Source organism: Mustela lutreola, chromosome 9 (assembly GCF_030435805.1).
Source record: "Mustela lutreola isolate mMusLut2 chromosome 9, mMusLut2.pri, whole genome shotgun sequence".
In the NCBI taxonomy this organism is placed as follows: domain Eukaryota; kingdom Metazoa; phylum Chordata; class Mammalia; order Carnivora; family Mustelidae; genus Mustela; species Mustela lutreola.
In genome coordinates, this window is record NC_081298.1 from 83,935,334 (window position 1) to 84,223,691 (window position 288,358).

At 43.0% G+C, this 288,358-nt stretch overlaps 1 protein-coding gene and 2 long non-coding RNA genes across 12 annotated transcripts; 1 reads left to right on the forward strand and 2 right to left on the reverse strand.

The window, feature by feature from the left end:
• Positions 1 to 21,632: 21,632 nt before the first annotated feature.
• On the reverse strand, positions 21,633 to 124,586 carry BCL11A (BCL11 transcription factor A). 10 transcript variants are annotated; one of them, XM_059187738.1, is made up of 6 exons: positions 124,309 to 124,586; positions 122,618 to 122,795; positions 115,371 to 115,700; positions 37,390 to 37,491; positions 29,867 to 31,889; positions 22,025 to 22,143 (listed from the first exon to the last, which is right to left on the reverse strand). In XM_059187738.1, the coding sequence occupies exons 2-5, from the start codon at positions 122,670 to 122,672 to the stop codon at positions 29,869 to 29,871; spliced, it is 2,508 nt and encodes an 835-aa protein (XP_059043721.1). In that variant the 5' UTR covers positions 122,673 to 122,795; positions 124,309 to 124,586; the 3' UTR covers positions 22,025 to 22,143; positions 29,867 to 29,868. The 10 variants fall into 10 exon arrangements, with proteins under 10 accessions (XP_059043724.1, XP_059043729.1, XP_059043723.1 ...); XM_059187741.1 differs by lacking the exon at positions 124,309 to 124,586 and having other exon boundaries at positions 21,633 to 22,143; positions 30,147 to 31,889; positions 122,618 to 123,210; XM_059187746.1 differs by lacking the exon at positions 124,309 to 124,586 and having other exon boundaries at positions 21,633 to 22,143; positions 31,747 to 31,889; positions 122,618 to 122,840.
• A 22,085-nt stretch (positions 124,587 to 146,671) lies between these two features.
• On the reverse strand, positions 146,672 to 148,257 carry LOC131808156 (uncharacterized). The gene is made up of 2 exons (XR_009344699.1): positions 148,136 to 148,257; positions 146,672 to 147,720 (listed from the first exon to the last, which is right to left on the reverse strand). It is a non-coding gene; the product is annotated as an uncharacterized LOC131808156 (long non-coding RNA).
• Positions 148,258 to 151,558: 3,301 nt separating this feature from the next.
• Positions 151,559 to 197,224, forward strand: LOC131840161 (uncharacterized). The gene is made up of 7 exons (XR_009357227.1): positions 151,559 to 151,717; positions 153,204 to 153,367; positions 155,837 to 155,913; positions 178,214 to 178,323; positions 179,868 to 179,994; positions 182,903 to 182,953; positions 195,995 to 197,224. It is a non-coding gene; the product is annotated as an uncharacterized LOC131840161 (long non-coding RNA).
• The last annotated feature ends 91,134 nt before the right edge of the window (positions 197,225 to 288,358 follow it).

Here is a 288,358-nt window from a genome sequence, read left to right on the forward strand (position 1 = left end):
GCCTTCTAAAATGGCCCCAATGCCCCGCCTTCTGGTATCCACACCCTTGTATAATCCCCTCCCCTTGAGTGTTGGCTAGATCTAGTGGCTTGCTTCTAACAAAAAGAACATGGCAAAAGTGATGGGATGTCGGTTCCAAGTTTGGGTTACAAAAGATTATGACTTTTCTCTCTCTCAACTCGTTCATTGTGATAAAGCTGGCTACCATATTGTGATTTGCCCTGTGGGGGCTCACATTGCAAGGAACCTAAGATGGCCTCCAGCCAACAGCCAGTGAGGAACTGAGGTCTTCAGGCCAACAACTCAGAAGGAACTGAATCCTGTCAACAACTCAAGTGAGCCTGCTCAGTTGAACCTCAAGAAGATTGCAGGTCTGGCCTACACCTTGATTGCAACCTAGTGACAGACCCTTAACCGAGCTAAGTAAGCTGCACCTAGATTTCCTGACCCATAGAAACTGTGAGGTAATAAATGTGTGTTGGTATCACTAAGTTTTGAGGTTGTCTTTTATAATATTGCAATAGGTAACCTACCTATGAGGATATCAAAGCATATAAGCTACTTCATCGAAACATGTTCTTAAGATTTAAAATAGGGTTTTAAATAGTGCAGCACCATACAGATGTACATTATCATGTGTTTTCAACCCAATAAATAACTCACTTTCCTAAATGCTTAAATTGCTTTGTTTGAACAGCCAAAGGAAGTTCTGCTTCCTACAAATGTCCCCACCCACACATTTTCCAGGCATTTCATCCCTGTTGCAATTTTCACTCTGGGGCTTGGACCACCTCACAGAAGATAGTGGGTAGACAACGATGGGAAGTTAGTTGTCAGTAACAGGAAGATTGTTCCCACAAAACTATTCTTTCTTGAGTTTTGTCACAGACCAACTCCTACCACTAATAAATAATCATGGTAAGAATCAGAATGATAACAGTTACTACGATTTATTGAGCAACCATTATGTGCACGGAACTTTGAAAACATTCTTTCACATCCTCTCTACAATACTGAAAAAAAATTCAGAGGGTTTGGTTAGAACATAACTCTTTTTGTTTGTATTTGACCCTTATCTTTTATGTACGTGTGCTTAAATAATTTTTTTTTAAAGATTTTATTTATTTATTTGACAGAGAGAGATCACAAGTAGGCAAAGAGGCAGGCAGAGAGAGAGAGGAGGAAGCAGGCTCCCTGCTGAGCAGAGAGCCCGATGCGGGACTCGATCCCAGGACCCTGAGACCATGACCTGAGCCGAAGGCAGCGGCTCAACCCACTGAGCCACCCAGGCGCCCAAATAATTTTTTTAAATAAAGGGAGAATTTGTTTTGTATCCTTTTTTCCCCCCACTCAACACTTTATCATGAGCATTTCTCCCATGTTATCAATTTTTTAACACTATTTTTAAAGGCAGCATAATATTCCATTATGGAGATTTCCTCTACCTTTATTTTTTGGTATTTAGGCTACTACCAGATGTTTTGCTTTCATAAATTATGCTGTGATAAGCATCTGTGATCATATCTGATGATTTTCATAGAATAAAGCCATAGGAGTGGGACTTCCAGGTCAAGTTTATAAGCATTTTTAAGGCTCCTGATGCATGTTGCCAAATTGCTTTCCTGAAAGGTTGTACCAATCCATATTCCCAGGGAGACAAACACTTAACTCTGAAAGCAAAGGGAATTTTAAAATGTGAGATAAGCTGGCACCTTGTTAAAGGAACAACTCCTTAAGTTCCCTGCAAAAGCCCTCTGAGAACCCCCATGAACCACTGGCTAAGGAAACACTGTTCTGCCTTCCTGACTGGCTGGTTAAATTCCCAATGTCCCAGATGTCATTTTATTCACAGTTAAAGGAGGAGATAGGGTGGGGTAAGAGGGGAAATAGAAGCATTTGCATGATAATAAACCTGAAACTTAATAATCATGCTTTTACAAAACATGTATATGGTCCTTTCTTGAGGCCGCTTTTCCAGAAAAGGATGACCTTCTCCAAGGGGATAAGAATATTTTTCTCTGCCAGATCTTAAGCTAGGGCATTGAAATTATTTCTATACACATACACAAAGAGAAGGAGGGAGCTGAGGTACTAATATTTAGTCACCCAAAGAGAGGGAAAAAGATACCACAGTGGTGTTAATTATCTAGATGGTATTTAAGGCCAAAGGAAAATTCAAGAAGATTTATTTTTAATTGTAAAAATTATCCACCCCAATCTGTTATGTGTTGACACAGCCAAAGAACCACTGGCCCATTTTAACCTTTGAACATTTCCATTTTACTTCTACAAATTGGGAGAAAGGAAAAGAATATTCACAAAGACAAGGGGGGAAAGGATGATTATAGGAAGGAGACAGAAACAGAAGAAAAAATATTATTTCAATTCTCAGCAGTTACTTGGGTTTTCAAACCATAGTCTTGGTCTTAAGAAATGGAAATTAACTTCATATACACACCAAGTAGGGCAGGGCCTAGATAGTAGGGTTTTAAAAGATCAAAAAGATTTTGGTATTCTGCCATTATTTGCAATGCCCTGCACAGATCAGGATTGGCCAACTGCTGTAGCAAACAAACCCGGTTTCAGTGGCCTAACATCATAAAGGGCTCCTTCTTGCTTATATCACAGTCCAGTGTAGGTTGCAGAGGGTGGGGGTAGATGAAGGAGGAACTATTCCACACAGTCATTCAGGGACCCAGGGAAATGTGAATTAAACCAAGAATGTACTATTCTCATCCACTGGATTAACAAAATTTGAATTTTTACAACAAAAACATATCTGTATATAAATTGTATCATTTGAATAGATTTTAGAAATTAGAAAGTGGCTGCTTGGTGTTCTATGTCCCCTGAGCAGACAGAGAAGGTAAACAAAGCTAAGAGTAAAAGAAGGGTTAGATGACAAGAGAAGAATTTGGGGAAACCACTTGCATTGAAGGGGAAAAGGCATCCAAGTCCTAGAAAAAAGTTGCCATAGTTTACAAAGAGTAGCTATTGGCAACAGGATACGGGCTGTACCCAAACAGGCTTTTTAGACTCTTACGGCCACTCTCAGAACACTCCCTCCCAGAATAAATCACCCGAATCAAGACATCTTGGATCTTGGGCACCCATCTCTTATGGCTCCTGCTCTATTGTGGCCATACATTTCTAACTTAGCAGCCCAATCAGAGTATCAGTTTTAGAAGAAAGGTTACTTGTTCCCAGGCCCAAAATGAGAAATGGGAGGAAATGTGGAAACCAGGGCAAGACTTGGCCACGGTGTGATTAGATGACTAATGAATACTAATAATACTAATAATTACTAAGACTTCTTCTCCAGTCTGGAGCTCTTCCCACTGCAACACACAACTCCATCACTAGAATCCCCAAGCAACTGAGTTAATGGGCCCCAAGAGATTATGGTGGACATCCCTCCCAAATCCTGTGAGAAATGCTCCCAATAGTCACCACCAGTGACAAAGGAAAGGATGGCAGTGGCAGCCTCCCCTTGGGGAGATTCATGTGGTGTCCAAGAGGCCATTCCACACCACCATGAGCGCCATGTCTTTCTGGGGCTCCACTCCCAGCCCCCAAACCCTCCTGACCAACATAAGGGCCCTAAACTTGCCTGTACTTCCTTCCTATCCCACCTTCTCAGCTTCTACGGGGGCTAGAAAAGACCAAAAAAAGGGCAAGGAGACACATGGGATGCAGTAAGTCAGAGTCACCTACATCAGCCTCACCGAGAATCTTCTTAGATTGTTTGTTTTCAAAGATTTTATTTATTTATTTCTCAGAGAATGAGAGCACAAGCAGGGGGAATGGCAGGCAGAGGGAGAAGCAGGCTCCTCACTGAACAAGGAGCCCGACGCAGAACTCAATCCCAGGATCCTAGGATCATTACCTGAGCAGAAGGCAGATGCTTAACCAATGAGTCATCCAGGCATCGCTAAAGTCTTTTTCTTTTTTTAAAGATTTTAGCATGTGCACAAGTTGGGGAGGGGCAGAGGAAGAGGGAGAAACAGGCTGTCAACTGAGCAGGGAACCCGATGTGACTGGGGGCTAGATCCTGGGACCCTGGGATCATGACCTGAGCCAAAGGCAGATGCTTAACTGACTGAGCCACCCGGGCATCCCAATTGGTAACTTTTGAGAAGCTGAATGAAATACACTGCTCAAGCTGCTTCTATAGATACAGCACTGCTGTTCTCAAAAAACAAACCAGCCACCAAGCAACTACTTCTTCAATCAAAGAAGCACCTACTTACAATGTCTTATTTTTAAAGGGAATGAAAAAAGTTCTGATCACACGTAGAAAGAATCTGTGCAGCTGGTAGTATATACCCCTTAGAAACACGGGGCTTTTAAAATCATTACTCTTATGGCTTCTCCTATTATTATTTCAGTTTTATTAAGGCTCATCTATGTACACGTACCCATAGAAAAGGTAATTCAGTTTGGATACAGGTTTAAAAAGCATGTGGAAACTGCCATCAGGGATAATTACTTTATATTCTCACCCGTCCCAGGTCCCTCTTCTAGACTTAGAGATTGTTGTTACTCAGGTAGATGAGAGTAACACAGTGCAATAACACTTCCAACCTCTCCAATATCTTAGAGATTAGAAGTCCACTCCAGGTAGATACATTTAAACCTAAAAGGCTGTGACATTGCAAAGACCCAGCTTAAGTTCCTCCTAAGACATCTTGCCAAGCCTCTACAACCCACATCATTCTCCCTTCTCTGAGTTCATGTAGGTTTTAAAGTAGGACTTAATTACAAAATGTGTTCTACTGTGCTCTTGTTTCATGATTCAGGTATACAGAATGCCTCATAAGAGGAATGTTCAATTAATATTTGTTCGATGAGTAGGTAAATAGGAGCATGGATTTTGGAGTCAAAAGACCAGATGTTACTTCTCACTAACTAGATGATCTTTAGCATGCCACTTAACCAGTTCTAGCCTCAGTTTCTTTACCTGGAAAATGGCAGTAATACGACACGGCTCAGAGGAATAAATAAAATGCAAATAACAGGTGGTCAAGGACGGAGTGAGTCCTTTACTTTCACCAAGTACCCACTGAGTCTGCATTCATTTATTGTCTAAACCAGTTTATATTCCAGAGTCTTTTTTTTTTTTTCAGCAGTATTCATGCCGAGACATGTCTACCATATTTTGATTAGGACAAGGTTTAGCCTATTGATTGTGGAAAAAGTTTCCAGAAATCAAGACCAAGTTCTGTAGCAAAAGGACATGGGGCGGTTGTGGTATAAGTTTGTGATGATGTGCCCTCTTATAGGAAAAGAAAAATTCCCCAAACTTATTATAACAAAAAATGTTGCTTGAGTCACCTGCCATGGCCCTAGTATCATTTACCATTGTTTCCTTCAAAATACCTCAAAATGTGTCCACCAGGTAGTAAGACATAGCAGGCACTCTATTTGTGTTTGTAAACTGAATTATAGCCATGATTCTAAAGTGTTAGGAATTTAACTAGCTAGAGCAGTAGGGAAATGTTTTCAAAAGTCATTTAATTCTTTGTGTCCTAAGGTATAATTCAACAAAACAGAACTCTAAAAGACTGCTAAAAACTGCAGCCAAAACAGGCCTGGGCCAAGGATTGTTAAATGGTGTCCTTTAAACCCTGCCCCATAAATATTCTCAGCCTAATGAACCCATGCCCCAAACAGCCCCTGAACTGGTCTACTAACTGCAATACATGTTAAATTTATGATTTCTAAACAAGATAAAAGACCTGATTGGATTTATTTCCTTACCCAAAAAAAAAAAAAAAAAAAAAAAAGGCATTCCATTCCTGACCAAGTGGAGACCCCGAGCTGGTTTATTTGCTACCAGCACCTACTTGCATGTCACTTAGGCAAAACCTTCTTATATAGCTTCCCTGGTGGTTCTGTAGAGTGGCCTTCTTTCCCTGGCTGGTCTAAGCCTACCCCTCTCAACACAGATTGCTCATGGCAGTGACTTTGCAGCCATTCATGGATTCCTCCTATCGCTGCTCCAGGTGACTGCCTACCTGGCCACCACAGCACCATTCTCCCACGTTGTTCTCCGAAGTTCTCCCTTCCAGGGAGAGTCACATGGAATCACAGAGTCAGAAGTGACCTTGGAATTCATCTAGTCATTTTGCAGATGAGAAAAGTAAGACCCAGAAAAGAAAATGAACATGGAGAGCAGAGACTAGATAGAACTCAAGGGTCTTGATTCTGAATCTAGAGCTCAGCCCCTAGGGTCAAGACCTGAAGACATCAGCAGCAGCCCCTCCCCCCAGCACACATTCCAGGAAGGTCACATGGGAAGTCCAGAGCATTTGCCTTCAGTGCCTCAGTGGGGCTTCCAAAATGTCTGTGTGGATAGGCTCCTAGTGGCTACCGTCCTCCCACCCATCATTCTGCAGACTCCAGTCTTATCTTAGCTGACTTCCCTATATTTTGTTTTCTCAAGGTTAGACTCTTTGTTTCTAAGAGCCTAAATTACAGTAAGATGAGCAATATCTGACAAACCAGCCTACCTGAGGAAAGGAGATTAATGATGACTCCTCCCAGATAATCTGAGAATACTAAAACAAGGGCCTTCTGAAGGCTTTGCTATCCGGACCAACGCAGCATCTTTAGAAGAAAATATCTGAATCAGGGGGTGACTGAGTGAGCCATTCTTTTAGAGGTAAGGTGTGGGAACTGGCCAGGCTCAGAAACGGCCCAGGGAATACAGGCTGTATGTGGATCCACATGATTTCTTGGCCTGAATGCAATTACTGAGAACTACATACCAGTATCATGAACCCAACACTCACACTCCTCCCTTCCAGGAAAGAGTCTGTCCTCAATTCCTATCACCTCACCATGGCAGGGTTAGGACCAGCTCCAGCCTGAGCATGTTAGGACATTCAAGAGCCTACACCCATATTTATCCACTATCTCCAATACCCGCCCACCTAGCACCCAGCATGAGTCTAAACCCAGGAGAGAGCATGTCCAGAAAGGACAAGATTAAAAACCTCACAGAAAGTCTGCAGAATTAGTCATAGTGCCTGGGTCCCAAGTCTTGCCTACTCTCCTAATCAGTTCTATGGTCCCCAACAAACCACTGGACTACCTTGTGCCTCAGTTTGCTCACTGGAGAAGTGAGGTTAATGGCAATACCTTGCTAGAATAGGGGCAAAATGAGAAAGTAAAAACTGTTCAATGAAGGTAAAAATAGTTTTCAAAGGTGATACCTCATTATGTAATTAGTAATAATGCAATCACTTCCTTGTCCTCCTCCCAGACATTTACTCGTATTTCTTTGGAATGCTTTCAGAGAACTCTCAGATTCACCAGATAGCTTGAAAGATTTAGCTTCCCCTCCTGTTCACATTCCCTTGCAGTTAAGCCCAATTTGTACCAACTGACTTTTTAAAAAACAAGATTAAAAGGGAAGCTTTGACCAGGACTCAGGACTCAGAAAACCAAATCATTTGGCAAAAAATAAATTCCAAGCATCTACCTCCATCACCAGCAAATACATGCTACATGCTTCCTGAGAGCAAGTCACAGAGTTGAAAGCTTGGAGTCCTCTGCCCTGGTCTCAGAATATAACTTCAAGTCTCTCAAGTTTTGTTTTTGAGGCCAGTTCTTGACCTGCAAGTTCTTAAAGCCCAATAGCAACAAGAGAAAACTCTTGCCCACACTGTTTTATCTCAGTATTCACACCTTGCATTCCAGCCTCTTTCTGTCTACAGACCTGAACCTTCAGAGTTTGACAAGCAGGGAGTTCTACAGGCAAGGGCTATGATTATACCATGTTGTTGCTTGAGGGAGAAAAGAGAGGGGAGGGAATCTTAAACAAGCAAGGACTGACCAAACAAATTAACAGGTCAGACAAGATAAGACTGTCTTCCCTGATCCAGCTCAAACACATGTATGAAAGCCAAATCTTCTACTTTTTTAAATGGGCAGAATGAACAACAAGAAACTTTTAGAATGATGATAGTAGATTTCGCAAACAAATAATAAAGAGCCCGTCCAGGGTAGAAAACATCTTACCTGTCTTTGGAATGTTCCCACACCTTGAAGAGGTTCCCCCTTCTTATACTTCCAAACTCCTCAGAAATTATTCATAAGTGAGATTATAATGAGGGGAAACAGCAAACTTGCAATCTGATGATTTTTCCCAGTCCTCCCCAACAGAAACCTTCCATAAAGTAAATGGCTCTGAGGGTGCAGTTCACCTAGAAAGCACTCATATCAACCACCCGCCTTAAAGTGGACAAGTCAGCTTCACAGCCATTTATCCTACTTTCAGGACAACACACATAAGTAAGCTGGAAGTGGACACTTCTCCCACCCCAGGGAGGTGATCCTGACCCTAAACTCCAGGGACCCTGTCAGGCAGTAGAAGAAAATCAGCCCTTCTCTGGCTGCAACAGACTGGACAGTTTGTGGGTGCCCCAGACTCTAGAGAGTGCCTCTGTCTCCCATAAGATTCCTTCCCCTCTCTGGCTGCCTCTCCCATACCAGCTGCTGTCCTTATTCCTTTGCTTTCTCTTGCTAGTCTTGTCTCCTGTTTTGTGTTTACTTTGTTGCCATTTGTTCTTGTTAATTTCTTTTCTTTTTTTTTTTTTTAAGATTTTATTCATTCATTTATTTATTTATTTGAGAGAAAGAAAGAGAGGGCACAAGCAGGGGGAGAGACAGAGGGAGAGGGAGAGAAAGAAGCAGGCTCCCTACTGAGCAAGAAGCACAACTCCAGACTCAATACCAGTCCCTGGGATCATGACCTGAGCTGAAGGCTTACACTTAACCAAATGAGCCACCCAGGTGCCCTTGTTATTGTTATTTTCTATTTTGGTTTTCTTTGCTTGTTCCATTAAACAGCTCTTTTAGTTAGGGTGAAATATATATAACACAGTATTTACCATTTTAACCATTTGTAATTATACAATTGAGTGGCATCAAATATACTCACAATACTGTATGCCCATCATAACATGCATCTTCCCAACACATCCCCACAGCTGGACTTCCCTTCCCTCCCCAGCCAACATCAAGGTGACCCCAATGTTATCTAAGGTAGCATCTCACAGTGCATCATCCTTGTGCCCTGACAACTTCCAATGAATCCCTATGCTTCCTATGTTATTTTTCCCTCCAATTGCAAAGATTTAAATCCCCCCCTTCAAAAAAATAGATGTTTAGAGAACTTTTTCTTCTCTATATCAACCCTGAAAACCCTAAATGATAAATGCCAAATGAAGGGCCCATGCAGTAGGCCAGAGGATGGGGTTGGCCACACTTTTCAAACTTAACTCACATTGTTAAAATGTAGACCATGACTCCACAGCTCTAGGGAGGGACTGCAGATTGTGCATTTTTAATGGGCTCCCAGCTGACAATGCCCATACCTTGTGGTCCACTGATAGCACTTGGAGTCTGGAGGGGAGATGTACCTTCCCTAGAGCCCCCAGGTGTGGAAGGCTTCTAAAAGGAGGACAGCTTAGGAATAGTTCTCTTGCCTGTGTAGTCCCACAAGAATGGCCACCTGGGCAGACACAGGGTACAACCTCACCATGTCACCCTGAAAGGGAAGCATAATTCACCTACCCAAGGGTGGAAGTAGTGGCAGGAAGTCCAAGTACACCCAGCAGGCTGTTTGTGCCACCCGAGGAAAGAGGAACTGACCTTTTTCACATGGGGAAGTGTATCTTCTCTTCTCCAAACCACAGGCTCCCAAACATACTAGCTCAAGTGAAGTTCCTGCGATGACCATTGGGCGTGGGCCAGCCTCATCTGGCCCCCACCACACAGGCTACGGCCAGCCAAGAAAGGCTGCCATTCCACTGCCCTGCTGCAGGACCCCAACCTCCCCACCCAGGAGCACAGCCCCATTTGCCTTCCCACACCAGTGCTGTGTCTCTAAGCCCAAGCCAGGGAAGAAAGCTGTGTACACTGACACTTAAATTAGATCCTTGCAATTATCTCTCAATCCTGGCTTGCCCTGTGCTTCTTTATCACTTTTTTTAATAGCTAAAGTTACTCGCCCTCGTTTTAAGTACATTGTACAAAAGGCATAGGCCAACTTCTGATATATTCCCACAAGCAAAATTAAATACCAGTAACATGTGTTTTAGTGAATTGGGTCCCTCAATTTGCATCTTATAATAAGGATGTTATCATACTGGTTTATAGCTCAGCTCTTTAGTTTTTATCTCTCTGGGGCTAGATTCCCCCTCATGAGTTCAATGTAAGTCTATGCACTAATGCAATTTTTAAAATGCTTTTCTTCTGTGTTAACATTAACACCCTTATGAGTGAAAAGATTTTACTCCCCAAAGTGTACAGAATGTTTGCATTCACTGGAGGATGAGGCGGGATATTAGCCCTTAGTGATATCTGTGGCTGCTCTTAAGTGAAAGGAGTTGAGTCAGTAATCCAGTCTGCCACTGCAAAAAAAGCCTTTTTCACCTCTTTGCACTGAGACATAATCTCTGGTGTGTTCATTCCCTTACATTTAGATTAATTATAAAACATTGTCACCAGAATATTAAAGTAATGTTTAATACACAGAAGGGAATAAGGTATTCTGGAAAATGCATAATTTCCCTATGATGATTTTGCCAGTTGCATGCAATATGATCTTTTGATTGCCAGCTATAGAAATATTGTGACTAAGCTTTCACTAGCTTTTTATTTTTGCAACCATCCTGTCATAGCACTTTGAAAACTGTAAGCTTGGCCCATCAAAAAAAAAAAAAAAAAAAAAAAAAAAAATCCAAGGGTGCCCATGCTAAAGAGTTCTCTCAGCTTGGTTCCAAGAGAGGGTGGCAGGAGGAGAGAGTGTGCAGTGTACAATAGCACCTTCCACTTCACCAGTCCTAACACAGTGGGGTGGTAGAGAAAGGACTGACCCTACCTTCTATGCAAATCCACCAAAGGCACACCCGTGCATGCACACACACATGCACACACACACATACACACACTCCATGTCCCTTGACTAGGGGGAGGTGTCAACATTCCTAAATGGAAATCCCAAGTCCTCTTGCTCGCTTCAGATTTTCCAAGCTCTACAGCCACACACCCAAGAGGAATGGTCTAAATCAACATAGAACAGCGGCAAATGGAATGTTCCTTGCTGGCAGTGGCTGAAATGGGACCAACAAGCCTCAGAGGACCACTCCTGGGGATTGGTTACCTCAGCCATCTCCCTCTAGGTCACTGGGCTCAGTCCTTGGCTGTGTTGGTTAACAACCAAGTGTCGTTACCAGCGGAGGGCTCTTGTCCTTCGAGGTCTCACTCCAGGTCTCTGCAGGTGGAACTTTTCCACTTCAATAATAATTTTTTAAAATAATAATAATAATAATAGCAGTAGAAGGGGTACTCCAGCCCCCTCTCCTTCCCATGAGCACTCACTGGCAAGGTGGAGGTCCCATCCCTCTGTCACATTACCAAGAATGCTGGTAGAATTCTTCGAGCTTTTAAAAACTGGAATTAATTTTTAAATATGTGTTCTATTTATCCATGCCACCTAACAGCAATACGCCCAACACCTGTCATCTTGTTTTCCATTCTCTTCAAGGCTTCCTATGCCGTTCCGGCCCCCACCCTCTGCTCTTCAAAAATATACTGGATCTATATATGAAAAGCAAAGCCCTCTCACCCCAAAAGGCTCAGAGTCTGGAGGCTTAATTACCTCTCCATTTGAAACACAGAGGCCCCTTGGGTCAGAATTAAATGTGATTTCCAGTAGGAGAGGGGATAGGTTTACTCCACTCCTGCCCATCCCACATCTGTTCTGTAGACACAATGACTCCTTAGGGCAGGAGAGGATAAACGAACCTTCTCTAGTCCAGTTTTGTAGCCTTTACCTTTAACTCCTGGAGAAGAAGAGTGGGGGTCAAAGTGAGTACAGTTTCTGAAGATAAGATTCTAGAAACCAGGGGGGGGGCTGAATATCAAAGATCAAAGCCCAATAATGTCCTTGAGATCATCACAGTCATTTGGGATGAGGAAGGTTTTCCTGGCTGGTTGCATGCATACTGGCAGCATACACATGACATGAATATGCATATGTTATAAACAGGTGTATACATACAAAATTAGAAGTGTAACTGTGCATATACACACCCTTCCCATACATACACCATACTTCTGACTCATGGGAAAAATGAAAAGAATAATTACATAAAACTATTACATTAAGCACTTGCATTACAACGACTACATTAAACAATTAAATATATTATATGGACACTTACATTTCCTAACCACGTATACAGTAGATCCCCTTATCCATGGAGAATATAGAACCAAGACCCCAAGTAGACCCCTATTAAACCACTGTTAATACCAAACCCTATATTTACTATGTTTTTTTCTCCCTATACATACATACCTATGGTAAAGTACAATTTACAAATTAGGCACAGTAAGACATTAAGAACAAAAACTAATCATAAAATAAAATAATTATAAAAACATACAGGCATCCCTCGTTTTACTGTGCTTTGCTTTACCGCACTTCACAGATACTCATTTTTCAAAACTGGAAGGTCTGTAGTAACCCGGTGCTGAGCAAGTCTATCAGCATTTTCCAACAGCACTTGCTCACCTCATGCCTGCTTTTGGTAATCTCACAACATTCCAAACTTTTTCACTATCGTTGTATTTGCAATGCTGATCTGTGACCAGTGATTACGGCCCGTGCAAAGCTCAGATGATGGCTAGCATTGTGTAGCGATAAAGTACTTTTTAATTAAGGTATGTACTTTTTTAGACACCACACTACTGCACACGTAACAGATGACAGTATCGTGGGAACATAAATTTTCTATGCACGGGAAAGGCATAGAATTCCTTTGACCTGCCATGTGGCGATATTCACTTTATCGCGGTGCTCTGGAACCAAACCGTACGGTCCCCGAGGTGTGCCTGCACTGTGTTAAAGTTACGTGTACGCGGTCTATCTGAAATCTCTTATGAACCTCACTCACCCTTCTTCTTCCTGTGAGGACGGGAGACGGTAAAATGCCGGCATGATGAGATGACGTAGTGAATGACGCAGCGGAACAACGCAGGGATTTGACGCAGGGGAATGACGCAGACGACGTGACGTAGCGCTGGCTGTGGACCGTGAGTGAGAGGGAGCACCCGCTTCCTGACCACTGTTGCCGATGGCCAACTGAAACCACGGAAAGCCGAACTGGAGATGCGGAGGGGCTCCTCTCTGTGACTTTCAGTGATTATCACTTTGTTGAAGTGTGAACTGAGCCCTCTGCTGATACAGAAGAGGGGGAGCTTAGCGAGAGAAGGGAGCTTTGTCTTCTGCCCCACAGACTTCATCTCACAGAGACCTTACTTTCTTCCCTGTCCCACGTCAAGGTCTATAGGGAATACTTAACTTTTTCAGTTATACTTTATTTCAGTGAGAGGGAAATATGAGCCATACCTGTCGTGTCCAGGTGTTTTCACACCTCAGGGGAATGTTTCCACGTTGATTGAACTCCTTGGGCAGCTCCCAGCCACTCACTCATGCCTGATCTTTAACTTGTATTTACATTCTTGACAATCCTCCTGAGAAGTGGAGCCAGCACTGGAGCTTGTGGCTATGGACAGGTCACAGGGGTGAGGAAGAAGAGGTTGGAGGGGTAACTCATGGGTGAAATGGAGAGTTTGCAACCCCGTGTCAAAAATGAATCCCTCCTATGCCTTAAATGTCCTTATGGCACTGGACAGTCATAGACCAATCCTGCTTCCAGAAAGAACAGAATGGTAGCCAGCGGGAAGGGAGGTGTGGAAGGATAACAGACGATATGACTGCTGTATAAAAATACAAAGGTTTCTTTCTCTCTCTCTCTCTCTCTCTCTTTTTTTTTTTTAATTTAAGCTCCAAGAGAGTAAAGACCTAGCCTGCCTCAGCCTTACTGTGGTGCAGAGAACATTTCTCTGATTCTGTGTAAACATTCTTGCTTACTTTCACTCCATGCCTTCATTATGAAATTCATCTAGTGCTGTGGCCAAATGACAATAAAATCGTATTATTACAGTATCTGGCATGTATCAACAAGCATATTGCAAAGAAAAAAGCAACATAATTCAACTTTTACAAATAGTCAAGAGAATTAAAAAAAAAAAAAAAAACTTTAATCTTTCCCCCTCAAAAAAGGAAATCCTTGGAGCCCACTGAACTACTAAACTCTTACAGTTTTCTGTTCTTTTTCCAGTTAAGTTTATCATTGTGCTTGAGACTCTGCTAAACTGTTAAATGCCTGATGAAACGAGATGTTTTCCCTTTATACTATAAAAACAGTTCATCTCTAGGCAACTGACCTGTTTGGGCCTCAAGGTCTTTATCTTCAGGCTCTTCATTGTGCGAGCTTTAACAACAGTCAACACATTAGGAAGATCTTTTGTTGGCTTCCACAGGCATTCTGGGATGGATCTAGACCAGGGTAAATGGGGAATTTAGCTATACTATCAAATAATGGCATCATTGTGTGCTTGTATGCAGTGAAGGTGACTACATAGCTTGACCTAAATACTATACTCATGGCAGAGTCCTCCCTCCAGGAAATTCGCAATCCCCTAAAGGATCAGACTCCTATTTGGTCTCTTGGTCACCTTTGAGTTCCCTTTCAATCCATTCCATACTCTGCTATACTCTTCCTAAAACTTTTCTGTGGACACGAATTTGAAAATCTATTGACTATGGTACATGCCCCTTCACCTATCATTAAAGAGCCTCTATAATTGACTCCCAATTAATTTACCTTCCACTATATCCATAAACAAACCACAGTGATCTAGCCCCTGCCCTCCACACACCATAGGACTGCCTTGAACTGGTTTGCCCTTGTCCTTTCTCTTTATGGTCCAAATCCTAGCCTGCCTTTGATGACCAACTGAAAGCCCAGCATCTTTGGTGGGACTAGAGAAATCCTCTTCCTTCAGATTCCTATAGTTTATCTCTCACTTCTGAATTAATCCCACTGTACCCTTTCATTGTTAATTACCTGATTTTATGCTTCTAATTTTGCCCTCTTAATGGGACTGATTATAATCCCCCTGAAGACAGGGCTTGGGTATTCTACTTCTTTGTAGTTGTCCACAGTGCCTAGAACACCACCTTGTACATTGTAGGTGGGGAAAACAAATTTGGCTTATGCTGATATTCTGAAAGAGATCATAGGACTACACATAGGAGAAGTAAAAAATCTCTTTGTCATGTTTCATTTAGAATGAATTAGCAGCAGATAATCAGTGACACGTCAGCCCAGAGAGTGGAAATACATGGATTTAGCCCTTCTATAGGATATACACATAGGATATATAGGATATAGATAACTCTTATCTTTGATCCCCAGGACAAGAAGCTGTGTTTTTATTACCACTCCCCTTCTAAATGATCTGCTGTTATTATTTACCATAAGGACTGGACCAACTACACAAGGAAACATCAGTGTATACTTATCCCCACCATTTGAAAAATAACTTTTAAATATATCCTACTGATAAGGTATAAAGAATAACATTCCCATTCATTCGGGAGTGCTGAAGCCCCTGGCCTGTTGTCTACTTTGGCAAAGTGAATTATATATTAGCATTTAAAAAGGCCCACTGTTCTCACCATGTCAGCTTAACTAGTTATTCAGTAGGATTCTAATTAATTTAATTCTCCACTGGTGGCAATTTCTGATGGGCAGGAACTGTGCCCTCTACCTCTTTGCCTCCTTTCCTTAGCACTTAGCCCAGTAGGTTGCATATAGCAAGGAACTAATAAATATTTGTTGACTGAACAAACGAATGAGCCTTACTGTAGATGCAGTAGAAGCCTTCCCCCTTCTCTCTCTCTCTCATTCTCTCTCTCAAATAAATAAATAAATAAAGTCTTTAAAAAAAAAAAAAAAAAAGAATGTGCATGGAAAACTCATCACTATGCCCAGAACATAGTAAATTCTGAATAAGTATTGGCTAAAATTATTGTTTTTATTTTAACCTATATTTTACTCTTTATCAAGCTCCAGGCAGTTGGCCAGCTGAAAAGGGTTCAGTGTTTAACAGAGATCACATTTTGGACCTCTTCTGGCCCTTGATCTTCAGGCAGCAGATATGTGGTGCTTTGCAACTTTCAGGGAGGTGCACAAGGCCCTCCAGTGCTACCCACCAGCAGTACAAGGAGCAGAGAGGGACCTCCAACCTTCGGGTGTACCCTGAGTGATAAAAGGCACCTTGAGCACTGCAAAGGTGAGCATTTTTGAAATATGACATCTTTAGATCCCAAACAAAAATCACTGCAGCTATTTTTCCCTGTGCCATAAAGTTATATTTAAAACAAAACAAAACAAAAAAACGGGCTTACTAACTAAAATCCAGCTTTAAGATGGACCCCAACCCCACTTGCCTGTAGTCAAGACTAGATGTCAACCCCCTTGACCCTGGACAGAGTTGGGACCTTATGGGTGGCTCATGGAACTGAGACTGTTGTGCTCTGCTGGGTCATAGGAGGCAGAAAGCAGGGTATGCCCTTCCTTTTTTAGAAGGAGGAATGGGCATCCTATAAGGTCAAGTGCAGAGAGAGGGGACACCAAGTGGGTGAGCATGGCAATGATAAAGCCAAGATCAGAGATGCTCAGAGATTGACACCATTCGCTGGCCTGGACCATAACGCCCAGGAGTCCACCTGCAGTGCATCACCCTGTCAGAGGGAAAAGAAAATGTACTCTCAGAACCCAAAAAATAAAAAGGAATTCCACAAATAAGGCATAGTGGCTACAGGCAAATCCACACAAAGGAGACCGCTTTAAAGGGAAATCTCTTGTATTCAGAGTTCTAAGCTTTGAGTGAATTTCTGAGGAGGAGGATTTGCATTTTGGTTTTTCCCCTTTGCCAAGTGAGGCAAGCAACAGGTGAAGAGGAACCAGGGGCGTGAGCAGCTCTGCAAACCTCAGAGCCCATAGAAAGGTAATCCCCAGTTCCTCTCAGCAGGCTTTCTCTGTGTCTGAGGAGAGAGAAAAAGTCAGCGGAGAGAGAGGAGCAGAAGGGACAATGATGTCAACTGAAGTTGCTTGGCGGCAGTGCCCTTTGAGGAAATTCAGGGGACTATCCTGAGGCGGGACGGGGGTGAGTGGGGTGTAGAATCAGGCAAATTACTTCCTCTCAGACCATCTTCAACAGGGATATTTGATTCGCTGTTGCTCTCTGAGACTTCCCGCTGTCCCGCTCCAATTTCAGGGATGACTTTGCCTGAGCGGGCTCTGAACAGCTGCTGCAGGGGACTGCAGCCCCGTCAGGCCTGGGCACATTCAGAGCCAAACGCTGGTCCATTCAAAGAAGCGAATGCGAATCAAAGGATGGCTGGTGAGGAAAGAAATGGCAGCAGAAGAGCTGAACACAGCAGATATAGTAAAGGGTGAGGCAGGATGTGTCCATCTCTGAACAGAGCCAGGAACCACTGATCGAAGTGGGGAGTGGGTAGGATCTCGTCTAGCACAGAAAAGAAAGCACGGCCTAACAGGCACGTGAAGGCGAATAACCCTCACGATGCCGAGTTGTATACCCGTTCAGTGGATCCTCCCTGCTGTTCACGGCTGTTTCTCCACCTTTGAACTCAAAATTAAATATCCCCAGTAACAAGATTCAGGTCATGCTATTGGCTATTTGGATTCTCTAACAGGATGTGATGTGGCCTTAAAATTCAAATTAAGTGGGTGTTTCTCTTAAATCCTGTCTAGAGAATGGAACAGATTGTGAAATCTATTTAAGTCATTCGAGATGAATTTGGTTTGATGAGTAGCTCTTTTTTATGCCCTTTTAACTTTAAAAGCTGTCTCGCAGCAATTCTGGGTCCCTTAGTTTATTTCTACCATCAGAGGGGTGAATTAAAGGAGGAATGCTTCCAGGTAGTGACCTAAATGTTCTCCGCCATCGGGATGCTGCTTAGAAACCCTTGAAATATGGGACATGCTCACATGCTCCCCACCAGGACTGGCACCAAAACAAGCTTTTGATTTTATTCTTAAAACCTTCTGTAATGCACACTTTTCTGCCACTCTTGCTTCTGAATTTAGTAGGTCACAAGGGAGAGATTTGCCGCTTGAATTCCTTTGCACAGGAGCTGGAGGCTTGAGTTCCAATTCTGACGCAACCACTAACTGTGTGGTTTCGAGCTTGGCTGTCACTTTTTTTTTTTTTTTTTTCCCCTCCTCCAAGTTGTGTGATCTTAGATCCTTCACTTAATCTTTGGGACTCTGCTGCCCTGATCTGTAAAATGAATGATTGCCGTGGTTCCTTTCCACTTTAGGCTGTTCTTGGCCCAGCTTTCTAGAATCTCTAGGAAAACTGATTCTACCATATCTATAAAAGGGTTCTATAAGCCTGAGATATTTTCTGGGAGCATTCTTAAAAATATAAAGCCAGGGGAAAAGTAATGTGATTTAACAAGAAGTTATCTTAATTACACTGAGATAGGAAAGAAAACAATTATGTTTCTGGATTTTGCTGGAAGTGTGAAGTGCTTTGTCTTCATGTAACCCTGGGGAAGTACAAACTGAGGAGTGCTGTCTCTGCTAGAGACTCAGAGGAAAGAAATAGCATTATTGCTTCCCTGTTGGCTAAGAACTTAGACAGAATGGATCCTTGAAGAAGGAAGGTGTGCTTGGAATATTTGTTGTTTCTGAACTTCCAAATGAACTTCATATTGACTTCACAGCCAGTATGTAAATTCCTGGAATCTGTTTCCTCACACTATATCCCAGAAGGAGCCAAAGCTATATGGCATAGAAGTAGAGAAACAACAGTCAACAAAATACTTCAATTCTAACCGTCTCTACCACTACTTCCTGGAGACACTGATTTGTAAAATAAGAATTCTTGATAGAAATAAACATTAACGTAGAGGAGAAATGTGTTAATATTAATAATCATATTCAACATTAATCTCAGCTATTCCTCAAAAACAGGGGAATCGTGTCAGTGCACACAAAACTTGAAAGATCTTCTTCATCTTTTGCAAGGCTTGAAGCTAATACAAAAGTTGTTGAAAACTCCAAGCAAAAACGCCCAGGAAACATTCTACCAAGGTTTGGGGCACTCAGTTGGATGTAAGTAGAATTCAAGTTTGCTCTCCTTGCCTCAGTTTTTCTTTAAACTACCACGAGTTTTTGCAGGAGCTACTGAGTCTCTGCCATCACAGACTCAGAAGTCTAACCAGACCTTTTTGTTTAGTGTGACAATCTAAACAGACCACAAAATTAATGTTCATAGACCAGGCTTGGGAGGGTAAGAACAATGTCCAGTGTCTGGTCCCCACCCTCCCAAGCATCTGAGACCGTGTCCTCTAATCCATGCTCAGTACATGCTGGGCAACCAATTAATCTCTCTACACTTTGAAGTTTCACTCTCAGGAGAGGGCACACTGAAGACCCCGATCAGATTTGTCAGTCCTTTCTTCGGCTTCCACCATTCACGGATAACCACGACCTTGACTTATCACACAGGGAGATGTCTTCCCAAATCATCAGTCCTGTGTGGGTTTTCAAAAGTTCTAGCCCTACAACAACACCATCATTTCAGAATGAATTTCATAAATGAACTTTTATTCTCTTTCAACTGAAAAAGATACGGGGGAAAGAGAGGTCTTTTCTTTTCTTTTTCTTTTTCTAAAGAGAGGTCTTTTTTTTTTTTTTTCCAAAAGGGGGAGGGAGAAAAGATATTCTTCACCCATGCCCTCTCTCCTCCCCCACCCCCTCAAAAAACAAAAATCACACTTTTAGAGATAGCCATGTATTTATAATGGGTCCAATTATTTATAATTACCCAGTAATTTATAATTATCTATTACTTTCTAACTCTGAGAAGAAAAAAGAGGTAGAGGCAGAAATGTAGACCAGAAATGGAAGTGTAGTGAACACCGAGTGCAGTTACCAAGGCCGACGTTGTTCAAAAAAAATCTTGATTATTTGTTCTGTCTCAGTCCAAAGGGTTTCCCTTTGGAAATGGTGACACTTTTTCAAAGTATTAGCAAGGAGCTTAGCACTTTCAGGGAGGATGCTGTCACAGAATCCCTATTGGTCTCAGGTTTCAACAGCACAAAAGCAGAGGATGGGGCAGGGAGAGAGTTTCTCTAGGAAATAATTCATGTCTGGAAGACCCAGCCCACCTAGGTGAGAGGAACTTAACTCATCAAGGCCACCTAGTCAATCAGGGTTGTTTATCTGTCATGGAAGAGACACGGGAAAGATGGCAAGGAAGGACCCTTGCTCCAAGCTCCTCCTGCAGTGCCCAGAGCTGTTGGTAGGAAGGGACAATTTTGTGTGACCTGACGTTTGGACATTCTTGACTCTGTGTGTGTGTGCCATACGTGTGTGCATTTATGAACATTTATGACTTGTGTGCTAACACGGGGAGACAGTCTCTTTGATCAGTTATAGAGTTCAGTGAAATCAGCTCTGGACTAGACACCAGAACACCTGGCTTCCCTCTCCTCCCCCTCATCGTCCTGGCCTCCGGCAAGCCCTCAACCCTGGCAAGCCTTAGTCTCCTCACCCACGAAGTGGAAGTTGTGAGATCTGTCCCGACGAGGATCAGATGAAATAATGTTCATGAGAGCACTGTATGAAGTAGAAGGCAGTACACTACTATAAGAAGTCATTATTTATGATGAATAAGCAGGAAAGAATCCAGATGCCAATTATTTTGCTATCTTCTCACTAGGCTAGGTAATCTAGCCAGAGGGTGGTGAGTGGGTAAGATTTTCCCCACTTACATTCACAGCCAATATGTAAATCTATAATACACAGGTGTCTGAGTTCTATTATTTATAAACCTATTTTAATATGCTATATTGTTTCTAGTTCTCTTCTGGTTCTCCAGGCAATGGAAAACACCCAATTGAGAAAAGTTCTTTTACAAATTAACTGGACCAGAAGGGATTTTTATCACCTGTTTGTAGACCTAACTTATTTGTGTCACTAATTTCTGAGGAATGGATGTCATGATCATAACCATGTGTTCTGATGTGAACCTCCTTCCTCCCGCACTTTCCCCTCCACACCCCCGTATAAAATCTGCCCCAAATTTCCTGATACAGTGATGTAAGTAATAAAGAAGTTTTATGTGTGTTTGTCTGTCTGTATTAAGATATATCTACTAAATGTTTGGGAACCTGAAATTAGAATATTTAATAAGCCACTACTGACATTTATCACCTTCTTTGGGATTTACCACTAACACAGTGACGGTATCTTTCTTGAGCTAAATTAAAAGACAAATTCAAATCCTGCATGGTAGCCACCAAAAGCATATATTTGAAAAACAGAATTCAGCGTGCCATATTATGCATTATTTAATGGTATGCAAATTATAAGTCAGACAGTTAGGAAAACCACACTTCAGCATTAATAAACAGCAACACTACTACTACATTAATTATGATATTGCTATGATTTATTCCCAAGTTTTGCATTTTGATTCTCCTTGAAAATTTATGCCATCTGATAAGCAGTAACCTCTTTCCCCTCCTACACCTCCTACCCATTCCTCAAATCTGTTCTTTCTACCCAATGGATGTCTGCAGGAAAACGGTACAGAAACACAAAGTCATAAGCAGCTGCATTGTCTTATAAGCATTAATAATTAAAGAACAAGCAAACACCACCTAAAGCTCCAACATTTATTGTGTCAATGTTAAGCACACTTTTTAAAAGACAACATAGAATGTATAGAAACAAGGGGTTGGGGGACTCATGCTCATTTCCACAATACGGGTAATTAGGTTGGCTGGTTTCAAAAGGGCCAGGACGCTGCTCGGGACAGCGATGGTCCAGGGGCCCTCGGTAATGGGACTGATTCACTGTTCCAATGTGGGTCTGTTTTTTTGTTTTTACTTTTTATTAAAAAATATAAATAAAATGGCACTGCAGGCCCGGGCAGGGAGGACTCTGCAGGACTCTGTCTTCGCACAACGGCTTCTTGGAGGCTACTGTCAGAAAACATCACAAACTAGCAGGATGACAGACCACGCAGATGTCGGCTGGGCGGCACGCGTCCACCCCGCCCCTGGGGGCTTCAAATTTTCTCAGAACTTAAGGGCTCTCGAGCTTCCATCCGAAAACTGCCACACATCTTGAGCTCTCTGGGTACTACGCCGAATGGGGGTGTGTGAAGAACCTAGAAAGAGGTTGGAGACAGAGGAGGGGGGAAAAAAAAAAGTACAGGTGTGACTTGGCCCAGTGATTTTCTGTTCTCTAACTAGCTCTTTAAAACTATAACTTAAATCCACCACAGGTTGAGCCACTGGCATCTTAAACATGATTTCAAACTCAGTCCCCTCCCCCACCACATCTCTGACCTCTCTGAGTGCCTTTCCCATGCCTCCCTCCCTGCCTTCCCCACCAGGGACCCAGACCTGCTACCCGCTTGTATGATAGTCCTAATAAACTCGGGACACACCTGGAAGGAAACACTTTCCCTTATGACTGAGAAAACTGAGTAGGAAACAGTCCTTTGGTTGAGGAGAACAGGGGAGGGAGGGGGGGAAGGGGACATTTCCTTAAAATAATAATAAAATTATAAAGAAACAGAAACTCAAAATTGATGTAAAAGCAGCACAACGAAAACATGAAATGTCATCAAGTTCAACGTCAAAGCAGCCAACGATTTACAAGAGGCGAACAAATCTCTGAAGAGAAAACCAGAACCCAAAATAGTTGCTCCCAAATTGCACCAAAAACTGCCTGTAGTTTCTTTCAAACATGCAGTTTTCTTTTCCTTTTTTTTTTCTTTTTGGTAAGGGGGAAAGGCAATGGTGAAGGGAAGAAGGGAGTGGTTATTTTCCTCCGGGGTTCCTCCCTTGCTGTGTACATTGACTTGAAGCAGCAGAACTGGGAGTCCGGATGTGCCGAGGAAGAGGGCTACCACTGTGGCATTCCAGGGCTCGTTGCCATGGCGACCTGAAGCCTGGGCCTGGGGCCTCCTCTCCCCCGACTTGGCGCCGCAGGAGGCCCAGGGTCTGGAGCTCAGCTGCTCTCCTGAATTCCCCCAGCGCAGTGGAGACCCGGACTGAGGGGCCTCCTGTGTCCAGGTGGGCTGATACCCCCATCGAACCCCTTTGTCCGACCTGCTACCAGTACTGAAAACCCTAACAGACAAAATACAGCATGGACATGTACCACGCTCACCATTATTGAAAAGCACAGCCCCCTATGGGTTTGGGGGTGGGGGGGGGTGGGTCCTGCGTTAGAAGATTGACTTTGGGGAAATCGTTTAATTTGCCTTTTCTGCTGAATCACAAGGACCTGATATGCGCTCCCTTTAAGTAGTCTTTGCCACTTTTACAGAAAGGAAAAACAGTATTTGGATCAACCACTGGAATTGTGTGTTCAGGCAAGTTTAGGTTCTTAAGCACAATGACCCACGTGAACTGAACTGGTCTCCTTTCCTGTTTGCAAGGGAGGAATTAATCGCATCCCATGACCATAGATGACACTGGGAAACAGAGAGAGAGAGAGAAACAGACCCATCCCCCTAAAGGCTGATTCACTGGCCATGTGTTTTACTAAATGAAACAGAGGGCTAATGGGATAACAAGATGACAGTAAGCAAAAGTGCACACCCAACAACCCATGTCTACCATTTGCAGCTACAGCAGCCCTGAAATAACTGTACATAATCCCAATTCTGGCTATGTGTCCTGATGTCCATTTCTCTAAACATGGGTTCATTTATTCTTAATTGGAAAAGCTGCAGGGCCTTAAGAGACACTTAGGAAAATTTGCTAAGTGCCTTGTGCCTTTTTTAAAAGTTAACAGTCTTTTAAAGGACATTTTTCCAAGCAGGTTTAAAGAACACTGCCAATCCCATCCTCACACTGGCAAAATTCCCACATTTCTTTCTTTTTCTTTTTCTTTTCTTTTTTTTTTTAATGGGAAGTTGTCTGAAAAAGAAAAGAGAATGGGATGGGTACATTCTTGAACACACCAGGCCCGGGGACGATGGAGCAACAGAATCATAATGAAGAACACACGACTACAACACAGTCATAAGAAATCATGTTTGTGTGTGCGTACAGAGGGCAAAAGAAGCTTTAAAAAAAAAAAAGAAAACGCCGTATTTCCTCCCTCACGCTCTGAGCTGAAAGTGTTCAAAAGCAGGACAGGATGGGGCCTGAGGCTCCTCAACTCCTTTTCAGGAAAGCCTGAAATATCCCAGTTTACAAACTTTCAACAAACTTTTAGTGTCTGTGAATAAACCACCTCATTTCCTTATTTCTCCAAATGAAATGATATCTAACCCCCACTGCCGCTTCCTTTCAAATTCTCACTTCAAGCATTATGAACATACACAGTACGTACTTATTACATATACAAAAATGGTATTTAAATAAACAGTCCTATCACAGAATGCCCTGGGAAAAACTCACACTTCCTGCCATGGCTGGTACAAATGAAGAACCAAGTGTTCTGAGCCACCTTTAAAATGTATTGGCTTCAGTCCTTTTGTAGGTCCTAAACAAAGAGAGGGTAGGAAATGGTCTCGGGATAGAGGTAATCCATGCACTGGGAGGGTTTCTAAATTAAAATCTGTGCGAAGTAGTATTTGTGGTACTCCTGTTTATTAAGTTGTTCTCCAAAGGAAGACAAAAGGGAGCACTTAAGCATTAAGAGTTCAGGTATGTAGAGAACATTCCATCAACACATCGGGGGTTTCACATAAACTGGAGAACTATGAAAAATGTTAACATCCTTAGTATTTCCTCATTTTAAAAAAATCGGGAATTTATCCTCTGTTGGAAATGTTTTTTTGTTATTTTGCATTAATGTTTTCAATTTTGGGGTCCCGGATACAGATGTCATTTTTAAGTTATATTCCTGTTGCCTAGGTTTTCAGACTCCTATTGTTCACTCAGCTTCAGAAGTTAGATTTTATAAGAGGGCTTCACTAAGCCAGGAGACTAAGTACCCTGAAGAATGTGTCTCCCAATAAATTTATTTAACTTCGGGACCATGTAAATCAAACATAATCTGTGATTTATCACCAGATGTTTGCACCCCTCCCCATTTCCCATTTGATTGAAGAAATTTGAACATACAAGTAAGTATACAGTATCCACCATTAATTCTGTCAGGATGCAAAACCCAATTATGCTAAGAGCATCATATACTGAAAAATTAAAACGAACACCGTATATAAAACCTGCACAGCTGCACTCATGGCTCCTAATAAAAGAGTAATAGGGACACACAGCGGTTTTATGGACATTTAATATGGTGAAGCAGAAGTCATCACATCTAAAACTGGCATGGCCCTGGGGAATATTTCTATCCTGACTAGTATTGTGGATTCAGTTGTGAAGTAACCTAATTCAAAACACAAAAATCGCCTCTCAGTTCACTGCCAATTACCAAGTCCTGCAAGATACGTCCATCTCTATCTATCCCAGCCCCTATTCCCAGCCCCAGACAGATCTTCTCTTCCGGGGTTCCTCTCTGCCTCCACTCCTTAATTCCCACCCAAACTGGCTTTAAAAAAATACACCTCCTTTCTGTGCATTTTAGAAGGATAAAACTATTCTTGCCTCAGATCAAAGGCATTACATGAAAAGGCCACCTCACAGGCACCAGGGCATAAGAACTGAGCAACAAAAATGCTACCACAAGAAGACAACAGAACAGCTTTTGTTTTGGTTTTTACAAAAAGAAGAACAACGTTGTATCCATTCATCTACACTGGGAACAGGGAGACAGGATCAGAGAAGTCTGTGCTTTAATAAAGCAAATAGATGCTGCAGGTTGCAGTATTTGTAAAACTGACAACACAGATTTCTAAGGAGAGCTTTTTTTTTTTTTTTTTTTTTTTAAATTTTAAATAAGGGACCTAACCTGCTTTCCAAAGACTATGTTTCAATCCATAAATCTGTTGGTTGGGCAAATGATCACTGAAGGTACTTCCCCCCTCATTTGCTATCAGCCAGGAACACAATATAAAAACACCTAAAAGATCTGTCCCATCTTTGGTCCCTAGGACCTCAGAATCACAAGGCAAACACCATCAATCTCGGGAAATCAGTGGCTGATTCCACAGATTAGCCACATCTGGCTAAACTACTGTTTACTTCTCTCTCTCTCTCTGTCTTGTTAACCTGATGCTTTTGTTTCTGGATTTTTATGGGGGGGAAGTGAGGTTATTTTTGGTATGAATTAAGACTCATATGGAAACGAAAGAGCTGATTTAAAAAAAAAAAAGCTTTTTTACATTATGTTCTAAGATAGGGCAGGGAAGGGAGAATAGAAAAAGAACTTTCAGACAACAAGAACAGCAAAAAATCCAAAAGAAATAAAAGTTTAAGATGCTATTACCAGTAAATTTTTCATTTATATCTGAATGAATTATTGTTAAGTGATGAAGGGAAAGTTTTTAACATCAGACTGAAAACACTTTCCATTTCTTGAAAATTATTCTAGAACTATAAAATCTAAAAACTATTTCCATGTTTTGAGACATGTCTATTTTAATATAGTAAGCACTTTATGTTCCTTTAGGGTATAATACACGCATCAAAATGCCCATAGAAATAATCCTGAAAAAGACTGACTGGCCTTCTCTTAAAACCTGTTATTTTCTTGAAAGTAATTTACAGAGTGTGTCAAATGAGGACACAAGAAGCTTACATTGTGTACTTTAATTTTTTTTATTTTTTTCAATAAAGGGACAAAATGGGTGTATGAACAGGTTAATGCAGACAACTGCCAAAAAAACACAGACAGTGGTTTTTCCAATAGAACTTAACAAAGACCAGAAACAAATACAATAAAAAGCCAGGTTGTAATGACCTTTGGTCATCCAAATAAAAAAAAATAAAAACAAAGAAAAATAAAAGATCAAATTAAGTGCCTCTGTTTTGAACAGGGCACGTAAGCAATAATAAATAGTGACTCCCATAGTAAAAGATAAAATTTCAAGTTACGACAAACAGCTTTCATTACAGGAATAGAAAAGGCCAATAACAAAATATTCTGCATTGCCATTTACAAAAAAGTATTGACTAAAGCGGGCTTTCTCTTTAATATGCTTTGCATATGAAATTCTTTCCAATCTAAATATAAAGCACCATTTAGTTTTTGGCAATGAAAAAAACTGCAAAACATTGTTTTTGTTTTTTTTTTTTCCTTTTTTTTTTCTTTCTTTCTTTTACTGCATATGAAGGTAAGATGCTGGAATGTAGGGTGATAGAAGGAAAGGGACAAAAAGCACACTACATAACAAACCAACGTTATTAGCTTGCAGTACTGCATACAGTATGGCAGCAGGAAAAAGGAACAAAAAAGGATATGTACAACCCCTATGACAGCCATCCGTGTGACATTCTAGCAGGCTCCCCCAAACTGCCATTATATGGCTTCTCATCTGTACAATGTCACACTTTTTTGTTTGTCTCTTCTTCTTTTTTTTTTTTTTTTTTGAAGCATACAAATAATTTGCACTATATTATCCTGCCAAATTAAAAAAATATACTGTGGCAGCCTGTCTTTTTTTTTTTTTCCACTACCAAAAAAGGTACATTGATACCTTTTAAGAGAACAAGCAACAGTTAAAAATACAAGCTTCAATATAAATACTATAGTGCCTAACACTAGATGAACATTTAATTCAAATACCATTCTAGAAATACAGAAAAAAGACCATAAATGTGTTTTAGCATAGGAATCAACATGAGTGTGCATTTTCCTATATTTAAGTACTATATAATCTTAAACCTTTCCCCAATGTATGTTTTTTTACAACCTGAAGAGCGGTGTGTATCCAAGGCATAGAATTTCCACTACCATTTTTAAATGGATAACAAGTCTTGTAACACCACCAAGACAATGGAACCCTAAAATGCAGTTCCCCCCTAAACATAATGAAGTGTTTTTTAAAAAAATTTTTTCTTAACATTTATATTTAAAAAAGTTTTGTACAAAAAAATCCTTGCACTGTAGAAGCGAAAGCAATCATTCATTTCTATGTTAAGTGTATTCTGTTTTCCATTCACAGCGCTTGCAATGTTGAGTCCGAGTAAGTAAGCTCATTAGTCAAGTAAATGGCTGGCAAAGGTTTTTTTTAGTTTTTTTTTTAAAAAATGCTCATCAATGAGATTGTGTTCAATTTTTTTTTTTCAGCATTCTTGCAACTTTTCCCTTAAGTATAGACCTGTAAACTGGGAAAATTGTACAGTGCACTTAATTGTCCTATCTGAGCAGGTTTATTTTATACTCAACCTCTGTATCTCTGATTAGAGAAAAGATACAGATATTACAGGCAGAGTCAAGTGCTATTTGAACACCAACTGGGGCAGATGCTAGCTTAATAAAAAAGAAAAAATTAAAAAAATAAAATAAAAACAATGAATCCTCTTCCATGTTAACACAAATAGCACACAGTGTATGGAAAAGAAATGAAGTACAACTTTTAGGGAGCACAGACATATATATTGCTACTCTTAAAATTCTTTCTCTTCTTTTTTAAGAATGTCACATTTAAACACAAGTCTTAAGAATTCATAGTTAATCATCATTGTATCAATATTAGCTTATACACCTGTTCTAGTTTAAAATGGCAAATAGTACCACATTGTGCTAAAAGATCACATATTTTTTTTTCCTGTTACCCTCTGTCAAACCTTATCGTCAGTCTCTTGTTTTTAATATGGTCTACAAGGTCTTAAAGTTTATCGTTTGATTGTCCCTTTGACAACCAAATAGATCTGGATCTATTTCTTTCGGTGCCAGAATTTTCTTAAACAGACATTATTTAAAACAAGTTATCTTCATAAAATGAATTCCTTACTAATGCATTTAATTGTATTCCAGGGCTTTTGCACGTTGCACATTCAATCTAATCATCATTTAAAAAAAATAAAACTTTGGGCAAAACAGCCCATTTCTTTTAAGCTCTCACCAGGAGCAAAATAGCATTTATACTGGTATAATCAGTTTTGCTTATAAGATTAAACTAAAGGGAGAATGATGATTAACTAGGACATAATGGGTCATATTTTTAGGTAGCCATTGTTGTGAGAAATACAATATAGAATTATATGCTAGGTCCTAAGGTTTCTTACCTCACCCAATGCTGAATTAAGCTACAAGTTTATAACAAGTAGAAAGAACCATCAACGTGGTTTTCATAGATCCAAGGCACTCTTATTTTAAAACCAAATGATAGGATAAACTTGTTTTGTTTTTCTGTTAATTTGTCAATTCAAGGCCTTTTTTTTCCCTTTCCAATTGATACATTTAACCCTTTAGAGACAGACATTTAGCTCATAGAGATTTCGTTTCAGTGCTGTCCATTCTGTCTGTAGAGGGTTAACCCAAAGACTGTTTTTCCTCCTCACGTTATAAAATAAAACTGTACATGATATGTATTACAGAATGTATGCAGCATGGTCTTTTTCTCTCTCTCTCTCTCTTTTTCTCTCAGAACGGAACTGGAAACAGCAACATGTTTGCTCAGCAACGAATCGGGGACAATTTAAAATAGCCATAACATACCATACATGCTGTCTAAGTTTAAAAAAAAAAAAAACATACACAACATGTAAATTATTGCACAAGAGAAAGGCTCAAAGTTTGCGTAAAATGCAATAGTATTGCCCCATACAGATCATGCATTCAAACGGTGAGAACATAAAGGAAAAAAAGAAAAAGAAAAAAGAAAAAGAAAAAAAAACAGGTGTGCTGGTGACAAGCACTCTCATATTCTTAGCTTCCGTTACTTCTGTTTGTTTGTTTGTTTAATCACATGGGACTAGAAAAAAATCCTATGGGGGAGTGGGGCTGGAGGGCGATGGGGGAGGGGGTGGTGAAAAAAGGAAGTGTCAGGTGGGAGTGAGGGAGGGGTATTAATATACCTCTATTCAGTTTTTATATCATTATTCAACACTCGATCACTGTGCCATTTTTTCATGTGTTTCTCCAGGGTACTGTACACGCTAAAAGGCATCTTACAAATTTCACATTTGTAAACGTCCTTCCCCACCTGGCCATGCGTTTTCATGTGCCTGGTGAGCTTGCTACTCTGGGCACAGGCATAGTTGCACAGCTCGCATTTATAAGGCCTTTCGCCCGTGTGGCTTCTCCTGTGGACAGTGAGATTGCTACAGTTCTTGAAGACTTTCCCACAGTACTCACAAGTGTCGCTGCGTCTGCCCTCTTTTGAGCTGGGCCTGCCCGGGCCCGGACCACTAATATGGGGCGTGCTCCCTCCACTTCCCGTGCCGCTGCGCCCCGAGATCCCTCCGTCCAGCTCCCCGGGCGGCGTGGAGAAGCGCAAGCTCCCGTTCTCCGAGGAGTGCTCCGACGAGGAGGCGAAAGGCGATTGTCTGGAGTCTCCGAAGCTAAGGAAGGGATCTTTGAGCTGCCTGGAGGCCGCGTAGCCAGCGAGCCACTGCGAGTACACGTTCTCCGTGTTGGGCATCGCGGCCGGGGGCAAGTCGAACTCCTTCTCGAGCTTGATGCGCTTGGAGAAGGGGCTCAGCGAGCTGGGGCTGCCCAGCAGCAGCTTTTTGGACAGGCCCCCCGAGGCCGACTCGCCCGGGGAGCAGCCGCGGCCGTTAACAGTGCCATCGTCTATGCGGTCCGACTCGCCGGCCACCGAGTCTTCGTCGCAAGTGTCCCTGTGGCCCTCGGCCTCGGCCAGGTGGCCGCGCTTATGTTTCTCGCCCAGGACCTGGTGGAAGGCCTCGCTGAAGTGCTGCATGGAGCTGAGCACCATGCCCTGCATGACATCAGGCAGGGCGCGGCCCTCGTCGCCCACGCCCACCACCGCGCCCCGCGAGCTGTTCTCGTGGTGGCGCGCCGCCTCCAGGCTCAGCCCGAAGCCGTAGTCCACCCTCTCGCTCTCCGTCAGCTCCTCCTCCTCCTCTTCCTCCTCTTCTTCTTCTTCTTCGTCGTCCTCCTCTTCCTCCTCATCCCCATTCTCCGGGATCAGGTTGGGGTCATTCTCGCTCTTGAACTTGGCCACCACAGACTTGAGCGCGCTGCTGGCGCTGCCCACCAGGTCGCTGGTGCCGGGTTCCGGGGAGCTGGCGGTGGAGAGGCCGTCGTCGGACTTGACCGTCATAGGGGACGACTTGTGCATGTGTGTCTTCATGTGGCGCTTCAGCTTGCTGGCCTGCGTGCACGCGTGGTCGCACAGGTTGCACTTGTAGGGCTTCTCGCCCGTGTGGCTGCGCCGGTGCACCACGAGGTTGCTCTGAAATTTGAACGTCTTGCCGCAGAACTCGCATGACTTGGACTTGACCGGGGGCTGGGAGGGAGGAGGGGCGGATTGCAGAGGAGGGAGGGGGGGCGTCGCCAGGAAGGGCGGCTTGCTACCTGGCTGGAATGGTTGCAGTAACCTTTGCATAGGGCTGGGCCGGCCTGGGGACAGCGGTGGGCTAGACGTGTTCCCTGCCAGCTCTCTAAGTCTCCTAGAGAAATCCATGGCGGGAGGCTCCATAGCCATTGGATTCAACCGCAGCACCCTGTCAAAGGCACTCGGGTGATGGGTGGCCAGGGCCATCTCTTCCGCCCCCAGGCGCTCTATGCGGTGGGGGTCCAAGTGATGTCTCGGTGGTGGACTAAACAGGGGGGGAGTGGGTGGAAAGCGCCCTTCGGCCAGGCCGGAAGCCTCTCTCGATACTGATCCTGGTATTCTTAGCAGGTTAAAGGGGTTATTGTCTGCAATATGAATCCCATGGAGAGGTGGCTGGGAAGGACATTCTGCACCTAGTCCTGAAGGGATACCAACCCGCGGGGTCAGGGGACTTCCGTGTTCGCTTTCTAAGTAGATTCTTAATCCATGAGTGTTCTGTGCGTGTTGCAAGAGAAACCATGCACTGGTGAATGGCTGTTTGCAAGTTGTACATGTGTAGCTGCTGGGCTCATCTTTACCTGCAAAATAATACAACACCAACATCAATGTTTCATCACAGAGGAGTGCATTAGCAATTGCTTCTTTATGTTTCACCTCCAGCCTTCCCTGCCCCCAGCCCTCAACCCGAAAGGCCTAAGCCCTCACTGACCTATTCTTCTGCGAGCCTACATTGGTGCCTGGCACATCTGGTGACTGAGGCCCAATAAATATTTGTCCAATCAATCTTTCTGCTATTTCATTCAGTTCTAAGAATTTTAAATCCAATCTCCAAATCAGAAGAATCTGGACCAATTCAAGCTTGGGAATGAGGATCCCTACATTCTAGGGAATCTCAGCAAACATCTGAGCTTTCCAGTCCTTTGCCAGCTGTGGTTTGGGGCAAGCTACTTCATCTCTGTGACTCCGTTTCCTCATTTGTTAAAGGAGGCACTTGGACAAGGTGACCTAAGGGAAACTTCCCTGCTTCCTAAATCCCATCGTTCTATTCTCCCCTGGGTGGCAGGTGAACTTTCTAAAGAGGCAATCATTTCATAGAGATATCAAAAAAGAGAAGGTCAACTCATTACAATTCTCTGTGGGCCTAGAGATGCTTTTAATCTTAGCCGGAAACACACTAATTGTTGATATTGTTAAAAATGAGAAGATATGCATAAAGTAATTCCGTGGAAGAGAGGCTAGCGACATTCTCACCTCCCAGCCTGCGTGAGGATCAGTGAGTCCCAGTTCTGGTTCCACAACTCCCTACAGGGACTCCCCTTTTTATCTCAAGGGACAGTGCAAAAATCTCAAAAGAGAAATTTAATTCGGATTTAACCAACAGGCTGGATCACATCTTTAAGAATTGTCCCCCAGTCAAACAAATGCGAGTCTGGAGAAGTTAGGAGGAGTGGCTGGTGCCAACTTAAGCAGACACAGCATCCTAGTTGAAGAACAGTTAAAGCAGCCAGCACCATGACGGGCAGCAGGCTGAGAAATGCTACACTAGCCTCCTCCTCATTATTTTGAGAGGCTAACAACGTGAACCAAATTATACAACATCCTGCGCCCTCGGCTGAGCCTCAGCTCCAGTTGAGAAAGAAACAGAAAGATACAGTTCAGCTAGTCAACTCTTTGGCCAGTAGCCAAGCCGTCTGGAGAGGGGCCCTGCTTAAGTCACATTATTTCTCTCTCGCTGAAAAGAACCCGAGAGTGGTAAATGCCACTTTGGCAAAGAGGGGCCAGCTTGACTTCACAATCATTCATTTCTGGAGATAGCTAAATTTAAAAATATATATACACCAAGGGAGTAACTAACAGTTTACCAGTCAACGACAGCATTAAAAAGGGCACAAATGTTGGTGGCCAAAGGACAAGGATGAGAAAAATAGATAACTTCCCAGGGATTCCAAAAAAGGCGTGCGTAAAACACAAGCGAGGAATAAACTTGAGCCCGTCTTTTTTTTTTTTTTTTTTTTTTAAGATTTTATTTATTTATCTGACAGACAGAGATCATAAGTAGGCAGAGAGGCAGTCAGAGAGAGAGGAGGAAGCAGTGCGGGGCTCCATCCCAGGACCCTGGGATCATGACCCAGGACCCTGGGATCATGACCTGGGCGAAGGCAGAGGCTTTAATCCACTGAGCCACCTAGGCACCCTGAGCCAGTCTTTTAAAAGGGGGACTAGACGAATCGCTTAAGGACCCCAGCTAGTATGTGTCAGTAACTTTTTTTTTAAAGCAAAAAATCCACCATGAAGCTAAAGAGTGGGAATAAGAAAATTAATCAGTTATGATTCCTCCATTTAGCAAGTCAGAAAGAAAAGCTGGCAGGGTCTTCTCAGGAGCCCCAAACACTTGCATTCCAAAACAAGCCAGCCCTGCTCAAGCACTTGTCTGAATAATGGACTCCCTGCCCTGACCTTGTAATTTACTTTACAATGCATTTATAATCTCACTCAATATATCCCACTCCTGGGTAAATCTCTTTAACAAGATTAGATGATAAGATACCAAAATTAGGTTTCCAACATTTGCCTAATGTGGAGGGAGAAAAAAAAAAGGCAGAAAGATTTTGAAAGAAAACGCTGACATTAGTATCACATTATCTGCCTATTTTTGTTTGCCTCCTCTCTTCAAAGGGAAATAAAAAGCATCATTGAGAGTATTTTCATAAATTTTTTGTTGTTGTTGAACAATGACTTGGGTCCTAAATAGGCAGGAAAAAACCGATCTGGTTCCAACTAACGTGACCCTCTGTGGCTTTCTCCTTTGCCTCCCTAGGACTTTGTGTTATTATCATACATTTGGCCTGACAATCCGAACTGGATAAGTAAAAAAGAGATTTGTCAGCTGGAACAAGTCCTTAACACTTTCATCACTCCAAAGCCTTAAAATCATATCTTAGATTATAATATTCGATTGAAACTCAGGATTGGACCCATGATTAGCAATGCCAGTTTCGCACACACCATGAACGGGAAGGCCACTGGTGAGTGCCGAAAGGTATCTGGCACAGCTCCAAGGATCTCACCTGCACCCTCCCCAAAAGGCTTAAAGGGGAATCGTCTGTTTGATTTTGCTCTCTGAACTTCCTAAAATTTTGCTTTCGGAGCCAGTGATATGCTCATGCTCCAGTATGTTCACACCATACTGTTACCCTCTCTTCTCAAACTTCAGGTCAGAGAAGATGGCATTTCATCTTATAATGAGCATACAACATACAGTTTTCACTATCGCGTTGTAGTATTCCTATCAACTAGATATTCTAGATTGTGAGGGCAGCTAGTGTAATCATAATGTCAATGAGAAGGGCTGTTACGAATGAGACTAAAGATTACCTCAAAAGAGCTGCTTTGAAACTGGTAATTATTACCAGCCCACTAATAGCAAATGATGCATTACAGTTTCACCATATAATCTGTGTTTCACTCGGCTCACACCAGTGCACCATATTATATTACGGTGCTCACAGATTCTCAATTCCTAAACTGCAGTCATCAATAAATGTGTTACTTGCCATAATTTGTGAAATTACTTTGTTCATAACATCTTTGATGGTTTAGAAAGACCAGAATTGATTTCCTGCGTGGCAAAATTAGGACTACATTGATTTATTGACGTGTAAAATATAATAATATTCTTCATTTACTCTGCCGAAAATCAACTTCTCAATTTGAGAGCCTCATTGGGCATTCACGGGGATTGTTTTGATTTAGAGCAATAAGTGGAGACCTGGCCCCCAGCACAGGAACTCCAGGCAGCAAACAGTTAAAATCGGCTATTAGCTCACCTACCAGCTGTTATTTTATTTCATTTTACTATATAGGAAGGAGTAACCCCATTTTTAGTTTGCCACCAATGCTAAAGAGACCTGTGATCTCAGCCTCAGGATTTAGAAGAACAAGGTCGGACACCAGGGCTCAGAACCAGTCATTTCTTTGGCCCTTAGGTTTCCTATCTGTAAAATGAGCATAAAAACAGTACCTGACAGAACTATGAGGCTTAGATGACAGATGCTTATAAAAGCCACATGTAAACTACCTGGACCAAGGTGAACATGAGTTTTCCTTACTCCCAGCCTTGATGAGTTCCCTAGCATGATGACCGACCAGGTCGCATGCCCAGAAGGGCTTCCAGAAGGCTGGAATCCAGAATCCAGGCCTCACCTCAGGCCCAGCAGAGGCCTTGGCTAGAGGGCAGCAGGTGGGGGCCACATTAGGGCCCACGACTATACTCCACCAGCAGGGAAGCCACAAGGTAAGGGCTAAGTGCTCTGAAAGCCAAGGGGGCAGCTAGTTAAGGCAGCTGAGTGGCCTAGGGGTCAGCTTTGCTCCACAGCTTTCTGGAGTTCCACAACCCATCTCCATATACATTGTTTGGTCACTCCTAAAACTGGTCCTGCCAGCATGGGCACCAGCAATCTAGGCACCCTCCCTTCGCGGGAAGACGGGGAGAAGACAAGGGCTCTGTATCAGGCTCCTAGCTTGCACCCCTTGAACCCAACTCCCTGCCCTTAGGAGGGTCAGTGGAAGAGAGAGAGGATGGAACTGTTTCCCAGGCCATCAGCCAGTGGCCACTCAGCCCCACCCTCCTCTCCACCACCCCAGTCCCCTCTTTCCCCTTCCCTCCACGGGTGGTTCTGTTCCCACGGCCCAGTGCGGGGCCCCAGGCACCCCCAGCCAAACGAGGAGCGCTCTCCCCACCCAGTCAGCATGTAGGGACTCGAAACCATGAGTCCAACCCCCTAAACTCTACAGTCTGTGACCTAAGCCAGCCTTAGGCCCAGCCTGGTGTTGGGGAGGGGGTGGCAGAAGTGGTGTTTTAACCCCTCCACCGCCCAGCCCTCGGGACTGGAGGACTTGTGAAATTCACACAATGAGTCCTTGTTACCTAGGATTACCTAGGAGTTAACAAAACAAACAACTGGCTTCCAATTTGGTCTCAGGGCACAAGCCCTGCCCTGCAGACACCATTCACTGGATGGTTAGGTCTACCTTACGTCTCCCACCGAATAACCAGGCCCCTCTCTAGCTGAACACCTGCAGCATCTTGTTCTTTTCTTTCCATGACACACTTCCCGTTTCCTTTCTTCTGTCTACAACAGGTTAGTTTTCACACACTTTCCAAGTAAAAATAACATTCCTTAACTAAAGATTAGATGCCACACTTCTTTTTTTCAGGAAGCTGCTTTCTTGTGTTCGGGATAGAATCAACCCCCACCCCCATCTGACTTTGTAGCCATGCATGACTCATATCATTTGTTACTCCATAGAAAAGCAAACTGAATTACCTTTTAAAACAACATCTTTTCAAACACATTTTCACCAACATACAAATCTACATTTCAGAAAAATTTCCCCACCATAAAATTGGTTTGAACAAGTACATGGTATTAGTGGTAGTGATGTGGGTGACGGTGGACTCTTTGAATTTAAGCAACAAGGCTGTGCATTTGTCTCTAAAACTAGGAGAAAAATAAGTAGAAATTGCATATGTATGCACATATATAATGCACCATGTGGATATACAAATATACCATGCTTCAATACACATGGAAATGCACATATAACACACATGAGCACAGCTCTAAAGTAACTCTACATTGACTTCTTTTGGTTCTGGCCTCTGCTAACATGGACTCCATGGAATAAATTCCAAATCCTAAATGAGGCCATGCAAGCGAATGTCCAGCAATAAAATGGGGCCTGAACACACAGATGGTATATGGTCACCAGCAGTGGAGACAGCTAAGACCCTGGGGAGGCCACCTCCCTCGCCCTCCACCCCCCCTACCTCCCCCTACCCCCAGGGATGAACTGCTGTCAGTTCTGTCTCCAGTGAGGAAAGGGGAGGAGGAAAAAGGGAGGGGGTGTGGATTGGGGCGGGAGAGAGGGTACCAGTGAGTAATGGAATAATGCAGATGAGAATGCCAATCTGTTTTGAAAGTAACTCTTTTCAGTACTTAAAAAGTAAGGGTAATTTCCAGAAACTCTCAGCTTTATACACACGGACATTTGTAGAAGAAATAATGCTCAACTTACAAATACCCTGCGGGGCATATTCTGCACTCATCCCGGGCGTGGGGATTAGAGCTCCGTGTGCAGAACGAGGGGAGGACAGGCCCCTCCAGTGCAGAAGTTTATCTGTGAAAGAAACCCAAAATCAAGCACTAAAGCTACAAACAATGTGCATCGTAAACCACAGGATATCACATTTCAATTCCATTAAAATAGATTAACATCATTACAACAGCCTTGCAGATAGTTAACAGGCCCAAGGCCTGCATCAAACAAACAGCGATGAAGTTATTTCCACAATTTTGTTTTGTTTTTGATTTTGGTCTTTTTAGACAAAAGAAAAGGGGTTTGTTTTAATGGGGGGGTTGGTCTTTGGTTCCTTTGCTTCTTATTGCTTGTTTATTGTCTTACAATAAGAGACATGTAAATAGCAAGGGGAAAATTGGTAATACTGGGGGTAGACTGCAAAAGGGAGGGGATTTATCTGCAAGGCTGGTTTACATGCATACATTTACTATAAAAGACAAGCCCAAACAAAAAACAATATGCAAGTAGGAAATAAGTGGATCTGTGAATCATTCCTTCTAGAATAGAGAGGCCCATTCTGTCTTCCCTGTCCCATTGCTCCCTCTTCCCAAGCTGTGCTTAGGACAGCGCCTTCAAAGACAGGGAAATCGTGGGCATTGTGGACTTGGTTGGGCAAGAATCTAGAATAGACTCTTCTCTAAAATCGCATCAATGGAATACCCCACATAGACACGGCTTCTTACAACACAAAGCAGTGGAGAATAAAGATTAGACTTCTGGGGTCCAAATAACTTTGGCCAAGTCCACATCTTGAGAGTGAGGAATCCTACTCTTACGTGACAAGGAGAGAACCAAGCACCCAGAAAAAGTGGCCCACCTTCTCCATTCTACTGCACTTGGTCGCTCTCTGGCGAGGAAAAACAACTTCTCACACTAATAAACATAAATCTAGCAGTAAATCAAGCATTTCTAGCACTGAGACTTTTGTGAGAAAAGAAATATTTGGTTTGTGCGACCTGGGGATTACATGGTTTATGTGGTAAGTTCCTAGTTTTTCCAAGTCCACCTTGAGCCAACCAAGCATGGAGAGGTCAACCTTGAGACAGAGTGTAGATCGATGGAGCAGGCGATACTCAGTGTGTTCTAGAGGCTGGGAGGTTGTGATGATTGGGGGAGGAGGGAGAGAAGAAAAACAGACTTTGATGGTGAGTAAACAGAGTATGTTTTCCATTAGCTTAATATTAAGAGCACTTAAAAGTGTTGTTGTTAGACTCTAGGATAGCAGGTCTCAAGTGTAAAATACATCCTGTTCTCCTTATAGAGATTCACGCTGCCAAGAACAGCCAGGGCAGTCAGCACAAGGCTCCCTTTCATGGGGAGCCTGGTGGGTAACAATGGCGTGGTGCTCGTGGAAGATCTTATACTCTGTTGTTACCAGGCCTGCAAAGGGGGGGCTGCTCTTGGAGACCATCTCCAGAGACATATCCTCCGCTCTAACTCCAAACAAAATAAATACCACAAAATGAACCCATGAAAAGTGCAAAGACTGGACTTAAAAAAAAAAAGTAAGTCTTCATTTGATCGTTTATATTATAAACAGGGTATTGAGAGTAGAGGGTAAAATTCACTGCAGATTTAGTCATTGTGTTTTTCAACAAGAAGTCTGAGAACCCATCTTTGCACTTGCTCTTGCCTTTAGCCATTTCCTAAATTTGCTCAGCATGAGACTAAGATGGAAATCCTTTCCTTAGGAGACCCACACAACTGAGGTAGCTCTGTGACCCTGGCAAAAATGCAGCATGGGACCTGGACCCCTGCCCGGGGACAGTCTGATTTCAAACTCTCTGCCACTTCCTCTGAGAAGAGCCTTGAGGTGCCTTGATAGGCCTCCAGCAAGAAATGGGAGGGCTCTTCGCCTAATCTAGGTCTGACCACTCACATTTACCTTTGGTTGGCAAACCTGTCTACAGACTCATCAGCCCTGAGCAAGCTGAGCTTCTGGGGGCAGCAGCCTGGTCCACTCTTCCACAAGGCCAGGCCATGTGGCAAAGCAAGGGCTTGTCAAGGACAGAATCTGGGTATCTGGCACCACAACCCTGCTTTTGGCTTTTGAATTCTAAGAAACCTTCAAGATCCTCAAGTCTATGCCTTCATTTTACAGATGGGGAAACTGAGGCCTTGAGAAATTAAGTGGCTGGCCCACAGCTATGCTGACGGTTGAAGTGAAGATCGGAATCGTCTCCTGACTTCCCATCCTGTGCTCTTTTCTGGGATATCCATCCAGCTCTTCTCCGGGTTCCCGCCCAAGAAGTGCCCGTGTGGGGGGCTCCCTTTCTCCTGACCCGTTAAGAGAAAGAATTTCTCCTAACAACGTCTTGGGAGAAAGTCCAACCCAAAGGTGCTCAGTGGGCCTTTTGAAGGTCCAAATAAACTGACTGAGCTTTAAAATTGGAAACCGACACCTGATCTGCCTCCTGAGCCTCTTAGCTTCCCATGCCCCCACCCCGCACCCCCCCCCACACCCACCCCAACCCAGATCTCTCTGCTTTCACCCTCTACCACTGCTTCCCCTGCAGAATTAGCCAGCTAAAGAGAGACAAACTGTTCCTATCAGCTTAACAAGCTATTGACACTGCCTTTCGGAGAGACCCATCCTTGCATTTCTCTTTCTCCAGGAAGAGTGTCAAAACAAAGGCTGACTCTGCAGCCTCTCCCACTGACCACATTCCCCTTGGTAAGTAGACGGCAGTTCTCACTGGAACTGAAAATGCTAAATTGTTAATCGCCTCCCTAGGGTTTAACTTTTTGCAATGACTTCAACATGTTTTAGGCAAAGTCTCACAATGAATGCTTCTAAGCATTGCACTCAATGAGCAGGTCTACCTGCCTGAGCCACCCCTGGCTGAAGGCCTTTGCTCTTCATTTTCCCCAGGGAGTGGTGGGCTAGAAAGTGGGCAGTCTGGCTATTCTCTCTTTCGTTTCCTTGGTGGCACTCTCAGGGCAGCAGTTCCAGACTGGAGGCCCAATATCAGCATTCCCTGGGAGCCCATTGGAAATGCAAATTCTCAGGCCCACCTCAGACTCACTGAATAAACACCTGGGGGTGGGGGCCGGGCAGCAATCGATGTTGAACAACTCCTCCAGGTGATATGTGGGCACAGTTCCAGTTTAATCCTGCTGTCCTAGGACGAGGGAGGCATGGAAGCTGGAAGCATGTTCTCCTGGCAGAGAGCCAGAATGGCTACGAGACTATCGTCTCTTCTGTCTGGGACTCACCTCCTTTAGAACAGTCAAAAACAGAGCAAGCTTGGGACATAGCTAAGAATCCCTTCATGTGGAATCTCAGGGTCACCCTTTTTCAGTGACAGGACAGAGAACAGATCCAAGCTTTCCATCCAACAGGGAATGCTCTTTGCACAAGACAACATCCAGACTGGTTTATGTCTGACAGATGGTGTCCTCACCACTTCCACCAAAGCTGAAATGTTTGAGAAAGCAGCTGTGGCACACGGCAGGGACAGAGTTAGGAGCTGGGCTGTTTCCTTGTCTGGACTCACACATGTAATGTGTTGCCCTCTTCCGGATCAGTCTTTTCAAATGCCTGTATGCTTCTGGCAAAAGGTGTGTTAACCTGTTCTGGTTCACAAAGTTCTCTAGAGACCCAGCATTTCCACTATGGCCTTGGAAATGCCTTATGCATTGTTAAGTTGCAATGTGTCTTTACGGCTGAATAAAAAATAATGAATCTTATTTTTCAGGTCTCATTAAAAATCTGCAGTAAATTGGGAATGGTTTTGATTTAATGCTTTACACTGGTCACTTTACATTTCTATATACAATGGGTACCAACTTTGGATGCAGAGCTCTCTCAGCCCTGTGGTATGTCCCTGGAATTTAAGGTCCTTAAATCAAGTTCTAGGTTTCCTCAAGAGCATCTCAAAGACTACTTTATTATTGCCATGCTGTTTGTTTCTGAAATTAATCACTGGGTATGAAACGCAGCCACACTATAGTCTCCTCATCGACAAGTAATACTGCTGATCTACAAAGGAGCCCAAACAGCTAAGTACGAAGCATCATCTACAACATGCCTGATGACTTTCTGGTGGCCAAGCTTTATCAGGTATTAAACCCCCAGGCCTCTCTAGCAGTGTACATGGATGTATAGATATGTGATATTTACTATAATGTATACACATGTATATGTTTCCTTTCTTGGACGTATGTTTTGTTTTTCTTTTAAAGAGATTTTATTTATTTGACAGAGAGAGACGGGCACAAGCAGGCGCAGTGGCAGGCAGGAGAAGGAGAAGCAGGCTCCCTACCAAGAAGACAGCCCAATGCCGGGCTCCATCCCAGGACCCTGGGATCAAGCTGAAGGCAGAAACTCAACTGACTGAGCCATCCAGGTATCTTTTAAACATACGTTTTTAGAAAACTTCTCTGTTTTTCCAACTAGGTAGGGCACAAAGGGAACAGAGTTGTCCACATGTAGAATGGGTTACCTTGGGAAGCTGTTACTTCCCATTCACTCTGGATATTGAAGAAAAGAATGACATGGGGCACCTGGGTGGTTCAGTGTGTTAAGCTTCTGCCCTCAGCTCAGGGAGTGATCCCAGGGTCTTGGGATTGAGCCCTGCATCAGGCTCCCTGCTCTTTGGGAAGCCTGCTTCTCCCTCTCACACTCTCCCTGCTTGTGTTTCCTCTCTCGCTGTCTCTCTCTGTCAAATAAATAAATAAAACCTTTTTTTTAAAAAAAAAAAAGAAAAGAAAAGAAAACGAAAAGAATGACAGCCCACCATGATGGGGAGGGAATCTCGATATTGGGTGATAGGCTGAAATAAAGGACCCTGACCCTCTGTTCCAGTTCCAAAATTCTCCAATCCCCTCTTCCCCCAGCCAACTTACCGACTACATTTAAAAATTCATCCTGAAAGTTTAGACGGATTGCTGAATGAACCAATTCCAGTTCTATCAATATTAGTGGATCCAAATAATAAAAGTAACAGTAGGGCCGCTAGTCTGGGACAGGGGCTTCTTTAACTGGAAAGCAAATCCACTAAACGTCTTTCTAGCTCTTGACCTTCCGTTTACAATAGATACCAGCTCCTCTCTGAGATTCTGTGACTTATCACAGTATTATAGAGCAAACATTAGCTATGTCGGTGTCTTGAGTCATGTCAGTCTAAACTGAAAATGTGCCAGGTTTATCATCGCTAACAGACTTCTTAATTAACCTTCTGATATTGTCAAAATTGCATTCCCTTTTGTTCTAGAAATGAGCATTTTCCACGAGCATTTTTTCCACCATTGCTTTTTTTAACGAGCTGAGGTTTTACCAAATTGTGATGCTCTCTAAAAAGTGTATCCTGTACAGGGGTGCCTGGGTGGGTCAGGGGGTTAAAGCCTCTGCCTTCGGCTCAGGTCACCATCCCAGGATCCTGGGATCGAGCCCCGCACTGGGTTCTCTGCTCTGTAGGGAGCCTGCTTCCTACTTTCTCTCTGCCTGCCTCTCTGCCTACTTGTGATCTCTGTCAAATAAATAAATAAAATCTTAAAAAAAAAATGTATCCTGTACAAATGAAAGCAAGCAGGAATTCTAGAGATATCACACTGAACAGAATGTCTCTGCTGAAACTTACTCATGATCTCTACGTTCCTTGATACTTCATCACTGACTTCATTTCATCAATTATACATGAAAAACTCTTCTTTTTTGACCAATTCTATACTCTTAGCTGAGCCCTGACTATCTAAAAACTAACTTCACCTTTTGAGGTCTTACCATAGGAACTCACTGAACGAGGGGAGGAGAGATGCCACTTTCCATGCCCCTTTATCTATAAAAATGCAAAAAATGCGAGCTACCAATCTGTTGGGCCTAAACAAAATTTCTGCAGTCTGTGTCTTTAACATAAGCAAAGCATATAATTCAAAAAAGAAAAAAAAAAGAGCTTGCTTTTCTGAAGAATAACGAAACCAAAGACATTGTGCTCCATCTTTGTGTTGAAATGCAGATTTCCCACTAAAAGGCAAATCCTTCATTTCAAAAGGTTGAATAGGATGGTACTTAAAAAAAGAATTCCAGCTGGTTAAATTTAGGGTGTTGAAAAAAGTGCACTCCAATAATATTCTTTGGCTCTGGGCCCAAAGTATTTTCACTTGATTGTGAATTAGATAAATTTTTATTACATTTCAGGCTTTTGCCTTAGAATGGTGGAACTTATCAAGGAGACTGGAAGGGCAGCTATATAAAGACAAATTGTCTTAGGACTTTTTTTCCCCTTTGTTTAACTATGTACCTCACTGCGCAAAATGTGTCACCCAGGTTAATTCCATTCATTCATTCTTCCATGCATTCATTCAACAACTATTTACTGAGGGCCTGTGAGGCCCAAAGCAATGGGCCAACGTCTGCCGGTTAACACAAAGAAAACCCAGACACAGACTTCCCGAGGCAGCCTTCCACTAGTAGAGAAGATAAGGCCTGGACAGAAATCGCTCCACTCCCATGCAGAAAGTGTGTCATGAGAGAGCCACAGATAAACTGCTATAAAAATTCAAAGGAAGAGAAATTACTTCCACTTGAAAGGGAGGAGAGCGGCTTTCAGGCAGAGGTAACTTACGAACTGTACCTGGAGAGCCAAGAGGAAGGAACTTCTAGACAAAAGCAAAAGTAGGTATAGGGGCTCCGAGGAGCAAAGGCCAAGGTGTGCACAGAGCAAATGGGGGCCCAACAGGTAGTTACATTGAAATCAAAATATTGTACACCGATCCGTTGAGTTGACGACAGAGGATCTGCTCATCTAAATAAACTGAGGACTTCTACAAAGTCTTCAGCTTTGACAAGTTCATACTTCCAAATATCACCTTTTCTTCTTCTTTTTTTTTAAAAGATTTTATTTATTTATTTATTTGAGAGAGAGACAGTGAGAGAGAGCATGAGTGAGGAGAAGGGCAGAGAGAGAAGCAGACTCCCTGTGGAGCTGGGAGCCTGATGCGGGACTCGATCCCGGGACTCCAGGATCATGACCTGAGCGGAAGGCAGTTGTCCAACCAACTGAGCCACCCAGTCATCCCTAAATATCACATTTTCTTAAAAGAAGCGACACAGCCCTGCGAACGCTTGTGAAACTCTTCACGGAAGTTCGCCTGTCCTGTTTTGTCCCCGCCCCCCACCTCCATTTTTCTCCCCTGATGAATGGTGGGTGGTCCACTGAGGCAGAATTCACTGTTTCATTTCTCTGAGTCAGACAAACAAGTGTTGATAGCCACGTTCTTCTTGGTGGTATTGCCTCCCTGGCTTAAATAATCTCTATCAGATGTATCATTGGCAGTTTAAGATGGGCTTGTACTTGCAAACACATTTTCAACAAATGACTGTGCAAGAAGTGTGGAGATTTTCATACCCTGCTTTGTCTCTTCAATCACCGACTTGACCTTCCCTCCAAATTTCCCCCTTTCTTCTCTTCAAAGCCACAGGGAAGGCCGGGTCCTTTCACACTCCCCCACCCCCTGCTCTGAGTCCTTCTTTGAGCATTTTGTTTGTCTGGGGTGGAGTGTCCGTGCATGTGTGCGGGCGGGCGTGCGTTTGCACAGGTAGTTTTGCTTTTACCTGGGGTCTTTCTCAGGTTATTTGGGAGAATAGGAGAACTACTTTTAAAGATGTCCAGGCCCATGAGCTGCACTGACCCTCACTCTCAGATTCTTCTCTTCCTTTAGAACGTCAGGGATTCGCTCCTCTGGAGAGGCTGCTGGCATGAAGTCAGGAATCCAGAGTCTTCGATCCCCACTCTGCCACTCACCAGCGGTGCATGACCTTGGTAAATCCCTTCCCCTTTCTGACCCGAAGTGTTCTTGTCCTTAAAAAGAGCAGACTGGATCCGATGGAGGACTCCCTCCAGTTTCCCAGGCCAGTCAGTCTCTCTGAGACCAGATGTAGTAGAGGAGTTTGGGATGCAGTGAAGAGACCGTCTATGGGCCATCCTAAACACTGGCCAGGATGGGCCTGTGCCCCTCATGCCCATGCCCTTGTAGCAAGAACCTACACACCAGTGTGGACTGGGTTCAGCTGCCAGCCTAATTCTTCGGCTCAGAAGGTAGGCCTGGTGGTGGATTTCAGCTTCCTGGGACACAATCTTGCCAGGCTCACCTGTCTACGCTTCAAGGAGGAAACCTAGGTGGGTCCAGAGCCAAAGAGACTGAAGGTCACAGAGAACCAGGAAAAAACTTTCCACAAACTCAGGCTAAATGTCAAGGGAAAAGGTCTCAGCTGTCTGTGCCAGACGGCCAGTGGCAAAGCTCGGCCTCATGCCAGAGCCTGGCACCCACAGCTCGCGAGGGCACACACAGAACTCTAGGAGAGCCAGAGTCCTCTCCCAGCCACCTCAAACCAGGGCAGCAAGGCCCCAGGGTCCAATGGTCCCTGCCTTCAACCAATGTGAAGGTTTCCTGGAAAGCCATGTGTAAAGTGAGTTTCTGTAAACGGAATCGCATTTGCTAACCAACATAATTTCAGAGATGTTTCATCACCCTTCCAGGCCCATCGAAAATTGGCAGGGCTTCTAACATTTTACCTTTTAAGTGCTTCTTCCTCCACCCCCTCCCCAACCTCTCTGTCAAGTAGTTAATGATCTGTAAACAAACACTTTAAATTCAGTGGGGGAGCTCACTATTTAAAGGAACCCTGTGGCGAAACCTTTTGAAAAGTTAACAATCTTTTCTGTAATGTGAAAAATCACCCTCTAATTTATCAGTTGCCATTGATGAGATTTTGTGGGTATTGGGCTTCCTTAAGGTGGGGCTCAGTGCAATACCTCTGTGGTGAGAAGGGGGCAGTGATCCAAGGAGCTGCCCTGAATTCCTTTCTGTCACCCAAACTGTCCAACTTCCCACAAATACACTCACAGACACCACTCATGCCCCCCCTACCCACAGGATAAATGAAGAAAAGGATGGAAAATCATGGTCCCAGACACCTGGATAGCCTTGAAAACCACACTTGAGTTTCTCCTGACTTCAGTATTAGGTGTCTGAGAAGGGTGGAATGAACACTTTGCACTGAAGGGAGGGAAAGGCATTTGGGCCAGGAAGATGGGTCCAATGAGACTGACCATTTGCTCAGCAAACGTTTAATTCTGATAACACCAGCCAGAGCAGAAGACTTGTCTATCAAAGCCGGCAGAACACGCAACTCCCAAATTACTCTAAAGAGGCCACCCCCAGCCTTTTTATCTGTGTCAGTTCACGGCAAACATAATTTCTGCCTCCACACCACCATTTTCATCAGTCTCAAGAAAATACCAGAATAAACTTTAAAAAACCCTAAGCTTGGCATTTATAAAGAGACCCTTGATGTTTTCAGGTGTTCTTGGGTGCTGTGGAGGAGGAGGTCAACAGGCTGGGGCAGTGAGGTGCTGGAGAGATGAGGGAGGGCATAGGCATGGTTGACCACCCACGGAGCTGGAGAATTTTCTAGTCTTATCTTCCAGGGCTGATCTGTGCAGCCATTCAAGGGAACGGGGCCCCAAAGGACAGGCAGCCCCAGGAAGGCTGTGTCAAGCCTCCCAGCCTGGCCCTTCTTAAGAAAGGATATCCTCCTTCTTCCCAAAGCATCCTCCTCACATTCTGGCCCTATGGTAATCCTGTGGGATGAGGGAAGGTGTTATCCTCACCTCCTCAAGGAGAAAGCAGAAGGTGCGAAAAGCATCCTGCTGCAGGTCATGAAGGCAGGGCTGGAGCTCAGAGTCCAGTCCACCTTTCTGGGGACCAAGCTTTGCCCCTCATCGGCACTTACCTCAGGAGCCCTCGAGGTGAGCCAAGGGTGGGTGTGTTGTCTAGACACAAGTCTTAATGCCATTTACAGGCAATCACTTGCCTTCCTGGGACTATAAAGTAGTGTGTGTGTGTGTGTGTGTGTGTGTGCTCACCTGTGTTTCAGGCAGTGGGGAAGGCATAATCTTCAGGTCAAAGGCTCTGTGACAATCTTGGCCAAGAGATTCTTAGAACCAGAACTGGCCATTCTCCAGAATTAAAACCTATTATGTCCTATGGTTAATACAGAAGTGCTCGGAAATTATGAGAACTAATTTAAGGCTTCAAAGCTCTACAAACTAAAAAGAAAAAAAAAATGGTCTAGCAGGTCAGGCTCTGACATTTCTTCAGGAAAAAAACTAGGCTGCCCTCTCGCCTGAGGTGAGATTGAATCAAGAAGGGTTCTGGTCCTGTGAGGCCAGGCCTCATCCCAAGGCAGCTAGTCCTTCTTTCAGAAACAGGCCTCTGCCCGCCCACAAGCTCCTCCAACTTCTGCTACCATCTTCCTCAGTCCCTCAGCACCTTCCCTCCTTCTGGGCACAGAGCAGCCAAGCTCTGGCCTCAGCCCTAACCTCCCTGACAGAATCCCACAGAACAAAGGAGAGGAGGACATAGCCTATTTATCTGAGGCCTATTTTCTTGGCTTCCTAGTCATTTTCCTGGCTTTTCCCCCAATTTCTAATCCTTCATTTATACCACTAACCAACCTGGAAAGAATTTCCTGAATAAAAAAGAGATGCCCACATGTATCATCTACACTCATTCAAGAGTTCCCAATCCAGCCACAGGGTGGGTGTTGCTAGCTGTTCTTGGCTTTACTAATTCTGTTGATTCAGCAAGGGTAACACCCAGAGTTATCAGACACCTCCAAGCTCTTCAAACCAAGAACGCACCATCTCAACTCCTTTCTACCCAGTGAACAGGTTCACTTGGGGGCTCAGCCAGTGGAGACCTGGCCTCCCTGGGCAAAGGGGCCACAATCCCCTGTCCCTATTCCATAAGGATCAAGGGGGGAATATAGGGGTCCAACACTACAAGGGAGACCCTGGAATTGTTTCTTTGGAATGTCTCTAAGACGGCTGGGGAGATGAGGTCTGAGAGGGTTCGCTTTCCCAGCTGCGCTCTGTTTCCTGGGGGTCCCAACCATGAGACTGACCTAGAGCCACCAGTGTCAGGATCTCTTCTGTCTACCAAGAATGGAGACAGTCCACTCTCCTTAACAAGCCCCTCAGGCTGAAATCCTTTTACTTCCAGAGCCTCAACTTTCGACTGCTGGGTAGAAAGCCCCCTCTGTCATGGGCCCACAGATCTCCGCCGCGATGGTGCTCAAACCTTGTCAGGCGGTGGGGAGTGTGGACAGCAGGGCTGACGCGGTTTCAAAGAGGCCGACCAGGCAAGAACCGTCCTGTACTCCTACCCCAGCTCTAACGCAATAAAATGTCTTTTATCAGTGTAATTCAAGGCAAAGAGTCAAGGGTCTGTCACCATTTTAAAGAGGCTTATTACATGGCCACAAAAATTTGCCTCAGGCTCAAACCTGGCATGTAAGGTATCAGCGTGGGACAGGTTCTTTTGATTTGATTTTATTTTCTTACAAAATCTGAAAATGAAACGCTCTGTCCCTCCCTTCCACCAACCGTTTTTTGATTTATGGGGAGGAGGAAAGAAATCTGAAGTTGACAGGTTGGGACAACTCCACTCAGCTTTCTCACTCAAAAGCTGCTTTTGTTCAACCATACTTTGCATTTATGGCCCGAGGCTCTTGGCTGACACAGGCTGGCTCCTCAGTGTGAGAGGGCTGTGGACTTCCCCAGGAGGAGGCCCCACTGAGATTACCCGGAGTGGGGGGCCCTCCTGCACCTAGGGCTGGGGGCACGGGCAGACACTCACAAAGGGCCCTGGATAGACAATGGAGGGGATGACAAAGGCTATGCCATTCCTCCATCTTCAGCTCTGCACTGCATTTCTCCTGGGCCCAGAATCCCCCCTGATCATCATGCATTCACCGGCATGGGCTCCTCCACTAAACTCCCAGACTTCTGAGAACCAAGACGGTATTGTCCACCTCTCATGGCCCGACACCATCCCAGGCAGAGAAAAGTCTCTTAAATAAACAGTCAGAACCTGAGCACTGCTCAGTGGACTTTCCTTCATGTTAGGGAACCCTTTATTCTCCACAAGCTGGCTGGAAGGAGCTGCACAGAGCCAGCAGTGACCAGGGGAACCTTCCCTCCCTGAGGTCACTCCAGTAAATGATTCACTAACCAAGGAACCTCCAGGTCAGCCTTGACCTGGGAGATGATTACAGCCCCTTGAAGGTGGCTGCTGGCCCATCAGTTCACTGTACAATTTTGGCAATCTCTAATTGTATATTTACTCAATGGTTGTTATGGACAATCAGGTTAATAATTCACCTTCCAAATGCCATATAATCACACAGTTAGAAGAGTTACAATCAATGTCAGATTTTCTTAAGTCTTCTAATGAACTGGCCCCAATTACCTAATCTGGGTCCCTTTCCTTTCCCTCTCTCAATTTTTTTTTTTTTTTTTTTAGTAATCTCCCACACTTTCCTCTATTCTCATCCCCCACCTACACCCCTATCTTTCTGCCCCAAGAGAAAGAACAGTGTGAAGTTCTTCAGTTCAAATAATTCTATTTAGAACCCATGGTTTTGCTACACTAAAAGGGCTTAAAAACCAGGCTAGGAAGCTGGCCATGGAAGGTGCAGAAAAGGCTGGCAGGCTGATCTCAGCTGCCTCCCCGTCTCAGATGCAGGAGAACACCTGCAGCCGCCCACACCTCATCACCCATGAGTTGCACCATATCCTGGCGCGGCCCCACGGAGGCCTGGGAAAGAAAGAATGCAAAGGCCTGCTGCGCTCCGTGAGGCCCCAGGCTCCCCAGCCCAAGGCCTGGCAAGGGCTGTGGCATGTGAAACCATGGCTGTGGGCTTCAGAGACAGCCCCACAGATTCCCTGCCTACCCACAGGCCTAGGCCCCCACCTCGGCTTGGGACATGCTAGAGGGCAGAAAGAAAGAAACGTGCACCCTTACAATAAAAATAGAGCAGGAATCCCAAGAACAGGGCAGACATTCAGACCCCAGGGCCTCGTCTCCATCACTCAAGAGCTAAACCAGGCCCTTCACCCCTTTGTTCTGTGGCTTTAATACAGTATACCTCACCCACCACAAGCAGATGACCTGCTTTCAAAGGCCAAAGCAATATCTGTCCTCTCACAAAAGGGCAGTGTGGTCAGCTGACCTGGCTCACCAACCTACACGCTGCGGGGCCTGGCAGGGAAACCCAGGCAAGGCCAGGGTCCTGGAGCACAGCCAGTGAGGGTGGAGAGGGGACCAAGGTGACAGGTCTGTCCACTGCCCACTCCTGGCCAACACTGATTGCAGCATGGACAGTGTTTCTTCTCTGTTTCAATGGGTTGTGACTTTTTAAAAGTTTTCTGGGTTTGGGGTTTTTTTTTTTGGAGGGTCCACCCCTCCATCTTTCTCTTTCCTATAAGTGCACACAATCCAGGGCTCCAGTGTTTTTTAAAAGGTGCTTTTTTTGCCCCCACAGATGAGATTCACACCCACCTACCTTCCTTCCTTTCTTCTTCCCTTCCTTCCTTTTTTTTATTTTTTTTTAAGTAGGCCCTGCACCCAGCACAGACCTCAATGTGGGACTCGAACTCACAACTGCTAGATCAAGACCTGAGTCAAGATCTAAAGTGGACAATGAATGACGGAGCGACCCAGGTACCCCGAGATTAATTTCTTAACAGACCCCTAAGGTGTTGTGGACTCATAAGAGCTCAGCATGCTTGTATAGGAAGTGGACTGGGAAAAACCCTTCCAGCCAGCCCACCATGCTTGTTCTCTAACTCACAAAATCCACCTAGATACAAAGAGCATCCCTGCAGCCTCCAGGTGTTGTAGGAATGGGGATGGCCTAACGTCTCCCAGCAGAGGGCTTGGCTGTCGCTTTCAGATGGAACGTCTTATTCATCAGGGGCACTCCTGACTCCCAGAATTAGGGTCAGACTCTTAAGGGGAACATTTGGGACAATTTTGTCTACAGAGCTTAGTTTGGTTGGAGTTTTTGTGTTGTTCGTTCAGGTTGTGGTCTCTTTTCCTCCATAAAAAAATAAATAAATTTGAAGCTGTATTTGTTTCCTGTTCGTGGAGCGGACAGAAGGAGGGTGTGCAGTGGAGGAGGAGTGGGGAGAAGGCTGATAGATGAAGCAGGGCCGAGAATATCCGGAATTGGAGAAAAGTGAGAAAGGGAGATTTTTCTTGGCTTCCAAAGAGTTGTAATTTCTACCGCCACTGCTTAGATCTTGGGCACCAGGCAGAGAGAGTGGGAAAAGGGGCATGTGACAACTTCGCCACAAATCAGGATTTGGCATTTAAATCCACAGGAAGCAAGAAGAATAGAGGGACTTCTTATTTATAGATTTGCAGATGAACTGAATGAGATAACCAGAATGCACTTCTCGTGTATCTGAAGGAGCAATTCCATTTTCAGACTTGGAAAGTTTCCCATAATTGAGTATCACCCGACCCCGGCAGCACACTGCCTCCCAAGGTTAAGATCAGCTTCCTGAAAACCAGGCAGAAAGCTTAGGCTCTGGTGGTAGCTCAACCGTCGTACTTTGAAGGACAGGTTGGTACCACACTACATTTAACTGGATTCAGTTCATCTGATTATACAGTGCCTTGCTTTCTGGAATATGTAATCATCTCTTTCTGATGACATTTTAAATATCCAACTAGACAAATAATTGCAGCAATAATTGATAGCAGAGTCAAGCTGTAAGATCACTGATTGGCAGAGTCCCCACTGAAACAAATCTTTCTTTCACACATTACAGGAATGATGTTTAAATCTAACTTTTGCTGATAAATGCTCAAAATCTGATTTACTGATAAAGACACTGCAAGAAAACCTGCACGTCAGCCTGTGATTATTCTGTAAGCTGTTTGAGAAGAATCAGGCCGTGTGATTTATGTTATTTTATTTCCCATGAATAATTGCAAGGATGGTATGGGTAGTTTGGGGGAGTCCACACAAGCCAAAGAACTACCACCCCAAATGCAGCCCTTCCCGAACCATGGCAGTCAGCCATCAAGGTTTATGGCCCTCTGCTCTTCCAGTGGATATCCCATGGTAGAGAAATGGTCTTGCAAGGGGAGCACCCACAGAGGAAGGCATACAAATGAGCCACGCCACTCAGGCCTCTGAAAGCTGCTTTAAATCAATCAATGCCTCCTACTGGGGTTCAAATACCCTGGCCCTGTGCAAAGACCCGACTCTTTGCACAGGGCCAGGGTCAGAAGGCCTGATCTCAGATGAACACCAAGCTATCTCAGGCAAATCCTCGGGTACAGCTGCCCCTAGTCAGTTTTTCCATCCAAGTTGAGAACCCTAATCAACTGTCATCTATAGTATGTGTTTTGATTGTAATGTTCAAGTTGGTCTGGTTTGGGGCACCATGTTCAACAATTCAGACCCCACAGATTACGTGATGGTCAGAAATAATTTGCAGAAGATGCTTGTCTCTGGAGGACATCAAATGAATGAGCTGGTTTATTAGCAGACACAGATTACAGTCAGGAGAAGCTAAAACAGAGGATGTATCTGAATGCTTCAGCTAGCAACAAAGGCAAGAATTCGGGAATGGGATCTGAGCGTTAGCCCCAAGCACTGGCGTGAGAATTTCTTTTCATTTCCCGCCCCCCTCTTTTCTTTCCTTCTTGTTCTTTCTTTCTTCCCTCCCTTCTTTCTTTCTTCCTTTTCAGGGCAGAGGGTTGCATCCCCCTCCCCCGCCCCGAAACTGAACCATTATAAGCAAGTTCACCTCACAGCTTCTGTTAAAAATCAGAAGCTTGTTAGATGTAATGATGATCCGCGCCGTGACACTTACGGCATCTGAGGGGGCTTGTCGAACAGCTTTCCTGTAATTTAGAGCTCCCCTGTTAATTAGAAAGCCCTCAGATTTTCTGCAAATGCAGGTCACTATCGACAGCTCACGCTTTTGATGCTTTGCCTGTGACAGTTGTTGGGCTGCCCTTCCAGGAGCTGGCAGGGTTGTCCAAACTCTGACAGTGTCAGAGAATTTAGTCACCATGGCCGCTTTGCAGGAAGTTACATGCAAGGTGACTGTCCCCACACAGTGTCTCCCCACAGCCAGCAAGCCTGACGAAATCTGCATTCACATTCAGCTAAAAATAGCTCAGATTTCAATCCTCTTTCCCACCGGTCTCTTTGCCTTCTCTCTTCCCCTTCTCTTTTCCACCTCTCATCTCTCTTCCATACTCACTAGCATCTCCCTTCTTTTTTTTTTTTTTTAAAGATTTTATTTATTTGACAGAGAGAGATCACAAGTAGGCAGAGATTTAGGCAGAGAGAGAAGGGGAAGCAGGCTCCCCACTGAGCAGAGAGCCCGATACGGGGCTCGATCCCGGGACACTGGGATCATGACCCAAGCCGAAGGCAGCGGCTTAATCCACTGAGCCACCCAGGTGCCCCTAGCATCTCCCTTCTGTCACCTTTCATCCCGTTACCCCCACCACACACATATACACACACACACACACACACACACACACACACACACACACCAGGGTCCTCTGCTATTGAAAATGGTCACATTCACAGAAAGGGAAGTAGGTTTTACAGATAAACCAGGTTGCTTTTTATTGAAATTGCAGTGATTGTGGAACAGAAACTACCTCCTCCAACCTTCTTTTAAAAAAATATTTCTTTCTCTTTTTTTTTTTTTTTTGTGCTGGTCAGCAGCTGCACCTGGTAAGGTAGTGGTCTAGTCTGTACTTTCAGCCTGGCTCACAGGTTTTTTTCTTAAGGGAAGGGGGACTTTGAAGGGGGAGGAAAAAAAGAAGAGGAAGCAAGGAAAAGTTAACAACTCAAGCAAAAATGCATATGGGGCTGAGGTTTTATGCCCTGATCACCATTCCAATAAAAGACCTCAAAATTATAGGCATTCTCACTTAGGAATAGCTTCTTATAGGACGTGTGCTGGGGTGGACAAGGGGATGGGTGACGTGTCCATGATCATGTATATATAAATCTGTGTTTACTTCATCAAGTTCATATAAATGTCATCATGTTTAGGCCAAAAGGAAATGCTCTGTGGCACTTGCCTAAGACTCGGTCAACAACAAGAACAGTATGTAAGTCAAAATAGGCAATATACGGGGGGTGCCTGGGTGGCTCAGAGGGTTAAGCCTCTGCCTTCAGCGCAGGTCATGATCTCAGGGTCCTGGGATCAAGCCCCACATCGGGCTCTCTGCTTAGTGAGAGCCTGCTTCCTCCTCTCTCTCTGCCTGCCTCTCTGACTACTTGTGATCTCTGTCTGTCAAATAAATAAATAAAATCTTAAAAAAAAAAATAGGCAATATAAAAACAATTTGCACACCCCCACCAAGAACAAGGGCCAACCTTAGAAAAACAAGCTGTCCCTTGCTTGCCACTATTCCCACGTTGACTTCAAGTTTGATACTGGGCCCAGTTCCCTAAGAAGACCCAATTCTTCCTTGAGGTCCTGCAAACAAACGCAGGCAGCTAAGGGTAATGGGAACCTGGCCTTGCAAGTTGCTGGCTTCTGAAGCGCAGTGAGACGGGATGGGGTGGGATATGCCACCAGCTAGACCGATGAATTCACACAGCCCCCGAATTAGCTAAAGTCACCGCGACCCGGCAGGGTGGAGCAAGGCGACCCCAGCAAGATTCCCAAGGACAGCATCCTCGACAGCCACAGTGGGCCGCTAACCCCAAAGGGGCCCATGTCTCTTCCCACATCCTGCTGCTGTCCGGTTGGCCAGCGGCTTCCAGACACCAGCCCCAGGAAAACCCTCAGTGTCATTAAAGCCAACTGACAAAACAGGATCGTGTGAGCCAGGGCAGATTCCCTATTCCATTACACACCGCCTGTGAGGAAAAAATAAGAAAAAATCTAGACCCATAAAACAACGTGGCAAGTGGCAAAAACCAATCAACTCATTTCAAAAGATGAACCCTTTGTCCAACGTCACCGAGCTGCCGACTATGAGGCTCCTACGAAGCTGTCCCAGCAACCTAGAAATAAGAGACAACGCTTGCTATTCTGAGCTGAGAAGTGAAGTGCCTTCCACTCGGGACTCTCAAACATGGTCTATAAATACCAGCACCGCCCCTTTGTGAGCCACCAGCTGAGCTCAACCCAGAGAAGGCAAGTGTTTCCCTAAGGTCACACAGCAATTCCAGGCCTTCCAGACAGACACCCTCGCCCAACAGATGGCTTTGTCTTCTCTTGGAAATAGATATTGCTACATCTGATCCCCATTTTCAACAAGACAGGGAATGAGGCTGCACATTTTAGTATTTCCTCTACTTTCTCCAACCTCCTGATCCCCACCCCCACCCACCCACCCCCAGCAACATACAAGGTCTGTTTAGTATTTTTAGGGCTCTGTTTCCATATCTATTCAAAGTTTCTAACACTCCTGTCTGTCGGCAGGTCAACAGGATGGGACAGAGGCAAGCTGTTCTCCATTCTGAAGTGGATTTGACAAAAAGGCTGCTGAAGGTTAAGACATCCTGGGGAGGCTGGTACTGGGGCTTTCAGGGTCACTGCTCTGCAGGTGGATCTTGGCTCATTTCCAGAGAATGACTTGTGATCTGCTCTCTGCCGCACACATCAAATCAAGACACCAACAGCAGCTCTACTGGCCCACGCTGCCCCATTTCGTCTTTGGCAACCATGGCTTCTTCTCACATGATGGAAAAGATGGCATGCCAAACACGGATGGACCACCGAATGCCCGTATGTGTAGTTAAGTACCAAAGAGAGAAATCCAAGAAACCTCTACTCACTCTACACACACACACACACACACACACACACACTTTAAGAAATAATTTCTAAAGACCAATACGTCTTCAATTCATCTGGCCTGAAAAGCCTTCAAATTGCCACTTTCTACAGATCACCAGCCCTATGGTGGCCTGAGGGTCTCAGGCTTTGAAATCAGTAACGCACAGAAGTCGGTGGGGGTGGGGGAGGCATGACGGATTAGGTGGCAGATGAGGATCAGACAAGTGGAGGCTCCACCCCAACAACAGGATTAGGACTGAAATTTCTTTCAGGAAGAACCTGACACCATTAGACAGTTGACCAAGGCATCACGGGGTGACAGCCAAGCCGCTGGTAGTCATGGACCCACCACGTCCCTTGATGGGATGTTTCCACTCCATGGCCCGGGAATGCCCCTCACAGGCCGACCGGGACTGAGCCCACCTCTGAAAGCTGGCCGCCCCTCTGCCTGCTGCTCACTCCGCCTTTCACGGGTCCGTCCTTTTCTCTGCTAACAGCAATGGAATCAGAACAAATTCATATCTAATTTTGATATTCTAGTCTATCAGTATCAAAAAGACTCAGGACACTCAAAGCCAGGGCAGACACCCTTTCTCTAAATCTAACTTCTCTATTCAGACATTGCACATTTCCATGAGCACTGAGTCTCCCGGCCTCACGTCCGCTATTTGCCATGGGGCCTCTGCAGTGGCAGCAGGGGGAACACCAGCGCTACACCTCTAAGTGTGTGAAGGTCTAACCTTTTACTCATGTAATGATCTACTTAATATAATATTTTGTCTTTAATCAGAGAAAGAGTAAGATAATTTGATATCCCATAAAACTCCCTAACCTATATTTTGCAAGTCAATTAGCCAGTCCTTTCGCGTTAATGTCACCACATCCCAGGCTGCACCTCTAGCTGGGCTTTGGGGTATCCACGGCCCACATGCCACACACCAAGAGAGCAAGGAAAAAACTCTGGAGGGAGGCCGTGCACTGGGCAGTTACCATTTCGTCATCTGCATGGAGATTGGGAAATCATCTCCTCAAATGGAGATTATCTTCCCTTGGGAGCCTTCTGGAGAGCTATAAATAATAGAACATACTAATCAACATTGTATATTAAAAAACGAATACAGAATCAGATCAAGGAAAGACTAAGTTATACTGTTATAAAATGCAAAGCCAAAAAATAAAAAGCAAAAAACCGAAGAGGCATGAGAAAGAAGTGTTAGCTGGTCCCCCTTAAATTTAGCCCTCTTCTCTGGCAGCCAGGCTAGCCTGAATAAGGGTGCTTGGGTAACTAACCATTTCTCACTCCCTTATTTATGAGCCATGGAGTGCAAAAAGCAAGAGGCTTAATTTCAATGCAGCCGTCTCCCCATCAACTAGTCTACCTACAGAAGCTGCGGAAAGGTGAAGACTGGAAATTTATGAATGTTTTATGCAAAATCTGAATACTAATCTGGTCTAAATATATAAGGAAAAACATGAACACATGGAACAAACCCAAAATACGAAGGGTCCCAACTCCAGCTGTCCTATAACAACTGCTTCTACACATCTTACGACTCAGTTTCCCCTCTCTTAAAATGGAGTTTCCTCACCAAGTCTGGGGAAACATCATGAGAAACAACTGGATTTTAAATTCTTAGAGAGAGCCCTCTCTTTGCTCTTACTTTTGACCTGGTTTTGAAAACACAATAATAATACTTATGAGGAGCTCTCATTATGCAGAAACATGAATATTATCCTGGAAGAGTGTGTCTCATTAGCTGTTAAAAGAAAATGTTTCTTTCTTTCCTTCTAGGAACATGACGAGTGAATCTGGCTATTTCGTCAAAGCTTGTAAAAGACACCTGAGTCATCATTTTACCTGAGCAATTTCTTTCTTTTTTTTTTTTTTTTTTAAGATTTTATTTATTTATTTGACAGAGATCACAAGTAGTCAGAGAGGCAGGCAGAGAGAGAGGGGGAAGCAGGCTCCCTGCTGAGCAGAGAGCCTGATGTGGGGCTTGATCCCAGGACTCTGGGATCATGACCTGAGCTGAAGGCAGAGGCTTTAACCCACTGAGCCACCCAGGTGCCCCTAACTGTGCAATTTCTTCAAGAATTCAGCCTATGGGATGGGAAAGAGCTGTCTCTGCGGTGTGCTGGGGAATGCCACTGTGCTCTCTCTGATTCCTCTCCTCTGTCCTTGGCAATCCAGTTACGATCTGACAGCATTTAAAGATGACAGTACTCGGGGTAATAGGACAATGCCATAACAGGATTACAGCAAATGTGAAAGGAAGGACACACGTAGGTACTGTCATTTAGGTAATGTCATCTATGATCAGTTTTTGTTTCATTTTTTGCTGACACAGAAGTCAGTATCACTTATACAATTCATTGTAAACCCTGTTAGGGCTGTAAATAGTTTGCTCTCCCGATGAAAGGAAACACCGTTTATACTGCAAGGGGATACGGTAAAACTTCCTAGCTTTGGTTGATGTGACAATAATTAAAAAAAAAAAATTCAAACCAATAGCCAAAGATTCAAAAACAGCCTGAAGTCACTACCACCCAAAATGAATTTATCTTCAAAGAAAGAAGAAAAAATTGCTGTTGGTTAAAAAACAATAGATGGCCACAAAATTTCTGAAGGGTGTCTCAGACCCCAATAACACTGTTGCTTTAGAGAGTTTGGGGAAGGTAAAGTGGAAAACACCTCACTAAATTCACACTGGGGGAGCGGTCAGCACTAGTCGACCCGCCAGTAGGGTCCTTGCCAGTCACTTACACTATTTCTCATTCCATTTCCTTTATGTCATTTCGCCCACAGCACATCCAAATCCACATAATACCAGCCTTTGGAAGTCAGTTCTATTCTACTTTCCAATTAATTTCTGCCACTGTGAGTTTTTCCCCAAAGCCACCAATTCTCCTAGAAGCTGTTATTCCTTTGCAGTGAACACATAGCTGCCCTGTACACCATTAAAATGGTTTCCTTGTTGTCCAGGACAAGGAGCCATGCCACATGCCAAGTGACCAACCACAAACAAAACATGCTTGCTTGACTAACACTTGTCTCAAAATAAAATTCTGCCTGCAGGAAGAAGTATCATGAAGGCAGCTGAAGAGATGTTTTGATCATTTCAAATCTGAACAGAGGTGAGTTCTCCTGAATTTTCTGGGCTCGCTAGGGTCTCTGCTTTGTTGGACTTTCTGTGCTTCCCTGGCTAATCTCCTGAGCCCACAGACCTTCTTTCCTTTCCAAATGCCTACCGACCACCTCTTTACTCAACTTTCCTTTTACCCCACCCAAAAAAGTTCTTTAAATTCAGGCTAGCTTACCAACACCCCAAGTAGGAAGATGCTATTAAAGAGAGTTCAGAAGGATAGGGATTTGGGTGCCTGCCTTGTCTCCTCACATCTGAATGATAAATGCCATCATGGATAACTTCCATGCCTGAACAATTCCTCAACATGGATGGTCTGGAGGAGAGGGACAAGAGAACAATGTGGAAGCTAATGGGCTTTTGCTTCCAAACTCCATTCCTGTCAACTCTCCAACCATAATGTGGGTGAAATGAAAACTTTCCAAGACCTAAATGATTCTATACATTGAGAACAGACCCCATTTGCTAATATCTCAAAATGTTTGGTTCCACTCTGCTTGTGAAAGGAAACCCTGCCGTCAACTAAGTGAAAATTTACATATTGACAAAGGAGAACTCAGCATGAAGGACCTTATAGAGAGCATTCCAACAACCTGCCCACCCCAGCCCAGACCTCCATTTAGGTCTCTGAGAATGCTGCCTTCATCCTCTGCTCAGAACCATTCGACAACCTCCCACAGTCAACAGGATATGGTCTAGCTCCTTAAGCCACCATTCAGAGCTCCATAATCCAGCCTCACACTATTCTAGGTGTAGTTTCCTCTCTGCACCAGTGAAAAAACTCTGCGCAAGCACAAAATCCCATCCATTCTCATTTCCTTTCTAGCTTTTCTTCTTCCTCCCTGACTTTGTGGAATCCAGCCAATGTTTCAAGGCCCAGCTAAAGGTCTACAAGTCATCTTAGCGTAAGAATCAATCTCTTCCTTCTTCAGCCTCACTGTATGCACCAACCTGAACTCATACCCAGTCCTCACATCCCTGGTTAGCTCTCCATGCCTCTCCTTAATTCCATGTCTTCTTAAAGCGCTTCTTAAGTGCAGGGACCCTGTCCTCTACTTATTTTAATTTCATTTCAAAGTACCTGGCACGGCATGTGATATGTGATAAACATATATCCTAAGAATTCAATAAATAATGCTTAAATAACTGATTTACCTCCTAAAAGGGAAGTTCTTTTTTCCAAATATCATTTCTGTGCATAAAGGTAACTTTAACCATCACTGTACCCACAAACAGTTCCCTTCTGATATCCGTTTGAACTTCCAGATAAAAAAGGCAAGTGGCAGCAACACGTTATGCTACACAAAGATTAGCGTTAATATCCACCCTCTTTAAACAGCCACCCCACACCCTGCAGAAGAGCAGAAAAGAAGTATATATGCTGACCAGAGCGTTTACCAGGCCAGTTGAGTCTGGTTGGCAGAGGTACCAAAAAATAACATCTTTTCAATGTGAAAACCAACTTGAAGGTTGTGCAACTCTCTGGTCTTTTTTTTTTTTTTTTTTTTAAAGTAAATTCTACCCCCCAAAATGGGGCTCAAACTTATGACCTGGAGATCAGTAGGTATGTGGTCTAACTGACTGAGCTAGCCAGGCACCCCACTCTCGACCTGTATTTTAACCATGGTCATCTGCAGAGAAGCAAGGTTCTCAGCAGGAACACACCCTGCATGCAAAAAGCTAAGTTCCAAAAACACAGTTTTAATATGATTTTTAAATCCAGCATCACGAAAAAGGACTTCATCTTTATGCCAGAGAGCAGCAAACATGGACATTCTTGGCCCCCTTTAGCACCTGGGTATGGTAAAGGGGAGCCTAGCAAAAACTAAGGCAGCAGCTAATGTAACTATTATTTGAAATGTGGCTCTTACTTCTCTAGGCCGGGCAGAATGTTCATATCCAAGTGCCCTGCACATCCCCACTCCATCCCGATAACCAAGACCCAGAGTCATGCCATGTGGCCAGGTGGAACCCAACACTACTCATGCATGGAGGTGTTCTATGTTAAGGACCCAAATCTAGGCAGCCTTAGCATCAAGCTGGATTCAGAAAATACACCCCAACCAAGTGTGCGAATAAATGAGTAAAGTTCAGGGGTGCCAGGGTGGCTCAGTGGGTTAAGCCTCTGCTTTTGGCTCAGGTCATGATCTTAGGATCCTCAGATTGAGCCCCGCATGCAGCTCTCTGCTCAGCAGGGAGCCTGCTTCCTCCTCTCTCTCTGCCTCTCTCTCTACCTACTAGTGATCTCTGTCAAACAAATAAATAAAATCTTTAAAAAAAAAATGAGTAAAGTTCAGATTTCACATTTATGCTGACTACCTTGGAAACTCTGCATGAGAGACAAATTTGGAGAGAAAGATGAATATTAAAAACATATAAAACCTCTCACTTTACAGGAATTCACCAGACAATTATACAGTTGGGATCTCCACCCAAGGAGAAGATACTATCAATGAATAAGACTGACTCAGGCACCCTCTCTGCTTTTTATTTATTAAAGCCCAATGGAATTCTAGGTAACAAACACCCTCCCTTTACTTTCTCTTTCCCTGATACACTCACAAGTGTTTACCCATTTCTCACATGGGTACACATGCTCTACTTGTGGTGGATGACACCATCTCAGCCTGCCTCTTTCTCTCTCCCAGTCATACCCAACTTCTATGAAATCTCCTCAGAATCCAAAGAACATTCTGAGTTCTAGAAAAAGAACTTTGGTACCCCACTCAGAGACGGCTGGAGTCTTGAGAAGACACAAACAGTTAAAGGCTTAGAGGTAGACAGACAGCCTTCCATGCTGGTCCAACTCAAGTGGTTGGTTTTATTTTTTATCTTTATTGAGGCATAATTTACATACAATAAAAGTCACTCATTTTAAGTGTACAGAGTTTAATGAATTTTGCCCATTGTATACAGTTGCCTCACCTCCACCAAAATCAAGATAGAGAACATTTCCATGACTCTGAAAAGTTTTTCCATGTCCCTCTTTGCAGTCAACCCTCCCCCCTAATTCTCTGACCCCTTTAAATCATTGATCTACTTATCACTATAGTTTTTGATTTTTCTATAATTCCATATAAATGGAATCAAACCACATGCCACTTTTTAATTTTATTTTATTTTATTTTATTTTATTTATTTTTTAAGTAGGCTCCATGCCCAATGTGGGGTTTAATCTCAGGACCCTAAGATCAAGATTGTATGCTCTACTGGCTGAGCCAGCCAGGCACCCCAGCATGACACCTTTTGTGTTTAATTTCTTTCACTGAGCAGAATGATGCAGAGACTCCATGTTTTTGAAATTATTAATAGTATTACTATTTTGTATTTATTTATTTATTTATTTATTTATTTTTAAAGATTTTATTTATTTATTTGTCAGGGATAGAGGGAGAGAGAGCGAGCGAGCACAGGCAGACAGAGAGGCAGGCAGAGGGAGAAACAGGCTCCCCGCTGAGCAAGGAGCCCGATGTGGGACTCGATCCCAGGACACTGGGATCATGACCTGAGCTGAAGGCAGCTGCTTAACCAACTGAGCCACCCAGGCGTCCCACTATTTTGTTTTTATACTGAGTATTCCCTTGTATGGCTGTACTACAATTTATCCATTCACCTCCTGATGGACATTTGGGCTGTTACCACCTTTTGACTATTAAAAACAATGCCATCATGAACATTTACGTATGTGTTTGTATGAATGCATGTCTTCATTTCTTCTAGGTAAATACTGAGGGCCACTCAAGTTTTGAGAACAGAGAAAAGGTTTTGAATTTAAGAGTCCAGGGAGCCCCCTTTTTGTCACCCTTCAGTTGCCCCCCACCACCACTCCATTCCCCTGAGTGTTCAGCTCTGAAATCTGTATTCCAGCCATCTGTTGGGTTCAATTACCAAATGTTACCTTATTCCAAGCAGAAACCTCTCCACTACCCTAAGGAAGTGAGAGAAAGAAACCTCAAAACCCTTTTATAATGAGCATTCGGAGGCCCTGAAATGTGGTATGGAGTGGCCTAAGAGCCCCTCACTAGGTCAGAGAAAGAGGTGGTTGACCTCCCCCATTAGCTATACAGTTGAACAGCAGCCAAGGGTTCTAGAGATGACTTCTACCTTGCCAAAAGGCCTTGGGAAGAAAGACAACCTCAAGGCCTCTCTCAGACAACAGCGCAGGGGGAAACAGCTGCTGCCCAGCGCTGTGGACAGCAGAGAGCCAGGGGAGGAAAGGAAGATTCACCCTCTTTGCCCCTCCCCCACTCTCCTCAGCTGTGACAGGGCAGGGCTGGGGGACAATGGGTGAGCAGGAAGCAGAAGGATCCATCAAGGAGCTAGAGTCTCACAACGGGAGCCATAATGGCCCCAGGCAGCAGCAGAAGCAGATTAAGGGAATGGGGGGGGGGGCAAGAGGGGCAGTTATCTTAAATAGAGAGTAACTCAAAAAGAAGCTGAAGAAAACAGAACAAAGACTGTTACTGGCAATAAACTGAGAAAGAGAAAATGAAGCCCCATGAGTGACACACACCTACATTACTTAAGACACCTGTGCAAATCCTTACTCCTGGGGCAACAGATCCATTAGCTAAATAAACTGAGGAAGTGTGAGGTGGAGGGATGGTGGTGCTCACAGAATGCTATGGGATAGTGGAAGACGTGGGGCCAGGAGCTGGGAGTCCTGGCTCCTCATCTGTGCATAGCCACTACTTGGCCAGGGGACCATGCCTGGCCTTGTCACGTCTCTGGAAACCTAGTCACCCCACTGTAAACAAGAAGGTTGGAAAAAATGATCACTGATTCCCTAATGCCTTATCGATTTCATGCTGTATTTGCAGAGATGAGGATGTAGAGAGAGGACAGTGAAAATGGCCATAGCTGAAATGAAATATCGAAAGGGAGGAGAAAGTGTTCATTCCAACAACCTAACCTCCATTGATTAGCACAGCCAGACTTGGGAAGATAGATGCTGGATCTGCGATGACAAATAATTCCCGGCTTTTGGTGCTGCACCACCACACTGCATTTCTTCAGCTAGAATACAAAATGCACTCATCTGAAAAATGGGAATAATAAGAGTATCTGCTTCACAGAGTTTCTAGGGAAATCAAATGAATTAATATTTGGAAAGTACTTACAACAGAGTAAGTGCTCTATGAAATAAAACACATACCTCCTAGTATTTATTAGTTACACCTCAGCAGAAATGAGGTCATAAGCCCCTTTCCCAAGAGTAATAGAAAGGGAGGAGGGAGAGAACAGAGTGAGAACAATGTGAGGCTGGGGGGGAAGGGGGGAGGGTGTCATTTGGGAACTCAGAGTAGCTGGAACCTGATAGGTGCCTATATATGCAAGTTGGATGGACAGAGAGATGAAAAATGAATGGACAGTGACGAGGTGGGGAGAATGTAGATGGAGGGGGTGGGTCTTAACCTCTTTTAATGTTTTAGGAGGGATGATCTAGTCCACATGGCAATGCACGCAAATAATTTTATTCCCATTGAGAAATAAAATCTAACTTTCCATTAACAAGAGAGTCTTCTGAAAGAGGCCACCTGAGCAAACAGCCACAAACCAGGAAATCTACCAATTCTCTTCCCCCGCCACCGTCCCCCCTCACCCCAATTGGAAGCCAAACCCTTCCTTGGGGCTTTGATAAAAGCAACTGTTAGCTTGCACCAGACCAATTCAATTCTTACAGTTGTGTGGACCCTGGGGTGCTCTAAGGGGGGGATGCTGTAACTCTTTCCTGGCCAGTGTTGGGTCTATTCTGCACCAGCATCAGCTACCTATTCTTACTTCTGCACCTGGAGTGCACCAGCTATGTATCTCTTCTCAGCCATGTCCCTCTAGATAACCGCCAAGTCCTGCCTAGCTTCCTCTCTTCTCACAGCAGTGGCTCATCCATTAGTACCTCAAAGTAGAGCCCCGAGACGTGAGTCCGGGTTGGCCAGTGGAAGCAGCCGTGTTGTCTTCCAGATTGGGGTGCAGACCTTACATGTCTGATGTCGCCCCTGTGGTTTGAAAGTTTGGGTCTTACCTGCAAGGAAAAATGTTCCAAAAGGACTTCCCACTGGCACAGAGACATAAAAGATGCTTGGCAAACTCCAAGTCCCTTCCTGCTCAGGAACAGGCAATTCACTGCTCTCCCCACACCCCCCAACCCAAACCCCCAGTCACTGTGGGAGCCCAGGGCAGAGGTGGAGCCCTGCCCATGTCACGCTGTACGTGCTACTACCCACTTCTCTGACAGTCTCCACAGTACAAGGACATTTTCGTTCTTCTTTGAATATTTTTTTAAACACCTAAGAAACATGCTACAGAGCTGGGAAAGGCTGGCTGAAAAGGCAGGAACAAACTAGAGAAGGAGGCCAGAGCCACCCTCATACATGAAAACTTAATTGACGATGAAGGCTTTTAGGACAACAGGAGGAGGGATGAATGGAAAGTATGCATCTGCGAGGAAACAGATGGGGAACATGCACTTGCCAGAATACTAGGACCACGGAGGGCCCCGGAAGTCAGGAGAACAGATTATGAACTCTACAGTATAAGTCCAATAAAAACATTTAGAGAACGCCTTGCCTGGCAAGGCCGAGCGAGCTGCCACAGACGGTAGAAAGGCCAAGAGCCAACCATCCCAAAGGGGTTATCCTAAAGAGGCAAGCAGCCAGCCCTGTGACGCAGGTGTCCAGGCCACAAACAGGGGCTCTTGGAAACCACTTCCCAGGCAGACAGAGTTGGTGCTGACCATCTGATGATGGGTCTGCTGTTGTCCTCTGCTGTGCTCCACACATGTGGCCAAAGCAAGCTCAGAGTAGCAGCAGACAGGAGAGCAAGAAGAAAGAGGGAAGCCAGCTTCTACTTTGCTACTGGTTTAAGTAAGACACAGATTTGAGCCGGCTACCTCTTCTGGAAGGGCCTGCTGAGTAACCTTTCTCCTCTCGTGTACAACCCTCTCTCCTCACCACCTTCTCCCTCCCACCGTCCATCGGGGTCTTGGGCCATTTTGGAGTGTCAACTCCAAATTAAGTTCCAGGACAGCCAACCCTCTGCATTCCATCGTGAGCTCTCGCCAGGCACCCAGGAGGAGTCTTAGGCCAACTCCTTCCTCAAACTCCCCTCACTATATGCAATAGCAGGAGTCCTGAAAAACACTCTTACAACCTGAATTTTTGTAAGGCATGGTCTGTTTTCTGATCAACAATGGTACGAGGTGAGTAAACACTGCTTAGCATTCATTTGATTTCTGCCTTCATGACCGTGTCTTCACAGTTACTTCACCAGAGGTCTCTGCTTCCAAGGTTCTCCAAGGGAAGGAAGCATGCCCCCTACTTCTCTCCCAACACTGAGTCCACACAGTGCTTAGCAGACACCATTGGTCAGCAGATTCTAATTCTCTTTAATTAGCATCTCTGCACTGGAGCTAGGAGTCTATTTCCTTGCGGTCTTTTTTTTTCTCTACCAAAGTCCTTCCATGGAGTAGTTAATGACCTGTAAACACTCACTCTGCTACAGAAACATTCCACTGCAAAGAATACCACTGTGGGTCCTTTTGTAAAGTGAAAAAAAAACTTTGGTAAAACAAAGTATCACCTTTTTCCTGCTCTATGTGATGCATTCAGATTTTTCACAGTATGTATAACTAGTATTCAAGGATAGAGAAGCCATAGTCAAGTCACATCCTAGACTCTAGCCCTCCATTTTGTAAGTCAGGGGAATAGCAGAAAGTGTTGACATCTCGACTCAAACACCAGCTCTTGAGTTGAACTGGAATGTTCCAAGGAAACCAATTCATGGCCTCCGCAATCAGGAGTCAGCTAGAGCCTTGGTGAGTTACACCTACCTCCTTGGCATGGGAATGATAATGGCCATGACAGTGATGATGATGATGACGATGACAGCTTCCACTGAAGGACACTTTGCAATTTATGGAGCACTTTAACAAACTTCACTTCCTTTGAAGGCCTTCCAGGCCAGCCTTCTTCTCCCGCTTTCCATGTGCTACCACCTTATCCTCTGTACACATTTCCCCCAGAGGACTCCGTGGCCTCCTTTGTCCCATTTTTCCCTTTGCCAATGACCAGAGAATTGCTCAAAATGGTTTGTGCACAATCCTAAATGAAGCCACTTGCTCGGCCGAGGGCCATCATGAGAACCCATGAAGGTCTGGGTATTGAAGCTACCAGGCACAAAACGGACAGGCCCAAGGAGGTGAGGGACTGGGATCCACAAGGCAGCGCTCAGAGAGCTGGGTCTGGTTCTCTGGAAAAGGACTCTGTCCTGAGAAAGGCGGGAGGTGAGTCAGAAGTCCCTGAAGGTGGGGGGAATTGGGTCAGATTCTAAGCAAGAAGGGCCCCTGGTAGATGGGTGTGTGGTTCTTGAAGGGGACACCACAGCCCTGAGTGCAGAGGTGGCAAGTGGAGATAATGCCCACAGCGATAACCAGCAGGGCCCTGGCAGGAGAGAGCTTGGACACTGCGGGCTAGGCACAGCCTCAGGGACAGCTTACAGGCCATGTGGCAGTGTGCTCCAGGGAGATCTCCTCCCCATGGTGACCCCTATCAGGGCCGACCAAGCACACAGATGCACACTCGGGCTGGGCTGGACACAGGGGTCCCTGCAAGGTTGCAGGGTACGCACTGAGGACGTGGGGAAGGACAGCCTCCAAGCACTGCACCATCCTGATACCAAGAAGGCACCATGAAGCACTGGGGTGCCCTCTACCCCCTTCCCTTCCTAGAACTGGCCTGGGACAACCATAACATAGCCCCCTCTGGCACCTGCCTTTGTCTTCAAATTCTGGCAGCAAATAGGTCTAGTGTGCTGAAGAGAAATCAGCAGGGGTGATGTGACCTACCCGTCTATTCACCTATGTATGTGAGCAGGAAAGAGAGGGAAACAGGCCGATGGAGGACAAGGAGGCCAGAAGCCAGTGGGGCGGCAGAGGTCATCTCTAGGCCTAAGGCTATCCTGGACCCACCCTATTGTTGGCCAGGCTGCTGATTCTCTGAAGGGCCTGGAGACTTTGTTGCTAAGGGAAGTCTCTCGAATTTATGTGCGAACATATGTACCTTACATACAGATCTGAATCACCAATAAACCTCGATCAAACTCAGATGATTGTCCAACTCCTGCAGAAACAACTTCTCTTTACTAGAACAGGAAGCAGGTAGCGTGAGGGGTGTGAGGCATAGGCAGCCTAACTTCCGCATATTCCCTTCCTCCAATTCTCTCCGAAAATGGGCATCGACAGGGAAGAACACTACAACAACAAACCCATTTACCTTCACCTTTTCTGGGAGATGACCCCGGGGGCCTGTCCCCAAGACTCGGTTTCCCAGGGCGGCCATCATCCTCTCCCACCTGCTGGGCCAAGCCCGTGAGCTGGAGAACAGCGTCTGGCCACAGAGGCTGGGGGAGCAGGGGGAGCTCGGGCCAGACGCCACTCTGGGCAACGTCGGGGGACAGTGCCCTCCAATGCTGAGGCTGAAGTCAGGAGACGGCCAGGCCTATGCCTTCCAGAACAATACGCTTTGGGGAAGACACATTCTGTAACACCTCTGAGAGAAAGTCAAGCAGAACACTTCTTCCCAGGGGACACGAAAGTTAATTATCCCCATTTTACAGATAAGGAGCCCGAGGCTCCACAGAGTGGATCAGCTTGTTTCAGGGCACTTAGCCAGCGGGGGAACGAACCCAGATACCCCTGGCTTTCAGGCCCAAACTCTTCCAACATGTGGCCTTCTGAAGACTAACCAGCTTGACCTACTCACCAGCGCCAGGTATGGGTGTCAGTGAGCCACAGGGACCACTAGATCCCCAAGACAAAAGCATGGACCACGGTGAGGAAAAGTGCCCCCCTTCCAACAGGGTAGCTCTGAGGCCGCGCCTAGGCCCCACAGGGTGGCAGGGAAGGGGGCCTGCCTCAGTTCTCTCTCTCTCCTCCTCTTCTCAAGCCCTAACCTTCAAGACTCCAAGACCCTGTGTTTGTCGCCCACACACGGCTCCAGCAGCTGGCCAGCCTCCAGGAGGACGGAGACTCTGAGAGAGCAGGCGCCAACCTGACTCCTCCCAGGGCAGGCCAGTCCAGGCCAGCCCTCCAGCCAGGGCACCCACCCCACTGCCAGGCAGTTTGCTCTGCAGCTGGCTTTTGTCTCTCTTTGGTCTGCTGAGGCTCCCCTGGCTCTTTCTCCTCCTTTCGGTCCTCTGCCCAGGCCTGCCTGAGGCTGCTTGCCAGAGCGATGGCATGTCAGGGCTATGCCCAGGGCGCTGAGGGTTGGGACTCCCACAGTCCCACTTCTCTGCCCAGGATGGAAAACCCAGAGGCCTGGAAAGTTCTCCCCAGAAATTGTATGCCTGAGGTGGCAAAGGGGCTGGTGCTGGGAGATAGGACCCTGAAAGGAAGACTCCCCAAGCCCAGCCAGGGTGGGGAGGAGGAGGGGGGACAGGTGAGGCCCCCTGGGACTAGTTTCTTCAGGCAGAGTGCCTCTGACTTCTAGCCTGTGAACCACACCCCTGTGGGCTGACAGACATGCCTTCAGAGCAGAGTGGGGGAGTGGCCACAGCTGAGCCAGGGCACTAAGCCCTGGCGGGAAGGCACACTGGAGCAGGCAGCCTACTGTCTCTGTGGCTGGGAAACAAGGAAGGGGAGGCCCTGTGAATGATGGGGGAAGAGTGGGAAGGAAGAAGGGTACCGCATTCCTCCCCACCCCTCGGGACCAAGTCCAGAGGATGGGCGGTGGCTTGAGAGGCAACACCTGGGAGCCGTCGAGGTATAAGGCTGCCAGGCCAGGAACATCAGCCTGGAGTTCAGAATGAGGTGCGTGGGTTCAAGCTCTGGTGGGTCAGCAGGGTGAGCACTCAGCATCCCTAGAACTAGGTAGATGGACTCTAGAATCTTCATCTCCAACCCCCTCCCGGCTGTGCAACTCAGAGCAACTCTCTAAGGTCCCTGAGCCTCAGTCTATCCATCCGTAAAATGTGCCTGACAATACTGTGTACCAGCCTCCAGGGGCTACTGCCTATTTTCACCATAAACACCTTTCTAGCAAACATTTTCACCCCCATAACTAATTGGCCGTAAGGCAATTTTGCCACTTTAAGAGAGAAAAATCACAAAAAAATTTTAAAAAGGGAACATTCGTCAAGAAGGACATAACAAAACATGAAAAATGAATAACAAAATTAAAGACTTTATTGCAAAATACAAAATATTCGAATACATTCCAAATGTATAATGTTGATGATTCATGGTAATATGGTGCAAATAACTGATTTTATTTTGTGGATTGTAGCTAAACATTTGTCTTCGAAGTCTTTCATTCATAGTATTATACATATTTTTTGCTTGTTGATTCATCTCGTTCACCATCCCACTTCTTCTCTTGCTAAATTTTCTTCCTTCATTAAGAGAGGCATCTGTTTCCAAATACTAGGATGTTTATCTGTAACTGGGCTTTGTACTGCGTTGTGAAAGCCTTCTAGACTGCTATTCGTTCTTGGCATATTGTCACTTGTCAGTTGACAGTTGTTCCAAAGTTCTATGGGAAATGGGGGTTCAAAACTCTACACCACCATAGAGACCATTATGAGAGCTGAGATTTGTATCATATAAAAATGGGAGGACTGCCTCAATGGAGAAATGAAACCAAACTGTCAACCAGTTTTTTTGTTTTTTTTTTTGTTGTTGTTTTTTACCTTTTATGGCAAAACTGCCTTACGGCCAATTAGGTATACAGCAAATATGCTTGCAGCGAAGAGGTCTATGGCGAAGATGTTTACAGTGAAATGACCTAGGAAAAAAATAAGTGTCTGGAGCTCAGGAGCTGTTGGAGCTTGGTAATCTAGCAGAGTGGGCTCACAAGCACTTCTTTCTCTCTCCTTCTTCCATGGGGAAAACCTACACTGCTTGGCCCAATCACGGTTGAAGGCATCAACGACAATGGTCTCCGAACACCACACGAGCCCCTCCCCAACAAGACGCCATTGGCGCATCGTCCAAAACAAGGCCCGTTTTTGGAAAAACATCAGTTAAGTATCCAGTTTTGCACCTATTTACATCATTGTTCTGGAAATCCTTCCATCCTTCTGCTCCATATTCAATGGCAGCCAACTTCATTCATTTGCTCCACACATGTGTTGTTAATGGCAGGGAGAAGAAAACGAAATTAGCCTCAGTCTCTGCCCTCGAGGAGCTCACAGTCTAGCAGCTCTAACCCTCACTGATCAGTAAACAGATATCTAAGGGTCCCAGGGAGCCATGGATTCTTTGGGGGAAATGGTCACTTTGGTAATAGAATTAGCCACTTCCACGTTCTCTCTCAGGTGCTCACCTGAAGTGATAAAGGCCTTCCAAAATGCTATATCGTCTCCTTAATTACAGTAATAGGCTCCTCTCACATGAAAATTTAAGCAAGGGAAGCTGGAAGACACACTCTGAGAAGTTATGCCAGCCTCTCTGTGTTCCAGAAGGGCCTCTTCCGGTTATTTTACCAGTGAGTGATGGGGTAATGTCCCACTCTTTTCTACAAAACCTGTGTCGCACAAGGTGAGATCCCAGGCTAACAGGGTTTCAGGGAGGGAAAGCCAGATCAAAAATAAGCCTCGCTCCACAGAGAAGCTTTACCACCGGCAGTCCTGGAAAACTGACAGCTTTGCATGTTGTAACAACACAACCCAAGATGATCAGAATCGTATAAATATTTGTACAGATACTTATCAGAGCAACAATCAGGTATCAGGTCCCTCCAAGTGAGCTGATGTGCTTATAGTTTATTGTCCCGATCTGTGAAAGTTGCGACAGAGTGGTGTGTGGTGCGACAAAGCACCACAGAGCAAATCTGCTGAGGTCTAGAGTCAGGGAGTAGGTAAATAGTGGAAGCGCCTTGGCTTCCCTCTCTGGCTCTCTTCTACGGACTGTGAGCAAATGGAAAAATAAACCATTGGAAAAAGTCTCAGCCTAATAAAACGACAGACAGAATAACTTCTTGGTGGAATTCAGAAGGGTAGCTCATTGGGTTCTTGCTAGCACGTATTTGCACTTTGCCATCACACACTTTGTACATACGACTCCTAGATCTCAGGTATTGCTCCAGAATTGTCCCCAGGCAGCTTCCTCCCCTTATCTTCCTCCTACATCAAAAAGTAGGGTTCACATCCAATCCCATGCTTTCTTGTGTTAAAATACGCACTCAAAAAAGACCAATTAAAAAAAAATTAGCTCTCATCATGGTAATAGAGTAGAGCAGAAAAAGCACTCAGCTGCTAACCAAAAGACATAAATTCTCGTCCTGTCACTAGGAAGCCAGGTGACCAGGAGGAGGCACGTAATCTCAAAGAGAGTCAAGTTTCTCATGGGTAAAATGAGATGGGGTGTGAGGGGGACGGCGTGAGCAAGACATGAGAGAACACTGGTCCATCCGGGGCTCCGGGGACAGTGAGGCTCGTTGCTTACTCTCTTCCAACACCCACCTGTCTTGAAGGGCCCAGGGCTGCTACTTGCTTGGAGTAAAACCAATATGTCTGTCATGTTAATATGCATGGAATGTGTTTTAAAAAGGATCAAAGCTAGTCATGAAGGTATCTGTGGGGAAGGAAGCAGTCCCAGATCCACTCATAACATTTGCCTCAGGGGTGGGAGCAGGGATGGGGGCCGCATCCTCCACACTGGGTCACCAACAAGCCCAGAAGGGAGGGGCCGCAATCCCCCAATCATGTTAGCCCCATTCTGGAGCCTCGGCAGTCTCCAAGCAGGTAGAAGGACGGACTGAGGTCTGACCAGGAAAACCGAGAGAGACACGGAGGCAGCTGCAAAGGAACCCCAGTTCTCCAGGGACTGACTTCTTACTAAAATCCTCACGCTGCCACCCACTTCGGCCTGGACAGCCAGCTGAGGCCCCAGACTTCTCCCTGGGAGAGAGCCACGCCTTGCTTCCTTTGAGCGCCATGACAACTTCCCCTGTACCTTCTCCTCCATCTGTTCCCAGGACAGGGCAGAAGCTGTCCACCTACGGGTTAGATTCCCTGTGCACAGCCCAAGGCTGGAAAGGCCTGTGTGCCATCCAAGCTCCTACCCCAGTGGCTGTTTCGGGGTTTACGGCGGTTTTCCACACCCAGCATTTCCGACCCAGCTCTGAAAGACTGTCAAACACCCAGATGGCTCTGCCAGAGTGACATTTTGGAAGGACTCATTTATCCTGTCCAGAAGATCTAGGGGACAGGATACAAACCCAGCACCCATTGAGAGCACCCACACCATTCGGGAGCTTTCATCAAAGTTTAATTTTCTGCAAAGTTTTTAAAATGCAACAATAATTTGCATTCATCTAAGCCTTCTGAGAAGTGATTATCAACTGTTTACTGATAAAAAAAAAAAAAAAAAAAAAAAAAGCAGGTGGAGGAGGAGGAAAGAAGTAAAAGACCTGAGTGAAAGACCCAACAAGATGAAAACCCCACACTTGTCACTGCCTGCTGGAAGCATTCATGACTTTAGGTGGCACATTCCAAGAACTCTGAAAAGCATCCTTCAGCCTACACCACCCCTGGACCACAGGGGTCTGGTCTCCTTTTCCATTCACACTAGCTCTTACATAAAACAGAGATGCCCACTGAGCCTTCACACAAGCCAACAGGGCCTAGGGCTCACACTAGCAGCTTCCCCAACACCACACACAGCTGCCTACTGGCACATGTGCAGGGGTGACGATGAAGGCACACAGGCTTCCAGAGGCTTGTCTGGCCCACCCTGCCCTTTCTAAGTTGCCTCAGCGCTTCATCCAGCCCAGCCACCCACTGCAAAGAGAGAAGAGGCCACCGATCCGGAGACCAGAATATTACACGAGCTTGAGCCTTCCACCCTGCCAATCTGCTTCCCCAAAGAGGAAGGTATAATGAAACAAACAAGCCAACCTCTAACTACTTGCAGTTTTTGTATTTACACGAATGTTCTCCTTGCAATTGGAGCTCGGCATCCCTGAACCCAGGAAAAGTGAAATCAAATAAGACCAAGTGTGCGGAAAAAAACCAGCTCCGTGTCCGGCTCCCCCAAACCCTCCTTTTCTGAGCCTTCCCTCGGCATTGTAGGGAATCGGGTGTAAGACCAAGAAACAGCGACTGCTCTTTACCAGGAACTGTACCTGGGGTATTTACTGAGAAGCTTCTCCAGCTTAACATTCCCCTGGTGCTTAGGGGTTACAGGAATTAACTCATGGAAGTATACAGAAAGGCTGAATGTCAGGCACATTTCTGCCTCTGCAGACCTTCAAAGATCATCCTAATTCTCATCACCTGGCTCCCCTACCACGAAGCACTTCCACCGGCATGTCCCCGCTCCCAACTGTTCAAACAGACCTTCCACCAAAAAGCAGCCTTCTGCAAGCCCCAGCTGTCTGTCCTGTGGGCGGGCTGTGGACCTGATGGAGGGCCAGGAGGGAGGAGTCCTGGGTCCAAACCCTAAGTCTATCCCCTAGCTGTGTAAGACCAGACATGCCCTTTAACCTCTTTGGGCTTCATATGCCACCTCCTCTGTTTCTTCACAAGTTAACTCATGAGGTAAGGCTCAAATCTGACAATGCTCATCAAAGGGCTTATTCAAGAACCTTATAAACGTACTGTGATTTTATTGCCATTCTCATTATTAAGAGCACAGTAGATATTTGAAAGGGATGGGTCAATTTTTCATAAACCAAAAAGCGAGAGGGTTGGACGGAAAGAAGGGAACAGGTACCAAGAAATTGCTTCAAGGTCGTCCCTTGGAACCCCATTCTTCCAGATTCTTCCAAATGCCTACAGCGGTAATAACAGCCCCAAAAGAACATACCACTTTGTCAGGACTTGCAGGTAAAATGTGTTGGAGCAGCTGTCAACTTGGGGAAAATCACTCATCAGGGAGTCAACCGAATGGGGCTGTTTTCAGCTGGACAAACACTGCATCTGCAACCAGGAATGAGTGCTTTCCTGTCCTTCCCTTGGGGGCCAAACCAACCCTCCTTCAACTTCTTGTCCCAACCAGCAGGACTCCTTCCCCTCGAACGCACAGCTGCCCACCCTTCCTTCCAGCTCCCCCAGCTCTCTTTCAGTGGTCTGAGACCCCCGGCTAAAGCAAGGGTATTTTGAAATCACAAGCCCTCCCAGCCACCCCCACCTCTGAGAGGCAAGGGACCCAAGGTGGCCACTCAGTGCCGAGGAGGGTAAGCCTCCAGCTGGGTCTTGAATTTTAGATGAAGTCATTCATGGCTGACTCCCAAGGGGAAGGGCCAACTACAGATATGGCCAGGAACAAATCCACCTGAGGGAGCGGGGGACAGTATCCCCCAGAACAATGGTGGGCCGAAGACTCTGCATCCGGAGAACACCCAGCAGCTAGAGCAAACCCACCTGATCTCCCTGCCAGACGCTGCGAGGGAGGCACGGTGGCATTTGGTAAATAACCCACATAGGGTGCTGCAGGGGACGGGACACCACGCTAGGCTCCGCAGCCCGGTGAAACCAGATGGCATCAGAAGACAATGAATGACTCATAGGCAAAGAATCTGCTGTTAGTACACCTAAATATCCCTTTTTGCGAGCAATCACTTGACACCCACCACACTAAATCACCGAGAGGTGGGAAGGAGCACCCGGGCCCCAAATAACTTGTCACCTTACCCAAATGCCAGCTCTCCCACTTCGTCCAAGGGTGTGGAGGGACGGTGGCTGACTGGGGGCCTGGGCTCCAGCCCCCTCCCAGAACTCCCTCTGCATCAGAGGAAGCCATCTTCACAGGCAACAGCTGTGGGCTGATGTACCACACCTTACGCCCCAGGGCTCTCCTTGCCAGGGGCTTCCACCCTGGTGGGGTGTGGGGGGGAATGTCCTGGAACCCTGACACAGCCTTCCTCGGATTCCAGACAGAGCTGGCTTGGAGAGCCACAGAGATGACCCAAATGTGCCAAGCCTTGACCCTCCAAAGTGACAAAGTTCTCACTAGACTGCATCTTGTCTCCTTGGACTCAGCAAGCCGGCCCAAGTGGGCAGGCTGCCACCCAGAAAAGTGCCACCCTAACGCCTTTGTGTATCTCTGCTCAGAGGCCTATGATAAAGATGAAAGGCGGCGCACAAAGGAAATGGAGGTGCCCAGCAGCCTCTGAGAGTGTGAAGGCAGCATCTACCACGGATGCTGAAGCCCCCTCATGTTTCCTTCCAAATGCCTGATCTATATCCATTTCTCTGTCAGCAACCTCAAATAATGTCTATAATGCTGAGATTTACACATGTGTACTTATAAACGTTATTTCATTATAGCCTCTGCCAAACTACCTTTCCACCTAAACATTCAATTAATGTAATTAAATTGCTACCTGATAGCATTATCTAATTTAACTCGGGATCCAAACTATTGAAAAGCATGTGCCTTTTAACACCCTGACTGGTAAGGCACGTGATGAGCAGAGCTATAAACATGTTGGCATAACCGAGTGGTTTAAAAATAAATTAGCAAACTATAAAAATAAACAGTTACATACATATGTACTCAATTATGAACTAACTCTAATTTTTGTTCTGAAATACTGTCTTTGACCTTAGTCATAAACAAGCACTATTAAAAAAACATAATATCTCAACAGACAGGAGGCCAAGGATTAAATGCTCTTCCAGTCGAGCAGAATGTGAAAGAAGGCACCAAGAAAGAGGAAGGAAGGAAGGAAGGAAGGAAGGAAAAGGAAAGGGAAAGAAGGGGAGGGGGTGGGAGGGGAGAAACAGAGGGAGGAAGGGAGGGAGGGAAGGGGGGAGGAAGGCAGGGAAGGGCCTATCTTGATTGAAAAGCTCAAAAAAATGTCTACAAAACATGCAAAGACCGCTGTGCTCTTGTTCCTTCTGTTTGAGCCAGAAAAGTTAAAACCTGGTGAAGTACTTTTGCATTTTCACATGTTTGGGAGTCTCTCAAGAAAAGAGGGCAGGCAAGGGGAAGCCTGATTTCCAAATGCAGCTGTTTCAACAGTTCTCAGTCTACATAACTGTGTCTGCCGTACAGGGCTGCCTCCCCACCTGAACTAAGCTTGCTGTCCTAAGTCTGCTACTGTCTCTAAGTCCTGAGCTTTTCTAAGACATATGGCAGAAATGTGGAAATTGTCTTCCAAACAGCATAAGACAGAAAAGGGGGGTGGAAGGGGGAAGGAAGAAGCAAAATCAAGCTGTTGAAACTGTACACAGGACACGTTTTCACACTAATCCAGTGCTCCGGTAACAAAGGACAGCATACTATGGGATAATTACTATGGATTATTATTACTGTTTCTAAAGCAAAAGAAAAAAAAATTCACAAAAGACATATTACACACGCAGATTTCTAAAGCTTTAAAATCATATGGTCTTCAGTGTTCGTTCCTATGGGGTTACGGGTAATGCCCTAACTGAGCAGGGCAGATGCAAACACAAAAAAAAAATCACAATAAACCTGAAATACTCTGATGTCATGGTGCTTACTACCCTTTATTTCACAAACAAAAGTAGTTGAGCAACAGCTAAGTAGTTATTCATCTCAAAGAGCCAACCGAACATGCCGACTGCCCCAGGGATGTCTACCCTTCCCCCTCCATCCAAACAACAACTACAAAAAATTACATAAATAAAAAATAGGAGGAAACTCAAACTCAGCCACACTTGTTTTCGAATGTGGCAGACAAGGCATGATGTGAAAGAGGTGCCAGAGAAAATCCTCCTGGGGGACACAGAATTACGCCCCAGGCCATTGTCCCCGCCATAGTGAATGGGGCCAATAGGGCAGCCCAGCCCCTAAGTCTGACATTTTCAAAAACAAGGAGGTTGCCAGCTGCTGTGAGACAAACATCCCCAAGACACATTTTTTAAAGGAATGCAGTTGTTAAGTTTATGGAACAGCTAATGCGGAACTGTGCTGGGCTTTTAAACCTTTCTGAGGAGGACAGTGTTTTTTCCTCAGGATGGAAAGGATATGCCTGGTGGGCAAGGGATCTCAGGCACCTCAGCAAACTGGTCAAGGAGCGGGATAGCTATGGGAAGAAAGATGTCAGCAACCCATGCCAGCTTGATTCAGGAAGAGGCTGGTGCTTACACATCTGGGACCGCAGGAAAGGCTGGAGATCTTTGGATTTCCCCTAGAGCGTCTTTGACAACACGCTGAATCTTTAAGCTGGCAGCCTAGACCTTTCTGTGGGTTCTTCCTTGGGCCACCTTGGATTCCAGAATAATCTGTCCTACATGTAGAAAAGCCAGCACCATGGAAGAGATAAAGAGAAAACTAAAGCCTGCCTGTATGGATGTTAATAAACTCAAGCTCTAAATGCTGTTATTGAATAAGGTCTTTTGAGACTTGAGGGCAAAGGAGTGCCTCCTATGATAAGGAGTCTTCTGCTAGCTAAAGATGCTCACCTATGAATCCTAAAGCCTAGAAGCACTCCCGCCCACCACCAAAATAACTCAAATAAAAATGCTCACGCTTATCAAAGTCCTAACATCACCAGCTTTTGGTCTAAAGATTCAAACTGAGGTCAGTGCAAAAAAGCAATTTGTTTGATTCAGGCCCTTGCAAATTACCCCCAAATAATTTACTTCATCTCAGCTTTGGCTGGCTTCGGTGGAATAAGAATTCCAAGAATTATTTTACTTTTCCATTAGAGGGCTCTCCTCTCTCCTTTCAAGGAAAAACACTCTATCTGCCAGCCAGCTTCTTTCCAGGAATGGGGAAAGGGAGGCGGAGGACCTATGGAAAGGAGGACAACAGATTTCCATAAGAAATTCCAAAGCCCAGGCTGAGCAGCAGATCTGGGTACAGCAGAGCCACAGAGAAATCTTCAGAAAAGGACTCTTTACAACGTATAAGACACAGTGGCCGTGGGTGAATTCCTGATAATCCTCCGGTACCTGGGGAGGGTGAAGTCCAGGGAAAGATGCAGCTCAGATACGGATTCTCAAATCCCATGGTTCACCAGCAGCCCCTGATGATTTACCTGAGCTCTGAGAAAACAAGCTGAGGAAAAGAAATGCAAGACACAAAGCACATATTTCTGAGTCAAAAGATCAAGTTGTGTTTGGTAGCTAACAAATAATAGAGAAAGAAATGGAACAAAACAGCTCCAGAAAAGCACCTTTTCTAAACAACTACAAGTTAGAGCTTGACCTAAGCCATCTCAGCTCCCAGCAGTCTACTGGAGGTCTCTCAGCTGCCCCATGAGGGTCATACTCCTTTCCCTCCCAACCCTCCCTGAGCAGGACAGGCTAACAGCCACCTGTGGCCCAAAGCAGAAGAGGAAGAGAAGCCCCACAGCTTGGAACAAGCACCTCCATCCTCTCAAACACTTCCCAGGACCTTCTTCAACCCAGGACACAGCAATTCCATCCTTCTGGTCACCAAGCCAGACATCTTAGGGTCCACCTTGACTCCTCTACCAACTCTCCCAGCCCATGCCCAATCTGTCGGCGATCCCTTTTCATTTCACCTTCAAAACATTTCCAGAATCTAGCCCCCTCTCACATGTCCATACTCCCAGTCTGAGCTACCATCATAGGGCCTGGATTTTGGCAACAGCCTCCTGAATACTTCTGCCTCACCTCCCCACACACAAGTCTCAAAAAGCAGCCAAAGTGACCTTCTGGAAACCTAAGTCACATGAGGTCACTCCTCCGGTGGCTTTCTCTTAGAGTCAAAGCCAGAGTCCTCACAATGGCTGACAAGGCACTGGACTCCTGTCCCTTGGACTTCAGCTCCCACCCACCTCCTTTACTCCTCCACTTGGACACCAAGAGCCCCCTGTTCCTCCTCCAACCAAAGTCTTTGCATTTGCTCTTCTTCTGGCATAGAACCCTCCTCCCCGCAGAAATCCATATGGCTGATTGTCTCATTCCTTGGAGCCTTTGCTTCCCTAACCATCCTATTTAAAGTGTGCCCACCACACATTCCCTATCCCTCATCCCCGCCTTACTTTTCTCCAAAGCAGTCTGATCCTATTCTGATACACTATATAATTCACATGTTTATTCATTTACTGTCTGTCTCCCCAGCTAGAATAGGAGCACCACAAGGTCAGGGATTTTTTAATGCTTTGATCATTGCTATGTGCTCAACACCAAGAACAGTTCCTGGCACATGGCAAGCGTTCAAAAAACGTGTTGAAAAATGAATGAGGGAACCTCTAGAATCCCAAACTTCCAGGAGGCCACTCAACACCCTATCTATAAAACCATCAGGCAGCCAGACCTGGGGTCACCTTGGCTTTGGAGTCTGAGTTTCTGCCAAATTCCATTTTCCCCGTAGGCCCCGAGGCCCAGAGGGAATAGCATTTTGCATTGTAACATAAAGGGGTTCAGCTGGTTTGGGAAAGTAAAAAGAAGGGGGGGGGCGCTCTTGAGAGAGGCCAATCAAGATCAAATTGGAACCTTTTCCCTAAGGCATAGGAGGAAACTCCAGAGGGAGAAGCTAAGGGCCTGGGGAGGTACCCACCAGCAGCAGCTCTTCAGAGCTCCTCCAGCTCAGAGATCCGTGCAAACACACCCCCGTCTCTGCCAGCCATGTGTCCAGGCACTCTGAGATGCACATACTCAGCCCCAAGGCTGTGTGGGAGCATGGGGCCAGCTTCTTTCAGAGCATCACTCATCCCGTTTGTGCTTTCAGACTCACCCTCCTCCCGGTAGGGATCGGCATTGGGAGCAGGGGCAGAGGGCGGGGAGGGGCAGTCTGGTAGAGGGACAAAGCACCTGAGAGCCTGAGATCAGCCAGAACAGCTAAAGTACCTTTTCCCACCCTGGTGTACATTTTGACAGGTGAATAAATGCTCCCCAGTAGGCAATAACAAGGAGAAGTCTGAATTAAAAGAACTTGCCAATTTGAAAAGTAATGCCATTCTATGTGACTCCACTCTATTCTGTTACCAATAAAACACTTAAAGATGCTATTCATGCAGACATAAAGTGCTAATGGCCACTTGTTAACATGTTTCATAATGCTAATATTTCCCTCTGATTTCCGACAGTTCTTTTTTTCTTCTTCCTTCTTTTTTGGGGCTATTTTAAGTTAACAGAGCGCTAATCTGATTTGAAACTGAAGGCTTAAAGAGGGACTCTCTACATAATTGCGCTACTAATGACAACCGTTGCTTTACATGTTGCACCGTTTCATGAAAACAATCATCACTCAGTCAACGGACTTTCCAAGCCACAGAAGAGCTATAATACATTGAAAATGCAGGAGGCATAGGAGAAGCTCATAATGTAAGACACTGGTGGGGAGGAGTGTCACTAATTCTTTCCCAAGCTTTGTGCACTTTGTTTCCATGGAGGCAAGAACAGGAGGACCGGGTAAAACGAGTGAGAATTCTTTTCAGAACAAACAAGTAAATAAGAATATGAGGTGCTTCCCTTGCTGCCCCCAACTCACCAAGCTGGCCTTCCAGTAACTGGGACAAGCATCCAAATGCCAAAGAAAGGTATGGCTCAGTGCTTAGGACTAACTGGGCCAAAGATCCAGGAAGTCTTCCCAGGACATACAAGAGTCTCAGCTGACTCCAAAATGAGAATGTGTGCGGCAACCAGGGGCTACAACTTCATCCACACAACTTGGAAGGCTCAGAAACACCTGAAGTGGGTGCAGCCGAAGAAGTTCTATGCGCACCTTCCCTGGGGAGTTAGTTGTCCCAAGGGGAAGTGTGCTTACCTAGGATGCTCTAAAGGGGGCAATTCAGAGGCATCTAGATCCCCACACATTAAGGTTGAGTTGCCAAAGGCAGCTCCTTGACCTGCTAAAAAGAGCATGACTTTGGGACTTGGAAATACCTATCTGGGTTAATGGCTGAGGGTGGCTGGGCCAAGCCACTTGCCTTCTCTTTGCCTGTGTGCTTTAGATTTTTCTGGCTGCATGCCTGGCCATTGGGTATAAGGGATTTGTCCCTCTTCTTCCCCCTCTCCCAACACACACACTCCATGAGAGGAAACTTGTCTGGTCTTGCTCACCTCTGCATGTCTAACCCCCAGCACAGTGCTGGGCATAGAGTAAGTGTTCAATAAACACATGCTGAATAAGAACCAAAATGAGATGAGATGGCCTCTGCCCCTCCTCTCAGCTCTCATTCTCTGGTCCTGTGAAAACAAAAGCCCTGAATAACTCCATGTTGTTTATCTACTTCAAGAGGCTTCCGCAATGTAGGCATCAGGGCATCCCCGTTACTAGAGATGGGTTCAGTGCCTGGAGAGGTTCACCGTCTGGTGAAGATGGTTTATTTTCTTTCAGTTTCTCAACTATGAGTCACCTTGAAGGAGGGGTAGGAGAACAGTCAGGTTTTACTGCAACACATCTAAAGTTAAGGAGTACACTTGACCACACAGCCCACCCACATGATATCCTTTTGGATGACACAGGAGAAAAGCGTTTTACCACTTAGCCATCTCAGAGATGAACTTCGCCCAAAAACAGACAACCAGGGCACAGCTCACAGGTCGCATCTGACCACACCACCATCTCTGGTTACCCCCAAGAGAGGCAGCGTACGGACAGCCCACCTAACAGCCACCTTTTAAGAAGTTTCGGGGGGGGGCGCCTGGGTGGCTCAGTGGGTTAAGCCGCTGCCTTCAGCTCAGGTCATGATCTCAGGGTCCTGGGATCAAGTCCCGCATCGGGCTCTCTGCTCAGCGGGGAGCCTGCTTCCTCCTCTCTCTCTCTCTGCCTGCCTCTCTGCCTACTTGTGATCTCTCTCTGTCAAATAAATAAATAAAATCTTTAAAAACAAAAAACAAAAAACAACAAAAAAAGAAGTTTCAGGGATAGGAAGGACCTATCCCCGCCAGCACCAAAATCCATGGGACACAAATCCTTGGTGAATTTGTCTTTCTCATTCGCCACAACTCTTTGAAATGCTCTCTCATGGAAGGAGGAGGACCAGAGTAAGGGACTCACATGCTAATTAGGTTTGCAGCACCCCCTATCACTCCCCAGTCCCATGTCTATGCAGTGGACACCACAAGATGTTAGAAGGTGGGACAAGGAATTTCGTGCTAGGAGTGACACTAAATGGAGCCCCTGCCCCCAGGGCCCAGTCCTCAGGGGTGCTCGAGACCCGGTGGTAAGGCAGATGCTGCTTCCATGCCCCTGTTGAGGCTATGTTGCAGAAGCCACTGGCCAGGCTCCCTAAGGCCAGGCACCCATAGGAGCACCTTCACCAGGGGGTGGGTGCTGGCTCTGTTTCTAGCAAGAAGTCCTGCTTCTTCTCTCTTGTTGGAGCATATCTTTAAGTCCGGCCAGGACCTTCCTTGTCCTGGCCTCTCCCTTCTAGATTCCATCTCCAGCCGAGGGCTGGCAGCCTGCTCCCATCCACAACAGAACCAACTCATTCCTTGGCCAGGATGGTGGAAAAAAAAAAAAAAAGTCTCCTGCCACAACTAACACCCCACCCCCATGATGCCAATACCTGGGAAATTGAGGAGTAACACCTAGCTCTTGAATACAGCACAGCTGCGTCCACACTAGCAAAGGGGTCCTGTGGGCAGGAGACCCATTTTTCTCAACAGGCCAGCAACTCACTGCCTTCCACAGACAAGCAACTCCATGGAAGAGAACCCTCCTGGCCTGTGTGGGGGGGAAGACCTGGATTCGAGTTTCACTGTCTTGAATTCTATAAAGCCACAGTCCTAAATCTCCAAAGAAGGAATTGGAGGAGAGGCAGGAAGGCAGCCTGGCCTGAGGGAGGCATGGAAGGTAGGCTGACCTGGGCTGGGGCCAAGGCAGAGCACAAGGACCTCTGGTCACCTCAGCCGTTTCCTCCTGGACTTCACTAAGAGCACTTCTGGCCAGCAGTGCTCCCGAAGGTTCTCAAGGGGAATGCTTTCATGCGGGACCACCTCCCCTACCATGAGACAGGTCACAGCTGCCCTGGTCACGGATGGGACAGCAGCGCTGAGCCCAGTCCTGTTGAGCAACCCAGTTCTGGCCAGGCCTGGGACTTGGAGAACAGACCATCTAAACATAAACTTCAACTGGAATTTTTTTTCCTTAGGAAAGAAATCAGAGCTGTACAAATAAATCTAGTTGGTCTGGATGACTCTCTTCACAACACTGCAAGGGAAACACGCCACAAGAGTTAGTGATTTCCATGGATAAGAGAGGATTTCCCTACTCAAATATCAAGGGTCTTGCATACACATACACCAGAAAGAAAGAACCCCCATTTTAACCCCAGCCAGCATCAGCCAGAGCTATCTGAAGAAAAGCAGTACTCCCTCCCTTCTGAACACGGGCTATGCTCCCTCTGGTATGTTCTACTCCCGGCTTCCCTCACTCCCAGGGTATCCCTAGCTGTCATCCTCAGTGTTTGCCCAGCCCTGACGAGCCTCCCCCACACAACTTCCAGGCAGGAAGGGGCAGAGCTATAAGCAAAGAGCTCGTGGCTCGGTCAAGAGAAAAGGTGTCAGCCAGTGAAGGCCTCGAAGACGGCACACTCGTCCCAACCCCTCCGTATCTTTGTCTACAGGGAAAAAGAGGAAAGTAAACTCACTTAGCCTCTGTGCCTTTCCCCCATACGGAGCCAAGCTCCAATACAAAGCCTGGCCTTTCAATTTTCAATCAATCAGCCAGAACAAAGAATGAACTAAAGACCATATATGAACCAACATTATGTGAGGCATGAAAATACCAAAACAAAACATGATCCCTGCCTTCCAAAAGGTTCTAGTTTGGGCAGCATGAAATACTAGCCTCTAGGAGGCAGCGCAAATACTACTGACACCCTCTCATTAACCTCAGAGCCACACTCGTTCCAAGGGGCACAAAGGGGTTGCAGCCACTTCCTGACAAGAGGCAGGACTTTGCTGGGTCCCCACTCATATGCTCCTAGTGACTTGGGGGAGTAGCCTTGAAGCCATCCAGCTCAGGGAAAGGCAAGCCAGAACTAAGCACTCAGTGCCTATGTATGGGACCGGGCCATCTCTTTATTCCTCAAAACCCAGCTGGGTGCTTTCAGGCCAGAAGTATGAGGTGGCAAACAGAGGGCCACATGGAAGCGGGGTCTGACATGGAGGCAGGGCCGGCCGACAGACGCCTCATGCCTCAATCTCCAAGCTTCCCTATTTGTGCTCCTGACAGGAGACAGGAGGCTAAAATTCCCAAGCCACTTGGCCTACCGTGAGGTCATACAGTGGGGATTACCAAGTTACCTCCGGGCTGGGCAGACCAGGAAGTGATCAAATCAGTCTGAGAAAGATCCAGTCAGGGGATGTTCTCTGGGCTCTGTTGGGCCAACACCCATGGGGGGTCGGGGGCTACAAATGCCTTGCAGAGGGCAAGCGGTTCCTTTTCTCACCACTTCGTACACATCTTAACTGACTGAACGGGGGTACAAAAAATGGGAGGCAGGGCTGAAAATCTAGCCTGTGGCTATTAGCCTGCCATTACTCATGCCATGTTTGTGTGTTCTGAAATGCTTTCCCATGTCCGTAATGCTTTTCATCTCATCCTACACAGTTGCGGTCACCTCTCCTCACCCCAGCACACAGAGAAGATACGCTTTTCATGTGCACTTTGGTTTTGTTTTCCCTGTTTTTCTTCAAGATTTTATTTATTTATCTTAGAGAGAGAGAGAGCACAAGCACGGGGAGTGGCAGGCAGAGGGAGAGGGCAAAGCAGGCTCCCCACTCAGCAGGGAGCCCAGCATGGGGCTTGATCCCAGGACCCTGGGATGATGACCTGAGCCGAAGGCAGCTGCTTAACCAACTGAGCCACCCAGGTGCTCCAGTTTTGTTTTACTATTAAACATAATGACCAACTCCTATTACTATAACATACGTTGCGCTGGAGACTTTTAAAAGACATGACTTTGCTGGCTCCCAGGTAATCTGGGCTCTGCTCCTCCAAAGCCTACGTTCTCCAGATGTCAGCAGAAAGTTATGAACAGCTCTCTTACCAGCAGTGAGGCAAGAAAGGCCACTCACTGTATTTCTCAGCCTCCATGAACAGAGTCACTGGGAGAGGAGCCAGGAGGGAGGAGGCAGTCTCAGAGATAGGATCATAACCCCCCGACCCCTGGTGAAGCAGAGAGATGGCCGGGGGCTTAGGATAGGAGTGGAGAACTAGGTTCAGTATGAAAGATGGCTGAAGAAGGCAATCCTCTCCGGTCCCCTCCCTCTTTGGGAGCTTTGTAGTATCCCTTTACTATCACTCAATAAACTTTGCATTGCTGGGAAAAAAAAAAAAAGATAACTGAAGAAGCTCTAGAATTCCTCATGGACATGGAGCTGAACATGAATGTCTGCTTTTTATTGAAAAAGTAAGCAACATACCTGAGTGCAGATCTCAGGGTAAGGAATGTGGAAAACGCCAAGTATCTTACCAGTGTGCTCTATAGTAATCAGACTGGTGTTCGAGTAAAAGATCCGGGAAGGTTAGAACCAGGAGGTTCTAAAGAGGGACACAAAAATAATAGACCTGTGAATTCAAGTTCAGGGAACAGAGATTATTCAGGAAGGAGAAGTGGCAGGGAGCAGAGCATAGGATTCTAAATTATGAGGGGTTTCAGCTCAAAGCTGGTGATAAGAAATGTGGTCTTGGGGCACCTGGGCGGCTCAGTGGGTTAAGCCTCTGCCTTCAGCTTGGGTCATGATCTCAGGGTCCTGGGATCAAGTCCTGCATCGGGCTCTCTGCTCCAAAGGGAGCCTGCTTCCTTCCCCTCTCTGCCTGCCTCTCTGCCTACTTGTGATCTCTATCCATCAAATAAATAAATAAAATCTTTAAAAAAAAAAAAAGAGAAAGAAATGCAGTCTTCTCTGGAATGAAGAGGAAATGGGTCTAAACTGAAGCAGAAGAGATTTAAAGTAGACAAAAAGGAAGGACTTCCTGCTATTGAGAGATGTCTTTAAAAAGAGAACACATGTGGAGGAGGAAGAGGTTGAGCTGGTCAGTTCTTGAGACCCGTCTGTCACCGAGAGGGTACGGGTTCCCCCACCACCCCAGCTCCACCCTACCCATATGTTCAATGATCCGGATAAAAATGCCAACTGTTCCATGTGCACATGGCACAAACCTCAGAACTACCACTCTGCAGGAGCCCTATCAGGAAACATGGCCGCCGAGCCAGCCCGAAACAGGGCAGGGAAAGAAGGAGGCCTTGAGGAAAGGGCACAGCACAGGACCACAGCACGGGTCTTCCTCAGCAAAGTTCCATCTCTCAGAGGCATTCCAGCCATCACACATAAAGACATCAGGGCTGCGGCGGTTTAGCATGAGTCTCTCAACCAAAGCACAGCAGGGCCAACCTGGGTCCTGCTGGGTGAGGAGAGGCTCTACAAGTCGGGAGAGCGAGTCAGGGTAAGGGTGTGAGGCCTGGGCTCTGGGCCAATTCTATCACCACTTAGTGAGTGGCCTTTAGGCCAATCATCGTCCCTCCTCAGCCTCAACCTTCCTCATCTGTATAATGAGATGGTTGATAATAGGACTTCATGACTCTATGTCTGCAAAGAACATGCACCATGAATACTTACTTCCCCCTTTTATGAAGGACACTAGGCTCAAAAAACTGTACTTTTGTCTCTGATTGCTCAGCTACTCTGGTCAAAAAGGAGTAAGAGCCTTGCCCTCAGAATCAATTTTAAGGAAAGGGAGACATTTCTTTGAAGCACTTAAAAAAAAAAGGTAGGTTCAGGTTTCTGTATCAAGATTCCCTCCAGCAAGGCTGGGTGGGGCTCTGGTCATCTTGTCTGGGTCCCTCCATCACACCTGCTGAGCTCCCCTATCCCGTTAAGACATTGAGAGCAAGGCCCACTGCATCAGACCTCGAGATCCACATGGGAGTGATGCAGCCCAACACAAAGTGAGTCCAAATAATTTTGTTACTACTTAGTACAGATAAAATGTGTTTACTTCCTGTCTGTGTTAGAGCCAACTCAAGATGATGCCTACAAAATGACATTCCCAGTCACCTGAATTTCAACATGCTTACTCAAGTGGAGACTAGGAGGTGGGGCCAGCCAGAAGCTGCACATGGGAGGGCATCGCACATGAAAATGTCAGTTTCTCACACACGCAGACACGTGGGGACAAGGAGAGAAGCATCGCACGCAATCTGAGAATCGCCACCCACCAGGGGTGGGTGAGAGACAACACACAAACCCATCAGGGAATGCTGAGGAAAATTCAAGAGCCCATTTATCATCACTGCGTTCCTTGAAAAATCCATCCAGAACCGGGATGTAAAAGGAGGGGCCGTGGGCGCTCCTGAGGACGCAGCAGACACTACTCAGGCAAGCTGGACAGACCATCAACATGCCGCTGCTCCATGGGCAAGAGTTAAGATGCAGTCGCTCACAGCGGCCATTGATTGGGCTGCTTGTCACTGCCATCTGACTTGAGACCTGCAGCCACAGTACCACCAAATCACGTCTCCCCATGACCCACAACAACAGGAGAGTTGGTCCTTTGAAAGAGCTATGGAACACATCTCTCAACCCTTAAGGAGAAAGATGAAGAGAAGTGGGATTTCTCAGTCCTGACACTCTGATAGGCCAAGAAGTTTCCTGTCTCCACAAGACACCAAGGGCCCCTTTCAAATACAGACCACACACACACACACACACACACACAGTAGGTGTAAACGCAGAATAAGAAAAAGCCTAAGAACCATGAGAGTTTGGTATATGAGTATCAACATCTTTAAAGCATTTTGCAGCCTTCTTGATTCTATAACCTCCATATTGAGAGACATAAAACACAAGACATTACACCTGTCAGGTGCTGTGCCCTGAACTATCTGCAGGCAGCTGAAAGTCAGTACATCAGACTTTTAACGACGTGAAAGTTAAAGATTAAAAACATGTTGGAACGCTTACTTTATGCGGTGCCAAAAATGTGTCTGTAACCTGTTAGGGGAGATGGGTGTGGAGCCTCCGACGGCACTCACGCTGCAGAGAGAGGGCCAGGTCCCCGCCCACTGGCCTGCTTCCCTTCCTGCCATCCTTCCTTCCTTCAGAGGGAAATTCCTCCTGAAATCAGACATGCTTTGCAACAGCAGTAGGTGAATGGCCCCAGAGAGTGAGACTGGAGCCTCTGGAATTCTGGGCAGATTTCTGACGCCAATTCTATTCCGACCCACGAGGTCACAGCCACTGGGTTAGACGTTCACGTGGGCACGGGAATGTGGTTCCAAAGAAGAGGCCACCAGGTCACATCCTGTATTCCCTTGAATTACTCCAATGACAATAAAAACCAGTGAAAGCAGAGCCACTTTTGCAGGGCCTTCCATCTGCCAATCTCTAACTTAAGACTTCATGGTTATGCCCAGTTAACTCTCTCTTGACACGGGTTATCAAAAATTTGCATCTCCTTGCTCTCCCCTCTTTCTAGCAGAAAACTCATGTCACTGGTAAGCAATGTCTGTACCTCCTTCAATTTCCTCCGCTTAACTTGTCATTTATGGCTGTACACACATAGGCACAAATGTGTATCTGATGTAGCGTATTGCTTCTTTTTTCCAAAAATTGAAAAATTCAGAAAGCCAAAGATAACATAATATACCTTGAATAGCATGTCCTATGGATAGAAGCCAAAACAACAACAACAATGTGCAAAATTATGCACGAGTATTAAAATTTTCCTCAAAAGTTCCCAGGCAAATGGGTGCCTCTTTAATTTTCACCCTTACAATAAACTCTTCTGCAGGTTTTGTTTATTTTGAGGAAACATTTCACTTTTTTTTTCAAGACATGAGGTGTGAATGATGCAAAACAGTATTTGGATATGTAAACTGAATTATTTGCATAATGTATTTCTAATCAGTGAGTATAAATTCTGGTGTCTGAAGAACTAAAATCAAGTGCCACAGAATTTTTTAAAATCCAGATTATAAAAGCAAAGAGCATTGCCCTTTGGTGGAACATTGTACACATTTGCATTCTGTTTATAAGAAGAAGTTATCCATGCAGACTTTTCTGAAGAATTTTAAATGTGATGTTGATGTACACTGCCTTGCTGTGTACTCCACTCAACAGTGGAGGCCCAAAGGTCCTAAATTCACAGGCATGACCACAACCAAGAACCAAAGAAAGCAAAGACATTTGACTCTAAAAGAGAAGACCTTCCCCACAAGCCCCACATTGGTGTGCCTGCTGGACCCACGGGAGTCTGAGATAAAAGGCAGGACAGGGGATTAGCCAGACCTCCTGCCTATCCCACCCATCACATCATCTTGGTCACCATGCTGGAATGAGCCCGAAGTCATCTACACCCTTCCGTTGGTTTCCATTGGTGTTTTCACGCACGCTTAGCCCCTTTGCAGAAAAACAGTGACGTGTGTGCAGATAGTACAAAGATTATTCTAGCTTTGTACACTCCCTTCTGTCAACAAGCAAAATAAAACCAAGTTAGAGAAACAATTTGTGTGAAAAACACTTTTTTGGGAAGGGATGCAACCGCAGAGAAGAGATAATGGAGGTGTACCCGGTGGCCAGCCCCAGGCGATAACACGCTCCCCATTCCCACAATGGTGGCTGGTCGGGGCCTTCACCACCCCGGAGTCACCTGCACGCTCAGCACCCCCATAGGTGCACACGCAAGCGCCCGCGCACAGACAGAGTTTCTTGCGAGTGCCAGGTTACATTTCGACAGCAGCTGGTCCTATTGTCTACTGCCAGCGAAGCCAAACCAGCCTAAAATTTAATTTAATCGGCAGTAAACCCAAGTGTCAGGCACTTCGATGGCAGCTAAAAGCGCCACTCTCAGATAACTGAGTGACACTTGCTAATAATAGCCTCTCCATGAAGTGAGCAGGAGTGGACATTTTGTGAAACCAGAGGGACCTCGGCCTGGGAATGGCTTGGGGAGGCTGGTCTCAGCTCCCAGCAGCAGATGCAGCAGAGACCAGGCCCACCACACCTCTAATGAGACTGGCTGCACTAGGACCACCAGGGACCTCACTTTCAAGTGAAACAGCCACATCTGGGGGCTTTTGCTAAACAGAACAGAGCCCCTTTAAAGTTCTGCCATCATTGGCCTGCATACCGCATACCCATCTTCCAGAGGCTGTGCCCCAGAGCTCCCTCCACTGTGCTGTGGTCCCCCCTCTTCCTGAGAGCATGGTCAGCTTCCTCTCGGGGAAAACATCTTTCTCAAACAGCCAGAGCTCAACGGCCACAGGAAGACCCAAGAGCCTTATCTTCCTCAACACTGCCAGGTAAATGGGCATTTCCCACCAGCTCTTGCCAACACCCACCACAAAGAAAAGAGGCACCAGTGCTGGAACTCAACAAAACCCCACCTCCAACTCCTCTTCACATGCTGAAACAAATGTTGGCAATCTTCTTCCAGGAGAATGAAGCACACTTTACAGTGAAGACTCTAAGAGGAAACCTCCCTTACCGGTGAACTTTCCAGAGACAAAACTTGAGTTCACAAGTACTTTCTTCCCTAAAGGATACCTGCTCCCTCACTACCTCTGAGCCGAACTCTTAGTGAAGAAACAAACATCCACTGAACAAGGCCATTCTGTTCTTGAGCAGTGAGGCAGCACCTTTATTTTTGGGAAAATCTCACATACATACAGCAGTACGGGGAATGGTATAAATCAACTCCCAAGTACGTGTCATCCAACTTCAAACACTAGCAACTCACAGCCAAACTTGTTTTATCTATAACCTTACTGCCAACCCTGCCCACTGGATTTTTTATATTAACTCTAGACATCCTATCATTTCATCACCAAATATTTCAGTATGTATTTTAAAAGCTAAAGACTTCTTTTTTTTTTTAACCACAAAATCATTCTCACACCTAAAAAAATTAAAGTGACAATAATTCCTTATCATTAAGTAGAGGAGTTACTTTAGACTGCATCTAGGTCCTGCTTTGGAGGACCCCTTCCACCAAGGTTCAAGACTATAGCTGCCAAGAAAAGCATTCGGAGACTTACACTCTCTAAAAAGGGTCATGGACCTTGTTTTAAAGCCACCCAGCACTTCAGCCCAAACTCCTCCTTGTGGTCCCTTGCCCTCTTTGGGGCCAAATGCACCCCCTGGGAGTCCTCACCCCTCTCAACATCCCATTTCCTGCGTCTTCCTCATTCCCCACTCTGTGACCCATCATTGCTTTAGGCAAGCAGGTACACTCCCAGTGTTCAGAACTAGTATTTATTTTTCTTCGAAGAAAGTGTTCTCCTGGACAGTTCCGCACAGAATTCATTCACAGAGCATGTCTTGGATATACAGCTGACTAGATATGTCAGTTATGTTCCAAATGGGTTTTCACAGGTCAAGGTTCTGCAGGCAAGAGCAAATACTATTTTTAGACAGGATAAGGTCACAATGCTTTTAGAGACAGTGAGGTCTACAATAAAACCTATTGATCAGCCTCTGGAACTAGTGCTCCAGAGAGACACAGAGATTGAAACAAAAATTGCCTGGCCGTTTTCTCTGTGGACTCGGTGGGTAAAAGCTTGTTGGACTTAATATCTTTCAGGATATAAAATAAGTAAGAAGTAACTGTGCACAGAGTACTGAAGTCCATTTAACCAGATGCAGAGGCGGGTCAGGAAACACTCTCATAGCAGAACTCTGCAACAAGGGTTATCGCCACCAAGAGAAAGACCAGCCTCAACTCTGTGAAGACAAAGGGTACAGGCCACCATCCAGGAGTTCACCTTGCAACTGGTGTCTCTAAATCAGAAACTGTGCCCCTTAGTCTAGGGGTATGTGAACAACAGACCCTCAAAGACAAACAGCATGAAACAGATTTTCATCAAATAGGAATTTGATGAAAAGAGGTATTCGTATGGATGACTTTTTAGAACTTTTATACTACTTAATGGAAAATTGGAAGGTCTTCCCACTCTCTCTCAATCTTTCTCTCTCTACCTATGTAGAGTATGTGTATATATATATATACACACAAACACATTAGTGTGATATACACATACTATATATCTGTGTATGTATATATGTGTGTATACATGTAGTACATATGTGTAAGTGTGTGTGTGTGTGTGTGTGTGTGTGTGTGTGTGTGTGTTACATCTTATGATGATAGTTTCACTGTATTTGGAGGGTTTTTTTTTTCCCCCAAAGAGATATGTCTTTTACAGGTGTACCACACAAGACTCCGGTAAGAAAAATCATTCATTGCCATTGAAACTTGAGAAATAGATTGAGAAATCATACAAACACTCAGGAACCCAGACAAATGAATCATGAAGGCACAGAAAACCACTGGAAAGTTATTTAACTAGCCTGACCATTCACGAAGTTACTGAGCTATTAACAACAAACCCTAAAGAATTTACTTAAGTCAAACAGAAGCTTTAAATAGAGACATTAACATAATGGACTATCACATCTTAAACTTCAGCCAATTATGTCCCCACAACTACTCCTCCATTATCAGCAGTGCTGGATTGTTTTGGAGATGTGGGACCACAGGACCTCGTGTGAAAACCTGTAGGTTATCTTCATTTATCATCTGCTCCTGTCTCACAGCCCAGCTCGCAAACAAAATATGCCACGGTAAACATAATCCATATATCACATTGTGACACAGCTGACCCCATTAGTGAGCCAAGACTGTCCTAGCGGTAGCACCCTATCACACATTAACAATACACTGCTGATACATTTGCACAATACAATGCCGGGTGGAGGGAGAAGAGAGCCTATCAGGCTACGAAATCCTAAACTTCGTATCTGAATACATATTTTGTTGCCTATCTCTTTGGCATGACTGCCGTGGTGCTTTCTGTTCAAGTAATAACCGAAGGGGAAAGTAGTACTTCGGGGTGGCTCCCGTTCATTCAGTCTGCCCATTATCTTCTTTGGTTTGAGTCAGGGCTCAACTTTTTCCTTTTCCCTGTTTGTTTTTTTAGCGTTTTGTTTTGTTTTGTTTTTCTGCCAGAGACAGAAGAGAAGGCAAAATTTGAAACAGCTGATTATCAGTGCCCTAATAGAGCACTCCTAATAAAAATCCCCCAAAACATTGTAAATTAAAGAGGCAGTAATTTAAATAAATTGCTTTTTGATGGAAGCTATAGATCTCAAGAGTGCCTGAGTTCTACAAGGAACATGTATCCCACAACTGGTCCATTTCCCCCCTCTTCTTAGCACATGGGTTAACAGAAGAAAGTTTTAAATAATCACTATCCAAAGGGTAATTCTGAATGCTGTTTATCAGCATGCTTCTGAAAACATCATTTTATATCGAATTTCATGCGATGCATAGATGGTATTTGCTGGACAGTGTGGAAAACAGAAACATCCATGATAAAAGTCAATGGTAAACACCAAGTTTAGAAAATGGACTGCAAAGATCACATGTCCCAGAACAGGCCATATGCTTTTACCTACATGATGAATAAAAAAAGAACATTTTCCCTCAATTTATGCTGTCTTCAACACTAACAGAGGGAGAGTTCTTCTAAACATGTTGCATTGGATGCCTTTAACAAGCAAGAATTTGTAACTCCAAGAACTCAGCATATGTAGGCTATGTCCATACAGAGAAACCAGCTTTTGGGGGAGGAAGAAGGAAAATATCACTGAATTCAGTCAGTTAATTGAATTTAAAATACCTGGTTGTTTAAATTCAACTGATTTCTTTGTCAAACGTATTTCTATTTTGACATAGCTACAGTTGCCCAAAAAAGCAAGCTTGGAAAAAATACACATTACACTCCTTAGAGTTTATATTAAAAAAAAACACACACACACACACACAAAACAGCTTGCAACAATTAAAAGACAGAGAAATCTTGTAAGGCTGGAAACTTCTGTGAATTATCACCATTCCATTATACTATGCTTCAATTTTGCTTCCAGCAATCTGAAAGTTGCTCTTAGGCTTTCTGCAGAGGGATCATGAGCCCAAGCCTTAATCTCCACCATAGCTCCTACCTTTGAGGCAAATAAAGAAAATATTCTGTCCTCTCTGCAGGCAAGCCCCATTCAGCAATGGGATTCCAAAAAGAGCAGAAAGGAGAGGAAGCAGGCAATCTGCCTACGGTGTTCAGGGTACGCTGGTTCAGGACAGGGGCTTGGAGATGCACCAGCTCCTAACCACCCATTCCATAGACAAGGAAACTAAAGTGAAGAAAACCCAGAGTCTCACTGCTCAGAGTTAGAACCCAGGCATACTGGTTGCCAGACCAGTGTCTTCCTGCTCCCATTGAAAGTCAAAATTTGGTTCTGGAAAAATCCCCAAAGACCTCAATCGCTACCCACACTCCCAACTCATTGTGGTCATTTTTCCACTGCCTTCGTGGAAGAGGAAACTTCTAGTTATTGGGCATTGACAAATTTTTATATTCTCTCTCTTTCTGTTTAACTTTATTGTGTGGTAATCAAAAATTGTTTATCATAATGCTGTCAAATGGACTGTCTTCCTATTACAGGCAGATAATGATATCTCCTAGTGGAAAATGGTAACAGGGCTGGAAATAAGGATGACTTTCTTTCTTTTTTTTACATTTTAAACACTACAGTTTTTTCTACAACAATGATTTCACAGTCTAGGTACAAAACAGGTAGGGTTTCTCTCATTCTTAATTTCTGCAAAATCTAGATTGACTCAAATTCAGAATCTGGTGAAAATCCCGTATTTGAGGATGATGTAGTCTAGCAGAAAGCTCTGGATTGGCTCTATTTTGTTCTTTTTCCCCCACCCCCCCCCAACAATTTAAAAAAAAAAAGATTTCAACTTTGGATTGGACTGTGCTGATGCCAAAGTCTCTATACATCTAATCAATCAATAAATAAGACAAACAAAGCAGCATATGTTTATCCTTTACATTTGGGAAGTATACATTAATTACTGTGGATTGTCTCCTATACATCTCCCCGCCCCCCAACCCCGCTGCGTCGCAGACAGCAGTGCTCGAAAGGGTCCGCAAAATAAAAATGTATGGGGTAATTAAATGGATATTTATAATTAGAACTTAATAATTTGCATCAGGGACAAATGAGCTCTGATTTTAATCTGCAGCATATTTAGATTAGCCTGAAGATAGTGTAATTTGGTGGTTTTATAGGCCTCCTCTCGGATTATGAAATAATACCAAGCCTTCCAAGACGGCGCATCCGTGTCAGGAGTGTGTTAAAGAAGAAGATGCAATGAAAATGTTTGACAACGTGAAAGCAGCCATAAATTACATGACAACTGTGTAAAAGTCATGATGAAACAAATAAAGGGCTGACCTAAAATGCGTCTGATTCATTGTGACACGCACAGCTCCCTGCACTAATCTTTGCCCAGCCAACGCATTCTTAAGCGGGGAACTACTTAGCACCAGGAACGTTGTAAATTATCACTAGTCAACAGCATTGATTTTTAGTCGACATTTCAATCAGGTTGAAGTAGAAATACTACCCAGCTCATCCAACAGCCTCTTAACCAGTCCGCTGCCCCTCTGCGGGCTCCTCGGTTATGGCTTTGTTAAATTTCCATTGCTCTCACCATTCAATATTTATTATAGCGTTGCCACATCCAGGCACTTGGCCTGAAGGGTCACCGGCCTGCCTCTTGGGACATTAAATTCGTGCTTACCTTAATGAAGGCAGAACCAAAAAAGAAAAAGAAACAAAAGGCCACCATCAGAGAGCTGGCCTGATTTTCAAGAGAATGGGGAGAACACGAGAGGGGAAAAATAGGGCCTCGAAAGCAATGGTATTCCTTTTATCATTTCTGCTTTTCAGTCTGGGAATAAAACTCAGAGCTTCTCTCCTGGGGTAATCGGGGAAGACTGCTATAGTCCCGAGCGGTGGGGGGGCAGCCAGACCCAACGTTGAGAACCAGGGGAAGAGGCCAGTGCAAAGGAAGCAAGGACCCAGTCCCAGGCAGAGTGAGAACTGACGTGTAAGGCTTGGGGTTCTTCATCCACATGTATTCTCACCCCCAACTCAGAAGACCTCCTGGATCCAGGCCCATGGCTACCCCTTGGTGGTGGATCTGAGCACCTCCCTGGGTTCAAATGGAAGAGAAGAGCCATGAAGAGTGAGCAGCGCTCCCAGCCTTGTCACCACTGAAGGCACCTCTTCAGGTCCCCCACCACACAGACCGCCACACACAGTAGGTGCCTCCTCGCTACCCAGTGGGCTCTGAAATTATACCAATGGTGGTCCATGGTGGCCCAGCCAATTCAAAAGAATGGGTAATAAAAAGGAAAACCCTGACATTTGGTTTTGGAATACATTATGCAATCCCTCTGCAATGAACCTCAGGTCTTGCTTCAGCAAATATTAATGGTGTCAGAGCAGCCTGCAGAGTGACTAGGGGAGGCCACCATGCACTTGAAAACTTGCCTCGGGGAAAGCCACATGTGGATCATATGGAGTTGCCGACTGCAGTTTCCATTCAAAAATTTTCTCAGGTCTCTTAATGTACTTTCCGGACTTGCCTCACCACAGAACTTGTTCAGCCAATAATGAAAACCTCCTAGCAGATTATTTACCCCCCAGCACTCCCAACATACACATATACACATACACACACCCTCATACACTCTCACACTCTCCTGCTCAGACCCTAATTCTGATGGTGCCTGCTCTTTAAAGGTGTGGTTGGTGAAACGAATGCGGGAGAGACAACGAACAGAAACGCTGGAAGCACAGTTTCACCAGCCCTTAAAAGTCCTAGCTTGGTTTCTTGGTCAGCCTACGGCTATCTTCTAACCGAGTCACGTGCAAATAGTAAAACCTCTTTCCCGTTCTTCACAGGACCCTCGCCCCATTTCTGCCTTACTCTGGACAGATGGAGAAGTGACTACTTGCAAAGCAGAATTCCTCACATGGCAACTCTTTCCAACAGCTCCAAGACTCCGCCAATATGCCCAGGACAGCCACCCAGGAACTGGATGAGAACATTCTTCTCTTTCCCAGAAGACTAAAAAACTTGACCACAGAACCCACAGGAGGGCCAACCAGCCAGGACCAGAGCTTCCCACCCAACTGGTGCCCAGCTCCACTGCAGAAAGTTGCAAACATTTTGAGGAGGTGACACAGGATAATGCCCGGAAGTCAAAGGATTAAACCCCTAATGACTGCGAACCTTCAGGAAAGTTACTTAACCCTTGGGGGAACCCAACTGCCTCCTCTACCAAATGGGGCTAACAGGACCTCCTTTCTGGGGTTGCTGTGGAACGGAGAGACAACACGTCAGACACATAGCATAGCAATGGCAACTCTGAGTGCATTCTGTGTGACAGGTAATTTATGTGCTTTCTCTCATTCACCCCTCGAACCCACCTTATGAGGGAGATGCTTTGGGCTATCTGCATTGCACAAAGGTTAAACGCTTTGCCCAAACTCTCTAGCCAGCCAGTGGTAAAGCAGGAATCTGAAACCAGAGTGACTGTGTCACATATGCAGGCATACTCACCTGGTAATGCTGCCCATGTCTGTAGGGAGAGAGGCCAAGCCCGAGGGAGCTGCCAATGAGCAGAAGCCCCTCCAGTCACCCCACCTCACCAGATCTACAATGGCTACTAACTGTTCCCACCCAATAGCCCCTTACCAACAGGCTCCACACACCCTGATGCAGAAGGAGGCGCTGAGCCCCTTCGAACCCTCCCTGCCCTGCTCACCTCTCATCCCAACCTACTACTCCCACACTGTGAGGAACTATGTTGAGACCCCAGTCCCCAGTTCTTCTGGAAAAGGAAAGTGCTAAGCCATGAGTCAGAATCATAATAATAACTGGCTTTCCTCAAGTGCTTACCGCGAACCAGAACCAGGCAAGCATTCTCATGCAATGCTAATGATGTCCCCCATGGGGGGGGGGGTCCTATGACTACCCCCATGTTACAGATGAAGAAATGGAAACTCAGAGAGATGAAGAAATCTGCCCAAGTTCACACAATTAGAAATGGCAGCACTTCACCATTTTATTTCATGTATGCCCACCCAGAAGCTGAAGAAGAGGGAGAAAAGGAAATGAAAGGAGATAACCATATTTTTAAGGGCTTATTTCCCTCTCTTTCAACCGCACTTCCCCATGTTACCACGCAGGTCACAAAAGAACGTAGATGGGAATGAAAACAGCATCAGGGGACTTGGCTGAGTGTTTTGGGTTATCTGTGGGATGAGTCCAGAGGCCTCCAAATTTTCCCACTTTCTATTTGCTACTAGATGAGGAGAAAAAGTCTACCTCCCTTGCTGAGGCTTCAGCCTGGGGAAGCAAACATGATTTTATCCTATTTTATGTGGCTGTTCACAATAGTGCCTTTTCAAGTCTATGATGGGAAAAAAAATCTTTTATTGTGTGAACTGCGTTCTGGACAGGCCCCCAAACCACCTGGAAGCCCGAGTGTCCCCTAGGTAGAATGCTATGAACCCAGCTTTAGCGCCAGCAAGCTCCTCTGGTGGGAACCAGAACATGCCTCCCGCCAGTAAGTAACAGGGAAATTCAATTACCTCGCCACTTGTGGCAGGAGGGCAAAGACTGCACATTAAAAGAGCTAAAAATGTCAGGAAGTTATTGGGCTGATGACTCTTGCTTGCCAACACTCATAAGTGAATGCATAATGTCATAATAAACTAAAAAACACAGAAACAGACCAAAGAAGATAAGATAATTGAGAATAAAACAAGCCCAGACACATGGGTTTGCCATCAGCCCTGCACGAGAAGGAAACGCTGGGCTTCCAACCCGGGTGCTTGCTTCCCCACCTCGGGCCTTTCCTGGGCCTTGCTGGTGTATTACCCTTCCCAGCCACCAAGAGCCCAGTTCACAGGTCTTTCCCAACAGGGAATTTAACTTTAGCCATTAAAAAAAGAAGAACGCGCTCGCACCCATTCCTTACCTGCGCGCAGGCCCGCAGGCCCCACCCCGCCCGTGCTGAGCGCACGTAGGCCAAAGCGCACGCGCTCACACACGCTGCTCTCCTGAACACGCCGAACCCTTCCCGTCCGGGGCCCTCGGGTTACTGGCGTTATCACAACTCTTTTTTTCCCAATGGCAAGCCAGGAAAGATGATAGAACCTGTGCGTGTAGCCAAAAGACTGGCCTCAACTGGTTCAGAGGGGGGAAAAAATTGAGCCGTGTGTCTTTTTTTTTTTTTTTTTCTTTCCTTTAGCCAAAGACCTGGGAGCATTTGATGTACAGTCAGCAGGTATTTTTTTTTTTTTTTTTAAAGAAAGAGAAAAAGGAAGGAAAAAAAAAAAAACAAAACAAAAACACTGAAAAGGCTTGGCTGCACTGGGGCCCTGACATGCTCTCATCTAAAGCTTGGCCCTCGGCCAAGTTCATCTGTTAATGGACAGCCACAACCAAGGCCTGCACCTCCCCCACCTCCCCGACTCCTCTCTGTTCTCCTACCTCTTTCGAGCTCCTAAAAACTAGACATCGATTATGTCTGTGCTTTTCCCTTTCTATTCAAGATAAACAAAGTGCTTCAAGTTCAGGGCACACCCTGGGACCCTTGACAAAACAATCTATCATTCTGTCTGCTAAACCAGTCTGGCTACACTACGGCCGCGAGAGCAACGCTCCCAATGCACAATTTTCCCTTTGTGTTTCTTCCCTCTTGCCACTAACCTCTTTTCTTTACCACCTTCTCCGGAGCAGATGGACTTGACCACTTTGCTTAAGCCCCTCCTGGTAACCTCAGAAATTAAAGAAAAGATCAGAGCCCCTGGTAGCCATCCTACAGCCCAGGTTTTCCTCCTTTCCCTGTGTGGCCCCCATGTCCCTCGGACACAAACACATGATTCCCATTGGATCCACATAATCCTTTCAATCTTCTCACCACAGACACCCAGAAAATAAATTTAATGCAAGAAATGTCCCTTCTTTTGCTCCCTGCAAGATTATTTTAAGTGAGTTTTGTTTTAAATCATAGCCATTAATTTAGCCTGACTTGCAATTAAATGCAAATACACTTTTTACAACCAGTACGGAATGTATTAATTATAACTACAAATGGTCAAATGAGAGCACAGTCCCTCCTAAAAATATTAATAAAATACATAATAAATAATATTAATGAAACAAAAATAGATTCATAAGCCTTGGCCAGGGCTTTTATTATTTCATGCAAGGGGAAATCCAGCCAGTGAAACTTGCTGCACATACTTTGTGGCAGGACTCCAGCCAACCACTACCACTGAACTCCAAAGACTCTGTTTGGAGGGGGTGGGGGGAGGTGGTGCTCTGGTGTTGGGGGTTCTGTGCAGACTCCCCTTTAAGAGGCTGAGCGATGGCCACAGGGCACAAGGCAAAGCCCATAACATCTCATACAGCTTTCCCATGTGGTCAGGGAAAGTAACCCACAGGCAGCTTCTCTTTCCTAAGGCAGCTTGGCTCTTATTTCAGTGCCTACCCATCCCCTCAAATAAATCCCCTAGACCCAAGGGAAATGAGCCCAGCTAAATTAAGGGCTCAGGAATCTCACCCCACCTCAGCACCCTCTACTGCACCAGCACCAGAAGCCACCTTCCCCCCTCACACTCCCCCCACACCACCAGACCCCTGTTAACCTGTCTCCACATCACACAGCCCCTTGCCTCAACCCCCACCCCAGCCTCCCCCACTCCCTACCCCCGCCTTTCCCCCCAAACCCAACACACCCACCGCACAATCGAATCTAATTAAGATCAGGAAGAAATTTGCATTTTCTTTTCACTGTACCCCCAGTAATCACAGAAGTTCTTCAAATTTTGAGAATTTTGTTCCTCTGCTAATTATTTCCCTCATTTTGCATTTCAAGGCACAAAGACAGTCTATCTCACTGGTGGTCTATTAATAGTTTGAAGTTTTGAGCATCAGAAGGTGGGGTGAGTTTTTTTTCTTTTTTCCTTTTTAAAACGATTCTGTCATTTCTAGTTTTGTAAAAAGGTTTTTTTGTGGTTGTTGTTGTTAGTGGTGGTGAATTTAATGTTTCTTCCAAATGATAGTTTAGCTGTGCCATTCTGTGTGTTATGATTTGATCTTCCCCTACTTTACTGATCTACAGAACCTTGGTATGTGAATGGCAGAGGGAAGGAAGGAAAAGGAATGGAGGGAGGGAAGAAGGAAGGGAAGAAAGAAAAAAATTAAGAAAAGAATGAAAGAAAGAAAATTCCTTGGCATAAGTACATGTTTGCTGATCAAATTTCAGATCATGTGTTGTTCATTATTATGACTTTACTTGAAAAACAGTTTGCCACAGTGAGATGGATTCACTTTATGTGCTTTCTACCCCTCCACTCCCTTTAAGTACTTTGAAAAACAGTACAATTTTTTTAAGGTACATTTAAAGCATGAACTGGTTTGGATTAAAACAATGTTTTCAACATCCGTAAATTCCCTCAAAATACATTTTTAAAAGACTTATGCAAAGCCACACATGATTTTGAGGGACCTAATGAGATTGTCCCACCAACAAAATTTAATGGTGACTTAAGAAATTCTAATACTTTTCATTTACTTCCCATAGAATTATTTGTGTACTTGACACATTTATACAGTTTCTCCATTATATAACAATCTACTCTGGGTACACTAGATTATGCCAATCTATTAGAATGAAATTTGTACTCCATATAAGCAGAAGTTTCCAGTCGGTTTTGACTTACCATTATGTTTCAATGTAAAGTGTTATTATAGCTGAGTATAAAGCACAGCTACTCCGTGCTCACGGTTTTTAACTCTAATACTGTAATCTTTCTGGCTGCTTCTAGGGCTGTGTCAGTGTTTACATTCCTGGAAGTTAAATAAACCGACATGGCAAAACTCCTGGATAGACTGAATAATAAGGCCCGTGATGACTAAATTGTTTACTTTTTACCTTGTTAGGATCCCTTTCTTGTAAAGTTTGGAGGAGAGACAGAGAAAGAAGGAATGAAGAAGGGTGATATGAGATAGAAAGAGAGAGATTTACACACTGGCTTCTATATGTCACAAAGACCTTCCTACCCACAAGCAACGTGATTGAAGCATAGCGCATGAGTTAGTTTTGCCTGTTTCGTTTTGGTGTGTTTTCTTAAATAGCTGGCCATCTGAATACCCCTTTCTCTGTTGCCCTCCCCCCAATAAAAAGTATGAACACTTTTTTGCCCATTTTCAAATAGCAAATTATCCATTAGATTTCATCATATCTTAGTAAAGCAATTACATCAAGAAAATGATAGCGCGTGTGGAATCAATTATGCATGCAGTTGGCCGGAGACCAAAGGCTGTGAAGTCGAAGAGGGCAGAATCGCTCGACACACACAAATAAAAAGCCCCTGGATCTCACAGATGGACCCCATCAGTTCATCTTACTGCCTAAAAAGTTCATGCACTTAATAATTTATTTGTGTTCTGGATACTGTTTCCCAGCTGAATATTAACAACTTTGAACTGCAGCATGCTTTTAGCATGGTATGGATGGAAGTCATGGTAGGGCAGTGTGAGGGTCCCTCGGAGGTTAAAACTGTAGTTATGTTTCTTACACACTGTTCGTTTTCCATCACAATTTATTTTCTTTCATTAAACATTCCTTTTAATCAGAATATCAGTTTCTGTGTTCTGATTCTGCTTGTTAACCAGTGATAAACTCATAGACCAAAGAGGAGCATCAATAATACAGCACGGGCCACTCAACAGCAAGGGCAAATAACCAAAATCACAGGCTCTCAAAAATCGGAAACCGTTAGTTAGCACCTTGTTTTCACAACCAGGGCACTCGTGCACCTTGAAGGAGGCACCCAGGAGCCCAGGGACCAAGATTTACTCTCATGACTAGGGGAGGACACAGACAGAGCCGCGGAGAGCAGAAGCCGACGAGGCCACAGGAAAACTTCCTTGAGCTCAAAAGTAATGAAGTCAGCCAAACCCAAGCCCAGGATGTGTGGGTGCTAGGCACATACTGAAAGAAGAAACCCAAAGCATTGTTGCAAAGGTCTGTCTATACTTTGTAACCATCTCTCTTCCAAAGGAGAAGCCTGATGTCTTAATACGCTGGAAAATTCAAGTCTCCCTGACATCAAACTGCTTAACAATGAAACTGCCCGACAACTTTCGCGGGGGAACAGGGACAGGCAGCACGTATTTCCCCACAGATCTGGATGTGCCTCAATCATACACTTGAATTTCACAGTCATCTCCCCAAATGAGAACGACTTCCAGCCAACACTTCCACAAACTGTACTTAACATTAAAAGAAAACGGCTAAAACATATGTAATTACTCAAGGTTAGACTTCTAATTCCTCAATTCACTAAAGGAAACTTGGCAAGAAGATGCATCATTTTGCTCCTTTCTGCTGGGGCATCTGAGGAGGAGAGCCACTGAGGCAGCTAATACACAAAACATGATCAAAAGTGATTAACAACAGCTTCATATGCAAATTGCATTAATGAAGGAGTGCAAAGTCATCATGTAAATTAAATATGTCAAATCTCTTGGTGAACTTTCAATCTTAAGAAGAAAAAACACTGCTTTAATTTTTTTACATCATCAATTTTGCAAGATTGAAAATCTAAGAATCTTGGTGCTATAAACAATTTTCACCTTTTTTTTCTCCTTCAGTAGGCTGACAGGCCAGCCTGATGTGCACCGAATGTACATGTTAATAGGCCAATCAAAAATGCAAAACAATTCGCAATTACTGGAAGGACCTAATGGTCATTAGAATTTACAACTAGGTAATGAACTGAAGTCTGCCCACACCATGCATATTCATAAAGCAATTTAGCCTTTGAAGATTAAAGAAGTGCTTAAAATTCAAATGAGCTTTAGCAAATTATCAGTAAGATTCATCCAAAAAGCAAAGGGTTTTTCTTCCTATGATTTCCTCATTTTTTTAATGCAAAATTGTTATATCTTCCAGACTGAGCTTAAACTAAACATTGAGCTTCTAGTGAAGCCAAAGGGGCTAAGAGACAAACAGAGGCTGCAAACATCATTACGGACTTTGTTCATAAAACTAAGCCCTTAAGAGCCAAACCTATCTCTAAACATGGTAATTTATCAAAAACAGCCCAGAGTTGCGCATAGGCAATATACTGCACAGGCCTCCAACAAAACAGATTAACACGAGTCCCACCACCCTCCCAAAAAGCCTTTTTCCCCTCAAGTTGAGTCTCCTGTGTAAACATCCACTGGGGTATAAAAACAGCTTTTTCATCGCCTTAGAGTGGCATTCGTTTTAGAAGTTTCTGCTTCCAAAAGGAAAAGAACAAGAAAGGAGAGGATACGAGGCAGAGGAGCGAGATCTGGTTTACTTCTGAGGAGTGAAAATCCTGTCGTTGGGTATTTATCTTCCTGGGGGTTCCCCCCATCCTACACTGGCAGCATGTAATTCAAGAGGAACAGGTCACACAGACAACAGCTGACATTCAGAATGTCGTGGTGTCCACCCTCTCACCCCCCACCCCAGTTATTACATAGTGGGAATTTTAATTTTTATGCTTCCCAATGATAAGTATGGAGAAGAATTTATCTCACACCTTGAATGCTAACTCACACCTTACTAACCTCATGATATTTAAGAAATTCTAGTGAGAGAATTCCCAGTGAATGCCTCCTCTTCCCCCATCCCATACACCCAACCCAAATGAAAGTCCTATCTCGGCTAGTGTACAGGTCAGACTGAGAATAACAGCTCGGAAAGGACCATGTGCCATGCTTACTGCTCCGCATCTGGACCCAAAAGACTCTCTGCCTGGGTGATTGTGTCAAACCCTCACTGAAAATACTCCAGTAACTTCTCTCTGCCATTCTTTACCCCCCACAGGCCTCCCCCAACCCTCCCACCTACCCTACCTCCAGCCTCAGACATTTTCCCAGAAGGGATCATCCTACCTGAAAGGCAGGTATACCAAGGAAGTACGAAAGAGGAGACGAGAGAAGGGGGGCAAAAAAACCCCAGGTACTATCCCTGATCCCTTAGCTCTCTTATCCCTGGGCCCTGCTCACAAATGTGCCCCATTTTAACATTTATTAGAAAGAATCGGATGCAGAGCTGCGTGTAACTCACATTCACAACCATCTGTATGAGCCACAGGTCCACAGTCCTGACCAATTCCGTTTGACACTAATGTTACTCTACATGAGTAGAGTTCAATGAGGGTTGATATGGGATGTGACAGAGTAAATCAGAATTAGATTAAAAACAAAAGTTTAGAAACTGATGCTACACTGCCGAGCAAATGGGACCTGAAGGCCAAATTTCCCCTAACTGCCTTCAAGTCATTTTCCCTATTAGAGCGTTTGCCTGCCACCCCCTTGCTGGCAGCACCGCAATCACATCAGAAAGGAGAATGGAATGCATACAGGAAGGCTTGAGATGTTCCTCTTTAGATACAATACCTATACATTTAATATATAGCAATTAACTTCTGGTCAGGAGTCTGCAGGCAGCAAGCTGTCCCAAGCAGATAGGGGGGAGAGGGGGCCCAGAGCTGGGACAAGCACAAAAGACAGGTCCGACAACAATGCCTGCTGTCAGCAGCTGAATTATTTTTATACAGGAATTTTTATCTCTATTGTACAAACAAGTACGTGTCTGTGCAGACTTGTTAAGCAATCCACTTGTATGTAGAATAAGATTTTTTTTTCTTTCTTGCTACCAGTCACACAGCTCCAAGATCAGAAGAAATACATAGTCTTTGAAGCTGCTCAAATGTTTTAGTTAAAAGGACAGCAGTTGTTTTCAAAGATCCAAGAGTATCTTTATCAGAATTAAATTTTTCCTTATTGATTTTTTCCCCTTAACATAACAAAAACATAACATGAGAAGGTTACGATTTATTATTAAAAATTTTCGCAGCCTTTAAATCATTCTTCAGTAGCCAATGTTCACTTTTAAATATAAAAGAATAGTTGTGTGTGTGTGTGTGTGTGTGTGTGTGTTAATCCTAGGGTAGAATGGAGTAGGAGAAACTCGTGAGATTTAAGATTTAACATTGGTTAACGTATTGTTTTAGCTGTGAACCCAAAGACTTGTGGAGGAAGGGGCTTAAAAGGGCAGTAAATGGTTCATTTCGAGCTGCCCCTTAAATGTAAATAAATGGTGAAGTCATGGTAACCCCTGAGTCAGTAAGGGGAAATGCTTCAGAGTTTTGTTTTGTTGTTTTCTTTTTTTTTTTTTAACCCCAAAAGAAACTCCATATTTAAAAATGTAAAAAGATCAAACATGGCATATAGGGCCTTGTGCTCCATCTAAGGTAAGAATCCAAGCTACACCTTTTTTCTCTAAAAATTAACAGATGTGATTTTTTTTGCAGTTTTTTTATGCATCATTACATACCAAGAAAGTGAATAACTGATGAATATGAATTTAAATGCCCTGATGCTTAGCATGAGGCTTCCTTGTGTTTTGCAGAAAATTCAAAAAGAAAACTGAAACCAGAGGGCGGGGGACACAACAGCACCTGTGTTCTTTTTGAAAGCACCTTCACAGGCTTCACAATAATTCCATTCTTCATTTTAATGGGAGTTTTTAATCAGTGGACTCACCTGTATCTAAAACTCAGATCAAATTGTAGGTGTAATTGTTCATTGCCAATGCTCACAAGAGTGAAGATACAAACACAAACGCATTGTGAGTGACCCGAGGTCCCCAGGTATCCCCTTCATCAACAGGCCTGCTCCACAGTCCCACTGGGAATTCCCTGGCGGGGCTGGTTCCATTCGGCAAAACAGGCTGCCAATCCTATCTGGAAAAGGGTGTGCTGGGCGCCTTCTCACCTCTTTTACAGGAAGTTTAAATCTGATCATCTCACCTTTAGTGGATATAATTTGTTGCTTAGCACTCTACGAACTTGGTATTTTATCTCTGCAGAGAGATCAAAAAGAAAAAAAAAAAAGGAGGGCAGAAGAAGGAGCAAGTTGCAGCCCTGGGCAGCCCGCCTGCACGGTGCCTTGTCCCAGAGCGGCCACCTGGTCAGGTAAGCCTTCTAGGGGCGTTGCATCAGATCCGCTCACATCAGTCTCCAGGGTGAACCCGGAGATGAAACACTCTGGTTCCCTGTCTGTAAACTTCTCATTCACCAGTTCTTGGCAGCTTATTTTTTCCAAGTGTTTTGTTTCAGGAAACGTGTGTATTTTCTTTTGTACATTTTGTGGATTTACCACAACTGGTTCTGACAGCTGTTGATTCTGTTAAATGAACACATTATAAAAAATCCTCTTTAAAATCTCAAGCAACAGTGGACTCAAAAATAATGGTGAAATGTTTTAATGGAGCTCCAGCTGAAAATTGGTTAGAGGAAAAAAAAAAAGTATAACTGAAGGGACAGAAGTCCTTTAAGTCAGCAGTAGATCTGAACCGAATGTCTGTGTGTGTGTGCGCGCGCGCGTGCGCACGCCTGTGTGTGTGTGTGTGTGTCTGTGTCTCTGTGTGTGTGTGTTTAATGGGGAGAGAGGGGTGTTGCAAATCACCACAAATATTTACACTGTATTCCCTTTGTTCAAATCACATACTTTTAACAGGAAAAGCTGGAGCTGCGGCTATTTAAAATTTTAAATATTCAAACGCCTGTAATTAACCATATGAAACAAATTATGTCGCATTTCTCCATACCACACATGCAAAAAATTCTGGTGGTGGGGTGGGAGGTGGCAGAGTTGGGGAGACAACTCCATGAGGAGGAAAGGATGATGTTTTCATTTTGCTATAGATCAAAGGAGAACAAGAATGGAAACTGTAGCATATCGAGCATTTTTACATTGCTGTCTCTCACACTGGGCTATCTAAGTTTACACAATTCCCCAGACTAGCTGCATATTAAGCTTGCTGTGTACAGCTTTATTACGGTGCGGTGGTGGAAGGAGCATTAATATTCCGGCTCCGCATCTGACACGGCATTTACATGCGCCCATCTGAGCGGCACCTGAGTGCTCCTCCAAGGTGCAGTAACTGTGCGCCTATTGTAAAGGCAAATGAAGCTCACCTATTCCCTGCTGGGGTCAGAAGTGACCTCACCACCCCCCATGCTTCAAATCCTTCCCTTGCCAGCCTAACTCAATGCCATCGCAGAATGACGAATGAGCTCAGAAATAGACCCCAAGTTACTAACCCTGCTAAGAACAGCAAAAGCCTTTGCTGAAATGTTTTAAAAATGCATAGGGAGTGCAGCTGGCCAGTAAAAAGCAGAGAGGCAGATTCCAGTGAACCCAATATGGAATACGTTACATTCTAAAACTGATTAGAAATACAGTCTGATGTTTACTGGCTTCAAATTGAGTCTGGCATCAAGCATACTGGCTTTAATAATGCTGGCATTTTTTTAAATTATTATTATTTTTAAACCCGCCTTTGGTCTCTGGGAGCACATGTGGAGAGCTAAAGCATTCTTATTCGTCAGGTTACATTTCCTGGAAATTAAGTTTGTGACAGAAAATGACTCTAGTAGCAATAATATGGTTCGTGCTCAAATTAATTAGGTCATTGTTGTAAAAACTACATGGCAAATTACAAAGGTAAATTTACTGATATTGGCCAGAGCCTCTATACCCTATAACTGAAAGGGAGAAGCAGTTTAAGGACGCTTATTTACCTGGGTAGGAGGAAAGAACAGAGGAGGGAGCGATACAATGGCCAATTTTCTATTTGTCATTGCAAATAAAAGTACTGGTTATTAGCCGTTAAATTACATAGTCTGAACATATTTATGAACTTTATTAATGTTCTCCAAATTGACACATAAAATAAAAACCTGCTTGATTTGAGACAGTGTTAAAAATGGGCACTAAGTTAAAATCTTTTTCTTTTTTAATCCTTGTAATAACAACACTGCTGACATAACCATGACCCAAATGAAATCTGAACAAGCAGAAAGGTACTAAAGATCCTTGGTGATTAAATCTGTTGCTAAAAAAGTGGCGAGGTGCCAGGCTGGGTCCAGTTGGATGCTAAGTGCTTTTTATTGCACGAAGCTAGTACTACGGTATGTAAAAACAGACTTGGGCTTGGGGTAAATTTTGTCAAATGATTCCTTTGTGCAGTAAAGGGTGTGAACAGACCAACCAAAGTACATTAAATTCACATTGAATGCCGCAATCTCGGTGCACTTCCCTAGCTATGCTACTTTGGTTCTATTTCATGTTTTTCCCCAAAGGAAAGCCAAACTTTTCTTCCTTTCTTACTGACTAGTGTGCACAGCCACCATTCATCTATTCTCCCTCCTTAAATACTTTCACTTAAGAAATCACGGAATTCTGAAAAATACTTCCCTAAGATTTGCACGTCTGTTATATACTCCAATTTAGTCCTCCCACATTATCCAAACTACATTGAGGCTGCGGTGTGAAATTAATGATTTTCCAGGACTTGAAAATGTGCCATTAATATGCATCCAGCTCCCCTCTTCCCTGAGCTTAAGGTTCGCTGTCCTGACATTGCCTGCCCGTTTCTACACCCAGTTGCATTTTCCAGCCCATGGGCAGCTCCACAATTAAATGCCACATTCACAAGGAGAAAGGTGTGCAAAACAGATTTCAGATCCTTTAAAGTAAAAGGCACAACTTGCAGACGCAAGGAATGGGGTGATTTAAGAAATTACAGGACTGTTTTTTTAAGCTTTCACAGAATGAACACAGAGAATGGGAAGGAAACTTTCCCCCTCTGCTCCTGTTCTTGAAGTGAATACATATTTGTGTTTCCAATAAAAGGCCATTTTTACATTAACTGTCTGTAACAGCAGGAGACTGAAAAACTAACACAATCTCTACATCACACACAGGATGATCTTCATATCACGTGGCCCTATTCTCAAAACTATTATTTATAAAAGACAACTAGAAAAATGCACAATACATCTTTTCTGTGTCACCGAAAGGGTAATGTCTGAAAAACTTTGGGACCTTTGGGATCTTCCACATTTTAGATTTTTTTTTTTTTTCCTTTTTGGCTTTCCGAAGCAAATTTAGCAGCCATGCGGGCCACTGTGTTTAATTAAGCTTTCAAAAGTCCTCTGACAATGCCAACAATTGTAAGACACTTCTGTGGCTCAATCATGCAATCACTGTGACAGTTCTATTTACAATTTGTCTTAGAGAGAGTTTCTCTGACATTGTACTTTGACAAAACATCCAAGCTGCCAGTTCACAACCTTTCTCGGTCTTATTTACAAATACAGCTTGTATATAGGACTCCCAGACTCATGAACATGAGTCTTTGGGTAGTGGCCTCACAAACACAGGCTCCCAGTGAAAATCCCAGATATATATAAGGAAACAATATTCTCTATTCTCTGGATTCAAAAGGTAAGTAAAATGTTCACCAGCACATTAGTGTTTTTTTTGTTTTGTCTTTGTTTTTTTATTTGCTGTCTGCTTTTTCAGCTACCATGCTAAAAATTCACTTCAGAAGTCAGTGGTTTTTATTCAGAATCACATGAATAAAGAGAAATTAAAAATAAGTAGTCATACTAGGATACTATAACTTATAGTCTCATTTACAATTACACCATGAGGTACACAAATACTTTCCCAAATCCAGTCTGAGCTAGGGAAAGAATTAGAACGGGTACAAAAGGAAAAGGCAAGTTGATTTGCTAGATTCTGAAAAGCTTAAGTATGTTATACTTGATTTACCTTTAAGTAACATGCTGCTGTATTTCTGTTTTGAATTAGTATTTCTCCCACCATTAGAGTAATTATCTTACATATTCTTATCCAGTGATGAGGTATATTGCCTAAGCAAATAATTTTGAAATACCCTGATATAAAGGCCTATGCTTATGATTTTAAGGAGAAAAAAATAGTATTTATCAATGCCAGTAGACTTGACTACATTTTATAGCACTGGTCATATTTTCTCCCATTCTCTTAAAAAGCTAACTTCATGACAGCCCAATCCTAATTTGAAGATTTCTGTGCATAATAAGCCAAAACCTCAAATCTGACATTGTGGGATTATATTTTTGGCCTTTTCTGTAACTGAACAGCAGTTTCCCACTCACTACTCTTTGAGGAGTATTTCCCCCATCATAAAATAGGAGACTAGAAAACACAGCAACACCCCTATTAAAAGGCCTCACTGCCAGTCACAGGCTACTCATACCTCATGGTGAGTATCTGACCCACAAATATATGCACTGGGCCCCCCATAATATAACCTGCTCATTTCCAGTTAAACGGGTACTATTGCAATGGTCTCAATGGATCACAGTCACACAATGTTTTGAATATCTGAATGAAATGAAAAAGCAACCCGATTAACAGCGATGTGTTAATGCACATACAGGTGGGAAGTACTAGAGCCCAGCCCCTTCTATTAGCCAGGTAAAAATCATCCCTTCTAAAAAAACACTCATCTTGGAGAGGCCTGTGTCCAGTCAAAATGCATATCACTTTACTAAGGATTTAAAGAACTCTACCTTATTCTCCTATCTGAAAGCCCCCCAATTCTAAGCTTTATTTATCTTAAGAAAATCTGTCACTGTTTTATTCCTGCTTCCTGCCTATAAAATGGCACAGAGCACAGTGAGCTCAAATCCAACTTACATCACTTTAATAAAGCCTTTCCTACACAGCGCTCTTAAATGACTACTTTTATGTGGTTGCCAAACATATTCTTCTAGAGATTCATCAATAGATCTCTCTCCTAATACGGAGCACTGCTTCTCCTTTCTTTTTTGTGACACAATTCAAATATCTACTGAGTGATTATTCTTATTGTTTCCTTCCTTGCCATAAAAAGAAAAGCAGACTTGGAACTCGGAAGACATGCTGGAGAGAAATGGGCTAGTAATAGTGCACAGCCGTCTTCCAATACTTCCCTTCAGAGACACCTGAGGGCCAGGGCATCTTAATTTATGTGCAATGGTAGAATGTTATTTCACCATAGGAAACTCTTAATTCATTACTTGAATTATGAGAAGTTGTGATTCTACTTACTGACATCTCGCTTTGAGATGTGACCACGCTATTTATGTTCAGCCAGTTCCAGGGTGGGAACAGGTGATTAAACACAATGAAAGGAATCAAGGCTTTGTAATTATTTGTGCATGAAAGGTTTACCTCACCTGGGTTGCAGCGCTGGTGCGCCCATTGAATATCTTAGCTACCTTACACTGCTTTTTATCTCAGTGAAATCATTTAGTATTAGCACTCTAAAAAACATATTTTAAATTTACTTTCTTTTTTCTTTCTTTTGGGTTTGTTTTCATTCTTGTTTTTGGCAGGGTGGGGTGCTTCTCTAGGCTCTGCTATTACACTAGATTTTAAGAAAAAAAAAAAAAAAAAAAAAACCTTCACGACAACCAGAAGTTAAGGAAAATATCTTTTCTTTCCTTATGTAGATTCACAACAAAGTAAAAAGCTTTCACTATAGTGCCTTTCCCCCAGCGTTTAGATTCCTCTTCTAAGTACAGAAGCACAGAATTTTGGAGCTGGTTAATCTGAGAGTGAATAACCTATTTGGGACCTCAGTAAGAAGTGTGGTTTTAATTCCTGCTTGACAGACACTGTGTTTTGTCTTTTAAACGAGCAGCTCGATATGTAAATACAATGTTACATCACGCAAGTGTTACTCCATATTTGGTGATTTAGAAAGGCTTTGGATCTCCGAAGACGACAAATCCCCTTCCGCCTGCTCTTGCTTCATTAATCATGCCTTACGTTTTCCTTCCAGTCACAAGACAGCACATGGAAATGGTCATTGCCATATCCTACTGGGGAGGGGGGGGTGGCGTGAACAGGGAGCGGGGGTATGAAATCTTAACCTATATGTCACATAAGCTAACTGTGGCGGATTCTAGAAAAATATTTTGTAAATGCAGCTTCTCTGGTACAGATTTCTCATTTCACTAAACGAAAAGTATCTGAGGGTTATTACAGGAAGCATTAAAAAAAGAAGAAGAAAAAGAAGAAAGAAAGAAAATGCCACGTTTGATTTTAATGATCAAATTCAGAGGGGGAAAGGAAAAATAATACGACATTTAATCCCCTCTGGACCACTGACCTACTACAGTTCAACTCTGTGGTCAAACTAGGTCAGAAAGACAAGTTTCAGTGAATCAATTGATTATATGCACTATCTTTCCTAAAACTGAACAAACCTTCTGCCTTTTACGGGAGGGGGCAGGGGGAAACAGAAGAAAGGGATCCACCAACAGGCTTGGCATTTTTGTCACCACATATTCTGCATTCACTCTGTCTTGAGTGTTAAACCACTGTTGTTTCACAAAAACACGTTTTAAGGGTGACTATATAGGGTTGCTGTTTATCACTTAGAGTAGGGATTTAAGTCCCTCTGTTAGCCACTAATTCCTTTTCCCCGTGAGCTGCTCAGAAACCCACACACCTAGCTACTTCTCTGCTAAAATTAACCGAAGGAAGGAGAGCTGCTGAATATGTGTATGTATTTTTCCAAGAGAATTTTTACATTGTGTTATAGCAGAAACAGGGGAAGTCTGGACTGGACATTTGTAAGGGTGACATGTGGTTGTGTAAACCACAAACAAAATCAAGATACATCTGTCAAAACCACATCAGAGACAAGAGAGAGCACAGAGAAGCATTTATCATTTAGCTGAGGAGGCAGGATGCAGGGAGCAGCCGTTCCTGTCAAACCAACCTTTTGAAATTTCCAACATGCCCTTAAACTTTTCGAGTAAGCATGTCTGTGCGCTTCAGCAACTGCCCTCTCTACTCTGGCCTGGCCAGTCGAAAATGGCATCTTAAAGTCAAGGTCACGGTGTCATCCCACCACGGGGCTGTGTTTAATTACAGCCCCATACGGGCTGACAGCCAATATGGATCCAAGGCTAGCCCTGAAGCTCAGTTAACTCTTTCTACCCACTCCAAAACACCCTGCCAGCCCACCCCACTTCATGGAAGCCTTGAGGACTACCTGTACCCCTAGGGAGGTCTGACTAGGTATTCTGAATCAAAGAGGTCATCGGCCGAACTACCAAATGTCTGTGTGGCCACTTTTGCCTCCAACTGGTCACCATGGCTAGAGATGGACAGTGGAAACTGGGCCGGATATAGTAAGGTTCAACACTTAAAAATGAGAAGGGGAGAAAAAAAGGAAGAGAAATTCAGCATCAGTAGACCCAGATAGAGGGTATCAGATGTGTGTAGCACCTACATCTGACTCAGTGAAGTGGAAAATATTTATTTTTTTGTGTTCTGGATGGAAGCAATAGGAATGATTATTTTAACATTACAGGGCTGTCATGGACAGTTCACCTGGAGAAATACAGAAAGCACTTCACCACTCCTTAGTGCTTTGGCTACAGCATCTCTGAAAATGAAAAGAAAACATGCAAACAGCTTTTCTCCTTGCTTCTCATTTACCTGCTATGTGTTCCTGTTTGGGGCAAATTCCTCTAGATGACGTTGATAAACAATCGTCATCCTCTGGCGTGACCTGGATGCCAACCTCCACGGGATTGGATGCTTTTTTCATCTCGATTGGTGAAGGGGAAGGTGGCTTATCCACAGCTTTTTCTAAGCAGAGACTGCCATTGCATTGTTTCCGTTTGTGCTCGATAAAAATAAGAATGTCCCCCAATGGGAAGTTCATCTGGCACTGCCCACACGTGAGGAGGTCATGGTCCCCTTCTGGAGCTCCCAAAGGGCCGTGGTCTGGTTCATCATCTGTAAGAATGGCTTCAAGAGGTTCGGCTGTGGTTGGAGAAACAAAAGCACAATTATTAGAGCGCCAGAGAAGAGAGAAATAGGGGAAATACATTCTCAACCCCACCCCATCCCGCCACATTAAATAAAGTGTTTCTGGTTTCCTTCATATATTACCCAGAAACCATGAGCACCTAAAACATATAAGGATATGAAGGTTATCAACAAGAAAGCAAATTTATCAATGAGGCAAATCATCATATACTTAAAGAAAACTCTCTGATTTGCCTAACTCCTGAGAAGACACACACACACACACACACACACACACACTATAAACTGTATCTGGTTTGAGAGTTTAGAAACAATGTTAACTGTTAAATAAATCCTTAAGGCAGGGAATATAAAGAAAGCTTAAATAATAACTACCCCCCAAACTGGTAAAAACATGGACTGAAACCAAATCTGTTTCTTTTTTCGTAGAGACTAAGTTGTCCATTGTGCCAGAGAATAAAAGGGGAGGTGGATAAATACACGTACCCTTTGTGTGTGAATGTATATACTCCAAAGTACACAGAGACATAACTACATAAATTAGAAAGCTACTATATCACACAGAAAATGTGCCACATGTACACCGCCATAATAAGAAAACGACTGCATTCACCTGTGAAACGGATCTAAATAATAATCATAACACAGCATAATTCATACTGCCAAAAACCTTTCTGATCTTACACTCAGCAGTGCCACAAAATCAAAGAAATACCAAATTCACTGGCAATTCTTCTCAGACACATTAGCTAAATGGGATACTTTTGAGTACTTAAGAAAATAAGCCAATTAGTCATTTTTTCATTCGGAAGAAAGGAATGCCTAAAATATTCTAAACATGTTTGCACTTGGTGGCCTCCATCACGTAAAAATCAGAATGGTCAAGCAAACGCCACATTTCAGAACAAGGCTGAGAAGTCCTTTCTTTAGACTTGAAATACTTCGCCTAATGTTGTCAAAGTTGACTAATTTTCTGAATGAGCTCCAAAACGCTTCATTATGGGACTATTTCTACACACATAATCACCAGTGGACGGTATAACAAGGTAGATATGTCTTTCATTCCTGTTTCCTTTTTTTTTTTTAACTTTGCACCAAAATACTCTAGCATCTCATTTGAACAGCTTCTATCATTTTTTAACCTTCCAAAGGGAAAAAGACAGTTGGTAAGTCTCTGCTCCTGAAACTATATGCTTACTCTAGCCAAAAAAAAAAAAAAAATCACAAAATAAAAAACACATCCAGGATGCTGCCAGTTAATAAAACTGAAGCAGAAAATGTACAAGTCTTAAACAGTTAATCAGTCTGACCTTCTTTAGCAAGCTGCCAATTTCACATTTAATGAACTTAAAGCCACAGAGAATCAAAAAATAGATTTTAATTTGAGTGTAGAATATTGGAACCGATTTTGATAAAGTGCAAAAATCCAGTGAACTCAGGTTAAATTTATTTCAACCCTACCCAGGCTGAATATTGAGGGGGAAGATCTGGAGTAACTCCCAGATGTGCTGGGTGAAATAATATTGAGAGAGCCCTGCCTAGCTGCACCTGTGCTCAAGTAGGACATGTCATAATTTCTAGCCTCTGGTACTCCTACTAATTTAACATAAGGTCACCACAGGAATATGAAGGTTATATTCCCACTAATAAAGACAGCAAGGTAAGCACTTATGTTTCTTTGCCCAACATACTGACCAAAAGATAAATACAGAATACTACATGCACGCTTTTCAAATAAAAGGAGATAAACGGAAGTGCTTTTGCATTATGCCTCTATGTCATTTTTCTCCTACATTTGCTTTCATTTTGACCAAGAGAGGAACCGAATAAGTAAGTCATCTCCAAGATCCCTGCTATTTGAATTAAAGGTTTTTAATCCACATCAACAAATGTGGCTTTTGTTGTTGTTGTTGAGCATTAATTACAAGTGCTGAGGTTCACAGATTGAAGAAAGACTCAGAGATAATATATTTTGCTTCATTAAAGTTAGTACTACGTAGAACCTTTGCAAAAAAAAAAAATTTTTTTTTGAACTCCACCATTAAGATTCTTTTTTTTTTTTTTTTTTTTTTTTAAATCTCCAAGGCCTGATATATTTCTGAAAGTGGAAATATTATTTAGGAGCAAAAGGAAATATTCTCCTAGGTATCAAATAGTTAAAGGTAATGCGGTGCAAACAGACTTGGTTAAAGTCTTCTAAATGTAGTGACTGAACTGATTTACAATCAAAACCAGGAAATGAAGTGGTAATTCAGAGGTTGCTGATTACACCTCCACATTTCACCTAATTAATTTTATAGGAGGCAAAGTTCTTGAAAATAACAAGATGATCAAATGTACAGATATAAAACCTGTAACCTCAACATTTTCTATGCTCTTAACGTAAATTATTGCTAATTAACAAGAATTATATCCTAATGTATGAAATATGTCTAACATCGGGCTTCTTGCAAAACATTTGGCTAGTAATGTTCAGAGAAATACCAAAAGGTGTTATTATTGCTGCTATATTATTAAAAATGAGTCGAAGTGGGGCACAAAGAAAATATGAAAATACAAATCTCTTGGTGTAGTCTACTGATTTGCATTGACATCTTTTCTCAGTGGTAATCAACATTTCCTTTCTGGGCATCTGATAATTTCTCTGTATTTTAATGCAAATTCCTCTTTCCCTAAAAACATTCCTAACCTCAGCCATTTTACCCCCTCCCTCAATTCAACTCCATCCTCCTTCGCCCCCACAATACCATCGTTTCTAAGCTCCGGCCTAAACCTCCCGCTACAAAGCGGGGAGTCCAGGATTGAAGTGGAAGGGAGTGGGCAAATAATCATAATAATTAGCTGCGAATTCTCTACAAGAGGAGAAAGAAATGGAAAATAAAATGCTTCTGCGTTAAAACAGCAAAACAGACTGGAACGTCTCAATGCCCCAGCGGCTGACTGAGATCTCCTTCCTCTGTGCAGTTGTAAAGGAATAAATTTAAAGAAGGAAAAAAAAAAAAAAAACTTTAGAAGAAATGTAGGGAAGGAGCAAGAGAAACGAGGGCTGTGCTGGGGGAATGGGAGGGGGGAAAGGAGGTATGCCTTCAAGTTTGCTTTCCAAGTCCTTCCTTTTGATTGTCTTAACAGGGTAAGGAAGCAAACCTAGTCTGAAATGCCGAGAGGAAAAGCAAAGAAACAAAAGCGAAGGCTAGGGCGACAGGCCCGGGGCAGGGGACCCGGCGGGGGCGGGCTTTGCAGAAAGTGAAGTTGGGCGCCGGGACTCTGAGGCACAAAGCAAGCCGCTTGCTGCTGCAGTCTCCGGCAGCACTCGCTGCAGACACGTGCAGCAGCGGCTGCCGGTCCGTGGGGCTCGGGCCAGGCCGGAGGCGACCGGCAGCCAGGGGCCCCTACTGCCGCGTCCACCGCGGTACCACCCTGCCTCAGCGTGAGCACTGTTCCCAGACCCCGCCAGTTGGAGAAATGGGAAGTGGGGCTTGGGAAACTCGGCCGGTTAACCTGGTGTAGTCTCGGTATCACCACACACACACCTCAAGCGCGGGCCCTGAAATTCATTCTGTGTCCCCAGGCTCACACTTTTTACTTTGGGGGAACCTCTGCAAATGCGTTTCTCCCGCAATTCCGGGCACGAGTGTGCGCAGCGCGGCGGCGGCTGCGGTTATTCATTATTAATGATGCTGCTAGCCCGCATCATTATGATGATAACTATTACTATTGTTGTGATTTCGGGCTCTGAGGCGAGAGCTGCAGGAGGCGGGGGAGCCAAGTGTCGGGCTGCAGACCGCGGTGCAAGCCCGCCGTAGCCGCCGTTGTCCGTGCTTTGCGCGAGGGTGTGGGGGTAGAAGTGAATCGGGAGACTAAGTGCAAACTTGCTCGAGCCCGCCCTTTGGCCTTGTCTCGAAGGCTGAGAGTGCATACTCCTTTCCCCCCTACCAAAAATGCCTGCCCCCAAAGAGAAAACTGCACCCCACTCAGCGCCCGGCGCACCGGGTTGTCAGCCGCGCTCCCAGCGCCTCTCCGCAGCCCTGGCCAGAAGCATTTTTAAAGTCAAAATGAAGAACAAAGACATAAGGGGTGATGGGGGGAGAAAGGGAATTCTGCCTAACCGTCCGTTTCCCCCACCCCCACCCTCGCAAAGCTCGTCCCTCCCAGGCGGAGAAACGCAGAGTGGGGGAGGCTCTGGTACAGGTTCAAGTTCGCTGAGCTTTCTTGATCTTGTTCTGCCTCCTAGCGACCGAATGGCTCAGTCAGCCCAAGAAGCGGAGGACTGGGGGGAGGGGGGGGTCTTGAAGACCGGAATGGCTCCCGCCCCCTCTGCGCACCCAGAAAATGAGAAAGAAGCAGCCCCCGCACCCCCTCCATACTAGTCCTTTAACCCAAAGACCGCACTGAGACTAGGCGAGAGGCCGGCTAAACCCACCCAGCTTGGAGTGTTCAGAGATGGACCCGGGGTGGGTGGGGGACAGGGGAGCAGCCCGGACTGCACGCCTTAGTCCGTCCTTTGAGCCCCAGTGCATCCTTCCGAAGAAGGGCCCGGCTTTCCCGAGTCCTGCGAACACTGCCCTTCCTTCCCGCCGGTACCTGGCCGGGCTGTAACTTCACACCGCCGCGCGCCGCGTCTGCTCCGCATCCGGCGCGGTCGGGGGAGTGGGGGGCGGGGGAGAGCGATGAGGGAGGGATGAGCGGGGGTGGGGAGAGGGAGGGCCCCGCAACGTGCCGGGGCGGGGGAGCTTCCGAAGTGTGTGACAAGTTCCAGGGCCTAGTGAAAAATTCAACTCCTTATGCGCACCCCCAACCCTTTAATAAATATAAAACAGCGTGTAAGTGATGGTTTTAAATTGCATCAAAAATTAAAATAAGGGTCACGAATGAGGAGGGGAAGGAATGTGGGCCCTCTCACGCCTTTCTTTCCCCGGCTGCCAAACTTTTCTAAGTGCCCACCGCCCGCCTTTCCGGACGCACTCAGTTAGCCAGGACCCAGTAATCCACCCACCACCCCCATAAAGGCTCAAAAGGACCACCGCCACCACCACTGACCAAGACGGCCCGGGTTAGAGGGCAGGAACTGAAGGGTGGGGTGCTCGGAGTACGGAGATCCAACACTCCCCCAAAACATACTCGCACATACTACTCTGCCCACTTCCCCAACCCCCACTCCCCCCCCCCCCTCCACACACACACACCTGGCCAGGCAGAGCTCGGGAGGCTGGGGCTAGCGGCCAGACCCGGTGGGAGCGGGGCAAGGAAAGCACGTGGTGACCTCCCCGCGGTCCGGAGCTGCGTACAAGAACGTCGGGGGGTGGGGTAGGGGGGAGCAGAGTGCTTTTTCAGTTGCTTTGAAAAATAAAAATGCTTCGCAAAGCTGAGTTTCTCCCCAACCGATTTCGCAGTCTGGTGGGCTGGGAGGACGTCTGGGCATTGTGCTGGGGGCGAGAGTGCACTGTGGACCCGGCTGGCGCGGAGTCGCCGCTCGGCCTGCCGCTGTGCGGGCTGGCAGACTGCTGGCGCGGGGTGGGCGATCCCGAGCAGGGCGGGGGCGCGGCGAGGCCCGGCGAGGCCCCGGCGAGGCCCCGCCGCCGCCGCCGCCCGCTCCCGGGCTGCCGCGCCGCGCTCGGTCCTCTGTCTGTTTGTTGGCAGGAGGCTCCCGCACACGCGGTGCTTGTAAACATTCAGACACGAGATTTTTCCCAATCAAAATCCACTTCCACTTTTTTTGAAAATCTTCCAAAAAATAGTAAGAGGAGGGAGTTCCTCGCTCCCTCTCCTTGCCGACGGCGCTCTAAGTTTGCAACTAAAAGGGTTTTGGGAAGGGGGTAATTGTATTTTCCCCCCTCTAATAGAGATTGAGATTTTTGCAAGGGGGGGGTGGGGGAGTCAAAGAGGAGAGCGTCGCAGAAAACGGCTGGCTGAGCGTTTGGCTTCTGTTTGGGGGCAAGAAATTTTACATCCTCTTGCCTTGTTTTATTTTTGTTTTTATTTTTATCTTATTTTTCACGTCTTTTCGCCGCCACTGAGGTTCGGCGGGGAGGGGCGGGCAGCAGGAACCCAGGCGGCTGCCGCTCGAGCGCCCTCCCTCCATCTCCCGCTTGCCCCGGGCCCTTGCTCCTGCACTTCGGCGGCGGAGGCGCGGAAGGGCAAGCGCGAGGAGCCCGCACAAAAGGCAGCGGGACAAACCCCCACCTCGGGACGGAACAAAAGGCGGCAGCGCCGGCCGAGACTCTCGTCCTTCCCGGTCGCCAAGCTCTCCCGGCCGCCGCGGCCCCTCTCCACACTCAGCAGACTCCAGAGCGCCGGGGGGCCCCCTCCCACAATCCCATTTTCTCACTATTGTGGAGATGACTACTTTCCTCCAGATGCACACTTGACCGTGAGCGCGCTGCTGTCCGAGGGCCAGTCTCACCTCTTTTCTCCCAGGGAATTGTTTTTTTGGCTTGGGCCCCCTCCTCCCGCCCCGTTTTCCTTCCTTCGGTGAGTGCAAGCAACCCCCCTTTTCCCCTTCAGCTCCCTCCTCTAGGTTTGCAAGAGAGTTGTTCGCATCCATAGCATTGTTCATTATTTTGCAAAATTGGAGGGGAAATCATTGCATTCCTTATCGAAAAGCGAAATAAAGCAATAGAAAGCATGAAAGAGGAGGAGTCAAATTTTTGTAAATTAAATAAAAATTAAAAGGTGCGTGCTATCCCAAAAGTGTACGTACGGCTGTGGTTCGGGATAGGAGGAGGTTTGTTTTTTGTTTGTTTGTTTGTTTTTTTCCTCCCTTTAAGCTCTTTTATCCCGACTCTCGGAGGTTCATCTCGTGAAAAAATTTAAAAATGCATGCACACACCCCTCTCTCCCCCTCGCTCTTACTTCTCGTCCTGCGCGCTCTCGTGATTATTAATAATTATTATTACTATTATTGGGTTACTTACGCGAGAATTCCCGTTTGCTTAAGTGCTGGGGTTTGCCTTGCTTGCGGCGAGACATGGTGGGCTGCGGGGCGGGCGGCGGCGGCGGCGGCGGCGGCGGCGGGCGGACGACGGCTCGGTTCACATCGGGAGAGCCGGGTTAGAAAGAAGGAGACTCCAGAGAAAATATCTTCATCAGTGCCTTTTGACATCCAAAATAAATTAGAAATAATACAAAGATGGCGCAGGGAAGATGAATTGTGGGAGAGCCGTCATGGCTTTTTTTTTTTTTTTAAGCAAAAAAAAAAAAAAAAAAAGAGAGAGAGAGAGAGAGAGAGGAGAGAGATAGAGGGAGAGAGAGAGAGAGAGAGAGATGAAAAAAATGGCAAAAGCCCCCCTGAGCTGCAAGTTCAAGTGCGGACGTGACGTCCCTGCGAACTTGAACGTCAGGAGTCTGGATGGACAGAGACACACAAAACATGGGCAGGGCGAGCAGGAGAGAAGGGGAGGAGGGAAGGGGAAGCTCACACCAATGGACACACATCAGGGGCTGGACATGAAAAAGAGACCAGGACAAGCCAATGGCCAGTGCGGGGCGGGGGAGGTGCGGGGCGGGGGGCTCCGCAGACGCCAGACGCGGCCCCCGGGGGAGGGGCGGGCGGAGGGGAGGGGGCGCTGGGGCCTCGGGCTCACCAGTGGCCGCAGCTAGCGCCGTGGCGGCAGCGTGGCCGGGAGAGAAGAAAGGGGCGGCGGGGTTGGGGGGGAGCAGGGTGGGGGCGGCGAGACGTGCGCCCCGCTCCCCCCGCCCCGGACGCGGACCCTAAAATGAAAGATTACTTAAAAAAAAAAAAAAAAAAAAAAGCACGAGTGTACGGCTAGTCTGCAGCCTGGGTCCCGGGAAGCGCGGGCGGAGGGAAGCCAGGTAGAGTTACTCCCGGACACCCTCCTCCGTGCGCACACCCACTTCCCCTCACCGCTGAGCGGCTGCCGCGCTCGCTCCCCGCGTGCGGACGCCCGGGGCCGTAGTGAAAGCCAGGAGCTTGGAGGCTGCGCTCGGGAAACTTTGCCTGAGGAGAGGATAGCAAAGAAAAATCACCCGAAGTTGAGAGCTGAGCCTCCAAGTTACTGCTCCGCAGCGGGGAAGGGGAGGCGGGAGGAAGCGCGCGGCAAAACGGAGTCTAGCCCAAGTTTGGAGGGTTGCGGGCCCGGAAAGGCAGCTCCGGGGCCTCTAGGTGCCGGGGCAGCCTGGAGAGAGGGGGCTAGGGCGAGGGAGGCGGCGCAGGCCAGAGCTGGAGGGCACCCACAAGGCCGAGCCGGGGGCGAGGCGGGGGTGGGGGGTGGGGGGAAGCTGGGATCTGAGCGCCCTGACAAGCCTTTGGGTCTGAATGAAACTGGGAGCACGGACTCGAGGCTTCCAAGGGTCGCAAAGATAGAGACCAAGGAATAAAGAACGAGGAGCCAGACTAGGGGACACGTTCCAGCCCCCAGAGAGGAGTGCCGCGGCCCGGGGCGAGGAAGGCGCCGAGGCGTCCACCTCACGGAGCGGCCGCGGGCCAAAGGACAAAGCGCCGGCAGTCCCGAGAGTTCCAGTCCCTGGGAACCGGCTCCCGGCGCCGCGGGAGGTCCTCGAGCCGGGTCCCAGGGATGGACACACCCCCTCCCACTCAAAAGCAACTGCTAAAGCACAGAGGAACGGAAAGAAAAATGTTTCTTACAGGCAGGGCACAACTAGTCCTGTGCTGTTACCCGGGGAAAGAAAATGGGGAATGAAGAGAGAGCGACTGGCTCTCAGGAGCAGCTGGGGAGACCACGGTGGTGGGGTGACCGCCCTGGGTCAAAGCCGCGCTGCTCAGGCGCGCAGAACCAAGGCGCAAACCCTGGCGCCTACCGGCCCCTCCGGCCTTTCCACAGACGTTCCCGGGAAATTAAAGAAGACCTGTTGGAAATAAACTCCTGTCTCTTTAATGCACACACGCGCTCGGTCGCGCACACACACACACACACACACACACACACACACAGACGCGCGCGCGCGCGCGCGCGCGTGCTGCCGCTGTCAAAAAGCGGGCTTCACTCTGGCGTGGGATACTTTCAGTTTTACGTAAAATGTACAGCAACAGCACCCCCTGCGATTGGAAAGTTTATTCAGAAACGTGTCTGCAAAGTCCCCCGGCGTCTCCCGCCTCCCAGCCTCCCCGCCTGCCAGCGCCACCCTGTAGCCTCAGCCGCCGCTGCCGCCGCCACCGAGACCGCGTTGCGATTCCAAATCAGGAAGGGCAGGGGAGGGGGAGAGGCAAACGGACTCAAGTCTGAAGGAGGCACGGAGGGTGCGGGGTGGAGGCGGGTCGCTGCGGTCCGCGAGACTCGGAGCTGCAGGTGGACGTGTGTGAGTGTGTGTCTGCAGAGCGAGGAGCCTTCCTTCCCTCTCCTCCAAGCGGCTCCACAACCCCTCGCGTCTTCTCTTCCCCTCCTCAGTCTTAGGGACGTCGTTTCCGTCGTTTCCCCCACCTGGCTGGGGGCTTTATTGCCTTAAGATGAAGCCTCCGGCTTGCAAGCGCGCACCCACTCCCCGCCGCGCCGGTGAGCGGCTGTTTATTCTCGTGTTGTCTTAGTAAAGTTTCAAACCTATTAGAAAATGACTGGCTTGCCTGGCTCCGCGAAGCTTCGGGCCCCACTAAGGAAGGCAGAGAGGTTTTGATGCTCAACAGGAGGAGAAATGTGTGCTGAACTGCGTTGCGTAAATGTGTTTTGTTGTTATTGTTTCTCTCCAGCTTTGGGGGGGAGCACTCAAATCCTGTTTAAAAAGCAGGAAGATTAACTTGCAGGAAAGCTCTGTAATGTGTGGGTTACACTATTTCCCCTTTTTCATGAGTTCTTCAGAGCAGGTCGGCATCTCCCACTACTGTCTTTTTTCTTCTTCCTGTTCTTGTCCTGCCTCCTCCTCCTCCTTCTGTCCTCCTCCTTTTCTCCTCCTCCTCCCCTTCCTCCTCCCCCTTCTACACCTCCTCCTCCGCTTCATTTTCTTCTTCTTCTTCTTCTTCATCTTCTTCATCTTCTTTGTCTTTTTAAACTAGCCTCAGAGCAACCAAAAGAGTGTCATTGCACAGGAGGGGGTCGGCGTGGAGAAGAATGGTTGGAGGGAAGGTGAGGAGAGGGAAGAATAAAGTGCAACTGGGAGGTCTTTGTAAAATAAATAAATAAAATAAAAGCCTCTTCAAGTAACAACAGTGATTCAGATTCTTTTGGAACCGAGTTTTTCAAATTTAAGTAGTTCCCCCATCCATCCATAAAAGTCCATATATAGAGAAGGTATATAAATGGGTGAATGTGTGTTGTGGAAATATATATGTATGATTTATATATAATGGTGTGTATAAAGCTTTTCAGGGTTGGCTGTAGTGTAAAAAGTAATGACTTTATTACCTCTGAAAGGTTCTGTGGTTCACATTTAACAGTCTTCTGAATTACAATTCATTACACAATTGTGTGCTCTCTAACACGGGCACCCTATCAGGGCTGCTATCTGTTGTTATTTCCAATAAATAACTGGCAACATTTTATTGATTTTCTTTTAAAAAAAAAATCATAGGAAATTAAGCACTTAGTTACAAGTAGATCTGCTATGTTATTGCACTTGTTTCACATTCCAGGGGGTTCCTTCCAAAACCACATCTTAAAACCTACATTAAAAACCCAGTTTTGCAGCTGCTTTCCCTAGGTGCCAAAGGAGAGGTAAGCAGCGACGTTTCCACCATTAACATATGTTTAATTTCACCACCATAAAATGCCCAGAGTGAAATAGGAACTGCCCTGCGCTCCCGCCCCTCCCCCAGCCTGATTTCACCCAGTCCAGAAAACCTGGGGCTGTGTATTGGCATTTGATCCCTCTTCGTCGCGGACCGCCACTGCCGGTCCCTCGTGCTTGCGGGTCAGAGTGACGCCCCCTCCTTCATTGCGGCTGGATGCTCGCTAAAGCGCTCAAAAGTGGGAGGAGGAGGAGGGTTTGTATGTGTGTTAAAGAAAGAAAAATGTGTTGTTTTAAGAGGTTTAAAAATATTACAAAAGTATTGATTAATGATGCAAATGCTTTTGTAGAGGGGTGAAAGGTCACTTTAAAAGCGCACACTTGGATACACAATAAGTATATTTACCTTCCCAAAGTGGCTTTTAGAAAGTAATAAATTATGACAACGTTAAAATTATTTTCTGGCCATTCAGTTAACTTAATTTGGAGCTGTGGAACCTTTGTTAATTACGCTCCGTGGGCTCTTTCCCAAACCTTTGGTGAAGACACTGAATGTAAACTCCAGGCCAACAGAAGACCCCTCCTCTCCCCTCCTCCTCCTTTTTATCTTGCCCGCGGAGGAGACTCCCCAGGACTTCCTGCAGTATTTATTCTGCCTCTGATCTCCGTACTTAATAGCCAAGTCCTGGTTTATGCTTTATAATGTGTTGACAAGTTTTCTAACAGACTTTCTGAAATAATGCACATATATTCACGTCGGTTAGAAACCCACCGTATTTTTAGAGTCGAGTAGATCTATACCCTAATGCAGAGAGAGAGTGTAAATCATAGAGGATTTCATAGTCCTTTCAGTAGTTTTCGGTATGAAGTATGAGCCGCGTGGCCTCCAGACGTAACCTTTTAGAAAAAAAGACAGTGCTTTTATTTTATGGTGTAAAGTGCTTTTAGCTCCAGGGCTCTGAACGTGAATGTGGTCAACAAACAGCTCCAAGAGGGAGACTTAATACAGTCCCAGCCCTCGCGCGGAGGATCGCCTGGTGCGGGGGACTCGGGCGGAGCTGGAGAATGAAGGGTTAAAGGTCTGTTTCGATGGAAACTACAAGATTAAAATAAAATATTCACTGTCTGCCTTTAGGGGGAAACACCTTTATAGGCTTAAAGATAAATAAATGAATGATTGAATGAATGGTTAAAAATTGTTACAATCAGTCCCACCTTACTTTGGACTTCTTTCTTTTTCCTTTTTTCTTTTTTCTTCTCTTTCTTTTCTTTTTTTCTTTCCTTCTTTTTCTTTCCTCTTTCCTCCTTCTCCTTCTCCCTTTGCCTCTTCTTCTTCCTCCCCTCCCTCCTCTCCCTTCTCCTCCTCCTTCTCCTTCTCCCCCTCCCCCCCCTTCTTCTTTTTCTTCTTTTTGGCCTAATAGCAGCTCAGAAAATAGAGAATGGGCAGTCAGCTTGATAAAAATAAAATTTGGGATTAGATTCTATACTTGACATAGGTTTTGCATTCCGAATACTTGAGGGTGGGGGTCTAGGGTGTCTTGAAGATGAAGAAAAAATTAATTTTAAAAAAGGAGGAGGTTGTGTGTGAGAAAGGGGGTGGACTTTATGTGGGTCCCCTAAAGGGAAAGGTGAAAAGAATGGGCCACAAACCCCTCTTCTTCCTAGCTTCCCTCAACCCCCATCTCTCTGTAACATTTCTTCTCCCTTTCTTGCCACTGTCATCCAGAACTGAGGACCTAAGGAGGCCCCTGGCGAGTAGTGTCTACACCTTATGCAAGGGCAGACATCCCCCAGAAAGTTCCTGGGGAAACAGTTGGTTTGGCATTTCTCTAGAGGTTCCCTGGGCCTTTAGCTGGCTGGCAGGCTACTTCATCCCCCTGATTGTCCTGCCCAAAAAAAAGAAAGAAAAGAAAGAAGGGAGGTAGGGAGGGAAAGAAGGAGGGAAGAAGGGAGGGAGGCAGTGAGGAAGAAAGGGAGAAAGGGGGGAAAAGAAAGAACGAGAAAGCTGAATCTGGTCTAAATAAGTCTATACTTGCCTCTAGACTGGGCTGATGTGTGCTGAGTCAATAATGTATGGGTAGGGGGAAGCAGTCTCACCATTTAAGTAGGAGGCCCTTTTGAAGACAAGAGGGAGTTCTGGTTATTAACACTACTAGGTAAAATATTTAATTTGGTTCCCTACCATTGACATTAAAGACAGGTGTTGGACAATAAAGCCAGTCCAATGTACTGCTTTAAAAATATATAAAATTCATATACAGTAGATGCTCAATAAATGATTTTGGAGTGAATAAGTGAATAAATCCTATTACCATGTGAATGAAACCAACATGACCATTCAAATTCTACTAATTTGCCCCAGAGACCAATAAGGCTTTGATCAGGCAACCCTATTATAAGAGCTAATTTTAACCTTAAAGTGATTCCCACCAAGGATGGTGACTTCAAAAAGATCACCCCAAATATTAGAGCAACTGAACAGTTAAGAATACAGTGCAAGATAGTTCCATCATCTCCAGCAGCCTACATAATCAGATATCTTCCAAACAAACCAATATCAAGAATCCAATATTGAAAGATTCATTTTTTTAATACTGTTTTTTGGGTCTGCACAAATCTGGTTTCCCAAAGAAGAGCACTTCTAAAGGAAAAAATACAATCAGGACAACCCCCCCCCCCCCAAATATAGATATAGATATATCAAACTTAATTTTCTGCACTCCTCTTTGATTCCTTTTCTTTTAACAAGGGAATAATTTTTTCAGGACAAGTTTTTCACACCCAATCACACCCAATCACAAACAAGCCTCACCTATTTGCTTCTTTGGGCAGGGGGAGGGATAAATAAAAGGAAAAACAACATCACACACACACACACACACACACACACACACACACACACATCTGGTCTGACATTTTGTACAGCAAGTTTCAGCCCAATGTGATTTAAAACAATGTGAGTTAAAAACCTCTTAAAATTTGGGTTTATAATGGAAACGCTGACAGACTCTTAATTATAGCAGCCCTGCCAGACACGGCTATAATGAAATAGTTGTGCTTTCATTACTATAGAGGCACTATAGTTAAGGGTCTGTCAGTGTTTCTATTATAAACCTCAAGTTTAAGAGGTTTATAACTTGGGCGATTTAAATGGCACTGGGTGGAATTTAAGTTATCAGTCCCGATGTGAAGTTGTTTTATAAAAGACAGAATAACTTAGCTGAGAAAGCTTTTGGAGAATTCTCCCTCTCTCTCTCTCCCTCTTCCTCTTCCCCATCCCACTCCTTCCCTCTCATCCTCCTTCTCTTCCTCATAGAACATCACAGAAATGTTTTTAGTGGTTTCAGATGGTCTTATTGTCAACTTCTAGCTATATAACTTCACTGTCTAAAAGGAAATTTTATAGGCAGTTAGTCCTTTATTTGGACAAGCACTTTTTGCTATTATTATAAGTTTTTATTATTTTATCATCCTAGAATATACATACATATGAACAGAGAGAGGGAGGAAGAGAGAGAAATAGGAAGAGAGAGATGGAGAGAAACAACTAAAATTCAGACTATATATCAAGGAATGTTGCAACCTCAGATTCATACACAGATTCTGTGTTACTTTCTGATAAAAAGTATAAATTTACCAAAGAGAAATAAAGCACTTTAGATCTCCTTTATCTAGTCTATCAACAATGTGATAAAAAATAAAAGAGGTATTAACATCTTATTTCAGAAAGTTGTGTCTTCCTGGATCAACTGATTTGCTCAGAAAGTAACAGTCAGCATTGAGCTACCCAAGGACCATGTGTACACAAACATGAGTTATTTCTCTGCTTGATTTTGTTCACAGATCAATGAAGGATGTACCTTGGATTATCTAATCAGTCAGAGTTTTGCTGTATGTTCTATTAACCTGGTATACTACCAATATAATATGTAATTAATGTTTGTTAGTGAGGATGTGGCTGATTCTATCATAAGGAAAACAAGAATGATGGGTGGTAATGGACGTGATGGTGGCGGAGATGACAATGATAACCATGGGGGTGCTTTCTCAAGTTAATATGTCCATGAGAGGGCAGTAAGAATAAGAGGTAAGATGAAGGTAAAAGGCTCAAGCCCAGGGCGCCTGGGTGGCTCAGTGGGTTAAGCTGCTGCCTTCTGCTCAGGTCATGATCTCAGGACCCTGAGATTGAGCCCCGCATCAGGCTCTCTGCTCAGCAAGGAGCCTGCTTCCTCCTCTCTCTCTGTCTGCCTCTTTGCCTACTTGTGATCTCTGTCAAATAAATAAATAAAAATCTTAAAAAAAAAAAAAAACTCAAGCCCTTGCTTCTCCAATTCTTGTTGTTTGGATGAGTTCAAATGAAGTTTTCAAAAGCACGCTGCCCTGTGCCCCTTCCCCACACACAACAAGGTGTGGCCATGGCTGGGCGTTGTTAGCAGGCCCTAAGGACTTCATGCAGAAGGACCCACCAAGAACTGTGGGGCCACCACATCTGCATTCAGAAATCTTTCACTTCCAGAAGAAGAGCAGTTCATTTTCCTCTGTTCCCCCTTAAGAAAATCAGACCACCAAACCAGGCCATCAGCATCATTAGAGCCTTGATAATTCTCTCCTCATAATAGCTTTAGTTGGTCTCTTCTGGCATTAGTTAGGTGACAGAAGAGAAGTAGTCATCAAGACATGTCACCAAGCTCCAGTTCCTTCTCTGCCAATTTCTCATAAACCCCACAAATGTGTAGCCCCACAACCACTCCAGAATTATACCAACCCTTTTTAGAGATCACTGAATAGTTGGAACTGTTCTGGTCCCTTTTTCAGAAATTAAGACACCTTTTTTTCTCTAATAGTTAATCATCGGTATTTGTTTTTCCTGCCAAATTCAGCAAAAGGAACTTTTCCTGTAGAAAATGCCTATCCTTATTTCATCTTTCTTTGGCAGCCTGGTAGAGGATAAACAAATCTCTCTTGTCTCCCATTTCTGCTTATATACAATTTGCCTGTTTTCTTTCTCTTGCTCTTAGAAAAAAATAAAAATTCTTTGCCCAAGGTCAGTTATCTAGCCTCCAGGTTCCTATAACATGAAGAATCTCATCCTAAGAATTGTTATTCTTTTTTTTATGGAGCACCGCACCGAGACATGAGACATGGTCTGTGCTCTTGGATGGCTTTTATTTTTAAGACACTAGGGTGCACATAACACAGGCACAAGCTATCCCATAAAGTTCATGAGTCACACACGCCAAAACCATACCGATGCACACTATCATCCTTGCCTTATATAACCTTTGGCTTCACATTGCTGATTTGAATAGTTCTAAACCTTTTGCAAAGACCTGTTTGAGGGAACACCACTCTGGTCATTTCTGACACAATTTTTTGGGGGGGAGTAAGATTTTATTTATTTATTTATTTGACAGAGAGAGAGAGATCACAAGTAGGCAGAGGCGGGTGGGGGGGGAGAGGCTCCCTGCTGAGCAGAGAGCTTGACACAGGGCTCTATCCAAGGACCCTGAGATCATGACCTGAGCCAAAGGCAGAGGCTTAACCCACTGAGCCACCCAGGTGCCCCCTGACACAAGATTTTTATTTTCTAGAGAAAGAACTTGTTTTCCCAGAAAAGACAATGGTAAATAATGAGGTCTGGTCATGAATATCTGTAATAATCTATTGTTTTCATTTTTATGATGTTCTAAAATAACGTGTTACTTTTGAGAAATGGGTTTTCTCTACTACATTCGTTTTGTAGGCAATACTATAGGCTGTTTCTAGCATGCATTTGTGAGTGCATGTTTCACTCTTTAAAACGACACTGTTTCACTTCCCTAACACAGAGTGGGCATTTAATACATTTCTTGAATCAAGGAATGAATTTCACAAATGCATTTTCAGATGCTGCTGCAGGTGAGAAAGATACAAGTATTTGTGTCTGCTCATTAATAAATTAAATATGCAGGGGCGCCTGGGTGGCTCAGTGGGTTAAGCCGCTGCCTTCGGCTCAGGTCATGATCTCAGGGTCCTGGGATCGAGTCCCGCATCGTGCTCTCTGCTCAGCAGGGAGCCTGCTTCCTCCTCTCTCTCTCTCTGCCTGCCTCTCTGCCTACTTGTGATCTCTCTCTGTCAAATAAATAAATAAAATCTTTTAAATAAATAAATAAATAAATAAATAAATTTAATATGCATACAGTGGAAAATTATATTATTTCACTTTTTAAATAGTTAAGAAGTATAGGCCATTTGCACTATCTAACTGACACATTATAAACTGCAAGCCCATTTGTGTCAAGTGGAAACAATCGCATGTCTCTCTGTGTATATTTCACATAATAGCTTATGTCATAAAAACCACCGCCACTGCCTCATGCCTCACTCGGGTCCTGGGTTGTCAGTGCTTATAGGGCAGAGCCTCTGTCATTTTCATCATTTCTCCCCCTCACCACAGAGTAGGACCTTAGGAAAAGCTCTCGTATGTGAATAAAGACTTACAAAGTAGACCACTCAGATTTTCAGGAACTTCAAAATCCTATCTACCCTGGATTACAATGTTTTTTTTTTATTGCTCTCAGTTCTCAGATTTTGAAATGCAATAAAATATTCAAATAGCTCAAATCCAAATGCATTATAACACAGAGTAACTCTGAGGAATTAATTCTGGAGCCCGATTCTTCACATACTACCTTCTTCCATATCAAGACCTGTTCTAGTTGGTTCTAGCATGGCTCATGGAGTCTTATATTGGCACCCACTTGCCTACCTATTCCAGTGATTTCTGTGGTCTTGCTTAAGGAGTGAGGGAAGTGTCAGCATATACTCTTCACATAAGATGGGAAAAGAACCATGACACTCTCCTGAAAAGGCTGAATCTTGAACTCCAAACTTAATTAGTAGATAAAAACACAAGATTAGTGGATTTTCAAAAGAAACTCCATTTGGGACTGTAATCATGCGGTGGGGGGAAGCATACATATTAATTATTTGGATATTAAGCACTTAAAGGAATTTTGCTGAAGATTACAGATCTTTTGTATGTATTGAATTAATAATTCTAGAAAATTTAAATATGCTCATTCTTAAACATGTTTTACAGGAAGTCAACTCTTCTTCATGGGAATCTAGAACTTTCATTTTTTTCCTTTTATTTTAGCATAAATAAATCACACTGAAAAGCAGCTGCAAACTAAAAAGGAACTACTCCTTTAAAAAAAATTGACATAATTTTAGTTCTACTAACATCTTTAGAATTCCAAGCTGGATTGTTTTATTGCCACTGGTCTTCACATTTAAAGGTTTCAATCTCTTTAAAGCTAATATGACAAAGAGACAAATTTTAAGCTAAGTCCAGGCTTGTGTTTTTAGCTAATTTACCCTCAGTAAGACTAACATGATATCTTGTTTGTAGAAACATTCAAAGTTAATATACTTCTGATAACGTTAAGAAGTCGCGATTCATTACTCCCAATTTTTAAATATTCTAGAAGGAAGACACTTTTCACTATGGGAGCCGAAAGGGGCAAAAGAGCCCTGATTTTTAGGTTGTATCTTTTCTTCCTTTTTTTTTAGGGACAAGGGATCAACCAGCAGCAAGTAAATCAATCTGAATCTTGAGGTATGTATATATATATATTTTTTTTCTCAACATAATATCAAATGCCTAAACATTGTGGATACACTAGCACTGAAATAATAAGATAATGGCAGTAATTATTTTAATAAGAATTGTCCTAGCCCGAAAAACAGATAGATATATCACTTAATGTTGCCCTGAAAGGTAGTACTAAGTACATACACAGTTGTGGTGACTAATGTGTACTAAGAGAATCCTTCTGCTAGCATTTTGGACACTTATGTCGCCACATATTATTGATAGCACATATTAATTTTACTACATGGCATCTTTATTTTGTAAAGTCTAATTGCAGGAAAAATTCTTTTCACCCCCTAGATTTCGATAGACGGGCTACAGAGAAGGCTGTATGTGGTGGAGGTCCACTATCACTAAAGAGGTTTGCTGATGATTGAGATAACAGTTCTGGGAACCCTGTTCACTGGCCTCTTAAGAGGGAAGGCAATTAAGTACAACAGACTAGTGTTAAAATCAGGATGAGGTCCTGATGAAGATACACGGAAACCAAACGACTTGGAGTTCAAGTCTCCGCCCCATATTCCTGTGTTCAGGTATTGCCCACTGAAGATTGCCCAAAGCCTTTCACTGAACTCAAGCCCCTAATCAAATATCACACAGACTGCATCTTGGTCCTGAGGCAGAGATAACATTGGATCTTTCTGGGTGTAATTTCAAATGTGATGCTTAGTTTGGCAGAATGCTTTGCAGAGGTGAAGAGAGTAACAGAAATCTGGCATCCCGAACCAAACACGCCTGAGTGGCCCATGTACTGTTTCCATAAAGAAGGTCAAAAAGGCTGTGAGGAAAGGTGTATCAAAGGTATCCTTGAAACTCAGAGCCAATAAAAATGAAACTATTCTCTTCTGAGACCTAATTAACTTTTATATCCAAAGCTACACTGCACATTTGTTCATTGCTTACGACTGGGATGAAAAAAATATATGTGCCATGGAACCAGGCTTTGAAATGATCTATTGGGTGGCTTTTCTGTGTCTGTAAGGAATTTTCTGTTCTTTAGAGGTATTCATTCAATGAATAAGTAAGTCTATGCTAATTTTTTTCTCAAGATGTTAAGTATTTTCCTATATCTATTTTCAAGGAATCAGGGACTTAGTCCAATAACTTCCAAAATATTCCCTTCAAATCCTAAAACAAAACCACAACAAAAATGTTCCAGAAACAAATTTCATGCTACAGGCTTTGCAAGGATTAGTCTCCTATTAGACTCACTGTTCCTATATGATCCTTTTTCATGTTTTAAAGGAGGATATATATTTTTCTGTTACCTTTCCTGACTCTAAAGCAATCCCAGGAACCTGCAGGAGGCACCATAAATATGCAAATTTCTGAGAGATAACTGTTTTCAGTGGCTATGCCTCCAAGTAGTCCGGGAAACAGGAGAGCTGAAGCTGCCTACTTCCAAGTAATTCGTATGTTGGTGGTGCCCCCTGCTGCAATCACAGGTTGTCCAAGAAAGGGAGAATAAAATGGAGAAACATTTAGATCTGGTTAATATGTGAAATAAATGCCCACCACCCCCAGCCATACCCACATTCAGAGTTCCTTCTGCCAGTCACAGATACACTTCAAACACTTTCCTCGGCCTAAAATTGTAAAGATTTGCTTTTATCTCAAAACCTTTAAATATGCAGGTTACACAGGAATAGATATTATTTTCAAAAACAAAACAAAATACACCATACCAAGATCTGCCACCATATTTTTTAAAGACTGAAATATCTTAAGAATTTCCTAGAGGTTACCTAATGATAATAAATTCTGAATGAGAAGAATATCATCCTACTCACTAGGAGATGGGAGTAGGAAGGGAAAAGTTAACGTGTTAACAGTGTGTAGAGCTATTATTCAGTTTTAAATGGCTTTATTTATTGAAGGAAAATTTTGTGGGCCATTAGCTCATAGTGTGGACTGGACATTTTGATATTCAAAAATAAAATGAAATAAAATAAATAAATGAAACATTGGAAAACTGATTGCCGTAGCTCTACAGTCACTGTTGCAAATTTTCATATTAAGACTTGGTGGGGGGGGGGGTTGGTGATAGAACAGAATAACAGGATACAATTCAGACCTGTGCCGGTCTATTGAATACATAATATGCATTTTTAAATTGCCTGAATATATATTCACATGACAGAATCTAATGGGTTTAGGAGGAGCCCTCGCTCTTGATCAAATCATAAAAACTGTTATAAACTTGTCTATCACATCAGGTCACACACACTTCTTTTAAAACTGTTTTTGTCTTGTTTAAATACTAGAATAGGAATACGTAAAGGAAATTAAACCTTAATAAACCCCAAAACCCTCAGTTAGGTGTTAGAATCTCTAGATAGAGCCACAAAGGTAAGCCTTGATGACACAGATACTTCTACTATTGGACACTCCCCAATCTTCCCCAATGCCCCAAAGTCCCCCACCGGCAAGCTTTGCTATTTTTTACCATCAGTTTCAAACCTGCAGGCTCTCTCCTAGTGTAAACCTCTTACAGTGGCTGTAGCGGAGTTTGAATTTCACCTTAGCTTCGCACTTCATTTTCATATTCAGATCTTCGCAGCTAGAGCACAGTAGAGGACTGAGGAAATTACCTATATAATTTTAGCAATGAGTCTGCCTTTATCTGCATCACCCAGGAATCTTGTATCCTGTCTGTAGAGCCCTGGCCTGAGAGCCTGTGAGAAGAGAGAAGGAGAGGAACTGGTGGATATTAGTTACCAGGCAGAACGAATTAGAAATACATCTTGATAGTAAAGGTGTCCATCTTTCCCTTATTCAAAACTTAAACAAGCTCCCATTATTCTGTATGATGAGGAGAATTTTTAAGCCCCTGCTCTGGACTTTATTGCTACAGAAGGTGAACCGTGAAAAAAAGAAAGCCAGTGCACAAAACAGCAGTTGGGAATCGAAGCTCCTCTTTACCAGAACCCCTGCCATATATGTTCTGTCACTCACCTTCTAGACACTCAGTACAACCATTCAATCTATTGAATCAAGAGACTGTTTGATCTTATCTGCATCTGTGAGCTGACTGTCAACCTACTTAGGCTGCATATTAAATCATCTATAGTAGCTGTATCAAGCTGGGATGATCTGTTAATTCTAAATTTATTAACCCTTGGAGTGCAGTCATCATGTTTAATCTAGTGTAGCCCACATTTATTTTACAAGACTAAATCCTTCTTTAAGATAGGGCTATGCTGTAGGTTAAAAACAGCTAATGTGGGTTTCATTATGATAATTGGGGGTAGAGACTGTCTGAAAAATATAAGTGCGGCTACCCTAACATGCTATGTATGTCTGGTCCCAAGCACTCTTCCTAGACTGGGTTTGCCTGTGAGATGAAATTTTCTCCAGAAACCGTTCTGTCTCTAAAAAGAATGCAAAAGGAAAAAGAGGGTGGGGAAGAAGTGAGAGAGGAGGAAGGCCTCTGACAGATTTCCAGTGTCCAAAGCCAGAAAGACTGATTTCCATGGTAGTGCCAACTGCCAATGTAATGCTTGAGGAATAAATTTCCAAAGGCACACACCTAGCAGAAGAGGCTAACAAAATTCCTTAAGTGAGTCAAACTTCTTGATCAGTAAGGACCACCTATTTCTGGAGAGAATAGCTTTTTTTTTTTTTTCCCCCACATACACCCTTTCCAAAGAATTTCAAGCAATTCAAAATACAAGGTAGTTCTGTTGAAAAGAAAAAAAAAAGTTCATTTAATATGTTAATCTGTTCTTCAGACAGAAAAAAAAAAGATATCCATCTCTTCTACTTGCCCATTACTGATGTTATCAACATATTCATAGCTTTTCTTTCAGACACAAACTGCTAGGCATGCTCCCTTTTTTGGTAACCACGTGCCTGATATCTCTCTAATGTAGCCTAATAACAATTTTAGCATTCAGATGAAGCGATTTCATTCTGTGACTGCCTTTTCTATTAGATTTGATTTTGAGAAGCCCCAGTGGGTGCCTTCGAGGCAGAGATCTATCTGTGAGGCTGCTACCGACTCAATAGCAGCCTGGGCTAACCTTGACCTTTCCCGAGACCCCGCTCCATCTGGTGCCAGCCTGCTTTCCACCGCCCCCCCCTTTCTTGCTTCATAGTCAACATTGATCAAGGCAGAACGGAGCGCCTCCTCTCCAGGATGGGCTGGGCAGGCTCAGGAGGACAGCACATTTCAGTATATGGAAATGATCAAGCTTCTTATGCAATCATAAATCTACATAGGAGTCTTGTGATTTGATATTTCATTCACCTCTAAAGATTTTTTTTCTCCCTCCCAACAGGGATTTATAAGCTCTGTAAGAGCTCCCGGACAACGGCTTTCCCCAACACCTGGAAATTATCAAGCTTGCTGCTTGCTGAATGATGCTAACAGCTCTAATGCTGCAAATTCATTTTTAACAACTCACTGGCTTTTATCTAGGATTTGCGTGTGTGTGTGTGTGTGTGTGTGTGTGTGTGTGTGCGCGCGCGCACGCACGCTAGTGCGCGCGTGCGCGTCTTTCCTTAAGAAAAAATCTACCAAAGCAATGGACAGTATCAAAGACACCAAAATCAAATCCGACTGGAATATCCTACATCTCCACACCCATCTCCATTATGTATTTGTAGATAGATAGTTTTTTTTTTTTTTCTATTTGTGTATTCTGTCCCCTTCAACTGCTTAAGAGGGCAGAGATAAAGAGGAAAAAGGAGAAAGAGTAAAGAGAGAGAGATGGAAAGATGCCAGAGAGGTAACTGGATGTAACATTTGAATTGAGCTTGAAACCTATCTCTCCCCTCCCCAGGCCACATTCCTCCTTTCCCCAAACCCACCCAAATGGCTCCTTCTCAAATCACCCACTACAGTACACAGATGCCTCCTCTGCCTCACACTCTCTTTCTTTCCTCTTCTTCTGTCTGTCTCAGGGGCTGGGTGGTAAAGAGGCTGACTGAGGGGGAGTCACGTGGGCAGCCCGTGGGCAGCGGCGGCAGCAGCTCAAAAGAAATTGACTGACTGGCCGCTTGGGCGCATTTCAATATATGGAAATGACCAGAGGCTTCTGCAATAAATCAGCACTCAACACTTTGTCATTTTCCTAGTTCTGCTTCATTTTCCCATTTTCCTCTTTTTCTCACAGAAGCCTCATTTCTTGTATTTTACCCTCCTGCGTCTCTTCTCACCTCCAATCCTCCCCCACCCTCTCCAAATATTGGCGCATCCTCGCCAAACGCCCCCCCCCCCCCTTTCTGTTCTCTGGCTCCCCTGTAATTGGAAACATCCGGTCGACGACGATTGTTTCCCTTCCCTTTAATTTTTTCCCCCCTAACAACATCGGGCAGTGTTTGCTGCCGTGCTTCAGATTTTCTTCGACCACAGACGCCCGGGATGCGCTTACTCAATCCTCAGGACCCGGACCTCAAGCCCCTTGTGATGAAGAAAAAAGAAAGACACGGTCCTTCTTTCACCTTTCCCCATCCCAGCGCCCGCTCCCACCCTCGAGGAGTTCCCTTAGCAAACTTAAAAGAATATCAGAAGCAACTTGTGCCGTGAAATGCCCGGGATAGCGCTAGGGGGTAGCCAGAAGAAAAGGGAGGGATGTAGTGGGAATCTAAGTGGGTTTGCAGGTTACTGCTTTTCTTTTGCAGATCCTGTGGTGCCCTCCACCTAACCCTGCCCCTATGCCTCGGGTCTTTTTTGAACTAAAGCCGCGCATCCCTGCAATCTGCAATTACTCTGGATGTTTCTCAGGAGCTCAACACAGCCTGAATTTCGTGGCGCTCACAAAAGCGAAATTAGCAAAACCCCCTTAGCGCGCCGGTTTTTGTGTTGTGTTGTGTTGCTTTTTTAACTTCGGTGCAGATGCAACCATTACCTAGCTTCCTCCACCCCCTTTCCCGGCTCCTACTTGAGATTTCTAATCTTTCAACTTGGGACTCTCTCTTGTCGACTGGGCAGCCTCTCTTTTTCCTTTCGCTTGGATCTGGGAACAATAGGCATGTAAAGGGTCACTGGGCATCACCCTATAAAGCTCAGAACCTAATTAATTTTATTAAAGGAGGATCTGTTTATGCAATATGACAGCCTGGGGGAATTAACCATTTGAGTACACAGACGCTGTTCAGACACCAGAGATTGCCTCTTCACATCATAAGCTTATACTTCCTGCCCCATTTGATGCTGGGCGGCACCGTGATCCGGGTCTGGTTTTTTGTTTGACCTCGTGAAGAGCTTGTCTAAACCCGGGGTTCTGCACAATTCGAGGGACGCCCAGAAAATCCATATATTCCCATTGCCAGATGACAGTTGAAGTGCCCACCCATTCACAGTTAGCTGCAGTGACGGCTCAAAAGGTCTCACTATTGGGAATGTGGGGGGTGAACCTCTCACTGAGACCTAAAGTGGATATTTGGAAATATTCTACTTGAAAATCAAATTGTATGAAATCCAATATGCCTTCTCAACAGCAAAGGAAAATGTAACCATTTTAAGTTGTTATTTTTTATTTTTTCCTGCCACTCTGGCAATTTGAAATACATTTTTAATAACCTCCTGGAAAAAAAAAACAATTTAATAGTTCAGACATATTGTTCCTTAATATCTTTGTGTATTCCTTAATTGCCCAAACAAAGTTTATTTCATTTACAAAGGCTAACTTTATGTCTCCTGGGAATTCTAATGTCATAGGTTTTTTCTTTTTTTTTTTTTTAATCATCACCTTGGATTTTGTTCAACAGGGATCTAGAAATGTATAGCATATGTATAGAAATAGATATGATAAAATATTCAAGAGCTCTCTGAAGGAAAATGTGCTTGAAAATAACCCCCTCTTTTATGGAATTTGTTTTGATTTAGATCTATAGATAGTAAAAAGAATGAAAGAAACTGTGAATTACACTGAATATAAGATGTTTATCACTTTAATATTACACTTCCTAGCTTCCATATTACAGGGCTTTAGAATACTCCCAAACTTTCAGATTGAAGCTCTGCCTTATACGGTCTGCGGTCTGTCTGGAAAGACCTGCCAGCACATGCCAGCTAAAAATGAGTGTCAATTAATAATAATAAAAAAGATCCCTTATTCCTACACTCATGTAATTTAACAGGTTTGCAGAGGAACATAGGATGACAACAGTTGTGAGAACATTCCAATATATGCAGTTCTAACAGCTTTCATTCTAAGACGGCAAAGGTTCCTAAAATAGAATGGCTTAACATTTCTTTTTTATATTAAAAGTCCAATCTACACTTCACATAAAATGTTTTTTTATCACAAAAATATTTGTCTCTAACAAAATGCACTTTTTGTTCTACCAAAAAAGCAAACATCTTGAAACAGATTCTCCCAGCTTTTTACAGTTCCCCATTGCAATTTTCTGTACTATTTTCAACTGCCCCTTCCCCCATATGAGATACTCTGAACACTGGAATAAAAATAATTACAATTGAAATACTGAACTGGAATGTCCTGTTTCCCAATATTGCTAACAAATTCTCTAATTCTTAAACTGCTCTCTGTTGGAACTAGGCAAATTGGGGAACTTACACTGATATTTCTAAGTGCAGTTTGTTGTTTTAAAAACATATTGTACTGATTAATAAAAATGTGAAATAATTTGAGTTACAAATTTTGAACTACAAATCGCCATCTGCTCAAATGGGGGAAAACCAAAAATTGCCGAATATATTTTCTCACCTCTTTTTTTCATGATAACATAAACAACATTCCTGAATAATTAAAAAAAGAAACTGACTACACTTAATGCATTTTTATAGTTCAACAACTGCTTGGTGAGTCCACCTTCTCAAACGTGCAATTATTTTTTTTCTTAATTACTTACATATGTTCTATCAGAAGATGCAGGTTCTAGTGCTTTTCCTGCATATTGTTCAAATCTGTTTAGCTCTATCTATTAGATTACAAGCAAGCCTCTGGGTTGATGTGGGAAAATAGACTGCAATGTGCAGGAACCCCAACTTGGTCTTAGATGTTAACTACGTCAGAGACCTAAGAAAACACTCACAGTATCCTCTGAGGGTAAGGAGAAAATAAAACAAATTTCCATGAACCCAGAACCTGGAGGGAACCCATCAAATAGAGACATAGATACAAAAAAGGATGATAAACAATTTAGCTTATTATTTATGGGAAAGAAAGTGGGGGGGCATAGATCTGTCATCCATGGCTACTGAAAGCAGTTGTTGACGTCTGGCAAACAGGATCTAGTGGAATTTACTAGCCCACCAGCAGAAACCACGAAAAATCATCTAGGATGGGCCAAATTGTTGGCTTTGAAGCAAGGAAGAGGACAAGCAGGACTCACCAGGGCAAGGAGTTGAACAGGAGTTCTACCACAGAGTTGAACATACTGCTTTTTAAACCCTATCCCAGGCTCGGACATAACAGAAAAGCACGTTGACTTTTAATCATCCTAAGAATAAAGAATTCCAATTCTGTTCAGTTAATCATAGAATAATATGATCACTTTTTTTTTTTCTTTCCTTTTCTAAAACCCTGACTATTCTGGGGCAGGGGTGGGAGGAGACATGCTCCTTTTTATTGTAGAGAGACATTTGCGCCATGATCCGAAAGCCAAAACCTCCTAAGTCATGCCTGCATTTATCGGGCTGTGTCAGGCAGAGGGAAGAGGAGCCAAATCTGTCCAGTTTCAGTGCAGGTAAAAGTCAGGCTGTGAATCCCCAGGCCCTGGGAAGGATGTAGAAGTTGCTTTCATCACCTTGGAATGAGGTGGAAGGGAATGAAGAACTGTCTCCAGATATCCCTCAACATCAGTTGCTTTCTCTCTCTTTCTACTCCAAGTGTGATTCCTGGAACATGGCAGCTGTTGCTTTTGTTTTGTTTTGCTTTTAATTCATAACCGATGTCTCTAATTTATAGAATATTGAATACTGTGCATGATGTGAAGTAGGCAGGCCTCTTATTTGGAGTGTATTACCAGGTCTTTTGTCTGCCACACCCAGGCTCCTGTATCAAGTGTAGAGGGGAATGAAGACAAGTTAAAAATAAATAAATAAATAAATAAATAAATTTATTTCATGTCCCCATGTCCTCAAGGGCTTCATGGTCCAGGGGAGAAACTGACATACATCTGGCCACAAAACAAGTCAGACTGAGGATGGGAAATAAAGGAGAAATCAAGGAGGGGATCCCAAAGCAGGGGATTTCTCAGCTCCTGGGGAAGGGTGGGTAGAGCTTTGGTTGGTGGGAAGATGTGGTAAGAGCACTCAGGAAGCAAGGAGCCATGACCAGGCACACAAACGGGAGTGGTTAGTTTGGGACTACAGTTCACCTGGTGTATCTAGAGCACAGAGTGGAGTGGCAGGAAGATGTCTGGAGAGAGAGATTGGGGCAAGTTTGGGAGGGGCCTCAAATGTCAGGCTTCATAGTCTTGACCAAATTCCATAAGCAGTGGAAAACCATCTGAGGTTTTTGAGAAGGGTGGGGGTGGCACGCTCTTTGGAGAAATAAAACCTGGAGGCAATTTGGAGGATGGCTTGAAGCAAGTTGTTCTCTGCCATTGAACCTATTTTCCTGTTCGCCAATCTACAGAAGAAGAGGTCCATATGCAAATGACGCAACTTGGATGGAACATTATCGTGGCTTTCTCCTTCATAATTGAAGATGATGCTCTCGACAGTGATTTCTATTTACATGCACAGGATGACTGACTTTCGAAATCTTCACATATAAAAATCTGTTCTTTGAATGCTTCTATATTTGAAATCTTAATGTCAAGAATCTAATTTGCCTTTCCCCGTGTGAGTCCCAAAAGTGTTTACCTCCAACCCTTACTCCTTCCCCTGACCCAATCTGCCAAAAAGAAAGACCCAGATTCATTCTTTTCTACCTTGAAAGAATAAAAAGCGGAAGGTATCAAAGCCTTCGAACCACCCAATCATATTTATTCAGCATCCTCTATAAGCATAGCCCTTTGCTAAACCCTTTTTTAAAAAAGATGAACCCAAACACAGATTTTAAGGAAACAAGGATGAATAAATAATACAGGTCATTATCCTTTTTTTTTTTTTTTTTTTAAACCTTAAATCAAATAACTGGAGAGTAGCTATTGTGATCTAATCGCTGGTTGGGTGGTGCTCTGGTTTTAGCACAACATTCCTAGTACAGCCAAGCTGCATTCTGTAAATTAAAAACCTTTTAAAAATTAGATTCTATCTTTACAGGGCTGGAGAGACCAATTTATGGAAATTGGACCACGAGGTTTCGTGGCTTTTGTTTTATTTCTCTGGTTCCACCCAGTAGAAAATACCAGTATGAAAAATGGGATACCATGCTGCATTTCAGATAGACTTCTGCTAATTAGCAAATTACCCTGTCTCATCATAAGGGCTGCCAGCATTGTTTTAGTACGGGTCTGCTAATATTCCATTCTGAAGGCCTTAATTTAAAAATCTTGTATCTTGGCTGCTAAAGTCACTGCAGGCTGAATCTTGTCAAACAGGAGGAGACTTTGTTTTCCAGTCCTGGACATGGAGCATAATGGTGTCATTTTAAAATGCCTGGAATGCGTGTGTGTGGAGCTGGGGGAGAGACAAGAAAATTGTCTTTAAATGCTTTCCTTTTAGCACACCTTTGCTGTGATCCCAGATCAGAACCTAGTTCTCTTGAGAATGAAGACTTGCTTTGACATTTTCAGTGAGGAACATCTCAAGTAACCCATATGGATTTCTCATGCAGGATTTAGCCAAAATATATATTTATATGAGATTTAAACAAAGTCGTTTCTATTGTAACATTTACAATCATTATCGGTTTCTCTGTTAAATTATGTGTTTTGGTTTAAATTAAATCTACTGTCAATAAGAATGAACAAAAAGTGTGGATTCCAGTTATGTAAACACATATTCATATGTGTATTGGCAAATTTAACATAATACATTAAAATACACAGTATGTCCACTTTAACTAACATCAAAAGTGAATAATTATGGTCTGACTTTTGGAAAATGCTAGGAGGAAAATCAGACTTACATCCATAATTCCATTTTCAACTATTCCATTGTGACTTGGTATTATTTTTATATGCTTCCCTACTTCAAATATCAGATAGTAGAAGATTTTATTCATCTGACATATCATATATACCACAGTGTCAAGGCCGAATGCAAAAGAGGATAGCCCAAGAAAGCATTGAGCCTGAACCCCAGATCATCAGGTTTCACTTTCTATGTTTAGGGAATTATTTTAATGTAGATTGTAATGTAGATTACATTATTTTAATGTAGATTGGTGCATGGATATGATATTAGTCAAAAGAAGTGATACTTATAAAAAGCTATATCCCTTGGTAACAATTTAACTCAGAAAATTAGTCCTGCTAATTTTTCTTTTTGCTAGCTGTACTTTCAGAAGGGGTATATGTTGTAGGCAACTTCGGTTTAAATGTAAAAGCTGATTAATCCCCTGAGTTATTCTTTAAATTACAGACCCATAAGTGTGGCTTTTCATCCCTGGCAAAAATTTAAAAGTATCAACTTAAAATTTAAACCCATCTCTATCTAAGAAACAAGTTTAATAGTTTACAGTCTATGGCAATTTAAGTGTGATGACTACTTCTGGGCTCTGTAAGCATTCATTAGCTTACTTTTCTCCCATTAGCTTGCAATAAAAATAATAATATTTGCCATTTAGTAGGGACTTTTCACCCTCAAAGTGCTTCACAGGCATCAAGTGGTTTATTTATTAATAATCTATGTTTCTGCCTAATAAACTAGATTTCTATTTACAATCAAAGGGAAAATTAGAAAATGTTCTGCGTGTGGTGAGTAAAAGGAGTTGCTAACAGACTATCAAATTACATATTTATTTTGCCCTGCCCATTATAATTAGATAGGTTTCTGCCAGCCATTAAAAATGTCAGGGTCCTAGGCAATGAAGTATAGAAGTCTGTTTCATGTCTGTTTGCTTTTCTGATTTGGTAGGAAGTAGGTTTTTTTCAAAGTTTTTACCCCTCAATTTACTGATGTAAAAGAAAACTTGGTTTCAGATACTATAGATTAGACATCAAAGAGATTTCTTTTCATTTGGATTTATAAGAAGATATCAGCAGCTCCATTCTGGAGTGGGAGCAGGGAGCCCTCTAGAACTCCTAGGGTCTCAGCTCAGAGGCCCTGGCTTGGGTTCTGCTCCAACCAGAGTAGGAACTGCAAACAAATATTTTAAAGACCCATGGCCTCCAGGACATTTGAATTTTGCAGTCTTCAGCTCTGGCTTCAGGACAGTGGGTGTGGGTGGGTAGGGGTTAGCACTGCTCCTCAGTAGGTGACCTCTACAGGGGAAATCAAATAAGCTGGCCAGGGGGTGAGGGGGGAGTGGTATTCAATGACATCCACAGACACAGCCATAATGCACCTTGAATACATCTTCACACTGTTTTTCAAATTGACCTTCTCATTTCAAGACATGCTCTTCCCTAAAAAGGAATATTTAGTTAGAACCACTTATGCTTCTCTTTGGACTTGGCCATCCAGAATTCTCATGAGGAGCATCAGAAATGCTTGCAGATTTCAGGAAATTCCTTTGAGAAGGCACAGCATAAAACGAAGGTACTGACTGGTTTACCAAGAGGTTTAAAATGGCTCAGTGTCCAGCAACTGAAATACATAAATACACAAAACAGCAGACAGCCCTCACACATTGAGAAACACATTGTATTGGCACTGTGTACTCTCTCTCTCTTTTTTTTTTTTTTTTAAAGATTTTATTTATTTGACAGAGATCACAAGTAGGCAGAGAGGCAGGCAGAGAGAGAGAGAGAGAGAGAGGAGGAAATAGGCTCCCTGCTGAGCAGAGAGCCTGACGCAGAACTCGATCCCAGGACCCTGGAATCATGACCCGAGCTGAAGGCAGAGTCCTTAACCCGCTGAACCACCCAGGCACCCCCTGTGTACTCTCTATTAAGGCTTAGAGATGATTATGATAATGGGATATTACCTTAAGTGTGGTGATACTTTACAGTATTTTTGCATGCACTTTCCTTTTCAATTAATTATACTTTGATCTCCTTTCACATTGATTTTGGCTTGTTTGCTCTTTAATATTTTTATTGTGTTTCTTCTAACTGATAAGAATGGAGTAGTGTAAACAACATCCCCATATGTTTGCACAATGCTGCCTTGTTATAATTAAGTGTGTTTTTCAAAGGTCTCTAAGCCAGCCATAAAAATTTGCTCAAAGCTAAGCTTGAAATGTTAGGGTCTGCTCCTGTGGGTGAACTCTTTCAAACACCATAAGAACCTGAATTTTGATCATTTGAAAACATAGACGCTGAAAACAAACCCTCAGAGAGGATTTCTGTCTCACAAAGCGATTTGGTCCACCTCCCACTATTATTTGTGCAAAGAATGGATGTGTTCAGAAGTTAATTTTGGTCCTTTTAAATGGCTGAACAGAAGCGTGTGAGGCAGAAATAGACCTTCTGATTCACCTTCAGTTTTAAAAGCGCTAATTTCTGCCTTCTGAGTGCCTTTAGAACAACTTGTCCCCATCTTTGGCATGAGAAAGCTGGTTTCCAGTAAGAGGGGAGGAGACACAGAGAGAGCCATCCCCCTTACCCTGCACACGTGCCACCCATCTAATGCTCTTTCTGAAGAAGGCAGAGAATTCTTTGCAAAATCGCCACAGGCAGGACAGAAGTGGAAGGACATCACTATTTCACAAGGCCTTCTGATGAACAGCCAGTGACTGTGTCTCCTCAAGGCAGGACTTTAACTCCACTTTATGAGTCCTGTGGAAACAGAAGACTTAGTGGCCAGGACAACTCACCTCTCTCTACAGAAAGCCATTTGCTCTCTTGTCCCTCATTTCTTTACAAAATCATCATTCATACAAAACAGAATTGCGAAGTTGGCCAGGAAAGGGAACAAAATTGCAATTCAATTGCTTTTTTTACGTTTTGTAAAATAATGGCAATAAATTAAATAATCATAATATTTAGCTGTGTAAACTGGCTTCTGCCACTTGCACAGTTACTTCTTTTCATGAGGAAGGTTGCTTTACATACCAATAGGTGTTTTTAAAAATTATCTCAATGTCTATTTAGACATGCTGCTCCAGGAAGGTCTTCTGGTTTTTTCAGTTGAAATTAATATTTGCTAATAAAAGAACTGTCAGGGCTTTGAAGTAAACATTCATTTATGTACCCAAAAGAACAGAACGTCACCAGTTTTCATCTGCGCACTGTCCCTCAGTCCCAGTCAGTCAGCAATCCACATAGCTGCCATGCTGGCCAGAGGTGGGCATCAAGCTCAAGATGACAGGAAGCTACCTCCTTGAAAAAAGGACACAGAATAGCGAATTAATTCCTTTTACCAGCCCTATATGCTCCTGGCAAAAATAAAGGCAGTGTGTGGGCTGGATTCTGCTTTTACTCATAAAGTTGAAGGTGTTGGCTATAAGAACGACTGTCAAAAGGCGTTTGTACCATAACCCATGAGAATTCAGGGGAGGGGGAGACTCCAGAGGAAAAACTCAATCTCACACCTACTAAATTTTCATATCTATTTCAGGCATAAATGGATTCTAAAATTTTGTGGCTTGAAAAAAAAAAAAGTTCAGTGAACACAGCAGAAACTGCTACACTGAGACATTTCAACCTGGAGAACTAGAAGCTGCAATGGATGGGGATCATGGAGCCTCCCTGGGCATGTTTATGGTCATAGTCCCAATCACGCATCACTGATGGCATTATCAGCCAGGAGCGGCACCCCAAAGGCACCCAGACCCTAAATTCTCTTCTCAGGCCTTCTCTCCTGCCCCTGCCTTGCTTTCTCAGGAAGGCTCAGGCAATAATTGAAAAAAAAAAATGAGATTTTTGTAATACTTTTCAAGGATTACCAAGTCAATTATGGAGAGGGAGAAAAATAAAGGGGAACTAGTTGAGCATCTCATGCTAGGGCACATTCAATTCAAACAGCTCCCAGGGAGTTAAAATTCTCTCTATATGGTGAACAGTGGGTGCCTACATGTCGCTGGCAAGCCCACAGCAGTTTAAGGTAATATTTTGGTCAGCAGGTGTAGACCCCAAATGAACAGTGGTTTAAGACCTGGATTGTGAGAGGCAGACATGTGCCAAAATTAGAAAAGCATTCTCCGGCTATTATTTAACATTCTACATATGTGAGATACAGAATGAAAGAATGAGAATTATCTTAAAATCCCTGCTAAAGCAGGGCCTGCTTTCTCAAGGCAATCTCAAGCTTTAGTAGTTCAGACAGATTCTCTAGCTGACAATTAATATTAATGGGTAGATTTCACAATGTGGCATTATCACACAGGAGATGGGTGGGCACACCATCTGGGTTTTGGCAGGTATTAGATGTAATCAAAGGGATTACGTGGCTCAGGGAGAAATAGAAAACCTTAGTTTGTTTAGTCTCTTGCCTCTTTTGTTTGGACGCAGCTCTAGGTGTGCTTAACTATTTTCCCCCTTGTCCTTTATTTGTGGTTGGGAACATCTCCAGGGGAAAAACAAAACAAAACAAAAAGGGATGGACAACCCACAAAGAGAGTTTGGATATGGTATCACAGCCCATTTTTCCCTCTCATAAAAATTCACCAAATATTTACTGAATGCCTACTATGGGCAAGGAGCCCCACCAAGACACTTCCACCAGCTTTCCCTCTACAAGGATGTCTGGATACTTTAGAATAGGTTAAAGGGCACTCTGAATCTGCAAAGATAATACAAGACAATTTCTTGGTCCATCTTTACCCCTTCCCTCATTTACCTCCAACACACACACACACACACACACACACACACACACACACACCAATGTATTTAAAAGATCAAAAGGGAGAATCCACCTCAGATTGTAGAATCCACATCGTCGGATTGCTATTGGAAATGTTCAATAAACTAGATGAATAAACTAGACCTATTGAGCTGTACATGTTTATGCTTAATAAAAATAAATGGAAGTTGTTGATCGGTGTACATTCTTGGAGGAGACCAGTGATTAGGCAGTTTTGGGCTGCAGGTAACTTGTGAATTTTACATTTCACTACCTCCTTGAACATAAAAAAGACAATGAGTGAGAAGTCGGCTTGCAACCTCAGACATTCTGCCCACGAAGAAATACTTCTAATCCTCCAGTTTCCCAATCAGGAAGTGTCTTCCATCCCACGGATACACACTCTCCGAACCTGCAGTGATACTGTCTTACTGTTTTTTTCTTTTTTTTTTTTTTTCATTATTTATCACATACCCAGGAAGAACAGCAGCAACAGAACCCCAGCCTCCACCAGCCAGTGATGCAGGCACAGGCCCTCCTCCGGGCCTGGTTACAAGCACACAGGACTGAAGAAGAGCCCAAATTCTGCTGAAGTTGTTTCTGAGTTTGATTAACTTGTCTCAGGAAGCCCAGCATGTGAGAGGTGTATGCTAAGTCACATGACAGTGATTATGAGCCCCAGTTTTCTCTAAATACAAATCAAGTTGGGCCAGTCCCACTTGGCAATAGCAGCAGGGTCTTTTAAAGATCCATTTCCTCTTTACCTTTTTTCCAATTCACCTTACCCAGCACAGAGCTCACCCCCTACTCATCTCCCCAAACAACCAGGACAAACTCGGCTAACACCACTTTTTCTTTCTCCCAGGCCAGCTACTTCCAAGGCATCTTCTCGGGTGCAACAGGCATGCGCTCCATCCTTTACGTGAATCTAAAATTTTGATCTTAACAGCGTAACTACATATTCAACCGCCCAGACAAACTTGAGCCCTTAAGGGTCCAAAGCGGGTAGCAGGGTCCAAAGGGCACGGCCATGTACCTACATGCATGGAAGCACATGCGGCTCCTCTAAGTTCATTAAAATTAAATACAATTAAAAATTCAGTACTTCAGCCACACTTCAAGCACTCAGTAGTTAGTTACATGGGGCTCATGACTACCAAATACTGGACCATGAGGATACAGTACATTTCCATCATCGCAGAAAGTTCTACGGTATAGTGGGACTAAAGGCCAAGAGAGCAGAGAAGTTTTCCTGAACCCTGCAGATGAGAGCCCGGGATCCAGACCCAGGCGCTCACTAGTTTGCACTTAAATCTAAATGCTCTCTCCTTCTCTGCCTTTGTGACACCCAGTTCCTACCGCATTTCAAGAGGGGAGTCAGGGCCATGGTGAAAAGCCTCCACAGAGCGGAATTCTGGGGCAAATTCTTTGCTAAGGGGAGGACGGCAGGGAAACTTCCCGGGCAGGCGTTTGGGTCCCACTCCGGCGCTGCCAGCTTCTCGCCCTTACCCCCAGCTCCAGCCCGGCCAGGCTCCGAGCGTGGGAGCCGGGTCGGGACTCGGGTGGATGCTTGCCCGCGCCGCCTGCGCCCGGCGTCCTCTCGCCTGTCCTTTAGCACAAGGGCGGGCAGCGCAGGACAAAGGCGCAGGCGGCAGCTGCCCGGATCCGCGCGCAGGGGCGGCCTCGGCCACCCGGAGCGCCCGCCGCCTCCGCGGCCGGGCGGGGGAGGCCCGGCGCCCGCCTTTGTCTGCGCCACCGCGGAGGGCCGGGTCCGCAGGAAGCGCGCGCCATCGTGCGGCCGGAGCCGGGCACTGCAGCCCCGGAGGCGCGGCGCGACCTTCGCGCGGCCAGAACCCCCAAGCTTGGCCGGAACCCTCGCGGGGCGGGCGGTGTCATCGCGACAGCGACCGCTTCCGCGGCTCGGGTGCGTTCTGCGAGCTACGCTGTGCGTCAGGGAAACGCATCGCACTTCTCATAAAGGAGTCTGAGGTAAGGCCAACAGAAAAAGTAGAAAGTGGACATACTTGTCTCCGTAGAATGAGTAAAAAGAATCCAGTCAGATCAAGAACCCTTGTTAGTATGGTTGCTTGCGTCTGTGTGGAACAGCTCTGAGGCGTCGCAGAAGAAACTGGGTCGAGTACTTGCCCGGTGAGCTAAGACGGCCGCGGACCTGGGAACCAATGTGAAAGGGTGGCTCCTGGTTCTTCCGACTCTTGTGCCAAAAGCACATCTTTCCTGTTCAAAACGAAAGCGTCTGGTAACATAAAGATACGTTTAATACAATGCGTCTGTGGTATGCACCACGTGCGGAAGTGGCTGGAGCCAGAGATGAGGCAAATAGGTAAGCACACCAGCTTCCTGCGCTCTGGGGACCCAGAGTCTCCACAGACGACCGCACAAGTCACAGGAAGGGAGTTAGCCCACATGTCCCACGGCCCTTGGTCAAGAGGAGGTTTTCCTGGGGTGAAGGACCCTGTTCAGCAGGCGAGGCTCTTGCAGTCTTACTTGGTGAGGATGCAGAATGTATCCGTTGTCTTCACTTGGTGGACCATACGCCTCTCACATGGCTTTTGCCTCAGAAATTGCTCACTGGGGAAGATAAGCAGAAAAGGAGCATTGACCCCCTGGCTTGCTTTCGAAGGCAGAAGTACGGTGATGCTTTATCTCTTTCCAACTCAGTCTTTCCTCCTAAACCTCCAACTCCATCTTCCAGCATGGATTCCAACAAATTAAACCTACGAGGTCATTTAGCAAGTTAGAATTGGTTACGGTTAAGCTTCCAATCCCCACAGCCTTGATTCTGTCACATATTTGTTGAACTGGGCCTTGTGACACGGATGCAGACAAGACTGGCCCCCAAGAGCATTAAATCTAGCCAAGGAGTCAAGGAATATGCCACAGACCAGTAGAGCTCTTCCAGGCGGGGACTATTCCATCAACTTCTTGGTGATCCCAGGGCCCAGTCTAATTTCACTGAACCAAACTCTAAACTTGTTCTTTATTTACCCTGGAAGGGCTCCATGAGGTCAAAGAAATGATAGGACAGGAAGATCAGCTTCCCAGCAGTTGGGCTGGACAGAGTATGCTGGGCAGCAGGGTTTCAAACTAGGGTTTGAAAGAGTCTCTCCTGATTTGTAAAGAAGACTTAATCTCCATGCAAAGGGGAAACAGCTAGAGTCCTGAGAGCAGGGATTGAGGAAAGAAGGCCTCGCCCAAGAGAGAATCCAGCCAGGCTGCTAAAGCATGACCTTGGGCTGAGCAGAGGGGTCTGTGTTTGTTTGTGTGCGCGCGCGCACCCGTGTGCGCACGCATGTGAGCTTGCCAGTGTGGCTGGGTCTGGGCAGTGAGCACTCGGGAGCCCTGCTTCACCAAACCAACCTGTGGGGAGCAAAAGGCCTGATTTGGGGAGCAGGCGAGTGAGACCTTCTTGAGTCACAGTCTATTGCTTTATTTTTGTGCCCCCCCCCCATGCAAGTTTCCAAAAATGCAAATCCTGACCCCCATCCTTCTCCTGGAGCTCTGACAAATCCAAAGCACAAGCAGGAGGGGGCTTGGCAGGACAGTGTGAACCTGATCAGCATTGCCTTCACAGCGAAGGAAAGCACTACAAGTGTACTTGAGCACTGCATGAGGCACAAGGTAGGTGAGTTGAATTTCCTGTTTTCTTCTTAGAACTCAAGGTGGGTGCATCCTTGCACTTTCTCTGCTCTGGCCATAAGATGTCTTGTGGACCTGCCTTGGTCCTGCTTCCCGTGGGGTAGACAAAAGGAATTAGTAACAGTAAGAAGCCCACTGCCTAGAAAATCTGCCTAGCCAACTGGAATGTATTGATAATCTAAACCGTCTACGTGGGGCAGGGGACCAAGTCAACATGAAGCAGATTCAGATTCAGTGTCCATTTCCTGAGTACCCGCTCAGTGTCCTGCACTGTGCTGAGCACTTGCAGGCAGGGAATCATCTTCCATTTTGTTTATTGAGATTCCTGTGACCTAATAGGGTGGTAGTGGACCCCTATCTCTCCATAGCTCTGGAGAAGACATCATCGCCATAGCACAGTCAGGGTTTGGTTGGACAGCATCCTTGGAAATTGCTTACTGATCAGGTCTTCCGCCTTGTAAGTAGTTAAGATGCCCTTCCCTCAACTGATGGAAGGCTGATTGGACATACCAGGAGCCAGAGACGTCTTCCAGATCCTTATCCAACCTTGTCTTCTCTCCCCTCAAAAAAGATTGCTGTCATTGGCTCCTTGAGGAAGACTTGGGCCTTGGTGCCTGTCTTCCCAGTGGGAAAGCCCTTTGCCCTCTCAGTGGGGGAGCCATGAAGCTTCCAAGCCTTGCCTTGGGCTCCCCTTGGGCTCCTGGCTCATGGGAGGCAGAGGTTGGTGAGAATTAATTGTAAAGTGCATTGAGAGGCACAAATGAAAACCAGTCCTGCGGCGGAGAGATTATTACTGTTGGCAATTTGGGTTTTCTGAAATAGCTCTTAGGATTATGACTGTGGCAGCCCAAATCCCAGAGGTGAGCTCAAGGCTGATAGATTTTCTGAGTGGCCCCATTTTGCTGCAGCCTTCCAGCTTCCCTTCCCTTCAGGGCAGGGTTGAGCGACAGCGAGGTGCCTGGGCTGGGGAGCTCTGTCCCCTCTGAAGGCTGTGGATACTAGAGCAGCTGAAGGCTGACCCCCACGTTCTTGAGAGAGGGTCCCCGGACACCCCGGCATAATTTCCTTCTCACTTCACGGTTGCGTCCCTGTCTGAAATGGCAGGTGACCTAAGTGGGAGCGGTGTGCAAATTGATTTGGAGGCGATCGATGGCTCGGGGCGCGGCCGGGGCTCGCTGCCGTGTCCCTGACCCTCTCCGAATCGATTCACACACCGTTCCTTCTCAGCGCACCTGCCACGTCGGATGGAGAAGGACGCGTGAAGTGAGAAGAAAATTACGTGTTGTTAGGCCTCCGCGGCCACCGCCGCTGCCACCGCGCCCTCTTCTCCCGGCCCCCCACCGCATTGCAGGCCGCCACCACTGGCCTGGGGGAGCCAGAGAGCCCTCTCCACGGGTGGAGACGCAGCTTGGAAGGCCGTGACGCGGAGGGGCCTCACACTGGCGCCACCACTTGGAAGCCTCCATCCAGGCGACCAAGAAGCTCACCCTCTTCCCCAACGCATGGCCTCTAAGACGTTTGCACAGAACTTTCCTCTCTTTCAAGATCATTGTAGACCAACTTGGAAACAGACTACTTCCTTGGTGGGCCCAGAGTCACTGGATACTCGAATTCCATTCATTTGAATCTATGCACTCACCCATTTCGACAAGCCTCAGTGGAACCCCCAGCCAGGGCCCAGCACCAACCAGAGATCAGGCCTGCATTATCGCCAGTGCAGGCTGCCAGCGAGGAAACACAGTGTGCTCACAGGTGCACCCGAGGAGAGCCCAAAGCACCACAGAGAAAGAGAGCGAGTAATATAATGGGAAGATTCCTGTAGCTATTTAACACAGACCTCATCCACCCACGTCAGTCTGTCAGCCCCCTAATCGCTGGTTCCTGGCCTGCTAGGAGATGAGGAGCTCGCACCAGACTGTAAATAGACTGTGTCACTAAGCGGTTTTTTCATAGCAAGACTTTCTCAGTGAAGGAAGCAGTGCATTTTACATTCGGCTGCAAAGAGTTCCTGGATCTGCACTTTGGGTCAGGACCAATCTATCCCTGTCACAACAGGCACCCTGCCTCGGTCCCACAATAAGGTTAGGGGCAGGGGTAACCTAAAAATGCCCCCTGCCGCAGATGTCCACATCCTAATTTTCAGAACCTGTAGGTTTTACACAGTAAAAGAAACTTTGTGGGTGTGATGACATTAAGGATTTTGAGACAAGGAAATTATCCCTGGTTATCTGGGTGGGCCCCAAATAATTGCAAAGCCCCTTAGAAGCGGGAGGCCAGAGGGGAAGAGTTGGAGAAGATGTGCTGATGGAAACAGAGGTCAGGGTTGGAGAGAGGTTTCAAGATGTTAATCTGCTGGCTTTGAAGATGGAAGAAGAGACCACAAGCAAAGGAATGTGGACAGCTCGGAGAAGCCGGGCAAAGCTGGCACAGCCTCTCTCTGATTGTCTCCAGGAGCGACCAGAACTGCCAACACCTTGACTTCAGCTCAGTGAGATGGATTTTGGACTTCTGACAACCAGAATTGTAAGGTAAATAAACTTGTGTTATTTAAGCTGCTTAATTTGTGGTAATTTGTTACAGCAGCAAGAAGAAACTAACACGGGGCCCGCAAAAAATGTGTACTTTTCAGAAGAAGAAAAAAAAAGAAAAAATTTTAAAATATAATTTTATCACAGTCATCATTATACCAATGTAGTTAGAGATAGATTTTTTTTTTTTTAATGGAGGAAGGTGTCCCCAAAGGCAAAAGTGCCAGGGGCCCTAAAGTCACAAGCACCCTTGATTCGAGTAGCACTGATCACAAGGATTCCCACCCCCACTTAGCAATTCTAGACCAATAAGACAGACAAGAACGTACAGTCTAAAGCAGAACTAAACAATCCACCAATCTGTTTCAAGCCACCATTCTGGCTACTTATTATAAATCCGTCAAAAACCAATATTTCTAAATAGAATTTTAAAATGTGCTAAATTTATTCACCCAAACACATCCAAGTGATTTATTTATAATAAAGGAGGCTGGGTCTGCCTCTGTTTTTCTCGTACAGTCTTCCATTGTGCAGAAGTGGGCTTCCCAAAAAATTAGTGGTGCTTCCACATTTATAATCGAGGATTCCTTTTGTTTGAAAGGCCCTGTTGGAGATTTCTGGATTACTTGGAAGCTAAATAAACTAAGAGGTTTTTTGGGTTTTTTGGTTTTTTTTAAATCTTTTAATCCTGCTTCTGCCTGTTCTTGAGCTACTGAAATCAAGATTCTCCCACAGGCAGAGAACCAAAGTGATTCCTTTCAGCAAACTCTTTGACTTACTGTCCAGGTTCTGACACATTCCTTTGCCAACAACAAATAAGTGAGAACACTTCCAATGAGCAATGGCACCTCTTCTCATTTGTAGACGGGAGCGTCAGCCTGAAAATAGTGGCCAAGTGTTTTGACGCAAAAAGCAAGAATTTCAGGCCAACTGCAGCCAAGTAGGCTATTCTTAGATGTGCATAGGAGGCTGAGAGGTCTCTGTGTGGGTTGTTGGGAAATGGTTAGGGATTTGTGACTTTTAAGTGGCTCTTGAAAATGTTTGGAGATGAACAAGCCCCTGCAGATCCTATTCGTCACAGATGCTCCAATTCCTCCTGACCTTCTGAGCCCTTCTTAAACATGCACTAGTTTCTGAGGTGTTCCCCAGTAATTCAGAGGTCCATGCAGATTGATCCTTCCCACTGCTGACCCCCTACGATCCCTTTATTCAATACTGTACTTATCCTTGGATCATGTCTTGGTCCATTGGGCTGCTAAAACAAAATACCACAGACTGGATAGCTAATAAACAACAGAAATCTACACCTACCAGTTCTGGGGACTGAGGAGTCCAAAATCAAGGTGCCAGCATGGTCCCATGCTGCTGAAGGCCCTCTTCCTTGCTCGTGGCTTGTGCCTCCTTGCTGTGCCCTCGCATGGAAGGGGGCTAAGGATCTTTCTGGAGACTTGCTTATAAGGCATCAGTTCCATTCATGAGGGCTCCACCTCGTGACTTAAGCATCCCCTAAAGGTCCTAATACCATCGTCCTTGGGGGTTAGGATTTCACTGTATATGTTTGGGGTGGAGGGACACAAACATGCACACTATAGCAGATGACATCTTAAGTAACCCTTGAGTGCAATCTTCCCAGAGCCATACTGATACCATCTTCATCTGACTTCCATTTTCCAAGTGTGTGATGTGTGTGACCACACCCTCCTATCTTCCCCTGACCTCCATGCTACTTTACTTGCCTACCTTTCCTCACACCTCGCTGGCTTCTTTTCATTCTCCTTTGATGTTTCCTCCTTTTCTAATAAACCTGTAAATGTTAAAGTGCCTCAGTGCTCTGTCTTTTGTTCTTCTTATTCTCTGTCCTCCTTCTCTCCCTAGACAACCTTCTCCAGCTCCATGGCTTCATGAACCCTGGCTTCATGATGACTGCCAAATGTCTCCTTCCTGCCTGGACCTCTTCCCTGAATTCCAGACTCATATTTCCAAACACTCACTCAACCACTCCATGTGGCTATGGTGGCAGCTTTGCAATGAGTCCTATTGACTAGACTGAGCTACATTTCCAAGGCTCCCCTTTCTGTTATATTTCCAGATAGGCTGGGGTACAGGAGAGATTCTTGGAAGATTTTGGAGGGTGGAAGGAAAGCAACAACCCCAACAATTCCTAGTTCCCAGGGATTATTGCTGACCTACTGGCTCAGTTATTGGTATGAAACAGCAGTGAGGCCTGCAACTGTTCTACCTTCCTCTGGGCCTTCCTTTGGCTTCTCTAGATCCTGAGTTAGGTGTCTGTTTAGCTTTGTGACAAAGGGCCCCAGCTTCTGCAGGATGCCTACTCTAGAAGATACATATTCTAGTGCCTCTACTTCTCTGGTTAAACTCTGAAAGACACAGATGTCCAAAAGGTGCCTCAGATATCATGTGGCCCAGGCAGAATTGTTCCATGACCTCTCCCCATAGTACTCTCCATCCTAGTTAACACAAGGGAAACCACAAAACAAATCATCAATTTGTCCTATTAGCTCTATCTCCAAATTACATTGCCCTCCTGACTGCTTCTCACCACACTCATTTCTACAACCCTAGTTCTACCCACTTTCATGTGGACAACCGTAACCATCTCTCAACTACACTTCCAGCTCCCCTCTCCCTCCATTCCATACTGTGGGTCCATCCTCCACACAGTAACCAGAGAATCTTCTTAAAGCTTAAATCACAGAGCTTCCCCCACCCCATCATTTTAGAACCCCCCATAGCTTCCCATTGCAATAAAAATATAAATAGAAAATTCTGGAGGGTTATACATACTTTGGCCCCTGATGCTCTGTCCTTATGCTCACCCACTTATTGTCTGTCTTTAGATATGCACCACTCTCAGATGTGCCTCTACCAGCCCAAGGGTCTTGACACCTGCTCTTCCTCCTGCTTTGATTGCTCTTTTCTCAGATCCTCACATGGTTCCATCCTTCTTATTGTTCAGGTCTCAACTGGATGTCACCTTCACTGAGACATCCTTTCCAGCTCCACTCCCCAGTTATGTTCTACCACATTACCCTAGTTTGTCTTCCTCAAAGGACTTCTCTATATGTGAAGTTATCTTATTGTTGTATACTGTTTATGTGTTTCTGAAGTGCCCCTATCAGACTAAGCAGAGGGGAGTGATTAGTACATAAGCATAACCAGCCCCCAAATGTTAATACTTCAACCAAGTTGTTCATCATTCTACTCTACAAACGGTGTCTCTTTGGACAGATTGGGCAGATCTGTAGCTGTATCCTTTTTGTGATGAGAGAGAGGATGCAAGTTAGAGGGGTGGAGGGAGGTCATTGAATAATTCCAAAAAACATAATTTCTATAACATATATGCAGACTAATTCATATTATTAGTTCAGTGATGTGTATTTACAGTAACATAGGATGGGAGATGAGCTTTGTAATGGTAGCCCATCACATTCTTTGAGGTCCATGTCAGTCTTACCTACTAGAGTCTGTGTAGACTAGCTGCAGTTGAAATTCCCATTTCTTCATCACTTCCTTTGAAATTTATCTGAAGTGAGAAGGAATGGTTTGCCCATAGAGAAGTGTCCAAAGATGTGGCTGGTGCAAGAAAAAACTCAGCAGAAAGAATCTGAATCTACACTGGGTCTGCAAAGACCAATATTTCCTTTCTTTTCATTAGATTACAGAACATTAGAGCTCACAAGGAGCATAAATGATGATGTTATGGGCTGAATTGTGTGCCTCCAAAATTAATTTATAGTTCTAACCCCCAGTATTTCAGATTGTGACTTTATTTGTAAATAGGGTCATTGCAAATATAATTGGTTAAGTTGAGGTCACATGGAAATAGGGTATGCCCCCTAATCCAATATGACTTGTGTGTGTGTGTGTGTGTGTGTTTAAAGATTTTATTTATTTATTTGACAGACAGAGATCACAAGTAGACAGAGAGGCAGGCAAGGTAGGGGGAAGTGGGGGGGGGGGGAAGCAGGCTCCCTGCTGAGCAGAGAGCCAATCCTAGGACCCTAGGATCATGACCTGAGCTGAAGGCAGAGGCCTAACCCACTGAGCCACCCAGGCGCCCCATGACTTGTGTTTTGATAAATGGGGAAATTTGGCCAGAGACAGGCACACATGAACGTGTAGTCAGAGATCAGCCAAGGAGTATCCAAGGTAGCCAGCAAACCACCAGAAAGTAGAATAAAAATATGCGTGAGAATCTCTCAGAGCCCTTAAGAACCAGCTCTGCTCACACCTTGATCTTGGAATTCCAGCTGCCAAAACTGTGAAACAATAAATTTCTGTCATTTAAGCCCCCTGATTTGTGTCACTTTGCTCTGGGAGCCATAGCAAACAAATTTAGACAGCCTGGTTCATTTTTGAGCAATAGTTCTTCATTTTTGAGCAATAGTTCTCAATGGGGGAATTCCGCCCCCCCCCCCCCCCCCCAGGGAGCATTTGGCAATGTCTGAAGACATTTCTTCTAGTTGTCACATCCAGAGGTGCTACTGGCATCCAGGGGATAGATGCCAGGAATGCTGTTAAACATCCTGCAATGCACAGAACAGTCTCCCCCAACAAAGAATTATCTGGCTCAAAATGTCAATATTGCCAAGTTTCAGAAACCCTCTTTTAAATACACTTGAGGCCTGGAGAGTTCAAGTGATTCACAAGGTCACTAAGAACATTAGGGCAAGGGGCACCTGGGTGGCTCAGTCATTGGGCATCTGCCTTCAGCTCAGGTCATGATCTCATGATCCTGGGATCGAGCCCCTGGGCTCCCTACTCAGCGGGAGGCCTGCTTCTCCCTCTCCTACTCCCTCTGCTTGTGTTCCCTCTCTCACTGTGTCTCTCTCTGTCAAATAAATAAAAATCTTAAAAAAGAAAAGAAAAGAAAAGAAAAGAACATTAGGGCAAAACTGGAACCAGGGTGCAGGCTGTTGGCCCAGAGAATAAGCAAGAAGAGATTAGTCCTAGCAAGAACCCTGGGGAAACCATGTTCTAAAATATAGGCAGAGGAAAAGAAGCTGACAGGGCAGGCAAAGAGGGAGGGGGGCACTAGAGAGGAAAGAGGAGAAGCAAGAGTACTTAGAGTTCCTGGGCTTGGGGCCAGAGGTAGACTGCAGAGGACGCTAGAGCAGAAGCTCTTACAAGACATCAGTTGGGAAAGGAAGAGAGAAACACATGGATAGCTGTAGGGAGACTTTGGGTGGATAGGGGATTAGGAGTTTAAGATAGAAGGGACTGGAGCATTGAGAGGAACCCACAGAGGGTTGAGATTGAAGGTGCAGGGTAACATCAGGGGAGTGTTACTGAGAAGGGAGCAGGGGACGGGGTCCAGAGCCCAGAGTGGGGGGATTAGCTTAGACACAAGGAGGAAGGCAGAAGAAATTAATGGAAAGTGGCTTTCAGAGGGAATAGGTTTTTCCATTCTATTCTGCCTTAATCTTATCTTATTATACTTTGAGGATAATATTTGCTAATAATTCATTAATGTGGAGGAGAACTCTGGGCCTTCTGGATGCGTTCAGGGATGTGTTCAAGGCTTCTGGTCTTCTCTGTTATTCCCTGTAAAGCTACTGCTACTTCCTCCCAAGCACGCAGATCTATCTGCCTTACGAAGTTTCCAAAGCCTGGTCCTACAAAAACTGATGGATGCAGAAACAAAAACAGTGGGAATGACCCAAATTCCATAGGAAGGGGTTCAGTAACATAGGGATAACTGGCTGGCCTGGCTTCATGGCCTTGCGACCCATATGGTCACACAACACCCTGTGCTCAGAAGGGGTCCTGTGCTTGGGGCTTACAGCTCTGTGGTCACAGTCTTAAAACTGTCAATCTCATCTTTGGCTTTATATTTTGTAAGTGAAGTCTGATGGGACAATGGAGAAGGCACCAAGGGCTTGGAGCCTTGGCTCAAATGCGGGCCTGCCTCCTACTGCCTCCCCAGGAGGGGCTCTTGGCCCCTCCCTCTTCACCCCACCCAAAAAGCGTTGCCCTGCCCAGAGGGAGTGAGTGAGAGGGCATGGGCACAAGTGGGGCTGGGGAGCGGGGTACAAACCCTTAGCCACCAGTGAGGGTCTTCACTCTCCCGGAAACTATCCCCATACAGAAGGGTATGCAACGTTAACTAGCAATAGAAAACACATCCATGGATCAAGAGAGAGGGAAGAAGAAAGGAAATGGCTTTTTTCATGGTTTTTCAGCAAGGGACCCCTCGTTTTCATTTGGCAGCAGGCCCACAGATCATGCAGCTGTCCCTAATGACTGGAACAAAAGAAGCTGAGAGAACCTAGAAGCAGAGTTTCCCAGAGTTTTCAATCACTCTTTCCCTTACTAATAGTTACCAAGCACCTAAAAGACTCTGGGGATACACGACTAAAGAGACAGTTTCCCCCAACAACAGTTGGGGAAGTCAGTGAACCTTGAGACTGGAGAGGGCTGGGCCCGCACGTGTGAAGACCGGCCACTGCAGTGCAGGGTGGCGAATATCATGAGAAGTCTGCCCAGGGACGGTGGGAGCCCTGGGAGGGGCCTTCACCTGCTTTGGGAAGAGAGAGGAGGCTTCTCAGAAAACACCCTCTCTGAGTAGTGCCCTGAGTGAGAATTATTCAGAGGAAGAAAAAGGAGCTGCTATCCCAAGGACTCAGGGAATACATGGGCAGTTTGGAAGATGCCAGTTGTTCCAAAAAGCTGGATGACAGGGAGAAGAGAGCTCAAAGAAGTCAGCAGCACCAAATGAGGGGCCTTATTCTCCATGCTGAGGACTTCTGGCTTTATCTGGAGACTGTGGGAGCCACTGAAGGACTTTAAGCTAGGCTGCCCTACCCAGATTTGTGCCCTAGAATGATGGTACAGCCCGGTATGCAGAATGGCTTTAGGAACCCAGACTGGAGCCAGGAAAAACACTGAGATTTTGGTCTCTATCCAGATCCAGGCAAGAGGCGATGAGAGCCTTAACCAAGGTGGTGGCAATAGGAATGGAGAGAATGATCCTCCTGATTGTGTGACCTTGAGAGATATTTAGAAGGTGGAATAGAAATGGAAAGGCATCATGATGGATTCACTGGGGTGAGGGGTAAGGTATCGGTTTGGGCCAATAGGATGTTGTTGCAAACATTTTTCATAAAGAAAATCAATTCACAGGATAAGTATATAGGCAATTTTTTGAGATGGTCCCCAGTGATCACCTCCTGGCACTAATGCCCTTATGTAATACCCCTGTCTTGACTGTGGGCCAGACGTAGTGACTTGTTTGTAATTAATAGCATATGGCAATAGAAATGGGATGTCACTTCCAAGATTAGGTTATAAAAGACCACGTGACTCCTGTCTTGGTATCATTCGCTCTCTCTCTCTTACCTTTCCACTCACTCACTCACTCTGAGGGAAGTCACTGCCATATTGTAAACTGCCCTATGGAGAGCCCACATGGGGAGAGAGAGTAGCAGCTGAATCCTGCCAACAACCATTTGAGTGGGCTTGCAAGTGGATCCACCCCAAGTAAGCCTTAAGATGACTATTGCCCCAGCCAATACCTTGCAGTCTTGTGAGAGACCAGAGCCAGAAGACCCAAGCCACACCCAGGTTCCGGATCCATGGATATTGTGAGATATGCTTTGTGGTGATTTGGTACACAGTAATAACCAACCAAAGCAATAAGCAAGATAGGGTAATATTCACAAAGAAAAAGAAAAAAAATTTCAAGCATACTTGAAGAACTTCTGGAGCACTAATTTACAAATATACCTTTGCTAATTATGAGTTATATTTATGTATTCATTTGACAGATTCCCTAAGGACCTCTACTAGGTTAAATTCTTATTTGTGTATATTCTCTCTCTTTTTTTAATAACACTTTTCAGACCACATGACAACTTATCTCTGTATTAAAGATCTGTATGAAGCTATAAGAACTTTGAAGACGGAAATCTTCTTCCATTCCACTTAGTATCCCTAACACTTAGCATGGCATATAGAGTTATTAGTGGCTAAGTGTGCTAGCTGAAAGAGATTCCAGTTGTTGAATATTTTCAAGATTTCTATATTCACACTTTTGTTTGATTCAAACATTCGATCTTTAATCTAGTTCTATTCCCAAGAGGAATCCTGATGTAAATTGAATCCTGGTAAACTGAGACTAGCAGAGGCAGAAAGATTAAGAAAATTTTTTACTTCCTCCAGTGCTATTATTTGAGATTTGTTAAAAGTAGGAGAGTATAATTTCCTTTTTATTTATCCAGACGTGGATTTTGAGGGAACTTGGAATTGTAAGGTGTACAAATATCTTTCTTCTAGTTGCTAGAAATTCCACAGATTTGTGAATTAATTTATTTAGCAAATGACTTTGCTCTGCCATTTCCTATGGGAGCTTAGACCAATCCCTTCACATCTTTACACTGAACGTCTTCATTTGTAAAATAGGAGGAGAGGTGGCCAGATTGTATGGCCTCTAATTTCTACTTCATGTTTCAAGTACTCTAAGTTCTATAAAATGTACTGAGAAATTGTGCTCATTTAGGTACGGGACAGACCTGGGTTTGAATCTAGTTCTGCCTCCCAAGGACCATGAGTGAGTAACTCATTTTGGCTCTGCGAGCTTTGTTCATTTTCCCTAAATATAAAAGGGGGGTTGTTGGTAAGAATTAGAAATAAAACATGTAATGTATATGCTTAAAAAAAGAAAAGGTAGCAATGACCAGTGTGTCATTCCCCATGGATGGGAAAATACAAATGAAAAATATAGAACATTGTATCAGCTTTCTAGAAATTTCTAGTCTGGTGGGGGATAGTCTTTTAAAATACCTTTGGCCTTTGCTCAGGTAACTATTATCTAATCTGTATTAACCACAAACATTTTTCATTAGCATGAAATTTTCCCCAAACTTTGGAGATTCAGCCTGCACGCTCTGTCTTAACACTGAATTTCCTAGCCTCAATACCTGCAGAAAGCAGGGGTTTCTCTTTTCATTTGGCTTACATCCACTGCCCTGTAATTTGATTCTTCCTCTTCATTCCTGGACCCTGTCCTTTCTTCTCAAACAAGAGGGACTGCTTTGGTTTTGACCAAGCCCTTCATCTTCCTGAATTCTTCAGCTACATCGTTTCTAACGCTTCCCTTTTCCAACATAAATAGTCCTTGCTTGCTCATTGTCCCACCCTGCCTCACCTCTGGCTCCAATTAGAGCAATATTTATTTTTCCCTTTTAAGAATCTCTCTAGCCTCTACTCTTCAGAAATGAGGCAACCCAGCTCGTGTTAAAAGCCCTTTATTATGGTCACAGAAAATCTGCTCTGACAAGATCTACCTCGACAAGATTGTGTTCCTGGAGATCCTTCTCTCGTTTTATCTGTCATCTCACTTTCTAGGTCACATCATTTCCTAGCATCTAAAGTGTTGTCTGTTTATATATATTTTAAAGAAACGGAGGGGTGGAATGTAGAGTGAGTGTCTTGTGTGCTGGAGTGAGGAAGAGCCTCTTCTAATACCAACGCAAGGCACTCTGCCATCTCCTGGAGAAGGAAGAGAACAAACACACACATAACCTCTTTTGGTTTGGATTTGATGGGGATTTTAGTTAAGACAGCCAATAGCACCCCAAAGCCCAAGTGTAGACTTGGGATGGTAAAACTAGGACTCGGGTCAAACCCTCAGGGAAGTAATATGAATACCTGCTGGAATCTTCCAAAAGCACAGACACTTCAAGGGACTTGGGGCCATAAGAACTCTGGGATGATCCTACGGGTACCACCCCCTAAGAAAACAGTCAACAGTAAATCAGCTTGCATCAGGTTGGCCTGATATCATCATACTAATGTCTTGTTCTTCAATTCAGTCTGTCACCTCCCTTATACTAATACTGATATCTGTTTGAGTGTTTAGTAGCTTCCTGCCGTGCACTAAGCATGTGACAAGTACTATTACAAGTACTCTTCACAGCTGCACTCAAAGGCAGGTTCTAGTATTACCATCCCTGTGTATAATGAGGAAACTGAGGCCCTGTGGGCTTAAATAACTTACCTAAACATTCAAAGTGAGTAAAGAGCAGTCAGGATATAAACTTGGGCAGTGTACAGGCTCTTTGCTCAGCTCAGTTAGTGTTATGGACTGAATTTGCATCCCCTCACCATGAAGATATGTTGTAATCTACTCTCAGTCTCTCAGAGTCTTTAAGGATAGAATCTTTGCATAGGTGACCAAATTAAAGTTAGGTCACTGGGGTAATCCAATATGACTGGTGTCCTTACAAAAAGGGGAAATCTGGACACAGCGGCAGACATGCATAGAGAGAAGATAATACAAAGAGACACAGGGAAGAAAATGGCCATCTATAAGCCAAGAACAGAGGCCTGGAACAGATTCTTCCTCACAGCCCTCAGAAGGAACCAACTCTGTCAACACCTTAATTTCAGACTTCTGGCCCCCAGAACTGTGAGACAATACATTTCTGTTGTCAAAGCCTTCTAATCTGTGGTACTTTGTCTGGAAGCCCTAGTAAAATAACAGAGTCACTATTCCTCATAGTAAAGCAAAGACACTCTAAAATTCATTTAACAAAAACTCTTGGTTTCTCTTTCAATGTGGTCATTTATCTGCCTGGGGTTCATTCAAATACTCTTAAATCTTAGGTCTGCAGGGTCTGGACTAACAGAGGCTAAAGTATTCTTAGGCAAGGGTGAGTAGTATGCACCCAGATTCTGTGCAGCAGCAGCAGGGCCCAGAGTAAGCTCGGGACTCCACTGAGTTTGGGTGCAAGGCTGCCAGTGTTTCCAGAACACTCTCACCGGCAGGGGCAAGTCCCCCTGGTTTGCATAAAGAAGAGAGCTCCGTGTAATTTTAGAGTGAGCACCTTGAGGAATACTCAAGAAGGGCCTCCTCCTGGCCACCAGTCTTGTGCCTGGGTCTTCAAGAGAGGGGGCTGTGGGTGAACAGTGGGAAAGTAAACTTACACAGAGCATCTAAGTAGCATACTGCTTACAGATAAATCCCCTATTAATCAAACATGTTGACTATAGCTGATTGGGGTTTCCACCAGAGTGTGTGTTCCATCAGTTGTGGATTCAGGGCCAGATTCTTAGAGGAGTTAATTGAGCCTTAGCATCTTAACAAAGCAGTATCTGATCTCCTCTGATTAAACAGTATTGGTCAACTCGACACTTGTTCTTTCTCTGCTCTTCCTTCTCTCCTTCCTTCCTTCCTTCCTTTCTTACTTGTCTATCTGATCAGGGTATGTCCTTTGCATATTTTCCATTCCAATATGCATGTATTCATAAGAAGGTGTTTTAGGTTCCAAGGGTTGCCATAACAAATTACCAAAAATTTGCTGGTGAAAACAATGGAAATGTATTCTCTTGTTGTTCTGGAGACCAGGTATCCTAAATCAAGGCATCAGCATGGAAGGTTCCCTCTTGGGGGCTTAGAGGGAGATTGTGTTCAGTGTCTCTCTCCTAGCTACAGGTCGTTACCAGCAGTCCGTGCCGGCTCTCCTTGGTTAGAGGCAGCATAACTGCTGGTTCTGACTCCATTGTCACATGGCATTTCCGGGTGTGTCTCTGTGCCCAGGTTTCCTCCTCCTTATAAGGGCACAAGTCATGTTGGATTTAGGGCCCAAACTAACCCGATGTGACCTCAACTTAACTTGATTACATCTGTAAAGATTCTATTTACAAATAAAGTCATATTTACACGTTCCAGGCAGACTTGAACTAACTTTTGGGGGACACTATTCAACCCTGGGCAGAGGACAATTACCATCAAACATGTAGTCAGTCCCCTTGCTCCCTTCCATGGGCCCCTTCTAGAAGCCTCTCAGATGAAAACCAGCGTCATGGACAGGACAGCAAGGCTAGCTGGCTTCTGGAGTATCTTGCCTCTACCCCTCAGAATCAGCTTATATTTGGGGATAGGACCTGAGTTGAAAGTTCAAGTCCTCAAACAATAATGAAATGTGAATTCTGCTGAAGAAGGAATTCCACCATGTTGTCACCCTAGGATATCACAAAATTTTCAGGGGGAAGTTGTGCCTACCATGGTGTAGATGAGCCACTTAGATGCTCCTGCAGACCACCTGCTTTCTGTTTGCTTGGGGTCTGACTGCCAAGTCAGCTCACAGACCCTGGATGTTATTTATTTTGCTCTTTTTGGCAACACTGAATCCTATGATAGGAATCTAGAGGAGAATGACTGGGTGAATTTGTGGCGTTTATTTTTAAGACTGGTGGAGTCCAACGAATATCCAGTATTGTCTGCTTTCTTTTTTGTTCTTTTTCTCTTTTAAAGAAAATATAAATTTACAGTTAACATGGAAAGCTGTCTAAAAGCTATTATGTTGGAAAAAAAAAAGTAGGTGGCAAAGAGTACATTTAACTTGATCCCCATTGTGTGAAAAATAAATATGGGAATACATTTAGAAGTAATAAAATAACAATAATAATAACAACAAATATTGAACAGTTTACTCTGTGCTACCCTATTACAAACACGTTATATATTTTAATCCACACACAGCCCCATGGAGGTCCTATTTTTATCCTACTTTACCACCTTCAATAGAGTTGACTAATCTCCTACAGATTAAGTATGACAATATTGATATTCACAAATTAGAGAGAAAGGAAAGAGTTTTGCTTAAATATTTAAAAATAGAAATTAGGGGTGCCTGGGTGGCTCAGTCGTTAAGTGTCTGACTTTGGCTCGGGTCATGGTCGCAGGGTCCTGGGACAAGCCCCACATCAGGCTCCCTGCTCTGTTGGGAAGTCTGCTTCTCCCTCTTCCACACCCCCTGCTTGTATTCCCTCTCTCGCAGTGTCTCTCTATCAAATAAATAAATAAAAATCTTAAAAAAAAATAAAAATAGAAATTAAATCCTGTGACTCTATAGAAAATCATAAATATAAATTTCACATACTCTCCTACATGTTTTTAGTCTTACCGTACTTTGGGGTCTTAGAGCTGTGGCCATATTTGATTCTTCCCCATGTATAAACTACTTTACTTGGGAAAGTACATGGTTTTTGAACTCATATTCCCATCCTTTGATCCATTCAGTTGTTGGCCATTCTCTCATCAGATTAAAAAAAAACAACCTCGGGCGCCTGGGTGGCTCAGTGGGTTAAGCCGCTGCCTTCGGCTCAGGTCATGATCTCAGAGTCTTGGGATCGAGTCCCACATCGGGCTCTCTGCTCAGCAGGGGGCCTGCTTCCTCCTCTCTCTCTCTCTGCCTACTTGTGATCTCGCTCTGTCAAATAAATAAATAAAATCTTTAAAAAAAAAAAAAAAAAAAAAAAAAAAAAAAAAAAACAACCTCGTTGGGGGAAAGGGGTTAAGAGCTGCTCAGAGTTTCGTGGGGAACAGCCAATTCCTTCATTTCCAAGATCTGCTGTGTACTTCCTGCTTCTCTCACTGGGGGCAAATAAAAAACAGGAGATTTAAGAGACAAATTATCCCTGAGAAAGCCCCCTAGAACAGAGTAAAAATAATTGAAAAATGATAACAAGTGGCTGAAATGTTTGGAGAGATAAATGTGATTTATCATATAGCACATAAGCACAGACGTGAAATTGTAGCTGCAGACTTCCCTTAACATCTGGGTGACCTTCGGAGCATCCATAAAACTTCCACCACACGCAAACACCCATGCTTTTCTGGTGGGAGATGAACCCTGATTTGTGTTCTACTTCCTCAGATGCACCTTTTAATTTTTCCTGTTTTGTATTGAAATCCATCTGGAGAGGCATTTCTTAAGAACTTGAGCAAAAGCTGAAAACAAAAGTGGTTCTGAATCCATACACTGTGAAGTCAAGTCTATCTATGTTTTTGAGTCTTCATGTATGGAGATGTGAAAGATTGCTTTATGTAAGACATGTTTTCTTCTCAATATATTTGCTGAAGAAAGAGGAGAGGAAAGAACATATGCTTATTGGTTCATTGTTATCAGTGAGTTAGTTTTAAGTTTCTGTCGCACTATTTTCTCTTCTTATAGCTGATTTTCTCACCATTCTGCGACAGAATATGAGACAAGCACCGCCATGAAAGAGATAAAAGTTTCCAAGAACAGCCTAGCACTCTTTGGTATGGAAATGGGGGGTTTATGCTTCTTTGAGTTTTTTTTTTTTTTTTTTTTTTAAGTTTAGCAGCCAAGAATTCAAGAGTTAAGGCTGATAAAACTGCATTAAGATTATCTCACCTGCCCAAGTGTGGGAGAAAACATGAGTCCAGAATAAATTGCTTTTCTCAAAATAGAAAGACTTTCCTGGTTTTATTTGGCCTGGGAACAAAGCTGAAAGGTAGGTGGGGCTTCCCTTCCAACATCTGCTTCTTGGATTGCTGGAAGCTCAGAAACTGGGAATCCCCCAAGCACCTTTATGGATGAGGTGAGGATTTAAGTTCCCCACAAAGAGCAGGGGGCAGGAGATGGGGCACAGGCAGCACCGGGGCAGCTCCTGCATCCTGCCTGAAGCTCAGATTTATGTAACATCAAAAATACTGATTCAAGTCCTGGCACCTCTCTTGAACAGAATGGGGCCCCAATCAATATTGCTGAATCACAGTCTAACAGATATAGCTGTAAGTGTTTTAAAGACACCATACTTTCCACAAACAAAAATGTTTTTCAGTTAAACCAGCACCAATCCCAACAAGTGTGCTAAGGGTGCACATTATATACGGCATTTGGTAACCGTGTCACTGTTGCCGTCCCCATTGTGGCCTGTCATGCAGGCCTGTTCTGTGACATACACGTCACTAACACATAGTGTCTATCACACTGGCATGCAGGATCACCAAACCCACCTGCGGCTAGAACTCCTCGGGTGGTTCTTTCCAAATCAACATCTCTAAATTCCCTCACTGTGCAGGTGAATCGATTTCTCAACACCTTTTAGCGTACATCTTCCAAACCCACCATCTTTCCAAACCAGTCCTGTTAACCAGAAATCAATTCTGAAACATTGTTTGTTTAAAATTTTAATTTACAATTTAACTGCACATACCATGGGATCATAGACCAAAAGCCCAAATGGAAAATAATAGTTTTAAAAACAGCTCTGGGTAAGAATGACCTTGTGAAAATGTATTTTGCACATGTTCCATTGGTGAATTTTTTTTTTTTTAAATGGGAAGCCATCATTTTAGGGGATAATACAGTAACCTTAGTTAATTCATATGCTGCTGTTCAATCGGAGTCTGAAAGCTGAAGGCCACAAGGTTGTGCTGTAATGGAAAAAAGCTTTTTAACTAAAAGCCAGGAGACCTGGGTTCTAATATCAGCTGTATGCTGCCTTGCTGTGAGACAGTGGACAAGTCGCTTAACCTGCCTGTATGTCTCAGTTCCTTCATCTCTAAAATGGGGATAATGGCCCTGTCCTCGCACTCCTGGGGTTCTTGTAAAGACAAAAAGCGGTGATGGAATTAGAAGCTCCTCATGAATGAGGAACACTGTACATTTGCCATGTGCTTGCCATTGTACTGTTTTATCCATGCCACCATCAGACCCCAGGCAGCCTGGCTTTGCTTCAGGGCAAAGGAAGCTTCTCAGTACAGGGCTGGTGAGCCTAGGCATTGAGTTGGACCAGCCTGAAGCTTGAATTCTGGCTTCCCTATTTCTAAGCTGAGTGACCTTGGGCAAACTACATAACCTGTCTAACTCTCAGCAGCTGCATCTGTGAAATGGCATAACGATCTCTATCTCTTTGGGCTGTTGGGAGGCCTACATGTGTCATGGAAATGAAGTACACCCAGTGACGGCTTAGGAATAGCATCATCATACTTTTGGTGGCTAGGCATTAAAAAAAAAATTTTTTTTTAAAAGTAGGCTCCATGTCCAGTGTGGAGCCCAGTGCAGGGCTTGAACACACAACCCTGAGATCAAGACCCGAGCTGAGATCAAGAGCAGACATTTAAATTTAACTAACTGAGCCACCAGGCACCCCAGGACAACAGGCAAAGGTGATTTTGTGAGCATGCAGTTCACTGGAATGGATGCCTTAAATCTTAGACTGAACAAGTCTATGCTGAACGTGGACTATGTGGAGCTGCCCAAATAGTTATTAATGACTCTGGGCTTAAAACACAAATATAGAAATTTTGAAAATAGAGTCTTGAAAATTCTTGGCACTTGCCTTAAAAATCTGACAGCAGCAACGTTTATGTAGTAGAGTATATATTCAGATTCTTAATAACAACATATATACTTATTTTATATATACATACCTATTTGTAGCATATACTTCATATGCTAGTAATACATACATAATTGACATACTTATTTTTAGTAAGATATATATATTCATATTCAATAAACATTGACTGTAATTCAGTGCTTCTACTGTTTCCTGCATGCATTTAGTTCTCAGGTTCCCATTTAGAGCCTCAAATTAGTCTTCTCCATCAAGTTCCAGAGCAATAGTTCCAACTCTGTGCTAGAAAACAGTTGTCAAAAATTCATGCAGCAAATATATATTGAGGGCCTACTGTGTGCCATTCAAGCACACAGGGAGCTTGCATTGAGGTAGGAGATGCAGGAGAATAAGTGGATAACTAGGGTATGAGCAGAGCCACCCTGCCTTGGTAGGGGGTAGGACAAAGCCTTCCAGAGAAAGTGAGGTATAAGCCGACATAGGTGGTGAAGTCAATAATCAGGTGTGGTGGGGTGGTTTAGAAGAACATTCAAACAGAAGGAACAGCCCGTGTAGTGACCTTAAGGCAAGAAAAAACTTACTAAAGTGACTGGAGAAGCAGTTCTTTAGTATGGAACAAGATGATCAGATTTCACACTGTAGAAAATCTCTCTGGGGGGGGCGCCTGGGTGGCTCAGTGGATTAAGCCGCTGCCTTCGGCTCAGGTCATGATCTCAGTGTCCTGGGATCGAGCCCCGCATCGGGCTCTTTGCTCAGCGGGAGCCTGCTTCCTCCTCTCTCTCTGCCTGACTCTCCGCCTACTTGTGATCTTTCTCTCTGTCAAATAAATTAATAAAATCTTTAAAAAAAAAAAAAAAGAAAAAAAAAAAAAGAAAATCTCTCTGGGAACTATGTATATTTGAAAAAGGCAAAGACTGGAAATAAGCAGACCAGGTAGGAGGCAGTGAGGTAATCTAGGCAAGAGATGATGAATGGTGCTTGTTGAGAGCCAGAGAGTTCAATGGAGAGGAAGAGAAGCCGGTGGGTTTAGAATAAAAGAGTGAGAGCCAACAAGGAAGTAGAAACAAATTAGATGTGGCCTTAAGCAGTTAGGACTGGAAATAGAGATTTGAAAATCACCATAGGAATCATGAAAATAAGTAAGACCACCCAGAGAGAGTATAGAGGAAAAAAGGGTCAAGAATGGAATTCAGATAAATGTCAAAGTTTAACTGATGACAGAGGAAATGGAGCAAAGGTGCAACTAGAGAAGTAGAGAGAAACCAGAAAAGGGTCATTTTCTAGAAGCCAATGCAAGAGACTTCTTCAAGGAAGGAAAAACATTAGTGTCAAAAACCCAAGAATAAAGGGGCGCCTGGGTGGCTCAGTCAGTTAAGCATCTGACTCTTGATTTCAGTTCAAGTCATGATCTCAGGGTTATGAGATTGAGGCCCTCACCAGGCTCCATGCTCAGTGCAGAGACTGCTTGAGATTCTCTATTTCCCTCTGTCCTTCCCCCCCGCTCATTCTCTCTAAATAAATAAAGTCTTAAAAAAAACAAAACCAAGAATAGGCAATGGGGAATTTACTTGAACACCAATGTTCAAAGTAGCATTAGTCAGAATAACCATCAAAGGAGAGATGGAAGAACAAAATACAACGGAATATTATTCAACCTTTAAAAGGAAGGAGAAACTCTGACACATGCTAAACATGGATGTTTAAGGACATTATGTTAAGTAAAATAAGCTAATCCCAAAAGGATAAAAACTGTATGATTCCACTTACATGACATAGCTAGAGTAGCCAAATTCATAAAGACAGAAAATAGAACTGTAGTTGCCAGGGGCTAGGGAGAAAAAGGAGGGGAGAGTTATTGTTGAGTAGATACAGAGTTTCAGTTTTACAAAATGAAAAGAGTTCTGGAGAAGATGGTGATGCACAACAATGTGACATGCTGAAGCATACATTTTTTTTTAATTAAAGATTTTATTTATTTATTTGACAGACAGAGATGAGAGAGCAGAGAGAGAGAGGAGGAAGCAGGCTCCCCGCAGAGCAGAGAGCCCGATGTGGGGCTTGATCCCGAAGGCAGAGGCTTTAACCCACTGAGCCACCCAGGCGACCCATAAAGCATACATTTAAAAATGGTTATAATGATGGGGATCCTGGCTGGTTCAGTTGGTGGAGCATCGGACTCTTGATCTTGGGGTTGTGAGTTCAAGCCCCACATTGGGTGTAGAGATTGCTTTAAAATAATAATAATAATAATAAATATATTTTTAAAAATGACTAAGATGGTAAACTTTGTTTTGTGTATCTCACAATAAAAAAGATACATAAGCAATAACTGAAAAAAATGAATTGTAGAGATAGTTACACAATTCTGTGAATATACTAATTGGACATTTTAAATGAATATATTGTATGGTATATAAATAATATCTCAATCAATCTGTTAAAAAGAAAAACCCAAGTGTAGTCAAGTAAGAAGAGAAGTGATCAATGTTCATATGACAGTGGGAATAATTGATCATTTAAGGTTCCAAGGGGGTTCAGTTGCATGGGGCAGGAGGGAAAGGGAGAGAACGGGGTCAGGTGCAGGCCAGTTTGTTGCCAAGATGACAAAGAAGCTGAAGGAATGCTGATTTGATGATTTCAAGGATTCTTGGCAAAGTTGGAGGCTGAGAATGAGGAGGAAAATGGTGGAACAGGAGGAAATCTGAGAAAGGTGGAGAAGGCCTGAAATAGCTCCTCAGAGAATGAGAGAGAAAACTGATGGGCAAAGGCCTTGTTAAGGTTAAAAGTATGCATTTGTAGTGCTTCCAATATGGGAAGCCCTCACAATCCATTTGCTGGGGAATCAGACTCTCTGATTTCTCTCCTCAAATGCCTTCTTCCTGAGACTTTCTTACTTTCTTTTCTCCACCCTCCACACAAAGACATGTTCCTCTGAGGAACATCCATCATCTTGCTCTGGGCTGTTCCATGTTTGCTGCCATCACCCTATTTGAGGCCCTTGTCTGAACTACCACATTAAACCCAGCAAACTCCACTAAGAGTCTCGCAGAAGCACAATTCCAATAATTTCATCTCTTCACAACTGGCTACCAAAGGCTGTATGATGTCCTCAACCCAGTGACCAGGTTTTCTATGATAGGCCACCAACCATACTTGACAGGCTCGGCTTCTCACTCTCCCTCAGCACACCCTAATTCAGAGTCACATTGACTATTTGCTGTTCCTAGGTTTCTGCCCATGGTATTCACACTCTCTAGACCAAAATGCTCTCTCCACTCTCCTCTACATGGTAAAATCTTATCCACCATTCAAGATCAATTTCTTTTCAAAACTTTAATGATTCCCTGAACTGGTTCTATCCCAGAACTGGAGTTAGCCTTTCTTTTCCATGGTTCTTTGCTAATATTTCTCTCATTCCACCAATTCCCATCCTTTATGTGAACTAATTAGGAACATAGACAGTGCCTTATATGGAGTAAGTGCTGAATAAGCATTTGGTATATTGAGTTACAATAAATTAATGAAGTGAAGAGAAGCCATGTCTGAATAGGACTTCAAGGAGTCCTTTTAACCAATCTGGCAGAAACAGATGAGCCTATGAGCACTGTTTTCCCCAAAACAGATCTTTTTAATGCATTTGCTACATTTTTTATTGTGGAAAAACATATATATAATATACAATTTATCATTTTAACCATTTGCAAGTGTACAATTCAGTGCCATTAAATATATTCAAAATACCATGTATCCATCACCACTGTCTACACCCAAACCTTTTTCATCATCCCCAGCATAAACTCTAGATACATTGAACAATAATTCCCCTTCCCCCAACCTCCACCCTGTGTAACTTTTATGGTACTTTCTGTCTCTATGAACTTGCTTGTTCTCATTACCTCATATAAATATACAATTTGTTCTTCTGTGTCTGGCTTATTTCACTAAGCATAATGTTTTCGAGGTCCATCTATGCTGTAGCATGTGTCAAAATTTCATTCCTTTATCTGACTGAAGAGTATTCCATCACGTGTAATATACCACATTTTGTATATCTGTTTATCTGTTGATATTCGCCATCTTCTGGCTCTTGTGAATAATGTTGCTATTAACACTGGTGTGCAAGTATCTCTCTGAGTCCCTGCTTTCAGTCCTTTTGAATATATATCTAGGAGTGGAATTTCTGGGTTATATGTAGTTCTATGTTTAACTTTTTGAGGATCTGCCAAATTGCTTTCCATAGCGGCTGCACCATTTTACATTCTCAACAGCAGTGCACAAGGTTTCAATTTCTCTACATCCTCACCAACACTTGTTGTTTTTTAAAAAAAAAAAATTATAGCTGCCCTAGAAGGTGTGAAATAGGATCTCTCTGTGGTTTTGATTTGCATTCCTCTAATGATGTTGAACATCTTTTCATGTGCTTATTGGGCATTTGTAAATCTTCTTTGGAGAAATGTCTACTTAAGTTCTATTTTTGAATTAGGTCATTTTCTTTTTGTTGTTGTTTGGTTGTTGTTGCAAGTGTCTTTTTGGGGCACCTGGCTGACTCAGTCAGAAGAACATGTGACTCTTGATTTCAAGGTCGTGAGTTTGAGCCCCATGTTAGGTGTAGAGATTACTAAAAAAAAAATAATAATAATAAGTAAGCTTAAAAAAGAAGTGCGTTCTTTTTTTTAAAAGTGTCTCAGAAACATACAACATAGAAATGATTCAAGTTACCTCATGCTTGGTGAGAACCAGCAATCTAGTATGGAAAATTTCCATTTACTATCGAGCTTCCAAATAAACATATCATTTTTCTCTGTATTGTTTTTATTTTATTCAAGTGTTGGAATTTTTTTAGATCCCGAGAATTCCTTCATTGGGATACTTGGATCAGGCCTTCCAGGCAGCAGCCTAGAATACCAATCTGTGTATGCCATTTCAACATCACAGAATAATCTGGAAATATGACGTTGGTTAACTCAGATTTCACCCAGGACTCAATGTAGCTTGCAGAAATATAAATTAGTCCCTATTATAGGGTAAATTATACCCCCCCCAAATTTATATGAAGTCCTAATTTATTTGGAGATAGGATCTTTAAAGAAATGATCAGGTTAAAACAAAGTCTCTAGGGTGAGCAATATCCATTATGGCTGGTGTTCTCATAAAAAAGGGAAATCTGAATACAGATATGCCCAAAGGAAGAACACCACATGAAGGTGAAACCAGAGATTGAGAAAATGCTTCCACAAGCCAAGGAAGGCCGAAGATTGCTGGCAAACTACCAGTAGCTAGGAAGCCAGGAGAGAAACATGGAACAGATTCACCCTCAAAGCCTCAAGAGGAACCAACACTGCTGACACCTTGACCTTTATTTCATTCTCCACAATCGTGAGACAATACATTTCTGTTGTTTAAGCTGCCCAGTGTGTAACTCTTTGTCAAGGCCACCCTAGCAAACCAATCCCTGCATCAATAGACAATTGTCTGAAAAGGAAATTTTAGAAGAAATCCCTGGTAGCATGTGGGAGTTGTCTGGTAAGGATGAATTGGACAGTTCCAGATCTTGATTATAGAGGTGGTTACACAAATCTACAAGTGGAATAAAATTGCATAGAACTACACACACACACACACACACACACACACACACACTCAAATGAGTGTAGGTTTTTTAAATGGTGAAAATTGAATAAGGTCTGTAGTCTAGTTAACAGAAATATACCAATGTTCATTTTCTGGTTTTGATATTATACCATAGCTGCACAAGATATCCCCTTTGGGGGAAGGGTACATAGGACATCTCGTGTTTTTACAAATTTTTGTGCATCTGTCATTATTTCAAAATACAAGATTTTGAACAGAAATATTTGGAACGACATTTCTCACCAATGTTGTTCTCTTGAGTATCTTTGTGCCACATCCATATAAGCTGCACACTGACAGAGATACCCCCTAAGGTCAGTCAGCTGATGGTCACATTCAGGAAAATTCTAAAATTACATAATAGCACACAATAGCACAGTGCTATGATCAGGAGCAAGCGATATATTTTATCTAAAATTTAAATACTTTAAGACTTCTCCAGAGAGTGGTCAAGTTCAGAAAATCACTAAAAACAAAAACAGAAAAGAGGACAAGAACAGAAAGGTTAAAAAACATTATATTGGATTTCTTTCAGAGCAGAGCTCCTGCTTCAGCCAGTAGAAGTGAATTGGTAAGAAAATTGGCCTGTGACTACAGTTTTTATTTCTGGAAAATCAGTGTCTTCCACATCCTATTAAATTCAAGGTAAGCAATTTTTTAAAAATATTATTTTAAAGGGAAGTCAAATTATTGGCATGCCTGGGGTGATTTCATGACCCTAAACCCAGCTCTGAGGTACTTAGAGGCTTTTAAAAACAACATGTCTTTAATAAAACAAGTTGAATGTGGGTGCAGAGGCATGTGAGGGTCAGATTGTTGAGAGATCCTGATTCTTCTTGGTTCTGTCATCCCAGGGCTCTCTCTCACCTCCCCCTTTGCTTGCTTGCTTTCTCCTCTTTCCACCCCTTTATTTTCCTATTCATTGTGTCATGAAGGGATGCTTACAAAGGGTCAATTCCACCCAGCATGTTTCTAGTGGAGATACAAATCACCATCAGCAGCAACTACGAGAAGTAGAGAAAAATTATAGGATGCTTTTCTCAAAGGGAGTTTCAGAAATAGAATATGTCACAACCATCCCGAAGATTGAGACTTGATCAACACTTGAAGGGAATGAAGCCACAACTCCTGGGGCTGTGTCTTTGGTCAAAGGTAGCCATTATCCTGGGACGATTAACTCTAGTGTCTTCACGGCAAACAGGTTCTTCTCCATTTGTCAGATGGAAAAATGAAATTCTTCCATTTTCAAAGAAGGCAGTTACTCAGAATACTTTTACTCAACAAAACGATTTTTTCTTCACCTCCTGAGTGTGAAGGTTGCACTGGCTGCCTCCTGGGGTAGATAGTTCAATGGGGAGAAATCTCTCATCTACACTCTTGTTGCTTTTGCACTTGGCGTTCTATCTCTTGGGGGCCTTTAATGGAGACATGTTCATTGTGATTTCAATGTAGATGGATTTATTTTTTCCCTTTGCTGAATAAATTTATCATGAATGGTCTCTGCAAAAATATAATGGTGGTTCTGCCTGCACTTTTTACAAAGTTACATATCTTCTTGTCTATGAGAAGTTTGAAAGCAATAGTTAAATATAGATATTCAATGAAGGCACAATTGTAATAATAACCAGAGCTTTGGCAAATATGCACCAAAGTATATCAACTTGATTCCTGCCTTTACTCCCTTTATCTCTGTCTTTAGCCTGATGACATATATTATATCTCACCCATGTCCCTGTCTGTTTACTAACATAGACGTACTGCCTACGACACCAACATTCTTTTTATTTTGGCACAGTGTGCTTTCTGTAGCCAGTGGACTTCCTCATTTTGCCTCAATTCTAGTCCTGACCTTGCTGCTAACCAGCTGTGTGACATTAGCCAAATCAATTAATACCTCTGGGCCTTCATTCAACAAACACTTATTGAGTAACTACCTTGTATGAAGCATCATGACAGCAGGCTAAGAGGAGGCCCCTACCCTAAAGAAGCTTCAAATTTAGTAGGAGAAAAATAAAGAATGGGAGGGGGAAATGAAGAGAGAGAAGAAAGACAGACCAAAAAAACCAAACCAAGCCAAAACAAAACTGGTGTCAAGTGAAGCTTTGAAAGAGAGACTGGATTTAGCTTATCTTTTTGTACCAATACCACCAAAAGGAAGACACTAAGTAAACTGCTGTCTCATGTCCCAGGCCAGCTCCTGGTTCCCATTTCTAAAGAACTGCCTCACCTACTGGAAAAGATTTAAGCATCAGAGTCTGCTGACACAGGAAAAGGAGGCAGAAGGAAAGGCTGGCTATACTCAGAGAACTTCAGGAGGTAAGGGAAGAAAAGTCACACATATCAAATCAATGATGTATTGTTTTTCAATTTTTATGTGTATTATGAATATTGTTCATGAGTATTATTTTAAGTATTTTTTTAAAATCCTGATTAATTTTTATTGCAAACAATCCATATTCATTATAAAAGAGAAAATAAGAAAAGAAGAAGAAATCTGAAAACGCTCACGATTTCATGCACCTAGGCAACCACTCTCAGTACCTTTTTTGGGTGTAGATCATTTAAACACACATGTAATTATTTTAAACACACATGTAATTATTTCACTTTACAAGAGTGGGATTATAATATACTTGTTGTTCTAATGTCTTCCTCTATAGAAAGGAAAAACCTGTATTTTAGACACATTAATAAAAATAGTTCTTACGTGCTGACTTTCCTAAGTTAGTATATTTTAATTACTCTCAATGAGAAATCTTGTAAAGCAAACAAGAGTCTATGTCGATGGATGACACATTTTGCTCCCATTTTCAAGGAAACATATTTAAAAACCAAGAGGATATTTAACATGGAAAGGCTATAGTGTATGCGTTTGTTTTTAGTGTCGAAGTTCCAAGAATCATGGACCTTACTGCATTTATTTTCAATTCAGCTTTGAGGGTCAGGAGGAAAAAAGATTTATGAACTAAGATGTTTAATGATTACAAAAACTGTATCTGTTTGTTCCTAAGAGTGATCTTTTTCACATGCCATAAAGGAGTTCCATCACATTGATAAATTGTTCCCAACCGTTTGAATTAAGGATATAAAGAAATTTGTTCTCATCAGGTCATGAGCTTTCACTGAGTAAAAATACGTAGTTCAGATTTTCAATTAATGTAAATATCATCATTCCCTGAATGGCAAGAACCACATCTAGTATAAAACTTCTCTCCAAGCGGACACATAAATTCAGACTCACCTGCTCATCACTTGTGATGATCAAGAAATTGTCCATCTTTCAGAGAGATCTGACCACGGAGGATGGCAGCTTTCTGTTCTCTTGCATTCATATTCGAGGGGAAAAGAGATAAACCTTAGAGGCTTTCTAGAAAGGTTCAAGTTCAGTTCCATCGTTATACCATGGCTTCCCTTTTGAGAAGAGAGACTTAAAGCAGCCACAATTTGATGCCCTCTTAGGGGTGCCATGATTGTCTTTTGCTTATGTGCCTTTAGGTAAAGGAATTCACCTTCACCTCCCCTGACATTGCTGTCTCATTAGGTGGAAGACGTAAGTGACAATGTCTTTGTAGGTAGATCTCACCCAGCCTCAAACCCAGTGGTAGACTCTAATCTACAGGGGGATGTTGGTGATAAGAAAGGATGCAATTCAAAAAATTAAGGGAGAAGATGCAATTCAGAATGCCATTCATACACATTGTGGTTGAAGACAGCTCCAAATTGGCCTTGTCCATTTTGGGTCGACTGTATTTTCTCTGCATTTGATTTCACAGAATTGGAACCCTCTGGGTTGGGTTCTCCTCCCTCTGGTCTTTAACCTAAATTCAATTCCTGCTTCCATCTTCCTTAAACAACTGCCCTTTCCCTTGAGTATTCAGCATTATACTCCTCTTCACTGCATCTTTTGCCGTCATCTAAAGGAAAACAGGAACATCAGAGGCTGTGTTCTGGAAGGACTCAGGAGGAACACAAAATATCTCTTAGACTGGATGTTGAAAAGCCGCTGTCCCTAGGGACACTCCCATGCCCCTCCCCATAGAAAAAATGTGGATGTGTTTGGCCAGCGTTCCATCTGTGATACACTGATTCTGATCTGGGAGTCAAAATAGCTCAGGAGGTTATAAAGAGAGCTCACCTTGAGCAAGAACAGCTCTTATTTTTGGTAGACATATGTAGAAAGCTTGGATTTATGCCCTATTCCAGGAAGCTGTCACTCACCTGGCTAAGTATTTCTTGCCTGCCTAATCAAGTCTGGCTCTAAGGCTACACACCAACCTATCTTTCTCTATCACTCAACATTCTAGGAACATATACCATGTTGTGTCCATTGGTAACTCTTTGTATTATAGGTCAAATGCTAAACAGAATCCATGTCCTACTCCCCAGAGTGTATTTGTTTAGTAGTTGTAGTATTTGCTCAGAAGAAATTTCAAGGCTTAATTAAAGTAGATGAAGAAGTGTGAATGGTGGTTAATGTGACCACCCAACAGTCAAGATTTCATCAAACATGCTTCATACAAATCCAGTTTTGTTGCCTGCTATTGCATAGAGTAGTCTATAATTAGAACTACTGCCTAGCATTAGTGAGTGTAGGGTTGCAGAAGTAGGTAAATACTATCTTTACTCCTTTTTTTTTTTTTTTTTTTTTTTTTTTTTTGCCAGGGCTTATGGTATTCATTCATTCATTCATTCATTCATTCAACAAAACATGTATTGAGCACCTGCTATGTGTTAGGCACTGGTTAGCACTAAGAATTAGCACTGAAAAGACAGACAAATCCCTGCTATCCTGGAGGGGGGTATATGCGTTTGACCATGAAAGCTAGTTATTATATGTAAGAAAAAAGGGGAAGAGGTAAATTTTAGAAAGGAAATTCCTGTCTTTCAGTTTAAAAACTTGCCTTCTGAGACCATGCCCAGGCTTTGGGAGTCCAGTGGTCATTCATTCTATGCAAATGACTCAAACCTCACTCATCTTTTTGAAATACTCTTATTCTATTCTGGTCATTTGAAGGCTAGGATTTAAGAGCTTTCGGTTTCTTATTTTTTCTGGCTGTCTCATCCTGTCTTTTAAACCATGACAGAAAAGGATTAATAGCCAGGAGAACAGAGGGCCTGACAACTCAATTCTGTCACCCAAGAGTACGTATTAAGCTGCCACCTGTACATAGCCCTGTGGTAGATGCTCTTGCTAATAGCACGTGTGTATCTCTTCTCCCTGCAGGACCTTGGCACACACCAAACTCTACAGGAAACTGCAGCTCAAAGGCCCATGGTGAGTGTGGGATCCGGGTCTTGGACGAAGCTTCAACGTGTGAAAAAGAGGTAGATATGGGTCTGAGGTTAATTACATCCCAACAAGCTTGCACTCAGGGATATTGTGGGGAGGGGCTGCCAGGTGATAAGGTGAAGGTTAATGACACTATTATATACTGAAAAGTCTATGTTGTATCAACAAAGAGATAGACCTTTTTTTTTTTAAAAAAAAAAAAAAAACAATGACATAATTGACCATAACTGCTCCTTGGGTGCACCGAATACAACCATGGAAAGGGGTAAGTATTAGAAGCCATATACACACAAACACCCTTACATCTGTGTACACCCCAAGCACTTTGCCAAGGAGACTCATTCTACTGTCTTTGGATTTTCAAATGACTGTGGCATCAGCTAAAATTGGGAGAACTTAACTTTTGAATATTGCGTGAAACCCATTTGAAGATACCAAAATGCAGCAGCCTAGCCTGGAGAGGGTTTAGGATTTCTTACAGGGAGATTTTAAAGCAAGGTCATAATTTCCGCATCACAACTAGGAAGGGCTTGACAAGGAGTCAACAGGGCAGGTTTGAAAACGGTGTCCACCTTGGTATGTCCCAGGAGTGGAATGCGTGCTCTGTGAATACTTGCCAAATGAAGCTCTTCAAATGTAAGAAAAATGGGCAAGTCTGCCTTCCATCACCCAAGGGCAGGAGAAGAGTGGACACAGGAACAGTCTTAGTCTCAGCTTTCTTTTCTAAAATGGGGCTGTTGCCTTAATTTTGAGGATTACATGGGACAATAACATGAAAATATTTTTCAATTATGAACATGAGCATGGATGTAAACAACAATTTTTATTAATAGGTTAGCTTTCTGTTTAAATGTTTCAATTTACTAAGGGTAAGAGTGGAAGAAGGCTTTAAAAGGAGATGTTCTTTGTCTGGATACATAATATTTAAAATGCATGTGACTCAGTACCCTCCTGCAGGTTGTTTAAAATGGAGTTTAAGGAGGACAAAAGCATAAGAGTTTCAAGGGTCGCCCTTCATGGTGGTTTACCTAGGCCTGAGGGCAGTCTCCAGATGCAGGACTATCTGGGCTAAACCCTGGATAAGTTGCTCACTCTCTCTTGTTCATCCTCCTCCATTCCATGACCTCTAATTTGAGTCCTCTCACTTCTAACAGAGTTCAAATAAACCTATGAAAATCAGGGCAAAAGCCTTTAAGGGACTGGCAAAGAAGCTACCCCTGTGGTTCTGGGTGAGATTTCAGGGGTGAGAGCAGAAGGAAAAATACTCTATCACATTCCATTTATTCTCCCAGCCTCCTGTTATCCATCTTTGAAAAGAGCTGTTGAGTTAAACAATGCACACCCAACACTGCCCACCTGAAATCAGTCACCGTGTGACTCCCAGGCTTCTCCAACCACAAATATGCAAGAATAATGTTTCCAGAGTGTCAATGGATAACATAAGTTCTACTGAGCTCAAAGTTGGAAGGCAAGTAATCAAGGTGTTTACCTGATGAATGAAGAGGGGGAAGAAGGCAGTATCATTTCAAATATATCTAGCATTTTCCCATTAAACCACGAAACCTGCAGGTATTAATCATCAAAATAAATGTGCCCTGCCCTTAGGTGCGTGCAGCCTTGCATGAGAGAAAGCACCAGTACAGAGCTTCATTTCATCAAATTACTGAAGATGAAATGAATTTTGAAACAATATCCCAGGTGAATTAGACGTTTAGCTACTTAACAAGACGCTTTGCTAGGACCCTCGTTTATTATTTTGAGATGTTAAGTCAGTTCCTGCTGATAATTCAGTACTGTCCTGTTCACATCTCCATTACTCCACGGGCGAGAGATTCCAGGGCTAATGGCCAGACCCTTTTGTATCTTGAGTTTGGCATTGGAAATGGTTCTGAGAGCATCCCACTGAGCCAAGAGTCAAGTTAGAGATCTCCTGTGCAGAAAAGGGGTGGGCATTCCATTATTCTGCAATACAGCAGAGTAAAATAAGTAGGATTTCATTTAAGCTGGGTTTCTCTTTTAGATTAGGTTAAATGGCCAAGATGCTAAAAGCTCCCTATCGTCCAGGAGTCAAGTGCCTCTGTCTGCTGATTCTGACCATTCTGGCTGTTAGTCATATTCTGAAAAGCTTTTGATAATTGTCTTAACTGTAGGGAGACATCTCATGTGTCTTGCTAAGAACCGGCACATTTTCATATCGAAAAGGTACTGCTGCTCCTTCTATAAGTGTCTTCCTTCCTTCCGGGGTATTTTCAAGGCAAGACTGAGAGTTTTAAACCAAACTGTGATTTTGAGTTTCAAATGTTAGTCCTCAGTTTGGGGAGGAAAAATGTTTTGAGGACAAGTCAGAATATCAATATTTCAAAGTGTACCCTCTAGAAAGATATCTGTTTCGGAAGAAAGTTCTTGAAACAGAGAAAGCTCATTTCCCAGTTTTAAAAAAAAAGATACAACTTAGAAAAGGATAAAGCAGTAGTATCACCAAACTTCCCTCCCCCATCTCTGGTCTGACCTTACCCACCAAGGACCACTCTCCTCTCCGATGGAGGCCAGAGGGAGGAGTCCTTCAGCAACAGAAAATCCCTCTTCCACCCACTGGTTGATGCTTAAAATTCTACTATTACGACTTAATCCCTTTCGTTTCAGCTTTGATCCCAGTTAAAATGCAAATACCTCTGGGTGGGGTAACATTTTTAAACTGTTATCAGCCCTTTTCCAGTCCACTGAGGAGGAAGGAGCTGGGCAAATTTCACTAGGGTTGTGAGGAGAGGTCTGGAGGCCAGAGAACTCTGGAGGAAATGAAGTGTGAACACAGCAGGAGAGCTCCCAGGGGCAAAAGCCAACCAGACTCTCCCAGCTGCTGAATCAGGACAGGATCTGAAAACAGGGCAGCATACATCTATGTAGAAATCCCTCCACCCAAGAATGGGAGAAAAGCATTTGGTGAACAATGGGACAAGCTACCATTATACTTAGAGATCATTCAACTGTTGGGGCTCATTCTATGTAATGGCTAATCCTCAGGGTTCAGCCTTTCTGTTCTAACTTTAACTAAAAGGAGAAGTTTAGCCTTGTTAAAGCTATTATCTGTTCCTAAACTGCATAGTATATAAAATGTAAATGTGATCACACCACTCTTAAATTATTATAACAATACGCCATTCTGTTTTCTTCCCCTTGACATTTACAAAATTCATTTGGAAGAGTGGGATCTACCTCACAGAGATTAGTGATAAATCATGTATTTTTAATGAATATCAATAGGAGAAACCCCATGACATAGCCCACCATCTAATTTGATTAAACTGTGCTTAAGGCAACACTACCTCTCTGGCTAGGGAATAGCTCCATAATGACTTTGTGAGCATTATTGCAGGCTGTTTTAATGATTTAATGAACTGCCTCTATATTTAGTTCAATAGCCTTAAAATGATTAGTGTTTAAGAAAAATTAGCTCACTTTGATTTGATTCTATTTGATGGTAAGTTTAAATAACCTAACCCTTCAAAACACAGTGGAAAAAAAAATCCTAGAATCACAGCCAGCTAACTGCTAGAAAACATTATGCCCATCATTAATAACCGTTCATTTATGTTTAGCTACAGTATCCAGCCTGACATGCTCATCCGAGGAGCTGGGCTGTAGGAACAGGGCTAATGCTGCATTTCATCTTCCCTTTCTATCATGGGGAAGGGGCGGGGGAGGGGTGGAGATGGGCAAAGCATGAAAGAGTCTTCAATTTCATATGTTGGGCTATAAGGAATTTTCTCTAGTTCAGATCCAAAGTGGGTATCTGTCAACACTTGGGAGACGTCCCAGGTTTCTAAAGGAGGAGGAGGGGAAAATTGGTGTGAGGTTTTGAGCCAACCCCTCCCGCTGTGATGTGGGCAGCCAGCATGGTTAGGCCTGAGCAGTGTGGTCAGGAAGCTCCCTGGGACACCCCGATGGGAGTCAGGGAAGCTTTCTGCAAAGAGGACTGAGGCAGATGGCACTTTTTAACAAGGGTAAGTGATCTGAGAGTTGGTGTGACACAATAGGGACCAGAGCCAACTCCTTATTCCGAGGTGAAAAGGGTCATGGCACACAAATAGAAGTCTGCTCTGTCATATCCCCATGGGCCACCACAGCACATCTACACCCCAAAACATGGAAAGTAATTGAAGTATTGGGGAACCAACTACTGCACTTCATCTGAAACACCCAGGCCAATTGTCTTCTGATGGTGTAGAACAGTGCGAAATCATCTTAGAGAAAAGTCAGAGATTGGAAAGTCCACGATTTGAGAATAATCATAGGGAATATTTATTGAGCACTCACTAAATCCTAGGCTCTCTTTCCTCTTCACATCCTCTCTAAGAGTAAAAAGTGTGATTCTCCCCACTTGCAGCAAAGAAGCCAAAGCAGAGCTAGCAAGCAGCTTGCCCATGGCATGGCCACGCAGCTAAGGGGAAGCAGGGACAGAGTGAGTATTCGGAGTTAGAAACAGGGACAGATTTAAACAAAATGAATGTGAAAAGAGGATTGGTGAATATCCAGTGATTCACCAAATGAGGCCGCTCACCCCAGTCTCCATTACTCAGAGCTGTCGCTGTGCGTTCCTGGGCCTTAGGGGCAAGAATATAATCCACTAACCGTCACCACTCCTTGTCCTTAGGAAAGGAGGAGAAATATTTCTCAATGAACCATTGTCATCTTGATGACAAAGCCCTGTATTTCTTGGCACGTATTATGTATTCCCAAGACACTTTTCCTCTCTGTCTCTGTTAATGTTCCCCCTTCATCCACACCTCCAGCCTGCCCCTTCCCACATTCAGATATGTGCACACATGCACAGGCATACGTTTCAGTCCCGTTGGAAGGCTGTTACTGAGCCCCTAGTGTGGATACCATACTCAAAAATAAATGGAACAGGGCCTTTGCCTAGGGCTCTGGACTTGAGGGAATACACAGTCTCTTGAGGAGAAGAGACTATTTCAAATAATGGTGCACAATATCTCATGATCATAACCTCTTCCTTGGCATAATCCCAGACAACCGGAAGCTTTTTCAGAGTCCTCTTGGCAAAAGTTTCAGTTTCCTTTCTCCCGTCTGGTACGACCCTCCCCCAGGTCTCAGAGGCACCCCTTTTCTTTCCCACCCCTACTCCAATCTTCAATCTTCCTTCTATATCTCTTCACCAAAACCCCTAGCCTTTAATTCTTGACTCATTTTCTCAAGGCCAACAGTTCTGACATGCTCCTTCTGGACTTGCATGTAAATAACTGAGAATAACATGCGTCTTCTGATCCAAAAGGGGCCATGAGCATCTATCCTGTGCTGTTGAAGAGTATCAGGCCATTTGTATAGGACACTGCTTGATGGCAGAGTGGTGAATTCTTATATATAGCAGAAAATGTATATGAATGAAGTAAGCCATATGGGAATTGGCAAACCAGAGATTCACATTCCATCCAAAGTGGGCAGCCCCACTCAGCAACAGCCCTTTGTTACCAAGCAGTGATGCCAGGATGACCAGAACACCCAAATTTAAAAACAAAAAAACAAAAAAAACAACCCCACAATAAAGATTTTGTAGGAAGTGTTCTAATTTTTTTAAGCTAGCTCATTTTCTAAAACGAATGAATACCTTATAGGCCAAACAAGACATACCTGCAGTCTAAATACAGCCCACACCTGCTAGTTTGCAACCTCGGCCCCAAAGTAACACAGCAGCATTGACAGACTAGCTATGTGAGGACCAGCATATGTAGGAATTTTAGCACGGTGGCCGCAGCTCAGCGTGGAAAGATGCTCTCCCTGGATGTTCACCAACTATGCTCCGGACACTAAAATAAGCATATAGCATCAGATGAGACTAACACGTGCCTCTTGGGGTGAACCAAAGACTCTAGATGTTGCTGCTAATAACTTTTCCTGTAAGCCACCCAAATCTCTAACTCTAGATGGAAAAAAAAAAAAAAAGCTCCCGGCTGTGCATTTGCAATATCCAATCGGAATTTAAAATTACTTGACCTACATTTAGATCTTCTGACTCTGGTTTTGAGTACTGTGTTCTTGAAACAGCTGCTGTGGAGTTGAGGATTCTAACCTTGTTTGTTACTTGCCTGTGCCCTGCCTCTGAGGGCTTCCTGTAATCATAAATCCAGTTGTTTTAATAGAAAACAGCAATTTTCACACAAGACATGTCTCGAAATTTGGGAAGCATTGTAGGAAAATAGAAAACCATGATTTTCTTAAAGTGGGGAATCCCATTAATTTCCCACTTGAAATTCCATCCTTTCCTGGCAAGTGGAATACTTACCCTGAAAACTGGGATAAAGAGATAGATCAGTGGGTTTGGACTCGAAAGGGAAAATCTCAACAGGTTTCCTGTATGTGCAAAGCCACTTGAAATTGAGTATGTGTCAACACAGATTTAATTAACTCCTAGCCAGGACATATTGGAAATGATCCCAGAAAGTTGGGACAAAAGAGAAGGTGTTAATTTCTCAGCAGGAGAAAAAGTGCCTTTTAACTGCATTGGATTATGGCTCAGGACTGGGTAAATTTTCAGATGATCCATTTCAGGTGGACTGAAAACAGGTGGCAATAAAAAATCAGCAAGTCAGTCCCTGCCAATAAGTCTGGAAGACAGGACGGAGCCCAGTGATCAACACCACGAATGTTATTCAGTTATCCCATGTACAAGTAGTCCCAGATTCCCTGATTCCAGAAAGGATGGCAATGCGGTATCCTCAAAAACTTAAAATCAGGTTTCTCTGCAAGAGTTAAAATAATTTTTTTAAGTTGCACTTATTGGTATGATTATCCATTTTTGGAAGAAAGCCAAGAGGTTGAGAAGTTTGGGACTCTCAAACCCCAACTGATAATTGATATGGACTGAATGTTTGTGCCACCCCTACTCCCTGCCAGATTTCATATATTGAAGCCCTAACTCCCCAATGTGATGGTATTAGGAGGTGGGGTCTTTGGAAGGTAAATAGGTTTAGATGAGGTCCTGAGAGGGGAGCCTTCCTGGAGGGATTAGTGTCCTTAGAAGAAGAGAAAGAAACCCCAGAGTTCTCTCCTTCTCTACTATGTTGAGGATACAGCAGGGAGACTCTCAGCACCCTGGGAGGGGCTCTCATTGGAAATCAAATTGGCACCTTGATTTTGAAGTCCCAGGCTCACAAGCTATGAGAAATAAATTTCTGTTAAGCTACCCAGTCTAGGATATTTTGTTGTAGCAGCCTGAGTTGACTAAGACACTTGGGGAAGCAGAATTTAATACAATTGTGATTTAATAAGGAGACACAAAAATCAATGGTATTATACATAGTTAGGAGAAAGCCTGGAACGTAGAAAGAGAAGTCTTTGGAGGGGGAAATTAACCCTGTTTATTCATTGGTGTTCAGGCGGGAGAGTCACCAAGACCAGGGAATGTGAACTTCCTGTTCCCTGGAGAAGTGGACTCTGGGGCAGAGGTGACTCATGAAGCCACACAGTGGGTAAGACTGAATATTCCACCAAAGCAGTCCACTTTTCTACACCATCATTCCAAACTCACCAAACAACCCTTTCAAGACAATTCAGGCCTCCCAAGCACAGATGCCAGGAAGGAGCTAGGCAGGAAGCTCTAGCATTTCAGTCATTTTTTAAAAAGCAGCTCTTTAACTATTGAGAAGATGTCTGACTTCTATACATCAGTCTCCTGTGAGCTTTTTTGATGTGAGTCTGTTTCCCCAAGTCCGATTAGCTTCTGATAATAATACAGTGAAGAGCCAGGCCCAAGACAACAGTACATTTACCAACAAATTATCTTTTGGTTGAATAGCAACTCTGACTCCCCCTTACCCCCTTTTGTACCTAAATTGTTTTTCACATGCCCAGCCCCACTCTAGGTGCCCAGAGGTTATAAAGTATTGTCCTTGGTGTCTTGTACCTGCCAATCTACTTGGGAAAATTAAATAGGACCCACAAAACAATGAGAGAACAATATACAATAGCAGGTGATCAAGTGTCTGTATGGCTCATCAGATACCATTAAAGCTAAAAGAAGAGCACAACCCTTGGGGATTAGTATTATGACACTAGTAATCATAATATGTTTGATTTTATCACACTTCATCATCAATCAAGCAATTACACATATTTAATCTAATTTAACCCTCTGGCTGACTAGTGGAAGCAAGTGCTCTCACCTCTCAGTAAAGATGAAAAACCTGAAGCCCAGAGAGCCTGTTAGTTGATTAAAGTCTTAGGTCTAGGCAGAAGCTGAGCCCAGTCTCAAGTCCAGGTGTTCTGATTCCAAGGTCAGTGTCCTTCTTTTTTTTTTTTTTTTTTTCTTCAGATTTTTATTATTTATTTGATACAGAGAGACACAGTGGGAGAGGCAACACAAGCAGAGGGAGTGGGAGAGAGAGAAGAAGTCTCCCTGCTGAGCAAGGAGCCTGACGCAGGACTTGATCCCAGGACCCTAGGATCATGACCTGAGCCAAAGGCAGACAGACACTTAACAACTGAGTTGCCCGGGTGTCCTGGTCAGTTCTCCTTCTGCAATATCCAGATGAAAACAGAAAAGGAAGTGAGGTGAATCCTGAGGACTTTTAGCAGGAGGAGAAAAAGACACAAGTGGGTTCTGTTATGCAGGGAAGGCTTCCTGAAGGAGACAAGATTTGGGGGAGAACCTATAGGATGGATGGGCGTTAGAAAAAGGGAAGAAGAGGTCTTAGGCACAAGGTCAGGCCTTCCTCCCTAAAATGACCTGAGGTGCCCTCAACTCCTGCCTTTACAATTCAAGACAAAAACAACAGTCTGTGCCATCAATAGATCCAGGTTTTGTGGAGTCTGAAATGTGTAATATTGAAGAAAAAAACAATACAAATTATAAATATAAAAATGCTCCGGGCCCTCTAGGACAGGCCCCTAAAAATCTTTAGCATCACATAAACCCACCTCTGGTCAATCACTGACATTCTTAAGGCCCAGACTCTTTTCAGGAGCCGTCTGCCGATCCTTCTACAAAGCTGTGAAAGTCTCCTGTCCTCCCAGAATCCAACTTACAGAAAAGACCTGTATTGTTTAGGATTTGGTTCAGTTGCAAGTAGTGACAACCACCACCACCACCATACCACCAAACCAGTGGCATAAATGAAAGAAAAGGTTACTTCTCCCCATATAAATGTGGACAGTTTGGTTTACATGGCAACTTAATGGTCATCCAGGACACAAGCTCTTTCTATCTTGTTGCATACTTAATGTATGGTTTCTACCTCACAGCCCAAGATGGCTGCCTGAGTCCAATAATCACCTATAGCCAACATAAAGGATCAACTTCTGGAGGACATGCATATTTTTCTCTTTAAGGATAGTGCCTAGGAGTTGCACATATCTCTTAAGCTTGCATCCCATTGGTTAGAATTTAGTCACATGGCCATACCAAGAACTATGGTCTCTATTCTGGATGACCATGCAAACAACTAAATGTGAAGGTTTCTGTTACTAAGGAAAGAGAGGAAGTGTATAGTAAGAATCAATTAGCCACAGAACTCAAGTTCCTTTAAGGAAGACTGTAGAGCTCCCAGTGAGGTCACTAAGAATGAACATGATAGTCATTACTCTACCACTTGGAAGCAAGATCACACCCAGGCAAGAAATGGTCCATTTCATGCAACCTGCTTCAGGCCCTAATGAAAATCACTGGAGAGGAAAGCTAAACGTGTGCAGTTTTCACGACCATTAGTAACCTTAAGCCCTTGAAGGAGCTAACTCAAGTCTCTCCAGCAAACCTGGGTTCAATGCCTAGCTCCATCAGTTACCAGATGTGTGATGCTAAGGTTACTTATGGTTGCAAATGATGGAAATTCAACTCAAATTAGCTTAAATTACATATGGAATTTACTGCTTTGCCCCAACCCAAAAGTTTAAGATGCTGACTAGCTTCAAGAATGACTGCATATAATCATGTGATGATGTTTCAGTCTTTGACTCTGCTTCCCTCCAGAGCTGGCATCTTTCCCAGGTGGATTGTATCATCAGGAGCAGAAAGTTTACCAGCAGGGCTTATAGTCCCCCCATTGAAGAAGAGTCCTTTTTCTGATTCTCTTAACCAGAGATCCAGAGTTAGCTCTAATTGGTCCAGCATAGGAGATCTACACTTGTCCGAGCCTATCACAGTGTCTCTAACTGGCCAGGGAGCTGGGTGGGTCTGGTATTACCTGAATCACAAGGGTTGAGAGTGAGGGAGGAGTGGTTTCCCAGAGGAAACTGGGAGTGCTATTAGCAGAAAAGGGAGAAATTATGCTGGTCAGGCAGAGGCAACAGAAGCTCGGGGTTTTTTTCATCTCTTAGTATAACACTAACCAGATATGATAATTATAAGAATTAAATGAGATAACATGTATAAATGAATTTAGTATAATGCCAGGCAGAGCAGGAGCCTCATAGATATATTTATCATAAATATATCTATCATAAAGAAATAGGGTCAAGAGCCAGGACAGAAACTTCAGAGCAGAAAGCCAGCAAAGGTGGTGTTGGCTGGGGACAGACGGAATTGTGTGGCAGGCCAGAGGAGAGAAGTCCCATGATAAGAGTATGGGTGTTCCCAGGAGTGCACCAGCAACCAGAAGCAGGCCAAGCAGCTTCAGCAGATCAGGGATCAGACCTGGAGCTAAGACAGCTGTGGTAGAAGGGGCAAGGACCAGATATCAGGCAGGGCCCTGGAAGGAATCAGAAGCCACTTAAAAAGCTTTGACTGAAGTATTGAATGAAGGGCCTCTTTAGGGAGGCGTAGTCAGAGTTAAGTGAACCTTAATGAGTGTGAAGGCCCCAGATTGCAGCCAAGAGGGTGGCATTTTCCATCCCCCCTCAAGGGGCCAGGGGAGGAATTGCTGAATGCCAGTGAGAACTGGAGGAGGGGGCCCCCTGGCTGGAGCTAACTTCACAGAGTGATACAACCCTACTTGAACCAGAGCGCTCTCCTCCAGCTTTCTGTCTGCCTGCCCATGACTCCTCTTGGCCAACCCAGAACACAATGAAACTAGGGTAATCAACCTGCCAAGGTTGCCTTCCAAGGACATAGATAAAGGCGGAGATCTGGAGGAAAGAATTAAATATCTAGTACAGGGTAGGGGTGGGGGCAGTGAAATAGATGAAGGGAGTTAAGAGTAAACTTATTTTGATGAGCACTGAGTAATACATGGAACTGCTGAAACACTATACTGTATACCTGAAATGAATGTAACACTATATGTTAACTACACTGAAATTTTTTCAAAAAGTTTATTTTCATATGTAATATATAGAATTTCTAATATCAGATCAGAAAATGTGTGTGCACTTATAAGTCATAATGGATAAATATATTTCAACCTACACTAAAACATATTTTGTCACCAAAGTAGACAGTGTCTAGTATATAATATTTAATATATTTGTGTACAAAGTATGTTTCTTTCACTTATCAACTTAAATAAAACTAATGCTAATTTGGTTTAAAAAAAAAAAAAAAAAGAGGACACTTGAGTGGCTCAATCAGTTATGCATGTTCTTTCAGCTCAGGTCATGATCCCAAGGTCCTGGAATCAAGTCCCACATTGGGTTTTCTGCTCAGTGGGGAGACTACTTCTCCCTCTCCCTCTGCCTGCCACTCTACCTACTTGTTCTTTCTCTCTCACTCTTTCTCTCTGTATCAAATAAATAAAAATAAAGAATCTTTAAAGAAAAAAAAAAAGACTATCTAGTCCAGCCACATCAATGGCTTCTAGAAGGGACCCTAATCCATGAAATCTGCTGTCCCTGACCCAAAGCTACAGGGAAAAAAGTGATGTTGACTTTTCCTCCTACTCATGATATCCCAGCACTGAAAGAATGACATGAACTCCAGAAGGTCAAAAAGGCTTGGAGCTCCAGGAGGGGGTTCTGGGCAACCCAATTTCTCATGGGCAGAAAACCTTCTCCTTATCCCAGCCTTACCAAGACCATTACCTCATAGGCCCTTCCCCAAGGTTTGAGCCAATGAGATGGTGATTGGCATCAGAGTTGGGGGTAGCCTCGATCTGCAGGGAGCTGGGCTAGTTTATGCTTTATTCCTGGAAAGAGCCCCTAAAGACCTGCACACCCATGGAGCCATGATCTCTTACAACTATCTCCAATCTCCTATGCCTAGTCTGCACAACTGGGCTTCCCTTCCACTCTCCGTGTGTCTCCTAGCTCCTGGCATACTTGGGACACAACCCAAACTCTAGCCAGTTTGGCCTGACACTCTGAAAGCTATTTTCCCAGCATGGTCCTGGTCCATTATACAATGGTGCTTACTAAATGTTTTTCGAGAAGGTCTATAGTGGTTCAGAGTACAAATCCTGAAGCCAGTGGCTCCACCACTTACGGTGTGCCTTTGTGTAAGTTACTTGACATCTCTTTTCCCTGTTTCCTTTTCCATAAAATAGGGACAATAATAGTACCCATTTCATAAAGTTGTTGTGATAATTAACTAATTAATAGCTCTAAAGTGCTTAGAACATGTCTGACACATAGTCCGAAACTAATGACTTTTACCTAGTATTACTACATTTTGAATGAATGAAAGTTGAGCTGGTTGTGGCAGAAACAAGGGCTGAATTCAGAAAGCTGGTCTTGAATTATTAAACTCCTTCTCTATGGGTGGGAAAAAATGGCCAATATATATTCTCAATTATATTCTACTTGGGTTTGGGGGTATCTCCCTGCAAGGTTCCATCCTTGATGATGTAAAGCCATGCTTCATGTGCTTTTGTGATTATGTTCATTAACAGGATGAGAAGTGAGTTATTTTTGGTGTGTCTGGAGACAAATCAGAAAGTCCATAAGAACTAAATTAATCTTTCAAAAGTATCTATTGGTGATCAGTGTGTGTTTACACAGACTCTTTGAACATGATGAAGGCATCATATGTGCTGCATGCTCTGCTGAAACCAGCTTTCTGGAGGCTGAGAAATGTTTAGAGAACTTGTCGAAATAGCTCTTTAAAGCCAGCTTAATAAGCAATGTCCTCCCTGTCCCTCTTTCCAGGCTCTGCTGTCACTGACAGTCCCACATGGATGGCGCAGCCCTAGATGGCAGTCAAGGAAGCCAAGGATAGGAGAAATTGAGCCACCCTTACCATGACTTAATATGTAAAGCAAAAAATGAAACCAATCCACTCTCCTTCAGATCATAGTGAAATTTGGTAATTAAACTTAATTTATATAAAGAATTCAACCTCTAGAGCCCCACCATCTCCTTTTGACTTTAAAAGATAAAACAACAAAGATTCATTTAAAGTTATGAGTATGCTTTCCCAGTTCCTCTCTTGTCACTTCCCGTTTCCACATTCAGACCTTTTAACCATCAGCAAGTAGGGTGGGGTTTCTCCACATCACCTTATGAGGGTCTTTCCTACCATTTCCCTGCCTGGAGATCTCTGACACCAGAGCTGAAGCCCAGAGCCCCTCCTCATATTGTCTATCCAATGAGAGGACGAAAGTTGCGTTCTAGAAGTGTTGGAAGGAATCTTACATATCAGCTAGAATCATCACTTCAACTCACTTGTTAAGGAAGCTGTAGTCCAGGGAGGAGACAGGATTTATACAATGGCTGTTTTAGATCCAAAAATACAATTTAGATCTCAAAACTTTCATGTATGTTTGTATACATTTATTCCTCAACTGGGATATTTGATGAATATTTTTGTGTATCTGTGACCTGTTGAGCAGTATGTAAATAAGACAGAGCCCTCCCCTCAGAGTTTTTATTCTCTCAGGGCACATAGGCCATAAGTGGACCATTTCCACAAAGATTTACAGCCCAGCGCTCTGCCCCTAAATCTCACAGCTGGTATTTGGACAACAAACTTGACTCTTCTCATCTATAGAAAATGGTACATCTGCAGTTGTGTACACCACTTACAGCTATTCTGACAAAAATGACAATAGCACCACCACTCACTTTAATCCATCTGATCTGTGATGACAAAAACAAAAACGAAAATTCACATACCTAAACAACATCTGTCCCCAGAAAGGTTGTGTGAGTAAAGAAAGAGCGCAGCCTTAGGGACCAGAAAGACCTGGATTTGAAACTCTGATCTATTGTTAATACCTCACGGCTGTGGGGCACCTGGGTGGCTCAGTCAGTTAAGCATCTGCCTTCAGCTCAGGTCATGAACCCAGGGTCCTGGGATTGAGCCCAGCATCTGGCTCCCTGCTTGATGGGCAACCCGCTTCTCCCTCTCCACCACTTGTGCTTCCTTGTGAGTGCTCTCTCTCTCTCTCTTTAAAATAAGATATTAAAAAAAAAAAAAATACCTAATGGCTGTGTAATGCTGTGTAAGAGACTTTGCCTTTCTAGCCTCAGTCATCCATAAAAAATTTCCTCATCTATAAAAAGGAGCTGATAATGCTACTTCATAGCGTTATCTAGGATTAAATGAGATAATGGATGCAATGCACTCAACATGGTGCCTGACACACCACAGAGCTCAAAAAGCATCAGTAGCTTTTCTTTCTGTGCCAGTCCCTTTTCCATAGTTAGCACTGGCAGTTCCATGACTGGTATCTTTGAAGAAATCATGGCATTTAGGAGACTTAGTAAAATAAGACATCTAAGGGGAGGATCTGATCACAAGGAAAAGCTCAGAACACTTTTCCTTTTGTTTCCTGGAGTTTTGTTTTTGTTTTTGTTTTTCATGAAAGCTACTTTCTTTGCACATTTATCAATAAGCGCTAGAGTCTGCCCTCTAGTGGTTGTGGCGCACAGTGCCAGTTTTGCTAATGACAGTTCAGACCCCCCCAATTTACCCCCATCCGATTAACCTTCACTGGTGCTTCTTGGCCTAGTCATAACAGATTTTTATCTCTACATAAAAATTAAACAGGAACAGATGTGACTAAAGTTAATAAGGTTGATTCTTCAGCATAGAGGCTAATCCTAGCTGCACATTCAAATCACACACACACAAATACAAAATCATCCCTGGACCCTACTCCAGCTGAATTTGAACCTTTGGGGAAAGGTTTTTAAAACTCCCCAGGTGATTCTGATGTGTAGCCAGGATTCAGAATCAGAACTTTCAAAACTCTATTAGAACTTGACAAATGACAGCAAAGACTATGCCCCAGATGCCAGCCCTCCCAGAAACTCTCCACACTGTCCTTGCTGAAACTGGTTTTGGTCTCCTCTTGGGGAGTTGCTTTCAGACTGCATGGCATATATTTTGGAATGATCTCAGTACTGGCAAATTTTTGTCTTTTGACAGTGAATTTGAGTTTGAATAAAAATCCTAAAGTGATTCTAAAATCAAGCCAGCTGAATATGCAGGGCCATTTTGCAAGATAAGCTGGGTAAGACCATTTTTGGTCAAAAACAACATATGGCCGAGGGGATGGATTTATCTCATGTGCCTCAAAACCGACACAGTGGCAATTCTAAAAGAGGGCCCCAACATTTTTATTAGTAACAGCTGTATTGGAGTCTGTGCACTGCTCCCCAAAGTACTGTCTTTAAAAACAATGTTCACCTGGACATGTGAGGTCTGGAGGAACTATTAAAAATCTGCTTCATTCCTTAAGGGCCAAACTTACATTCAGAACTGGAAGGGGGGAAAACTGGAGAAAGGGTCAGAACAGGACAGCCCCTGGGTTTTATGGAACTCTGGTCATTATCCAAAACTGCCAGAATCTAATTTACCACATTGGAGAGGGACCTGCTGTAGGCTGGCAGAGCAGTGGCCTGCGTGGGGAGCTACTGGGGGGGTCTCTGTCCAGGAGCACCAGGACTTGGTTTCTTGGGAACCTCGGTGGCTAAGCGAGATGACTAAATACTGCATTGTGATTTTTGTTGGCCCTCTAAGCCCTCATAATGAAATTCTCTAACGCTGTATCAGATAAATCCAAACTGGTGAGAACACAAGACACTGGTAAACCCTTATCATCCATCGTAAATCAATTGGACTTTATTTCCAACTCCAATATTTTGCAGTAATTTTCTTTCCCAAGAGAGATTTTATTCCTGTCTCCCACCTTCTCAATCTAATGTGATCAGTAACTACTGGGCCCTCCTGCCGCAGTCTTCTGTCTCTACGAAGACATTTCCCAATGTGTATTCCAAGGAACTGTGATTTTGAAGCACCAAGTCGCTTACTCCTTTATTCCATAAGGATTTATTGAGCACCTCATGTGTTCCAGGCAGGTGCAGATTTAGGTTCTGTGGGACCAGAAGCCACCCAATCACGGAGGTCCCTTCTAATGAAAGAACACAGAATTGTAAATACAAAAGTAGGTCCTGGGCCTTGGAAGGGACATCCCAGAGCTTAAACTCTATTACTTCATGGTGCCTTTGTAAACTATTCCAGGATGTGGGTTTACAATCATGAATAAAATACCTGCCCATGTGGAGCTCATATTCTAAAAAGGTAGAAATAGAAAACGGGAGATTAATTGAATATAGAGGAGAAAAAAAAAATCCGTGGATATATGTTTGGGAACTAAGGAACCAAACAAAATTAAGCCGATTTCTTCATTTAAGGGCTTCTCAGGGCCGTTAGAAGGCTGATGTGCCCCATGACCTTTCAAGAGAGGAACTGTGTTTGCATCATTCCCCAGCATTATTTATCAGAGAATCCTTTTGTGAGACATCCCTGGAGACTAAATTCTGTAAACCCACTTTGGAGGAATCCCGCTCCATTATGTACTGGAAGCTCAGCACATGACATCATCTGTCTTTTGTCGGCCGTGAAACTGGGTCCCCTTTTTGTTTGGGGAAAGCATTTGGTTCTTGCGCTAATGAAATAATTTAAATCATTTCTCATTATTGTGGTTTTCTAACTCCCGCTCTGCTGTTTTAGGCATTTGGAACACTCGTCTGGTTCCAACATTTCAGACTATAAATCTCAAAATGCACGTTTCAAAACTTTTTCAATCAGGCCTCAGATTTTTACATAGCATGGGTTCCGCTTAAGGTAACGTGAATTCACCTTATGAGGGATTCTCAAATTTAGAAATGCAAAATACCAGGACGCCTCGTGGCTTTGAAATCATCTGTTATCCTGAAGAATCACAGAAGAGTCAACATTTGGGGTCATAAATCTGCCTTCGCACCTCCCTCCAACCAGGGCGAGAAGGCTCTTGTGTGAGGCCTTGCTTTCCAGTGGTAAGAATTATATTTGTCTCGGGTGCTGGTTCCAGAGACATCTGTGATGGCAGCCCATCCAGCTCTGTTCTCAGGGAGCTAACTTTAGCAGCAGATTCTGCATCTGCTGGCGGAGTTTGACACAGCATATGTTTTCCAAAGCAGCCCTTCCCAATAGCTGACTCCCTTCTCATGTGAGGACATTTAATATATCCTGAGAACTAATCAGCTCCCCCCACTTCCCAAACGTTTAAGCTATTTTTAATTTCATCCAATTTAACAAGCAGTCATGTCTGGAGCCCATCTTTTGATTTCAAAATAAATAAAAAAGAGTTTCTCTGACTCACAATAGATTTCACCTCTGGGAAGGCTAGCAAATTTATCCACACCTTTCTCCAAATAAAGTCCTTCTCTCCCATGCTTCCTGACATCCTTGTTAACCCTTTAAACTAAGTGAACCACCATTGTGGTGGTTTTAAAATATGTCTACGATTTCTTCAATTCTTCTCTTTTCAAAAGGTGGAGCTTAATACCCCTCTCCTCGTGTGTGGTCTGGACTTAGTAACACACACTTCTTACAAAGGGAAGTGGGTGACTTCCAAGGCTGCAGGATCAAAGGCACTGTGGCCTTCTTCTTGGATCACTCACTCTGAGGAAAACCAGCTGCCATCACGACACCATTCAGGCAGATCTATGGAGAGATTCTCATGTTGAGGAACTCAGACATCCTACCAATAGCTAGCCAGGATTTGGCCCTGACATTTTGAGGGACCCATCTTCAAAGTGGATCCTTCTGCCCATTGAGGCATCAGAAGACTGCAGCCTCAGCCAACTCCTTGATTTGCATCCATAAGAGTCTCTGAGAAAGAATCACCCAACTGAGCCACTCCCAGGTTTGTGACCTACTGAGATATGTATTATTGTTTTAAGCCATTAAGATTTGGGATAATTTGTTACAATGCAATAGATTACTAATACAACCATCTTATGAGTTCTTATATGATATCCTGACTGCACTCCCTGAGATTCTTGTCTGTTTTTCTGAAACAGTTGGGCTGGATTGGCTGGTAACAAGTAATGGGAAGTTTGTCCATGGCCTTGACCCTGTGAGTAAAATTCAGTTCTACTGTATTTAATAGAGCTAGCTTCTATTGGCCCCAAGGCCCACTTTCAAAATTCTCAATTTCCTAGGGGGATGGGGAAAAGCCCACAACACTCCCAACTCAATCCTGTCTGTTTCCCACATGCCAGACAACTGCCACTGTGTATCTCTGAGGCTCATCTTCTGAGGCCACCATTGTCCACCTCTTGGATACTGACTGAATCACATTCCGTGGGGTCCTGGTATTGTCACTGTATACTGGGCTATCTAACAGCGGTCCTCCCCTCCATTAGGATCTCTTAGATGTATCCCAAAGCAGAATCAGAGCTACTTGAACTATACACACAGCTGTCCCTCTGCAGGGAGACTGCCACCACTGGGGTGTTGCGTGCAGGTAGCAGCCAGGCCACCAGAGAAGGACCCCCACAGCCCTGTTGTTGAATTTGGTGAATCACATGTAATACTTGTTCTTCAGAGTAAATTCTCCCCCAGACCCAGTAGGCCCCTCCTTGCATTTTTTTGTTCTAAGACTTTATTTTTTTAGAACAGTTTTGGGTTCATAGCAAAATTGAGGGGAAAGTATAGAGATTTCCCACATACCTCTCCCTCACACATGCATGGCCTCCCCGCAGTGTCAACACCTCCCACCAGAATGGTACATTTGTTACAACCGATAGACCTACACTAACACATCATTATCACCCACGCCCAGAGTTTACTTTAGGGTTTGTTCTTGGTGCCATATATTCTATGGGTATGGACAGATGTATAATGACATGTATGTATCATAATGGTATCATACAGCGTATTTTCACTGCCCTTAAAATCCTGTGTGCATCTCCTATTCATCCCTCCCCCTACCCCAACTCATGGTAACCACTGATCTTTTTACTGTCTTCATGGTTTTTCCAGAATGTTCCACAGTCAGAATCATACATAAGTAGCCTTTTCCGTGTGACTTCTTTCACTTAGTAACATGCGTTTAAGGTTCTTCCATGTCTTTTCAGGGCTTGATAGTTCATTTCATTTTAGTGCTGAAAAATGTTTCACTGCCTGGATAAACCACGGTTTGTTTATCCATTCATCTACTGAAGGGCATCATAGTTGATTCTAGGTTTGGGTAATTATGAATAAAGCTGCTATCAACATACATGTGCAGGTTTTTGTGTGGAAATAAGTTTTCAACTCCTTTGGGTAAATACCAAGGAACATGATTGCTAGATCATATGGTAAGAGTATGTTTAGTTTGTAAGAAATGCCAAACTGTCTTCCAAAGTGGCTGTGCTGTTTTGTACTCCCACCAGCAGCGTTCGAGGATTCCCGTTGCTCCCTATCCCCGCCAGCAACTGGTGTTACCGGTGTTCCAGATTTGGGCCCTTCTGATAGATGTGTGGAGATACCTCATTGTCGTTTTAATTTGCACTTCCTTGATGACCGGACGTGGAGCTTCTTTTCATATGCTTATTTGCTCTCTGTGTTATCTTGTTGGTGAGGTGTCTGTTAAGGTCTTTGCCTCTATTTTTAGTTGAGTTGTTTGTTTTCCTCCTGTTGAGTTGTAAGAGTTCTTTGCATGTTTTAGATACCAGTCCTTTACAACCTCCTTGCACCTTTAGTAACCATGATCATCAGCAAACACCAATAAGTCCATCAAACATTCTTACACCAATATAAATCCTAGTCACCCCAGGATGTATAATGACATCCCAGGAAACTCTGGGTTCACGACTGAAGCTCTTTGGTCCCCATAACAATGAAATAACACATGAGGAAACTTGCAGTTTCTCCTCTTCATCGTCGTATTTATTTATTTATACATTTATTTTTTAAAGATTTTATTATTTATTCGACAGAGCGAGTGAGAGAGAGCACAAGCAACGGGAATGGCAGGAAGAGGGAGAAGCAGACTCTCCCTGAGCAAGGAGCCCGATGTGGGGCTCAATCCCGGGACTCTGGGACCATGACCTAAGCCAAGGGCAGATGTTCAACCAATTGAGCTAACCAGGTGTCCCTTCATAGCCCTATTTAAAACAACAACAACCACACTGCTAAAACAAGTATATGTGTATATGTTGGTGGGGGGAGGGAGGTTGCAAAGCAGTGATTGGCCTCCCCATGGTTTCTTTCTGGAAAGAATGACAACTATATTTATAAATCACCAAAACCTCAGTTTATTTTAAATTCCCCCCAAATACATTGTGCAGCACACTAGCTCTGCAGAGTGTTGGGGGTGGGGTGGGTGGGATTCTGTTGTAATCTTTGGGAAATGCTAGAGTGAAGGTGCTTCTCTACAGTTGGACTCCCTCAAGCTAATTTTCATTGTGAGGCACTAAAATAAGGGTTCAGGTTAGGTGTGCTATGTTTCCCAAAGTCACTTCACCACAGAGCATCTCATGCAACTAGTTTTATATATAACACATTCTGTAAAATGCTGGGTGAGACCCAGCCCCAAAGAAAATAGAATGTGGCAAAAACCTTTAATGTGTCACCTGCCCCAGCTCAGTCCCATCACCCAAGCTTTGATTTGCTTCCAATAAGTTTTGTCTTTTTTTTTTTTAAAGATTTTATTTATTTATTTATTTATTTAATTGAGAGAGTGAGAGCATGCGTGAGGGTGGAAGGACAGAGGGAAAGGAAGAAGAGGGGGCTCGATCCCAGGACCCTGAGATCATGACCTAAGCCAAAGACACATACTTAACTGACTGAGCCACCCGGGTGCCCCAGCTCCCAATACATCTAAAGACTGTGAGGGGACGATTGTTCCTTAAAGACATACATCTGAGGTCCAGAGACTCTTTAAGCCAAAATAAAGGATGAAAGGAATATGAGGACAGAAGGAATACGAGGGTGCTCCATAGTTATTTGTTGTTAGGTAAAAAAATCCAGATTTGTTCTCAGTCATTAAGCTAGAAAAACCAAGATCTCCCACCTCAAACCCTAACTGGAAGCTGGGGATGCCAAGGCAGAGAACTATCCTAGCCAAGGCCTAGACCCCATCCCTCCCTTTCAAAAACACCTCCATAAAGAAGGTAGGAGATGGGGGAGGGAGGGAGAGAAAAAAAAACTTCATTCTTTCAACATTGACCCATTTTGTTCAGGTCTAACAACTCAAAAGCCGCAGAGTCATTGAAACATGGATTGTAAAACTATAACACTCCTCAATTACTTCTTGTTGGCCAGACAAGCAAACCTATTATTTGACAATGCTTCATGCTCCAAGATAGTAAACTTTATCATACAGAGGTCATGAGAAAAAGACCACAGGTACAGTTTGCTAACCTCCACTAGATAATTTTTCACAGTTATCATCCAAGCACTGTAAAAGCACAAAAGATATGTTATCTTCGGGCTCAGTTTATTATAACGTGTGGGTGAAACTCCCTATAAAACCACTTACTAGGTAACTGTTGCACGTTCTCCTGCACAGAAAGTCAAATCAGTAAAACATCTTTTTGACAGTGTCTTTTTAAGTGTCAGGAATAAAAGGACGTGCTCTTAAAGGAGAGGTAGCACACTATTTATCATCCCCCCTCACTTTCCCACACGTACACACACAGATCCCCATCGCCTCTCTGCATGCCAGAGACACTCAAAGGAATCCTTCTCAGTAGTCTCGTTTCTTTTACAGCTGAGTATTTCACGGCAGAATTGTTCGTGGATAAAGCTGCAAGTAACATTAACTCAAGATACTATAGGTGCCAGCATTTCAAGTACTAGTCATGGCATTTTTTTCTCCTAGAGTCATAATGTTGAGTAAGACCCAGGAAACACAAAATAAAAGGATGATGGATTCCCTCAGCAAATGTTCTCAAGAGTCTCAGATTTAACATCAGAGCCTAAGAGAGGTTGTCTAACTATCACTTGAGGCTTGGATTCCTTTTTAAAGAAATCCATTCTTTTTAAGAAGCTACCTCTCTCCGCAGTAATGTCTTCATGGTCCCCAGGCTCACTTTAGCAGGGTGGGGCAAGTCTTGGGTGATTAAACCCCAGGATGTATAATGACATCCCAGGAAACTCTGGGTTCACCATCTTACCCCCAAAATGAAAGACAAGTTAAACAGTGTGAGATGGAGGATTCCTCCCAGAATGCAGTTCTCTTTAGAATTCTCTTCTTCCCAGAGTCCAGTGAGTCTAGGAGCCTCATTATCCATTCAAAGCAAGGAAGCAACTTTGTAGATTGGTATACATAAGAACAGTGATTTTCAAAGGAAACCATCAGTAATTTGGGGGGCTAGTTATATCTCCCCACAAAAATCTGCTGAATAAATATTGAGGAGCTTATGTGTTCCCAATATAAAATAGGGGCTGTGGGAGAACTACAACAAAAAATAGAATGTGCAGTTCTTATGCTGAAAATTTTATAATTTTGTTGACGAGATAAGACTTTTACACAGAGGACAAAGAACAATTAGCAAAACGCTAAATTGAATGTCTTCCAGTTAAAACGTTTCTTCACTATCAAAATATGCTTGGGCACCGATGAAGGGGTGTGTAGAGTTCCTCTACCTGGAGCTGAGCTCAAAAACCCAGCTCAAGGAACCTGAAATACAGCTATGAACATTTAATGGCTAAACAAAGCCTCATTTCCAAATCCTTTCCCTATATCCAGCCATGTTGATAGGTCTTTGAGACTTTTCTAGTGAGCTTCCCAAGTAGTCAACATCCAGCCATTCAATAAATATTTATGATGCACTCTCTATGGGCTGGGTACACGGGATACAGGAGTAGAAGACCCAGTCCATGCCTTCCAGGCCATAGACACAGGATCCATTCCAGGCCTAGATGAATCATACATTGGGACATCTAAGCCAGACCAGGTAGAATTACAGAAAATTTCTCAAAAAAAAAAAAATTATATCTGGGACGCCTGGGTGGCTCAGTGGGTTAAGCCGCTGCCTTCGGCTCAGGTCATGATCTCAGGGTCCTGGGATCGAGCCCCACATCAGGCTCTCTGCTCAGCGGGGAGCCTGCTTCCTCCTCTCTCTCTCTGCCTGCCTCTCTGCCTACTTGTGATCTCTCTCTCTGTCAAATAAATAAATAAATAAAATCTTTAAAAAAAAATGATATCTGAGTTGAGGTATGAAGGTTAGTGAGGGTTATCTAGGTAGAAAAGGGTGAAGGAGAAACATGCAGCATGCACAAGGGCCAAGAGGCTTGGGAAAGATTGGTGTAGTCAGCTGCAAGTCATTTGGTTTTTTTGGTGAAGAAGATGTAGGAAGAATTCAGAGAAAAGCTAAGCTCATTTAAGCTCGGGATCTGGGGAGGCTTCATGGAGGAAGTGAGGTTTGGAGCTGAGCCTTGGAAAAGGAAAGAATTTCAGTTAGATGAAGTGGGAAGTGTGGTGGTGTTCCAGTATTTCTGTTTCCTGCACTCTGTCTGGCATGAACAGGTACTCAAAAAACATTATATGTTGAAAAGCTAAACCAAGTTTTCGAGGCAGAAGAGTTAGCTCAAGGTGTGTTTAGAATAGTCTGGTTTGTTGGAAGCCTAAAAAGACAGAGAAAGAATAAAAGATAAGGCAGCAAAGGTAAATTGAGACCAGATTAATGAAGTCTTATCTCTCAGGTAAGGAACTTAGGGAAAGCCTCCAAGCAATGGAGAGGCATCACTGAATTTTGAGTAGGATAGTGGCAAGGCCAAAAGGTGCGGCTGACATCTCTTAGTAGGATGGAGAAAGTAGGGATCAAAGTCCAGAGACCAGTTAAGACACTAAGGATGTAATCCAGAGTGAAAAAATTCAGTGCCCAGCTAGGTGAGAGCAGAAGGGAGGAAGAAATGTGCAGGTTAACAGGTTAGAGGTAGAAAGGAAGACTCAGAGGAGAGGAGTGACAAGGCTCTGTATTCCAGATGTGTAATGCTGCACACAAAACCACCCCAAACTTCGTGTTTTAAAACAACAATCTTTATTCTACTTACAAATATACGATTTGGGCAAGGTTTGGTAGGAAAGGTTTGTCTGTGCTCCATGAAGGGCCAGCAGGGGCGGCTGCCTGAAGACTGGAGGACCCTCTTCCTAGATGGCTCACTCGCATACCTGGACCGTCAGTGCTGGCAGTCACTGGGAGCTCAGTTGGGGCGGAAGGGTGGTCTCCTCTGTGTGCCTGGGCTTCCTTACTGCGTGGCAGTTCATTCTGAGACAGAGGTAGGTGGGGCCGAATATCCTCTCATGACCCGGCCTCAAAAGCCATACCACCTCACTTCTGCCATTCCGTTAGTTGCCGCTGTCAAAAAGGCCCACCCATGTCAAAGGGAGGGAGCCTAGACTTCACCTCATAATGGGAGAGTGACAAGGTTTTGGAAGCAAAAATGGAAGGGGGTTGAATCGGGTTGAATGATATCACCCCACAATTCGCATCCACCCCAGACCTCAGAATATGACCTTACTTAGTAATCAGGTCTTTGCAAAGGTAAGTAAGTTGAGGTCCAAGTGAATTAAGGTAGGCCCTAAATCCAGTGATGGCTGTCCTTAAAAAGAGGAGATGATCTGCAGACACAGAAGAGACAGGAACAGGGAAGAATAATACCGTGTGAAGACAGATGCAGACACCAGGGTGATGCTGGCTCAAGCCAAGGAACTTCAGGAGCCCCCCAGAAGCTGGAAGAGGTAAAGAAGGATCATGCTTTGGAGGGACACGGCCCTGCCAAGACCTTGTTTTTGGACTTCTGGTTTCCCGAACAGTGAGAGACTGCATTTCTGCAATAGGTGGTAATGTGTTAGGGCAACGATAGGAAACTAATACTGAGCGCTTTTTAGAGAATACCGTCGGCCATACTCAGTGGCTTGAAGGTTGGACATCTGGTCCTGCAATGTCACATCAGAAGGACAAGTCGACCTCAAGGAGTAGGTTGCGATTTCAAGCTTCACTCGACAGAGTTTGTCAGGTGCAGCAAATGCCAGGATGGCGCTTGTGTGATGTAGGGCTGTTGCTCGCAGGACTGGGCTAGGACGGGAGACAGTTTTTAAATCCTAGCCATCAGCAGGAAGCGCGGCACAAAGTCAAACGTCCTCTGCATTACCACTTCCTCTTGGGACTGAATCAGGTGACCGTACATGTTTGTACGCTTTAATTATTTATAGTGCACAGTCTAAAGCGGTGTTCAACCAGCCTAATGAGTCAGGGTGATTGAATCAAAGGGGAAGGGGATTTGAGCCCCACATGGAGAGTTTCTAATAGACTTCTCTTGAGTTTACAGCTGAAGGGAAGAACGGTTCCCTCTGCCTTCTAATAGACTAACAAACCTCTCTAAATCTTCTTCCAAGACCCCAGAGGTACCCGCCAGTTGCTCTTTCATTCGAGAGCCAAAATGAGCACAATAAGTTTTGTGGCTGGCACAGATGAAATTAGGAATTTGTTAGTGAAATGTTCTATACGCTGATTTTCCTGACAACCCTCTCTTGGTCGTAGATAGCAGTCCCTGATCAACCAGATGCCAATTAAAAGAGAGCAGCCGTTTCCCTCATCCAAATATTTCCACTTTACTCAAAATGGATTCCAAACAGTCCTGGAGTTCTCGGGGATGCTTTAAATTCTTTTTCCTAGCTAGATAGCACTTTAGGTTTTCTGTTTAAGACTCTCACCATGGCAAAGCTCAAAAAGAAATCATATCTTGGTTTGGTTGGCCTCCCTGCTCACCTCCCTCTACGCCTCTTGGTAGGGCATTTATTAATTTAGATTTCCTGGGAACTCGGGTCTCTCCTGGCCAGGGCTGGTAACAAAATCTATTAAAGATAATGATTTTTTTTTTCCCCTAAACTTTTTGGGCTGATCATTTTCCTGAAAGGTGCAGAAAGACAGAATTTTCTTTGCAAGGCACGAAGCCGAGACCATTGCAGATGAGTCCTTGGAGGACTCTTTGGGGATGAGGAGAAGATGGAGAGAGGAACCAGAAGGCACTCCCTGGGGAGGAAAATGGTAGGGGGTGGAAAGAGCCAAGAAGGAGGGAGAGGAAATGGTGAAGGGGAAAAGAAAAGTACAAAGATCCCTTACGGCCTCAAGACCATTGAAGATGCTATAAGTGCTCCATAGGTTTTGAGAGTAGGTAAGCCAAAAAACTACACGTAGTTGGGGCACTTGTGGAACATGGATGGGCATCTGTGAACTCAAAAAGGCAGGGCTGGAGCAGATCACTGGCCAGCCTCAGAAAGGCTTGCTTGCAGAACTCAAAAAAGTTCCTGTTCTCACCTTCATCCTCCCAAGTGAGGGCAACACTCTTTTAAGAACTTGGGGAATGGGGGAGGAGAAAAGGGAGTTCAACAATTTCCTATACAGGTTTCTAAAGAAAGACTAATTTTTTATTTTTATTTTTATTTTTTTTTGGATAGGGCGAGTGGTTTTCTGGTTATACTTGTAATAGAAATTTAAGTCCATAGTTTTTCCAAACTCTAGAGAATAGTGAAATTAACAATTCAGCTAACATGTAGTATTTACCAAGAATTCCGTCAAGTTGTCTATGCTCATTTGTTTATTTAAACCTCACAAGTTCTCTGTGAGGTCAGTACTATTATTAGATGAAAGAACTAGGACACAGACAGGTCACAAAATTTGCCCAGGGTTACTTAGAGCAAGGCTGTCCAACACCAGAGCCCACCCTTTTAACACGGACTTTCCACCACCCCATTGTCTGGGCAGTTGTCACACACATTAGAAGGCTTACCATACTGTGAATGGGAGAACTAGGAGATTCTTCACTGAAGGCCTCTGCATGTTGTGGAGTCAAGGTTGCAGAATCACATTTAAAGCTGCAAGGGCTTGAGCAAGCATCAGTCCCATCACGGGAAACTGAGGCAATAGGGATGACTTGCTCAAGGTCACACAACCGTAGTTGTGGCAGAGCTGGGTTAGAATCAGGGCCTCCTAACTTTCTGGCCTGAAGCAAGGATGACTCACATGTCAACACTACTCAATTCTCAGAATTGACCAGTGGTGCCATCAACCCAGAAATATGTGGAAGGATCCAGGTGTGCTCCCCCAGAGGGAGGAGAAGCCCAAGAGAAAGAGCTGGTCACAGCAGCCCACAGAAGAGATACTGGGGATGGGGGGGGAGAGCGAGAGGGCACATCTTTGCTTTACCCTCACCTTCTGGGAACGTAGACCCTGGATCCCAGGTCTGCTGTTGGGAACACAGAGGGAAAGAAGGTGTTGATGAGCCAGCCCTCCAAAGGCTGGAAAGTTTATCTGAACAAATGGTAAAGGAATTGGAGCCACAAAGAGAGCTGAGCTGCAGAAGGGCTTCTTATTTGTGTTAACAAAACAATCAAACCTTTCCTTAGATCCCTTAATGGCGGAATAAGAAGGCTTTGGGGGATCCCAGCATACCTGTCACTGAGCATTTGCATTTCACACTGCAAAAACCCTTTAGATTAATGACCTCCCTATCTGCAAGATTTTCTTGTCTTAATAGTCAAGTTATGTGTAATACCAATCCCGCCAAGATTAAAGAGGAAAGAATTTCTGGTACGAAATTTTGCTAATGACCGACTAAGACATAAAATCTTGCTGTAATAAATTAACACGTGTCTCCTAATATGGACCTACTGATTTACTTGAGGCAAAATTGCTCCGGAACCACACACCGGGGCATCGTCGGGGCCTCCCTTAGAAATGGCGGGCTTTGTATTTATGTTCAGCTGCAGTGAACCCTGAGGACAGCCATCTGGCGCTGCGAGTACCAACGGCCCTGAAGGGGAGAGTGGCATTTCTGGAATGCCGCAGTCATCCTGCAGGTAGTGTGCATGGAAGAGAAAGAAGGACACCTCCTTCAGCTCATCATCGCCACCCAGGCACCCCACATGCCCCTTTCCAGTCTTCTGTCCACTAGATGTTTCTTACCTTGCTTGGGTGTGAGTATTACCTGCCTTGGAAACAGGTTCAAGTTCTGTGAAGGCTCTGTTCTTCGAATAAGGCAGCACAGCATGGCCGGAGGTCAGAAGAGCCTGGCCCCTGAGCACAAGGACTCTGACCCCACACTGACCTGGTGCAAATCTCAGCTCTGCCACATATTATTCATAATGACCTCAAATAGTTGTCTTGTGTATGCCTTAACCTTCCCCATCTGTCACATAGGGATAAGCATACCTACAGACGTCACTTACAATAGCCCTCAGCAGACAGCAAGACATTCGAGGACAGGCATGGAGCTGGGCCCCTTCTCCCTTCTGATTCTTAGCACAGGCCCAGGCAGAGAAAGGAATTGACCTTCACTGTTCACTGGAGCAGGGAGGGTGCTAACATCTCCAATGAGTGAGGCCCACCAATTGCCCAGCATTAGATTAAACCCCCCCCACCCCCCCACCCCTCCCGCAGACATCTCCCCTGCTTCACCGTTCTCTAAGTCCCCACCTGTGTGGGTGCTTTAGTTCCTTCAGACCTGGTGTTGCAGAATTTTGCTGCTTTTTGTTTCCGCCAAGATCTTTTTGTGATGCTGACAGCACCCAGTAGTTGTAAATGGAATTCTGTCCATTGGCTTTGCGAACCTGAGTTGAATCAGTTCAATCCACAGCACAGGATAGCGGCTACCAGGGAGAGGAGTTTCAGAGGCCGTTAACTCCAGTGTGGTTAACTCAAAGCCCAAGTCTTTACATTCGGATTTATCGAAGTGGTTCCCGTGATGACCAGGATTTCTGCTCCCCTCCCTGACCCTCTTCCGTGCTCGAGTCTGGCTAAGCAGGGCATCTCTTCAGAATCAAAACAGCCTGACACCCCCTTACTTCCCCTCTCCTTCAGCTTTGGCCACGGAAGGAATGTTGAAGTTTGAGAGAAAACATAGTCTTGTGTACAATGGTGACCAGTACTCTTAAAGCTTCCACAATGGTACCTCACTGGTCCATCCACAAGAACCTCTGGCAGTTAAGAGAGAACAACAGCTCAGTGATAGAGCTACTGTCCCCTGTCAGTGGCCTTTTCATATGCAAAATCTCCGCTGTCTGCCCATCAAGAGTGAGTGTGGAGGTTAAGGGTGGGCACCCCTGTTTTGGCTATTGAAGGTTAAATTGAACATTTTCCACATCTCCCCATCACCCCTGCTCCCATACACACCTGCCTAGCCCCAGAAACCACACACCATCCTGACCACCCTCTGCTAGGAGCTCATTTCCTGAAGACCTTCTCTTAGGGGCCCTGGGCATTCCCAGTGGTCTTTCACCTGAATGGTCCCTCAGGACTAAACCAGTACACTTAGGTAATGAGCTCACTGGGCCCCAGCGGAAAGAACTGGAACTGTGTCTCCACTCAAACTCTGTCACATTCCCCATCCTTGACTGCCCCTTCAACCTGGCACTTTAACCAAAGGGATGGCCCGGTGACATGGCTCCTAGAGATTTTTATTATGCTGTTCAAAGGTTTGTAATTGCTATCACCAAAACATCCATATCAGCATGTATTGTGTTTACCACATTCCTGTTTAAGAACCCAAGTCACTTTAAGCCCCACAATAAAAATGCTTTTTCTAGTTGTTTTGGTTCATCTCATGGTGGTAGGTAGAACTCAAAGGTACCTCCTGAGATTTCTGCCCCCTGGTGTACAGATCCTATAACACCCTTCTGTCGATCCCCATGAATAGGATGGTATCTCATATAACACAAGGGATTTTGCGGATGTAATTAAGGTCCTTAATCTGGCTTCAAGTTAATCAAAAGAGGGGTTATCTTGGATGCATCTGATCTGATTAGCTGGGTCCTAAAAAGAGACAGGAAGCAGCAAGAGGCACTCCCTTTGGGCCCGGCAAAAAAGCAACCAAAGCAAATGGCCATGTTATGAACTGCCGGTGGAGTGAATCATGTAGCTCAGAATTGAGAGCAGCCCTAGGAACTGACAGCAACCCCTGCCAACATCCAGCAAGAAAATGGGTTTAGTCCTACAGCTGTGAGCTCACGCTGGGGCTTCTTCCTATCACATCAATTTTAAGATAGGGCTTAACATAGACCCGTTCCTGTTTAGCTTGTTCATCTCTAATCTTTCTCCCCCAATACTTCCCACACATCTGCCCATTTTTAGTTTGGCGCTCTCTGTCTTTTATGGTCCCAAGTCTTGGCTCCCTGTCCTGCTTTGAAACAATTGCTCAATCCTCAGTCCACGGAAATCCTCAGTATCCCACATCACTGGGACCTGCTAGGTTGGGTTTGATAGCTTAGCATGCGCATCTCAGCACAGCTTTTTTTCCACTCCTGTCTGCATCCCCTAGAAGCGCTATTGCAGACTTTCTGGATTTGGAGATTGTAAAGTTCACCTGGCTACGTCCAGAGGCTATTGTACCCCGGAGTTCCACACAGGATGCAATTGGCAGGACCGGTAACCAATATTCTCAATTAAAGTGAAGTCTTTGAATGAATGACACCAAACATAATTACAGTAAAATTTCTCTGATGAACCAGCGGAAACCACACAAATGAGGTTTTGCTGTATTTGGTTTAGATTGCAGAAGACTTCTCTATGACCGGCATGAGAACATGGTTAGCAGTTTTTAAATGAATGAATGTATGAATGAATGAGCAAAACATAGTATTGCAGCAGCAATAGAATAAAGAGCATGTAAGAATGGTACCTAATTAAACATCAGCATTTACAGTTTCTTTTTTTTTTTTTTTTTAAAAGATTTTATTTATTTATTTGACAGAGAGAAATCACAAGTAGTCGGAGAGGCAGGCAGAGAGAGAGAGGGAAGCAGGCTCCCTGCTTAGCAGAGAGCCCGATGCGGGACTCGATCCCAGGACCCTGAGATCATGACCTGAGCCAAAGGCAGCGGCTTAACCCACTGAGCCACCCAGGTGCCCCGCATTTACAGTTTCTTGAATGAATGGTGTGTCAGCCGTTTAAATACAAATGTCAATAATATTAGCTACTGTCTGTGCATAGTTCCTTTAATAAAAAGGTTACATTTAAAAATCCCATTTAATTGAGGGAGAGGATACACTAACTTCCGTTTGCATATGCCAGTCCAAAGATTGTAACTGAGCCTCTGGAGGTAATAGACATAGGCACCATGGAGGGCCAAGCAGCTTAGGGAAAATAATTGGCCTCATGGATATTATCCCTCAAAAATTCCAATTCACAGAGTGATAATAAGCAACTTATTATAATAAGGGAATTTCTTTTTGAATATTTTATAATTCTCAAAAATCAAAAACAATCAATCCATCACTGCAGGATGAATTAAATAAATTATGGTACTTCCAGATGGAATAGTATGTAGCCATTAGAAATATGGTAAGGACCGATATACATCAACATGAAAGGATTTCATGACATAATGTTAAATAAAAGAAAAGCAGGCTGGAAAATAGTATTTACAGCATAAGTATATATGGGGGAAAAAAACCTAGAAGGCAATGTAACAAATATGCTACCCATGGCCATTCTGGGGGGCTGGAGCTTATATGTAGGTGTCCCTATTCCCCGGTGTACCTGGAACAGTCTAATTAAAAGAATACGCCTGTTTACTCCCATTCAATTACCATATAAACAGTGTTCTTGTTTATATGATAAATTATATGGCTACCCTATGGTCACCTATATGGTAGTTTTACTTTACTCTTGTATTTTTTGCATCTTGGCCTGTTCTTACCATCAAGAAAACAGCTATTTTTATTGGGGGGGAAGCATTTTGTAATGTTAGTGTCTCCGTTATTTAAATTGGTCATCTGGAGGTTAATGCAAAGTATACATTTTGGCTAATTCAGTGATGCATTCTAAACCAGGCAATACGCTAGGCACAGGGAATCCAAGAATAACTCACTGCAGAGCCCAGTGCCACTCTCCAAGTACCAGATAAGCACTTTACATGTATTATCTCCTCTAACAGTGATAGCACAACCCTAAGCACAATCTTTATTCCCCTTTTATAAGTGAGGAAGTATCAGGGAGGGTAAGCTACTTGCTCGAAGTTGCACAACCAGAGTTTTAAGCAGAGCAGTCCATTCCAGTGCCCATGTCCCTAACTACCATCTGCAGTGTATAGCCTGGGCAGGCAGCAGACAATAATGGGTAAATAAGATGCCACGTAGAAAGTCTTATGATAAAAGCTATGCCAAATTCTAAGAAAGCATGAGGCTAGGTAACCCAGCCCAGGATGGGAGACTGGGGTTTCTTCAAGGTGGAAAGTGGGGATGGAGGAACATTCTAGGCAGAGGCAATAGAATGAGTGCTTGTTATTGGTAGACTCTTGGGGGAGTGGCAAGTGATGTGAGGTTGGTGAACTATAATGGGCAATGGGGAAGGGGAGGGACCAGACCGGCCCCGAGGGGGATTGGCGTGCCCACTGAGGAGCTTCACCTGTGCCCAGGAGACAATGGCTGGGTGTGAAAGAAGGGGATGGGACCTTTTGCTGATGGTGCTGGAGGTCCTGTGGAATGGGAGTTGGGGGATAAGGTGGTTGGCACTGGGGAGATCAGCAAGCCCCAAGCACATCAGGGGAGGATTCCTTCCAAAGCTACTGCAGTTTTAGCTCAGGGCCCACTCCCAGTACAAGCCCCCTCCAAGGCCTCTTTCAAATTCTGTATTCATAATTTTTCCATCTTTCTCTTATAAAGCCTCCTCTTAAAACTGTTAAAGCTTTAGGCCCCCCAAACCAAGTCTGCCCCCCAATGAGTAGTAATTATTGTCTTGCGCCAGCTTCTGATTCCCAGCGCTTGAATAAAATTCATCTTCTTTAAATTCCTCTTTTGAGTTTAGTTTCCCTTCCTCTTTTTTAAAAAAGAAATACCTTGTTTTTCTTAATATCCTAATCTATTCTTATCTTCTTGTTTTCATTTTGCCACCTAGTTATATTTGTTACTGTCAAACTGCTGCTGTATTTCATAGCATTCCTCTCTCTCTGCTGCACCTCATAATATTTTAAAGTGTAAACAACAACAGAGTCTGGTGAACAGCAAATAGAAGAAGGCTGTGCATACCCCTTCCATTGCATAGCAGGGCCTTCTGCTGGTGAAGAGCCCCCACAGGGCCCCTTCTCTCCCTGTCGCCCAGCCTCTGACCAGCTTCTCCCCTCCCTTTGACCTCTGTCTCCAATTCTCCGCTAATTTACGTTCTCTCTAGTTCTTTTCTCTTAGCCTCTGACAGGCCCAGAGTCACCGCCCCAGGTCCTGTCCTTCCTCGAAAATCAAGCTTTGTGTTCTCGCCCATGATGCACATTACGCAAATCGGGTGATTATTACAGGGTTCCTCAAATATGGCACTCTTTGGGGGTGTTCTAGAAGGGAGCAGAAAACTGTAGTCTGTATGCGATATGTATATGCATTCGACGGAGTATGCGAGTCAACATGTCAATCTCACGCCCGGATTCTGCTGCTCAAGCCCACTCTGGATTCTCAGCCTCGGTCGTGAAGCATACAAATTCTATCATCATCTGTGTCCTTCCCACCCTCCCCAGACTCATATCTTCTGAACCTTCTGGTAGCACCCTGACTTCAGTATTTAGTACCAATGTGTCCTACAAAGCTACCAACTAGGTGTCTCCACTAGCAGTTTAGTTACTATGGTCACCTAACACACATTTCAGAACACAAACTCCTTGATGGAAGTAGCTGGTCTTCTTTGCTGTCTAGGGTTGAAACTGTGTCAGTATTTGTTGTATGAATGAAAATCCCCAAAGTGATTATACAACTCAAAATGGGCTTTCCATCGTACCCACTCAGGCAAGTCTGCCCACGTCCTGAATTGTCCACTCATCTTCTTCATCGCTGGCTTGGGATTGTTTCTCCCTGTGCCTACTGCTGCCCACTCTCACCAGCCAAGAAGGCAGGGTGGAGAGAAGAGACATGCACAAAATTGCTTCAGTAACAAGTTCTAGGCCATTGAGCCTACCAACAGGGTCAAACCCTATTCCATTTCTGAGTGCATTTTTCACTCGTTTAAGTCAAAGCAGCCAAACAAATGACCACAGGTCCATTCTCACAGTGTCAGGTCAGGCAACAGCAAGTAAGGGTCCTGCTTAAAAACTGGCTGGTTGATCCGTAGCACTGGCAGAATTTTTGCTTGGGCTACTGATGATCATGTCAACACATGTAACATGAGGCCACATTGGTTATAGTTAGATGTGTGAGCAGAAAGGTCATAATGTTGTACAGGGAAATTCAGCTGCTGGGCCTTCAGGGGACCTCACTGCTTGAGGTGAATAAATAATAAATAAATAATGAATAAAGTCATGAATAAATAACTGCCTAGCTCCAGACTCTCAGCTGTGTGGTATTTGAAAATGGACTTGATCAACAAACCCCAAGATGATCAGACTTTCTATGGTAAACTCCAGCTAACTAAACTCACAGGAGGCTGAAATGTAAGTCAGAATACCAGCTGATTCTTTTTATATGGATTATCTCTTTCCAAAAGCCAGAAAATTCCAGTCCCCCAACCCAAGTGCTACCCTTCCCCTATGTCATGCTGAATTAATGTGAAGTTTGTTTGATGGGACAGAAGTAGAGCTGGGTCAAATAGTAACTTCATGTTTAATTTCTTGAGGAACTACTAGTCTGTTTTCCAAAGTAGCTGTACCATTTTGCATTCCTACCAGCTGAGGGGGAGAGTGCTGATTTCCCCACATCTTCACCAGCATTTGTTATTATCTGACTTTCTGATCGTAACTATCCTGCTGAGTATGAAGTAATATCTCACAGCTTTGTTTTGCATTTCTCTGATGTTGAGTGCCTTTTCAGGTGCTTATGGGCCATCTGTATATCTTCTTTGGGGAAATATCTATTTAGATCACTTTTTAAGTGAGCTATTTGTCCTTTTACTATTGAGTTATAGGAGTCCTTTATGTGTTCTGGGTACAGTCCATTTATCAGATATACATTCTTTTTTATAGGTGTTAATAGCACTGTCTAAAATATAAAGGCATTCAGTCTCCTTCATATATTCTTGGTTCTAGAACTCCAGATTTTTTCTACTTTAACATTCTGACATTGAAATAATTTTGTGGAAAAAAATATATGTCTATGTACATCTTTCCCCCTCATTCCTAAAAGCTAGAATTAAATCAATGGTGTATCTTACAATCACCAATGACTTGTTAAAGGGTGTCTTAAGGTCACCCAAGGTTGCCCATAGGTAGTTAAAGTTTTGTGGGCAGAAGGGGGAAGAACAGATGGGAAGAATAAAAAATGAGAGGAGGTAATCACTATCTTCAGCAGACTTGGGACCATTAGAAGTGGAGTGTGGGAAATACTTTTTTCTTTCTTTCCTCTTCTTTCCTTTCTTTCTTTCTTTCTTTCTTTTTTTTTTTTTTTTTTTTTTTTTGAGAGAGAGAGATTGAGAATGAGCATGAGTGGGAGAGGGGTAGAAGGAGAGAGAGAATCTTAAGCAGGCTCCATGCCCCTCCAGCAGGGGGCTTGATCAACATGATCCTGAGATCATGACCTGAGCTGGAAGGAGGAGTCAGATGCTTAACCGACTGAGACACCCAGGTGCTTAGCTGTCATTGCATTCTTCATTGCTACACAGCACAAGTCAAAAAGAAAAGAGGCAGAGTTGCTTAAGAATGTCCTTGGTAAAGCAGTAAAAATTATTAATCTTATTACATCCTGACACTTGAGTTAAGAGGCTATGGGATGAAAGGGAAATACATCAAGGAATCCGCGGCATTCCCAACACAGTGACCCTTAGCGACACATTTCTATGATTGTTGAGTGGTAAGCTGAACCAGCGGATTTTACCATGCAGCATCATTTTTATTTGAAAGAATAACTAACAAATCATGATTCCTCAGATTTGGATAGGAGGCAGACATCTCAAAAATAACTAAATGAGCCTGCTAAGTCGCGGAAAACAATTGACAGCATTTGTTACCAAGGATAAAATTCAAGCTTTCAAATAAAAGTTTGAAATTTGGAAAACTTGGACCCACCACAGTGTGCTTGATGGCTTCCCAATCTTTAAAGGTTCTTCTGGGGATGCCTGGGTGGCTCAGTCAGTTAAGTGCCTGACTCCTGGTTTCAGCTCAGGTGAGGCTCTCAGGGTTGTAAGATCGAGCCCTGCACGCAAACCTGCTTAAGATTCTCTGCCTGCCTCTCCCTCTGTCCCTCCACTCTCCTCTTTAAAAAATTAACAATTTTTTAACAATAAAGGCTTTCCTGATAGATTGGTGATGTTATTAACAAATGTGATTTTTAAATATTCTATATTTTATATCATATATTTGATATTGTGTAATGGATGTGTAAACAATCAGAAGATCTGCCTAACTCTATAATATTTTCCAAATGACAAACCATGATATTATAAAATCCTGCCTGAATAAACCATCCATTCAAAGTATAAGATAGACCGATGGGTTTTAATGGGACAGAGCCTGGAAAGTTCATTGATATTGCTTTCTATTCCACATTTATTAGCATTCTCCTCACTTTTCCAGTTATACATCTCTTTTAAGCTGGGTTTTCTTTATATACGTCAGCAAAACAATATATCCCAAAAGACTGAATGCAGAAGCAGATATAAGAATCCGGATATCTTTTACCAACCCAGACAGTGAAACAATACCACTCTTTCAATATTTTTGGGTTCTGAAAATACAGTCACTTTTTTAAAAAATGTTATTTATAATAACATGCAATGTTTTATTGTTATATTTTTACTAAACTAATATGTAAATATTTAAAACATATCCTTTTTAATGTCTAATATGATATATAACTATAAAATAACTGATGGAGCCTGAAGGCTCCATCCTTGGAGCTTTCAACAATTTTTAAAAGTCTTGAGAAAAAAGTTTGTGAAACTCTCATCTAGTCCAACATTTGACAACCATATTTCTAAAGTTAATAAGACTGCTTTAGAAAAGATGACTATGGCCAAAAAAAGCTGAAAACTCCTGCATTTAAAAATATATGTATGGGGTGCCTGGGTGGCTCAGTTGGTTAAGCATCTGCCTTCAGCTCAGGTCATGATCTTAGGGTCCTGGGATCAAGTCCCACATCAAGCTCCCTGCTCAGAGGGAAGCCTGCTTCTCCCTCTTCCTCTGCCTGTCACTCCCACTGCTTGTGCTCTCTCTCAAATAAATAAATAAATAAAATCTTAAAAAATATAGGTAGGTATGTATGTATATAAAGGGCACTCGGGTAACTCAGTTGGTTAAGCATCCGACTCTTGATTTCAGCTCAGGTCAGGTCATGATTTCAGGGCTTGTGAGATCAAGTCCTGCTTAGGGTTCCATACTCAGTGAGGTATCTGCTGGAGATTTTCTCTCTCTCCCTCTGCCCCTCCAATGCCCTCACGCTTATATATATATATGCTTATCTGGATGAGCACTGAGTGATGAATGAAATTGCTGAATCACTATATCGTACACTTGAAACAAATATAACATTGTACATTACCTACACTGAAATTAAAATTTAAAAAAAAAGAAATAGCACTTTATTAGAAAAAATACATATCTATATAATGTATGTAAAATACATGATACACACACATAAAAGCATTTCTTTATTGCAGGACTCTCAAGAACCATGTTTTATTCTAATAGATACGGTGATGCTCTCGAGGGAGAGCATGGTATGCAGAGTTCCCCACACGTACTTGATCTCCAGTTCTTCGTTCATGGAATATCTATTAACATTTTGAAGCACCAGTGTGTTTTGAGGAATGTTGATCTAGTAGTGTCTTCTCATTTTCAGATTTCAAAGAAAAAAAGTGACTTGCCACACATTACACTACTAATAGATGACACTGAGATTAGGACTCAGGTGTTCAGACTGCTAATCCAGCATTCTTTCACCCATGGTAACCCGGAAGCCTCCCCAGGGCCTCATCTTCCCTGGAAGGGATTATAGCACCAACTTCAGTTTATTTGCACCAACCAGTGCTTCTAATCTGTTGCCTTGGAGAGATAATCCTACAAAATGTAGCAGAATGTAGATTCCAAAACCTGCGGAGGTTACTTTTTAGGGGAGGGGGATTATCTCTGTAATCCAATTAACTCAGCAAGCCAAGGAAAAACACAGAGGCTTTAGATTAGCATTCGGGGAGGAGGAATTGAGCAAGAAGTTAATTCATATGAACAGGTTCACAAATCTTTAAAGTGCTTTCCTAAATCCTAATCATGAATCTGTAAGGTGAACCAGTACCTTTTGGAAAAACATATTTCAGTCATGAATCAAACAGTATTCGTATTTAGAACGCATCCTTATGAACATCCCAGTTTCCTTTGAGAGCTGAGTACATTTCTCCCTGACCCAAATGACAGGCTTGTAACTCACTACATTTCCCTCTTCATGTTGGCTGCCAGGAAGCTTGGAGTCAGGTGACATACACATCCAGATACCAAATCAACATTATGATCTCACAGATAGTTCCCAAATTCCTGGAGATGGGAGATTAGTTCTGTCATGTGGGATCAGCTAACTAATCTTTCACCTCTCAGGGGGTCGTTTTTGCCATCTGTTGAGCCAAAAAGAAATTGCTGGCCACTACCAAACTCCCTAAGCAATCCTCCAGGCCCCCAGGCAACTTCCTGTCTAACCTTTACCGTGGCCACTGCTGAGAATCAAAGTGGTCATCAGATTGTTATTCTGCCTTCCGTTTCAGTATCTGCTATGCTAATACGATCAATAATTATGCAGAGGGCAGTCATATTAAACTGCTTTTATCCCCTGAAGGAAATGCTTATGTGCTCAGGATAGCCTGCATTTTCTGAGTATATTCCAAAATCTCTGAAGATTTTATTCATGCAAGGTAAGTTTGACCTTCAACTAAACTCAAATCTATAATTTAAAGTGGCCTCTTTGACTCGAAATCCTCTCCATTTCAATGCCAAATGGATCATCAGCTACTCTCCAAGTAATATTCGCTCCAAAGGAAGGTTCCTGCTACTGATCAACGCACATTTTTGCATTTCTACTCACAGACTTAAGTTCTGCTCTCCAATATGTGACTGTAGCTTAATTGACGGAGGAATGCAAAAAGAGATTCGCAGGCGTCTGACTACTGTCGACTCATTGACTTCCCTCAGAGAATTCTTTCACTTGTCTTTTAAATTTTCCTTTCTTGTCAAAATTGCAGGTGCAGATAAATGCTGGAATCTTATTTCAATCAGAAAGTGCCAAGAACAAGAAAAGATGGAGAATTTTGATTGTCGTTGAGGACAGAGCCTCAAACAGCTGGAGGCCTTCCATTCTCTTTTAGCTTCCATCCATCTAAGAAAAAAAAATGCACTAAGGATTTCACTCAATTTGTGTGGAAAGATGAGGAAATTCACGCTGAAATGAAGAACCGCACTCCCAAAATAGCATTAACCTAGAACAGCACTGCTGGGGGAACAAGAGACCTTGCATGTGGTGGGTCCAACCTTGGGTAAAAGGTTAAAGGGATGCCCCCATGGCTTCCGCGTAGCAGTTAACCAAGGATGCCCTTGCTTTCCTTTCAGGGAGCCTTAAAGCAGCTCAGGGATTTTCACCTCAGCCAGATTTTCTTCCGCAAGAAGAAACAAATGTGTATTTCAAACAATTTCTGAGCAAACCTGAAAATGATTATGAGGAGGGAAAAAAAAACAAACCCAAAAAACAAAAAAACCAACCCAGCTCTGACTTTGTTGTCGTTCAGAGCCTCTCCTCTAGGGCAGGTCAAAATGATTTGTCTCGGGATCCATCTAGCACCGGCTGAGACAGCTGCGGCAGCCAAGCCACAGGGCTGAGAGAGATTCTAATGGGCTGTCTCCCCACGAGTCTGCTCTGGGTCCTCAGTGTCCGGGGCTGTGTTTGTGTCTTCATCCTCCAGCCTAGCTGGCATAGAGTACGTGCTCAGGAACCAGCTGAAATGTAAACCCTCAGTGAATAGTTGTTTATGTCTGACCCTGGGCCCGATTTTAATTCTTCTCTGGTTTTGGTTCTAATTGCCCCCTCACTCTGAGCCCTGTCATTTTTCCCCTCAGCTCTTCCACTACTCAGACCTGCACTGCCCAGTATGGTAGGCATGGCCACACTTGGCCGCTGAGCGCTTGAAATGTGGCTGATTCAAACCAAAATGGGCTCTGTGTGTAAAAGGCACGCTTGATTTCAAAAGAGTCAGTACGGGGGAAAAGAATGTAAACTACCTCAGTAATTTTTATATTGATTAAATGTGGAAATGATCCTACCTGGGTATGTTGGGTTAAATAAAATGTATTATTAAAGTTAATGTCACCTGTCCCTTTTTAAAAAATAAAAAAATGTAGTTTCTAGAAAAGTTAAAATAATCTGCGTGACTCACATGCTATTTCTATTTGGCAACACTGACTCAGACCTTAGCGGCTCCCATTCAGACCCAGCTAGAGTCTACTACGACCCCTCTGACTTGATCAACGTGGCGTCGGTCCAGCCAGACCCGGGTGCCTTCCAACAGTTCCAAAAAATCCCAGAAGCAAGCAGCATAAGGCCAGTTCCACTTCTCCATCTGGTGGGCGGCACCGCTCGAGCTGCAGGGTCCTACAACAGGCGTGCTTTGCTGCCCCCTGCTGACAAATTCTGTTCCTGCAGCCTCACGGGGCACCCGGAGCCCCTCCCCTCTGGCCTCTCTCCTGCTTGCCAGGAGCAGGCAGCCAGTCTGGCCCTTCTGAGCTTCCCACTTCCCCAGGATTAGGCTTCTGTTTTCAAGAGTAAGAATAAGAAGGAAAAAGGAGACCGCATCTTTCAAAAGTGTCCTGGAGGAAGCAGTTTCTTTTTAAGATCACTATGTATTTCTTTCAAAAATATAGAAGTATCTTGTGGCGGTCTTCACACTTCACTCATGACCAAGGTCACCTGCAACATTTTCAAGTGTACAGATTACCAGGCTTGTCTGCTGGAAATCCTGGGTCAGGAGGTTAGCGTTGGAAGCCCAGGAATCTGTTTCTAACAAGCACCCCAGGTAGTTCTTGTTCCCCTAGAAGTTTAAGAAATGGGGCTATTGAGCCGAGCTTCTCAAACTTGAAGATGCTCACTGACCACCTGGGACCTTATTAAATACAAATTCTGACGCAGTGAGTCTGGGCCCAGCCGGAGAATCCGCACTTGTAACAGGATCCCCCGCGATGCCGATGCTGCTGGCCCGTAGCCATGCTTTGGGGAGGGAGTTTGTAGATACCAGGCGCCGTGCCCCCAGGTGTATCATTAATAGCACACCTGTTCTATTTAGAAACCACTGCTACAGACTACCACAAGCCCTGCTACAGACTACCACTCCCACAAAGGCTTCTCTGAAAAACAAACTCAAATTGTTCTTTCTCTTGTCTGGAAAAGCAAGGATGCCCCCTTTTGACGGCTCAAAATATTTCCTGTAAAATGCCAAAGGGGAACAGTAAATATATTTTCTTCCAAAACGTTTTTAAAATTACTATTAGTTAGAAAGAATTCCTTTCCCTAATAGACTAACTATTAAGCACCATATACTGAAGCCACGTAGGGATCCTGGCCCTATGGCCATATGCTGGGGGTGACTCGGTGCTGTTGTCCCCTCTGGATGGTTGCCCCCCCATGGGGGGGGCATCTGGGGTTGTGGAAATGAGCAGTTGCCTTTGAGGACTATCCACAGCCTACAACCTTTAATTCAGTTTCTGTCTTTCTTACCCCTCTCCTCCTTGGAACCTGGCACACTTGCGGAGTGCTCTTAGATCTGGCTCTCCTCCTGGTCTGGCTGTTACTGCTCCCAGCTGTTCCCAGTGATTCTCTGAAAAGTTTGCAGGGGTGGGGGTGGGCAGTGGATGGGGAGTGCCTTTATTGTACCAGCTTTGGTTAAACTGTGTTTTAGAAATTGATTCTTCCTGATGGTGAACTGTGGATTTACCCAATGTCATGCCTTTATTTCTCAAGACAACATGACACTGCATCTTAAACTGTGCAATTTCCAGACGTGCATGAAATTGCATTTATTTAAGGCAGAAGCCCTTATTGGAGGGGGACCTTATAAGATCAAAACAGGACACACCTATTTGGAGATGGAAATTATCTGACCATTCTGTTCCTGGATTAACTTTCAAGGTTTGGAATATGAGCCTAGCATCTATCCGCACAGTTTTGCAGACTGGTGGTGGTGGAGGAGGGGGTTTGTTTGTTTTGTTTTGTTTTGTTTGTTTCAAGGCCAGGAAAATAATCTATCTTACCGCTTAATGCCTTCCCATCCCCACTCCCACATTTTGAAAAGACTCCTTCCATAGTTACCAACACAGCTCCCATTAAAGTCAAATTTCCTTAGATGAGGAAGTCACTGAATGCCTAATTACACATGCAATGCTGGAAAAAAAAATTAAGACTGCATTTCCATTGCCAGCTTTCTTTTCCCATTACACAACAGAAGATTTATCCTTTCATCTAGTGCATGAGCATTGCCCTTGCAAGCTTGTGGTTCCATATAACATATATTAGCGTATCATTCACTATTAGCGCCAACCTTGACAATCCAGAAGTTATGCCTCTCTCAATGTTATATATAGTCTTTCTTCTGAGCTAGAAACAAACCAAACCAAAAATAATCACCAAATCCCACATCCTGGCTGTCACTTACCCAGACAGAGTGACATTGCAACACCCCAGGGCCCCACAGATCTCCTGTGAGCGGTGTGGATTCCTGCCATGGGCTGCACCCACACAACTATCAAATGCCGTGCATTGGCAGAAAGCCCATTTAAACCTTTATCCAGCGGCATGTTCAGGGCTTCTTTCTGGGCAGGTGGCTTCCGCCTGTGGAAAGAAGTGAGTGCTCAGCCATCAGTCATTGTCCAGGAGTCAGTCTTAGGTCGTACTGAAAGTGACCCTGTGGAATGGATACCACACACATGTGCACATTCGCCTACATTCATTTCCAAGGGCTTAGACCTCGGGACATTCACGTGGTCTGATGAGAAGCAAAGCCCCGTACCTACCCTCTCAAACTCCAGGGTTGGAAAGTAACGAAAGAAAAACTGCAACCTTTAATTGGGCCGCTGCCATGGAGCCTCAGGGGTGTGGTGTCTCCTAGGTTTTCTAGGTGTCAGCGGAGACAGGATTTGACAGATAGCTGACTTGGCCCTCAACTCTCGGGGAGGACTGCTTCAGTGCCTGGATCTCTTACCATTTCACATTGCTAGCGGGTTCCCCAGAAATGCGGCGGACAGACTGGTGGTGGACGGAGGCAGCTGGGTGGGGGGACAATTTGCTGAGAGGCATGGCGGACATCATTGTGTCACACAGAGCCTCAGCAGCTTACCTAAGGGAACCATCCACTTCCCCCAGCTCCTTGCCCTATGCCTCTGGAGATTCTGCCAGGATAAACCAAGTCATAAAAATTCAGAGCCCTAGACACTGGTGTGTGGGGACCGGGGCTGGACGCTGAGGCCTTGGGACTTTCTGCTTCTAGTGGCTGCTCTCAAGAATGGTCCCAACTGTAATTTCCCAGGCTCCTGATGCAAATCTTTTGTTTGTGAGAATGGGAGTAAGAGGAGTCTTCCTGGGGCCCAAAGAATAGGAAGAAACCTTTTTTGATTGGTGGCACTGACCAACAATGCCCCCTTAGAACCTTGGGCAATGTCCCAGGGCTGAATTCCTTAAGTCTCTGGGTTATTGTCAAGTTCAGGGCTTGTGCCTCCCTGGAGTGAAGGTCATGACCAATGAGCAGAAGACCAGCTCCTACCTTGGTGCTCACAACCACACCCAATCGATAGCACTAATTTTTTTTTTTCTTGCGTAGATCCCCTAATATATAAATTCTTCCACCACCTAGTCTCAATCACAGTAGTTCCCAAACTATTTGGTCTCGGGACCCCTTTACGCTCTTAAAAACTATTTTTTTTAAAAGATTTTATTTATTTATTTGACAGACAGAGATCACAAGTAGGCAGGGAAGCAGGCAGAGAGAGAGGAGGAAGCAGCCCGATGCGGGGCTCGATCCCAGGACCCTGGGATCATGACCTGAGCCGAAGGCAACGGCTTAACCCACTGAGCCACCCAGGTGCCCCGCTCTTAAAAACTATTAAGGGCCCCAAAGAGCCTTTGTTTATGTGGGCTATATTTATGTGGGCTATCGATATTTACCATATTACACACATTCCAGTACATACCAGTACATACATATCACATGTCATGTGGCCTCTGGAAAACGTCATTGTGCATTCATAAGAGACTGAGAGTGACCATGGCAAATAAGATCTTAATATTTTTGTGAAAATAGTTTTGACCTCCCAGACCTCCTATGTCTCAGAAACCCTCACATGTCTGCAGTTCACACTTAGACAATCACTGACCTGTCAAGTGACTCTATTTATTATCTTATCTGATATCAGATTTACTCATCTATTCATTCGTTTCCTTGGTCTCCTCCAGCCGAACATAAGTTCCATGAGTGTGACAACTTGGTCTTCTTCACCCCTGTAACCACAGTTTCTGTAACAATGCCTGGAATATAATGTGTACACAAAAAGTCCTGGCTACTCCTCAGGCATGGATAATGATCTCAAAACCAGAGTGTGGCAGAAATTTCTCCTTCCCTCAGCTGGTCTCCCTGATTGAGCTCAACCAGGGTCCAAGTCATTCAGTGCTGACTAGGATTGACTAGAATCAATCACTACTTAATCTCAACCCCAGGGTGGAACAAGATGAGAATTACTAGAGCCAGAAGATGAAGTCACTACGATCTGTTTTTTTTCCAAACTTTTTAAAAAGCCAGTTTTATGGGATATTTCCTGGCTGCCACATCCTTCCCACCCTACACACATTCCTCCCTCCAGAATGTCCCTCTGGCTTCCCTCGGTCTTCAATACAGGCAGGTCACCCTGCCTATGTCTTGTCTCCTTGTCAATCAATACTGAAGAATGTTGATTTTTAAAAAAAATATTTATAAAAAATATTTCAGGAAGGACTTGTACTCTTGTCACTGTGCTCCACGAATCAGCACATGTGAGTTTGGCTTCATACATTCAAGATGCAAGAGATGCCACATTGGTTTTCTAGCCACTCTCCCTCCTGTCGGTGAGATGTTCTGCACCAGGGTTTTAGCCACTTGCTCCTGCTGGCAAGCCCACCAGTGGTCATCACTGAGAAGAGCTGTCTCCAGGAGCACAAAAACCCTAGGAAGCAGGTGGTTTTCTGAGGGGATGAAGCTCACAGGGGATGGAACTGCTAGAGAAGGCCAGTGTGTAGATCAGAGTGAGAATGAGGTCAAGAGGGAGGTAGAAACAAGTTCATGTTGGTCCCCTGGGCACTGGTAAAGAGGGGTCTTCATACTCAAGGTGTTATAGACACCACTGGATGGTTGTGAGCAGGGAGGGACATCTCTGACTTGCTGTTTATAGAGAACATTCTCACTGCTAGGCAGAAAATAGACTGTAGGTGTTGGAGGAAAGCCAGAATGATGACAGATCAGGAAGATATATGGCTATTGTAAGGGTCTAAATGAGAAATGGGAGTGACTTGGACCAGCAAGTGGAAGTGATGAGAGATTGTCTGACCAAGATATATATTTTGAAGATGGAATTGCTATAACTTGCAGTTAGATTGATATGGGTATAAGGAAAATGGAATAATCAGTGGTTATTCCTAGATGTTCAACCTGAGAAAAATCTAGGCAAATACATTGAGATGGAGAAGATGAAGTTAGGAGCAGGTTTGAAGGATAAAATCAAGTTGAAGTCCAATTTGAGTTGTCTATTGGACTTCCAATTGGAAATGTCATATAGACGGACTTACGCAAGTATGGAGCTCCAGGGTGTTGCAGAGATTGGAGCTGAGGATATATATTTGGAAGATGTTGGCACATAGATGGTATTTAAACTCACAGGACTGCATGTCACCCAAGGGAATATAAATAGACAAGAGGAGAGAAGGGGTAGAGGACTGAGCCCTAGGACACTGCAACATTTTGAGGTGAGAAAGAGGAGAAGCCAGAAAAGGAGACTGAAAGGTAGCAGGAAAAACAGGAGGGTGTGCAGCAAAAAGAAGCAATTAATAGCATAAAATCCTATTAAGAATTCAATTAAGATAACGATTGAGAATTGACCACTGGATTGGGCAAGATTTTGACCTAGATAAGTACAGTTTCAGCAACATGATGGGGATAAAAGTCTGATTGCAGTGGGTTGAGAGTATGGAGATTTCTAGGCTGAATGGAGGACTGAACAGCTGCATTTACTTTGTTCCCTTTTGGAGTCCCACTAAAATGACAATAAATGTTACCTATGTAACAGAGAACAAGAGAGGTGATAAGAGCATATGAGAGATGTTAATAATGCTTTGGAATCTAGAGGGCAGAAGGATGAGTAGTAACTGACCAGGAGCCTGAAAAAATGGAAAGCTAGGTACTTATAGTCTGGAAGTACAAGAAATGGTCTAATTCTCAGACACACACACCCAATGTCAGGAAGACTCAGGAAGTGAAGGTTTCAGGTACTCATAATGGTGGGGGTATTAGAGGGGACTGCAGGAAGGAATGAGTGAAAACCTTCATGAGAAGAAAAATTCTCCTACACCCTCTCTCCACCCCACACAGCAAATGGCTGCTCCTCCACCACCCAGTCACAAGACTAGAAGCCCAGAGAGAATGAAATATAGGGACACAGGACTGGGAGAAACAAAGCAAACATGAGAGTGAAATAAAGGTTATTTCCAAAGTGCAAAGTCTTAATTTCATTCTCTCTTAGAGAAAATTGGAGGATGTAGGACATCAAAACAAGAGGACAAACCAAGAAAGAGGGACCCGAGAGTCAGGGGACTCAACATAGGAAGTGATGAAAGGGAATGCCCAGGAGAACAGCAAAGAGACATCCAAGATGATGTTCATACAGCAGGTCTAGAGAGCAAGAAGTTCAGATGGGAGAATGAGGGTGGAGGACTCCAAGAAGAATGCCTCCATAGAGGAAACCGAGCAAAGGAAAAAATGAGGAAGTAACTCCAAAGAAATTGTACAAGAAATTATAGTATATTAAATGGCTCAGTTAAGACTATGTATTAGTCATAATAACAATGCATGCTGATTTAACCAAAATTGTCATATCTGGAAAGGATGGTAGGAAGAAAGTAAAAAGACTTTGTCTCCCACAAAAGGAAGTCAATAGGTTATACATAAAACTGAAAACTCAGGGGGCGCTTGGGTGTCTCAGTGGGTTAAAGCCTCTGCCTTCGGCTCGGGTCATGATCCCAGGGTCCTGGGATCGAGCCCCACATCGGGATCTCTGCTCAACGGGGAGCCTGCTTCCCCCTTTCTCTCTGCCTGCCTCTCTGCCTGCTTGTGATCTCTGTCAAATAAATAAATAAAATCTTTAAAAAAAAAAAAAAAACCTGAAAACTCAGGAAGCCTATCTATATATGTATGATATACAATATATGATATATGATATATATATTGTTCTGCTGTTCTTGCTGTAATTCCACAGCATCACTCCACTGCCTGCCTTTCTATTAGGTCACCTTGAAGTTAGGCTGGTAGTCTCTCTCAGCTCAGAGGTATGCCTGCCTCAGTTCCTCTGGTATGTGAGATTCGTATGAATCCAGACCAAGCTCACTTTCACTAGGTGTAGGAAAACATAGTTCCTTTTGCTCATGATTGTTTTCCTTCCCCTCTCTTAGTTCCCTTCCTGCCTTACATCCACCTCTCTCTCCATGGGCCAACCGAAGGCCCAGTAAAAACTTTCTCTCCGACTCTTTTCACTATGGTGCCTCCTATACCACAGTTTTATCCTAGTTATATAGTTATATATATATATATATGTATATATATATATATATAGTTACATAGTTATAGTATATGCTACTTTTCTGAGGATCAGATTCAAATGGTGGGTAGTAGATAAAGTTTACAGGGGGAGGATATGGCGCCATCCTCTTCCTAGGAAGTAATTGGCAGTGGTGTAGAACTAATCCTGTCTGCAATAGTATACAATCAGTGGGAGAGCCTTGTTCTGTGTGTGTCTCTTGAGATAGCATAATCACTTGGGAGCCCGTCTTGCTTGGGAGGATGGAAAACGAAGGGCAAAAGCTGGCTCTGGTTATGTACTGAACAGCCTCAAATTCATAGGGAGGAATGAATTACTAATCTGTCAAGAGAATGGGAGGGATTCTAGATCCTATTCCCAAATCCAAGATCTCTGGCTCCAAATTTTTCCAATTTGCTTAAAAATAATTGTTCTGTTTTCTGTGACTACAATTTATTGTAGGAAAGGTTGTTCATTGTATCTCAAAATTGACTCTTTCCTTTTAAAGTAATAGTACTGTTAATTTTTACCTGGACACATGGCCATCAGAACAAAAACTACATCTCCAGACTCCCCTCCAGGGAGGTGTGGCTATATGTCTAAATCCTAGGCACAACGAGGTGTGATTTCTGGTCATATTCATAAAGGTAAGGGATATACCATCCCTTCCTGATGTTCGAAGGACAAAGAAACAAGAGAAAAGGAGCCAAGGTCCCTGGATAATCCTATGGAGTAGGGACACTAAAGCTACCCTGGACCACCTTCACAAGACAGAAATATACTATCTTGTTCAACCCACTGTGTTGTTGGAATTCTGTTACATGCACCTGAAATTGCATCCTAACAGCCTCATCATTTTCTTTCTTTAGCTATGTATGTGTCAGACATGTACAAAATACCTAATTAACGATTTGATCTTCCTATCCTTCCTTCCATTCTTGAATCCACCATTGGTAAGATTGTCACTAGTGTGATTTCCCCCTAAATTTTGGAAATTTTAAAATTATATCTAAGATAAAGATGAGTCTTCTTTCTGAATGTCTAGTGTCTACAAATGCTTTGGCTAGATCCTATTCCCAAACTTCAGGTGATAAATGACTATCTTTAGGTGAGTTAAATAGCAAGTGTAAGAGTAATTGAACAATAATCTTTGAATAGTAATCTTTAAACAGAACTAGTTGTGTTTAGTTCTGAGCATTCTAATAGAAATGATTTCTTTTTCAAGATGCCATCTTGCTCCTTCCCCATTTATATTGTTATTGCTAAACCACCCAATTTTAATTATCATTTAATTATCTTTATCTACAGTTGAGTGCCCCCCTTCTGTTGGAAAGCCTATTTTATATAAACCAAACCATGGGTAATTACCTATCAAAAGCAGATTTATCTAAATTCCCACTGAAACTAGACGAGACAGTTCCTTTAAGTCAGAAAATCATTCAAAAGTAGATCCAGGAAAGGAGAGCATTAAATTTGAATTTATAGAATACCAGTAACATTATAGTCACCGTAGGGAGTCAATTCTTATCTATATTTCCTGCTGTGGGAGTATGGATTCTCAGTTCTAGATTCATCTTCTGGATGTATATTGTGGCAGATACTATAAGTGGATTCACTCACCATTTTTTTCTGACCCACATTCTCTTGCCCTCTTCTACAGAGGTTGGGGACAAAAAACATTAAACCTCATATTCTAGTCCCATCTCATCCCCTTGCAATAAGGAAACACCATGTGACACAGTTCGGTCAATGAGATATATGTAGAAATCTATTTAAAAACACAAACGACCAGTTTTTCCACCCTTGGGTATGTACCCAAGAGAATCGAAAGCAGGGACTCAAATAGATACTTGCACATCCATATTCATACCAGTGTTATTCACAATAGCCAAGAGGTGGAAACAGTCCAAGTATCCATCAACAGATGATCAGACCAACAAAATGGGACATATATACACAATGGAATATTATTCAAACATAAAGAGAAATAACACTCTAATACACGTTAACACAGAGATGAATCTTGGAAATGTTATACTAAGTAAAATAAACCAGACACAAAAGGACAAATATTGTATGATTTCACTTATATGGCATACCCAGAATAGGAAAATGCATAAGGACAAAAGTGAAATAGAGATTACCAAGGGCTGAGGGCAAGGTGGGGATGGAGGTTGTTGTTCAATGGGTACAGAATTTACATTGGGAATGATTAATGGATGGATAGTGGTGGTGGTTACACAACACTGTGAATGTACTTAATGCCACTGAACTATACACTTTAAAAATGGTTAAAGCATTGAATTTAATTTTCATATATTTTAATCACAATAAAAATATGAACTAAAAATCTTTGTACCTATTTTTAACTAACAAATTATGAGTCTGGCTTTCTCAATTCTATATATATATTTTTTTTAATTTTATTTATTTATTTGATAGAGATCACAAGTATGCAGAGAGGCAGGCAGAGAGAGAGAGAGAGAGGGAAGCAGGCTCCCCGCTGAGCAGAGAGCCTGATGCGGGACTCGATCCCAGGACCCTGAGATCACCACCTGATCCGAAGGCAGCGGCTCAACCCACTGAGCCACCCAGGTGCCCCTCTCAATTCTATATTTTGTTTAAAGATTCAATATATTAAAAAAATTCAATACACTACAGATTAAATGAAATTATGAAATTTTAAGTCTTACTCAAGGTATCTATAAGACATCTCATTGTTACCCAAGTCCAACAAGAGATAAAACCAACAATAAACAAAGACAGAAGAGTGAGGCTCCCTAATATTGTTTTGTTTCTCCACCATGAAGACTTGGAAGACAGATGGGGTTTGAGAAGAAAAAGGAAGAAAGATGTGCAACCCACCACTTGGTAATGAAGACAAAAGGAATGTCTTCATGAGTCAGGGTATGCCCACAGCAGATGGGCAGGAAGGAGAGATATTCTTCACAGAAGTTTAAGGTAATCCTCCATTTTGGGGTATCTTGCCACAAGATTTTATCTGCCTAGTTGGGAAGATTGTCAGTGAGGAGGGGTGTTAGTCACAAGACCAGGCAGCTTCATGGCCTGAGTCTCTACACAAAGAGGCCTCTCCCCTCATCTCCTCTGGATTCTGAGTCCAAGTTCGACACATGGTTCATACTTGGTAATTATAATAAGGTAACATTTGCTGAGTGCTTATTTTACCAGATGCCACTGGAAGCATTGTATGTGTATTACCTCATTTAAATCTCACAGAGTCCCTATACATGTTACTAATTCCATTTCACAGATGAGGAAATTAGAGCAAACAATTATTTGGATGATCTGTCTAAGGTCAGACAGATGACAAATGGCAGAGCCAGGATCAGAACCCAGACAGTCTGCCCCAGATCCCTCCCACTTAACCACTATTTTGTGCTGCTCCTTAAATCCTATAGATCATTGTTTTCTGGGTAGTATCTCAGTCTCCAAATGTGATTTAACTTCAGAATATTTTTAGCTAGTACTGTCTCTAACATCATCATGGTTTGTTTACAGAGGAACAAAAATAATGTATGTCTGTGTATGTGATTATACAAGCCAAATCACTTCCTATTTCATAATTATATTAATTAGGGTAACATCAGCAGCTGTTCTGGATACAACCCCAATGTCTCATTTGCCTAATACAATGGCAGTCTAATTCTTACAAAAGTAAAGTACAAAATAGCTGTTTTACTCAGATGATCCCTTTCACAAACAGGTTTCCAGTATTATTGGTTCCACCATCTTGGAAACTTGTGGCATCTAAGATCATCATGCTCTTCTGCATCAAGCAGGAAAGAAAAAGAGCATAGAAGCCTATCTGTTACAGAGTATTATTTGCCAGGCCTGGAAATGGCCCCTGTTACATGGGCTTACAGGCCATTGGCCCAAGCTCAGTCACATGGCCACATCTCACCCCAAAGGAAACTGGGAAATACCAACAAGTTGTATGCCTGGGAAAACATGAAAATGAGTTTTGGGTGAACACATGGAAGTCTCAGCCATAATAGCTTTCCCATCTATTAATGCATTTGCATAGTCAATGTTTTCACAGTCCTTCTGAGCCACAGATTTGAGTCTTGGCAAAGTATCCTGAACAGAGAGGATGGACGACCAATAAATTTTCCCGTCTTCTTCTCAAGTACACCAATACCGCTACCTTTATTCTTCTTTTAACCTTACAGATTAAAAACCCATAAACAATGTAAGACAGTTTGAAGCTTTCACTGATCGCTCCCTTAGAGAATTATCAGCTAAGGTCTGACAATATGACCAAAAAAGTTTCCCCAGCTATTAAATTTTAACATCGTTATGGCAAACATTGGGTTCCAACAGATCCAACAATCTCAAGCAGCAGAAAATGGGGCTATGATTTTAGCCCCTTTTCTGTTTAATTTATACTTTAATAGTCTGATACTACTTCTAGGTTGACCAAATGCATGCTTATGTGTCATACCTGATAAAAAGGGAACAGTAACAGGGTCTTTCTATCAAAACTAGGAATGACCCAAAATGCAATTGGTCTGAGTATGTATTGTCGGCTGAATGTATTTATTCCCTCCAGTGAAATAAGGTAATAGTTAAGCTGTAAAATAAATTAAGGCATGGCTTTTTAAAAATTATTTATTTATTTATTTATTTGAGAGAGAGCCTGCACACAAGTGGGAGGAGGGGCAGAGAGAGAGAACCCCCAAGCAGATTCTCTGCTGAGCATAGAGCCCAATGTGGGCCTTGATCTCATGATTCATGAGACCATGACCTGAGCTGAAACCAGGAATTGGACCCTTACCCAACCGAGCCACCCAGGTACCCAAGGCATGGCTTTTAAGACACATTAGTAGCATTTGATGATTTTTAAAGAGAAATCCTATTCCTTAAAAATTTCACATGAGGGACGCCTGGGTGGCTCAGTTGGTTAAGCAGCTGCCTTCGGCTCAGGTCATGATCCCAGTGTCCTGGGATCGAGTCCCACATTGGGCTCCTTGCTCAGCGGGGAGCCTGCTTCTCCCTCTGCCCGCTATTCTGTCTGCCTGTGCTCTCTCTCTCCCCCTCTCTCTCTGATAAATAAATAAAATCTTAAAAAAAAAATTTTCACAGGATATATTCATAAATTAAGTTGGCTGTTGCCATAAACACCTCTTGCAACTATACAAAAAATAAGTATGTATTTAAATAAGGACAAACAGGCAGTGTTCAAAAATGAAAAGAGTAAAAGCTATATTCAGACAACATGGTTATGAGTGATTTTTTTTTCTTTCAAAATTTTCTTAAATATTTTTATAACATATCAATGATTTTCTCACAATGTATTGCAAAAAATGAAGAAAAAGAAGATTCCTTTCCTATTTTTAATACACCCTGTAACAAGCTTCCCATTCTTTGGTGAGGAAGAGTTATCATTGTCTATCTTGTTTGGCAGAGTAAGTAGTTCTCAAGTGAAGTGTAGGATTTTAGAAAATTACAGTTCCCTGATAAGGACTGAGGGAAATTAATTTTTTAAAGAGTGAGAAAAGAACACTTTCCTAAAGGATATACACGCACTGGTCAGTCTTTTCCGAACACTGAGAATGCCTGAAGCTTGCTACCCTGACCAGCATGTTCATTATTAAGACGCAGGGAGGTGAAAAAGTAGGTACTCTTTGACTTAGAGAATATTTTATTGGCAGAAGCTCCAAAGAGATCCTTTCTTTAAATATTCACTGTGATCAGTGTTCCCTATCACCTTAGGGATTTACTGAGAACTCCAAGAAAGTCTGTTTTGCATCCTTAGGCAAAGGTAGCCATTTCAGGGGGTTGGTGTATGTGATTTGCTTTCTTATGGACAACATAAATTCTGTCCCTGAAAAAAATCCCTTTTTTCTTCAAGGTCTTTCAAACTGTCTGAATGTCTTTGAGATTCTTAAGCTTATCACTGAGTATCAAAAAGTGCCACTATAGCTAAGCTCACAATTTCCCAAGTTCATTAAAACTCCTATCCTCCTGGCCCTATTGGATGCTGGGACTTCCTTGCCTCACCTTCTTATTATCCAAGAAGACTCTGGTATTTGAAGCTTCCCCTTGAGGCAAAGTTAGACATTCAAGGATGGCCGGAGACATTCTCACAGAATCATTATAGCTCTCCATATCTTGTGCTCATCATCTAGTATCTATTTCCAATCAGTTCTTCACATCTGTGAAAGCTACCCATTGGCAGAAGATGCTACCTTGGATGGAGAACAATGTCTTGGCTATAGAAAACATAATGCAAAAGTAAATAGGAATCTGGATCTGATAATAGGTCAGGAAAATATTCTTCCTTCTTGTTTTCAGACTGTTTTCTGTGGGTCTCTTGTGTTTCTGCTCGAACTGTGGCAGTTTTTATTCCAAATTCCCTGCTCTAGTAGACAGTATTAGTAGACAGAGGTAGTGCCTGCCTCCAGGACCGATGGCAGATTTGTTTGCTGTCCAGGATAATAAAGAATGTTTCTCTCAGGGCAAAGTCTTGGCAGGTTTGAAGGAACCCCCTTGTAAGATTGTTGGGTCCCTCAGCCATGGTACAAAGCCAATACATGTGTGGCACTCCCTTGGGCCGCCTTTGTATCATCCCTGTGCAGCCTGAAGAGGTGAAGAGGGATGGGTAAGAATGTGAAGATCATACTGCCTACTGTACCATGAGGAACGCAGTCCTTTCTTTTGATCCAGGAAGTTCATGCCTTCCTTCCAACATGCAGGAAATTGGCAGACTAACTTGTTAAAATCTCCAACTCTTCACAATACTTGACTTTTCTAATGAGAGGTAGTCCACCATCAGGATGAGGACTCTCCTTAACCATAGTAGAAGGGAATTTTGAAATCACAGGCAAAACGAATAGGTGTATATGGTTGCTAAATATTAATGTGTAGCTTTCACTCCTATGTACTTAAAATAGATAACTTGCTATAGTAAAATATCTTCTGCACTTACCAGAGGACATAACTGATACAAATTTCACACAGACTCATCAGCTGTGTTCCCAGAATGTCTTTAACAACTGTAATGTCTCTAGACATGCCAGCAATGTGGACTGGCTACCACCCAGTTTTGAAGGGAGCTTTCCCTGGAGGAAGCTGCTCTTGTTTTCATCGAGTAGATCAGAGTTCCTCTAGGAAAAGACAACACTTCAGGGAATGAAAACCTGAGATTCTGGTAAATCCTGGAAAATAAAATAATCTTCAACCAGGAAACAGTGAAATAGCTAAATGCTATATGCAGATATCTGAGTTATAAAGTGAACATTAAGGCCATTTTCCAACCATACCTAAGAATATCCTGTAACTTTTTGTTTTTACAAAAAAATTACTTTCCATTTAAATTGTTTAATCTTCTTCTACCAATGAAAGAACTCAGAAAAAAAAAAAAGGTAGAATCCAGCCATCTCCAAAAGTCATAGCTTTATAACACTGACTCATAAACTTGTGCCAGAAACTTTGATCTACACAGAGCACCTAAGATGTAGATTTAGTTAATGTTTTGCTATTAATGACCAACCAAGGATGGTTTAAGAGAGTAATTTGTTTCCAGTATCTATGCCTTGTATCTCAGACTAATGCAAGCCTAGAGATGTAGATTACATTAAGTCAGATATTTATAAGACATTGTTTTCCTTTAGTCTATGTATATTATGTTTCTAATGTAAGCTAAGCAAAAAGCAGGTTTGGACTTTACCCTTGCTTTCTGCTAGAAGGATGGAGTTTTACAGTACCATGGTACACTGTTTCTCATCATTAATATCATTTACTGCTAGTGAGAGGATATTTAACATCCAATTTGTTTTGGAAGAGGAGGGGCCAGCATTTTAAAGATAATTTTTTAAATGGACATTGAATCCAACACAAATTTCTAAAACTTGTCTAAACATCATAAACTTTTTCTTTCCTTTCCCTTTCCAGAAATAGCCCGCAAGAGATCAAAACCAATCATAATAATAATAGTGCAAATTACAATCACACTACCATGCTGAAATACATTTTTACCTATAATATTTGTAAAGATAAACAGATGTGAAAAGACATTGTTACAAGAATATGGGGAAATAGGCGCTGTCATATTGTTGCATAATAGGAGAGTAAATGGACACAACATCTCTACAGAGCAATTAGGCAATGTATCAGAATTTTAAATAGAGAGACCCATCAGCCCAGATTTGAACTTCTAAGAACTTAGCATACAGGCACACTTGCACACAGACAAAATAACATCAATTCAAGGTTTTGTATTGCAGCATTGTTTGAAGTAGCAAAAAAATAAAACAACCCAAACAAAATGCAATACTGCATCACCACTAAAAAGAATGGCATAAATCTGTATCTAATGATATGATGGGGCCTCTAAGCCGGATGGAAAGGAGTAGACATTGCATTTGTGTAAAAATTTTTTAAATGGTACCTATAAATAGTATAGGTAACTTTGTGATGCGTTGACTTGACTAGCCAGGACTCCATCTCCCCACATTCCTTTCTCTGTATGTATCCATGTAGGGTGGGCCTCAAGAGAAATTTTTGCAGGAGATTTGGAAAGCAGAAGTCAAGCAGCAGCATTTTGATTTTTATGCTTACAAGGTGGAAGCAGGCGTGTTTGAAGTTCACACATAGTGTTGTTTATCTCTTGGCACCTCTCTTTAGCCCAGCCTGCAACTGCTTCTCCTTCCCTGGGGTTCTGCTTCAGTTTCCCCAGCTCTGGGCCATGTGTATACTTGGTTAGCTATGTGACGGGTACTGGCTTCTCCAGGAGGACACCCTCACCAGATCAGGGGCAGAGAGGAGACAGAGGTTCTAATCCATCCTGGTGGATTCCAGCCCAAGATCCTGGGTTCCAGCTTATTCTCCTCCTGTTTTTTCTCTGTCTTGCCTCTTCACCTGCCTGTCCAGTGACTTCAAGCTCTAGCATCACAGCCTTATGTGGACTGTTTAGCTGACTTCTACAAGTGCATCAGATAAAATCCCTATGACAAACTTGTATGTAACATCTGGAACAAACAAAAAATGGGGGATAGTAGTTGAGTCCAGAGAAGGATAGAAGTAGGGTAACTCAGAAGTGGAAAGGAAGGAAGACCACTTGTGCTTCTAAGTGTTGCACTGTGTGAATCTAGTACTTATTTAAAAAAATTTTTTTTGAAATGTTTGATAATTCCTTAAATTAGCTTTCTCATATTTGCATGTGGAGATACAGAAATATTTACCCTTTGTTTCTATTCCTTTAAATAGAGTCAGAGTTGCTTTCTATATTTATAAAATGTTTTGCATGTCACAGAGGACTGAAAAGGGAAAAGGGAACTTACATGGTTTCTCTTTCTAGAATCAGCCCTAAGTGGAAGAAAACAAAGCTAGGATATTGGGCCTCATGTGCCCTTTGCCTCTTGCTCTTTCTAACATTCTCCATCGAAGGATCCTATTTGTGGGGACACCTAAGACTTAGAGTACTGTAAAACGCTTAAAATGCCCTGAGATCACTCATCCCTCTTAAGATCTATCTGTCATCAGCTTAGATAATCCACCAGTTATGTAACCAGCATCAATTAGACTCTATGAAACACAGACCACATCCAGGTGGTTTGTTCAGTATATGTGAGACCAACCGTACTGCATCGGTCACAGTTCCCGGAGGGGTTCTTTGACTCAGGTCTTTGGAAATGGTAGAACCTGTCTACAAAAATCAATATAATACATGATAAAGACAATAATCATAACAACTATATAATTTTATAATCTTAGTGTTTCAGCACACATTGACTCACTTCTCACTTTTACAGGAATAGCAAATATTAACTACCATATATCACGCATTGTGCAAAAACCTATGCTTGCTCTGGGTGAGTCCTGAGAAGACCACCATTAACTTCATTTTATAGATGAATACATCAAAGCTTAAAGACGTTGAGACTTACCCAATTTATTATACCCAGGTAAGTCTCGTAATTAACATTTGAACCGAGACCCACTTGTCTCCAGAGCCCCTGCTCTTCACTAGTATTTCTCACTGTAGCCCAGGGACAGGGATAGATTGAGTTATTAGCATCTCTATTTCATGAAAAACAACAACAACAACAAAACACCCTAAGGACCCAGGGGGTATGTGATTTGTCAAGGCCACATAGATAAGGCAAAGTGGAAATCAAAATAAGAATGCCTGACTCCATATATTACACTCTGGTGTACTTAACCCCAGCTGATTACGAGCGTCTCGGTGAATGCATTCTTGCTTGACCGTGTAGTCCTTACAGAAGATTAGCAAAGTCTTCTAATTGTGGACAACTGAAAGAATGGTTTGTCAGCTATAATAGTCCTGAGTAATATTTTTTTGTTTGCTTTTGTTCTGTTCTGTTTTGTTTTTTGTCCTGGACATGTGTTGTCTATTTCTTGGGCATTTCAGTGGGCCTCTCAGATGGCAACAAAGTTCTCAGACTTCGGCAATTTCCCCCAATCTAATTATTGTAACCTTTCTTTGCTCCTCCAGCAGCTGCTGCTGCTGCTGCTTTTTTTTTTTTTTTTTTTTAATTTTTAAAAATAAATTCAGTTAGCATATAGTGTATTATTAGTTTCAGTGGTATAGTTTAGTAATTCATCAGTTGCATGTAACACCCAGTGCTAATTACACCAAGTGCCCTCCTTAATGCCCATCACCCAGTTACCCCATCTCCACAGCCACCTCCCCTCCAGCAGCAACCCTCAGTCTGTTTCCTAGAGTTGAGTCTTTCTTTTAGGCAGTAATTCCCAGATTTTTTCATGAGCAGAACTCTTGAAAGTCTTGTTAAGAAGTAAACTAGGAAATCAAAATGGCAAGCCAGGAATTCAAAAGTAAGGAGCAAGCTCTAAGCAGATAAGCAGGAGTAGGGTTGTAGGCAAATACCTCAGGCAGGACCTGTCACTTTGTTTTTAAAACATTTTTTCAAATATTTGAAACTAATAATAAAACACACAGAATAACATACTAAACACTGAGTTCCCCTCTCCAAGAATTTTCCAAAACAAATGAAAGCATCAATTAATAGATTCAAGAACTATTATAAAATCCAAATAGAATAAATATAAATTTCAGGAGCACCTGGGTGGCTCAGTCAGTTAAGCGTCTGCCATCAGCTCAGGTCATGATCTCAGGGTCCTAGGATCAAGCTCTACATCAGGCTCCCTGCTTGGCAGGGAGTCTGCTTCTCCCTCTCCTCCCCACTCCTGCTCTCTCTCGCTAGCTCTGTCGCCATCTCTGTCTCTCTCTTTCAAATGAATAAATGAAATCTTTAATATACATATGTATATATAAATTTTTAAAAAACACAAATTTTAAAGCACACACATAAACACATCAGAGCAATATTGCTAAAGCCTAAGGAAAAGGAGAGAATCGTTCTTAGCTCAAAGCAATCAGGAAGAAAAGAAACGTTACCTTCAAAGTTGCCATAATAAAAAAAAAATTTAAAAATAAAAAAGTATTCTAAAAAAAATACAATACAATACAATACAATACAATAAATAAAAACAAAGTTGCAATAATGGTACCGATGAGTGACCTCTCAACAGAAACAGTGGAAACCAGAGGGCAATGGAAAGATACCATCATGAGTGCTGAGACAAAGTATCTGCCAACCGTGATGTCCTCATGTAAGAAAAATATTCTCCAGAAATGAAAGCCAAAGAAAGACTTTTCCAGAAAAACAGGAATGGAGAAATTAGGCACCAGCATATGTGCACTTGAAAAAGGAAAACAAGCCCTGAGGGCTGCCCAAGCATGCAGGAAGGAATGTCCTCCACTGGAAAGGGTCAGTATATGGGTAAATATGTAGGAAAATTACCTGTATCAAACAACACTGCATGGGGTTTAAAATAGAGAATTCAGATGCATGACAACAACAGCACAAGAGGCAGGGGGCAGTTAAAAGAAATTTAAGTGGGGTTTTTTGGTTAATTTTTTAAAAAAGGCTTTATTTATTTATTTGAGAGAGAGACAGAGAACGAGAGTGAGTGAGGGAAGAGGCAGAGGGAGAAGCAGGCTCCCTGCTGAGCAGGGAGGCCCACTAGGCTCCGTCCCAGGCCCCTTGAGATCATAACCCCAGCTGGAGGCGGATGCTTAGCCAATTGAGCTACCCAGGCATCCTGAATTTTAGTGTTTTAATCAATGTAAGTGTATTTATGTGCATTTTAAGGAATATTGGAAAGTAAATTATTAGAAATAAATTATTGAACACCTACTTATGATAAATTAATGAAAGTCATCGAGACAAGATCAAAATGAGGTAGATCTAATATAACCTATTTTATGATAAATCACCTAATATCCTGTTTCTCATGCTTAATAATGCAGTGCAAGATGTAGCTGAAATAAGGGAGTTTTTTAGAGGGAAGAGTAGGACAAAATGCATGATTTTCTTACCGTAAGCAGGTGCATGTATAGGTACTCTAGTGCCCAGCTTTTGGAAATGTTTTGTAAATTATGGATAAAATTCGGAAATAATTCCATATACAGTATATGGAACTCAGTGTATTTGGTGGAAAAGGAAAGCACCTTCGAGCAACTGACGTCTGTAGGTTGATTACACTAACCCAGACCATTGCAACGTCAAGAAGAATGCCTTTTATTGTTTCTGAGGAGTGGAGAAAGAGCGGTTAGGAAAGAGGAAGTGGAGAAGAAACACACCAGAGTTCTGGAGTTGCTGGAGGGAGAAGGTACAGGGAAGCTGAAGTTTCTCTGCACTATCAGCACCCCAGTGTCTGGCAAAAGCTTCATATAAGCACAAGGTTATGTATACCCCAGTATGAAAACCATTAGTCTGGGTCTGAGAGAGGCGTTACAGAGTCCAAAGCTGGAGGCATTTTCAAGTTTTACTAGATATTGACAATCGGCTTCCTGAGCGGTTGAATCCGTTTAGACTCCCAGAGCAGGACGATCGATTCAGTACCTCCATGTTACTCTGATTTTTCACTGGCGTTTGGGTTTTTGTTTTATCTTTCCCTGATTATTAAAAATGTCGAAGATCTTTTCATGTGTTTATTGGCCATTTCAGTTTCTTATGTGAATCTGCTCTTTTTAATGAAATGATTTTTTTTTTAAACAAGATTTATTTTGACATTCTGGAGACTCATACTTTGTTACTTGCATGCATTGCAGATAGATTCTGCCTGTCCATAGGCAGATTTCTTAAACCTTTGGATGTCTCAGTTCTCTGATATGAAAAAAAAAAACAAAAACGAGCATAATAATACCTTCTTGAAAAGGTGTTAAGCCACTTAATCCTCAAAACAACTCTATGAGTCAATCTCATGATCAAGACCATTTTTCAGATGAGAAAACTTTTCTAGATTACACCGAACTGCTTACCATAGAGGTTGTACCAATTTTTATTCTATATTTAGAATATACATGTCCTTTTGCTCCACTTGAAATGATCAGACTTTAAAAGCTTTGCCCATGTAGTATGTGTGACATAGAATCTTTGTTTTTTATTTTGCATTTTCCTAGGAACTAATGAGGTTGAACATCTTTTCATATGTGTATTCTCTGTTCTTGGATCCTGTTCTCTGAAATGCCTTTCCATGTGTTTTGCTCATCTTTATTGGGTTGTTTGTCTCTTTCTGGTTGACTCAGAAGTTTTCTTTATATATTCTGGATACCTGCGGCAAGTAGATTCTCTTAGTTTGTGGCTTCTTTTTTAATTCTCTTTATGCTGACACTTGATAAAAACAAGTTCTTAATTTCAATATAATTTACATTGTTTACCTTTTCCTTTTTGGTTATGCTTTTCTTGAGTTTATTACCTTCCTTTCAGTAAACCTTTCTATGTCTTTCTATTGTAGATGTATCTCTTGCAAGAATCGTGATTAAATCTGATAGTTTCTCATCTTTCCATATAAGAATTTAATATGTTTACCTTTGTTATCACTGATATATTTAGACCTACTTCTTTTCTAATTTTTTTATTAACATATAATGTATTATTTGCCCCAGGGATACAGGTTTGTGAATCATCAGGCTCACACATTTCACAGCACTCATCATAGCACATACCCTCCCCAATGTCCTTCACCCAGCCACCCTATTCCTCCCCTTGGTTCCCCAGCAACTCTAAGTTGTTTCCTGAGATTAAGAGTCTCTTATGGTCTGTCTCCCTCCTGATCCCATCTTGTTTCTTTTTTTCCCACCCTAACCCCCATGACCCTCCCTACCCTGACTCTCAAATTTCTCATATCAGAGAGATCATATGATAATTGTTTAGACTTATTTCTACATGAATTTAATTTGTTTACTTTTGTTATCAGTGATCTATCTGGACTTATTTCTACAATCTTAAATTTTTTAATTTACTGCTTTCAATCCTTTTCACAAGTTTTCCTCTCCTCCTTTCCTGTCTTTTGTTGGGTTAATAAATTTCTGTATATTCACTGCAATTTTAAAGTCTACAGATTGCATATATACCTATTGCCTTAGACTGTCTTAAATATTTACCATATTTGTTAAATGCTAATCCTTTATTTGGATTAAAGATTTTATTTATTTATTTATTTATTTGGGATTGAGAGAGAGAGAGAAAGAAAGAACAAACTGGGGGGGGGGGCACAGAGAAGGAGAGGCAGAGGGAGAAACAGACTTCCTGCTGAGCAGGGAGCCTGATGCTGCGCTCAGCTCTGAGATCATGAACTGAGCCAAAGGTAGACATTTAACTAACTGAGTCACCCAGGTATCCCAGCATATATTCTTTTTTTAAGTAGACTCCCTGCCCAGCATGGAGTCCAAAGAGGGGCTTGAACTCATGACCCCAAGATCAAGACTTGAGCTGAGATCAAGAGTTGGTTGCTTAACCAACTGAGCCACCCAAACACTCCCAATCCCAGCATATATTCTTAACCATAAATTTTTAATATACTCTAAAATCATTCCATATTTGTATGATTTTAAGGGCCTTAGCAGTATATGAAACAAAATTGCCAAAATATTGATTAGTGCTAAAACTGCATGATGGGTAGACTGTCTTAAAGGACTTAGTATATTTAACTACCCATTGAATACACACATACACACACAACACACACACACACATACAAATAATAGTATTAAGGAAGAATTTTAGTGTGTGTGCTTTTTTTATAAAGATGTGCAAAAATTGTTTTGGGGGGACTTTTTAGTCACATAAATACATTTCCAAAAACATTTGATCTGTTCCTGTGTTCACTGTTTTTTGATTGCTTGGTTTTGTATGCCATGCTTTTCCATGGCATACAAAACCAACCAACCAACCAACCAACCAGAAACTGGGTTCAGGTTTCTTCTTGATGGAGAGGAATCTTAGTAGTCTCTTCAGTAAGAGTCTGTGGCAAATTTTACTCTCCCTTTTTTTGAGATATAGTTTAACTGGGTATAAAACTCTAGCTTGATGGTTATTTTTTCTCAACATAATGTTTGAGAAATATTACTCTTTTGTCCTTCTTTTGTCTTCACTGTACATGAGAAACCACCTATATATTTAATTTCATTCCTTTGTGGATAATATGTGATTTTTCCTCGGGCTACTTTCAAGATTTTCTCTTTCCCTTATTTTGCTGTGTTGCCATAATGTGTCTGCTATGTGGATCTATTTCCATCTATACTGTGTTTTTCTTTTTTCTATTTTTTTTAAAGATTTTACTTATTTATTTGAGAGAGAGAGAGAGAGAGAGAGTGTGCACACATGAGAGGGACAGATGGGGAGGGAGAGGGAGGGAGAGAACCCCAAGCAGACTCCTGGCTGAGCACAGAACCCTTTGCAGAGCATGATCTCACAACCCTGGGATCTTGACCTGAACCAAAACCAAGAGTCAGATGGTCAACTGACTGAGTTACCCAGGTGCCCCAACACTCTGTATTTCATTTTCTTCTGGAACTCCTATTAGAAATGTCTGAAGCCCTCCAGAATGTATCCTTCACGTCTTTAGCTAATTGTTTTTGTTTCCTTTGTTTTGATGCCAGGTGAACCTCCTCAGCATTCTGCCAATTTACTAATTCCCCAGTTCTTTCTGAACTATAGTTTGTCTCAGCTATTGACTTCTCTTTCAAGAAGTTTTTATTTCTGCTTATTTTTTCCTCCTATAAATATTATTCCTTAATTATCCTTTTTAAGAGGTGACATTTAAGTCGAGAAAGTCAAAGCCATGTGAACTGAAAGGTGTAGAGCACTCTAGACAGGAAGAACAGCTTTGGGAACTGGACATTTACCCCCAGAACTGTCTGTTCCTTGACCAGCATTTATTTTCAATTTGACCTAGCATATAAACATAGCTGATTATAATTCAGCACATTGACTGACTGAATGTAGTGACTTTTGGTGTGAGACTTCTGAGTGACTGATTGGGTTTTGGCCTCATTTGGTACATACCCTGACATGCAGAAGCTTTACCTCTGGTAGGTCAATTCAGCCATATTATATCCAGGGACAAACATGGCCATGAACCGACTGAGCAACAGAATGCCTGATTTTAGTTGGCAGAAATAACAAAATGCAAGATTTATTTCTATATTAATCATGTGCTTTATGGAAATCATAAAATAATTTTATAAATATAAACAACAACACAGTTCAGTGTCACCACTTAGCACCATCTTGGTTATATAGAAAAAATGAAAACTTGGACTTAAAATCATGTAGCAATACTCACAAAAGTACCATATAGATGATCCAGGTACCCCAAACTACACTTAGACTAACATTTTTTTAGAATATGATTTAATTTGCAATACCAAAAAATTTAACCCTGGTTCAAACCTGAATATCCCCACTTGTAAAACTATTGCTCTCAGTCCTTGTAGATGGGAGAGAAATTTTGAGTGGAGGTGGTAGTAGACAGCCGGAATGTTCTTTTCCCCAACCTTTGATAATACAGTCATATGCCTCTTTTCTTCCTCTCCCCTTCCTCCTTCTAGCCAAGGACCATTCTTACAGCTCCCTGTTTTGGAGCAGAGTCTATTTTTGCATTTTCTGACTAGCAAACGAACACATTCACATATCTTGCATTATCTAATGCAGTGAGCTTTACTATCATCCTGTTAGCTGTCATTTCTCTAGGGCACAGGGTATGATGCACAAGTAGGTAAGGCAAGCTCCTTGGCACAACCACATGCTGTGTCTACACATAGCACAGCACAGTGGTCCCACAGGCTGGATGCATGCCCTCTGCCCACCATGGAATCACACTGAACATTTTCCTGTTATAAGCTTAACAGTGTTGTCTTTGTATTGCACTAATCTTCCTCATTTCTCATGATGTTTCTTCTAAAGTAAAAATATTTTGATCAAAAAAGGCTGACTACTCTACACTGAGCTTTAAATTTTTAACTCTTTTCTGTAAGTGATGTTATGCTCTTCATATTCTCACACTGCAGAAGAACTATCATACTTTGGGCCTTGGCTGATTTTGGTAAATCTTTTTGAATGAAATAACTCAAATACAGAAGTTGTTTTTGTGAAAAGAGAAAGCTTTCCCTAATTTCTCTTCAGGAGGAAGTTAGTGCCTTGAATGTAATGTTCACTTCCTTCAAGAGAACAGCATTCTAGGCAAAGAGCCCGTTGTTTCCATCAATATCCTGTTTCAATTCATTACCAAAAGCCATAAAGAAAGAATGTTTAGTGCCAAGGAAATCTATGATCTGATCAACCAACCGATCAAATCAGTTAAGATAAAATCAAATTCACATTTAAAAATATATCTTCTAGAAGTACAGGTATAAATAAGTTCAACAAAATTAACTTTTAAAATAAATACAACCTGTTAAGATGACAGATGTCGTTAGTGAACTTGCCACGGCTTTTGAGGTTTCTCCATGGCCTAAAGGACTGGCGAGCTGTGGTTCCTGCTATTTCCTCCAAACACAAACTGTACCTTATGCCATGTGCTAATGTTGTTCTACTTGTGCCAGCCTACTGTTAGCAACTAAATCAGGTCAAACTCTTTCCTATCACAGAGCCTGCCCAGAGTATCGTTCTGCCTCTTTCATCTTAACTCTCTCCTCAAAGCAGTCTTCCCTGACCATCCTATCCAAAGTGGGTTATCTACCTTAGCCCGGGTTCACAGCTTTCTGTGTAATTCCTGCATAGTAATAATTAGAGGCCTTCTTGGTTTTCCCTACACTAGAATGTAAGCCCTATGAGGGTAGGGATCTAATTTGTCTTGTGCTCCATCCCTAAACCTTATGTGCCTGATACAGAAGTCTACTAGTCAATGGCATCTTCACGATACAGCCATCTCAGATTTAGAAAAATAATCAACGTCATTCAAACAATAAATTCACAGATACATATCAAGTTTCATGTAGAATAACACAGAATTTAGGATATTCTGAAAACCACAAACCCTAGCCTTTTTGGTTTGAAATGATGAATTCATTTTTGTTAATTTGGAATGATGGCCACTAGAGGGAGACCTAGCCAAATAATCTACTCAAATTCTAAGATTTTTTTCCATTAGAATTTTTGAAGTTGCAGCCCAACCTTCTTCCTAGCATCCCTGAAAGATGTCCATCCAACTTCTTTTAAAACAAACCATATACAGGTTGGCTCAGTCGTAAAGTGGCTGCCTTTGGCTCAGATCATGCTACCAGGGTCCAGGGATGGACTTTCCTTGACAGGAAGTCTGCTTCTCCCTCTCCCACTCCCCCGCTTGTGTTCCCTCTCTTGCTGTGTCTCTCTCCATCAAATAAATAAAATCTTTAATGTGTGTGTGTGTGTGTGTGTGTGTGTGTGTGTGTATTCTCTCTCTCTCTCTCTCTCTCTCTATATATATATATATATACACACACACACATAATGGAGAATTCCCAACCCTGTGGGACAGACTATTCTACTGCTGGACACAGCTCCTTTAAAAAGTCCTCTTATCAAAGATGGCCTCGTAGTAGGAGGACCCTAGATTTACCTAGTTCCTCAAACACAACTAGATAGTTGTCTATTCATTTTGAATACCCAAGATATTCACCTGAGAACTGATAGAACAGACAGCACAACTAGAGGGAGAGAAGAGGCCACACTGAGGAAGTGTGGAGACATGGTTTGGAGGAGAAACAAATTGTGGGTTCTGGGGAGGGGAGAGAACCTAGGTCACAGAAAAAGGTGAGAGACAGAGGAAGGCACAGGGATAAGCACAAGAACACTTCCCCAAAGTCATTGGCTGGGAAAATGAGAGGGGATTTTCACGAGATTTTGAAACTGGTGGGATGCAAAGACTAGAGTTTTGGAGGTCCATACACTTGGCTGGGACAGAGACCTGAGGGTTCTGCTTATACCCAGACAGAAGGCAGGCAAACAACCACAGGGCACACTGTGCAATCTGAGACTCACCTGGGGCACATAGGTGAGTGTTCATACTTTTGGGAGGCCACCTGTGGCATTGCCTCTCTGGAGACAAAAGAACTGGTGGATGTCATTTCCCATCTTCTCACCCCATCACCATAGGTGCAGAGACATCTGCTGAGAACTGCTAACTGGGACATGGGCTGTTTAGCCTGCTTTGCCTCAAATCTCACACTTTTGTACTCTGGCACAACTGTACTTCTGGGTCAAACCTGCATCAGTCCCAACTCCAAGAGACACTTTCCCAGAGGACCAGCACAGGTCCCTGTCACACCAGTTCCCTGAAGTTTGGAATCCTAAAAGGCAGTAGACCTGCATGTACACTGTGTTATTCCAGGCAAGCAACCAACCCAGAGACAGACAAACACCTGTGACACATGAGACTAAATTATTCAATACTCAGAAAGAGATTGCTGGAGAGCAGCAAGCACTAACTCTCCTCTCCAGGAACAAAGGACTAGTCTGGCACCATTTCCCTCCCCTGCCCCTCAGCATAAACCAACTTCATTAAAAAATCACAGTACCAGCACTACCTACCTAACCTGCTTACACAAAGTCCTGCCCCCCTTAGCTCTGCTGGTTCTGTTTTTCTCAAGCAAATGTGTCTAAGGCCAGTGCAACAGTTATCTTCCGCAGCAGACCAGCACAAACCCCTGCACAGACCACATCTACTGACCACAGAGTTCTGCAAAGTGGAAATCCCATCAGGTCTCATCTAACAAGCAGACTAGAGCACACACAATTAAAACTTGCCACACTCTGGCCAAGGTCCAAACATTCCCCACTCCGCAGGCAAGGAGAGCCTTTGCAGATGATTGGCCTGAGGGATAGAGTGGTCAAAACACAGGAACCTAGAGAACCTAGCACATACCAAAGACACTTCCTGAAGCACCAGGCCCTGGATACTCTATGACCTCTTCTTCAGATACCTAGACAAAATGCTAAGATACAGGAATTTCTCTGAAAAGAAATAACAAGAAAAGATCACCACCAGGGATCTAATCAAAGCAGATATAAGTAATGCCTGATCCAGAATATAAAGGAACAATCATAAGGATACTAGATGGGCTTGAGAAAAGAATGGAAGACTTCAGGGAGACCTTCACTAAGATATAAAAGAGCTAAAAAAAATCAGGCTGAAATGAAAAATGCATTAATATGATTTGAAACTGACTAGATATAATGACCGTAAGGATGAAAGAAACAGGGGAATGAATAAGTGATATAGAAGACAAAATAATGGAAAATAATGAAGCTGAACAAAAGAGAGAAAGAAAAACGTGGGATAACAAAAGTACACCCAACGAACTCTGTGATTCCATCAGCTAATAATTTTCATACCATAGGAGTCCCAGAAAGCGAGAGAAGGAAAAAAAAATAAATTTTAAATTAAAATTTAAAATTTAAAAAATGAGGGGGGACAGAGAATTTATTTGAGGAAATTATAGATGATAAATTCCCTAATCTTGGGAAGGAAACAGACATCCAGAGCCAATAGGCATGACGAACACCATCAAAATCAACAAAAGCAGGCCAACACCAACACCTAGTGTAGTAAAATTTGCAAAATAGAGTGATGAAGAAATAATTCTAAAAGCAGCAAGACAGAAGAAGTCACTAACTTACAAGGAAGACCCATAAGGCTAGTTGCAGATTTCTCAACAGAAACTTGGCAAGGCAAAAGACAGGGATAGGATATATTCAACATGCAGAATAGGGAAAATCTGCAGCCAAGAATACTCTATCTAGCAAGGCTATCATTCAGAATGGAAGGACAGATAAAGAGTTTCCCCAGGGGCGCCTGGGTGACTCAGTGGGTTAAGCCTCTGCCTTCAGCTCAGGTCATGATCTCAGGGTCCTGGGATAGAGCCCCACATTGGTCTCTCTGCTCGGCAGTGAGCCTGCTTCCTCCTCTCTCTGCCTGCCTCTCTGCCTGCTTGTGATCTCTCTCTCTCTGTGTCAAATAAATAAATAAAATCTTTAAAAAAAAAAAAAAAGAAAAGAAAAGAAAGAAAGAAGGAAAGAAGGAAAGAAGGAAAGAAAGAAAGAAAGAAAGAAAGAAAGAAAGAAAGAAAGAAAGAAAGAAAGAAAGAAAGAAAGAAAGAAAGAAAGAAAAGAAAAGAAAAGAAAAGAAGAGAAACCCCGTGCCGCTACCATGGAGACTTTGTACCGCTTCCCGTTCTTAGTGCTCGAATGCCCCAACCTGAAGCTGAAGAAGCCGCCCTGGGTGCACATGCCGTCGGCCATGACGGTGTACGCTTTGGTGGTGGTGTCTTACTTCCTCATCACCGGAGGTAACTCGGGCTGGCTCGGCCCGGAGAGGCCCTGAGACGCGGAGAGCCGGCCCGCCCCAGAGGCGCGTCTATGCGGCTGGCTCTCAGCCCCGAGGGCAGCATTTCTGTGCTCTCGATCTCTTCAGAGGGTGGAGGGAATTTCTGGGGTCTCAAGGATTAACGCCCCAAAGGTTTTTCTGTCCTCACGCCCTGTTCTGTATTCTGAGAGGTCACTCTCATTGTTCTCACTGTTCTCACGCCCATTCCCTTTTCGCACCTCTAGCCTCTTAGCCTAGGGATCCGAATCAGACTTTATTTCTTAAACCTGTCTTGTTGCTCTTTATTGCCTGCCGTAAGTTTTTTGACAAAGATCCTGGAGGACTCTAGTCTTGTCCGTTGTACTTTCATTTCCATGGTTGGTCAAGAGGGCTTGGGACTTTTCCCTTATCTTTGTCTACAGTCCCTGGACCCTTGGAAGAGACGTGACAGTCTTTAGGTTTGTTAGCTCACACCCAAGCGTCCGTTGTTGCTTTTTGCCCCAATCAAGAATAAATGCCAATGGAATTTTCCGAATCCACGGTTTTGATAAATATTTAGGATTGGAGTTAGATTTCGCAGAAGGTATTGTATTTCAAGAAGCAGAAGTTGAGAATTTAAAGAATTAGGAAAATAGCAGTACTATTAAACACTCCAGAATGTCTTATCCTGTTTTTTTTTGGGGGGGGGGGTGTTTGTTTTCAAATAAAACGTTGCAAAAGGGGCGTTGTTTTGTATAGTGATGAGTTGGCAATCCCGCTACAATTTTCGAGCCACCACCCTTTCAAGCCACAGATTCACGATTTACTCGAGACTGTTCTACCGAACTGGCAAACTGGGAAGTGGAATACTTAATTTGGAAGTTATAAAATTGAAGCTTACAGATTAGGGACAGCAGAAGTGGCTCCGTTTTTAAGGGAATAGCCATAAACATCTTTATTTTCATAGATGTGAAAAGCATTGGTACTGAAAAGGGATGAATCTGAAACTATGACTATGAGAGCTTGGTACTAGAATGTGCCTCCCACTCCCAGTCCAGAATCATGATAGTTAACTTGTACTTTTTTAAGTAAAATACATTTGAATATTTTTTATATTGGTAAGATAACTATCCTAGCATTGCATTAGCATTAACATTTGGTCAGCACATTAATAGGTACTGTACTGAATAAATGAAATTTAAAATGCATGTGATTAAACAAAAATAATAGTCTTAAAAAAAAAAAAAAGAAAGAAAGAAAAGAGTTTCCCCAGACAAACAGAAACTGAAGGAGCTTGTGACCACTAAACCAGACCTGGAAGAAACATTAAAGGGGACTCTTTGAGTAGAAAGGAAAGACCAAACGCAAAAAAGACAAGAAAGAAACAGCGAAAATCTCCAGAAATAACAACAAAACAAATAATAAAATGGCACCAAATACATATCTACCAATAATTACCCTAAATGCAAATAGGCTAACAATATAATCAAGACATGAGGGGTCAGGAGGATTATAAAAAACCGAGACACATCTATATACTGCCTACAGGAGACTCATTTTAGAACTAAAGACATTTGCAAATTAAAGGGAGAGGGTAGAGAAACATTTATCCTACAAATGAGCTTTAAAGGAAAGCCAGAGTAGCAATACTTACATCAGACAAACTAGATTTTATTTTATTTTATTTTAAATATTTATTTATTTGAGAGGCAGAGAGAGACAATGAAAGAAAGAGAGTATGAGAGAAGAGAAGTCAGTGGGAGAAGCAGACTTCTGCTGAGCAGGGAGCCTGATGTGGGACTTGATCCCGGGACTCCAGGATCATGACCTGAGCCGAAGGCAGTCGCTTAACCGACTGAGCCACCCAGGTGCCCCAACAAACTAGATTTTAAACCAAGGAAAGTAACAAGAGATGAAGAAGTACACTCTTTCATAACAAAGGGGACCAGCCAACAAGAAGATCTAACAACTGTAAATATTTATGCCCCAACGTGGGAGCACCTAAATATATAAAACAATTAATAACAAACATAAAGGACAAACATAACACAATAATAGCAGGACACTTGAACACCCCACTCATAGCAATGGACATATCATCTAAGCAGAAGATCAAGGAAACAAGGCCTTTGAATGACACATAGAACCAAATGGACTTAGCAGATATGTTTAGAACATTCCATCCTAAAGCAGCAGAATACACATTCTTCTCAAGTGTACATGGGACATTCTCCAGAATAGATCACATACCAGGTCACAAATCAGGCCTCAACAAGTACAAACAGATTGAGATCATACCACGCATATTTTCTGCCCACAAAGCTGTGATAAGTGACGTCAACCACAAGAGAAAAAGAAGTGGAAAGAACACAAATACAGGGAGGTTAAACAACATGTTACTAAAGAATGAATGGGTCAACCAGAAAATCAGAAGTGATATGGAAACCATGAAAATGAAAACATGACTGTTCAAAACTTCTGGGATGCAGCAAAAGCAGTCACAAGAGGAAAGTATGTAGCAATACAGGCCTACCTCAAGAAGCAAGAAAAATCTCAAATAAACAACTTAACTTTAACGTAAAGGAGCTAGAAAAAGAACAACAAATAAAGCCTAATGCCAGCAGAAGGGAAACAATAAAGATGAGAGCAGAAGTAAATGATATAGAACAAACAAACAAACAAAAACAGTAGAAGAGATCATTGAAACCAGGATTTAGTTCCTTGACAAAATTAATGAAATTAAAAGCCCCATAATCAGACTTATCAAACAGAAAAGAGAAAGGAGCAAAATAAATAATGTCACAAATGGAAGAGGAGACCTAACCAACACCACAGAAATACAAACAATTAGAATATTAAAAAAAAAAAAAAAACCATATGCCAGCAAATTGGACAACCTGGAAGAAATGCATCAGTTCCTGGAAACATATAAACTAACAAAACAGAAACAGGAAGAAATAGAAAGCTTGAACAGACTCATAGCCAGCAACGAAATGGAATCAATAATCAAAAATCTCCCAAGAAACAAATGTCCAGGTCCAGATATCTTCAAAGTAGAATTCTACCAAACATTTAAAGAAGAGTTAATACCGATTCTTCTTAAACTATTCCAAAAAATAAAAATGGAAGGAGAACTTCCAAACCCATTCTATGGCCCAGCGTTACCCTGATTCTAAAACCTCACATAAGTTTCCACTAAAAGAAGAGAACTGCAGGCCAATATCCCTGATGAACACGGATGCAAAATTTTCAAGAAAACACTAGCAGATCGACTCCAGTAGTACATTAAAAGATTCATGCACCACAGTCGAGTGGGATTGATTCCTGGGATGCAAGGCTGCTTCAATATTTGCAAATCAACCAACGTGAAATACTATATTGATAAAAGAAAGAGTAAGAGCTATATGATCCTCTCCATAGATACGAAAATAACATTTGACAAAGTTTAATATCCATTCTTTCTTTTAAAAAGATTTTATTTATTTATTTGACAGAGAGAGAGCACAAACAGGGGGAATGGTGGGCAGAGAGAGAGAGGGAGAAAAAGGCTTCTGACAGAGCAGGGACCCCAATGCAGGGCTCAGTCCCAGGACCCTGAGATCATGACCAAGCTGAAGGCAGACACCCAGGCATCCCTAACAACCATTCTTGATAAAAACCCTCAATGAAATAGAGTTTAGAGGGAACATACCTCGACATCAGAAAGGCTGTATACAAAAAATCATGGCTAATATCATCTTCAATGGGGAAAAACAGAGAGCTTTTCTTCTATAGTAAGGAACAAGACAGGGATATCCATTCTCACCATTACTATGTAACATAGTACCGGAATTTCTAGCCTCAGCAATCAGACAACCAAAAGAAATAAAAGGCATTCAAATCAGCAAGGGGAAGTCAAGCTTTCACTCTTTGCAGATGACATGATACTCTACATAGGAAACACAAAGACTCCACCAAAAAAATTCTAGAACTGATACATGAGTTCTGTAAAGTCACAGGATACAAAATCAATATACAGAAATCTGTTGCATTTCTATACACCAGTAATGAAGCAGCAGAAAGAGAAATAAAAAATTGAGCCCATTGACAATTACAACAAAACGATAAGATACCTAGAGATAAACCTAACCAAAGAGGTAAAAGATCTGTGCTCTGAAAACTATAAAGCACTGATGAAAGAAATTGAAGATGACACAAAGACATGGAAAAAATCCTCTGCTTGTGCATTGAAAGAACAAACATTGCTAAAATGTCTATACTACCGAAAAAAATTCTACACATTTAATGCAATCCTTATCCAAATACCACCAACATTTTTCACAGAGCTAGAATGAGCAGGCCTAAAATTTGTATGGACCCACAAAAGATCCCAAATAGCCAAAACAACCTTCAAAAGGACAAGCAAAGCCAGAGGCATCACAATTCTGGACTGCAAGTTATATTACAAAGCTGCAGTGATCAAGACAGTATGGTAGTACACAAAAAACAGACAAATCAATGGAACAGAAGAGAAAACACAAAATGGACCCATAAGTCTATGATCAAGTAATCTTCAACAAAGTGGGAAAGAATATCCAGTGGAAAAAAGACAGTCTCTCCAACAAATGGTATTGGGAAAACTGGACAGCTCCGTGCAGAAGAATGAAACCGGACCACTTTCTTACACCACACTCAAAAATATGAAAGACCTAAATGTGAGGCAAAAAACAATCAAAATCCTGGAGGAGAACACAGGTAGCAAACTCTTTGTCATCAACCATAGCAACTTCTTACTAGATGTGTCCCCTGTGGCAAAGAAGCAAAAACAAAACTGCACAATTTGAACTTCCTCAAGATAAAAAGCTTCTGCACAGTGAAGGAAACAACAAAATTAAAAGGCAGCCTTCAGAATGGGAGAAGATATTTGCAATTGACATATCTGATAAAGGGCTAGTATCCAAAATCTTTAAAGAACTTACAAAACTCAACACCCACAAAACAAATAATCCAGTTTAAAAAATGGGCAGAACACATGAATAGACATTTTTCCAAACAAGACATACAGATGGCTAGCAGAGGCATGAAAAGATGCCCAGCATCACTCGTCATCAGGAAAATACAAATCAAAACTACAATGAGATATTATCTCATGCCTGTCAGAATGGGTAAAATTAACAGCACAGGAAACAAGTGTTGGTAAGGATGTGAAGAATGGGGAACCCTCTTACATTATCGGTGGGAATGCAAACTGGTACAGCAACTCTGAAAAACAGTATGGAGTTCCTCAAAAAGTTAAAAATGGAACTACCCTATGACCCAGCAATTGCACTAATAGGTATTTACCCAAAGGATACAAAAATACTGATTTGAAGGGATACATACACTCTGATGTTTACAGCAGTATTAGCTACTATGGTCAAGCTATAGAAAGAGCACAAATGTTCATCCACTGATGAATGGATAAAAAAGATGTGGTATAAATACAACAGAACATTACTCAGCCATAAAAAAGAATGAAATCTTGCCATTTGCAATGATGTGGATGGAGGTAGAGACTATTACGCTAAATGAAATAAGTCAGTCAGAGAAAGACAAATACCATATGATTTCACCCATATGTGGAATTAAAAAAAAAAAAAAACAGATAAATGTAGGGAGAAGAAAAGAGAGAGGCAAACCAGAAAACAGACCCTTAACTTAGAGAGCCAACTGAAGGTTACTGGGGAGGACATGAGCAAGGAGAAGTGTTAAGTGGGTGATGGGTATTAAGGAGGGCACTTATGATGAGCACTAGGTGTCGAATATAAGTAATCACTAAATTCAGTTGAAATTAATATTATACTCCATGTTAACCAATTGGAACTTAAATTAAAAATTAAAAATAGTAAATAAAAAAAATTTAAATAAAAAGTCCTCTTGTCAATTTATCTGTCACTGTCTCTCCTTGGCCTCCTTCTTTCCTGAACCGTTAAGAAACTGACACTATCTTGGGCTCTGTTCCGGGCCTCATTGTCTAGAATATTATTCAGAACTTTGCAGACGGCCAATCCCAGCATGCCTCACACTTTCTCATCCTTGGTCAAGATGAAAAGTCCTGTGTTTTCTCTCCTTTGACCCACTGGCCTACTCTTCCCTCCCCCAGGCATTACACTTTGCTCTGTTCCACAGTAATGCGCTCCCCACTACCCCCATGAAGCCCCTTCATCCCTTTGCCCTGAAAGCTTGCTCTCCTGAAAGTGTTTACCCTGTATTTGCCTCTAGTGCAGGGTCTCATTCTCCAAGTCCCCATACTGCATACAGAACTGGCATTCACTCTGCTGCCAGTACCGCTCTCAAAGCATCACCTATCCTGTTTTTGCAATCTTGCTTCTCCACTGTCACCTATATAGAGATTTTACGTTCTCATTTCCATCCAGTACCATCCCTGGTACTGCTCTGTGTGGCTTTAGCAGCCATGTAGATGATCAGTCCATTACCCTAACCCCTTCCTTCTGCTCACATCTGGGACATCCCATCAGACCTCAGATTTACCCTACTAATTGTCTCACTAGCTCACTCAGTACCCCCTCTCACATGTTTGTTCTTCACTCTAATTAAGATGCCCAGGGCACCTTGCCCATACAGCTCAGGCTTGTCACCTCTCTTCTTATCCAGCCTACATGCTCCACTATTACTTTTCCACCTTGCTATCTTTATTCACTAATGTTTCTTCCCCCCAACATTTTCCCTGGCCAGAAGTTCAATTGAATAAATCCAACTGTTCTTTTCTGCTCCTACACTAATCACTGCTATTGAAGGTATCAACAGCAAATATTTAGTGATAGCAACTGTATTAGGTAATACCATTATTATCCACATATTACAAATTGGAAAAATAAAGCCCAGAGGGAATAAGTAAATTATCCTAGATCACATAGCTAGTAAGGCAGACAATCTGCTTTAATCAAGAACCTTTGAAATATACAAAGTAAACATTGATAGAACTACAGGGAGAAATTGACAAGTTAATCATCAAAGTGTGAAATTTCAGTTCACCTCTCCAGATCATTGGCGGGTCAGGCATTCAAAAACCTAGCAAAGAGGGGCCCCTGGCTGGATCAGTCAGTACACTGTGCAACTCTTGATCTCAGGGTTATAAGTTCAAGCCTCATGTTGGACCTAGAGCAAAACAAAACAAAACAAAACAACCTTAGTAAAGAAATACATGATGAGAATTAGGAAGTTTGAATTAGTGGACATATATGGAACCCTCTCTCTAAAAATTAGGACACATAGCATATTTTCAAAAACTGACAATAAGCTAGACCAGTGATTAACACTTTTTATCTCAGAACCTCTTTATACTCTTTTTTCTTTTTGCATTTGGTAATCTACATTAAAAGACTTAAAAATGGGGAGGGGTTAAGATGGAGGCATAGGAGGAGGACTCTAGGCTCATCTTATCTATCCAACACAACTAGATAACTATCAAATCATCCTAAATACCCCAGAAATCAACCCTAGGACTAACAAAACAAACTGAGCAACTCACGGAAGAGAAGAGGTCACATTGAGGAAGGCAGGAAATGCATAAATGTGGTTTGGGGAAGAAACGGATTACAGGTATTATGGAGGGGAGGAAGCCCAGGTCATAGAGGAAGGCGAGAGAGGAGCACACAGGAATATGCATAAGAAGAACACTTTCCGGGGCACCTGAGTGGCTCAAGTGTTAAGCGTCTGCCTTCGGCTCAGGTCATGATCCCAGGGTCCTTGGCATCAAGCCCCACATTGGGCTTCTGCTCAATGGGAAGCCTGCTTCTCCCTCTCTCACTCTCCCTACTTGTGTTCCCTCTCTCACTGTGTCTCTCTCTATCAAATAAATAAATAAAATCATCATTTCTAAAACTTGATACTTACCAGAACTTGACTCTTTAGATTCTTAAAAAAAAGAAGAAGAAGAAGAAGAAGAAGAAGAAGACGACGACTTCCCAAAATCATTGATTGGGAAAACAAGAGGGGCTGGTTTTCATGAGTTCTTGGAACCACCAGGTTTTAAAGGTTGGCAGATATCCTTGGCTAGGATAGATCCCTACTCCTGGAGAGAAGGCAAGTAAACAACCCTGGGTTAGGGGGCAGATGGTGTAGAAACAGCAATCTGAAGAACAGTTGGGGCACATAGAAGGGAGATTACCCACTCTTCTTGGAGTCCATTCCTGAGAGGCAGAGTACAGGGAAAAGCCTATCCAGGGGTGAAGGAGAGGGTGGGTACCATTTTCCTCCCTCTCCCCTCAACATAGATGCAGAGCCGCCTGTGGGAAGTAGTGCAGCACCAACACTGGTGCCTAACTTGCTTACACCAAGTCCCACACCCCTGGGCTCTGGGGCCACTGCTTGCATCTGTCCCAGCATGGCAGGACCCTACCCCAGAAGACCAGCACAGGTGCCCACCACAGCCTGTCCCTAAAGCCTGGAGTTTTCAAAGCCAGCAGGTTTTGGTGTGATAGAGCCCAGAGGACTACACTGATCCTGAAGAGAATGCAGACAAACAACCCTGAGGCAAAGAGTGTGGAAACAGCCATCTGAGAAACTCCTGGGATGCACAGGGGGATGACTATTCACTTTTCTTGGAGTTCTTCCCTGAGAGGCAGCAAACACAGAGATGCCTCTCAGGGACAAAAGAGCTGGCTGGTGCCACTTCCCTCCCCCACCCCTCTGCAAAGACAGAGAGCCACCTGTAGTAAACAGTAAGGGCTGACACTGGCTGCCAGCCTGCTTACACCGGGTCCCACATCCTTATATTCTGCCGCTACTACCCTTCCCGGTCAAGTTTGCCTCATTCCCAGTGGGTGGTCCTACTACAAGAAGACCAGCAGAAATTGCTGCCCATACCCTGTCTCACAACCAGAGAGTTCTGCAGGGCCTTGGTCTGAGAGAAAGAGTATCAGGTCTTATTTAACAAGCAGACAAGAGCACACAGTAAAAGCTCTCCACATTCTGTCCAAGAATCAAATGCTGTCCACTGGAGGCAAGGAGAGCCTCTGCAGGTGACAGCACTGAGGGATAGAGCAGCCAAAACACAACATAGACCACATGCAACATGCACCAGACACACTCCCTGAAGTGCCAGGACTGCACTATGACCTCTTCTTCATAAAGCCGTTACTCTCAGGAGCAGGAAACATAACAGACTCTTCTAACACACAAAAGAGGATAATTTCACAGTGAAAAATTAGATAAATTCATGGCCAGAGATCTAAGTGAAACAAATATAAGTAACATGCTTGATGGAGAATTTAAAGCAACAATCATAAGGATACTAGATGGGCTTAAGAAAAGAATGGAAGACTTCAGGGAGGTCCTTAACACAAACATAAAAGTGTTAAAAATGAATCAGTTGAAAATGAAAAATACAATAACTGAGATTTGAAACCAACTAGATGTAATGACCACAAGGATAAAAGAAGCAGAGGAATGAAAAAGTGGTATAGAAAACAAAATAATGGAAAATAATGACACTGAACAAAAGAGACAATTGTGGAATATGAGAATAGACTTGGACAACTCAGTATCTCCATCAAACCTAATGGCCTTGTATCATAGGAGTCTCAGAAGAAGAGAGATAAAGGGGAGCAGAGGGTTATTTAAGAAAATTGTAGATTTTATTCCCTAATCTGGGGAAGGAAACAGACATCCAGAGCCAAGCGGCATGACAAACACCATCAAAATCAATAAAAGCAAGCCAACACCAACACCTAGTGTAGTAAAATTTGCAAAATAGAGTGATGAAGAAATAATTCTAAAAACAGCAAGACAGAAGAAGTAACTGACTTACAAGGAAGACCCATAAGGCTAGTTGCAGATTTCTCAACAAAACTTGACAAGCCAGAAGACAGGGGCAGGATATATTCAACATGCAGAATGGGGAAAATCTGCAGCCAAGAATACTCTATCTAGCAAGGCTATCATTCAGAATAGAAGGACAGATAAAGAGTTTCCCCAGACAAACAAAAACTGAAGGCACTTGTGACCACTAAACCAGCCCTGGAAGAAACATTAAAAGGAACTCTTTGAGTAGAAAGGAAAGACCAAAAGCAAAAAAGACAAGAAAGAAACAGTGAAAATCTCCAGAAATAACAACAAAGCAAATAATAAAATGGCACTAAATACATATCTATCAATAATTACCCTAAATGCAAATAGACTAACAATATAATCAAGACATGAAGGGTCAGGAGGATTTAAAAAACCAAGACACATCTATATGCTGCCTACAGGAGACTCATTTTAGAACTAAAGACACTTGCAAATTGAAGGGAGAGGGTGGAAAAACATTTATCCTGCAAATGGACATTAAAGGAAAGCCAGAGTAGCAATACTTACATCAGACAAACTAGATTTTAAACCAAGGAAAGTAACAAGAGATGAAGAAGTGCACTCTTTCATAACAAAGGGGACCAGCCAACAAGAAGATCTAACAACTGTAAATATTTATGCCCCAACGTGGGAGCACCTAAATATATAAAACAATTAATAACAAACATAAAGGACAAACATAACACAATAATAGCAGGACACTTGAACACCCCACTCATAGCAATGGACATATCATCTAAGCAGAAGATCAAGGAAACAAGGCCTTTGAATGACACATAGAACCAAATGGACTTAGCAGATATGTTTAGAACATTCCATCCTAAAGCAGCAGAATACACATTCTTCTCAAGTGTACATGGGACATTCTCCAGAATAGATCACATACCAGGTCACAAATCAGGCCTCAACAAGTACAAACAGATTGAGATCATACCACGCATATTTTCTGCCCACAAAGCTGTGATAAGTGACGTCAACCACAAGAGAAAAAGAAGTGGAAAGAACACAAATACAGGGAGGTTAAACAACATGTTACTAAAGAATGAATGGGTCAACCAGAAAATCAGAAGTGATATGGAAACCATGAAAATGAAAACATGACTGTTCAAAACTTCTGGGATGCAGCAAAAGCAGTCACAAGAGGAAAGTATGTAGCAATACAGGCCTACCTCAAGAAGCAAGAAAAATCTCAAATAAACAACTTAACTTTAACGTAAAGGAGCTAGAAAAAGAACAACAAATAAAGCCTAATGCCAGCAGAAGGGAAACAATAAAGATGAGAGCAGAAGTAAATGATATAGAACAAACAAACAAACAAAAACAGTAGAAGAGATCATTGAAACCAGGATTTAGTTCCTTGACAAAATTAATGAAATTAAAAGCCCCATAATCAGACTTATCAAACAGAAAAGAGAAAGGAGCAAAATAAATAATGTCACAAATGGAAGAGGAGACCTAACCAACACCACAGAAATACAAACAATTAGAATATTTAAAAAAAAAAAAAAAACCATATGCCAGCAAATTGGACAACCTGGAAGAAATGCATCAGTTCCTGGAAACATATAAACTAACAAAACAGAAACAGGAAGAAATAGAAAGCTTGAACAGACTCATAGCCAGCAACGAAATGGAATCAATAATCAAAAATCTCCCAAGAAACAAATGTCCAGGTCCAGATATCTTCAAAGTAGAATTCTACCAAACATTTAAAGAAGAGTTAATACCGATTCTTCTTAAACTATTCCAAAAAATAAAAATGGAAGGAGAACTTCCAAACCCATTCTATGGCCCAGCGTTACCCTGATTCTAAAACCTCACACAAGTTTCCACTAAAAGAAGAGAACTGCAGGCCAATATCCCTGATGAACACGGATGCAAAATTTTCAAGAAAACACTAGCAGATCGACTCCAGTAGTACATTAAAAGATTCATGCACCACAGTCGAGTGGGATTGATTCCTGGGATGCAAGGCTGCTTCAATATTTGCAAATCAACCAACGTGAAATACTGTATTGATAAAAGAAAGAGTAAGAGCCATATGATCCTCTCCATAGATGCAGAAATAACATTTGACAAAGTTTAACATCCATTCTTGATAAAAACCCTCAATGAAGTAGAGTTAAGGGAACATACCTCAACATCAGAAAGGCTGTATACAAAAAAAAAAAAAAAAAAAATCATGGCTAATATCATCTTCAATGGGGAGAAACAGAGAGCTTTTCTTCTACAGTAAGAAACAAGACAGGGATGTCCATTCTCACCATTACTATCTAACATAGTACTGAAAGTCCTAGCCTCAGCAATCAGACAAGAAGAAATAAAAGGCATCCAAATCAGCAAGGAAGAAGTCAAGCTTTCACTCTTTGCAGATGACATGATACTTTACATAGGAAACACAAAGACTCCACCAAAAAGTTCTAGAACTGATACATGAGTTCTACAAAGTCACAGGATACAAAATCAACACACAGAAATCTGTTGCATTTCTGTATACCAGTAATGAAGCAGCAGAAAGAGAAATTAAGGAATTGAGTCCATTGACAATTACAACAAAACAATAAGATACCTAGTGATAAACCTAACCAAAGAGGTAAAAGATCTGTGCTCTGAAAACTATAAGGCACTGATGAAAGAAATTAAAGATGACACAAAGACATGGAAAAACAATGCTCATGGACTGGAAGAACAAACATCATTAGAATGTCTCTACTACCCAAAGCAATCTACACATTAAGTGCAACCCCTATCCAAATATCTCCAGCATTTTCACAGAGCTAGAATGAGCAGGCCTACAATTTGTATGGACCCACAAAAGATCCCAAATAGCCAAAGCGACCTTCAAAAGACAAACAAAGCCAGAGTCATCTCAATTCCGGGCTTCAAGTTTTACTGGTTTTATAAGTTTTATTTATATATTACAAAGCTGTAGTTATGAAGACAGTATGGTAGTGCACAAAAACAGACACATGGATCAGTGTAACTGGACAGAAAACCCATAAATGGACCCACAGCTCTATGGTCAAGTAATCTTCAACAAAGCAGGAAAGAATATCCAGGGGAAAAAACGACAGTCTCTCCAACAATTGGTGTTGGGAAAACTGGACAGATCCATGCAGAAGAATAAAACTGGACCACTTTCTTACACCAAACACACACTACAAATTCAAAATGGATGAAAGACCTAAATGTGAGATAGGAGTCCTTCAAAATCCTAGAGGAGAGCATAGGCAACAACCTCTCTGACGTCTGCCCCAGCAACTTCTTACTAGATGTGTCCCCTGAGGCAAGAGAAACAAAAGCAAAACTGCGCAATTGGAACTTCATCAAGACAAAAAGCTTTTGCCCAGTGAAGGAAACAATTAACAAAATTAAAAGGCTACCTTCAGAATGGGAGAAGATATTTGCAAATGACATATCTGATAAAGGGCTAGTATCCAAAAATCTATGAAGAACTTACAAAACTCAACACCCACAAAACAAATAATCAGTTTCAAAGTGGGCAGAAGACGTTTTTCCAAACAAGGCATACAGATGGCTAACAGACACGTAAAAAGATGCTCCACTGGAATTTAAATAAAATTTTTTTAAAAAGAAGGTATAAAGGTTTAGTCTGTACTCTCAAATTTAATTCATTTTTTTGATAATCTATTTTATATTTTTTAAGTTTTCATTTGACATACAGTTAGTTAACATATAGTGTAACTTGAGTTTCAGGAGAATGATATAGTGATTCACACTTGCCTATGACACCCGGTGCTCATCATGACAAGGGCCCTCCTTAATCCCCACCACGTATTTCACCCATCCCCCCACTCACCTCCCCTCTAGTAACCATTAGTTTGCTCTCTATAGTTAAAGAGTCAGTTTCATGGTTCTCTCTCTCTTCCCCTTCGTTCATTTGCTTTGTTTCTTAAATTTCACATATGAGTGAAATCATACAGCATTTGTCTTTCTCCAACTGACTTATTCTGCTTAGCATTATACTCTCTGGCTCCATCCACATCATTGCAAATGGCAAGATTTCATTCTTTTTATGACCGAGTAATAGTCCACTGTGTATGTATGCCACATCTTTATCCATTCATCAGTAGATGGATATTTGGGCTGTTTCTATAATGTGGCTATTGTATATATGACTGTATATATTGTGTAGATGACTGTAGATATTGGGGTACAGATACCTCTTTGAATTAGTATTTTTTTTTCTTTGAGGACCCCTTTATACTCTTAAAAATTACTGAGAATTTCAAAGTGCTTTTGTTTAGGGAGGCTTTATTTATTTAGTTAAAATAATGGTAATAATCACATTGTATGTCAACATAAGTCACATTTCTATGAAAAATCATTTTTTGTAATTAGTGAGAATGACACTGTGTTACATTTTGGTAAATCTCTTGAACGTCTGGCTTAATAGAACACAGCTGGATTCTCACAGCAGCTTCGGCATCCCGTCTGTTGTGATAGGTTTTGTCAGCTGATGATAAAAGCCACAGTCCATCCTCTCACATGAGAAAGAGAAAAGCAGCCCATGGAGACCCGCCATGCCTCGGCGTTACTGGTGACTGGCCTGGCACTCACAACTGGCCTCACCGGGCTCCTCCTGAGCTTAAACAATGTCTCAGGACATCTGCAGCACACAGGACTGCTCTATGACCATCACGGGCCAACACTAAAAAATGACTGTGAACTTGTCCAAGCCCAAGATGTGACCATTCTGGCTCCTTTGCCAATTATAGCCCTAGCATCACTCTAGCCCATCCTTCCATGTTGATTTCCTGTGGCTACTGAGACAAAGCATCACAGATGCGGTGGTAGAAGCAACAGAAATTTATTCTCTCACAGTTCTGGAGACAGAAGTGAGAAATCAAGCTATCGGCAGGGCCACACTCCCTCTGAAGGCTCGAGGGGAGAAGTCTTCTTTGTGTCTGCCAGCTCCTGGTGACTCCAAGAGTTTCTTGGCCTGTGGTTATGTCAGCCCAGTGTCTGCCTCTGTCTTTCCATGGCCTTCTCCTCTGTGTCTGTCTCAAATCTCCCTCTGCCTCTCTATAAGGATACTTGTTATGAAGTGGGGGCGAGTATCCAGTCTGACCTCATTTGGAGATCTAACTTAATTACATCTGCAAAGACCTTATTTTATTTTTTTTAATAAGCTAATGTTTGCAGGTTCTTGGGTAAGGATGTGGACATATCTTTTGAGGGGTCACCATTCAACTCCCTATATTGTACCTAAGATTTATTAAGAATTATTCCTACTTCCAGGGGTGCCTTGGTGGCTCAGTCGGTTGAGCATCTGACTTTGATTTCAGCTCAGGTCATGATCTCAGGGTCATGAGATTGAGCCCTGCATGAGGCTCTGTGCTCAGTAGGGATTCTGCCTGAGATTATCCCTCTCCCTCTCCTTTTGACCCTGTGTGCTCCCCCTTGCTCCCCATGCACTCTGTCTCGCTCTCTCTCTCTCTCCCTCTCTAAAATAAATAAATCTTTTTCTTACAATTTTATTTATTTATTTGACACACAGAGAGAAAGCACAAGCAAGGGGAGTGGCAGAAGGAAAGGGAGAAGCAGACTTTGCTGAGCAGAGAGCCCAATGCGGGGCTTGATAAAAGGACCCTGGGATCATGACCTGAGCCGAAGGCAGACACTTAACTGACTGAGTAGCCCCGCTGCCCTAAAATAAATAAATCTTAAAAAAGGGGAAAAAAAAAACCTTATTCCCACTTCCTGACAGCATCCCATCTAGAATAAAGCTCTGCTTGTTTACTGACTTTCTTTCTTAAATTCAATTTAGTTAATATATACTATATTATTAGTTTAGGGATCGAATTTAGTGATTCATCAGTTGCATACAATACCCAGTGCTCATTATATCAAGTGCCCTTCTTAATGCCAATCACCCTGTTACCCCATCTTCCCACCCACCTCCCTGCCAGCAACCCTCAGTTTGTTTCCTAGAGTTAAGAGTCTCTTATGAGGGTGCCTGGGTGGCTCAGTGGGTTAAGCCGCTGCCTTCGGCTCAGGTTATGATCTCAGGGTCCTGGGATCGAGTCCCGCATGGGGCTCTCTGCTCAGCAGGGAGCCTGCTTCCCTCTCTCTCTCTCTCTGCCTGCCTCTCCATCTGCTTGTGATTTCTCTCTGTCAAATAAATAAATAAAATATTTAAAAAAAAAAAAAGAGTCTCTTATGATTTGCCTTCTTCTCTGTTTTCATCTTCTTTTATTTTCCTCTGCTTTCTTAAACCCTCCCCCAGAATCACCCAAGGCAAACCCAAGTCCCATGTCTTTTCTAACACCATCTTATCAAAATGCCAGACAGCTCCATAGGTTGTATGTTGTTCTTCCCGGCAATGAATAATAAACCCAACCTGTTCAATTACAGCTCTATTCTTGGTGGTGTTTGGCTGGAAGGCATTGACACACAGATATGCAGTTAGAAAAGGGAAGTGTGTTTTAATAGCCTTTTCAAATCATGGTGGGTGTTCTTTTCTGATACTATCTTAAAATGCAACAAGTGATAATTTCTTAGAGATTGGTCAAATGTGCAAATCTGAAACCATCTCAGTTAGTTTTGCATACTCCATTACATTAAAATCCATCTGTCTATTTTGTGCTTTGAGTCAGTCTTTGCTCGTGCATAATTTGGAACATCATTTATTAATCATTTGGAAAATAATGGTTTACTGAGTTATACAGCTCTTCCAAATGTTAATAGATTTTATTATAAAATATATCTAAGGGTTTTGAAGGGGCAGGGGATGGGAGGTTAGGGGAACCAGGCGGTGGGTATTAGAGAGGGCACCGATTGCATGGAGCACTGGGTGTGGTGCAAAAACAATGAATATTGTTATGCTGAAAAGAAATTTTAAAAATTATTTCAAAAATATATTTTTAATTTAATTTAATTTTTTTAAGAGTTTATTCATCTGAGGGAGAGCACCAAAGAAAGCATGAGCAGGGGGATGGGGAGGGGTAGAGGGAAAAGGAGAAGCAGGCTCCCCGCTGAGCAGGGAGTCCAACATGGGGCTTGATCCCAGGACCCTGAGATCATGACCTGAGTGTAAGGCACAGGCTGAACAGACTGGGTCACCCAGTCATCCCTATTCTCTATATGTATTTTAAATGACACTTAATATCACCACGATCTCATTAGAAAATGTGGGGGTTTTTTGTATCTATATATTGGGAATCTGTCAAGCTTACAGCAGCAGATACAAGATTTCCTAAATTTTAATTTTCTCTTTAAAGTTCAAATGTTACCACTGACAATTAATATCAGTTGTTTTCCTCAAAAAAGCAGGCTTCCTACAACCATTTTCAAGAAAGCGTTTGCCAAATACCCAACACTGAATAGCCAAGGTTGTTCGTCAGTTTTTCTCTGGGGTGGCGGGTTGCCTGGGGGGAAAAATATCCCATGGGGGAATAAAAAAGCTGATTCTGCTCTCAACTCAATCACACAAATGCTTTTTTATAGGACAGCTCTCACACTTTGGAATGCAGCAAAAATACTCTATGTGTACTTTCCATTTTGTCAAATAGAATAATAAAAAGAGGGGCGCCTGGGTGGCTCAGTGGGTTAAGCCTCCACCTTAGGCTCAGGTCATGATCTCTTTCTGCTCTTTCTGCTCTGCCTGCCTCTCTGCCTACTTGGGATCTCTCTCTCTCTGTCAAATAAATAAATAAAATCTCTTTTAAAAAAGAATAATAAAAATATGTGTTCTCAAGGTTCAAGACTTATTAAAACTATAATTTTTTACTGCTTCATCAAGAACACTTTCAAGTACATTTTTTTCCCTGCAAGTTTGTGGTGGTCAAGAATACAATGACTGGTACAGGAATCCACTGCCTGTATTCCTGGGGACATCAGCACTTATACCTACCACCAGGGCAAATAGCAACATGAAGAAAAAACAAATAACATCGCAGTATTGTTATGAAAATAGTTTTGACTTCATAGATTTCCTAAAAGGGTCTTGGGAATCTCCAGGGATCTGTAGACTATACTTTGAGAACTGCTGAACTAGGATATAAAACAAGTCTCAAAAATTGGAAACAATTAAGACCTGGGACAGTCTTACTATGGTGACTCAGTCGGTTAAGTGTCTGCCATTGGCTCAGGTCATGATCCCAGGCTCCTGGGATAGAGCCCTACGTTGGGCTCTCTGCCTAGAGGGAGCCCATTTCTCTGTCTCCCTGCCGCTCCCCATGCTTGTACTCCCTCTCTCTCTGTCAAATAAATAAATAAAATCTTAAATAATAATTTTTAAAAGATTTTTATTTATTTATTTGACAGGCGGTCACAAATAGGCAGAGAGGCAGGCAGAGAGAGGAGGAAACAGGCTCCCCGCAGAGCAGATCCCAGGACTCTGGGATCATGACCTGAGCCAAAGGCAGAGGCTTTAACCCACTGAGCCACCAGATGCCCCAATAAATAAAATCTTAAAAAAAAAAAAAAAGAAAGAAATGATTGGAAGGGCCAATAAACCCAAAAGTTGATTGTTTGAAAAGCTAAAAACTTGCAATAAACTACAGAATGGAGGGGCAGCAAAGAATCTGTAAACTGACCAAGTATTTCAATTTTTCTTATTTTAATTCTTTTGGACAAATATATTTCTTTTTTTTAATATTTTATTTATTTATTTGACAGAGAGAGATCACAAGTAGGCAGAGAGGCAGGCAGAGAGAGAAGGGAAAGCAGGCTCCCTGCTGAGCAGAGATCCTGATGCAGGCAGGGCTCAATCCCATGACCCTGGGACCACGACCTGAGCCGAAGGCAGAGACTTTATCCCACTGAGCCACCCAGGCGCCCCAACAAATATATTTCTTGATATCAGGATCTTGAAGAACTCTCTGCACCCCCATGTTCATTGCAGCATTATTCACAATAGCCAAGATATGGCTACAACCCATATATCCATTTATAGATGAATAGTTAAAGAAAATGTGATGTACATATGGTGGAATATAATTCAGTCATAGAAAAGGAAGGAAATCTTGCCATGTGGAACAACATGGATGAACTGCAGAATATTATGTCCAGTGAAATAAGCCCATCACAGAATGTCTGACACTGAATTATTCTACTTATACAAAGCCTCTAAAATAGTCAAACTTAGGGGTGCCTGGGAGGCTTAGTTGATCTCAGGGTCATGAGTTCAAGCCCCACATTGGGTTCCATGATGGGCACGGAGACTACTTAAAAAATAAAAAATAAAAAATAAATAATAAATAAAATAGTCAAATTTTAAGAAGCAAATCGTCAAAAGGTGATTGCCAGGGGCTGGGAGGAGGGGGAAGTGGGGACTTGATGTTCAAGGATATAAACTTTAAGTTATGCAAGATGAGTAAGTTCTACAGACCTGCTATATAATAGGGAGCCTAAACTTAACAATACTATATTGTGTACTTAAAAAACTGTGAAATGGGTAGAAATCATACTGTTCATACCACAAAAGAGGAGAAACATAAAGAAACTTTGGAGGTGATGGATATGTTTATTATCTTGATTATGGTAATGGTTTCATGGGTATATGAATGTGTCCAAACTCATCAAATTGCATGTGTTAAATTTGCACGGGTTTTTTGTGTATCAATTATACTTCAGCAAAGTTGTTAATTAAAAGAATAAAAGGAATGAAATGGGCTATCACTACAAACCCTGTAGACATCTAAAGGATTATAAGGGAATACTTTTTAAAAAGAGAAAAAAAAACCCCACAAAACCTTACACACCTAAATATGACAACTTAGGGGAAATGAACAAATTCCCTGAAATACACAAATTATCACAACTCACCCAATATAAACTAGATTGTTTTAATAACCTTATAACTATTAAGGAAATTGAATTTATAATTTTAAAATTCCCAAAAATGAAATCTCCAGGCCCAGATGGTTTCACTGGAGAATTCTACCAAACAAAGAGTTAATTTTGACTCTAGACAAACTCTTCCAAAAAGTAGAACATTTCTTAATTCATTTTATGGAGTTTGTGTTAACCTGGTACCAAAACCAGATAAAAATAATGCAAAAAAGAAAAGTGGAGCCAATATCTTTCATGAATATACATGTAGAAATCCTCAAAAAAATATTAACGAATCCAACCTAGCAATGTATTAAAAAAATTATACACCATAACCAAGTGGTTATTGCAGGTATGCAAAGCTGGTTCAATGGTTTTAAAACAATCAATGTAATCTGCCATATCCACAAGCTAAACAATAAAAATTATGCAATCAGATTGATTGATGTAGAAAAATTCATTTGACAACATTTGATAACCATTTATGCTAAAAATAAGAATAGAGGGAAATTTCCCCAACTTTATATGTGAAGAGCATCTGTTAAAAAATCTATGGGTAACATTATTCTTTATGGTAAAAGAATGACTGCTTGCCCTCTAAGATCAGGAACAAGGGAAGATATTCTTTGTCACCACTTTTATTAAGCATGGTACTACAGGTTTACAAATAATGGTTTGTCTTATGTTGACGTATCTTGGAAGTGATTAAATACTTAGTGTTGATGTCAAACGTTCATAGCTTGTCTGATACAGGGGAGCTGCAGGTAGTGGGTTAAGGTAGCCAAGGGTGAAGAACCTCCCACGAAGCCTACCTTCTCCCACAATTCAGCTGTTCCAAAAGAATGTGCCTGACGTGCAGCCTGCACATGTAGCACTTGAAAACCCACAGGACCCAAGAGGCCCAGGGAAGTGTCCAAACAAGTTAAAAGAAAGGGCAGCTATGACTTCCTGCCCCAGGCTAATGCAGCCATGAATGTTGCCGAATATCCAGTACTTCAAGGCAAATATTGTTTTCCAGATTTACTATTTTCTTAATGATATAATTTATAATATATGTCAAAGTTGAAATATTCTTGATACCTTAAATCATTTTTTAAAAGATTATTTATTTGAGAGAAAGCGCACGAGAAAGAGCATGAACAGGAGTGGGGGGCAGAAAGAGAGGGAGAAGCAGACTCCCCAGGGAGCAGAGAGTTTGATGACGGACTGGATCCCAGGACTCTGGGATCAGAATCTGAGTCAAAGGCAGATGCTTAACGACTGTGCCACCCAGGTGCCCCTAGATACCTCAAATCATTTTTTACACTAAGTTAAATTCAAATCAGATTCAGAAATTAATAAATAAGCCCCTTTGCTCTTTCAAGCTAGATAGTTCTTCCCAGAACATACTGCTGAAGAGATATAACAGGTCACCTGGTCCCTCCTTAACATCTCTGTGCCTCGGTTTCCCCACCTGTAAGGAGTGATCATAATGACTCCTATATTATAGGGACCTGGAAGGGATGAAAGCAATTCATTCAGGTGAAGCACTTAGAACACTGTTAGCACATAGTAGGCCTCCAAAAGTGCTTCCAGCCTCCTGCCCACACTTTTTAGGGGGATTGGTCTTTCTGAAGGGTTTAGGAGAGGCTGCTTTCTACCAACCCCATCCTCCAGCCAGAAATGATGAGCCAATACTGGTTGTTCATCACTGTTAACTAAAGGCTGATGAAAGGAGGGATCATAAGGTGAGGGAACCAGAGATCACCCACTGCCTGCCTGCAGCTGCACCCATCTGTGTTTGATTTGGTCTGATTTCCATCACCTGTCTGGTCTCCTAAAGCACTGGCATTTGTGATGTCTGACATTTTGCTAATTTTCTACATTATAGAATTCCCCATCATTTCACCCAAACAGCCAAAGTTTTCCTTTATTCCTTTTCCTCTGAATGGCTGAGGGACAGCAGTCCTCTCAGAGGAAAAAGAATAAAGGAAAAATGTTAGCATTTGCCATCACTCTATGCCGAGTCACTTCTTTAAAGGTTTCATATGTGAAACCTCAAGACTAAGTGGAGGAGGAGTTGGGGGCAGTTCTCGGGATTTTCAAAGGAGCTTTGGGTTATCTGCTGTGCCAGTTTTTCTGTTTGCCCTCCTGGTCTGCGCTCCCCCCTCCTCACCATGCTCTGTGCCCAGGACTGCATCACCCTCTGGCTTCCAATTGGGTTCAACTAAACATGGGGGTTCTGGGGGAGAAGATGGAAGAGCAGGAGAGCAAAGTCAGAGTGTTTATTTCCCAGCATGGTCACTTCAGAGGCCTCCTGCCAGGTAACCTTGTCCATACAGCTTTTTCTGTCTCTGGGTACCTGTAACTACTCCCTCCCAGGGCCTGGGAGTTGAAACAGAACCTGCCGGTACAAGGTCTCGTACTGGACAGTCCCTCGAGGCTTACCTGCACACAGTCAACACCCTGGAAAGTAGTTCCTGTGAAATAGTCAGGAATGTGTATGTTCGTCTCTGTCCCGTGTTCCTGATATATGGCTCCTAAAACCCTTGTAAGTGGGAGTGCTTGGAAAATCTTTTGTTGTAATACTCAGTTTTGGCCTGGGTTCCTGACCCAGAGCTCCTAAGACCTTTGTAATTTCCAGAAGGATAAGAGCGTCTAACACAGAGCTCCTATAGCTCCTGGAATTTCGGGGTGGTAGGAATGTCTTTGACTTGAGAGAGGCATTTTTGGATGGGTCTTATCACCAGAAAGACCCAGCCGTGATTAGAAGCTTGGACCTTTCAGGCCTTGTCTCCTCCATTCTCAGGAGAGGGGAGAGGGCCTGAATGTGGAGTCAATAACCAATCACGGCTATGTGATGAAGCCTCCATAAAAATCCCCAAAGTGTGGGATTCAGAGAACTTCTGGGTTGGTGAACATATCCATGGCCCAAGAGGGTAGCAAAGGACGACTCCCTGGGCACAGAAGATCCTGCGCTCAATTTCTTAACCCACTGAGCCACCCAGGCGCCCCCTGCGCTCAATTTCTTAATCTGGCTGCTCATTTGCTTCCTTTGAAATAGTCTTTCTGGGTAATCAGCAATAGTAAGTAAACTGTTTTCCTGGGTTCTTCGAGCTGCTCTAGCAAATTATTGAGCCTTAGGAGGGGGTTGTGGGAACCTCATTTGCAGCCAAGTTGGAGAGAAGCTGTGGGTAACCTGGGGACCTATTACTTTTGAATGGCATCTAAAGAGGGGGCCCTCTTGGGGGACTGGTCCCTTAAACTGAGAGGTCTGTGTTAATTCTGGTTAATGTCAGACTTAAATTGAGTTAAGGACACGCAGCTGGTGTCAGAGACTGACCAATGTGGGGAAAATCCACACACCTGGTGTCAAATGTTTGCGAGAGTAAAGAAAATACAGCGAATGAAAGACATTCCCTTATTAAATGTTTCTCAAATATCTTCCTTTGATAGTGCCATCTGTTTTTAGGCACGATACCTAGTGATACATGTATATATATATCTTCACCTTATTCATCTTTGACCTCACCCATGCATAAAGTATGATTCCTTGTGCCAAGGGTCAGGGTCAGTAAGGATGGTAGGTTCAAACCTCAGCCTGGAAACCTATCAAGTGTACAGAAAATATAACTTTTTCTACTTTTCTGTAACTCAACACAATTTCTATTTCAGCCCCAATCCTCCAAGGTTGCAAAAAACATAAGCTAAATCAGTTCAGGTTTCCCCCAGACCATAAAAGTACAATTAATAAGGGTAAGAATAGAACTACAAGCTAGGAATTTGGGAACCAAGAGGAGGGATGCCTAACACAACCTCAAAGGAGGAACAAAGGAGTGCCAGGGAACTTTCTTGAGAGTGCAATGTCTGCAATGAGACAAAATGATGAAAAGATTTAGCCAGGCAAAGAAAGAAAATGGCATGCTAGGCATAGGGCAAAGGCATAGGGGCAGGGAACTATAAGTAATTCAGTGTTGCTGGAGGATAAGGTCAACAGGGAGAGGTGACAGATTCAACAGTGACCAGATCTCAAGGGCTTTGTTACATCAGGTTAAGGAGTTTGAACTTTATTATGGGTCAGTAGTCCCGCAAGGTGGGGTGTGAACACCCCGGGGTTTGTACAAGATCATTCACTGGAATACAGGAAGAAATATGGAAACTTCAATATTTGCAAATCAACCAATGTGATATACATACTTATACATTCCCAAAATATAAGAACCATATGTTCCTCTCCATAGATGCAGAAATAACATTTGACAAAGTTTAACATCCATTCTTGATAAAAACCCTCAATGGAGTAGAGTTAGAGGGAACATACCCCAACATCAGAAAGACCATATATGAAAAACCCACAGCTAATATCATCCTCAATAGATAAAAACTGAGAGCTTTTCCTTTACACTCAGGAACAAGACAGGGATGTCCATTCTCACCATTACTATGTAACATACTACCGGAAGTCCTAGCCTCAGCAATCTGACAACCAAAAGAAATAAAAGGCATTCAAATCAGCAAGGAGAAGTCAAGCTTTCACTCCTTGCAGATGACATGATATTCTACATAGGAAACACAAAGACTCCACCACAAAATTCTAGAACTGATACATGGTCTGTAAAGTCACCGGATACAAAATCAACATACAGAAATCTGTTGCATTTCTATACACCAATAATGAAGCAGCAGAAGGAGAAATCAAAAAATTGAGCCCATTGACAGTTGCAACAAAACAATATGATACCTAGAGATAAACCTAACCAAAGAGGTAAGAGATCTGTGCTCTGAAAACTATAAGGCACTGATGAAAGAAATTGAAGATGACACAAAGACATGGAAAAAGTCCTCTGCTTGTAGATTGAAAGAACAAACACTGCTAAAATGTCTATACTACTGAAAAAAATCTACACATTTAATGCAATCCTTACCCAAATACCACCAGCATTTTTCACAGAGCTAGAATGAGCAGGCCTAAAATTTGTATGGACCCACAAAAGATCCCAAATAGCCAAAACAACCTTCAAAAGGACAAGCAAAGCCAGAGGCATCACAATTCTGGACTGCAAGTTACATTACAAAGCTGTAGTGATCAAGACAGTACGGTAGTGCACAAAAAACAGACAAATCAATAGAACAGAAGAGAAAACCCAAAATGGACGCACAAGTCTATGGTCAAGTAGTCTTCAACAAAGTGGGAAAGAATATCCAGTGGAAAAAAGACAGTTTCTCCAACAAATGGTGTTGGGAAAACCGGACAGCTCCATGCAGAAGAATGAAACTGGACCACTTTTAACACCACACATACACACAAATTCAAAATGGATGAAAGACCTAAATGTGAGACAGGAGACCTTCAAAATCCTAGAGGAGAGCACAGGCAACAACCTCTTTGACGTCTGCTGCAGCAACTTCTTACTAGATGTGTCCCCTGAGACAAGAGGAAGAAAAGCAAAACTGTGCAATTGGGACTTCATCAAGACAAAAAGCTTTTGCACAGTGAGGAAAAAAATTAACAACATTAAAAGGCCACTTTCAGAATGGGAGAAGATATTTGCAATTGACATATCGATAAAGGGCTAGTATCCAAAAATCTATGAAGAACTTACAAAACTCAACACCCACAAAACAAATAATCCAGTTTCAGGGGTGCCTGGGTGGCTCAGTGGGTTAAGCCTCTGCCTTCAGCTCAGGTCATGATCTCGGGGTCCTGGGATCGAGCCCCGTGCCAGGCTCTCTGCTCGGCAGGAAGCCTGCTTCCCCCTCTCTCTGCTTGCCTCTCTGCCTACTTGTGATCTCTGTCAAATAAATAAATAAATAAATCTTTAAAAACAAAACAACAACAACAAAAACCCAAATAATCCAATTTCAAAGTGGGCAGAAGGCACGAATAGACATTTTTCCAAACAAAACATACAGATGACTAGCAGAGGCATGAAAAGATGTTCAACATCACTCATGATCAGGGAAATGCAAATCAAAACCACAATGAGATACCGCCTCACACCTGTCAGAATGGCTAAAATTAACAATACAAGAAATAACAAGTGTTGGCAAGGATGTGAAGACAGGTGAAACATCTTGCACTATTGGTAGGAATGCAAACTGGTGCAGCCACTTTGAAAAACAGTATGAAGTTTCCTCAGTAAGTTACAAAATAGAGCTACCCTATGACCCAACAATTGTACTGCTAGGTATTTATCTAAAGGATACCCAAATACTGATTTGAAGGGATACATGCACCCCAATGTTTATAGCAGTACTATCAACAATAGCCAAATTATGGAAAGAGCGCAAATGTCCATTGACCAATGAATGGGTAAAGATGGAAATATTATGCATCAAAAAGAATAAAATCTTGCCATTTCCAACAACATGGATGGAACTAGAGTGTTTTATGCTAAGTGAAATAAGTCAGTCAGAAAATACCATATACCAAATAGCATATGGTTTCACTCATAGGTGGCATTTAAGAAACAAAAGAGATGAACATATAGGAAGGGGAAAAAAGAGAGAGAGGAAACAAACCACAGGAGAGTCTTAATGATAGAATACAGTGAAGGTTGATGGAGGGAGGTGGGCAAGGAATGGGTTAAATGAGTGATGGGGATTAAGGAGGGCACTTGGGATGAGCACTGGGTGTTCTATGTAAGTGAGGAATCACTGAATTCTATTACTGAAAACATTACAGTCTATATTAACTAATTAGAACTTAAATAAAAAATTTGAAGACAAGAATATATATATATATACATATATATATGTAAAATAAAAAGCAAAACTTCTAGAGAAAAATGAAGTAGCCAAAAATATTGTGGATTCACTAAACAGACTTCCACCATTCTCCCTAGGTGAAGTAAAAAAATCTTTTGAGGTTTCCCAACCTGTACGTCCTAGGTATAAAATTTCTTCAAAAGCACAATGTACTGGAAGATCTTTTCCAGAATTTAATTTGCTGAGAACAGAAAGGGTAGTGCTTTTACTTTGGTGTTGTTTATGTAGGCATTTGGACATGTGGAAAAACATGGCATCTTTAAGTTTGACAGATCTGTGGAATAATAATGACTAAATTGGGGTGTCTGGTTGGCTCAGTTATTAAGCGCCTGCCTCTGGCTCAGGTCATGATCCCGGGGTCCTAGGACTGCTCAGCGGGAGGCCTGCTTCTCCTTCTCCCATTCCCCCTACTTGTGTTCCCTCTCTCGCTGTGTCTCCCCAAATAAATAAACAAAATATTTTTTTAAAACTGACTCTATCAACTCTCCTCCTTTCCTTGGTGGTTGAGATGATTACGGATCTCCTGAAAACTAATAGAACAGTGGATCTGATTGATGAAACACTAATAGTGTTTAGGTGTTGTGCAATTGTCACTGCATGGAACACACAAGATAAAGAATGATTAAGGAATCACAAACATTCAATGTTTCATTCCCATCCTTTAGCTATATATTCAATAAGGTAATTACAGTAAAGCGTAATATAACAGGATTACTAGCGGAGGGTTAAACAATGGTGGGCCACCTCATCATTTTTCAGCTAAGAACAAGCTACTGAACACATAAGAGATTTAGATACTCTCTTTGACTTTGTATTAAAGATGCTCAGGTAAGATGGAATAGTAGCTGCTACCTGTTTTTAAGGCATTTGTACAAAAGAAAGCCTCGATGCCCTCCACAGAAAACAACAGCAACAAAGCAGAGCTTAGCAGCAGAGCAGATTGATAGCTGCTTCCAGAAAAAGTGCTTCATTTGCTGGGACCTGATGAAGAAATAACCAAACTGATGCACCTTATGAGTTCAGCTACAGCCTTTCTTCTTCAATACCTACTGCAGAGATCCTCATATCACTCTTCCAGGTAAGATACTGAAACTGGCATATGCACAATGACAACTGAAACACAGGTGGATATTCAACCACTATTTGGTTACTGCAAAAGCCAGTTCCATTCTTCCCTTGCTCCAGGGTTCAAGAAATTCTTTTTCCATGTCATTGTGTGAAACAGTGAGTGAATGCTAAAACATGAGAAGCAAAAAATATAAGGAAGGATAGGAATGTTGAGCCTTTTTCAACATTCTGAATATTCTGAATATTCTGAAAATATTCAGAAAACATCCTCTTGGGGCACCTGGGTTGCTCAGTGAGTTAAAACTTCTGCCTTCGGCTCAGGTCATGATCCCAGGACCCTGGGATGGAGCCCCACATTGGGCTCTCTGCTCGGTGGAAAGCCTGCTTCTCCTCTCTCTCTGCCTGCCTCTCTGTCTACTTGTGATCTCTATCTGTCAAGTAAATAAATAAAATCTTAAAAAAAAAAAAAGAAAAGAAAAGAAAAGAAAACATCCTCTTTAAGACTGCTCAAATTTTCCGATCATGGGATTGCTCCAGTAAAATGCCATCATCACAAGTGCTCAAATCTCCAATCCAGGAGTAGAAAGAGAATTCATGTTTACAGTAGTCAGCCCCTATTGGATGTGAAGAAAGAAAGGATTAATAATATCAATACCTGTAGACTTTGATAAGTTATGAACGTATATTAGAATACCTAGAGCAACCATTAAGAAAACTACAGAGCCATATGCCTGAAAACACTATAAGTAAACCAAGAAGAAACCCTTAAAAGTGTTCAAATAAAAGAGAAACGGAGGAGGGACACCTGGATGGGGCAGTCATTTAAGCATCTGCCTTCTGCTCAGGTCCTGATCCCGGAGTCTGGAATGGAGCCCCACATCAGACTCTGCACAGCAGGGAGTCCACTTCTCCCTCTGCCCCTCCCTAACCCTGTTTATGCTCTCTCTTTCACATAAACAAATAAAATCTTTTTAAAAAAAAGATTTTTTTTTTAAAAGATTTAAAAGATTTTATTTGTTTATGTGAGAGAGAGATCACAAGTAGGCAGAGGCAGGCAGAGAAAGAGGGGGAAGCAGACTTCCCATGAACAGAGAGCCTGATGCAGGGCTGGATCCCAAGACCCTGAGATCATGACCTGAGCCAAAGGCAGAGGCTTAACCCACTGAGCCATCCAGGCGCCCAAACAAAATCTTTAAAAAGAGAGAGAAAGAGAAACATAGGAATGAGAAATAGAGAAAACAACAGAGAATTTATAAAAAGTCAAACATATCAATAGTTACCTTAAATATAAATGGTTTAAGCTTACCAATTTAGCTGAAAGAAACTCATTTCAAATACAGTGACATAGATGAGTTGAAAGAAAAAAGGATGGAAAAAGTTGTATCATGCAAACATTAATCAAAAAATCTGGGGCACCTGGGCGGCTCAGTTGGTCTCAGGGTTGTGAGTTCAAGCCCTGCACTGGGCTCCACACTGGATGTGGAGCCTATTTACACAAGAAAATTTGAGTGGCTCTATTAATATCAAATAAAGTAGACATTAGAGCAAAGAAAGTCACTAGAGACAAAAAGGGACATTACGTAATGATAAAAGGTGAAAGGATAAGTATTAGTCTACCAGGAAGATGTTACAATCTTAAATGTGATTTCACCAAGCAAATGAAGCTCATAGTATATACATAAGCCACAAAACATACGAAGCAGACACTGATAGAGCTGAAAGGAGAAATAGACAAACACACAATTATAGTTGGAGAATGCAACACTCCATTCTCAACAACTGATAGAACTATTTATGCAGAAAATCAGCAAGGATATAGAAGGACTCAACAACACAATCAACCAGCAGATTCTAATATACAACATTCAACAACAAAAGAGTACACGTTTTTGTCAAATACCTATAGAACACTCGCCAAGATAAAAGAGATCTCTAGCCATAAAAAAAATCTCAACAAACTTGGGAGTTAAAATCAAACAGAGCATGTTCTCTGACCATATGAAGTCAAACTAGAAATCAATACCAAGAAAATCTCCAAACATTTAGAAATTAACACACTTCTAAGTAATGCATGGGTAAAAATAGAAAATCTCAAGCCAAAAACACATAATTGAATGAAAATGAAAATATAACAAATCCAAATTTGTGTAATTTAGCTAAAGCAGTGCTGAAATCAGGATATTTCATAACATTAAATGTTGTGTAGGAAAAAAGAAAAGACTTCTTATCAAATCAATAATCTAAGTTCCTACAGCAAGAAACTAGAAAGAGAAGAAGAAACAAAAACCCAAAAACATTCAGAAGAAAGAAAATAAGAGCATAAATCAACAAATTTGAAACAGAAGAAGAAAAGAGAAAATTAATGAACAAAAAAAGTTGGAACTTTGAAAGAATCAATAAAGTTGATAAATCTTTAGCAAGACTAACAAGGAAAAGGGAAGAAAAAAATGAATTACCAATATTAAGACTGGAACAGGGAATACCGCTACAGATTCTGCAACTACTAAAAGGGAGATAAAGAAATACTGTACTTTTATAAGATTGACAACTCAGAAGAAAGGGAATAAATTGTTTAAACACCACAAATAACCAAAACTGTCCCAATCTGCAGATGGCATGACTGTCTAGGTAGAAAAGCCCAAAGAATCTACAAAACACAAACAAAACAACACGCACACAAAACCTCCCAGAACTAAGTACAGTAAGATCACAAAATACAAGATCAACACATGAAGACTGATTGCATTTCTATATGCTAACAACAAGCATGTGGAAACTGAAACTTAAAACATAACACTATTTATAATCACTCCAAAGAAAATGAAATACTAAGATATAAATTTACAGGGGCGCCTGGGTGGCTCAGTTGTTAAGCATCTGCCTTGACTCAAGTCCTGATCCCAGGGTCCTGGGATCAAGCCCGGAATCAGGCTCCCTGCTCAGCAAGAAGCCTTCTTCTCCCTTTCCCCCTGCATGTGTTCCCTCTCTCACTGTGTCTTGCTCGCTGTCAAATAAATAAGTAAATAAAATCTTAAAAAAAAAAAAAAGCTATACAGTTACAAAACATGTACAGGATCTGTATGCTGTAAATTACAAAATGATGATGAAACAAAAAAACCTAAATAGAAGGGGAGACATACCATGTTCATGCCCTGGAAACTTAATACAGCAAGCATTATAAACACTCCGTAAATTTACCCATGCAATTTCTATAAGAATCCTAGCAAAGCTTTTTGTAGAAATAGACAAGCTTATTCTAAAATTTATATGGAAAGATACAGGCCCTCGAACAGTTCAAACAATCTTGAAAAATAAGAATCAACATAGAGGAATCACTGTATCCAATATTAAGGTTTACTATTTAGATGGCAATTTATAGAATGAGATGCTGGTGGAAGGATATTCACATAGAACAATGAAACAGAATTGAGAACCCAAAAATAGACCCACATAAGTATGACCAATTGATTTTGATAAAGGTATAACAGCAGTTCAGTGGGGGAGGGATAGCCTTTTCGACAAATAATGCTGGAGCAATTGGACATCCAACGCAAAAAAAAAAAAAAATTAACTTACCTAAACCTCACATCTTCTACCAAATTTAACACAAAATGGATCCTGGACTTAAATGTGAAATATAAAAACATAAAACTTTTAGAAAAAAAAAATGAAAGTTTTTGGGAGCTCAGGCTAAGGAAAGAGTTCTTAGACTTGACACCAAAAGTGTGATCTATAAAAAGGAAAAATTGATAAATTGCACCTCATCAAAATAAAAAATGTTTTTTTTTTTTGCTCTACAAAAGACTCTCTTAGGAGGATGAAGAAACAAACTACAGACTGGAGGAAAATGTTTCAAAGCTTTGAATCTGGAATGTGTAAAGCATACTCAAGACTCAACAGTAAAAATACAAACAATCCGATTAACACGTGAGACAGGGGGCACCTGGTGGCTCAGTCGGTTAAGCATCTGCACTCAGCTCAGGTCATGATTCTGGGGTTCTAGGATCGAGTCCTGTGTTGAGCTCCTTGCTCGGTGGGAAGCATGCTTTTTCCTCTGTCCCTCCCACAGCTGGTGCTCACTCTTTCAAATAAATTTCTATAATTTTTTTTAAAAAGAGAGAGAGAGAGAATATGAGGCAGGAGCAACACATGAGAGAGGCCGGAATCTAAAATGATTCCTTAGCTTAGGTGAATAGGGGTTACCATCTGAGGCTGAGAATTTAAGGTTTCATATCTTAAAGTATATGTTAAATGTGATTTCATAAATATAATGTGAAAGGGGACTGCATAGATCAGAATGGGGCATAAGACATGAACAAACATTTCATCAAAGAGAATATTCAGAAGGCGAATAAAAGTACATGAAGAGAGGGTCAACAGCATCAGCCATTAAAGGAATTCAGACCGAAAGCACAATGGAATGTCACCACACATCTCAGAATAACCAAAATACAATATAGTGACAGAACCAAATGTTGGCAGACATGCAGAGAAACCGGATCACTCACACATTGCCAGTGGGAATATAAAATGATGACAGCCACTCTGGAAGACAGTTTGGCAGTTTCTTACAAAATTAAACACGCAACCATTCAACCCAGCAACTTCCCTCCTGGATTTTTAACCCAGAGGAAGGAAAACTAATGTTCACACAAAAACCTGTACCCAAATGTTATAGCAGCTTTATTTACCATAGCCAAAACCTATTGTGTCTTTCAACAGGCAAACAAATTATGGCACTGTCGAAGTCTACTCAGGAAAAAAAAGAAATTAACTACGGACACACGCAACTCAAATGCATCTCCAGGGGTGTTGTCGGCATTAGAACACTATCTCAGCAATTTGCACTCAAATGGTTCAAGGAAAAACTATCTTTGCCCTATTCTTGCAAACCTGAAATTATTTCAAAAGGAAAAAAAGTAAGTGATGGAAAGATCCCAGATTTCTAGTTTAAGCCACAGGGATGAGACTGAAATGTAAGGCTTCATAGCTTAGTGACAGTATATATTAAATAGCATTTCATAAATTCAAAGTAAAGGAGGATTGAAGAGATTGGAGATTCTCTTTTACTACTGCATATTCATTTATTAAGTTTATCTTGACAGATTTCCATATTCTCAGCTAACTTCTAGGAGTTGCCTGTGGTCAGATGGTTTGGTGCCAGAAAAAGATCCAGAAATCCTAAGTCTCATTCCTGGCTTTAATTCTACACAGAGCACTTAATTTCTTCGATGTTTGCTTTTTCATTTATGAAGTGGGACTAATAATTCTAGTCTGCAAAGTACTTTCCTCAGGAGGGTCATAATTTGAGTGCAATTAACTGCTTCTAATTTTTCAAAAAATAAAATTCTACCTAATAGTGGAGACACAATATCCCAAACTAATTGTTTCTACAAGCAATAATTTTTTTTAAAGCCATCAATTCATTTTGTACTGATTTTATGAAATGGAGATAAAATTGGAACTAACTCATATAAAAATAATATCCTTTAATATTAGCCATAACGACAGCTTGATATTAATGAGAAAGTTGTGCAACATGAGGAGAAAGGGGAGAAGAGATAAAAACAACAGAAAGTCTGTTCCTACATAAACCTCCAATTTTAATAATCTTCGGTATCCACTCCTTCTGTAAATCTTCTCAGAAAGCAGCAGACAAGAATTACAGGTAGTCCCAGCATGAAGCTAATGAGCTCAACACAAACAATACACTAGATGTGATAAGGGATTCTGCCTTGGGGTATTATTGTCAGACTTTCATACTGAAGACCAAACTTGGGGCCATACCTTAATCTAAAGGGACTAGGCCTGAAGAAGATGCTTTCCTTTGCTCAACATTAAGCCCCTTCCCCCCACCTCTTCAGAGTGTCTCCAGGTTGTTCTTTGGAAGAAAAGACCAGGAAAGCTGAGAAAGAAAAAACAGTTCATACATTCATCTCTCCTCACAGAGAAGCAATGATTTTTATAGCACTGTACAGCAGTTTCTAAATGGTCCCCTTTTCGATGTTAATGTGGGTCTTTAGTTTAAACAGGCAGATTCATAAAATGAAAATAGTCATAAAAATCATGAAATATGCCTATAGTAGCAGAAATAGAAGAAACTAGTGCTTAGAACATGTCTAAATAAAATCCTAGTCACTATTCAGGGTTTGAGGGACCACATGTCACAGAATCATTAAATTTTTTAAAATTCTTAACAAATATAACATACATACAGTGAAGACATAAATTCTAAGTATACAGATTGATGAATAATAAAAAGTGACCACACCTATGTAATCAACAATCAGTTTAAGGTAGTAGTAATACATGAAAAACTAGTTCTTCGTACAAATAGTTCAGAATAGTGGTTAATGGTGGAAGTTTTTATCTGGGTGAAGGATATGCCTCCTGGGGCCTTGAAAGCATTGTATATCTCAATCTAGGTGACAGTTATCACCATGTAAAATTTATCCTGTACATTTAAGATTCATGCATTTTCTCTAAGTTATAATTCAATAAAAAGTAAAAAATGTTAAAGGATTAGTTTTGCCTATTTTTGAACAGTATGTAAATAAAAATCATACTGCATGGTTCTTTTGTATCTTGCTCAAAATTATGTTTGTATGGAAATTCATCCAGGTGGTTGAATATAGTTACCATTCATTCATTTTTGTCAATAGTGTTCAATTGTACAAATATGCCACAATTCATCCATTCTATTTTTCAGATGTATCCAGTTAGAGGCTAAGATGAATACTATTTCTGTACATGTCTTTTGGTTTGTTTTTGAACACATTCCTGCAGGGCATATATTTAGGAATAACATTGCTGGATCTCAGGGTGCATGTATATTCAATTGGATATGCTGTGGAAGAGTTTTCTGGCATAGTCATTCAACTTACATCCCCACCCCCTCAATGTATGAGAGTTCCCACTAGCCCCACACCCTTGCCAGTGGTTGATATTGTCAGTGTCTGTAATGTTAGTCATTCTGGTAGAAATGTACAGTGCATTTTATTGTTTTCATTTGAATTTTATTGATTGCTAGTGAGTTTCAGTACTTTTTCATGTATTAGTAGTCATTTTGTGAAACCTGTCCAAACATTTATCCCTTTTAAAGTAGCTGGTCTATATTTTGTCTTACTGATCTGAATGATTTTTTTTAACATTTTAGGTGAAGTCTACACCCAGCTTGGGGCTCAAACTCATGGCCTGAGATCAAGAGTCATATGTTCTGTTGACTGAGCCAGCCAGGTGTCTCTGAAACAGTTCTCTATATATTCTGGATATAAATCCTTTGGCTTGCCTTTTCAGCTTCTTAATGGTATCTTTAGTGAATAGATGTTATTAGTATGAATTTGATCCATCTTATCAATCTTTTCTTTCATGGTTAGTGCACTTTTTGTGTCCTATTTAAGAAATATTTTTCAGGAGAGAGTCCGAGATGGTGGAGGAGCTTAAGTCCTCAGTTTTGTCTGGTCCCAGGAATTCAGCTATCAAATTATGTTGAACACCTGTGTGCTCAACAGAGATCTAAGAGAAGAGTTGCTGCAGTTCTACAAATAGAAATGTGACCACTTTCTGCAAGGCAGGAGATGTGGAGAAGTGAATCCAAGGCAATATATGGGAAGAAAAACCATGGGGGAGGGGAGGGAGCCTCTGTAAGCCAGCTACTAGAAAGTGATACAGCAGCAGAGTGCAAGATCAGAACTTTTAGAAGTCTGCTCCTGGGGGGGGGGCGCCTGGGTGGCTCAGTGGGTTAAAGCCTCTGCCTTCGGCTCAGGTCATGATCCCAGGGTCCTGGGATCCCAGGGTCCCGCATTCATCATCCATCCGGCTCTCTGCTCAGCAGGGAGCCTGCTTCCTCCTCTCTCTCTGCCAGCCTCTCAGCCTACTTCTGATTTCTGTCCATCAAATGAATTTTAAAAAAAGAAGAAGAAGAAGTCTGCTCCAGTAAAGGATGTCCCTGTCTGAAAGGCACTCAGGGTGAAGCAAGGATGGAACCCTCATTGGGACAGTGTGGTCTCAGAATCCTCAGAGTCACAGAAAGAATGGGGCAGGGGTGGGGTGCCTGGGTGTGGCAGAGTTCCAAGGCATGGGAAACCGGCTGCAAACAGCCCAGGAGAGGGCTCTCAGCTCAGTGTTCTCATAAATTGCAAATCAAAGCACAGTCAGGCAACCTATCTTTGAGCAAATGCCCAACAAGCAGCAGAGCTGCCTCCAGACCCCCCTTTCCTCCCCACAAGGAATGGCACAAATGCACACCACAGAAGTCTGCAAGGTTTGGAGACCAAAGCAGGGTTGAGCGCTTGAAATAGAAACGCTCAGTCACAGGCTAGGTGAGCACAGTGATGGACTGCTTTTCCCTGAGGAGTGATGGACTGCATTGAGGAGTGCAGTCCCAAGTTCTCAGCTCCTCCAGGGTGAGAGACTGGGAGGCCGCCATTTTCATTCTAGTCCTTTAAAGCTGTGCAGAAGCACCTTCAGGGAACAAAAGCAACAGAAAGCAAACTCTGCAGACTACTTAGCCT

What these genes read in the sequence shown, in the direction of transcription:
- BCL11A (XM_059187738.1), bottom strand. Translation starts at nt 122,672, where the DNA reads ATGTCTCGCCGCAAGCAAGGCAAACCCCAGCACTTAAGCAAACGGGAA. An exon ending in AAGCAAACGGGAATTCTCGC is followed by an intron (nt 115,701 to 122,617) that starts GTAAGTAACCCA and finishes CTCCAACCACAG; the next exon opens with CCGAACCTCTTGAAGCCATT. An exon ending in CAAACAGGAACACATAGCAG is followed by an intron (nt 37,492 to 115,370) that starts GTAAATGAGAAG and finishes TTTCTTTCACAG; the next exon opens with ATAAACTTCTGCACTGGAGG.